Source organism: Schistocerca serialis, chromosome 10 (assembly GCF_023864345.2).
Source record: "Schistocerca serialis cubense isolate TAMUIC-IGC-003099 chromosome 10, iqSchSeri2.2, whole genome shotgun sequence".
Classification (NCBI taxonomy): Eukaryota; Metazoa; Arthropoda; class Insecta; order Orthoptera; family Acrididae; genus Schistocerca; species Schistocerca serialis.
In genome coordinates, this window is record NC_064647.1 from 33716079 (window position 1) to 33988137 (window position 272059).

The following is a 272059-nucleotide window of genomic DNA, read 5'->3' on the forward strand; positions in this document are numbered from 1 at the left end:
CACAAAGTCGAGAAGAATAAGTTCACACACGGCCTAGATATGGAGTAGCTGGACCACAAGAATAAAACAAAGAGGCGACTTTAACTGAAGAACAGTCAATAGGTAACCTAGCCCACATCAAGCTGACCGATCCCCAACGCAGTGTTCCCTATCCATGTTGTTATATACATACATTTGCATACATTATTTATATTGGCTATAAACATATTACTTATATCACTACGTGCTTCCATTTAATGTCACACAAAACACCAATTCAGAATAGAATGAATACCGTAATTGCTACTAGAGTCAATCATTCACATTTTATTGCAGATCTTCACATTCTGACATCTGTTGACCACAAATACTGTGTAGCTGTTAGTGGAAAGAACTGTGCTTTAATATTTCAGCAATTAATAGTGTGTATCTTGTGAATATGACTGTAATAGTGCTATGTTTTGCATCATCTTTTCAATTAAATTTCAAATAGTTAAAAACAAAGTCCAGCACATTTTGGTTTAAAAGTCATAACCTCGTAAAATTTATATTCGTAGTTCAAACATGCCCATAACAGTGCTACAGAGTCGCCATGTTTGATTTAATAGCATTTTATATGACTAATTATTGAAGTAATTGGTTACTTTGTAGGGTAAAGTCGTCAATGCTGAGCACCAGTGATAAACGAATGTGCCTTAAAACATATGAAAAAATATATATACACTCCTGGAAATTGAAAAAAGAACACATTGACACCGGTGTGTCAGACCCACCACACTTGCTCCGGACACTGCGAGAGGGCTGTACAAGCAATGATCACACGCACGGCACAGCGGACACACCAGGAACCGCGGTGTTGGCCGTCGAATGGCGCTAGCTGCGCAGCATTTGTGCACCGCCGCCGTCAGTGTCAGCCAGTCTGCCGTGGCATACGGAGCTCCATCGCAGTCTTTAACACTGGTAGCATGCCGCGACAGCGTGGACGTGAACCGTATGTGCAGTTGACGGACTTTGAGCGAGGGCGTATAGTGGGCATGCGGGAGGCCGGGTGGACGTACCGCCGAATTGCTCAACACGTGGGGCGTGAGGTCTCCAAAGTACATCGATGTTGTCGCCAGTGGTCGGCGGAAGGTGCACGTGCCCGTCAACCTGGGACCGGACCGCAGCGACGCACGGATGCACGCCAAGACCGTAAGATCCTACGCAGTGCCGTAGGGGACCGCACCGCAACTTCCCAGCAAATTAGGGGCACTGTTGCTCCTGGGGTATTGGCGAGGACCATTCGCAACCGTCTCCATGAAGCTGGGCTACGGTCCCGCACACCGTTAGGCCGTCTTCCGCTCACGCCCCAACATCGTGCAGCCCGCCTCCAGTGGTGTCTCGACAGGCGTGAATGGAGGGACGAATGGAGACGTGTCGTCTTCAGCGATGAGAGTCGCTTCTGCCTTGGTGCCAATGATGGTCGTATGCGTGTTTGGCGCCGTGCAGGTGAGCGCCACAATCAGGACTGCATACGACCGAGGCACACAGGGCCAACACCCGGCATCATGGTGTGGGGAGCGATCTCCTACACTGGCCGTACACCACTGGTGATCGTCGAGGGGACACTGAATAGTGCACGGTACATCCAAACCGTCATCGAACCCATCGTTCTACCATTCCTAGACCGGCAAGGGAACTTGCTGTTCCAACACTACAATGCACGTCCGCATGTATCCCGTGCCACCCAACGTGCTCTAGAAGGTGTAAGTCAACTACCCTGGCCAGCAAGATCTCCGGATCTGTCCCCCATTGAGCATGTTTGGGACTGGATGAAGCGTCGTCTCACGCGGTCTGCACGTCCAGCACGAACGCTGGTCCAACTGAGGCGCCAGGTGGAAATGGCATGGCAAGCCGTTCCACAGGACTACATCCAGCATCTCTACGATCGTCTCCATGGGAGAATAGCAACCTGCATTGCTGCGAAAGGTGGATATACACTGTACTAGTGCCGACATTGTGCATGCTCTGTTGCCTGTGCCTATGTGCCTGTGGTTCTGTCAGTGTGATCATGTGATGTATCTGACCCCAGGAATGTGTCAATAAAGTTTCCCCTTCCTGGGACAATGAATTCACGGTGTTCTTATTTCAATTTCCAGGAGTGTATTTGTTGTCAGCAGTTGAAGCTGTGAAGCTGGGTAATATGAGAATCAGAAGGGTTCTAACGAAAATGCTGTGCCATATAATACACTCAATGACAGAGTTAATAATAGGCATCCTTGTAAGTTATGGGCGGCAGACAGTGTTAACCTGAGATGAACGACATTTGGTGGAGGTCTTTATGACATTTGCTGAGTGGGGATTCCGTATGACAGACATTTGTGACGTAGGCCAAGATTATTCAATAAGGAAGATTTATAGATAACAGACCAGGAAAGGAATAGGTAAATATATTCATGCTACGGAATAAAATATTAATGGCCCGATTACGAGAGATTGTACAAAGATCAAGATCTTTTTTTTTCACAACAATCACATTCACTAACACAGCAAAGAGTAGCATTTAATTACTCCGTGTCCTCTCCTACAGCGTCTGTGGCGCTTGCGGTAAACACTAGCCGGTGCCGCTCGTCTGACGCAGCTCCCGTCTTCCCACGATGAACGTCATCGCTGTACCCACAGACATGTGTTGCCCAGTAACTAGGCTCCAGAAGGTCGAGTGGTTCCAGAATTTACTTGTAAACTCTCCAAGTACTATATATCCCCCTCCTCAGATCGAACACGCGTTATATACATAACCATTATGTACATTAATATCGTACCTAGGATCCACATTTCAAAAGTAATCATTTATTGTATAAATTTATGTACACATTTTTTTCCATAAATTCTTGTACTCTATAGAGCAGGCTTCCGGTTGTTGTCTTTCCTCTAATTCTTTACTCTACTGTTGTTTTTATAACATAAACATCTATTTATGATTTCATTCCGCGTTACTCTTACTTATAAATGGTGAGGACTTTCTCTTCAGCTCCAATCGTAAATTCCAGGTGTCGTGGACATTTAAGTATTTCATCCTGTATTCTAATTTTTTGTACTATTTTTTCCTCAGTACCGACTAGTATCATTATTTATAGTAGTTTCTATTCTGGAGGAACTCTGGGCAAATGAAAGTGTTCTTTCCGATACCCATAAAACATAATAATGCTAGTGGTATATAGAATTCTAACTTACCAGAATAATCCCTATCAAATCTGCGACTTGTGTCTTGATACTGTCCATTTCCCCTTTTGGAACAGTACCTGTACCTTAAAAAGGGTTCATATGAGTGCACTCCATCCTTTCCTTTTCGGTAGGTACGCCCCTCTTGATTACTATTTTCCTATGGTACAGGTCAATCCCCTTCTTGGTGCCCCTGTCCACACAGTAAAGGTCAGCCTTTCTTAGGTCTGCCTATCTCCCTTTTATATTCAATAAATTCTGGGTGCGCCCCCCCCCCCCTTATCCTCTACGAGTAGGCCTCATGGTTCATTTACCTAGTATTCATCTTTATGTACACTATAATGAAATGTTTTCTGGTAAAGTTATAAATCTGTTTTACACCTCCATTTCTTGATACTTCATTTAGTCCCCAGAGTCCTCCTTTGCTTTTCATCTTATACATACTTGGTATATACTATGTCTCTATACACTATTCAATACATAATATGTTTACTTAGGTTATATGAGTCCCACTATCCTACATCTCGTCAGAACATTTGTTAGACTGACATTCTTTAATAAGTATCCCAGTTGATTTCTCTCTGGCTTATGTTCTTTTTTCTTACTCATGCCTCCTTCTTATGTATACTCAGAAATGGTTACAGTATTCCCTGTATACGTGCAATGCAGAGCCTTCACAATAAACAACAATGTGTGTATGTACGATGCAGAACCGTTACAATAAACGACAATGTGTGCATCTTTTCACGGGGTACACATTCCTGTCTGATGTGTTGGCAGAAGAGCCAACACCGTGTTGCTAGAGGAGGTCGAAATGCATGCGTTTAAGCCCACGCAGACTGGCGTGAGGTCTGGAACAGTTAAAGGAGTTGAGTCTACTAAATAAAGTACGAAGCTCTTGGAATACTTAACTTTAATCCATAATTGGAGAACATCGCTCTTGTTGATACATTAATAACAGTCTCAATATAAACTGGTAATGGTGCCTTGCTAGGTCGTAGCAAATGACGTAGCTGAAGGCTAAGCTAACTATCGTCTCGGCAAATGAGAGCGTATTTGTCAGTGAACCCTTCCTAGCAAAGTCGGCTGTACAACCGGGGCGAGTGCTAGGACGTCTCTCTAGACCTGCCGTGTGGTGGCGCTCGGTCTGCAATCACTGACAGTGGCGACACGCGGGTCCGACGTATACTAACGGACCGCGGCCGATTTAAAGGCTACCACCTAGCAAGTGTGGTGTCTGGCGGTGACACCACACTTTCCCCCTAGAACGCTTGACGGTTCTCTCCTTTTGATGTGTAAGATCATTGTTTGTGTAATCGTATTTTTTGTGTGTATGCATAAGTGTGTTTGTGTAGCCTGATTCTTCGGCGTACTTATATAAAATAAGCTGTAGGTTACTGAAAACCGCGGAAAATAAGGACTTCAGCGATTGAAGTATATGAATATGGAAAGAGGGAAAGATAGAGCGGTACTCAGATGAGAAGTAAGAAAGGAAAAAGTAGAAAGGGTTGCTAAGATCGAAGAAGAGAAAGAAGATAGCCCCAAAGACAGGAAACCCTTCCCACCCCCCTTCCCCAGGATCTCTGCTTCGCCAGTACTTGAGTGAGAAGCCGAAGGAGATACGGTGTTAAACGTCTTCAGTCTACTGACTGGTTTGATGCGACCCGCCACGAATTCCTTTCCTGTGCTAACCTCTTCATCTCAGAGTAGCACTTGCAACCTACGTTCTAAATTATTTGCTTGACGTATTCCAATCTATGTCTTCCTCTACAGTTTTTGCCCTCTACAGCTCCCTCTAGTACCATGGAAGTCATTCCCTCATGTCTTAGCAGATGTCCTATCATCCTGTCCCTTCTCCTTATCAGTGTTTTCCACATATTCCTTTTCTCTCCGATTCTGTGTAGAACCTCCTCATTCCTTACCTAATCAGTCCACCTAATTTTCAACATTCGTCTATAGCACCACATCTCAAATGCTTCGATTCTCTTCTGTTCCGGTTTTCCCACAGTCCATGTTTCACTACCATACAATGCTGTACTCCAGACGTACATCCTCAGAAATTTCTTCCTCAAATTAAGGCCAGTATTTGATATTAGTAGACTTCTCTTGGCCAGAAATGCCTTTTTTGCCATAGCGAGTCTGCTTTTGATGTCCTCCTTGCTCCGTCCGTCATTGGTTATTTTACTGCCTAGGTAGCAGAATTCCTTAACTTCATTGACTTCGTGACCATCAATGCTGATGTTAAGTTTCTCGCTGTTCTCATTTCTACTACTTCTCATTACCTTCGTCTTTCTCCGATTTACTCTCAAACCATACTGTGTACTCATTAGACTGTTCATTCCGTTCAGCAGATCATTTAATTCTTCTTCACTTTCACTCAGGATAGCAATGTCATCAGCGAATCGTATCATTGATATCCTTTCACCTTGTATTTTAATTCCACTCCTGAACCTTTCTTTTATTTCCATCATTGCTTCCTCGATGTACAGACTGAAGAGTTGGGGCGAAAGGCTACAGCTTTGTCTTACACCCTTCTTAATACGAGCACTTCGTTCTTGATCGTCCACTCTTATTATTCCCTCTTGGTTGTTGTACATATTGTATATGACCCGTCTCTCCCTATAGCTTACCCCTACCTTTTTCAGAATCTCGAACAGCTTGCACCATTTTATACTGTCGAACGCTTTTTCCGGGTCGACAAATCCTATGAAAGTGTCTTGATTTTTCTGTAGCCTTGCTTCCATTATTAGCCGTAACGTCAGAATTGCCTCTCACGTCCCTTTACTTTTCCTAAAGCCGAACTGATCGTCAACTAGCGCATTCTCAATTTTCTTTTCCATTCTTCTGTATATTATTCTTGTAAGCAGCTTCGATGCATGAGCTGTTAAGCTGATTGTGCGATAATTCTCGCACTTGTCAGCTCTTGCCGTCTTCGGAATTGTGTGGATGATGCTTTTCCGAAAGTCAGATGGTATGTCGCCAGACTCATATATTCTACACACCAACGTGAATAGTCGTTTTGTTACCACTTACCCCAATGATTTTAGAAATTCTGATGGAATGTTATCTATCCCTTCTGCCTTATTTGACCGTAAGTCCTCCAAAGCTCTTTTAAATTCCGATTCTAATACTGGATCCCCTATCTCTTCTAAATCGACTCCTGTTTCTTCTTCTATCACATCAGACAAATCTTCACCCTCATAGAGGCTTTCAATGTATTCTTTCCACCCGTCTGCTCTCTCCTCTGCATTTAACAGTGGAATTCCCGTTGCACTCTTAATGTTGTCACCGTTGCTTTTAATGTCACCAAAGGTTGTTTTGACTTTCCTGTATGCTGAGTCTGTCCTTCCGACTATCATATCTTTTTCGATGTCTTCACATTTTTCCTGCAGCCATTCCGTCTTAGCTTCCCTGCACTTCCTATTTATTTCATTCCTCAACGACTTGTATTTCTGTATTCCTGATTTTCCCGGAACATGTTTGTACTTCCTCCTTTCATCAATCAACTGAAGTATTTCTTCTGCTACCCATGGTTTCTCCGCAGCTACCTTCTTTGTACCTATGTTTTCCTTCCCAACTTCTGTGATGGCCCTTTTTAGAGATGTCCACTCCTCTTCAACTGTACTGCCTACTGCGCTATTCATTATTGCTGTATCAATAGCGTTAGAGAACTTCAAACGTATCTCGTCATTCCTTAGTACTTCCGTATCCCACTTCTTTGCGTATTGATTCTTCCCGACTAATGTCTTGAACTTCAGCCTACTCTTCATCACTACTATATTGTGATCTGAGTCTATATCTGCTCCTGGGTACGCCTTACAATCCAGTATCTGATTTCGGAATCTCTATCTGACCATGATGTAATCTAATTGAAATCTTCCCGTATCTCCCGCCCTTTTCCAAGTATACCTCCTCCTCTTGTGATTCTTGAACAGGGTATTCGCTATTACTAGCTGAAACTTGTTACAGAACACAATTAGTCTTTCTCCTCTTTCATTCCTTGTCCCAAGCCCATATTCTCCTGTTACCTTTTCTTCTACTCCTTCCCCTACAACTGCGTTCCAGTCGCCCATGACTATTAGATTTTCGTCCCCCTTTACACACTGCATTGCCCTTTCAATATCCTCGTACACTTTCTCTATCTGTTAATCTTCAGCGTGCGACGTCGGCATGTATACCTGAACTATCGTTGTCGGTGTTGGTCTGCTGTCGATTCTGATTAGAACAACCCGGTCACTGAACTGTTCACAGTAACACACCCTCTGCCCTACCTTCCTATTCATAACGAATCCTACACCTGTTATACAATTTTCTGCTGCTGTTGATATTACCCGATACTCATCTGACCAGAAATCCTTGTCTTCCTTCCACTTCACTTCACTGACCCCTACTATATCTAGATTGAGCCTTTGCATTTCCCTTTTCAGATTTTCTAGTTTCCCTACCACGTTCAAGCTGACATTCCACGCCCCGACTCGTAGAACCTTATCCTTTCGTTGATTATTCAATCTTTTTCTCATGGTAACCTCCCCCTTGGCAGTCCCCTCCCGGATATCCGAATGGGGGACTATTCCGGAATCTTTTGCCAAAGGAGAGATCATCATAACACTTCTTCAATTACAGGCCACATGTCCTGTGGATGCACGTTACGTGTCCTTAATGCAGTGGTTTCCATTGGCTTCTGCATCCTCATGTCGTTGATCATTGCTGATTCTTCCGCCTTAAGGGCAATTTCCCACCCCTAGGACAAGAGAGTGCCCTGAACCTCTATCCGCTCCTCCACCCTCTTTGACAAGGCCGTTGGCAGAATGAGGCTGACTTCTTATGCCGGAAGTCTTCGGCCGCCAATGCTGATTATTTATCAAAATTTTGGCAGTGGCGGGGATCGAACCCGGGACCGAAGACGTTTCGATTATGAATCAAAGACGCTACCCCTAGACCACGGGTACAAACGCTATGGAACGCAAATGGTGAAGAATCAGTCACACTTGTTTTCGGGGGTTGTTTGGAAGGTGTGGCGTGTTCTCTGTTAGCCATGTTTGTACCTACACTGCCCACCCCTTCCAAAAACTAATATAAATCCTCCCCCACACATCACATCCCATAAAGGTAAAATTATGTATCATGTTATCGCAATTGTGTAATGATTCAAACAAAATCCCATTTTCTATTAATCTAATATTCTTTGCAGTTTATAAATCTGCACTCAGGTTTGTATAGGCCAACTGGATAAGAGATTATTTTCAAAGAATAGCTTAGGCAAAAATAAGACCTAACTATACACTGATGGTGGGAGAGACTGGCTGAATAGTCATTACAATCGAGACCACTGCTGACTAGAGCGAGTGTGAAGGCGACTTAAATACTTATCGGGTATGATCCTCTAACAAGCGAGGATTACTTCTTCCAGATACTTAGCAGGCACACTCCTTCAGAGACCGCGTCAGCTGCTGTCAACCTTACAGTCGAGACCACCACTGACTAGAAGGGAGCGTGAAGGTGACTTAAACACTTATCGGGCACGATCCTCTAACAACCGAGTACTGAGAACACGGTCCTGACTCGATATAACAACAAAATTGAATTGATGACGTAGCATGGAACAGAAGCCCATGTGACAAATTTGAGAAAACCAATGGTGATACGATCACTGCCGGCCAGAGTGGCCGTGCGGTTCTAGGCGCTACAGTCTGGAACCGAGCGACCGCTACAGTCGCAGGTTCGAATCCTGCCTCGGGCATGGATGTGTGTGACGTCCTTAGGTTAGTTAGGTTTAATTAGTTCTAAGTTCTAGGCGACTGATGACCTCAGAAGTTAAGTCGAATAGTGCTGAGAGCCATTTTTTGTTTTGTTTTTTGATACGATCACTTATTGCTATTACTACTAGAAGCAGTGTGGTATTGATATCAATGACTTGCAGCAGCCATTGCTTCTCAGCCAAATAAAGTAAATGATGCAGAACCAAGAGAAAACTGAACAGCTTATGTGTCTCATACCTGAGTTGTGCTTCATGGCTGGACTTAAACTAATGAAATGAGAAATGATTTTAGTGAGATGAAAGATATTGCAACATACACAGGTGCAACATCAAATCAAAGACAGGCATCGGGTGATATCACACTTCCACATGGGTATGTTTCTCTAAAGGTGGATAATAGGGTAGTATAAGAATTCAAGAATAGATTACAGGATAGTTTAAGATTTGAAAGGAATACGGTGCAGGAAAAAACAGCACAGAAGAAACACCGAAAACAACTCAGGATCCGATGGTCGTCACTCCGCCCGTTAACAGAGAACGTTAACGTCCCTGGGAGATATACAACTTTATTTTTTTTACATTGTATTTCCCTTTTCATAATCCTGTTATAGGATCTGCTAAAAACAAGGCTTTGGGATGTATTACCGCTTGTACTCGGTAAGGTCCTTCATACTTTTGGAAAAATTTGTGTGTCTCCTTCTTCAGGGCAGAGCTCTGACGATGCTGTTTTATGAGAACTAGGTCATCGACCTTTGTATTGAGGTGCGATAGCTTTCTCATTATGTCTACTTACTCGTTGTTGTGCCCTTTCAACCAAGTTCTAAGAAGCTGGTAATCAAAAGTAAATTGTTCTGGCCAAGCAAAACATTTAATAAGGGGTTCTCCCACAAAGTTACCTATTACATCCAAAGGTGTTAATCCAGTTGATAAATGTGGTAATTCATTTAAAATAAGTTCAAAGTCTTTAACTTTCGTTGCCCAGGATGTATGTTTTTCATAGCAGTAGGTGCGGCATAATTTCCCAATTTCTTTCGTAACCATTTCACACAGGTTAGAAGGCGGATTACAGTTGGAGATTAATACTTGATGAATATCTTCCCAAGCTAGAAATTCTTTAAAATCGTTACTAACAAACTGAGGTCCGTTACTGGTGAGAAACCGTTTTGGTTTTCTACCTCCAGAAAGTATTGTTGCAGACAGTGAATCACGATTGGTGTATTTGCTTTCTTAATAGGACACAATTTAACATACTTCAACTAACACACTACTAGGACAAAAATGTACGACACTTCTCCCTTTCCTTTCGGAGTTGGTCCATAGAAATCTGCTGCTGTAAGATTGTGTAATGCCTTAGAAACGATTGGATACATTTTCTATTTAATGTGAGTGTTACTCTCTTTTACCTTCTGATAGATTTCACAAGTCCTAATTAAAGAGGCTACCTTCTGTCGTAGCTTCTTAAAATAATAGAACTTATTCATATGAGCTATACATTTCTTTATTCCGAAGTGTCCATATCCTGTATGAACATATCACACAATCTCATCTTCTATTAACTGCGGAATACGTATGCACCAACGTTGAGTTGTTATACTGTCCCTCCAAAATAAATTATGCCCTATAATTTTCCACCTACCTACTTGATTAAGAGGTAAGGCATTCTTGTTACACATAGCATATATTTCTGTAAAATAGGCATCATGATGGATGTTTTCGGTTATTCTTTGAGCCACATCTTGTACCGTGTTATGTGGATATTCTACTTTCAAAAAATTAATCGCAAAAATTACGCCGGGCACTTCCATACGTTTTAACGCTTTCATGTCTATAGATAACCTAGACAAAAAGGAAGGTACAATATTTTCAGAACCCTTTATATACTGTATTTTAATGTCACATTCCTGTAGGAACAACATCCACCGCATTAATCTACTACGTAGTAATCGACTACTCATTAAAAAGAATAGAGCTTGGTGATCCGTACCTATATGTATTCCTGACCCCCATACTAGTGTTCGGAATTTTTGGATACCTCATACTATTGCTAATAGTTCCTTGACTAGCAAAAGCTATAGATCTGTGATTTGTTCTTTCCAGACCCCACTCTCCTTGGAAAAGTTCTGCTGCTATACCATAGTCGGATGCATCTGCTGAAATTTTAAATGGCTCATCCATAACCGGATGGTGTAATATGGGTGATTCGACCAGTGCTCATTTTACATTTTCAAACGCATCATTAGCCTCTTGGTCCCAAACCCACGATATTCCCTCGTTTAATAAACGTAAAAGTCTTGGGTCGTTCAGCTCTTGACTTCGTACGTATCGTCTATAGTACCCGGCCATTCCAAGAAATCCCTTCAATTGGCTTATGTTTCTAGGGAGTGGACACTCCTTAATGGCCTTTATACGTTCCGGATCTGGTCTAATTCCTTGCACTCCTACGATATGCCCTAAAAACTTAAGCTCTTGACCCGCAAAGTGCGATTTAGACAATTTTACTGTAGCACCTTTTTCTTTAAACCTTTTCAGAGTTTTACTCAAGGACAGGCAATGCTCTTCCCAGTAGATGAGATTACGAGTATATTATGTACATATATTATTAATTAAATCCTTTAACAAATCCCTTCCTAACGTCCGGTGCCCGTATAAACACGGATACTGAGATATTTAGCCCAAATGGCAACACATTAAAATGATACGATTTCCCATCAAATAGAAACGCTGTATATTTCTTTGATGCAGGGTGTAACCGAATTTGCCAATATCCAGCAGTTAGGTCCATCATGCTAAAATACTGTGCTTTCTCAAATTTGGGCAATAATTCATCGATGTTAATGAGTCTGTCTCGTTCCGTCTCTATATGCTTATTCAAAGTGCGTGCGTCTAGTACCAACCGCACAGCTCCTGCAGCCTTTTTTTTACTACTACCGAGAGGTTATTCATGACGCTAGTGCTACTTTTGTTATGTTATTGTCAATCATTTTGTCAATTTCTTCCTTAACTGCTTCTTTTAAACTTACTGGTGTTGGATAAGGCTTACAGAAAAATGGAGTACTATCTTTGATTTTAAATTTACATGCATAGTCACTAATACTACCTGGACGATCAGAAAATACCATTTCATATTCCAATAGAATTTTAAATAAATCTAATTTTGGTTCACTGGTTAATATTGGCGATTCGTTTATTTTATTTTGTATGTCAACGGTGTGATACGTGACTTACGTTTCAGTCGCTGGTGACAATCTTGCTGTAGCAGTTAACCTCAGACAGCGACTCTCAGTTGTTTGTTTATTAATATAGCTGTCTGTCACAAACTTTACACAATATTTGTAGTCACCTTTTCCAAAATCAAGAAGATTCGCCTCAAAATTCAATATGCCGTTAATTCTGATAGCCAATCTAGGCCAAATAACACATCCCTACTGATATTTTCTACTACTAAGAGTGTTTGACGAAATGGGATATTCCCAATGTTGCAGTTCACCTGGGTCTCCTATTTTACAACTTTTCTCTTTGTTCCAGTAATACCGACTATGTACACTCCCGTTACTGGTAATACCGGTAAGTGATATTTCGTTCGTAATGTGTTAAAGAAAACGCTAGAAATAAGTGTCACTCCACTCGCGGAATCTATAAATATGTTAACTTCAAAATCCTGTGGTTTTCCTATTATTATTGGTTGTGGATAATGGCAGTTAAGCTCGCTTCTTTCAGTAACAACTATTCTTTTGTTGGTATTTTATGCATGAAATTAACGTACCTATTGTAGACCAGGCCACCTAATGTATTTCTACGACCTGGGCCCCGGCCCTGGATCCAGATCGCACTACGTTTTCCGCCTTATTGGTAATGACAGGCTGGTTACCAAATCTGGGTATTTCGTTACTACTTTGTACTCTATTACTGCTTGGTACAAATTTCTGCGACGTCACGGGGCCCATATTCGAAGGTGAATGCGTGTTCTGATAATTTTCGTTACCCTTATTCCGGTTACACTGGTGTACTGCTAAATTGGCCTCATGTCTCTTAAAATTGCTATTACTGTTATTACTACCCCTTCTGAAATTTTTATTTTCACTTTGATGCACATTCTCGTCGCGGTCTTTGTTTAAGACATCAAGTGCGTCTACAAAGGATAATAATTCTTCTACGGTTTTCCACCCGCTACGTAATATATCCTTCCTTGCGTAAATGGGTAAAAGTCTTATTAAAATGCGCACCAACCCTTCTTCCTCCATGGGCTTATCTAAGTACTTCGCTCTCGTTAAATGCCAGTCGAAATACTTTCGCATCGTCCCCCACGAACTGATGTAATACTTTGGGTCCCACAAGTCGAATATTAGTTTTTCCTGGGCGTTTGCTGACCATTACTTCTCCTTAAACTTTTTCTGGAAGTCTGCTCAAGACGAAAAATTCCCCATGTTCACTGTGCCTCACTCTGAAGCTTCTCCTAAAAGGTACCCCACCGCAGATTCAATCTTTTTTTAATCTTCCCAGTTTTTCGGCAAGGCTTGATTATACCATTTCAGAAAATGAGTAGGATGTACTTCCCCGTCTGGCTTAAACTTTGAAAACTGTCTGGATAGTCCAGAATTTGCCCCCCATTGTAGATCGGTCATTACTTCACTGGTTAACACCATGTTAGGAGAAGTCACCTTCTTGTCTACCTTATCCTGGATAAGTTTGAATTCTTTCCATAAATTATGTATGCGTCTCTTAGTATCATTAAGTTCTGTAGCTAAATGTGAAGAAACGTTGTCGGGAGTTACCCTCTCGGCAACTTTTCGGTCGATTATTTCCTCTACCTGTTCCTCCAGATTACTTATATTTACTACGTCTGAAGTGGCTAGTTTCTCTTTAACATTTCGTTCCACGTCATCTATTCGAATGTTCAGACCTGCAATTTGCGATTGGACCATAGGTATTGATTTAGCCTGTTTGTCCAAACTCTCTTTTAAAGTGTGCAACCTATGCTTTACATCATCGAATGTAACATTGCATACGCTTTGAAATGATCCTAACTTTTCGCTAAGTTCAGTTTATACATTATTAAATGTGTCTTCAGTATGAAATTACAGTGTTTTAGCTAAGTCCTGAGAGTTGTTATTCTGTGTCTGACTAAACTCAGTGAACAGTTGGTTTACATGGATAGTTAGGGAATTACTTAATTCATTCTTTAAATCTAATTGCCAACTCTCCACTTTATCACTTAAGCCATTGAACTTAGCATTTAAAAACTCACCCTGTGCTTCTAATTTGTCACTTAAGGTAGCACTTAGTTCCTTTCTTATAGCAGCTGAATCCGCCTTCTGTTCAACTAATCTATCATTTAACTGAGTATTTACTGAATCTAACTTAAGACTTAGTTTTTGTCTTAAAGTAGCTGAATTTGCACTCTGTGCATCTAATCTAGAATTTAATTGTAAACTCTGAGCTTCTAGATTTTCACTTAAGGTAGTAATTTGAGCGTTTTGAGCTTTGATTAAATTCACTACTTCAGACCAGTTGGCACTTCCCTAGTCACTCTAATAGCTGTGGGTGGTTCTGCTAGTTGCTGTTCTTGATCCATATTCTTTCTAATTTTAGATCGAGTTATCATTTAAAAAAAATTCACCTCTGAGTTTAATAACTATACTAACAGTCTGTTATTGAACAGCGTCCCTAGCTTCACACTCAATTAATTGTCTTTCGCTCACCCGGCGTAGAGTTTTAGGCTGCGTCAGTGAACAGCGCCGGTGAGCAGCACGGGCAGCGTGAAAGGTTGGTTCGAGCGTCGGTGTCGGAGAACGGATTTGTCCTCGTTACCGGTGAGCATCAGCTGGCGTCGTTGGCGTCTGTTACTGGTTACGGGGTCCACGCCCCCGCGATGTGTGTGAGGGCTGCTTACTCCCCACGCTGGATCTTCGTCATCGAATAGTTCTTGTCATAACTCTTCTTAGTCTAAAATGTTGACATTTTCCTTGTACAGTATTTATTAATTTTCACTCCTTTTTGCCGTTTATGCAGAATAAAACTCGTTGAACCATTTCCCTGTCGTGTTACTAATGGTTGATGTTGCAACTCACCATATATTTTATCTTGATTTCATTTGGAAATTCCTCTTTCTTCGAGTCCTGATCACGCCGGTCGCCATGTTCTACGATTTCGGACACAAGAGAAGCGGTGCAAAGCTGGATTGCGAACTTCACACTTCTCTTACTACAGCTGACTTACTTGAAACTTTTAGCCGATCATCTTCGCCGGCCAGGGTGGCCGAGCGGTTCTAGGCGCTACAGTCTGGAACAGCACTACCGTTACGGCCGCAGGTTCGAATCCTGTCTCTGGCATGGATGTGTGTGATGTCCTTAGGTTAGTTAGGTTTAATTGGTTCTAAGTTCTAGGGGACTGATGACCTTAGAAGTTAAGTCCCATAGTGCTCAGAGTCATTTGATCCTCTTCTCTGGATATGCGGCTGCGTCGATCTCCACAACTTCTTCTCTGAAGAAATAATGCTGGTTAGAGGAACTAACAAATAACTCGGTAACCTCATACTTCAGTTCAGGTACATTTTCATCTCCACAAGTTTCACATAAACATACAAATCCATGTAAGTCTACTACGACGACACCCATTAGATACAATTAAACATAATCACATTTGCCTGGTTTTAGCAACCAAATAATTTATAGACGTCCCCTGCGTCTCGCTTCGTTCAGAGCTAAGCTATGAAGTAATTTAAAAGTCTATAGTCAAATGTTCGTTTTTCTTTTTTTTTTCACAACAATCACATTCACTAACACAGCAAAGAGTAGCATTTAATTACTCCGTGTCCTCTCCTACAGCGTCTGTGGCGCTTGCGGTAAACACTAGCCGGTGCCGCTCGTCTGACGCAGCTCCTGTCTTCCCACGATGAACGTCAGTAGTGCACACACAGACATGTGTTGCCCGGTAAGCAGGGTCTCTCTCACACTTATCTTTAAAATATCAAGTGTTCGAGGTGGAAGGTCGAGTGGTTCCAGAATTTACGTGTAAATTCTCGAAGCACTACAGAGCTTGGAGGAAGGTGTTGAATCAGTTTAAGAGCAAGAACAGAAGGCTTCTTCACAAAAACTATTTTCCAGCTGTCCTTTGTGAAGCCTTTGACGAGGTTGGTCTGAAGTCTGCAACAAATGTGAAGTTGGAGTTTTTAGCCTCTGGGAAATAATCATTGAACCCTCACAAGGTCTGTGAGCAAATCCCAAACTTTGATGTCAGTAGGTCCAGCAAATCATCCTGAACTGATGTCTTCACTGCTCATCTGCTGAAAGCTTGTGTCGGGGAAACTGTGCTGTTGGCCAAGAGGAAGGGGAAAAGTGTGTCCCTTCCACATGGGAAAGTTATTCTCATGTAAGATACTTGCTGCAGTGAGAATAAAGGTGATACACAGAGGTAGGAGGGAGGGAAGATGTGCCTGATGGAATTAATGACCAGAGTGCGCCCTCGGAAGAAAATGGCAAGAGATAATGTATTTTTCTCAGTCAGGATGAGGAAATGCAAGCAGGAGGGGGGGGGGGACATCTTTGGCAGGCATAATATTGAGAGTGGCTCTGTGGAAGGAAATATATACATAGTAGGAGATCTTTTTCTAGTTGTCTGAAAGACAACAATGGAAACTGTAAATTTGCTGTTGGGAAATTATTGGTGTCAATGATGAGGTAGAGGACCTCACAATCATTTTCATGAGGAAAGGGGTCACTCACAAAGAAACTTACTATGTCTTTCCTCAAGCTGTTGGCAAAACTTTTGTGAAGCAAGCTGGTATTGTAACAAAAGTAAGAGGTTGAGATATCAGACAAGGTTTACGTGCCTTGATGTTAAATATTGATTTTACACTAATCAATTAATATATTGACATTTTTACAGCAATAAAACAGCATTATGGGTTTGTGATAGGCTATGTCTTGTTAAGGGGACTTGTATGTGACTAACGGTCAAAAAATCGATTTTTGAAATTTTTCTCTTAAAAAAATTCTCTGTAGTTTTCTGAATGAGAAAAAATTTGGTTCTAGGCAAATGGACCGCATGTAGCGGTTCCACCTGCTGTTTATTTCTTCATTTGTTGTCCTCGGTGTCGTCTTACTGGCTGAAATATTGAGTTTGTAATTCCGACAATGACTACTTTAAATGATGTAGCCGACAGATGCACAATTAAGTTTTAAAGTACTTTAATTTCACTGTTCACAACCACCTAATAATACACAGTTATATATGTATGGCCAGTGCACTATTGTTTAAACTTCCAAAACCTCTTTAATAAAACTTCCTGGCAGATTAAAACTGTGTGCCCGACCGAGACTCGAACTCGGGACCTTTGCCTTTCGCGGGCAAGTGCTCTACCATCTGAGCTACCGAAGCACGACTCACACCCGGTCCTCACAGCTTTACTTCTGCCAGTATCTCGTCTCCTACCTTCCAAACTTTACAGAAGCTCTCCTGCGAACCTTGCAGAACTAGCACTCCTGAAAGAAAGGATATTGCGGAGACATGGCTTAGCCACAGCCGGGGGGATGTTTCCAGAATGAGATTTTCACTCTGCAGCGGAGTGTGCGCTGATATGAAACTTCCTGGCAGATTAAAACTGTGTGCCCGACCGAGACTCGAACTCGGGACCTTTGCCTTTCGTGGGAAAATGCTCTACCACCTGAGCTACCGAAGCACGACTCACGCCTGGTCCTCACAGCTTTACTTCTGCCAGTATCTCGTCTCCTACCTTCCAAACTTTACGGAAGCTCTCCTGCGAACCTTGCAGAATTAGCACTCCTGAGATATGAAACTTCCTGGCAGATTAAAACTGTGTGCCCGACCGAGACTCGAACTCGGGACCTTTGCCTTTCTCGGGCAAGGATGCGGTCGGGCACACAGTTTTAATCCGCCAGGAAGTTTCATATCAGCGCACACTCCGCTGCAGAGTGAAAATCTCGTTCTGAAAACCTCAATAATAGTTTAGGCGAAACTCCACAAACTCCTACAATAGTTTACTGTTGAATATCTACGAGCCATAAAACCTAACCACAAAATTCACACTTCTAGAAGAATAAACAGGTATGTACGGAGCAGATACTGTCATTGCTGTAACACACAGCCTAATTGTTGAACTTGTTACACTATTAAGTTGAAGCATTGTTGTTGTTCTAACCAGCACAGGTTACTCGTCTGAAACTCGGCTGTGGACTGACTGTCTAGTGACCAAAAATTGGGCCCTTATATACCATCACAATAATAGTTACTGAAATTACACATTGTTTAAAGTTAAATTTACAGAAATTACAATTAAAACTTAATTCATTAAATTAACTGAATAAATCGAAACATTGGTTCTTTTTAGCAGTTTCTTCTACTGCAAGAGTTAGGCCGAATTATTTGTTTAAATCATGAAATTAATAAATAAAATTATGCAAACAATACTTTTGACAAAACTGTTAATTACTGTGGACTTAATTCAGGGATGGTTTTGCTAACATGTTTTCGAATAGAGCCAAATAGACACTTTAAGATTGCTAGTATGTCATCTTCCAAATGTTTACAATTATTACAGAAGTTATATTTGTTTACACGTCAACAATAGAATTTAAGTTGCGAAACAATTGCTGATTTCATCGTATAATGAAAGGCACTAACTAGGAATAAATGAAATTATTTAGGAAATCAGTTACATACCTAAAAATAATCACAAAATTAAATCTGATGTTATATTCTTTAAAACTGAGGGCCAATCTTTCTCTTTTATGCAAATGCAGATTATATTCACGTATGCTAATGTTAAACAGTTGAAAGTAACAAAACTAATTTTAAGGAAGCAAATGGCAAAACAAGAGAGGAATTTAACAAGAGAGGAATTAAAATTATCCCAGCTTGCTTTGTCACACGCAGAAAGTACCAAAATTAGAGGAATTTAAAAGTGGCTGCATGCACCTCGATGTCCCCATGGCATACAGTTAGCTGTGTTAAAAATAAAGTTTTGCTCTCATTTGTTTCATTTTTATGACTTTTTAGTCCCTTAAGTTGGCTAACCTGCGAAAGCTTTACAGTTGCATATCTTTTGTTTATACAAAGAGTTTAGTCATTGTTTGCTGTTGTTTTGGCGCGAATATTTTGTTTACAGCGAAGTAATTTTGTGCATGAGTTTCTTATTCCACTTGAAATCAATGGGAAGAATTAAGAAGTTGAAAGTTAAACAATGTAAATTTTATGGAAATCGGTTCACCAATCGGATTAACTATGCTAATACTGAAATACAAAGTGATACAACACTTGAATCAGCTTCAACTACTCAAAGTGCTACGAAGCTTAAACTGAAATATTTGGACAATTGACAGTATTAATGCTGATAATATAGAGACTCCAACTACTGATTCATGTTGTGTTATTGTTGAGTGTTCTGCTCTATGTGAACCAATAAATAAAACTTCGCAGTGTAAGGAATGCAGCAATAGAGGTGTGAAGGTAGTTAAGATAAGTACTAGAAGAGGTTGGGCTTCAAAATTAAGAACTGTTTGTAATTTTTTGTGATTTAAGCGAACGTGGTTATACTTGTGGCATAACTAAACAGAGTGTGCATAACACAAATATTAAAGTTGCTTATGCTATGAGGTGTACAGGTAAAGGGTACAGAAGTACGCAAATTCTTTGTGCTCTTATGGACATACCTCCCCCTACAAGGTATTACAGATACAATAAAATTATTCTACAGACTTCAGAACAAGTAGCAAATGATAGTATGAAAAATACTGTTCAGGAAAGTGTAGACATGAATGACAGTAATACCTGTCTGCCTGCAGCCCTGGATGCATCCTGGCAACGAAGAGGCCATAGTTCCCCAAATGATGTACTGACAGCCACCTCCTTGGACAATGGTAAAGTCACCGATGTGATATGTATTACCAAGTACTGTCATGGTTATGCCAGTGGAACTGAAAATCATAAATGTTTGATTAATTTTAGTGGTTGTAGTGGAGGGATGGAATCTTAAGGTGTTGTGAAGATATTCCACAGGTCAGTGGAGAAATATGGTGTGATGTATACATTTTATCTAGGAGATGGAGACTCAAAAGGGTACCAAAAAGTCTGTGAATCCAAACCTTATGCTGACAGAAAAACTGAAAATATGGAATGTGTTGGAGATGTGCAGAAAATGTTATGTGCAAGATTGAGAAATTTGAAGCGAAAGAAATTAGCTGATGGTAAGTGCATTAGCGGATGTGGTCGGTTTACCGACGAAGAAATAGCTTACATTACTATTATGGGCAAGCCATAAGACAAAATAAAAATAACCTTTAGGGAAAGAAAAAGGCAGTATGGGCTACCTTCTTTCATTAGTTCTCCACAGTTGACAATTTGCTATAATGGAAATTACAAAACCTGTATATAGGGATCTTAGTGACACAAGATTATTAGAGAAATGTTTACATGGTAGGACTCAAAATCCAAATGAAAGTTTCAGCAATCGTGTATGGGAACGCATACCAAAAACTGTTCTAGGACTATTAAATACTTCGAAAATAGATGTGCTAGATGCTGTTCTGTGTTTCAACGTCGGTGCAGTATCAAGGCTTAATGTTATGGAACTGATGGGAGGGCCTGGTGGATTAAATATGCATAGAGCTCTAATAGCCACTGACTGAAAGAGACTCTTCGATGCAGAAAAATCAGTGTTGGAAGCCACCAAAGAAGCAAGAATAAGAGCAACAAGTGTGAAAAACACAAGGGAGGAATAACAACGCAGGAAAGAAGATGAATATGGACCTGGGATGTATTAGTGCCAAGCAAGTCTTAGCTCTAACTTGAATTTCCCGAAATTATTTTATTTATTGGTACACTTTGGCTAAAAACTATTAGAGACAGAGAGCTGAAATTTTATTTACTGCCTTAAAACAAACTCAACTAAAAAGTAGACTAATCTTTTGACTTAACTTTGAAAATAAAATGCTTTTTTGAAGAAAAACCTTCATTTCATTTCCAAAATTTTTGATAATCATACTTAAAATTTTTTGTACCACCATGTTTTCAAGAGTCTGCTTTAAAGACAAATAGTGTAAAGAACTTACAGGACAAAATAAGCCATCTACTTTGTTTGTATTGTGGCTAGAGTGTACCTATGATCCAAATAAATAATTAGCATGAGTTTTTTCACTTGCAACAAAAATATACAATTTAAAAAAAAAGTTTGATAGATAAAGCTGTGGTAATTCATAAAACTGTTCCCAAAAGATGTCTTAAAAGATGGTATGCATTATATGGGTTTACAAATCCTATTCTTTGAGCTACACTGTTTAGAAGACTGATAAAAAATGGTTCAAATGGCTCTGAGCACTATGGGACTTAACTGCCGAGATCATCAGTCCCCTAGAACTTAGAACTACTTAAACCTAACTAACGTAAGGACGTCACACACATCCATGCCCAAGGCAGGATTCGAACCTGCGACCATAGCAGTCGCACGGTTCCAGACTGTAGCGGCTAGAACCACTCGGCCACCCCGGCCTTCAAAACTGACAATTTTTTAGAAACACTATTCTCGTGGACATTAAATAAAGGCAAGTTTACACTGGCCATTACAGCATCATCTCATCAAGGGGTATTCACACTGTCCCTCGCATGACACAGAACTTAAAGTCATGTGATCTCAACTCATGTGGCTGCCCGGATTTGTTATTTTGATAGCGATCTTCACAAGATAATTTTCAACTGTTTTACATGCGAAGAGCAGCTTGTAGTTGGAGCTTATAATTAGAGAAGGAAGACAAAAGTACAGAACAACACAAAAAGGATGTGGATCCAAAAAAATGTCATTATGTGGAGGAAGGGGATCTCACACATTATACAAGGAGCTCAAGGAGGAGGAATCTGTATTTTATACATATTTTAGGGAGTCGAAGCACTAGATTTTTTTACATTAAATAGCACATAAAATTACTTTAAAGAACACAGGGTTATTAGTAGCCATCACATTCCGTGAAAAGTTGGTTTGTGTAAGGTTAAGTTGTGCAGTTTTTGTGCAATAGTCATGTCTCCCACAATACCTTTCCCTTCAAGATTTATTGGTTTTTTTTCGTCTTGTGTTTGGCTTTTAATAGTTAAAGTACCTTATTTCTACTGGGCTGGCTAATGGAACCACATAAATATTGACCACCGAGGCTGCTTCACACACAAACCAGACAGCTACTTAAAAGTAAATAAGCCTGCCACAAACACTTATTTAAATAAACAACTCTAATACATCTCTTAATGTATGCTTCACAAAAAAGTATTATGCTACTGTTGCAGTGCCTGAAGGTTTCAGTTCATTTCTTTATGAAACATCACGAATACCTGATAAGATACTAACAAATTCCACTTGTGACCAGTTCACACTGTCTGTCGCATCCCTTCCAGTCAAAACGTTTCGAAATGCGTTTCAAATGTTAACATCCTCACTTGCCGTCCTGTCACGCCACCATCAAGGTATCTTGGGAAGAAAGTTTTGACAGCTTACGTCGTGTGTTCGTTGTCAATCACATGACACTGAAAATCATTTCCACCTTTTACATGGCCATTTGCATATCCCCATATTTCGTTTCATTGTGGTTTTCATGGTTGATATCAGTTGTCTGTTACTTATTATAAATTGTTTTGTTATTCCTTTTATTAAAAGTTATAATTTTATAATAAAATGTGACGAAAGATTAACTGAAGCAACGAAGCAGCCATCTGAATTGTATGACATGAGTGTGCTAAATTGTTTGCGATCTAGTAGATTTATAAAGCTCATTTTCATACGTAGTATGCATTTAATATTTTACAATGAGATGGACTGCCGTATGCATACAGCTTGAAGTGAAAACCGTACTTGGGTAGAATCAGATTGATTATTCAGTGGAATTCGTTTGTTCATTGTCAAGTATTTGTGATGTTTCATAAAGAAATGGGCTGAATCTTTCAGGCACTGCAACAGTAGCCTAATGTTTCTTTGTTAAGTATACATCTACATCTACATATATACTCCGCAAGCCACCCAAAAGTGTGTGGCGGAGGGCATTTTACGTGCCACTGTCATTACCTCCCTCTCCTGTTCCAGTCGCGTATGGTTCGCGGGAAGAACGACTGTCTGAAAGCCTCCGTGCGCGCTCTAATCTCTCTAATTTTACATTCGTGTTCTCCTCGGGAGGTACAAGTAGGGGGAAGCAATATATTCGATACCTCATCCAGAAACGCACCCTCTCGAAACCTGGCGAGCAATCTACACCGCGATGCAGAGCGCCTCTCTTGCAGAGTCTGCCACTTGAGTTTATTAAACATCTCCGTAACGCTATCACGGTTACCAAATAACCCTGTGACGAAACGCGCCGCTCTTCTTTGGATCTTCTCTATCTCCTCCGTCAAACCGATCTGGTACGGATCCTACACTGATGAGCAATACTCAAGTATAGGTCGAACGAGAGTTTTGTAAGCCACCTCCTTTGTTGATGGACTACATTTTCTAAGCACTCTCCCAATGAATCTCAACCTGGTACCCGCCTTACCAACAATTAATTTTATATGATCATTCCACTTCAAATCGTTCCGCACGCATACTCCCAGATATTTTACAGAAGTAACTGCTACCAGTGTTTGTTCCGCTATCATATAATCATACAATAAAGGATCCTTCTTTCTATCTACATCAAGTAACGTATTATATCTGTTTGTTCAAATACCTGTTTGTGGCAAAAGCTCCCTGGATTTGCAAGAATCAGTGGTCAATATTTATGTGGTCATGCTAACTAATCCCAGTGCAAATACGGCACTTGAACTATTAAAAGCCAAATACAAGACTCAAAAAAAACCTATAAATCTTGAAGGCAAAGGTCTTGTGGGAGACACGACTATTGCACAAAATTTTGCACTTATCTGGCAAGTAAAGTTAACCCTAAACATACCAATGTCATGGGATGTGATAGCAACTCGTTACACTATATTCCTTTTAGTAATTCTGGGTGCACTTTGATGTAACACACGAAAAAACTGGTGCTTCAACTTTCTAAAACACTCCTAAAATGCAGATTCCTCCTGTCAGTTCATTGTAGTGTGGGAAATTCCCCTTCTGTACCACGTAATGACATTTTTTGGACCCACATTCTTCTTCTGTTGTTTTACACTTCTACCTTCCTTCTCTAATATACGAGCTGTTCCTGCAAGTTGCACTTTGCGCGTAAAAACAGTTGAAAATCATCTTTCAAAGACCACAATTCCCTCGAAAAAACAGTTCAGCACAATAATGCGAGTTGAGATCATATGTTTCGAAGTGATTGATGTTCCGAGACATGATGGAGAGTGTGAATATTTACACCTTGACACAATGGCCAGTGCGAATTGCCTTTCCTAATCAAGCTCATTCTACCCACAGTGCTTTTTTCACTTCAAGTTGCAGCCATATTGCAATCCATCTCATTGTAAAGTATTAAATACGGTATCGGTATGTATGAAAATGAACTTTATAAATGTAATAGAGGGCAAGGAATTTAGCATATTCATATCATACGATTCGGACTGTTGGCTCGTTGCTTTCATTAATCTTTCATCATGTGTTATAAAAATGCAACTTTTAACAAAAAATAACGAAACTGTAAGGGTCTACAGGTTGCATGCAGCCATATGGTACGTAACACGCGCTCGCCAACCGACCTGCCCGGAATGATGACAATCTGCTTGGTCAGCACGCGTTATGTCCAGCTGCAGTGTGACGTGCGAGTAAGCCACTACCCACTGCCCGCAGCGCACCGTATTAAGTAGCGTGGCCTCAGGCGCGAATATGTCTCTTTTCTTAGCTCACCACGGAGCCTTTCGATACGGACCGTAATTAGGATATCAGACATAGTGATGATGGGTGCGCATAGCGTGCGTGTTTTATAAACAGCCTTTATTAATAAAACTGTTCAAACTTACTTCTCGTCTTCGCATATTGCCTACCTCAAGGACCCACTGCTCACAAATCCTGACAAATATTTCGCTTAATTATCATCCGCAGCAACAACTCAAACAACCCCTGGTTAGCACACTGGACTCCCATTCGGGAGGACGACGGTTCAATCCCGTCTCCAGCCATCCTGATTTAGGTTTTCCGTGATTTCCCTAAATCGTTTCAGGAAAATGCCGGGATGGTTCCTTTGAAAGGGCACGGCCGATTTCCTTCCCAATCCTTACCTAACCCGAGCTTGGGCTCCGTCTCTAATCACCTCGTTGTCGACGGGACGTTAAACACTAACCACCACCACCACCATCAAACAACCCCCTTATAGAAGTGGTGTCAGCGTGGGGATAATTATGGAAAATCTACAGTCCTGAAGAGGTGCAGCACAATGTGAACTTCATGCAGCAGCAGCAGCAGTAGCATGAACATCTTCCGACTAGGTGGGGACATCCAGCGTTGGAATTGAGGTTGGTCTACTCCAGTTTGGATAGAATATGAAAGGCAGTGATGGGTTTTATTTTATATTAGAGTGACTCACTGGCGTTAAATTAGACGAAATGTCGCAATCCAGTCAGAGTAACGTTGTCGATCTACAAACTGTTATTAAAGAACTGCAAGAAGAGATTCGGTAGTTAGAAACAGAAAGGAGCGAGCGTAACAATCCGAAAGACTTGTCAGATGATAGTTCATGCAGTCCAGGTACAACTACAATAAAGAATTTTTCATTATTGCCATCAGTACTAGGGTTTAGTGGGAAACCCGAAGATGACGTGAAGGTATTTTTTCGTAAACTTGAAGCTGCCGCTCTGTTAGGATCATGGATAGATTCCGATAAGTTAGTAGTTGCCAAATTAAGAATTCAGGGAGCAGCACAAATTTCATTAGTGCGGAGCCTACTTGCGCGTAAACAGAAGATTTCAATGAGTTTAGAACGCTTGTTGTTCAGAGATTTAAACGTAAAAACGCGATCAGATTTTACAAAAAAATGGATCTGAGCGCTATCGGACTTAACTGCTGTGGTCATCAGCCCCCTAGAACTTAGAACTACTTAAACCTAACTAACCTAAGGACATCACACACATCCATGCCCGAGGCAGGATTCGAACCTGCGACCGAAGCGTTCCAGACTGTAGCGCCTAGAACCGCCAGATTTTACAGAGAGCAGCTTCACAGTTTGCAAATGCAACGAGACGAATCTATGGAGCAGCTTGCCGACTGAATTCGAAACATCAACGCTCAAACATACCAGTTAGTAGAAGATGAAAATGAAAATCGCATTCAGTTGTTCGAAGCCGACCGGAGAGCCTTGGACACATTCACTCATGGGTTGCACGGAGAGGAAGTAAGTAAAGGTGTTAGAATGGCGCGATGTTAAACGTTTCAGAAAGCAGTAGAATCAGCTGTTGGTTTAGTTGAAGCACTAAGACGACCGAATGAGATGCAGAAACGAGAACGCAGAGTTTTCAATGCGACAGTACAATGCTACAGATGCAATAAGCTGGGTCACAAGCATAGCGATTGTAAAGAGAATCGAATCTGCTATCATTGCGGGATGCAGGGTCATGTTTCGAGAGACTGTCGCAACAAGAAGAAAGGTAATGCGAACAACAGACAATTTGCCAGATCTTTACACGAGTATGGGGACGTACTGGCCACCACTCCATCCTCCCCTTGACAGACACAGTGATTCCTGTTAGTTCCAGCGAAAATCAGACCGAAAATGACTTCGTTATAGGTGCTGTATATCGTGGGAGAAACATCAAATTACTTATTGACACAGGAGCACAGACCTCATTAATGTAGTGTGGCATAGATAAACGGGATAAATTGAAACCGCCGCTATTAGAAGTGCGAGGGTTAAACGGAGGAATGCTACATAACTATGGAGAAGTTGACGTAGAATTAATTCTTGGCCAATGCCAAGATGAAGGTGAAGATAGAGATAAAGATAAATACACAGCAAGGGTGCAAGTAGTTTCAAATTACGAGACGCGTTACGACGGTGTACTTGGATTTGATTTCTTGTCCGCTAACGAGGCAGATATATTTGTCGCAGAAAGAAAGATCAGACTAGGCCGTAGCAACTACAACATAGGAAATCAATCTTCAGATCGTACTCAAAGGAGCAGTAATACTGACCTCGTGGGAATGGACCGCCCAAACGAATCATCAGTCCAAACCGTCCGAGTCGATGTTCAAATTGATGAGCCTCAGTAAATTCCCAAGGGAGCAGGAAAGACAATCTACGTTGAAGTTAAGCCACACCAATACATGGAAGGAACTTTGTTATTAATTCAGTGATCCGATACGAATGAGCTACTGGATACAATGCATTCGGACGACATTCGACAATGAACGAAGTGTGGGAAATATCTCCCCCCGCCCGCCTCCTGTGGCTCTGGAAATTGCAGTATCTGTACCATTATTATGTACTCCGTCTTTAGGCCACGAGTGGCCTATCGGGACCATCCGACCGCCGTGTCACCCTCGGTTGAGGATGCGGATAGGAGGGGCGTGTGGTCAGCACACCGCTCTTCCGGTCGTAAGATGGTTTTCTTTGACCGGAGCCGCTACTATTCGGTCGAGTAGCTCCTCAGTTGGCATCACGAGGCTGATTGCACCCCGAAACATGGCAACAGCGTATAGCGGCCCGGATGGTTACCCATCCAAGTGCCGACCACACCCGACAATTCTTAACTTTGGTGATCTCACGGGAACCGGTGTATCCACTGTGGCAAGGCCGTTGCCACCATTCTTATGACTTGACATAATTTTCCAAGTAAAAAAAAAAAAAAAAAAAAAAAAAAAAAACAATCTTTCATTCCCTATCGGAGTATTCCACGACAAACCCATAATTCCTTTCTGGCAGGACATATCAGTTTTCTTTGCACGTGTAGGAAGATACACACTTACTTTTATAAGCCTGATGCTCAAGGCGAATCTATCACACATCCTCTACTACTAAGTATACAACTTCGCCAATAACTGAATGCTGGCGATACGAAACTATACTGAGCGAAAATCAGTGGTGGGTTTTCTTCTGAGTGCTGCCACTTTGTCTTAGAAAGACAGGCGTAATCCTCTTACAAGCCGCCAGATGCTAAATTCACGATCGCAACTATAATGTTACTGTCTCAATCGCCTTGATTCTACAGGTGCTCACAAGTATCGCTAACGATATCCATGTTAAAAACCATAAGAGGCTTATAAATCGAGGTGTAGAATTACCTCCGAATGAAGTGTTTTTTTCTTTTCACACAAATATCGCGACACTGAATATATGTGGTGATGGTCGGTGTGTGTATTAACAGACCAACAGTGCGGTTACACGTCGCCCATGGCGTAAGCTAGTAATAAAATCACCGCACATAGGCAGTGATTCGACTAAGAAACGTAGTATGAAGCCAGTATTTGCAACTTCCTCATGCCGCTGTTAGATATTTCTCCAGTATTTGTAATGCATTCTTTCTTGATGCCACATCAGAAGCTCTGCAATATATCCAATGGGTTATAGATGACGATTGATTGAGAATGATCATATACAGTAGATGCTGTAATGATTGAGGTCGTAAGAAATGTACACAGGCTTTTCAGATCTCTAGTTTACGCTTTCCGGTAGAAATGCTGTCTGAGATCTGGAATCAAGTCTTTCCATTCAACCACATACCTACGTTGGATCCTAAGGAGAAGTCTTTTAATAATTTAATGATTACAGACAGTAGTGAACCATCCCTGCAGCTTTGTGCATGTTATCATTCCACTTTAAACCGGAAATGAGCAGAAATCAGAGAGAGCTATATCTACCACATTCTGCCGCCCGTGTAGAAACAGGCTAAGCTGAGTTAATGGAACAGGATCGTATTTTGACGATTCGGTGGAAATGGGAACATGTTATCGTAGCTCTGCCAACCGTGTACAATTTGTAAGGTCAGCGCCAAACGAAGCCCATTCCTGCAACATGAGGTGGTATAAAAGACAGTACGAACAGTTACGATGGTGTTCCTTATTGGGAAAATTATAAAGATTCAACATCTTACAGGTACTGCAGTCCGAAGGAGATCCAGTATCACTCAGGGTCCATTCACGTCTATCAACACAACATTCTATCATCGTTATTCTGTACCATCCAACAGAGAAAAATTACGAACTATAATAGCTCCGCTAACTTCATGTCATAGAGAACTCGGTAAGATTTTTACCACATCTCTCTCTTCCAATGTATCGAAAACAAATACAGTATGCATGCTGGCATCGAGCACATGCGGCAGTCCTATTAAATATACAGGTATTGATACATTACACAGACCCGTGTAAAGTGTCAACGCCCATACTGTAGGAGGAGGAGGATCATGTCCCACAGACTATCAGTCGCAAGAGAGGCTCCCCACGACCCTGTGTCGTTGTTTGAAACATTGATTTTTTCTGTTGTTACACTCTTTGTGCATTGCCATACATTTTGTTTTTTCCGCCACGACTTCGAGGTATGTGTCAGGTTTTAAACTGGCATTTACACTTTTTGATCCATTGCCTCTCACAGAAAACTAGACGTCACATGGTGTAAATATTGTTGTTGCTGCTATTACCACAGCACACACGCTGGATAAATGAACTAAAACACAGTCACAACATATGGAAACTGGAAGAGTTTTGCGACGTTGTGGAGCGTTTCCAAACTGCTGTTTGAAGATGATTGATGGTCTCTACTTTTAAACTCATCTATCACAGTGACGTGGTAACTGCTGGCTCTCTGTTCCGTTTATATTGATTCCTCATATTGTAGTCATGTACACAATCACTGTTTTGGTCCTAGCCATCCCCAGAAGGTATTGCTCCTCCACCAAGCCTCTTTCTCCATCTCAAACAAGCGGTGTCAGGCAGTCATTGTGGGGGATAAACAGCGTACCAGTGGACAGATGGGATGGAAAAGACACCATCGATGCACTGTAATAATAATAAGCGTCATAGTTGATACTGCAAACAATTTTTAGCAATTTTATAGTAATTTCAACACTGACGAGTGACATGGTAGCATGCCTTCCAGATTCTGCATCATCGCTAAACCGCCCCTCATCTACTTTGCGAGTACCATTGCGAATGTAGATAGGTGACTGCGCAGTACGTCCATTCATTGTTAACTGTCGAATATATACATCAAAATAAACCAGACAGTGATGTACATATTTCTGGCACTTCGAGCACGGTGGGTAATTTACGATCGTTCTCTATGTGGAGGGAAGTCACAGGGCATTCTCGCATTCTTGGGATAAAGTTAGAGATTGTAAGACCTCCTTACATTGACTCTGACCATCCCCCTCTCCCCCTCCCCCCCCTTCCTCACTGCAGCACTTTCAGCGATTTCATCTGCAACTGACCAGTAGTAGATCACTACATTCTGCGTGAAGGAATGGAGCTTGCCGAGTCAGTAACTGCCGTTCCGCACCTATCCAAGTGCACAAGATTTATCCAGATGCGCGCATGTCGAGGAGATTAGCACCTCTTATCGGTGTGTAATAGTAGATATGAAAGTTTTGTGACACAATAGCAGACGGTTAAGAAGAGCAAGAAATGGGTGGTTTTCATGCATAACGGAACTTCAGATAGGCTGAGTAAATCAACCACGCTATCAAATCTAAAGTATTGTTCTAGTATCTGGGATCAGTACCAAGAAGATATTGGTAAGAGAGAACATAAACACATGCACTCCTAAGGCTACACGATTCTGCACTAGAAACAGGCTATAATCTTAGATCGTTGTAGTTTCCGACCTATTAGTCATGTGGAAAGCAACGCTGTTAATCAGAATGAGATTTTCACTCTGCAGCGGAGTGTGCGCTGATATGAAACTTCCTGGCAGATTAAAACTGTGTGCCGGACCGAGACTCGAACTCGGAACCTATGCCTTTCGCGGGCAAGTGCTCCCGAGTTCGAGTCTCGGTCTGGCACGCAGTTTTAATCTGCCAGGAAGTTTCAATGCTGTTAATATTTCAGTGTAAGAAATATATTTCCAGCGCACGACATACGCCCTTCTTGCAAGTTTCTCTACGATAAGGTATGGTGACAAACTGTGAAATGAGAAAACTATTTCCTTAGAATGTCGATTCTGTGTGATACATGCACAATATAGCTTTCCAGAGGTGTATAGAGTCCACTGTTCACATCCGATCATGGTTCAGAAATTATACTATGTCGCATCACTCCTATAGAAAATGATCGTTAGTAACAGAGAATACCTCTTACAAGGAAACAGATAAACGCATAGCAGTGGCGTTTGACATGTCAAGTTACACGTCATGTCGCCACTAACTCTGTAAACAGGACACCTGTCACGCAGATGTATACACGGGGATTGCAGTACTTCACAAACTCCTGTCGCTAGCTTAGAATCACCTTAGTTATGAAACTAGTGAGGGTGCAGTACCCTTACATAGTATCGATTATACACTCTATCCAGCGATCATAAACTAAAGCAAGGATAGCAGTGCAGTCAACAATGTGCGAGTGGGTGAGCGGGAGTCGAGTGTTGGAGTCCGTGAGTGGCAGTCGGGTGTGCGAGACGCTGGAGACGGTTGCTCGGTAACTAGGCCGGATATGAGTGGCAGAGTATAGGCGTAATGGCACACAGTATGTGATTTCTGTTGAGTGTTTATAAATGTTGGCTTACAAAAGGGTGTTTGAATTAATAAAATTCAGTATTTGAGAAAGCAGATGTTACCATTTAGTGGTTTTCATTAGATTTCTCAATAACAGAAGGGCACGACAATGAGTTTCATGAAAAGGAGCTATTACTTATTATGCTAAATTAATTAATTATAACTTCATCTTCAGCGTATGCGGTTAATAAAGTTCGGTGCGAAACTGGGGGGGGGGGGGGGGGTTATATATAGCGACGCGTGTGTCGGACTTCGATTCCACAACAATCTTTGGAAACGACGGAGAAGACAACACAGCAAATGGTGAGTCCTCTGCATTTCATCACAGCAGCGCTTCGAAATTAATTGAATCCAGCGTTGTGTAGGAATGAACAGGAATAGGAACTTAATGGTGTTACTGACTTTTAAATTGAAAGTGAACTTGTCAATCAAGAGCAGGCATAAGTTGTAAGTGATTGTTATGAACAGTGTTCAAATGGTTCAAATGGCTCTGAGCACTATGGGACTCAACTTCTGAGGTCATTAGTCCTCTAGAACTTAGAACTAGTTAAACCTAACTAACCTAAGGACATCACACACATCCATGCCCAAGGCAGGATTCGAACCTGCGACCGTAGCGGTCGCGCGGTTCCAGACTACAGCGCCTAGAACAGCACGGCCACTTCGGCCGGCGTATGAACAGTGTTAATATGGCTAATTCAGAACAAAAGTGTACAGTCACTAATGACGGAGGAGGACAATTTAATAACGTGGTTGGCTGGCCGTGGTGGCCGCTTCAGTCCGGAACCGCGCGACTGCTACAGTCGCAGGTTCGAATCCTGCCTCGGGCATGGATCTGCGTGATGTCCTTAGGTTAGTTAGGTTTAAGTAGTTCTAAGTTCTAGGGGATTGATGACCACAGATGTTAAGTACCATAGTGCTCAGAGCCATTTGAACCATTTGAATAACGTGGTTGACGGAGAAAAAAATAATGTGATGAAAAATACTACAATTAAGTCGACAGAGGACAGTGGTATTGTTAGTTTTGATTTACCTAAAACAAGTTCAACACCGGTTGTTATTCAGTAAACAGAAACTGCTATTGTAAGTAGGATTGTATCTTTCAAATCTAAAATGTTCATGAGGAAAATAAAAAGGTGCGTGAGGAAACAACAAAATTTTATCACGGAACAAAAAAGTTCCATCAGGAAATCAAAAGTGGATACCAGACATTAACTAATGCGATTAGTAAATTGCGAACAGAACTCACCAGATCATTTCAACAAAAGCATACTGAGCTCTGAAAAGAATGTCAAGACAAACATGAGGCCATTGGCAGCGAGATTACAGATCTTAAAATACAAGTTAATGGCCTGTGTAGACAAACGGAAGATTCTGTTAGCAAAGTTAATGACAAAGTTAAGGCTCAATGTGTAGAAATCTTCAAAATAAAAAGTTCTTGTAAAGCCAACAAAGTCGTTAATTAAGGTGGTTAAAGGGGTGCAAAAGAGATGTGATGAACTAAGTGTTGAGGTAGATGAGATACGACAAAAAATAACAAACAATGACATACTTCAAAAGGAATTCATAAAGAAATTTTGCGTGATGAAATTAATGCAATATTACGTGAACCAGATAGCAATATTGTTGGTTTGACGCAAGTAATTGTTGACAATGGAGTGAGGGGTCGAAATTTTAATGACTATGATCCGAAACAAGGCATCCACGCAGTTGTGTTCATTAAACAATTCAAACATGCGTTTCTGAGCCATAATGCGGAACGTGCTAAAATAGATACTTACGTCAGCCACATGAAGAGTGAGGCACTTATCTGGAGTATAAGTGTATCCGACAGTTACACCAAGTATGAAGAATTTGAAACAGCATTTTGGAACAAATTTTGGTCGAAAGAGAAACAATGAGTCATAAAATGAAAAATCTAACACCGCCGAATTATGCAAGACATCACAGTACAATGTGTGACTTTATGCAAAGGTACTGGAACGACACTGCCTGCTTGGACGAACCAGTTAAAGAAAAAGAGCTGATGCTTATATTAATACAGAAGTTACAATTTTTGATGCGTAAGAAGTTAGCAACACAGTTAACAATGGAGCAAGTGTGTTTGCTAATTGACCGAATGAAACTGCTCAATGCCGGACGGGAACACCGTGAGCGAAACAATAATAATAATTACCCGAGGTGTCACAATGGCCCATCAGGGGAAGAAATTCCGGGTTATGGACGACCGAAAGTATTTGATCGCCGAGACGACGCTAGACATAGAAGAAACGGATACAATGTAGAAGACGGATTCAGGTCAAATCGTCCGCCGAACCGGCGACACCATGACAGGGACAGAGAACAGTATCGATCGCCAGAACGTGCAAGAAGTCGTGATGGCAATCAGCGAGATTCTGAACAGTTAAACTAAGAAAAGTTTCGGAGACGACCCGCTCCGAAAGTCTGTCAGAAGGACAAGGGTCCGATATTATAATAAATTCCATAACGTGTGAACATATAAATGATGTCAAAGAGGATTTGTACCGAAAAGATGAAGACACTAATAAAGAAATTCTGTTGCCATTTGTAGAAGGAGATGTATGTGGTATTGTTATGGATGCATTAATTGATTCAGCTAGCGAGGCAAGTGTAAATCTATTTGCACTATTAAATAATATTGTAGCCATTCACACCTTTCCTGTTAACGGCGTACGTATTGTCAGTGCAGTTGGAAATCGAAGCAAACCAATTAAAGGACAAGAATTACTAAGATTTCGTATTCAAGAGGACGAATATGAGCAGAATGTGTTAATCGTTGGTTCTCTCAATGTTGGACTAGTTCTCGGAGTTGATTGGTTGTCAGAGACAAGACGCAGTATTAATTTTGAGAAGAACTGTCTTCGGACGAGGAAAGATAATGAAGAAAGAAGAATTGCATTTAAGGAATCTACTGTGGATGATGATAAGGGTGCTGAGGGCGTGAAGATAAGGATGATGAGTCATAGAGGAGAAGATGAAACTGTAACTTTAAAACAATTCAGAAAACAACGGTAAGCTGCGAGAGGTTAACAGGGAGGGTACTGTAAATTGTATTCAAACCAGGATTCGAGCGTTAGTGGACTTGCCTGAAGCGGAACGAGAAGAGTTGAGGGAACTAATGAGATGGTATGTCGACATATTGTCAAAGACACCGGGATTAATTGAGGGATGTGTTTGTAAAATTAAAGAATTATGAACCATTCTGAAGTAAGTCTCATGCGATACCATTGGCAAAAAGGGAAGCTGTTAACACGTAAAAACAGGGGATGTTGAATAATCAAATAATTGAGCGCTCAGTGAATATTCAAGCCCTGTACATTCTGTAGCAAAGAAGGATGGCACAGTTCGCATTGTTCTTGGCGCCCGCGCAATGAATTGCATAATTTTACGACAGTGTGATCAACCAGAAAATCTGGAATTTTTGTTACGAAGATTCAAAGGAATCAAATATCTAAGTAGCCTTGATCTGACTAGTAGTTACTGGCAATTACTGCTAGAAGAGAATAGTAGAAAGTATACAGCATTTCTTTATAATGGGAGAAGTTATCACTTTCAGAGATTGCCTTTTGGGTTGTCAACTTCTTCAGCGGCTTTTATGAGAGCACTGGATAAAGTTTTAGGCGAAAATTTGTTGAAACATGTAACGCTTTAATTGGACGATATTTTTGATTAGCACAGCTTCTTGGGAAGAACATTTGGAAATTATTCATCGGGTATTGTATGTATTGTATTGTATGTTATCCAGGGGCCTAGAAATGATGGAGAGCCTCCATCCCCACCGCAGTCACAGTGGTCCACAACCCCACGACGACTACTGCAGTCCACTTCACCCCTCTGCCGCCCCACACCGAACCACTCCTTCAGGGTTATTGTGTAGTTCGGCTCCCGGTGGACCCCCCCCCCCCCCCCCGGGAATGGCTCACACCAGATGAGTGTAACCCCTATGTCTGCATGGTAGAGTAATGGTTGTGTAAACGTATGTGGAGAATGTGTTTGTGTAGCAATCGCAAACATAGTGTAGTTAAGGTAGAATAAGGGGAAGCAGCCCACATTCGTCGAGGCAGATGGAAAACCGCCTAAAACCATCCACAGACAGGTCAGCTCACCGGACCTCGACACAAGTCCACTGGGCTGATTCGCTCCGGGGGCCAGGCGCTCCTTCCCAATCTGGAAAGCCATGCATTAGAGATTAGACCGCACAGCCAACCGGGTGCGTATTCATCAGGTACTTGAAGCATTTAGGAGAGCTTGAGTGACTGTTAACCTGGAAAAATCGGAATTCGCCAAGTTGAAAATTAAACTCCTTGGGCATTTTATTTCAACACGAGGTATTGCACAGGATCCAACAAAAATGGACACAGTAAGAAATTTTCTGTCACCTAAGTGCTGTAAGCAACTTAAGTCATTTTTTGGCTTCTGTAATTTTTATCATCGTTTTCTTTCTGGATGCTGCATATCGTATCGTGTCTTAATGGAATTACTGAAAAAGAATGTTATGTGGAAATATGGTCTCATGAACATAAAAGATGGATAGAACGATTGACAGATTTTGAACCAATAATTAATAGCTTGTGGCATGATTTGACAGGATTCCGCCATGTACAGTTCTCTTTGGAAAGAAACCTGACAGTATCTTTCATGAATACATTTTCTTTCCTCAAGAAGAGAAAATTATGCAAGATGAGCGCTTTAAAACAGCGTTGGAAACGATGAAGAAACGAGCGGAAGAACAGAAGCTGGCACATGACAAGACCGTGAAGCCCATTAGCAATCATATACAACCGCTCGTTCGCCGATAGATCTGTACCTACAGATTGGAAAATTGCGTAGGTCGCACCAATGTTTAAGAAGGGTAGTAGGAGTAATCCATCGAACTTCAGACCTATATCATTGACGTCGGTTTGCAGTAGGCTTTTGGAGCATATACTGTATTCATTGTGAATCACCTCGAAGGGAACGATGTATTGATATGTAATCAGCACGGTTTCAGAAAACATCGTTCTTGTGCAACGCAGCTAGCTCTTTATTCGCACGAAGTAATGGCCGCTGTCGACAGGGCATCTCAAGTTGATTCCGTATTTCTAGATTTCCGGAAAGCTTTTGACACCGTTCCTCACAAGCAACTTCTAATCAAGCTGCGGGCCTATGGGATATCGTCTCAGTTGTGTGACTGGATTCGTGATTTACTGTTAGGAAGGTCGCAGTTCATAGTAATAGACGGAAAATCATCGAGTAAAACTGAAGTGATATCAGGTGTTTCCCAGGGAAGCGTCCTGGGACCTCTGCTGTTCCTGATCTATATAGATGACCTGGGTGACAATCTGAGCAGTTCTCTTAGGTTGTTCGCAGATGATGCTGTAATTTAACGTTTAGTAAGGTCATCCAAAGACCAGTATCAGTTGCAAAGCGATTTAGAAAAGATTACTGTATGGTGTGGCAGGTGGCAGTTGACGCTAAATAACGAAAAGTGTGAGGTGATCCACATGAGCTCCAAAAGAAATCCGTTGGAATTCGATTACTCGATAAATAGTACAATTCTCAAGGCTGTCAATTCAGCTAAATACCTGGATGTTAAAATTACGAACAACTTCAGTTGGAAAGACCACATAGGTAATATTGTGGGCAAGGCGAGCCAAAGGTTGCGTTTCATTGGCAGGACACTTAGAAGATGCAACAAGTCCACTAAAGAGACAGCTTACACTACACTCGTTCGTCCTCTGTTAGAATATTGATGCGCGGTGTGGGATCCTTACCAGGTGTTATTGACAGAGGACATCGAAAGGGTGCAAAAAAGGGCAGCTCGTTTTGTATTATCACGTAATAGGGGAGAGAGTGTGGCAGATATGATACACGAGTTGGGATGGAAGTCATTAAAGCAAAGACGTTTTTTGTCGTGGCGAGATCTATTTACTAAATTTCAGTCACCAACTTTCTCTTCGGAATGCGAAAATATTTTGTTGAGCCCAACCTACATAGGTAGGAATGATCATCAGAATAAAATAAGAAAAATCAGAGCTCAAACAGAAAGGTTTAAGTGTTCGTTTTCCCCGCGCGCTGTTCGGGAGTGGAATGATAGAGAGATAGTATGATTGTGGTTTGATGAACCCTCTGCCAAGCACTTGAATGTGAATTGCAGAGTAATCGTAAAAATGTATAAGTAGACGTATAAAGTAGATGATTTAGTACTCATTCGAACACACACTAAATCATCAAGTGTAAATGAAGAGATTAAAAAAGCTGAGGACCATTCAAAACTAGAAAACTTGTTCACCTTAAATCGTTGAAATTGAAATGGTACAGTCTAGTCAGTATCATAGCCTACAACATGTAGAAAACATTAAACTGTATTATCTGTAAGAAGTGTTGTAAGATAGGAGACGCTCTGTAAAAATGTGAACGTTGTGTTATTTGTGAACACATCATTTTGCCTGTTTGAAAGTAATTGGACAACAGTTGTGAGTTAGTTATAACAAAGCTTTTTTATAGTGAACAGTAGTAGGTAGCAGCTGTGAGCTAGGTGCAATCAGTTTTAAACATTCTGTACTGTCAAGTAAACATTGTATAGTGCTTTTGTCAGAGACAGATTCATAAACAATAACAGGGACGCCTGGCATGAGTGTTGTGTTTAGTACAGACTGAGTGACGTGCCTGCACAGTGTGTGTTTTGTTTTCCCACTGACTTAATTCCCTTTTGTGTTTGTGTGTTGGCAGGCCGTCATGGAGCCAGCGCCGTGAAGCGATGCCCGCGCAGTGCGGTCGTCACTTGTCACTACTGCAGCACTGGATCTGCCAACGCCTCTGAGGACTCAGCGCGACCGTCGCTTGTTCCAGTGCTGCGCTAGCTTGTCAGGTTGGCGAGCTTTGTGGAGCGCCGAACCATGGGCTGTTGACGTCAGCGGTCAGCTGATCAACAAGCTTCATGGCGCGGGAGTCGCAAGTATGATGCTGTTACGACAATTCCACCAATTTGCAGAGGGAGCGAGTCTACATTTCCAGCAGCTTCGATAGCACGGCCCTATAATTCATCGAAAGATACTAATACATGTGTTTTGCATCGTATTATATAGGACAGTGAAAAAGCAGAGTAACCAGAGAATGTGTTGTAGTTATTGTGGTGGTATATCCCTGGCGGCGTTAGAGCACAGCCCAGTGCATCGTGAACCAGTGTGTTTGCGTGTGATTTACGACTCAACATATAGGCAGGGAGCTAAAGCAGAGTAATTAGATAAATGATTCACAACAAGAATATGGAGTGTTACATAACAAAGTGTTTTACAATGTGATTAATTGTTTATGGATTACTTTCCAAGGCATGTGCTTTTTGTCAAATTTCTTGTATTTCTGACCCTGTCAGCTGTGTGCCAAAATCTAAGAGTATCATATTTTTGAAATAGACTGCCACTGTGAGTGTAAATTTGTCTGGGGTAGTAATAGAATATTTTCATGTCAATATTGTGTAGAAGTTAGAGTTGTCTGTTTATTATTTTGTTTACTTTTGAATCACATTTATTCGGTTTGGCCTATGTTTCTACTCATTCATTACAGTAACAATATAATGATTAATATTCAATTTATTATGACAAATTACATCAACAGTAAATGCTAATAGACATTTGTAAATAATGTTTCATATTTAGCCATGCTATTTCAATGGGACGTTACAGCATCGGGTTTCGTGTTGGCATGTTATTTCAATGAGATCATGCAGTATGCACAAGCACTTGTGATTAACCTGAGTACTCGCTTTGGCGGTACATATACAAAACTTGGAGATTAACCTAACTTATCTTGTTGCTACTTAGTGATTGATTGAATGAGCTAATGATGTACTTCGACTTTAATGCAGTGTAATTACATGATACTAACTTTTATTTCTTAAATTCCATTTGCCGAATACAAATATAAACAAATATTGCAAAAAGGGGTTCACTGAGAATTATTCTTCATGAATTGAGGTTCTGCACTATTAAGCAAATAGTTTTGACTAATTACCGTAATTTTATAATTTTAAATTTTACATTTTTTCCTTTTCTGTCTTTCTATATATTTTCAAACTTTAATATTCAAATCTAACGTCGTGATTCTATTTTATTATATTAAAGCGTTATTTTGGTGGGGATATGTAATGGTACAGTACCATTACTTAGCTGTACCCTTAAATAGTATTGATCATATGATCTATGCAGCAATCATAAAGTAATGCAAGGACTGCAGTGCAGTCAACAATGTGTGAGTGGGTGAGCAAGAGTCGAGTGTTAGAGTCCGTGAGTGGAAGTCAGGTGTGCAAGAGGCTATAGACGGTTCCTCAGTAATGAGGGCAGAGATTAGTGGCAGAATATAGGTGTAATGGCAGACTGTATTTGGTTTCTGTTGAGTGTTTAAAAATTTTGATTTACAAAAAGGGTGTCTTAATTAATAACATCCAGTATCTGAGAATGGACATTTATCATTTAGTAGTTTTTCTTATGTTTCACAAGAACAGAAGGGCACAACAATGAGTTTAATGAAAAGAAACTATTACTGACACACAGTGGTTTACGGTTACTACAAGCCACACCACAAGTTGGGAAATGGGGCCAAATTTCTAGTAGTTTACTGTCGACTTGAGATTTTCACAAATGTTTTATTTGTATCTTATAAAAACTAGCAGTATGGCAATAAACAGCCTTTTAAACACGCCACTAACGGCAATCAAATAATTTATAACAATACAACAATTAAAATTTTTTTTAAAAAAACACAGAAGCTAGCAGTACGGCAATAAACAACCTTTTAAAAACACGCCAATCAAGGTAATTTATAGCAATACAACAATTTAAAAAAATTTAAAGAACATTAGCAAACAGGCTACTAAAGTAAATACAGAACTTTGTTAATAAAGTATGGTGAGGTAGTGAAGCTACCAACACCGCCATTAAAGAAATTGAACAGGTCTCAGCAAACACACGATTAATGGCAATAAAAGGAATTTACAAACTTAGAGGAATTAAAAAAAAATTTAAACAAAAGTGTCCTGGAAGATCATTAGAACATAACAGATATGACGGGCCCATGTAAGTCTGCCACAAATCACCCACAGGGATGCTCAGGCTAGACAGAATACTGACCAATTTAAATACGCCCTTAAGCACAATTGCCACTCTCAGGCTGGTCACTGCACCGACTTTTAGCCAGCGAAAACTTGTTATAAGATGGCTTAACTTGCTGACAGAATTAGAGCTAACCTCGTGCAAGGAAACATTACACCACACAGTCCTGAATGAGCGACCACATGATCAACCAACAAGAAGCATGAATTTACTCATAACCCATGACAAAATAGCGAAACAATTAAACTACCAAAACTACACCTCCCATCGGACAGTAACGAGAGGAGGAGGAAAGATCACTGTCTTCAATTACACCAGTGCCAGGGACAGGAAACCCGGTCGCCGGAGGCCACAAGGGAGAAGAGACGCTGATTACACAAAATTATTACTTAATGCTTAAACCTTCGACGAACTTAACCTGCAATTATGCTCGAACAGGCAGTACACGACCTCCGATGGCAAGGATCCACACATCCGCCGCGCACGCGTCGCCAACGCACCCAACACGCCACGGTCACGCGACAACACGCTCTGTCACCGGAGTTCACGTCTTCTCTGCAACGTTGACGGGTAGTGACCGCTCCTTCATGTTAGGTGTCTCCTTTTAAACCCCAGTGTTGAAACGTATTTAAAGAAGCTTGTTAACGTCCCACCAAGGCGAAATGAACAACAACTACTCGTGCGGCGATTCTGTATACAACCAACACGCGGGGAGCTCTTCCGTCAACTCGACCCGCTCGTTACACACAACGTGAATGTCATCACGTGGCGACTCGGTACAACCGACCACGCGCTGGAGAGCCACACTGCCCTCCCGTGTCCACCACACTCTCTTACGAAACCCCCTACATCCGCGCCACCACTCGAGGTTACAACCGGTCAAAGATCTCACTTCCTCCACAGCAGTTGCCTGGAAGCAAAAATTCAGATATCGATAGCAGAGGGAACAGACAACCAAGCAGCCACTTAATGACAGACAACATATCAAACAAACATGTCAGGGGAAGACAAGGAAAACCAATGCAGTCTACACACAAGGTGTAGCACGAGTCGATACACGACTCAAATTACTTATTACGCTAAATTAATTAAATATAACTTCATCTTCAGCATACGCAAACAATAAAATTTGGTGCAAAACTGGAGGGAGGTTACAGTCGGGTTCGGAGGTTTGTCTGCTCTGTAAAGTTGGATAGATGGTGGTGTGTGGCATCTCTGGCAAAAGAGCCAAAACATTATGACCACGACGACCACCTGTTTAATACCGTGTTTGGCCATCTTTAGAACGAAATACATCACTGATTCTGCATATCAGGGCTCCGGCAGTTTGTCATTAGGTTTGTGGAGGTATGTGACAGTAGGTGTTTACTACGCACAGATCACGTAATTCACGTAAATAACGTTGGGCTGTTTGGGTTGTTTTGGGGGAGGGGACCAGACAGTGAGGTCATCAGTCTCATCGCTTTACGAAAGGAAGTCGGCTGTGCCCTTTCGAAGGAACCATACCGGCATTTGCCTCGAGCGATTTAGGGAAGTCACGGGAAACCTGAATCAGGATGGCCGGACACGGGATTGAACTGTCGTCCTCCCGAATGCGAATCCAGTGTCGTAAATAACGGACCACTGATTTGCATACATGGTGATGGACCCAACAGCTATCCAGATGGGTTCTATGGGATTTACATAAAGCAAATCTGGTCGCCGAGACATTGACGCTACTCAAACCCCTGTAATGTAGTTCTGGTTCCAAGACATGGATAATTACACTCCTGAAACGTGACATCGCTGTTGGAGAAGACTTCAAGCATGAAGGGATGTAGGTGGTTTGCAGCTGTCAGCATGTCTTCGATTACTACCACATGTCCCATGCAAGTGCAGGTGAGTTTCTCCCACAGCATCATACTGCTCCCAACAGCTTGCGTCCGAAGTGTTCTGCAGGTATCGCACCAATGTTCATCTCACTGACAGCATTTGTGAATGCGACCAGCGACTTAGTGTGTCAAAAATGTGATTCTCCCGAAGAGCTGACATGTTTCCGTTGATCGACGGTCGAATCCCAACGGTCCTGTAGCCACTGCAATCGTAGTTGATTACGTTCCTGGGTGAACATGTGGACATTTAGGGGTGATCTGTTGTGGAGCTCCGTGTTCAACAATGTACAATGAAGAGTGTGCTCCGAAACACTTGTGCGAGCACTAGTATTGTGCTATTTCAGCAGAGATGCCACAAATAACCATCTACAGAGCAGACAAGCCTTTGAACGCCACGTTCTGTGAAGAGTCATGAACGTCCAACCATGTAGCACCTAATGGTAATTACGCTGTCCTACCTTTTTCCATAGATGCTCACAGTGGTAGTACGTGAATATCAGAACAGATTCGCCGTTTTAGAGATATTTTAATGAATTTCCCAATTTGCAGTCTATATATTCGCGAGGGCGATCCCCTGTCTGTCTCTGCACCACTTACATACTTTTGTTACTGTGTCATGTGACCGCAACACGAATAGACGGGGCATCTAACATCGCAGTGGACAGTGGTCATAGTGTTTTCACTGATCAGTGTCGATGCTTCTCAAGCCACCACACAGCGCGTGGCGGAGGGTACCCTGCATCACTACATTTCCTTTCCTGTTCCTCTAGTAAATAGAAACTCCATATGATCCCTAATTTCTCGTATTTATCTTCATGGTCCTTATACATTGTATGTTGGCGGCAGTAGAATTGTTCGCCAATCAGCTTCAGACGTTTGTTCTCTAAATTTTGTCAATAGCATCCCTCACAAAGAACATAACCTTCTCTCCAGGCGTTATACTTTTTAGTTACCAAAGGATCTCTGTAAAACTTACGTTCTGTTTCAACCCACCAGTAACAAATCTAGCATCACCAGGTGTGACATAGTCGGCCGGCCGGGGTGGCCGAGCGGTTCTAGGCGCTACAGTCTGGACCGCGCGACCGCTACGGTCTTAGGTTCGAATCCTGCCTCGGGCATGGATGTGTGTGATAACCTTAGTTAGGTTTAAGTAGTTCTAAGTTCTAAGGGACTGATGACCTCAGAAGTTAAGTCCCATACTGCTCAGAGCCATTTTTTTGTGACATAGTCGCGTGTATGAACAGTGACCCAATACTGTCAAATGTTTTTTTATTCCAGTCTTTGATCACAATATCAATTCTATTGACGATGACCGGTTTCAGTCCGTGATGACCATCCTTAGATCTACAATATAAAAATATATACACCTAGTGAGCAGTGTGTCTTTCAACACAATACTGCAACATGTATCACAATATACTATCATACAATCAGAGAAATGTACAAATAAAACACAGTAGAACGTACCTTTTCTGCAGCATGTCCTAAAGTGGTAAGGCCATAATGGCATCGTCAAAACATATAAATATAGTCAGCACAGCATCGTCACATAGATCTAAAATAAGGTGTGGAATAGGCCACATCGTCCACACAGTCATTATTGCTACTGGCTACTGAAGTACAGTGGCTACCAGAAATCTGTTTACCTACATGCTACCTAGACGTCGCTACTGTGGGCTTAGATGTAGTCATCATGATGTAGGTAAACAGATTTCTTTTAGCTACTGTACTTCAGTAGCCAGTAGCAATAATGACTGCATGGACAGTGTGACCTATTCTACACCTTATTTTAGATCTATGTGACGATGCTGTTCTGACTATATTTATATGTTGTGACAATGCCATTATGGCCTTACCACTTTAGGACATGCTGTAGAAAAGGTACGTTTTATTGTATTTTATCTGTACATTTCCCTGGTTGTATGATAGTATATTGTGATACATGTTGCTGTATAGTGTTGAAAGACACACTGCTCACTATGTGTATACATTTGTATATTGTAGATCTGAGGATGGTCATCACGGACTGAAACCAGTCATCATCAAGAGAACTGATATTGTGATCTGTGGTGTGCGTACTGTAAGACCTTCAGTACACACACCATCAGATTATTTGACTTGTTGCTCTAACGAATTAGGCGAGTGTCAGCAATATGTCTCGTGGTCTTATCGTGGCGTGTTTATCTTCTGCCGTTAGGTCAGACGATAGAAATGCCACTTGCACGCTTTTGATTAATTTTCACCGACATTTATTAAAATAATAACAAACATAAAAATTACTTAACTTGGTTCTGGATGCTGTTTACAAGTGACAATATGAAGTTCCTTTGGTATTGCTACGTTAATCTTATTCTCACATATATCTCTGATACTTGACAAAAGTGTCTACACATTTATCTTCATGGTTATGTCCAGGAATATGGTAATCGTATTAGGCGCAGACTGAAACTGGACTATAGACCGTTACAGACAAATGTAGAACTCGTACAGACTGGTACAGACTAATGCAGATTGGTGCACACAAATGCAGACTGGTACAGACTGGTACAGACAAGTGCAGACTGGTGCAGACAAATGCAGACTAGCACAGACTGGCGCCGACAAATGTAGACTGACTGATCAGAGATCTGTACACTCGTTATAATACCTCGCGCGTTCATGTATCACTGTGCGAGTGTGATTCGCAAGGAGAAAAGGTTCTACGTTAGCAGCAATCTCTTTGGCTGCGTTACATATTAATACACGGATCGGCAGAAGCAGAATTTGGTCTGTCTCTTTGGCAGCGCCATCTACATCTACATTTATACTCCGCAAGCCACCCAACGGTGTGTGGCGGAGGGCACTTTACGTGCCACTGTCATTACCTCCCTTTCCTGTTCCAGTCGCGTATGGTTCATGGGAAGAACGACTGTCTGAAAGCCTCCGTGCGCGATCTAATCTCTCTAATTTTACATTCGTGATCTCCTCGGGAGGTTAAAGTAGGGGGAAGCAATAAATTCGATACCTCATCCAGAAACACACCCTCTCAAAACCTGGACAGCAATCTACACCGCGATGCAGAGCGCCTCTCTTGCAGAGTCTGCCACTTGAGTTTATTAAACATCTCCGTAACGCTATCTCGTAGTACGGAGACGGACGAGCGCTACGCGTGTGCTGTTGTGCTTAGCGGGGCGTGCTCTAGTGGGAAAGTTGTGTACGCGCTGACTACACTGAACTATGTACACAACATGATCGAGGACTGGAATAAAAAGCATTTGACAAATCTAGCAGCTTACTTCTGAATTTCTTCAATGTCTTCTTTTAATCAGAGCAGGTACAGATCGCAAACACTGTGGCAGCAATCAGGAAATACCACACCTGGGAAGGCCCCTTCTGATAAGTTCACCACCTGTAGCCTGTGCACTAGTGTACATAAATCCTCAGCGAGACTGCCACGGCCGTGCAGCACCGCAGAGAAGAGGCTGGGTCTGGCACACTGCCTCAACAGCGTAGCATCACGCTCCTTGCAACCAAAGGATGGAGTCCATTGCAGTAAGACTGAGACAGTTACACTCATGTGCCATATTTGCAAACGACCACTACACATCCCAGCAGGCTGAATTGTGCTGTGTACCTGGCAACTTTCACCTCCCCAGCACTTGTCTGGACTCGCAGTCGCCACGTCATTCTATGAAGAATGCAAGCGGCCATCTCGCGCCATTTGCCCCATACAGGCCATGTGACGTGCCACAATCGGCGAGACCTAGATGACTAACCAGGACATAGTGGCACAGCGCTATGACGTCAGAGCCCGAGGCCTATGGTACTGGTATAGTCTTAGTGTGACGTCAGAATAGAGTATGGCAGACCTGGCATACTGGCACAGCTCTATGACGTTAGAATCCGAGATGCTAGGACTTTGCGAAATCACTTGCCTGTAGGGCTACACTGAATGTGTAAAACAACCAAGTTTTACGTCAATTTTGCGTTGACATAGCGAATGTTGTAACGTGTAACGAAATCAATGGAATTTCTTCCTCCCCAGATCTAGGGTTACGCTTGTCTCAACAAATATTGTACCAACAACATTTAATCGTCTGTTGAAATCGGTTGATTAAGGAATCATGTTCAGAAAGTAAATGTACTAGACTTTTACATTTCTTTTTAGAAAAAAAGTGTTTCAAAAAAAACTTACAGGATATTGTTGATATACTTGTAGACTATTTTCCCACACAATCGTCCCCTGTTCAATGCATGTGGTGATCTGGGACACAAACTTCTCCGTGCACTCGCCGAAGAACTCACCTGCTAACTTCTTCCCCCACTTCAGAACATCTTTCTGCACCTGCTCATCGGTTTAAAATTTAATTCCACAGATGTGTGGATTCAGGGAGGTGAAAGGTAATAATCTGAAGGTGCCTAGTCATGGTGATTCAAAACATCTGACAAAAATGACTTCAAGAGCACCTTTGTGGCTAAGATTAAGGCTGTACACACATTGTCGCGCAACAAGCACACTCCTCGTCAGCGTCCCCTCCTTCTGTTTTGAATGCTCATTTTCAGTTTTTAGGATTTTGCAATAACATTTTGCACTGATAGTGTCACCCTGAGGCAGAAATACGACCAAAATGATGAATTTTCGGTCCCAAAATACTGAGGCTGTAATTTTATTTGTCTGGAATTACGTTTTTTACTTTTTTTCAGATGGGAACTGGTGTGACCCTACAGTAACGGCTGTCATTGTGGCTCAGGCGTTTAATGAGCCATCTGCGTTTCAACTCCAGTCACAATAGAGCCCAGAAAATTCTCATCTTACAATTCAAGTTGCTCAAGAGCCTCACTGGCTGTATTGACCTGATTCTCTTATGTCTAAATGTTGTTGTTGTTGTGCTCTTCAGCCCAGAGACTGCTTTGGTGCAGCCCTCCATGCTACTCTTCCTGTGTAAGATTCTTCATCTCCAAGTAACTACTGCAACCTACGTCCTTCTGAATCTGCTTAGGGTATTCATCTCTTGCCCTCCTTCTACGATTTTCACCCTCCGTGCTGCCCTCCACTACTAAATTCGTAATCCCTTGCTACCTCAGAACATGTCCTACCAACTGACCCCTTCTTCTAGCCAAGTTGTGACACAAATTCCTCTTCTCCCCAATTCTATTCAGCACCTCCTCATTAGTTACGTGATCTACCCATCTAATCTTCAGCATTCTTCTGTTGCATGACATTTAAAAAGCTTCTATTCTCTTCTTGTCTAAACTATTTATCGTCCATGTTTCACTTCCATTCAGGCTACGCTCTATACACATACTTAAAAAAGACATCCTCACATTTAAATCTATACTCGATGTTGACAAATTTCTCTCCTTCAGAAATGTTTTTCTTGCCATTGCCAATCTACATTTCTTATCTTCTCTACTTCGACCCTTATCAGTTATTTTGCTCCCCAAATAGCAGAACTCCTCTACTACTTTAAGTGTCTCATTTCCTAATCTGATTCCCTCAGCATCACCAGCTTTAATTCGACTGCATTTCCTTGTCCTCGTTTTGCTTTTGTCGATGTTTATCTTATATCCTCCTTTCAAGAACTTGACCATTCAGTTCAACCGCTCTTCCAAGTCCTTTGCTGTTTCTGACAGAATTATGTCATCGTCAAACCTCAAAGTTTTTATTTTTTCTGCACGGATTTTAATTCCTAATCCAAATTTTTCTTTTGTTTCCTTTACTGCTTGCTCAATATACAGATTGAAAACATAGGGAACAGGCTACAACCCTGTCTCACTCCGTTCCCAACCACTGCTTCCCTTTCATGCCCCTCGACTCTTATAAGTGCCACCTGGTTCCTGTACAAATTGTAAACAGCCTTTCGCTCCCTGTATTTGAGCCCTGCCACCTTCAGAATTTGAAAGAGAGTATTCCAGCCAACATTTTCAAAAGCTTTCTCTAAGCCTACAAATGCTAAAACTTAGGTTTACCTTTCTTTAACCTGTCTTCTAAGACAGGTCGTAGGGTCAGTACGTGTTCCAACATTTCTATGGAATCCAAACTGAACTTCCCCAAGGTCGGCTTCTACCAGTTTTTCTCTTCATCTGTAAAGATTTCGTGTGAGTATTTGCAGCTGTGACTTATTAAGCTGACAGTTCTGTAATTTACACACCTGTCAACTCTTGCTTTATTTGGGACTGGAGTTATTATATTCTTTTTTAAGTCTGATAGTAGTTCGCCTGTCTCATTCAACTTGCTCACCAGACTGTAGAGTTTTGTTAGAGCTGGCTCTCCGATGTCTATCAGTAATTCTAATGGAATGTTGCCTACTCCTGGGGCCTTATTTGGATTAGGTCTTTCTGTGCTCTGTCAAATTCTTCATGCAGTATCACATCTACCGCCCAATCTCTCTTCTGACTGCCTTATCCAAAATTCTTGAAAAAGTAATGTATTGTAGAGTAGCTTCACACCTGTGTAAAAATAAAGTTTTAACAAAATGTCAGTTTGGTTTCCAGAACGGTTTTTCAACGGAAAATGCTATATATACTTTCGCTAATGAAATATTAAATGCTCTGAGTAAACGGAAATCACCCACTGGAATTTTTTGTGATCTATCAAAGGCTTGTGATTGTGTAAATCATGGAATACTTCTAGATAAGCTCAAGTACTGTGGTATGAATGGGACAGTGCTCAAATGGTTTAAATCTTACCTAACTCGAAGAGTGGAGAAAGTTGAAATAAGCAGGTCATATAATATGTAAAGAACTGGTGATTTCTCAAACTGGGGAACAATCAAGAGTGGGTTGCCGCAAGGTTCGGTCTTGGGCCCTCTGCCATTCTATAGTCACAAAGATGCAATTCTGGTACTTTTTGCCAATGATACAAATATAGCTATCACACCCAACAGACAAGAATTAACTGGTGAAATTGTAAACGAAGTTTTTCAGAAAATCATTAAGTGGTTCTCTGCAAATGGGCTCTCATTAAACTTTGACAAAACACAGTATATACAGTTCCACACAGTTAATGGAATGACACCATTAATAAATATAGACTTCGATCAGAAATCGATAGTTAAGGTAGAATATTCAAAATTTCTAGGTGTATGCATTGATGAGGGGTTGAACTGGAAAAAAAAAAAACACTGAGGATCTGCTGAAACGTTTGAGTTCAGCTACTTATGCTATTAGGGGAATTGCAAATTTTGGCGATATACATCTCAGTAAATTAGCTTACCACGCCTATTTTCATTCTCTGCTTTCGTATGGCATCATATTCTGGGGTAACTCAGCATTGAGTAAAAGAATGTTCATTGCACAAAAGCGTGTAATCAGAATAATTGCTGGAGCTCGTCGAAGATCATCCTGCAGACACTTATTTAAAGAGCTAGGGATCTTCACTGTAGCCTCACAATATTTATATTCACTTATTGAATTTGTTATTAATAATCCGAACGAATTCAAAAGTAAACGCAGTGTACATGGCTACAACACTAGGAGAAAGGATGATCTTCACTACTCAAAGTTAAATCTAACTTTGGCTCAGAAGGGGATAAATTATGCTGCCACAAAAGTCTTTGCTCAGTTACCTAATAGCATCAAAAGTCTGACAGATAGCCATATAGCATTTAAAAGGAAATTAAAAGAATTTCTTAATGGTAACTCCTTCTACTCATTAGATGAATTTTTGGATATAGTAAGTGGGTAATTTCCCCATCCTCCCAAATTAAGTATCCCATAATATTTTGTATAATGTAATATCTTGTATAGACACCTTTATTAACCTGACATGTTCCACATCATTACGAAGTGTCGTATTCATTATCTATGGAACAAGTACTTATCTAATCCAATCTAATATAATCTCCCATTTCATCTTCACTTATGTCCTCTTCCATTTCCATAACATTCCCCTCAAGTACATCACCCTTGCATAGACCCTCTATATACTCCTTCCATCTTGTTCCTTTCCTTTCTTTGCGTGTTTGAGTTCTTGATATTCATACAACTGGTTCTCTTTTCTCCAAAGGTCTCTTTAATATTCCTGTAGGCAATATCTATCTTACCCCTAGTGGTATATGAATCTACATCCTCTAGTCGTACCTGCTTAGCCATTTTGCACTTTCTGTCGATCTCATTTTCGAGACTTTTTATTCCGTTTTGCCTGCTTCATTTACCGCACTTTTGTATTTTCTCCTTTCATCAATTAAATTCAATACACCATCTGTTATCCAAAGATTTCTTCTAGTCCTCACCTTTTTACCTACTAGATCCTGTGCTGCCTTCACTATTACATCTCTCAAAGCTGCCCATTCTTCTTCTGCTGTATTTCTTTCCTCTGTTTCTGTCAGTCGTTCACTAATGCTCTCTCTGAAAGTCTCTACAACCTCTGGTTCTTTCAGTTTATCCAGGTCCCAACTTCTTAAATTCCCACCTTTTTGCAGTTTCTTCATTTTTATTCTACAATTCATAACCAATAGATTGTGGTCAGAGTCCACATCTGGCCCTGGAAATGTCTTACAATTTAAAACCTGGTCCCTAAATCTCTGTCTTACCGTTATATAATATATCTGAAACCTTCGTTCATGATTGTTAAAACAAGTGTTAGCTATGATTAAGTTATGCTCTGTTCAAAATTCTACCAGGCAGCTTCCTCTTTCATTCCTTACCCCCATTCCATATTCACCTCCTACTTTTACTTCTCTTGTTTTTTTCCTATTATCGAATTCCAGTCCCCCATGACTATTAAATTTTCGTCTCCCTTCACTACCTGAATTATTTCTTTTATCTCATCACACATTTCTTGAATCTCTTCATCATCTGTGGAGCTAGTTGGTGTATGAAGTTGTGCTACTGTGGTAGGTGTGGACTTCATGTTTATCTTGGCTATAATTATGCGTTCACAGTGCCTACTATCGAATTCCAGTCCCCAATGACTATTAAATTTTCGTCTCCCTTCACTACCTGAATAATTTCTTTTATCTCATCATACATTTCTTGAATCTCTTCATCATCTGCGGAGCTAGTTGGTGTATGAAGTTGTACTACTGTGGTAGGTGTGGACTTCATGTTTATCTTGGCAATAATTATGAGTTCACTATGCTGTTCATAGTAACTGACCTGCACTCCTATTTGTTATTCATTATTAAACCTTCTCCTGCATCACTCCTATTTGATTTTGTATTTATAATCCTGTATTCACCTGACCAGAAGTCTTGTTCCTCCTGCCACTAAACTTCACTAATTCCCACTATATCTCACATTAACCTGTCCATTTCCCTTTTTAAATTTTCTAAACTACCTGTTCGATTAAGGGATCTGACATTCCATGCTCCATTCCATGTGAACAGAGAGCAGATTTGAGTCAGAGACAGATACAGCTCTAACAATTGCTGGAAGCGACAGGTCCATTTCTATGTTGGGATTTGATGTCTTAGGACCTTTCAGTTGAATACCATCAGGGAAGAGATTCGTTCTGACAATAATAGACTATTTTTCGAGGTATGTGGAGATGGTGGCTATGCCAAATCAACAGGCATCAATGGTCATGCAAGCATTAGTAAATAAATGGATTTTGAAGTTTTGTGTACCGGAGACAATAATTACTGAACAAGGGACCAACTTCATGTCAGATTTAATGGAGGAACAGTGTAAATTGTTGAATGTAAGGAAGTTGAGGACGAGCGCATTGCATCCACAGGCAAATGGAAGGAAAGAACAGGTACACAGAACAATTGGGAATATGCTGAGTTTTTATGGAGGTTCTCATCACCGTCAGTGGGACGAGTATTTGAAGCATATTGTATGCCCATACAATGCTAAAGTTCATACCAATACCAGTTTGTCTCTGTATGAGGTAGTGTATGGGCAAAAAATGCCGTCGCCATTTCATTTAGTGAAGCTACAGAAAGGAAGGACAGGTGAATCTGTATGTCAATTCGCGAGAACAATTCAGGATGTTTGGAAATGGGTACAAAAGGCGAATACGAAGGCTTTGGAAAGGCAGGAAGACGCAGTGAAGCGGAAAGTAAGTTTACTGCAGTATGGAGTAGGGCAATGGGTAATGCTATCCAGCCCCTATGTGCCAAAAGGGAAAACGAAGAAGTTTGTCACGAGGGCCACCCCAAGTAGTTGAAACCACATGCCCTGTTAATGTTAAGCTTTAGCTTGCAACTAGAACAACGATAGTACACATTGAGTGGTTGTAGCCATTGAAGGGTTGTCCCGATCTGATTCCAGGCATGTCACAGGAAGGGAAGAGGAAGAAAGAGAGAGTGAAGAGAGGTGTTCAGCACAGAGAAAACCAAGAAGATAGAACGCAGCATGATGTACTGTATGCTTTGCAATCCAGAAAGTAGTGGGGTATTTGTAGTTGTTTTTGTTTTCTTGTTATGTGTCATTGGGTTTGCGTACATTACTTAGGCATTGTTTTCGAGTATTGTGAGCCTGCTAGGGCAGCAGTCTTTTTGAGGAGGGAGGAAGGGTGATGGTGATCCATGTCCTCAGGTCACTGAGAATGGGAGTGTTGGCAGTAATCCTTCTCTTCATCATTGGGGTGGACACCTTGTGGGTGCAGCACCTGGATGGAGGTGTGTTGTACTCGAGGTTATGTCAAGTCACCAGTGGGCATTAAGGTTGGTATGGAACGTATGGGAAATGCGGAATGAAGTAAGGAGGCAAGGGAATGCTGAAGGAAGTAGCCGGGAAGTATAAGAAATTGCATGAGGCTTATGAGACGCTACGGAAGCAGGTAGGATGGATGGAGGAAGCAGTGCCACGGGTAAGACGGAAACGAGGGTGGCTGAACACAGGAGGGAAAATCTTTGGAACCTTGGACGAAAGCGATATAAAGGGGATGAGCAACACGATGGGAGCGGTGAGGCAACTTGCAGACGGGAATAGAGCAGTGGAAGCTTTCCACGCAACCTGGATAGGGACACTAGAAGGGGAAGTCCTGAATAACACAAGGTCGCTCCATTCATTACCAGGGCAGTTAGTAGAATACGCTAAGGCCTCAGAAGACGTAATAAATCGTAACCTTACAGGGGCGTCTGGAAGGTAGATAGCTGGGTGTGTTATCTAGACTTCTGCAGGGGGTAGCTGACAGCGTGTGGGATTTACAGGGAGAGATAACGAATCTGCAAGAAGCGCTGCATCACGGCCTTGTGAGGCCAGGTAAGTACCGATTTGTTACCGCCAGACCAATATTTTTGCGGGATGCGCATGGCGCAGAAGGAACTACCGTCAGGGTTATATTTAATAATGGAGCCCAGCGAACGAAATTTGCTGTTTTTCTACAATGTTGCAACAGTAAAGGTAACGACTGACTGCGCCCAAGTGTATATTTTGATCCAATTCCCAGTTATGGGGGAAAATGCGAAGTTTCAATGTTACACGGTGCACCCGTATCCAGTGAAGTGGGGAGGGTTGTTCAAGTTTGTAGAAGTAAAAACCGAGATGACAAGGGAGGGTTTATGGAGCTGCCAAAGAGGGAAAGTAACGGTATGCCCAGCCAGGGTGATAAGCACCAATCCGGACATGTGCACAATGCAGTTATTTTTATCCGGGAGGAAAGAAATAGACTGTCCAAAGGACATCATGGAGCCAAGATTGAGCTTGCAATGGGTCGGGATGCATTGAATCTTCTCTACCTACGAAAAATCAATAGTACTAGCAAGATGTTTTGAGCAGGGAGTATTTGCCAAACCGATATGTATAGAGCTCGAGGAGCGGAATTTTAATCAATGGAACTTAGTGTAATATAATGGGACCAACCTTCCCTCTGACAGCATCAATTTCAGGAGTCATGCAAATGAATGTTACACAGCCATAGTTGTACTGGCCAGAAGCGACTTCAGAGTTTTTGCAAACGCAGAATCTGACCTTGTTAAATCAAACCCCAGAGTCAGGTCTGTTGAGATCCATAAACCAGTTCATTTCAGAGCAAGAGGAGTGCATATCAGCCGAACAGCTTGTGCAGCATGTCGCTCAATGTAGGAAAAGGCAACTGAGCCGTGGCTGGTTCGCATCATGCCTTGTTTTTTTATCATTGGTTGCAGTTCAAAAATGGCTCTGAGTTCTATGGGACTTAAAATCTGTGGTCATCAGTCCCCTAGAACTTAGAACTACTTAAACCTAACTAACCTAAGGACATCACACACATCCATGCCCGAGGCAGGATTCAAACCTGCGACCGTAGCGGTCACGCGGTTCCAGACTGAAGCGCCTAGAACCACATGGCCACACTGGCCAGCTTGGTTGCAGTGCAGTGGTGTCTCATTTCTTCTTCAGTTACCGCCATAGCGTTGCTGTCTTCTCTCTGTGAGTGGCAGCAGCAGCATGTATCAATACTAGTACTGCTGTATTGTCTTTGGTGTGGCTGATATATTTTTCAGCTGTGCTGTGTGTGGTAGTTAGTCGGTTGGGGCAGAGTAGCGAGGAAGTCTCTGTGGTGCGCAGTCAGGCCGGAGCCACTGGCGGAGTGCACGCGCGTTTGGAGTTGTGAGGCACTTCTTGCAAGGGTTATGAAGTTCGTCGCCCATCGATCCTGGACACTAAAGTTGATTGCTCACTTAACCTACTATCAAGCCTCAACTGCTATTACATCTCTTCGTTTGATCCTGGTTGTCGCTTTCTGGGAGATTCCCGTGAGCAACAACGTGTATGCATTGAACTCAGATAGAATTACAACCATCTTCCTGTGTGGTGTTTCATTTAATTTAATTCATTCCTTCATTAATGAAGTGTACTAGCAGTATCTTCTGCCTTGTGGCCGTTAACGTTCCGGTGACCTGCCCTGGTCGTTGACGCAGTTTTCGGCAGTGTATTTTCCTCATTGTGTTGTTGGTAATCGGCACAGCGTATAGTTCAACAGCTGGGTGTTGTTGGTAGTTTTGGGCGTTTATTCTGACTTGGCTCGATTGGGCACCAGTATCCAGAACGTTGTGCTATTGACATCTTGTTGTCGTCTTGCTGGTCGGGTGGACCAGAACTGATCTTGTTGGTTGGTTCATTGGCTGGCTTTCGGTTGAGTTGCCTTCCGATTAAGAGGTTGTCGGTCTGGCTGCCTGTCTCACCTAAACATGCGTTGGTGGTACTTCCCAGGCTGATCCTTGAAACCTTCTGAGCGCCGCTCCTTGTGTTTTACATAGTGATTTCCTTTTTAGTCTTAAGTACTCTGTATGGCTTTCGGTTGGGTTGCCTTCCGATTAAGAGGTTGTCGACCTGGCTATCTGTCTCACCTAAACATGCGTTAGTGTTACCTTCCCAGGCTGATCCTTGGAACCTTCTGAGCGCCGCTCCTTGTATTTTACACAGTGATTTCCTTTTTAGTCTTAAGTACTCTGTGTGGCCTTCAGCCGAGTTGTAGCTTATTAAAATTGCAAGGCTTTTCTTCTTAGGACTTAAGCCATAAAAAAATTGTTTCTTGTATGGTATGTGGCCTTCAGCCAAGTTTCAGCCTTTCAAAATTAAAACTGAAAATTCCTTGTGTCTAGGCCTTAAACTGTGAATTTGTTTCAAGCTGGTATGTGGCCTTCAGCCGAGTTTTAATCTCTCTTAAATTAAAAATTCAAATCCTTGTCTTGCCCTTAACTCATAAGAAGTCATAAGATTGTTATTCTTTAGTATGAGACCTTCAGCTGAGTTTTACACGAAATATTTCAAGATAAGGCCTTCAGCCTTTTCTTCCTAGGCCTTAAGCTATTAAATTGTCTTGTTGATATGCGGCCTTCAGCCGAGTTTTCAGCCTATTTAGATTAAACATTGAAAATCTTTGTCTCGGCCTTAAGCCGTAACATTGTTCTTGATTAATGTGAGGCCTTCAGCCGAGTTCTATGGGAAAAATTTAAGCAAACGCTTTCAGCCTATATATATTGAAGATAAAATTTTTTTCTAAAGAAGTGAAACCTCCAGAAGTACTCCAGTACCTCAGTTCCTTGCTTAGGCCTTGTGCTTTGGATTTTTGATGTGGCCTTCAGCTGATCTAAATTAAATCAAAGGCGGTCTTTCGTTAAAACCTTGAGAGTTTTTGATTCTTGCTTGTGTGATTGTCTGTTTCAAGAAATAAAGTTTACATGTTGAGTGCAACTGACAGTAACTTATTTTGGCCCCTCTCCACAAATATAACCTCATCTGCACTGTCCTGCTAGCCCAGGGATTTCAGCAACGACAAGTAACGATCGTTTTGAGCACCTCTGTGCCAAGTGCCATCGCATCTTTAACTTTGTTGCTAGTTTTTTCATCTTGATCAGGCGGAGAACCAATTTCAAGAGGGAACCCACGGTAGTCCAAATCCCAGTGGACTGGATACTGTGATATTCGCTATTTTTGACTTCATTAAAACAGCAAATATGAGTAGTTAATACTTTCAGCAAGAAGGCAAATACTTGTTTATAAATAATGATTAATGTATGATGAGGCGTCGCATGGCGACGGTGGAATTTTCTAAATAATGTAATTCGTCGTCTTTGGGCGGCAATATAAACAGAAAAATACGGATAGATATGCGATCCTTCACTATTTTGTTTGCTGGAGAACAAATGAAGCCTTGAGCGCTAAAGACTTGTGGTGTTTTTCTCAAGTAAGACGGACGCAGATTTGTGGCAGTCTGATCTAATTTTTACTAAATGTATAAAAACGTGTTATGTCTAAGTTTGAGTGAAGTGTAAAGAACTGTTATAACTTACCGTGACGACGCACGAGCGACTCAAAGAAGACAATGGCTATATAAAAGAGCGCTCAATGGACATGATACGGACATAAAAATCTACCGTCATTGTAGAACTAAGCTTAAGGTACGATATATGTTTTAGTTATAATAAATATTTGTTCTGGGAATACTGAATCATTTAGCAGTGCTCATTCCTATTATCTCCTCAGTATTATTTTCATTTTAATTATGCATTTTGCTAATATTACAGACACCAAGATCAGCAGTCCAATGTGCGTGTTACATTGATAAAAAGAAAACTGTTTTATCGTCTTCTTGCATCAGCTTTAATATTGAATTTCCCTTTTGTGTGATGTTACAGTTGTTTTTGCGCCCTTAAGAACTTTCTGGTCCCTTAGGAAATTGTTTTGTCATAACAATAACTTCACAACCGGGTATGATCGTATCTACGATCATGAAGTAATTAGAAAGACGATAACGCAATTTCTTAATCAATAGCACGCTAGTTGTGACTGCCTCAAGCCACGCGAAACTGCAAGTAAAAACTATTCACATCTCATAATGCAATATTTTATGAGAATGGTCAATCCATGATTCTTACGCCAATTGTGATTGATAAAACAGTAAGCTAAATCTCAATTTCCAACTTTCCATTGAATAACAACATCACTTCTATTTTGTAACATCACACTTGGCGCCCGAGCAGGGACATGACCAAAAATTAGTTCAGATACTTGGAAAATTTTCTATGTGCTTGTGTTAATAAATGTTCTGTCGTTTCATGTACACATCATCTCTCTGTGAGAATGACAGAAAATATGCTGGTCAATAACGCAGTTTAATTACCTAGAGAAAAGAAAAGAAAAGAGACGTGAATTTGCTGAGACAACATAGCGGTAATCAAGCCATCCTTAATATGTAAGAAAAATCGCAAGTGGCAACATATGTATCAAGGTTCTTAGCTTATTTTAAGGAAATCGCACATAGGGAGTTATTTATTAACTGACCCGGCTACGGGGAGTGTAAAAGGCTTATTTCACCACCAAGACTTAAAGAAATTTTATAATGGTAGTGGTTAAATACTGTCGTGGAAATGAATTCTTGCTTACTGGAAATTTCCTTGTGTGAACTGTTAATGATAAGTATTGTGTTGAACAGCGCACTGACTACATGGTAACGGCTACTACATGTAAACTTTAAGTATTAAATGCTATGAATGGAAAAATTGTTTATAGTGATGGACATGAACTGATATTTCTTCAACAAGCTGAAGCAGGAAATTAAGGTTGCAGAAAGAATTTCAATTTAGCTTTAAGTTAGAATAAAAAAAATGTGTTTGCGAGGTGATTGCCAGGATCTATATAAATATATAAAGGTGAGAAATGGAGGAGGATGCGTAAATAAGCACTTCTCTCAAGGTACAAGAAGATTTATAGATTTATTTTCAGTAATGTAAGTACTTGAAGTTCTGTTGTAAAAGCCCAAATTACCTGCTTAAAAAAAAAGGTACATGTTCAAACAGTCCAGACAGTGGACAGGAGTAGAAGAAATAGCTTAAAGTTCAGTTAAAGCGTGCTGTTAAATGGAAAAACAAGTGGTAATCCACATGTGTTCACGCAAGGAGACAATAAGCTGTAGTAAACTAATTTAGGTGAAATACATTACATCATCATCATCTTGGACAGTTTCCAGCCACTGGCTGGGTCTGTCGTGAAATACATTACAAAGAGAGGCAAACCATGAAGCTTGAATAATGTAGCGTAAGTACACGAGGCCATTAATTGCTATGAAAGTAAACTGTTTCCTGTGATCTGAGCCCAATGTAAAGAGTATATGAGGAATGTTAGCTGACGAATTGATTTCAGTAGAATCAAGGTACTAAATAACCACACAGCAAGCCCCCTGTATCATAAATAAGTCCAAGTAAAGATTTTCAGAAGATTTGTAGTGTAATCTAGCGACCATTCAATACCCTAATTGAAGGCTAATCTAAAGAACAAGCAATGCAGTGATATTTAAACTTAATACTGACTATAACCAGAGTAAGACGTAGAAGTAGCAAAGCATGCTGTAATGAAAGAGGTTGAAATTTATATATGTGCCTATGTTTATTATGATAATTTTATTTACATGCAGATTTTATTGCAAAAATGTCTCCTAAGACACTTCTCTTATGAAATCCATTTTCCTTGAGCCCGTTCCTTTTGATCCTGGTTCATTAACCCAGACCAAGGGTCGACTTGTAAAAGGCACGTGTGCTTCGAGGCAAAGCAGTGCTTATGAGAAATGAGACACGTAGCGTGATGAACTTCGCTAGCTTTGGTAATGTTTGTTATGGACCGGTTGCATAAACCCAGTGAACTTTCGGTAATTCCATTCAAGCGAAAAATAGTAGACACGCGTTACCCTATTTTTTTTTTAACAGAGAACGATTGCTGGGTACATGAAGCGAAGAGGGAGACCTATTGTTATCCAGTCTGCCCTCAAATATAAAAAAAAAAATTGGCAAGCACAAAGGAAAGCACAAAGAAAAGAAGATTCAGCGTTAAATGCGTACTCGTTAAGTAGTAGATATGCTGCGTGGCAGTAGAAAATGATCTTGGGTGCACTAAAGAATAAGTGCAACGAGTGTTGCGAAACCTGTAGTTTTCATAATGAGGAGATGAGCCCTTAAAAGAAAGTTTGAAAGAATATTTTTAGGTTCACTAGTGAAAGTAAACCTTGAGATATAAAGAGTCCATTCATAAAGCAGTTGTTCACTGGACTTAACAAAAGGAGTGACCATTAATTGTAAATATTAGCTCGTAAGTGATCTTTTGTAAATAGCAGAATATGTCTTTCTGTACCAATGGAGGAATCCTGCAAAATTGATTGTTTTGTAAATGAACTCTATCGGCGAAAGAACTAAGCACGAATGCTGTGTGAAGATGCACACTAAAGTGCGACGTGCATAATAAAAATAACTGTTCACTGTATATTAGTGATATTGTTGTACTGCAAGTGTAAAAAGAAGTCAAGGCTACGACAACAGGTGCAACGCAAAGTTCAGTGTTGTTCTAAGTGCAGCGACAGCTAAAACATTCGTCGTCACTTACCTGTGAGCCTCATGGGAGGCAGTTGACAGAGAAGTATGGAGGCAGCTTCAGTGTCCGGCTCCTCCGATGGAAAACGCGCGCGAGGTGTTTGTATCGATGCACTCGTGTGATACGAAGCTCACAAAAAAAAGGAGCAATCGACGACCAGCAGCTCTGTTACAGCCTGAGCGCGAACGGATACTGAGTATTGGAGCGCACGCAACACTGTGCAGCCGCTGTGAGTGGCTGACGTGTGGGTGACGAAACAATCCAAACTTTAAACTGCTAACCGCCATGACTTCCATCGTACATACTGGAGGAAAGACATTTGTACACTTGTGTGACTACATTTTCATACGTAAATTAAGCAATTTTCTTGAGTTGAAGTTAAGATGAGTAAGAAGTAGATTGTTAGATTACTCAGACCTTAAAGCCATTAATACCGGCACTCCTGAACACTGCTAAAATGAATTATAATCCTGTCTCTTGATGGACAAAGAAAATGAATGTGCACTATAGGAAGACCCTAAACTCCCGACCAGTCCCGATCCTTAACAAATGTATCCAATAGGTTGTAAGTTATACTAATAATTTTCCACTTCTTCTGTTTCATATTGTAAATAAAAATCCGGGAAGCCACTTGAATTCCTGGCACCACAGTGGAAAGGACTGATGTACTGCATGATGGACGCCGTAGACAGCTAACACAGAAAGTGAAAGCATCACGAAGTGTAGTGCTACGTTATTAAACTGTAATTGAACCACAATGATCAACAGATGCTCGAACATTGTCCACTCTAGTTTAGTGAAAATAAGCACTCACTGTAGTCATGTATTAGTTGTTAAGCTCAAGAGAAAGTAATTTCTGAATTCTATCCCCTGAAGTGCGAAATGAACGTTCACTTATTGTTATAAGCAAATATGGACCAAACTTAAATATGCACATAAATGTTAATCTTGGTATTATGGAATGAAGTGACTGATGAACAAAGAATGAAAAACTTTATTTTGAAAAATGATAAATACCTGATATATGTTTATAAATGTAATTTCAATTTATGTACATAGTACGCCAGTAACATTATGTAAATGTCACACCAAAAATCACGAATATCTCATGAGGACATGAGGATCGAGGTAATCCTTCGGCATTCCCTCTCTCCTCATGGGAGGCAATGTGATATTCGCTATTTTTGACTTCATTAAAACAGCAAATATGAGTAGTTAATACTTTCAGCCAGAAGGCAAATACTTGTTTATAAATAATGATTAATGTATGATGAGGCGTCGCATGGCGACGGTGGAATTTTCTAAATAATGTAATTCGTCGTCTTTGGGCGGCAATATAAACAGAAAATACGGATAGATATGCGATCCTTCACTATTTTGTTCGCTGGAGAACAAATGAAGCCTTGAGCGCTAAAGACTTGTACTGTTTTTCTCAGGTAAGACGGACGCAGATTTGTGGCAGTCTGATCTAATTTTTACTAAATGTATAAAAACGTGTTATGTCTAAGTTTGAGTGAAGTGTAAAGAACTGTTATAACTTACCGTGACGACGCACGAGCGACTCAAAGGAGACAATGGCTATATAAAAGAGCGCTCAATGGACATGATACGGACATAAAAATCTACCGTCATTGTAGTACTAAGCTTAAGGTACGATATATGTTTTAGTTATAATAAATATTTGTTCTGGGAATACTGAATCATTTAGCAGTGCTCATTCCTATTATCTCCTCAGTATTATTTTCATTTTAATTATGCATTTTGCTAATATTACAGACACCAAGATCAGCAGTCCAATGTGCGTGTTACATTGATAAAAAGAAAACTGTTTTATCGTCTTCTTGCATCAGCTTTAATATTGAATTTCCCTTTTGTGTGATGTTACAGTTGTTTTTGCGCCCTTAAGAACTTTCTGGTCTCTTAGGAAATTGTTTTGTCATAACAATAACTTCACAACCGGGTATGATCGTATCTACGATCATGAAGTAATTAGAAAGACGATAACGCAATTTCTTAATCAATAGCACGCTAGTTGTGACTGCCTCAAGCCACGCGAAACTGCAAGTAAAAACTATTCACATCTCATAATGCAATATTTTATGAGAATGGTCAATCCATGATTCTTACGCCAATTGTGATTGATAAAACAGTAAGCTAAATCTCAATTTCCAACTTTCCATTGAATAACAACATCACTTCTATTTTGTAACATCACAATACCGAGGGCGTAAGATGGGTAAGTAAGTGTTTGATCGAGCATTAGGTGGAGTGGTCATCCAGTAAGGAATTTTTACGTTTTGTCTCATGTTATGTTTTTTAGGAGGATTAGACCACATCTAAGTTTCCTAATCGTAATAGTAAATATGTCATAAGAATGTGCCAACCAAAACAAGTCTAAGAGCAGTTAGAGGTCGACCCTGGGACCGGGTCTTTCCAAAGGGGCGAATAATGTAGTGGCATCACCGTTTAAGATGGGAAAAGGCTAGCTTCGGTGCAATATTTCTGAGTGCACAAGTTACAGCCAGGTGCGGGCCTGTTGACAGTAAGTTACGCTACCAGTGGTTGTGAAGTAAAATGTAGGCCACAGGGCTGTAGACCCACTGAAAAGAGTAGACACAGTGGTGTGCATGTCGGAAGTTACAGGCAGAAGGGGCCCACTGGGCCAACCCATGTGTTACGAGTACGTGACTCGGAGCAGTGCGTCAGCAAAACAGAGGCGCACAGCCACATATAAATAGGCACCGGTTCACTAACATGGCATTCAAGTGTGATAGCTCTCCTGGATGGCGGGGTGTGTCACACCACCGGCTACACACAGCAGCAGATGGGGCGCCAGCATTCCAGTCGACGGCAGGTCGCTGGTTCGACCCTCTGACGCCAGTGTGGGGTCTGCAGCCAGCCAGTGGCAGACCACACCACGGCTCGCTACTGAGGGCAGTGTTGTTGGCTCCTAACACACGCCGGAGGCATCCAGAGGCAAGGGCCGCAGATTCGGATGCCGGATCGTGGGTGCAATCTTATCCACACCGGCAATGAAGCATGCCGTGGTCCACTTTGCAGCTTCCAGCAGGCGGCACTGGGGTGGCTGGGATGGAGACCGCCTAGTTGACTGCCGGCGCATCCTGACGTCGTCACAACTCCGCGACCGTACAAGGCCGACACACGGCAGGCTATTGCACAGGTCGCTGAGGCAGCCATTCCGCACCAAGCCATTTTGCAGACAGTGAAGTGGTGTGCTCAGCATCGTGGGACCCGGTGACACAGACCGACAGGAATGGGGGAACTGTAGCTGGAAATAATAAATCACTTGGGAAACTCGGACGAGTTTCCATCCTCGTCCAACATACCTCTACAGTACACTGTCGCATTGATGTATTTAATTTTTCCACGAAGAGAATTTTCACGTCAAATCAAGACACCATACCATTGGACATATACATCAAAGAATTAAATGTAGTTAGCCACTCAGAACCGTCCATGATGCACACGTGACGTCAGAAGTCTCCATACGATCTGAGAACGTAGAAAGCTGACATGCGTACAGAAAATAGTTGAATGTATGTCAGACAACTTGTGGCAGTGCCATCCTCTGAATTATCACTTTAAGATTTTCCGATTTCTGCTACAGATCCAAAACCAATAGAGTTTTCACCGGTATTTCTGCTGCATACTGGTGCTAGTGATATAACGGCTTATTAACTTTGTGTTAGCAGAAGAGCCATCACCGTGTTACGAGCGGAGGCCGAAATGCACGCGTTTTAGCTCACGCAGGCTGGCGTGAGGAGGGAAGAACTATACTGATGTGAGGTCTGGAACATGACAAGGAATGAGAATTCAGAAAGCGGACGTAATTAGTTTGATACTTTAATCCATTAATGATGAACGTTGCTCTTGACGGTACATGATTCACAATATTATCTGTTCAGAATACATTCTTGAAGATAGTAATTATAGTAACTGAATATGGCGCCTTGCTAGGTCGTAGCAAATGACGTATCTGAAGGCTATGCTAAACTGTCGTCTCTGCAAATGAGAGCGTATGTAGTCAGTGAACCATCGCAAGCAAAGTCGGTTGTACAACTGGGGCGAGTGGTAGGGAGTCTCTGTAGACTAGACCTGCCGTGTGGCGGCGCTCGGTCTGCAATCACTGATAGTGGCGACACGCGGGTCCGACGAATACTAACGGACCGCGGCCGATTTAAAGGCTACCACCTAGCAAGTGTGTTGTCTGGCGGTGACACCACAGTTAATGTCTACAAGAAATCTAATTCTTCCATCCGCTTCTCCTGTGCTTTACAATGCCGAAGAACGACTCAGCTCTAACCGTGAAAGGTTTTCATGATCATAATAGTAACAGTTTGATATCTTTCAAGTAATTTCACGTATCTAGCGGTACTACATCTTTCAAGCATGCTATGTTTACATATTTAGCTGTTGATACACCTTTCAATTCTTTGGAAGTTTCGGTGTTTTACGTCTGAACTTATACAGTATGCAACAGTAACGTTGAAAACATAAACAGAACAGAACACTAGATCACCACAATCTTCCTCTTTCTCTCCCTCTTTCACATAATTAAAGGGTCTGTAGGACATAAAATTTGGTCTTGTCTCCTGTCCAGGAAAATGTGCTATACTAGTTCAACATACAGATAACTGAATAGCGAAGTAATACTCAGTAAGCGTTGGGCTGTCTCTGTGATCGCGTATTGCATGTATTCTCTCTGGAAAATTCAGCGATGCAGTATCAGTCACTGCCAGGTGTTGATCCCAGACATATTGATAACATCCGATTTCCTTCCAGTCCAATCATCTTCGGATTCCCTCCACGGCCAGGGTGGTGCAGTCTGGCATATACGCACGTCCACGACTGTGGCAGATTTCTCTGGCCTAGGAGAGTTGGTGATGTACGAGGGGATGGGCGCTCTGCGTTTGGACATCTGGGAGGTCAGTGGGCTCTGTGCAGGAGTGTTTTCATCGATCTCAGGCATTTAGTTGTGACCACTACTAGGACCGTGGTTTAGTGCTTCTTAATACAGTGCAGTGCACTCTGTCTTGCAGTGGCATTTATTGTTGCCATCCTATCACGCAGTAGGCTCTTCCTCCTCCGCCTTCTTCCAAATATAGCAGAAGGAAACCATTTAGGAATTCTATAGTGCTTTAAAAAGCCAATAGGGACGTCAAATTCCCAGTTGATAGCAATCTCCGACTTGACAACTGCTGTTGTTGTTGTTGTGGTCTTCAGTCCTGAGACTGGTTTGATGCAGCTCTCCATGCTACTCTATCCTGTGCAAGCTTTTTCATCTCCCAGTACCTACTGCAACCTACATCCTTCTGAATCTGCTTAGTGTATTCATCTCTTGGTCTCCCTCTACGATTTTTACCCTCCACACTGCCCTCCAATACTAAATTGGTGATCCCTTGATGCCTCAGAACATGTCCTACCAACCGATCCCTTCTTCTGGTCAAGTTGTGCCACAAACTTCTCTTCTCCCCAATCCTATTCAATACGTCCTCATTAGTTATGTGATCTACCCATCTAATCTTCAGCATTCTTCTGTAGCACCACATTTCGAAAGCTTCTATTCTCTTCTTGTCCAAACTATTTATCGTCCATGTTTCACTTCCATACATGCCTACACTCCATACGAATACTTTCAGAAATGACTTCCTGACACTTAAATCTATACTCGATGTTAACAAATTTCTCTTCTTCAGAAACGCTTTCCTTGCCATTGCCAGCCTACATTTTATATCCTCTCTACTTCGACCATCATCAGTTATTTTGCTCCCCAAATAGCAAAACTCCTTTACTACTTTAAGTGCCTCATTTCCTAATCTAATTCCCTCAGCATCACCCGACTTGATTAGACTACATTCCATTATCCTTGTTTTGCTTTTGTTGATGTTCATCTTATATCCTCCTTTCAAGACACTGTCCATTCCATTCAACTGCTCTTCCAAGTCCTTTGCTGTCTCTGACAGAATTACAATGTCATCGGCGAACCTCAAAGTTTTTATTTCTTCTCCATGAATTTTAATACCTACTCCGAATTTTTCTTTTGTTTCCTTTACTGCTTGCTCAATATACAGATTGAACAACATCGGGGAGAGGCTACAACCCTGTCTTACTCCCTTCCCAACCACTGCTTCCCTTTCATGTCCCTCGACTCTTATAACTGCCATCTGGTTTCTGTACAAATTGTAAATAGCCTTTCGCTCCCTGTATTTTACCCCTGCCACCTTTAGAATTTGAAAGAGAGTATTCCAGTCAACATTGTCAAAAGCTTTCTCTAAGTCTACAAATGCTAGAAACGTAGGTTTGCCTTTCCTTAATCTTTCTTCTAAGATAAGTCGTAAGGTCAGTATTGCCTCACGTGTTCCAGTGTTTCTACGGAATCCAAACTGATCTTCCCCGAGGTTGGCTTCTACTAGTTTTTCCATTCGTCTGTAAAGAATTCGTGTTAGTATTTTGCAGCTGTGACTTATTAAGCTGATAGTTCGGTAATTTTCACATCTGTCAACACCTGCTTTCTTTGGGATTGGAATTATTATATTCTTCTTGAAGTCTGAGGGTATTTCGCCTGTTTCATACATCTTGCTCACCAGATGGTAGAGTTTTGTCAGGACTGGCTCTCCCACGGCCGTCAGTAGTTCCAATGGAATATTGTCTACTCCGGGGGCCTTGTTTCGACTCAGGTCTTTCAGTGCTCTGTCAAACTCTTCACGCAGTATCATATCTCCCATTTCATCTTCATCTACATCCTCTTCCATTTCCATAATATTGTCCTCAAGTACATCGCCCTTGTATAGACCCTCTATATACTCCTTCCACCTTTCTGCTTTCCCTTCTTTGCTTAGAACTGGGTTTCCATCTGAGCTCTTGATATTCATACAAGTCGTTCTCTTATCTCCAAAGGTCTCTTTAATTTTCCTGTAGGCGGTATCTATCTTACCCCTAGTGAGATAGGCCTCTACATCCTTACATTTGTCCTCTAGCCATCCCTGCTTAGCCATTTTGCACTTCCTGTCGATCTCATTTTTGAGACGTTTGTATTCCTTTTTGCCTGTTTCACTTACTGCATTTTTATATTTTCTCCTTTCATCAATTAAATTCAATATTTCTTCTGTTACCCAAGGATTTCTACTAGCCCTAGTCTTTTTACCTACTTGATCCTCTGCTGCCTTCACTACTTCATCCCTCAAAGCTACCCATTCTTCTTCTACTGTATTTATTTCCCCCATTCCTGTCAATTGCTCCCTTATGCTCTCCCTGAATCTCTGTACAACCTCTGGTTCTTTTAGTTTATCCAGGTCCCATCTCCTTAAATTCCCACCTTTTTGCAGTTTCTTCAGTTTTAATCTACAGGTCATAACCAATAGATTGTGGTCAGAGTCCACATCTGCCCCTGGAAATGTCTTACAATTTAAAACCTGGTTCCTAAGTCTCTGTCTTACCATTATATAATCTATCTGATACCTTTTAGTATCTCCAGGGTTCTTCCATGTATACAACCTTCTTTCATGATTCTTAAACCAAGTGTTAGTTATGATTATGTTGTGCTCTGTGCAAAATTCGACCAGGCGGCTTCCTCTTTCATTTCTGTCCCCCAATCCATATTCACCTACTACGTTTCCTTCTCTCCCTTTTCCTACACTCGAATTCCAGTCACCCATGACTATTAAATTTTCGTCTCCCTTCACAATCTGAATAATTTCTTTTATTTCATCATACATTTCTTCAATTTCTTCGTCATCTGCAGAGCTAGTTGGCATATAAACTTGTACTACTGTAGTAGGCGTGGGCTTCGTATCTATCTTGGCCACAATAATGCGTTCACTATGCTGTTTGTAGTAGCTTACCCGCATTCATATTTTCCTATTCATTATTAAACCTACTCCTGCATTACCCCTATTTGATTTTGTGTTTATAACCCTGTAGTCACCTGACCAGAAGTCTTGTTCCTCCTGCCACCGAACTTCACTAATTCCCACTATATCTAACTTCAACCTAACTAACTTCCTTTCAAAGGACCTAACTTCAACCTATCTGCTACTACTACGAATTCGATCATGGTTTAAGTGTGTCGTGTTTAGTGCTTCTCAATACTTCACAGTGAACTCTGTCTTGGAGAGGTATTTGTTGTTGTTGTCCCTATTCTATCTCGCTGTAGATCCTTCTTCCTCCTCTTCCTCCTCTTGCTCATTTTTCGTCCTGGTGTAGCTGAGAGAACCAGTCACAACATTAAATTCCCGGTTGATCAATTTACTGTTTCCGACAGTTGAATTGCGTGGACACACACCAGTCTAGCACCTCCCACTAATTGTTTAAGGACATAGCCTGAAAACTGAGTTGGAATTTGAAATTTTCAGCTACCTCTAACGTAATGGACTTCCTACAGAATGACATAACAGTGCCAGTATCCACCGATAGGAGGCAAGGAGAAAAAATACAGTAGCCTTTGGAAACCATGTGGTTGCTGGTCCTAATCCCACCAAATATTCCAATCCTATTACCTATAAATGTAATGCAAGGAAAAACTGTTGCACACAAAGTATCGATTTCATTAATTAGTCGGTCAATCTGATAGAGTGCAGGAATATTTCCAACACATCCAAGACGGAAAGTCCCGGATCATTCATGTTAATTAGAAAGGATTCATAGAAAGACTTGATAGAAATTTGTCTAATATAGTATGAAAAATCCACAATTATGATTGTATCACACAAATCGTATAACAACTGTGGAACATGCTTCTTACCTCAGCACATCAGAAAAGGAGAAACGAAAAAGTTTAGTTCATTAATTAATTAAACAATACCTTTGAAAGGAAGGATTTGAGATACTTGAAAAAAATTAAAATTTTTATGGAATTAAATGTATGAGCATACATTGCCTCTGAAAACTTCCTTAGAAAACTGGAAACAAAAATGGTGTTATTGTCCATTTACGAGTAACTAAAACAAGAATAGTACTTTGCTTAGTCCAGATTTCATTTTACATTGACAGTATTTCACAAAATCTATTAAACATTCTTTGGATTTCTGTGTGTGAGGTGTAGAATTTTTTACGGTCTTCGTCGAAGTATGGGCAAAATCTCTCTCATAAAATATTCCGGCGATTTCCCTTGATGCTGTTGTTTGCTGCACTGCTGCTAGCTGCTATATCGGTCGTAGAGTTTCTCCCAGAAGGCCACCCGCTCCTCAAATGGCCGCTTGGCTATGTTCAGCCCGTCGCTGGTGATGTGCAAGTAGGACTGGTCCTGCTCCGTGAAAGGCGGCCATGACACCTCCACCTTCGGGTCTGCTGGTTGACTGCACACACAAAAGGAAAGGTTTCTCAGAAGAAACGAACAACGCATTTAGTTTGTTCAAAACATGTTGCACCAAAATCATACAGTCTGTAGAGGACACCTTATTTACAGATCCGCATCCAAGGCTCGGTTTTAGAGAGGGAGGTGGGTATATTTTGTTACAATCTCCGTGTAGCTCCACCTTAGTCCAAAAATATATGTTGTCATGACCCCAACTATTAATGTACCACAGATATGCTCAAAAAATGGTTCAAATGGCTCTGAGCACTATGAGACAACATCCGAGGTCATCAGTCCCCTATAACTTAGAACTACTTAAACCTAACTAACCTAAGGACATCACACACACCCATGCCCGAGGCAGGATTCGAACCTGCGACCGTAGCGGTCGCACGGTTCCAGACTGAAGCGTCTAGAACCTCTAGGCCACACTGGCCGGCAGATATGCTCCATTTTAATAATAAGAACGATGTCTATATTAAACATTTTAATACAGGGTGATTCCGTGTTGTTGTTGCAAACTTTCAGGGATGATGGAGAAGAGTAATTTATCAATTTAATGTAAGGGAAACCTGGTCTGGAAACGAGCGAGTCGAAAGTTATATGCGAAAATTGCTGTGATACCTATGACATCTATAACACAGGACAGATACCGACAGACTTCCAGAAATGTATCATTGTTCCTATACCGAAGAAGGCAGCAGCTGCAAAATGTGAACAGTTCCGAACTCTAAGCCTAATATCACATACATCAAAAATTCTCATAAAAATAGTTCTGAAGAGAATTAAAGAGAAGGTGGAGGATATGCTGAGTGAAGATCAGTTTGGCTTCAGAAGGAGATTAGGAACAAGAGAGGCGATTCTGGCACTGAGACTCGTTATCGAAAAGCAATTACAGAAAAATAAACCAACCTATATTGCCTTTGTAGACATGGAAAAGGTATTAGATAACGTTACCTGGCAAGAGATGTTCAGAGTGCTGAGGAAAAGTGGACTAAAGTACAAAGACATCCGTTTGATACTCAGTTTCTATAAGAATGAGGTGGCAGTGATTAGGAACTGTCACCAGGAACAAGAAGCAACTATTAGAAAAGGCGTAAGGCAAGGATGTGCTCTCTCTCCTCTTATATTCAATGCTTGCATCCAGGAAGCTATAGACCGGGGATCAAAATTAATGGGCAGAAGATAGACATGCTACGTCATGCAGATGATAATGCTATAGTCACGGAAACAAAAGATGATCTAGAGGAAGTCCTCAGAACAATGGAAAAATATTCTATGCAATCAGTATGGAATGAGAATAAACAAGAAAATGACTAAAGTGATGGTATGCAGCATAGGAGCAGAATATGAACCTTTGAGAATGAAGAGAGGAGGTGGAAGTGATAGAGGAATTTACTTACCTGGAAAGCAAAATCACAAGGGATGGTGGAAGCCGGAAAGAAATTGCGAGCAGAATACAAAAGACCAAAACTGCATTTAATCGGAGAAGGAACTTACTCACCAGCAACAACATCAGTCTGAAAATAAGGAAACGTATCATGAAAGGTTTCGTTTGGAGTGTGTCCCTATACGGATGTGAAACTTGGACAATTGGAAGAGAAGAGAGAAGACAGATAGAGGCCCTGGAGATGTGGTGCTATAGAAGGATGATGAAGATCAGCTGGATAGACAAAGTAACAAATGAAGAGGTGCTTAGAAGAGTACAGGAAACCAGATCTCTGTGGAGGCACACCCAAACAAGAAGAGACAAACTTGTAGGGCACATCCTACGACACAACAACATCATTGGAGCAGAAGGAGCTGTAGAGGGAAGGAATCGGCGGGGGCGACCGAGGATATCATACGTGCAACAGATCATGAATGACATTGGATCTAAAACGTACGTGGAAATGAAGAGGAAGGCAGACAGAAGAGAGGACTAGCGCTCTGCTGCGAACCAACCTCAGGGTTGAACAGTGAAAGAAGAAAAAGACCTATGATAGTGGATTACATCTTAAATTCCGCCTGTGTGCTGAGTACTATGAGATATCCCACATTTCAGGCAGTTTCCCCCCACGACACATTTACACTAAGCTGACATGGGGATACCTTAATATCGTGTGGAACCTCCTTTTGCCCAGTGTGGTGCAATAATTCGACGTGACATGCACTTAACAAGTCGCCTAAAGTCCCCTGCAGAAATATTGAGCCATGCTGCCTCTGTAGCTATCCACAATTGTGAAGTTGTTGCCAGCCCAGGAATTTGTGCCCGCACTGAACTCTCTGTTGTGTCCCATAAATGTTTGATGGGATTCATGTTGGGAGATCTGGCTTGCCGAATAATTCGCTCGATTTGTCCAGAATGCTTGTCTAACGAATCACGAACAATTTTGACCGGTAACATGGCACATTGTCATCCACAAAAATTCTATCAGTGTTTGGGAACATAAAATTCATGAATAACCATTTCCAATCAAAGATCTATACAGCTGGGCCAGAGGTCCTAATTCATTCCATGTAAACACAGCCCACACCAATATGGAGCCCCCATTAGCTTGCACACACCTTGTCGACAACTTGAGCCCATGGCTTCGTGGGATCTGCACTACGCTCTAATCCTGCCATCAGTTCTTACCAACTGCAATCGGGACTCATCCCATCGGAGCACGGTCTTACAGTCGTCTAAGTTAAACCAATATGATCAAGAGCGCTGGAGAGGGGCTGCAAGCCATGTCGTGCTCATAGCAAAGGCTCGTGTGTCAGTCGCCTGCTGCCACAGCGCATTAACGCCATATTTCGCCGCACTAGATTAACGGATGGGTTCGTTGTATGTACCACATTGAGTTCTGTGCTTATTTGACGCAGTGTGGCTTGTCTGTCAGAAATGACAAACGCCGCTGCTCTCGGTCGTTAAGTGAAGACATCCGCCATTGGTTGTCCATGGTGAGAGGTAATGCCGGCAATTTGGTATTCTCAGCGCGCTCGCTACTGTGAATCTCGGAATACTGGATTCCCTAACAATTTCGGAAACTGGATGTCCAAGGAATCAGCGGGAACACGTCTATCTGCGGACCTTATCAAGCAGGACGGTGGGTTTTTAGATGGATACAGTACAGATTCGTGTCGCGAAAATCCTTCTGCAGTTTTATCGAATAAAAATAGCGGATCTGACATCGATAATACAAGGTACCAATATGGAGAGCGCTCTGAGCGTGGAACAATGCACAAACTTACAGCAGAAGCGTTTGAGCTCACATAAGTGTTGCACACTGATGTTCGAGTACACCACACATGCGCCAGAGGGTCTCAAACAGGGGAACTCAGTATACTTTTGTCAGTGCACATCAAAGTTGGAGAAGTAGACCTGGTGACGAATCAGATCCTTTGACAACCATCCCGCAACGCTGCAGACGAGGTTTTAGCTTCATTCAGTGCAGTCCTGACATCTGGAGTCTAGCCAGAAGCGTGGCAATCTCCGAACCTGGGAACGACACACGATGCCCCAGGAGCTATCGGTCCATAAGCCTACTTCTCACTGTTCTCAACGTATTTGGGTGACTGTATCTGAAGAGGCTGCAGCGACACATCCAGGTCGAGCAGCTCCTCTTCATTGAGAGTCAGGTCCTGATGTGCAGCTGTTCCATGACGCACCAAGTGTTCAAATACCCCATGGAGACTACTGAACGGTGAGAGTACTATTGGGCGATACTACTCGATGTCTCCAGAGTCCCTGGCGGCCTGATGGCGTCCCATTCAAACCTCTGCTGCTTGGCGTCCCTATGTCAAACACGCAGTTGCTCCGTTTCTATCTTCTGGGCCTGCCCTTCCACGACAGCGCTGGATTAGGTGCGTCGACTAGTCGAAACAGTCGCGCCAGAGTCCGGAAAGTTCTATACCTGTCCCACTGTTGTTTGTCCTTTACTTGAGCGGTATGCTTCAGTCCCGAAACACCTAACTGGATCTCTACGCTGACGATACAGCTTTCCTGAGTAACAACAGGAGCCCCTGTATCGTGCAGCGCCAACTACCACCTGAACTGGAAGAAATTACGATCTGGGCCACTGTTAATCGTCTCGTATACAACCCAGAGAAGACTCAGATTATGATCTTTGCATGATGGCTCAGTCCAGTCGCTGTACCCGCTGTTGAGATCAGTATAAAGGATAAACGATATTAAATAATTCAATGTCATGTCAGACACACGTCTCACGCGGAGTGATCATGTCGAGGGTCTTGACTGCCCCACTATGGGACACTTGCACCAATTATACCAACTTCTACATCCACACTCGACGTTGTCACCAGATTTCAGTTTCACTGTCTACAACGTCAGATTCGGAGGTCAGTATGCCGATGCAACATTGTGCCTCTCGACACCATAACAACTGGGCCATCAAAACGATCATGTTCGACAACGCTGTATGTACCTTCATATGGCGAGAGACGGAAACATGTAATACATCCGAGGAACATAGTCAAATATGATCGTTGTGGGGTTCAGAATGGTTCAAATGGCTCAAAGCACTATGGGACTTAACACCTGAGGTCCTCAGTCCCCTGGACAGAACTACTTAAACCTAACTAACCTAAGGACATCACACACATCCATACCTGAGGCAGGATTCGAACCTGCGACTGCAGCAACAGAGTGTTTCCGGACTGAAGCGCCTAGAACCACTCGGCCACAGCAGCCAGCTATGTTGTGGGGAGGAATAACGTTGCATGGAAGAACTGACGTCGAAGTCCTTGAACATGGTGCAATCACCAGTCAATGTTATTATGACACTGTACCCCTTCTACGTGTGTATCTTTTCTGGAGAGCATTTGGGCCTTTTATGGATGACAGTATGCAACCCCATCAAAGAGCGCAGGTGGCGGAACTCTTGTGACGAGAGGGTATTCGGCCAATGGCCTGGCCAGCACCCGTTTCCTCGTCTTAAATTGTACAGAGCATATGTGGGATGCTTTGGGGAGACGTAGCGGAGCACGTCCTCGTGCATCACCGACCATCCAGCTAGTCTCAACCAAATTGGCAGAGCAATGGAACTCCCTTCCTCAAGAACGCCTTACCAACGTTTATGCCAGCATGGGAACACGTCGCAGAGCATGCACTGCCGACCATGGTGACCACACACACTATTAGGAACCATGTTCCGCATTTCTAATGATCAGGGCACCATCGTGAATGTTCATGACATCAGTGTAATTATTATCTCTGAATTAAAGTGTCATTTCTGTTTCTCTCATTCCTTACTGCTTCCAGTTATATTTTACTAGTTCTTTCGATGTATGGTCCAAGTTCCATCGAATTGTGTTTCTTGGCAGTGACTCATCACGCGAAAATTTCTTTCGCTCGAAGGTGCTTCACACCAGTGTGTATACATTACGCAATAAAATGAAAGGGTCACTTTTTCGAAACACCATAATTATCCCCCATTGTGACGTGAAGTTCGAAATTTAGCTCAAAGATACCTCTTCGTCGTCGAGACGTGTGGAAAACAGTCCACGGTTCAAGCGTTCATGTGAGGCGTAAGATCTTTCAATGATGTCACATTGGCACCAAATTTCACCACAGTTTTGCCCAACGCACAGTGAACGTGCCACACGATGGGAAGGTCATCAAACCCCCTCTTACCCATATTTCATCCCTTCTTTTCCGCCTATGCGATGGAAGTCAGAATCGCGACGCACAGTAATGATGTCAGGCGGTTTTCATTCGGGTAGGTAAGAAAACATTTCAGAAATGCCGCGAAACAACGGTAGGGGTTTGCGTAAAAGATACCAATACAACCACTACCCCCATTGGGTCTTGATTCGTACATATTTCGCGATCGAAAACGGAAAAACCTTATGGGGTGGCATAATGGGTATCAATGAAATCGCTCCTTCCACGGGGCGTTGACTCCCGCATATTTCGAGATCGGAAAAGTGAGTTGGCAGTGTGAGGAGCAACCGGATAACGACTTAACCCTGCTCCAAAGACACCATGGGCCAGCAACCCCAATGAAAGCGATCACATGCCTTTGTAGTGCAGTGCGAAGCCAGATTTTGCTCTGCTACACGGAATGGAACCACTAGGGAACTTTCAAAACCATACGACGAAACCTGAACGTGATCCAAAGCAGTGAAAGGATGGTTGTGCTTTTCCAGCTCTTCTGTTTCACGCCCTCCTTTGGCGTGATCTCGGTGGGATGCGACATTGACACACGTGTGAATAAAATTCCAAAGGGTCTCTTTATTTGTGTTGCGGTTCCAGGCGCTACAGTCTGGAACCGTGCGACCGCTACGGTCGCAGGTTCGAATCCTGCCTCGGGCATGGATGTGTGTGATGTCCTTAGGTTAGTTAGGTTTAAGTTGTTCTAAGTTCTAGGGGACTGATGGCCACAGCAGTTAAGTCCCATTGTGCTCAGAGCCATTTGAACCACTTTGAACCACTAATCACATAAGGAAGGGGGATATGTTTGTATAATTTTATTTAAAAAAATAAAAAAAGGTGATAACCCCCGCTGTAGTGGTGACAGCCACCCCAGTGGCCTCCATCGCGGTGAGGGGCGGTAGCTGGACTTCGTGATGTTTGAAGGACACCTTGACATAGATAGTCGTCCGGCCACCGTGGGTTGGCCGCCGATAGTTGGCCGCTGTGACATGAATTGCCGGCTTCAGGAATGTCTCGCACACGAGGCAAATGTCAATTGCTTCGTCGCGCATGAACGCTCTGAATTCACATTGCCGGCAGACCGAGCTGTTCTCGTTGAAGGCGCAAACTGTGAGGCCACGGATGTGGCGATTATCCGTGGCGGGGAGAAGTAGCAACGCAGACCCGAAGGGCCGTAGTGACCGCGGTGACGAGCACCGGGAGTTACTCTAGCAGCTGGCTCAACGACCGCAAAAGCGATCGGAGCTCAGCTGCGTCGGGAGCAGAGGGGGCGGCGGGGGCCGCTGGGGCGGCTTGTTGCAACCGTTTCGTAGAAGACGACTGCCATGGAACATCGGCCGCTAATTTGGGTGGCGGCGCAGCACGAGTTTCCGGCTGCCGCCGCGGCAGAGTGTCGGCAGAAGTCCGTTCCGTAGCGGCAGGGGTAGCCCGGCCCGCGTGCCGGCGACGCCTGCGTGGGGCGGCATCCCGCGCGCCAGGCGTGACTGCGGCGGTTGCCAACCGCCCGGGCGAAGCCGTGGACGGCGTAGTCGGCTGCTGCCTCTCGCCAGCGGCCTGCTGCGATCGCTGGGTGGAGGAGGCAGACGGTGGAGGCAACAAAGCTGGTGGACGGGTGCACTTGACGAGAAGGAGCAACCCTGCCTTGTTGCTGGTTTCGGCCCCGTTTGAAGGCCGAACAACCTCTGTAACTGGCAACGTGCGACCCGCCGCAGTTGCAGCACGTCGGTTTTCCTTCTCGGGTGAGCCCGCGAGATTTGCTCTCGTGCTGCTCCGCGCACTTTACGCAGCAAGGTAGCACGGAGCAGTATCGGGAGATGTGGTCCAGCCTCTGGCATGAGAAGCACTGGGCCCCCTTGCCTTTGGCCTGAAGCGGTTTCACCTCGACATTTACGCGGCCGACTCTTTGCACCTGGAAAATCTTTCGGTTTTCCAGGTTGTCAACGAGGACAACCTGGTACACAGGCATGTCTCGCTGAGTTCGAGGGGACTTCATCAGGCCGGTGGACGGGATGCCAAGGCCCATGTCCACGAGCTCCTCGCGGATCTCCTACTACTTTACCCCATTAGGAGTTGAAGTTCTAAAAATACATATATATATATATATATATATATATATATATATATATATATATATATATATGGGGTTGAAGTACTAAAAATACTGAAATACGCAAATATATATATATATATTTCTGACTGATAAATCAAATACCAACTTTCGTAGTTCTAGCTTCAAAATTGCGTTACTAGCGACATATTTTCAAAAAATCTTTCATCCCTTAATTCACCCTCTTAGATGTGGAATTTCGAAAAATTCCTTATCAAACGACGCCTACGCTATAAGATCAACACCCGCGCCACATTCCAAGTTACTATCCGTAGCGGTTTGGGCTGGGCCGCGATGAATCAGTGAATGAGTGACATTCGGTAAATTGTCTTTTAGATATAGATATGTGTATATATACTTCATAAAGGGTCATCGTTGTTAGGAAAAATCTCGAAATGTTCTTGACCAATTTACTTCAGATTTTTACAAGATACTTTACTTTGATGTAAGCAGGACATATTCTTTTAAACAACAATGTACAAGTTTTCTGTCAAAGGCGACTGCGAGAAAGAAAATACTGTGCAATGCAGTGCTGTGAAAAGTGGGGATTTGTTTAATTTTCCGCAGTCCCCTCCACAAGCACCAAAGAAGCACTGAGAATGACACACCCATCCGAAGGAGTGGCACCATCAAGACTCAACAGTGTTGCATGCCCTCACTTCATGGGAAACTGAGGAGAGGAAGTCAATCCAGAACATTGGCGTAAAAATACTGGTGATCAGGGACTTTACCAAACTTGAGGGGAAGGTGGCGGAATACCACCTTCAGAAGTTTGAGCGGCTCGGAAGGGTGTGTGTAGCACTGGAGGCCATCCGAGCAGATGGTGTCCGTCATCGCGCGGTACTCTGTAATGCACGCGACTGTGTCCTCGTATAGGTCACGGCCGGCGGCCTTGACAGCAGTGGTCGTGGTCACCCTGTCAAGTTTCTGTTGGAATTCCCTGTAGACGCCGTCCCATTGGACGACGATTGGCGGCGGAGACGGCGGCCTCTTCTGGGGCGGCGCCAGAGGCGCGTCGCCGTCCTCCGGCGCGTCTACGCTGACGCCCGCAAAGGTGTTGGCGGTCGGCAGCGGCTGCAGTTGCCGCCTGGGTGGGGCAACAGAGCCGTCTGCATCAGGTTGCCGGGAGGCAGCAGGCGAACGAGGGGGTCGCTGCGTTTTCGTTGTCGGTCTCGGCTTGGCGGTGCTCCGGGAGGAGCCCGCGACCGTCTTCACTGCCTCTGTGGTCGAGGCGCGGGAGGCCCTAGATGCCTTCTTCCGCGGCCTCGCGGCGTCAGAGGTCAGGGATGAATCATCGGAATGGTCGTGCGTCACAGCTCGGCGCTTTCTGGGTGCGCGGGCATCGTCAGGGTCGATGTGTCGACGCTCTGCCTCGGCAATAGCCTCAGCGAGGTTTGCGTCCGGCAGTTCGATGGCCTCCATCTCGGTGGCCTCTGCAGCTGACTGTGCCCCCGTCCAGACCGCGGGGTTTCCCCTAGCGCAGGTCGGGGTATCAACTAGCGCAGGCACGGGCTCTTCCTGCGTCTCTGCGGCCAGAGGGGCAACCGGGGGTACATCGACCTCTCGGGTGGTCGAGTCCCGCGGCACAAAATCCCCGAGGCCGCCTGCGCCCGGCCCGCAAACTCATGCAGTGCGACTGGCGAGGCTCTCGGTGGCACACCCGACTCTTGCTGTCTCGTGTGCGGTAGTGCAGCAGCCTTCCGAATATTGCAGGAGGCGAGTATGGCCACCTCACCATCTTCTCGGCCAAGGTAGGAGCCCCTTGCGTGAGCTTGTTCATAATAATGCTCGGTCACGAGAGTGCAAGTCAGAAGTAAAAGAGTCGTCAGCCTTGTCATAGTCAGGAATCAGTAGCCGGTCGTCATAGGTGGGGGCCGGATAGGGCCGCCACCGTGATCAGCTCGGTCGCCTGAGCTGGCCCCGATGGACTACGACCCGCCACACTCTTCGCATGAAAAGACACCTCTCTCGTCGACATCTCGAGCAGCACTGCTGTGTGTGCGTTGCCGGCGGTGCGCCGCCTTATATAGCTTATAAACCCCGTTGGCGAATGTATCTACCAGAACTATTTGCGATCACGTGCATGGCGTAGCAAAGGAGTTCCTAGCCTAGCTGTGACCTCTGGTGAAGCTGTTGTGCAGCCTCCGTGTACGGGTAGCGATCCCTGTTGGTCGTTTGTGTGTTGTGTTGTGGCCGCCGGTATGTCTTTGTTTTGAAAACACAGACGACGTAGGTTTTCCTGGTGAATATACACCCTGTGATGCAGGCATCCCGTGATGGTTAGACGTAAAGTGGGATGCCGATGTAGTAGGCGCTACGGTGTCCAAAGTGAGCGGCCACAGCTATGATGATGAGGTCAACACAACACCCAGTCCCTGAGCGCTGACCACTGAGCTATCGAGGCGGACTCACGGGAGATAAGGAAATGAAAGCTACTTTATTTCAGTTTCGATAATAGAAGATAACATCACCAGAAACAATTTTTTTTGGAAACTTGGCTTTAAACCAAACAGCAACAGACTGGTTTTAACAGCAAAGAGTATCGTACACATAAAATACGACTGTCCCACGTCCCGACTGTACACTTCGTTCACTTGAAATAAGGAATCACATCTCTACTACTAAAACTCTACAGACTTGCAACGGCTTTCACAGTATTACCAGGATACCACACATCTGCAGCAGTGATCCAACCATTACTATGAGAAGCTGCATCATTGCATTCGTAACTGTAAAGCTACACACTCGCATAAGACGTACGGTCCTTGCTGAATCACTTGCGCTCCGACGTTGCTACTCGAAGTAACTTCAACGTTATCAATGGCCTTATACACAACAGGCCGAGAATGCCCAAATCTTCGCCTGTAGCGAGGCACCTCTGTTCAAAAAAAATGGTTTAAATGGCTCTGAGCCCTATGGGACTCAACTGCTGTGGTCATTAGTCCCCTAGAACTTAGAACTACTTAAACCTAACTAACCTAAGAACATCACACACATCCATGCCCGAGGCAGGATTTGAACCTGCGACTGTAGCAGTCGCACGGTTCTGGACTGCGCGCCTAGAACCGTGAGACCACCGCGGCCGGCGCACATCTGTTCGCCATCCAATGCTGTCGCACGCGCAGTTGCACAGTAACTGACGCCGTCTTTCCAGATTATTTATTTATATAGCCTCGCGCCAGCCATCGGCCTCATCAATTTCTGCCTTGACCGGATGCACAATAAAATCGAGCGAGACTCTAACAAGGGAAATTCCCCATCGTCCTTCACTCAGATTTAGCGGTAAGAGAAACCTGTGGGCAGCCCTTTGAAAACCTGAACACAGATCAAGCATGACAATAGGAAGAAGGTGTACCGAACGGTGCAGAAAAGCAAACTACAGGGTATTACAATAAAGTACGGCCAAACTTTGAGGAAACATTCCTCACACACAAATAAAGAAAAGATGTTATGTGGACATGTGTCCGGAAACGCTTAATTTCCATGTTAGAGCTCATTTTAGTTTCGTCAGTATGTACTGTACTTCCTCGATTCACCACGATGATTTCATACAGGATACCCTACCTGTGCGGCTAGAACATGTGCCTTTACAAGTACGACACAACATGTGGTTCATGCACGATGGAGCTCCTGCACATTTCAGTCGAAGTGTTCGTACCCTTCTTAACAACAGATTCGGTGACCGATGGATTGCTAGAGGCGGACCAATTCCATGGCCTCCACGCTCTCTTGACCTCAACCCTGTTGACTTTCATTTATGGGGGCATTTGAAAGCTCTTGTCTACGCAATCCCGGTATCAAATGTAGAGACTATTCGTGCTCGTATTGTGAACGGCTGTGATACAATACGCCATTCTCCAGGGCTGCATCAGCGCATCAGGGATTCCATGCGACAGAGGGTGGATGCATTTATCCTCGCTAATGGAGGACATTTTGAACATTTCCTGTAACATAGTGTTTGAAGTCACACTGGTACATTCTGTTGCTGTGTGTTTCCATTCCATGATTAATGTGATTTGAAGAGAAGTAATAAAATGAGCTCTAACATGGAAAGTAAGCGTTTCCGGACACATGTCCACTTAACATATTTTCTTTCTTTGTGTGTGAGGAATGTTTCCTGAAAGTTTAGTCGTACCTTTTTGTTACACCCTGTAGAAACAGTGAACGGCCCGAGAACAAAAGTGTAATACGTAGTAGGATGAAAGAATAACGCCGTTGTGGGTAAGTGGTGGCGGGCATGCTGTGTTCAAACCTCCCTCGAGCCAATCTATTCCGCTCTTCGCTGCATTCAAATTTATATATGAGGTGTAAGGATCTATAATGACAGTTGATTTCGCACAACTACTCTATTAGCAGCCGAAAGGACGTGGGTTTCGAATGGGAACCGCAAACGTTTGATACGTTGACTGTGATATAGTATGTCAGATACAGTTCCTTTGACTGTTCAGAGATGGCACTAAACGTGCCCAAACATGTGAACAACCACGCATGAGCAGCGCCTATAAGCGGAGGGGGTCCGACAGTCATTCCACCAGGAAGGAGGTACACGCCTAGATGGTCAATACTGCGGTTCGATTGAGCCCGCATTGTTACCTTGTGTCAGGAAGGGCTCTCAACAAGGGAAATGTCCAGGTGTCTCGGAGTGAACCAAAGCGATGTTGTTCGGACATGGAGGAGATACTGAGAGACAGGAACTGTCGATGACATGCCTTGCTCAGGCCGCCCAAGGGCTACTACTGCAGTGGATGACCGCTACCTATGGATTATGGCTCGGAGGGACCCTGACAGCAACGCCACCATGTCGAATAATGCTTTTCGTGCAGCTACAGGACTTCGTGTTAGGACTCAAACTGTGCGCAATAGGCTACATGATGCGCAACTTCACTGCCGACGTCCATGGCGAAGTCCATCTTTGCAACCACGACACCATGCAGTGCGGTACTGATGGGCCCAACAACATGCCGAATGGACCGCTCAGGATTGGCATCACGTTCTCTTCACCGATGAGTGCCACATATGCCTTCAACCAGACAATCGTCAGAGACGTGTTTGGAGGCAACCTGGTCAGGCTGAACGGGGCGCAGGTTCGAATCCTGCCTCGGGTATGGATGTGAGTGATGTCTAGGTTAGTTAGGTTTAAGTAGTTTCTAAATGTAGGGGGCTGATGACCTCAAATGTTAAGTCCCTTAGTTCTTAGAGCCATTTCAACCAGGCTGAACGCCTTAGACACACTGTCCAGCGAGTGCAGGAAGATGGTCATGGAAGGCGCCGTAACGGGTGTACAATACGTGACTGCCATCCTCCGACCGATAGTGCAACCATATCGGCAACATATTGGCGAGGCATTCGTCTTCATGGACGACAATTCGCGCCCCCATTGCACACATTTTGTGAATGATTTCCTTCAGGATAACGGCATCGCTCGAATAGAATGGCCAGCATGTTCTACAGACATTAACCCTATCGAAAATGCCTGGGATAGATTGAAAAGGGTTGTTTATGGAAGACGTGACCCACCAACCGAGTAGATGCAAAATTTTTTTTGACGTGTGTAGTTTGTCACATATGCTGCAAAAAATGAACGCAACAGTTTCACAATGATACAGTTTTCCCTGTGATCCGTCAAAACGTATGTTTTGAATGTTTTTTAAGCTGCGCTCGGCTTTGGAAGTTTCGACTCTTGAATTCCTATGTTGTAACATAGTTCACACGCTTTATTCGCTGTTTTCATTACTGTGAGGCGTCTGTGTGGTATCTCGCTGCTCTCACTATTCATCACATTCAATTGCGAAAGTAACGTTTCTTACCACGTACATATTCTATAGCCGATGTATAGTACGACAACTGCCAAGACTACAGAAAGAGAACAAACATTTCTATGACCGGACGGACAGTTCATAATGCTGTGGAAAGAAAAAGGTACCAGAGAGTTTTGAACACGGTTCGTCAGCTTCCTAGTCCAACACCGTGCCCACTTTTTTTTGGTTGATTTCTGACTACGATGACCACAACCATTCACATTCACTCAATATTGCACTCTTTAAGCTTGGACAGTTCACTGTTTCTATTTTTCTTTCTTTTTTTTTTTTTTTTTTTTTGCTGTTCAGAACAACTTCTTTCTGTTTTAATGCGTGATCTGTGTTCAGTTTTTGGCGGGCTATCCAATCAGCCATCTTACCATTAAATCTTTGAGGGGTGCGATGGGGTAATTCCCTTGCTAGTAAAACCAGAGAGGCACGCGAACGCCACACCCAAAGTGACGTCAGCGCCCTACTGTAATTACAGCTTAAATTCGCACGCCCAACGGTCTCATTGACTATCTTCAGTGCTAATTAACCAAGAAACGGCGCAACGTATCCAATTTTTTCTGAACAAATATTTCTCAGTCAAGTCTACCCAGAAACGCCCTCACAAGCTTTTTAGACTGTTTCTGATCACGTTGTATCCATTACGTGGCCAAAATCATGTCAATCGGTCGTCCGCTGCTGATGCCTGTGCGATGCATTCGTGTCCGTACAGTCGCGGTATCAACGGATTCCTGACGCCTCACACTCATATCGGCTGGCGATTTGAATAACAGTGGTCCGTCGATCACCCCGTGTGGCTATCTGGAGGTGATGTCACGTCAGACACTTGTGGTTGTCCCTTGCGGTGGTTTACTGTGTGTGGGAACATAGTTTCTGCAATACTGACGATGCAACCTAGAAACTGCTGACATCGGAAAACCAAATTCTGGCGCAATCTCTGATGTGCTTTGACCCATGCGTCGTGCACCGATTATCACCCCACGTTCGAAATCAGTTACGTCGTGGAGTCCAGTCCCTTCGATAGACATCTGTCTGTACTCAGGTCTCACGTCTACACTTCCAGCACAAGCCGCGTCTAGCAGCAACACTCCTTCATATGAGGCACATCTTCAAATTGAACAATCGTGGTTTTTGACCCCGCAGATGATAATGTTAGAGGCATTTACTGCATTTTTCTTATTGAGGAGTTTCATTCGTTTCATTAAAATACAATCAAATAGGTGTCATTTGGTGGTCTTCCGATGACTGAAAGGAGTAACCACATTACGGCATTACCCGAAATATAGTGTGCCGGCCGGTGTGGCCGAGCGGTTCTAGGCGCTACAGTCTGGAACCGCGCGACCGCTACGGTCGCAGGTTCGAATCCTGCTTCGGGCATGGATGTGTTTGTTGTCCATAGGTTGGTTAGGTTTAAGTAGTTCTAAATTCTAGGGGACTGATGACCACAGCAGTTAAGTCCCATAGTGCTCAGAGCCATTTGAACCAAATATAGTGTAGAACTGAACGCTGATCCGATGGAATGAAAAATAACACGAAATTGGGTTAAATATGTCTGCCTCAGTAGCTGCGGGGTCAACATGGCTGAATGCCGACGAAAAGGACCCGGGTTCGACCCCCGGCCGGTTAGGAGATTTTTGGTGCTCGGAGACAAGGTGTTATGTTGTCGTCATCAACATTTCTTCATTACTGGCGTGCAAGTCGCCTATATGGCGTTATATACTCGGAAGCGCCAAAGAAACTGGTATAGACATGCGTCTTCAAATACAAAGAAAAGGAAACAGGCAGAATACGGCACTGCGGTCGGCAGCGCCTATATAACACAGCTGTTAGATCGGTTATTGCTGCTACAATGGTAGTATATCAAGATTTAGGTGAGTACGACCATTTCACGGGTGTACCTTGAATATCAGGAATCCCATAAAACATCAAATCTCCGACATCGAGCGGTCGGAAAAAGATCCTGCAAGAACGGGAGCAAAGACGACTGAAGAGAGTCGTTCAACGTCACAGAGGTGCACCCCTTCCGCAAACTGCTGCAGCTTTCAATGCTGGGCCATCACCAAACGTCAGCGTCCGAACCATTCAACGAAACAACATCGATATGGGCATTCGGAGCCGAAGGCCTACTAGTGTACCCTTGATGACTGCACGACACAAAGGTTTACGCCTCGCCTGGACCCGTCAGCACCGACATTGGACTGTTGATAAATGGAATCACGCTGCCTGGTCGGACGAGTCTCGTTTGTATGGAGCGGATGGACGTGTATGGGTATGGAGAGAACCTCATGAATCCATGGACCCTGTATGTCACCAGGGGACTGTTCAAGCTGATGGAGGCTCTGTAATGGTGTGGGGCATGTGCAGTTGGAGTGATATGAGACCCCTGATAGTCTAGATACTACTCTGCCACTTGACAATGATCAGCTGCATCCATTCCTATCCATTGGGCATTCAGACATGTGGGCAATTCAAACAGGACAATGCGACACCCCACACGTCCAGAATCGTTACAGAGTGGTTCCAGGAACACTCTTCTGAGTTTAAACACTTCCGCTGGACACCACACTCATCAGACACGAACACTGTTGATCATATCTGGGATCCTTGCAACATGGTGTTCAGAAGAGATCTCTACGTACCCATAGTCGTATGTATGGGCAGCCCTTCAGGATTCATGGTGTCAGTTCCCTCCATCACTACTTCAGACATTAATCGAGTCTAGCCCACGTCGTGTTGGGACACTTCTGCATGCTCATGGGGCCATAGTCGATATTGGGCAGGTGTGCCAGTTTCTTTGACCCTTCAGAATTTCACCTGGCTGGAACCCACCACATGAAATACAGAGAGAGGTAAAGTATGGAATAATCTTCAGTTCTGCAATTGCACAGTGACAATGAACTTGATTTTACTTTACAGGGTATCAGCACTGTTCGCTGCACACTGATGACTCCTAACAGGATGACTACAGCCCACAGCCAGATAAAATGCATGCAACTCATACAGTAAGAAAAACTAAAGGAAAAAAAATCGCAGCAATATGAAGTAGTTGTGCGACATAAACGAAATTTGGTAGTCGTGTATCTACCCCTGAAAAACGATGTCTATCGAAATTTAGAGACGGTTGAATAAGAGTGGCGCTCGTAGCGCGACTATGACGATGTAAAGTAGGGTTGCTTTAAATACTGCTGTAACCGTCGTGAGCGTTTCTTACCTTTCAGATTGGACGTAGTGTGGCGACAAAGACGCCATTATCAATACCTCACTGAGTTTGAACGAGATGTGTAATAGGGCTACGAGAAACTGGATGTTCTTTCTGCGATATTGCAGAAAGACTTGGCAGGAATCTAGTACACTGTACATGATTCCTGGCAGCGGTGGTCACGAGATTCTGCGTTCGCAGGTAGACCGGGCTCCAGATGGACACGTGTAACAGCCGAGTGTTCGGCTTATGGCTGTATCACATCGTACTGCATCTGCAGAACCAATCTGAACAGCAGTTGGCGCCACAGTGACGCAACGACTTGGTACAAATCGGTTACTTCAAGGACAGCTCCGAGCCAGACGCTGGTCTCAAGTGAGAGCTCATTTGAGGGTAGGCTGAAGGTCTGGTGTTTTTTTCTAATGAAATCTGGTTCTGCCTCGGTGTCAATGTTGGCCGTCTGTTGGTTAGAAGGAGGGCAGTTGACGGCCTGTAATCAAACTGTCTGCGTGCTAGACACACTGAACCTATACCTGGGGTTACAGTCTGAGGTACGATTTTGTACGACAGGAGGAGCCCTCTCGTGGTTTCCCCACTGCAAATCTGCACGTGAATCTGGTTATGCGACCTGTTATGCTGCCATTCATGAACAGCAATCTAGGGGCTGTTTTCCAGCAGGATAACGATCGCCCACATACAGCTGCTGTAACCCAACATGCTCTACAGAGCGTTGGCATGTTGCCTTGGCCTGTTCAATCAACAGATCTGTCTACAATTGAGCACATGTGGCGTCGTCCACAAGCAGCATTAAACATCCCTGAATTGAAACTTCCTGGCAGATTAAAATTGTGTGCTGGACCGAGACTCGAACTCGGGACCTTTGCCTTTCGCGGGTAAGTGCAAGTGGTTTGCAGGAGAGCTTCTGTTAAGCTTGGAAGGTAGGGAACGAGGTACTGGCAGAAGTAAAGCTGTGAGGACGGGGCGTGAGTCGTGCTTGGGTAGCTCAGTTGGTAGAGCAGTTGCCTGCGAAAGGCAAAGGTCCCGAGTTCGAGTCTCGGTCCGGCACACAGTTTTAATCTGCCAGGAAGTTTCATATCAGCGCACATTCCGCTGCAGAGTGAAAATCTCATTCTGGAAGTATTCCTGAGTTGACCAACCAAGCGGAACAGGCGTGGAACTCCATCCCACAAACTGAGATCCGGCACCTGTACAACACAGTGAATGCACGTTTGCGTGCTTGCATTCAACATTCCGGCGGTTACACCGGTGTTAATGTACCAGTATACCACATTTGCAATGGCTTGTCTCGCACTTACATTAAATTGCTATCCTGCAAATCACTTACATGTGTTACGGAGACAAACACATTTCCTAAATTTTGATACTCTGCGTTAATTACCTTCTGGTGTTGTTATTTTTTTTTTCGTTAGTGTATACAAGCAGAACATGGGCAAATGAAGAATCATTCTACTAGCATGCGTAAGTTTCTGCAAATGCAGTCTCAATAGGCGAGTATGAAAAAATTTTTATGGCCCAGCGTCTGAGCGTGAACACATCGAAATCTGCGGATCTGGTCAGAGGTTTGCGGGCTACGAGGGTGGTTTGAAAAGTTCTCGGAACGGAATAGAAAAAAAAGTACTTACATCACTGAAACTCTTTTTAGTTTTCAATATAGTTTCCTTGTAGATTAACGCACTTGATCCAGCGATGTTCCAGTGCCTTGATCCCATCTCGAAAATGAATTTCCTCCAAGCCTGCAAAATAGTTATCAACTCCAGCTATCAATTTTCGTTTGAAGTGAATCTTCGTCCACCAAGAAAAATTTTCAGTTCTGGGAAGAGATGGAAGTCTGACGGAGCTACATGAGGTGAATAAGGCGCATGTGGCAACAATTCCGTACCTTGGTTCGTGTAATTTTGCCATGACGACGGCAAATGTGTGCGGGCGCGCATCAAGAGTCGCGGCAACCATCTTGCAGATTTTTTTTTCATTTCCAATTCTTCAGTTAAAATGTGATATACCCTCTCAGGTGACATCTGGCAAGTGTAAGCAATTTCATCCACTTTCAATCGGCGGTCCTTCATGACCATTTTGTGCACTTTTGCAATGATTTCTGAAATAATGACACATCTTGGCCGAACACTGCGCGGATCATCATCAAAGCTCTCATGACCAAATTTAAATTCATTTTTCCACTTGGCAACGTTTGAATATGAAAGAGCAGAGTCCCACAGTGTATTCTAGAAATCGGCATGAACAGTCTTTGCTTTCAGACCTTTCTTTATGAAGTACTCAATCACTGCTCGAATCTCGATTTTTTTCATCTTCTCAAACCACTATGTGGGAACAACAACAGAGCCACGTCACCGCCACAGATCTCTTCCAAGAGCACTGACGTGGCGCGTGTTTACAGGCAACAGTCGAGTGAATATCACGTGACCAACTATTTGTGCTAGCGCTGACCTCTCGTGGTGATTCCGAGAACTTTTCAAACCACCCTCGTACTGTCGTGAGCACATACATAAAGCGGTTGCATGTTGTAGGAGCGAGATGTGTCCGCTCTGCAAAACAGGATAGGCAGCGATCTGTGGCAGATTTGACGACAGAATAGAATGTTAGTGGAGACGCACGTGTTTCAGAATTCACGGTTCAGCGCACATTGTTGAACATGGGGCTCTGTAGCAGATAACCTTTACGTGTTCCCACTTCTCAGTTACGATTGCAGTAGGCACAGGATGGTCGAGATGAAACCTAGTACCAATAGAGACGTGTTGCCTGATCGGATGATCACGTTTCTTGTTATAACGACTCGATAGTCTTGTCCCATTCCACTCAGCCCTAGTGAGACAAACTGAGGAGCTACTTGATTGAGAAGTAGCGGCCAGGAGAGTGGTGTGCTGACCACATGCCCCTCCATATCCGCATCCAGTGACGCCTGTGGACTGAGGATGACATGGCGGCCGGTCGGTACCGTTGGACCTTCCAAGACCTGTACGGACAGAGATTAGATACACCATCATCCAGCTGAACGGCTGTTGGAACATGTATCGCCCCACTACTGTGGACAGAGTTATGCTGTGAGGGACATTCAACCGGACAACTGTGCACACAGTGAACTTCATTGCGAACCATCTGCATCACTTCATATGCGAAATCTTCTCCGACAGCAACAGCATCTCAAAGCAGGATAGCTGCCATGTCACAAGACCAGTAGCGTGCTACAGTGGCTTCAGGAGCATGGTAGCGGACTCACGTTGATGTCTTGGCTTCCTAATTCTGCTGATCTGAACCCAATGGAAGGCTTCTGGGAGACTATTGGGTGCCAGCTCTCCACCCACAAACCACAAGGCCCATAATTCACGGGAATTGCGTGACCTGCGAGTAGTCACCTGGTGGTACCTACCACTGGAAACATACCAAGTACTCAGAATGAAATTTTCACTCTGCAGCGGAGTGTGCGCTGATATGAAACTTCCTGGCGGATTAAAACTGTGTACCATCCTAGAATCGATCTCGGGACCTTTGCCTTTCGCGGGCAAGTGCTCTACCAACTGAGCTACCCAAGCACGACTCACGCCCCGTACTGGCCGAATTAAAACTGTGAGGAAGGGGCGTAAGTCATGCTTGTGTAGCTCAGTTGGTAGAGCACTTGCCCACGAAAGGCAAAGGTCCCGAGTTCGAGTCTCGGCTTGGCACACAGTTTTAATCTGCCAGGAAGTTTCATATCAGCGCACACTCCGCTGCAGAATGAAAATTTCATTCCGGAAACATCACCTAGGCTGTGTCTAAGCCATGTCTCTGCAATATTCTTTCTTCCAGGAGTGCTAGTTCTGCAATGTATGCAGGAGAGCTTCTGAGATATTTGGAAGGTAGGAGATGAGGTACTGGCGGAATTAAAGCTGTGAGGACGGGTCGTGAGTCGTGGTTGGGTAGCTCAGTTGGTAGAGCACTTGCCCGCGAAAGGCAAAGGTCCCAAGTTCGAGTCTCGGCCTGGCACACAGTTTTAATGTACCAAGAAGTTTCCTACCAAGGATTTATGGAAAACTTCAAAAATCGCTGTTGTATTCCGTTCTAAAGGCGGACCAAAATGCTACTAATCAGACGATAATAAGATTTTGGCTCATCAGCGTATGCTGCACTATGCCTTCTACGTACCCTGTCTTGGCGAAGCTTGTCCAGAGGCGCGTCAGCTGATCAGTGAGTCTACCATCGAAGGAATCTCTTGGTGGTGGGTCTCCGAACATGGTTCCTTTGCTAATGAACCCAAAGTCCCCACCGTGACCAGCACCTGGAACATGGTAAAGAAATTCCAGTCGGTACTGCAAAGCGCACAGCTCTTTGTACAAGGTTGCAACTGATGGTACAAGGCGTAATCGGGAGGAAGCAATCTGGAGATTCAAATTACCATTGTACAGCAGAATAGTTGTGCACCGTTGGTCTAGGATTAGCATCTTTGATTAGTAATCAAAACGTCTTCATTCCCCAATTCGAAACCTGCCACCGCTTAAATTTTGATTAATAATAACATAATAATAGTTAATAGATAACATTCCATCAGAATTTCTAAAATCATTGGGGGAAGTGGCAACAAAACGACTATTAACGTTGGTGTGTAGACTGTATGAGTCTGGCGACATACCATCTGACTTTCGGAAAAGCATCATCCACACAATTCCGAAGACGGGAAGAGCTGACAAGTGCGAGAATTATGGCACAATCAGATTAACAGTTCATGCATCCAAGTTGCTTACAAGAATAACATACAGAAGAATGGAAAGAAAATTGACGATGCGGTAGATGACGATCAGTTTGGTTTTAGGAGAGGTCAAGGCACCAGAGGGGCAATCCTGACGTTGCGGTTAATAATGGAAGCAAGACTAAAGAAAAATTATGACACGTTCATAGGATTTGTCGACCTGGAAAAAGCTCTCGACAGTGTAAAATGGTGCAGAATGTTCGAAATTCTGAAAAATTAGGGCTAAGTTATAGGGAGAGACGGGTCATATACAATACGTACAACAGCCAAGAGGGAATAATAAGAGTGGACGACCAAAAAAGAAGTGCTCATATTAAAAAGGGTGTGAGACAAGAATCTAGCCTTTCGCCCCTATTGTTCAATTTGTACATCGAGGAAGCAATGATGTAAATAAAAGAAAGGTCAAGAATGGAATTAAAATTCATGGTGAATAGATATCAATAATCTGATTCGCTGATGACAGTGCTATCTTGGGTGAAAGTGAATAAGAATTACATGATCTGCTGAACGGAATGAACAATCTAATGAGTACAGAGTATGGATTTAGAGTAATTCGAAGAAAGACGAAGATAATGAGAAGTAGTAGAAATGAGAACAGCGAGAAACTTAACATCAGGATTGACGATCACGAAGTAGATGAAGTTAAGGAATTCTGTTATCTAGGCAGTAAAATAACCAATGACGGACGGATCAAGGAAGACATCAAAAGCAGACTAGCACTGGCGAAAAGGGCATTCCTGGCCAAGAGAAGTCTGCTAATATGCAGTATTGACCTTAATTTGAGGAAGAAATTTCTGAGAATGTACGTCTGGAGTACTTCATTGCGTGGTAGTGAAACATGGACTGTGGGAAAACCGGAACAGAAGAGAATAGAAGAATTTGATATGTAGTGCTACAGACGAAGTTGAAAATTAGGTGGACTGATAAGGTATGGAATGAAGAGGTTGTGTGCAGAATCGGAAAGGAAAGGAATATATGGAAAGCGTTGATTAGGAGGAGGGACAGGATGATAGGACAGCTGTTAAGACATGAGGGAATGATTTACATGGTACAAGAGGAAGATCTAGAGGGCAAAAAACTATAGAGGAAGACAGAGAAACGGAATACATCCAGCAGGTAACTGAGGAAGTAGGTTGCAAGTGCTACTCTGAGATGAAGAGGTTGGCACAGCAAAGGAATTCGTGGCAAGCCACATCAAACCACTCAGTTCATGAAATTCATGTAAATACTGAGTGATTCTAGGATTTCCTGGCGTAGGAAAATCCTGAATACTTGTTTGGTATTCAGAATATAGATGTTAATAGCTCCATATTGATAATATAATTATTAATAGCTCCTACATAATTTAAAACATACTTGAATTCTGCGTTAACCTTAGCAACAACAATGCATTCTACTCCAGCAATAGGCAGTATAAAAAGCCTTATGACCACCAAAAAACAGATAAATAAATAAATTAAAATTTCGTTAATTGTTGTTGACTTTAACTAACAACACAATTTTTGAAGACGTACTGATATGTAAGCAGAGTATGGCAACTTAAAATCTCGAATATAATATTTGTTTTCAAAAGTATCGTCTATTGCCACCTCTGCCAGATTTACATTTTTGGTTAAGTTTAAGTGAAAAATTTTAAAAATTATAGAATCTGGTGGAAACATTCATTAAAACGAATAAACAAATTTCAGATTTTTAAAATATTAAGTACATGACTATATTACAGTAGTTACACCCCCCCAATTGATATTACTACGGTTAAGGTAATGGGAACGTTCCTGTTGTAGTAAGAGTGTGTCTATAAATTTTGAGTAGCTCTTCGGTTTGTATTTTGCTGATGATGATGTTATTGCGGAAGGACTTGGGGATGACATGTACTACATTGTTATAAAGTTGGACAGACAATACCATAAATGGGGTTTAACTATTAATTTAGAAAAAAACGGAATATCTAGTTATGGCAGAGTGAGCGAATTATACTTTGTGGTAGTAAGGTTTGAGGACTACTAAAAACTATTCGAGAAATATTATTGACGAAGATGATTATAGTAAATGCGGAACTCAGAATCGCATTTGCCAACGTAGACAAGCAACGAAGTGATTAAATAGAGTTTTATGAAGCTCATACAACACGTTAAAAACGAAGAGTAGCCTATTTAAATGTTATAGAAAGTGTAACAACGTATGGAGTAGAGGCATGGGAAATAACTCATGGAATTAGCAGGAATTTATTGTCAGTGGAGATGGGATACTTGAGGAGTTGCTTAAGTCCAATGGGATAAAATTAGAAATGGAGACATACTCGTACGTAATGGACTGAACCTGCTCACAAATGCAGGATGTGGTATCTAGGCGTTTCCCATAACGTAAACTACGAAGGAGGCGGGAGGGGAACTTCATGGCCACTCGAAAAAAAACCAAAAAAAAACGCGAAATTCGTTAATTGTTGTTGTATTAGCAACACACTTCTTAAAGATATACTAATCTGTAAGTCTCCAGAACTAAAAATGCCTTTTAGCACGCTCGTGACAATATCAACTCACTTTCAGTAACATGTACTACCTGCTTTGTGTCCAACAAAAAAATTTAAAACACATTTTGGTCATAGTTGTTGGCTTTTACTCTCAACATTCTTCTTAAAGTGATACTGGTACGCAAGTAAGACCCTTATCCTGGGAACATCAAATCAAATAGCTCTGAGCACTATGGGACTTAACTTCTCAGGTCATCAGTCCCCTAGAACTTAGAAGTAAATTAACCCCACCAACCTAAGGACATCACACACATCCATGCCCGAGGCAGGATTCGAACCTGCGACCGTAGCGGTCCCGTGGTTCCAGACTGTAGCGCCTAGAACCACTCGGCCACTCCGGCCGGCTTCGGAACATCGAAGACAACATATATTAAGGAAAGTGACATCTGCTACAGAGATTTAAATTTTTTGGTTAACTGAAAAAATTAGTAGATGTATGGCACATGATGGGAGAATTCATTAAAACAATGAATATTTTTTCAATATTTTAAAATTAAAAGTAACTGACTTTCAACAGTTGGGCACAAAGCCTCTCCCCTACCCCCCTCGCACCCTCTTTTGGTGTTACAAGAGTTAAGAAGACGGTGGGGTGGATTGCAATGAATAGAAGAAGAAAAGGACACCTGTAAAGAAAACAGGAGGAGGGAGTCAGAAGAGCTGTGTCCAGGAGGGATTACACGCAGACAATTAGAATGATGGGAAACTTTGGAAGCTGGCATGTACAGGGTGATCAAAAAGTCAGTATAAATTTGAAAACTTAATGAACCACGGAATAATGTAGATAGAGAGGTAAAATTTGACACACATGCTTGGAATGACATGGGGTTTTATTAGAACAAAAAAAAAAAAAAACCAAAAGAAGTTTACAAAACGTCCGACAGATGGCGCTGGACAGCGAAACTGCTACTGTGACGGGTGGAGCTATGCTGATATGTTACAGAATCGCATCATCCCCGCCTCGCTGATAAACACCTGCTGGAACGTGCGATGTTTATGCAGGATGGCGCTCCATCCCATATTGCTAGATATGTGAAAGATCTCTTGCACGTGTCGTTTGGTGATGATCGTGTGCTCAGCCTCCACTTTCGTCATGCTTGGCCTCCCAGGTCCCCAGGCCTCAGTCCGGGCGATTATTGGCTTTGGGGTTACCTGAAGCCGCAAGTGTATCTCGAGAGATGCTGAAAGACAACATCCGACGCCAATGCCTCACCATAACTCCGGACATGCTTTACGGTGCTGTTCACAACATTATTCCTCGACAACTGCTATTTTTGAGGAATGATGCTGGACGTATTGAGCATTTCCTGTAAAGAACATCATCTTTGCTTTGTCTCACTGTGTTATGATAATTATTGCTATTCTGACCAGATAAAGGGCCATCTGTTGGACATTTTTTGAACTTTTGTATTTTTTTGGTTCTAATAAAAGCCCATGTGATTCCAAGCATGTGTGTCAGTTTGTACCTCTATATCTACATTATTCCGTGATTTATTCAGTTTTCAAATTTATACTGACTTTTTGATAACCAGGTATAAACGAATGTAATGTTGAATTAAATAGCAATAAATGAAATAAAAATATACTTATGAGCTGAGCTGCTCGTACGGTGTAGCGTAATGTACGGAGCGCAAGCTTGTGAGACCGGGAGGTGAGCAACACTCGCATGAAATACAAACGGCGGATTAAAGATGGTTGGTCCGGTACTTCAGCCTGCTTGTGCTTGACAGGCGGTTGTTGAAGGAGACACCACCAGGGAGACGAGGAGCTGACTTCCGTTATTGCCTTCTTAGACGTACGCTGCTTGATTAATATTATCCGCACACACCTCTCTCATAAGAAACTGGGGCTACGCGTCACGAGGGCAGACCCACCACTGTAAGAACAAGGCGGTCAGTATTTTATTGCAACAGCGGAATGGACTGGTCAGGAGATGTCACCGACTTCGAACAGTGGACCAGTCGTTGGATACCTTAGTACCAAAACCGTCAGGCACATTTCAACATTTCTAAAGCAGTCCAAGACGACTGCTGGTGGAGCAACAACGCAGAGACACAACCACAGCGAAACGAAGATAAAAAAAATGGCTCTGAGCACTATGGGAATTAACTTCTTAGGCCATCGGTCCCCTAGAACTTAGAACTACTTAAACCTAACCTACGGACCGTAGCGGTCGCGCGGTTTCAGACAGTAGCGCCTAGAACCGCCGGCAAACGAGGATTAGGCAGACCTCATATACTGACAGAAAGGGACAGTTGAACTATGCGGATGGTGGTTGTAAAGAACTGCGTGGAATCAGCGGGAAGACTCACTCGTAAGGTCGCAAACAACTAGCCGCAGCCCAGCTCGTACAATGACTGTGCGTAGGGCGTTAAAAGGAATGGGAATCAGTGCCGAGGGGTTCATCATAACCTATGTGGTATAGTCAATGCCCACACCGTGGCGCCTGCATCAGCGGTGGCCGCGATCTTTACGTCATACAACCAACGGCCGGCACGCCCCGCTTATGCGCAGCTCTGTACAGCGCAGGCGCAGGCCTCACACACTGAGTGCCTCCGCTCTGTCATGGCAACCTCGGCCGGCGTCCTCCCGAGAGATAGTCACGTGAGGCCTCGCCGCCAATCGTAACAGGACACGACAAGCGGACTCGGTTACGGCGGGCATAATCCTCCGCCACTCCCCTATATAGCCGCATACGCCGCCACGCCTGGCAGTCTCGTGTCGGGCTACCTACTTGCTACGTCGACGTCGTACCCAGCAACGACGCTACACTGTGCTATGACAGTTTACTATACCGGACTTGGGCTCTGCAGCCCTGTCGCTGCTCTTGATCAAGCACCATCTTGTGTTCGTATTGTGGAACTGTTGGCAATAGACAGAATTTGGAACTCACGCCAATCGTTATTTGTTGTTTCTCCAATTATGGATACAACAAAAAAAATGGTTCAAATGGCTCTGAGCACTATGGGACTCAACTGCTGAGGTCATTAGTCCCCTAGAACTTAGAACTAGTTAAACCTAACTAACCTAAGGACATCACAAACAACCATGCCCAAGGCAGGATTCGAACCTGCGACCGTAGCGGTCTTGCGGTTCCAGGCTGCAGCGCCTTTAACCGCACGGCCACATCGGCCGGCATGGATACAACAAACTACACTTTTTATACTCGTCTGTAAGCGACGCTTTAAATGATGTAAAGATCGATGCCGCTGGGCAGTGGTTCAAAATGGCTCTGAGCACTATGGGACTTAACATCTGAGGTCATCAGTCCCCTAGACTTAGAACTAGCCGGCCGCGGTGGCCGAGCGGTTCTAGGCGCTTCAGTCCAGAACCGCGCGATTGCTACGGTCGCAGGTTCGAATCCTGCCTCAGGCAAGGATTTGTGTGTTGTCCTCAGGTTAGTTAGGTTTAAGTAGTTCTAAGTTCTGGGGGACTGATTGAATGAATGTCGTGTGACTAGGGCCCCTCGTCGGGTAGACAGTTTGCCGGTTGCGAGTCTTTCGATGGAACTGCAGAGGAGGTGGTGTTACAGTGCAGGGTGTATTTCGTGATTAGTATGTGGTGTCCTTATTGTGCATAAGAAAACGCTAAATGTTTAAAGAGAGTAACACGTTTTACGGCAGTGTGTTTTGTGCACAGTAGAGCAACACATCTGAGACGATGGCTCTTTGTAACAGTATGACAATCTACCTTGTAGCTAAGTAGCTTATGTGAGGCAATGGGTTGTGGACATAAACATATCAGAAATGGGTTGGCCTGCCCGAAGTGCGGACCTGAACCCAACGGAACTACCTCTGAGGTAAGCTGGAATGTCGGTCTCACTGCACAACTCAGCGTCCAACATTACTATCTTCGCTGGTTTCAGCTTTTGAACAAGAAGAGGCTACCACTACAAACACACAAATGTCCCATTGAAAGTGTCCCCAGCAAAGTTCAAGGCATCACGAAGATGAAAATAGGACACACACAATGTTGTGTCCCCAGCAAAGTTCAAGGCGTCACGAAGATGGACACACACAATGTTGATGTCCACTAATAATAATATGTCTCTATTTACAACCAATAGTTCGTCCGCCCCCGGTAGCTGAGTGGTATAGCCGGCACGGTAGCTCAGCGTGTGCAGTCAGAGCGTTAGCTGCCTCCTGTAATAAAAAAAGCTGAGTTAATGGATCAACGGCGAACGGAAACGGGTGTCTTGTGAAGTCCACCCCCAGCAGATGCAACAAACTAAAACGAACGAAATGAGATTTTAAAAAAAGTGGTCAGCATGACAGAATGTCAATCCTAAGGGCCTGGGTTCGATTCCCACCTGGGTCCGAGATTTTTCTCCGCTCAGGGACTGGGTATTGTGTTGTCCTAATGATCATCATTTCATCCCCATCGACGCGCAAGTTGCCGAACGGTCTACCCAACGGGAGGCCCTAGTCACACGACATTTACACTCTACCAATAGTTCAATACATACTATAAATACTAGGATTAAGAACAATATACTGGGTGGTTATAATTAGACTTTCCCTATTTAACACCTTATAACACGGAAATTAATGACCGTTCGAGTACCAAACTTGGTAGCATTAATGTCCAGGGTATGTGGTGCATGATTTTCACGCGTCACAGCGCCACCGTCCAGTTCCAATTATGGCCACCAGGTGCTGTGACCAGTCATTTCGTTCTTGGCAAGCTGGAGAATGACAATTTTCTTATACACTTAGTGTTTAGTGAGGAAGCAACATTCCATTTAAATGGAAAAGTGAACCGTCATATAGTGAGAATATGAGGTATCGAACAACCACATAAAGTTGTACAACATGAGAGGACTCCCCAAAATTTAATTGTTTTGTGTAGTCTCACGGGAAAAACGGTATGGTTCACTTTTCTTGCCCAGAATAATTTTACAGGAAGCACATATCTCGAAATGCTTGAAACTCTTTTTTCCCACAGTTGGAGACTGATTCGAACGACTTCATTTACCATCAGGATAGGGCATCGCCACACTGGCATCTGGAAGTGCGGGAATTTTTAAATCAGAAGATTACTGAACGATGGATCCGACGCACTGGACCAAATGATTCAGCCTTACATTACTGGCCTCCAAGGTCAGCGGACCTGACTGTACGTGGTTATTTATTGTGGGGGTTTATATGTACATCCGTTACCAACAACAATGACCTGAGACATCGCATAACAGCAGCTGTGGAAGCTGCAACTCAAGGCATGCTCGCTGCACTGTGGGAACAATCTGAATAGCGCATTGACGTATGCCGTGCATCTCAAGGCGGGCATATTGAACTATGAAAAAACTTTTTGAGTTTCCCATTCATTAAAAAACAAAATTCACTATGTAATTTTATTAGTTTCAGAAATATAGACGTAACGAATCGGATGATTCTTTTTGATACACCTGTACTTTCTCGTTCTTTATACTGATGCTGAAGATATTGGAGGAATTTTAAACGTAACAATGGCATGCGCAAGAATGAAATGTTTGTCACAATTATTAATTGAAGGAAATCTTTGTTCTTCAAATAACTAATAACATTTGCATTCAGTGTTAATTTGATCACCTTGTTTTTCACCATGTCACAAATTGAGTAACTGGTTGTGATGTTTATAATTTTTGTAACGAGAAAACTTCGCAATTTTTAGAGTCTTCTTAGATTGTACATTTCTTGTTGTCAATAAGCAGAGTCTAATTTTCCACGAAAGATTTTATTTAATTTATTTCATTTATTTATTTAAAAAACATCCGTTATTTATAGTAAAGTTTGAACATTTTGTCGTGTGTGCATTGCACCTTAGCGCAGACGAAGTCACAGATTGTTCCTGACAAGTAAACAGAAAGAAGTTAGCAGCGAGTAGTTTGTTATACTTTAGCTGCTGCATCTGGTGATTTGTACACTACTGGTCATTAAAATTGCTACACCAAGAAGAAATGCAGATGATAAACGGGTATTCATTGGACAAATATATTATACTAGAACTGACATGTAATTACACTTTCACACAATTTGGGTGCATAGATCCTGAGAAATCAGTACCCATAACAACCACCTCTGGCCGTAATACCCGCCTTGATACGCCTGGGCATTGAGTCAAACAGAGCTTGGATGGCGTGTACAGGTACAGCTGCCCATGCAGCTTCAACATGATACCACAGTTCATCAAGAGTAGTGACTGTAGTGACTGGCTTATTATGACGAGCCAGTTGCTCGGCCACCATTGACAAGACGTTTTCAATTGATGAGAGATCTGGAGAATGTGCTGGCCAGGGCAGCAGTCGAACATTTTCTGTATCCAGAAAGGCCCGTACAGGACCTGCAACATGCGGTCGTGCATTATCCTGCTGAAATGTGGGGTTTCGCAAGGATCGTTCAAAATTGCTCTGAGCACTGTGGGACTTAACAGCTGAGGTCATCAGTCCCCAAGAACTTAGAACTACTTAAACCTAACTAACCTAAGGAGGGAGCATTCGAACCTGCGACCGTAGCGGCCGCGCGGTTTCAGACTGAAGCGCCTAGAACCGCTCGGCCACACCAGCCGGCTTCGCAGGGATCGATTGAAGGGTAGGGCCACGGGTCGTAGCACATCTGAAATGTAACGGTTCAAATGGCTCTGAGCACTATGGGACTCAACTGCTGAGGTCATAAGTCCCCTAGAAGTTAGAATTACTTAAACCTAACTAACGTAAGGACAACACACACATCCATGCCCAAGGCAGGATTCGAACCTGCGACCGTAGCGCTCGCGCGGTTCCAGACTGTAGCGTCTAGAAACGCTCGGCCACCAGCGGCCGGCGAAATGTAACGTCCATTGTTCATAGTGCCGTCAATGCGAACAAGAGGTGACCGAGACGTGTAACGAATGGCACCTCATACCATCATGCCAGGTGATACGCCAGTATGGCGATGACGAATACACGCTTCCTATGTGCGTTCCCCGCCATGCCGCCAAACACGGATGCGACCATCATGATGCTGTAAACAGAACCTGGATTCATCCGAAAAAATGACGTTTTGCCATTCGTGCACCCAGATTCGTCGTCGACTACACCATCGCAGGCGCTCTTGTCTGTGATGCAGCGTCAAGGGTAACCGAGCTGATAGTCCATGCTGCTGCAAATCTTGTCGAACTGTTCGTGCAGATGGTTGTCTTGCAATAGACCCCATCTGTTGACTCAGGGATCGAGACGTGGCTGCACGATCCGTTACAGCCATGCGGGTAAGATGCCTGTCATCTCGACTGCTAGTGATACGAGGCCATTGGGATCCAGCACGGCGTTCCGTATTATCCTCCTGAATCCAGCGATTCCATATTCTGCTAACAGTCATTGGATCTCGGCCAACGCGAGCAGCAATGTCGCGATACGATAAACCGCAATCGCGATAGGCTACAATCAAGTCGGAAACGTGATGGTACGCATTTTTGCTCCTTACACGAGACATCACAACAACGTTTCACCAGGCAAAGCCGGTCAACTGCTGTTTGTGTATGAGAAATCGGTTGGAAACTTTCCTCATGTCAGCACGTTGTAGGGATCGCCACCGGCGCCAACTTTGTGTGAATGCTCTGAAAAGCTAATCATTTGCATATCATAGCATCTTCTTCCTGTCGGTTAAATTTCGCGTCTGTAGCACGTCATCTTCGTGGTGTAGCCAGTAGTGTATTTGCTTTCGAGAATGTCAATACTCCAGACACAAAACCAGCATGCTGAGCAACTGTTGCGTATAGTTCAGGTCTTTGTGCAAGTGTTTGTCAGGTTGTGTGTGTAGTTGGTGTTATTTCCACTGATGACCATTTGAGATGTTGTCGACATTCTGAGAGGAGTCGGTCGGTTGGTGGGGACCAGGGAGGACATCTCCGTGCGGCGCCGTCGGCTGGGTCTGCTGCCGGTCCCTGCGCAGTGTCGCAGCGTGTGCGGAGCTGTCCGATCGCTACGAGTTTCGTGGCTCACCGACCCAGGACGCCAAAGTTGAGTAGTAGTTTATTTTGAAATCTTGTGTTTTAATTCCCTTATACCGACTGGTGGCAAACAAGTCGTTTTGTCGGTCGGTCCGTGGCTGTCTCCTGGTTGGGTTCCGACGGATACGGTATTGTTGGGCTCATCACCTGTCTTATCTAAGTGAACAAGGGCAGATTTCTTGTTGGAGGCCTTCACCCGTGAAAGAGTTGCTAAATTACATTAAATGACAATTAGAAGCTGAAACTGACTTCAACCCTTGGCCCTTTCCACAATCCTGTTACCTCTTCTGCCCAGCGGGTTTAGCGGGTGTTTCACTTTTACATCGGGGCGGATCTCGCCTTGCATTCTTGTGCAAACAGTGTGTAGTCGGGACTGTGAGGTGTCGTGCTAGCAAGCAGATTAATTTTCAGTCAACAGAATTGGTAAAGTCTAACGATTATTTTCTCCTGAGTAGAGCAGTCATTTATTTTTGTGCGTATTTTAACTCAGCATCGGGCTTCATATCAGGCAACTAGCTGAACGTGCTTCGGTACTGAGTTTTAGTTACATAGTTTTCATTCAGCACGCCGTTATTTTCCTTTGACATTTAACAGATTAATTTTCTTTATTTCAAATTTTGCATTCCATGAAGTTTAAAGTTTTATTTCTCATCACTGTTCACAGGCGCAACGCAGGGCCGGTCGACAGTCAGTTTTGTTGAGCAATTGAATACGGTACCGTAAGTACACGTTACTTGAGGAGGAAGTTTTCGAAATCAGTAAATTCAGTTTTCTCACACACAGACAGCATTTTATACAAAGCTTACTGTCTACGACAGTTAAATCCTGCACTGACTGGATCAGTTCTGGAATAGCAATATCATCATCTTTCACAGTAAAGACCACTTATTCAGAGAATCCATTACTACTTTTTTCGGCCTGTCACCATTATCACTGCGGTGGCCGAGCGGTTCTAGGCGCTTCCGTCCGGAACCGCGCGACTGCTGCAGTCGCAGGTTCTAATCCTGCCTCGGGCATGGATGTGTTTGATGTCCTTATGTTAGTTAGGTTTAAGTAGTTCTATGTTCTCAGATATTAAGTCCCATAGTGCTCAGAGCCATTTGAACCATTTGAACTACGTATTAAGTTGGTGCATAAGTTCGTAGCGGTTTTCCACAAGTTTACACATAATAGAGATTTTAGTTTTCAGTAATACACTCTCCTTCACTAAATAACAACCTGTCAACGCTGGGGTAATCACGTGATTTTTAGGCGAAAACTCGTCGAATCATGTTCAGAGCGCATTTGCACCTGGAAACGAAGTTTCTTGAAAGTTGTTCAAAGGTGAAAATCTGAGGGCGCTAGATCGGGTGTATAAGGTGGGTGCGCCATGACTACCCAACCCAAATCCTGTAGAGTGTTTTTCGTCAGTCTAGCAGAACATAGGCGGGCGTTATCGTGGAGTAGCGTCACTTCTCGATGTATTTCCGGTCATTGTTTTTGGGTCGTGTCTGCAAGACGTCTTAGTTGTTAACAATAGATGTCAGCAGCGATGGTTACACCTCGGGGAAGCAGTTCGTAGCACACCACACTGTCGCCGCTCCAACAGATGCATAACATTATCTTTCGTGGATGCGCGTATGTCTTTGTACCGGGAGTTACTGCCTTGTTTCGTCTCAACCATTCCTTTCTTTTCCTTATTTTAGCATAATGACACCATTTCTCACCACCAGTAACGATAGAGAACAGGAATGGCCAGTGTTGTTCACGAGCCAATTGACGACGAGTAAGCAGAGATGCACATGTAGTCTCCTGCTGATTTATGTAATTTTGGCTTAGAGAGTACGGTATCCACATACACGATTTTTGAACCTTCCCCGTTGCATGCAAACGTCTGACGGTGGTGGAATGATCACATTTGCCAGTCCTCAAATACGCTGACGTGATCATTCTGAATTAAAGTGTTTAAACTATCTTCATCAACCCCCGAAGGTCTTCCTGAATGTGGAGAGCCACTGATGCCAAAAAGATCCTCCTCAAATCGAGAAAATCATTTCCTTGCCCTGTTCTGCCCAGTGGCACTACCTCCATACACGGCGGAAATGGTTTTCGCTGCAACCGCTGGTATTACCCCTCTACTGAACCCAAACAGAAGAATATGTGGGAAATGTTCCGATTTCTCGACTTGGCGCTCCATTTTGTAGCGTCTTCAACACTATTCACTATCTCCAGATGACAGAATGACAATATATAAACTCAAGTAGCAACAGTTAACTACACATAAAAGCGACAGTCTATAAATAAGTCAACAGCTATCAGAGTACCAACATGCAAACCAGAAACGCTACGAATTTGTGCACCAACTTAACATCTAAGGCCGCTGAACTTGTCTGGTGTAGCTGTAGTAAGTCACACACACAAATCTTCCTCGTGAATGAGTCTATGTAATGTCGAAACCCCAGTAACATTCTTAGAGTCGTTCCTGAGGTTAGCCTTCACATACAGACAACAAAACACGGGTAGGGACTTTATAATATGTAGACATACATTTACGAGAGCGGTTTCTCCAGTCCTGAAAACACATCTGCAACTCGATCTTTGAAACAGTTTAGCTGTCTCAGCGACACTTTTTTAATATCTACGCTTTTTACCACTTTCTTTAGTTTTGGGAACAACAAAAAGACACATGGGACTATGTCTGTGGAGTAGGGAGGTTGTGGCATCGTTAAAGTATTATTTTTCGTCACAAAATTAAGAACAAAGTGTAAGCAGGTGCTTTATCGTGATGCAAAAGCCATGAATTGTTTTCCACAAATCCGGATTGAGCAGTGGTAAAAATTGCTGTTTTTGCGCCGCAGCGCGTAGTGTGAAGCAGTCGCCCTCCGTTTCTGGCGGTGGCGCCGCTGTGGCAATCGCAGCTTTGGTGTCTCCCTCTGGTGGGAAAGGGGGAAGGTTGCCTGTTCACGTGCATTTAAGGGGCGCTATGAGCTCGCCAAGGGATCAGTTTGTGTCAGTCTCTCGTCCCCAGCTTGCTAGTCTGTCTCTCGTCCGCATTTGTTAGGCAGTTAGTGTCTGTCTGTCGTTCGGAGTGCTAGTATGTCTGTCGTTCGGATCAACCTTTAAGTCTTTCCACTTCGCCAGTAAGAGAGCTCAACGAGTGGTCACCCCCTCGGGGCTTAGTTCTTGCATCTGAGTCTGCGCGTTAGGTCGCCAGTCTGCTCGAGTTTGCTCAGGCAATGGTCATTGGCGGTTGGATCGATCGGTTGATCGGTCGCGCACTGAGACACAAGATGACTTGTCCGTCTTGAGCGTCGGCGCATGTGAGGTCGCCACGTGAGTCCTGTGGGCCGCGGCGTATAGCGAGGGGCAGTGACTTCGCGGCCGACACGAGAGCAACAGGAGTCAACCCACGACGTCAGTCTCGCCGGTGCAAGCTGCGACGCCGTGAGACGGGAGATCGGCACGCCTTCTTGCGTCCGTTGAAGCGGCTGGCAGTGGACGGTTCGAGAGAGCGATTTGGGGGTGCTGTGCCAGGTCTTCTCGAGAAATCGCAGTTTATTAGAAGTTAAGTGACTGGTGATATATTGTTTGATTTACTCTTGTTAAATTCTACTTGTTCTCTTGGCGAGGTCACCAGCCGTTTTGCTTTGTAGTCGTCCCACCATTCTTCTCCATTTGCCCACCCGCGGGAAGGTGGTTGTTTATAAATTGGGTGGTCCGGTTTTCCCTTGTGGAGTAGGGGCGGGTTAGAGCAACCTGCGGTTGGGGTTGTTAGTTAATCTCCCTATCAATCTACCATACGTTAGTAGCTGCCTCTGTCATGTTTGTCGGATTTGGTGTGTTAACGAATTTATTGCTTGGAGTGTAGCGGCCAAATACCTGAAATATGTTTTGATCTTTGGAAACTTTGATATTATAGCCTATGATCTTGAGAGGCGGTATCTGTGCACTGTAGAGCATCTTAACTATTGTTTGGCCAACCTTGTAGATTTGTATAAGATTTTGCATTTCATGGGCTTTTATTTAAATGATCATTTTAGTATATAAAGTTGCCATCCTTTCACCGTAAGACTTTTCTTAGAAGTTAAAATCAAGTTGCACCTTCGGTGGCAAGGTTAATATTTTAATTGTTAGTGTTTTGTACCATGTCCATCGCTCCTACAGGGGGTGCATAGTTTGTGTGCTTGTGTAAATTGCTAAAACTCTTAGTTTAAAGTTATCTGGTGTGTTGCAAATTTGCACCAGTCTAGTCTTTCAGAGGCTGTTGTGATCGGTCGTAACTACGGCCGTGTCAGAAGGGAGGGGCAAGGTTCTCTGCCTGAAAACTCATACAGTCAAAACTTGTTTCTTTCTACCTATGAATAGATTTTAACTTTGATATTTAGAGGGTGCTTTCTGATTATAATTTTAAATCTGTTTCTTTTAAAAAAATGCTTTTAGGCACTATTAAAGTGAATAAAATTCCCATTTGTTAAAAGGAATTTGGTTATGAATTCATCAGTTACTACCTGGCAACTACTTCCATGCTTACATAGTGTGATTAAATGTGTTAATGTTCTTGATGAATCGATAGTAAATAAGATAAATTCTTAAGAATATTCTTTGAAAGTTAATCACGGTTCACGGATGTTCCTGATACCGATTCAGTATTGTGCGTGCATGCATGTCTGAAGGAACAGGGACTGCATGACCGCGGCCTCTATGAAATACATGAAATGTAACCGCAGTTGCGAAGACGAACAGCCGTCAGCTGTGAAAGGGGATGACGACAGTGAAAATTTATCCCAGACCGGGACTCGCACCTGGGTCTCTCGCTTTACGCGAGCGGTTTCATTAACCGCATTCGCTGTCTGTCCTATGTACTTGGGTACCTCAGTTGGTAGAGCACTTGCCCGCGAAAGGCAAAGGTCCCGAGTTCGAGTCTCGGTCCGGCACACAGTTTTAGCCGGCACGGTAGCTCAGCGTGTTCGGTCAGAGGGTTGCTCGCTCTCTGAATAAAAAAAAAAAAAAACTGAGTAAAGGAATCAACGATGAACTTTAACGGATGTCTTGTGACGTCTGCCCGGACCAACCGCAACGAACAATACCGAACAAAATGAAGAAAAAAGAAATAGAAAAAAAACCCAGACTTCCCCATGTCGTCATTCCTATGTCACAACCTTTACTCGTACACACATTATGTGATTCTCGTACAGGGAAGGACATTTTAATTGAAAGTCGCTGCCTGGTATCGGCGCATAAGCATGTCCGAAGGAACAATGCGTCGTCCTTGTTAACAACACGCCCGTACCAGGCAGCGGCTTTCAATTAAAATGTCCTCCCCTGTACGAGAATTACATTATCTGTGCAGGACTCAAACCTGTGCTCGTACACACATTATGTGTGTACGAGCACAGGTCCTGCACAGATAGTGAAACCGGTTTTGTCTACAGTTCACATCAAGTGGGATATCTGGGTTCGAGTCCCGATCCGGTACAAATTTGTAACGCGGTCATTCCATTACACAGCTGATGATTCCTCGTATTCACGATTGCAAATACAATTCTGCATCTACATCCACATGGATACTCTACAATCAAAGCGCATGGCAGAAGGTTCATCGAACCACTTTTAGAATAACTCTCTATTATTCCACTCTCGAACAGCGCGCGGAAAAAATGAACACCTGTATATTTCCGTGAAAGTTCTGATTTTCCTTATTTTTCTTCTTCTTCTTGCGTTACGGCCTCTGTAGGACCCCGGGTAGCCCCTTCGTGGACTGCATTTTCCTCTTCTTCTCCCAGAACCTCTTTATTCTTTCTCTTCTCCTCTCCCGCTCTTCTTCCGAGATTTTCAGTTTCCGTTTTTCCTGGCGGCTCCAATGGTGACATTCTAATCTTTTCCCGTATTCTTCTCTGTCATTGATCTCAGGCATATTTGTCCCTCCAATATTCCTTTCCTTCGACCTTGATCCCCACAACAACCCACTTGGTTCCTGTCTTTCCCCTTGTCCTCCATGTTGTTTCCCACACTCTCTTCGTCATTCTGTCCATACTGATCCTAACTACATGCCCAGAAAACCTAGCCCTTTTGAGTCTGATTTCCCCGGATATTGTTCTCATGTTCCGGTACAATTCTTCCCTAGGTCTTCGCATCCACCTCTTTTGGTACCTAGTATTTTTCTCAGTATTTTCCTCTCTTCTTTCTCTAGTTGCTCTGACCCATTTCTTCCTAGTGTCATCGTCTCATCAGCATATAATACTGCATTCCTCACTGTTGCCTTGTAGTGGCTTATCTTTGCCTCTGTGGATATATTCTTTTTATTGTATACCTCTCTCGTCATGCAGAAGGCTGACCTCATCTTCTTTATCCTCTCTGTTATTCCCTCCTTCCTCCTGTTCCTTCCTGTTATAAATTCTCCCAGGTATTTAAATTTGTCCGCCATTTGCACAGTGCCTTTCAGTGTTTCCCAGTATGCAGTGGTGTTTAATGTCTTTGTCTTGTTATAAGCGATCCTCAGTCCCACCTTTCTGGCTACCTTACTTAAGTTGTCGAGTTGTGTCTTTGCGTCTTCTTCCGTCTCACGTACTATTGTCATGTCATCTGCAAAGGCTAGGCAGTCCACTTGAGCCCTGTTGTCCTTTTTGTCCCCCACATGGGGACATGCTCTCCACTGCCTGATCACTTCGTCCAGTGCTATATTGAACAACAATGGTGACAATCCATCTCCCTGTTTAACACCAGTCTTGATCTCAAATTCTTCTGACAGTGCTCCTCTGAATCTCACCCTTGCTTTTGTGTCTGTCAGAATTTCTTTTATGAGTTCTTGTGTAGTTCTGTCAAGTCCTCTGTTCCTTAGGATCCTAACAAGAGTCTGTCTGTCGATGGAGTCATATGCCTTTGTGAAGTCCACGAAGGTTATTACTGTCTTTTTGTTTTTTAAGGCCCTATGTTCTATCAGTTGCTTCAGGATACATTTCTCTTCTACACAACCTCTTCTCTTCCTGAATCCCGCTTGGTAGTCGCCAACTGTACTTTCTATCTGTTGTTCTACTCTCTTGAGTAATAGTTTTGACAGCGCCTTGTATCCGACCTCTAGTAGCGATATTCCTCTGTAGTTGTTTGCATCCCTCTTGTCCCCCTTCTTTCCTTATTCTGTTACGATGGTCGTTTTTCCCCATGTAGGTCGGGGTCAATAAAATATTTTCGCAATCGGAGGAGAAAGTTGGTGATCGAAATTTCGTGAGAAGGCTCTGCCGCAACAAAAAAGGCCTTTGTGTTAATGGTGCCCATCCCAAATCCTGTATCATGTCCGTGAGATTGTCTCCCCTGTTTCCCGATAGTACAAAACGTGCTGTCTTCTTTGGTTTTTTTTGATGTACTCTGTTAATCCTATCTGGTAAGGATCCCGGAGAACGCAGCTGTATTCCAAAAGAAGATGGACAAGCGTAGGCTGTGTGTTTAGTAGATCTGTTACATTTTCTAAGTGTTCTGCCAATAAAACGGAGTCTTTTGTTTGCCTTCCCCCACATTTTCTATCTGTTTTTTCCAGTTTACACTGTTCGTAATTGTAATTCTAGGTATTTAGTTAATTTATGGCCTTTAAATTAGATTGATTGATCGGATAACTGAAGTTTAACGGATTCTTTTTAGCACTCATGTACATACCCTCACACTTTTTAATATTTAGGGTCAGTTGCCAATTAAATATCATTTCTAAGTCGTTTTGCAATTTGTTTTGATCTTCAATTGAGTTTACTATACGATAAAAGACATCATTATCTGCAAAAAACCTAAGACGACTGTTTATAATGTCTGCTAAATCATTCATATTGATAAGGAACAGTAGTGGGCCTACTACACTGCTTTGAGGAATGTCGGAACTCACTTCTGTTTTACTCGATGTTTTTCCGTCAGTTACTACGAACTGTGACCTCTCAGACAGGAAATCACGAATCCAGTCACGTAACTGAGACGATATTCCATAAGCGTGTAATTTCACCACAAGCCGCTTGTGTGGTACAGTGTCAAAGGTCTTTTGGAAATCTAGAAATACGGGCACTCAACACTTCGCGTGGGTAAAGAGTTAGTTGCGTTTCACAAGAAAGATGTTTTCTAAATCCGTGTTGAGTATGGCTCAATAGACCAATATCTTCCAGGTAATTCATAATAATCGAACACAATACAGGTTCCAAAATCCTGCTCCAGTTGGACGTTAACGATATGGGCCTGTAATTTAGTGAAATGCTCCTACTACCTTTCTTGAATATTGGTGTGACCTGTGCAACCTTCCAGGTATTGCGTACGGATCTTTCGTCGAGAGAACGATTGTATATGATTGTTAAGTATTGAGCTTATTACGTTATCAAACTCTGAAAAGAACCTACTTGGTATTCAGTCTAGACCAGAAGACTTGCTTTAATAAGTGATTTAAGTTGCTTCACTAGTCCGAGGAAGATGTCTGCTTCAATTTCGCTACAAGATTAACTACACTATGTTATCAAAAGTATTCGGACACCTGGCTGAAAACGACTTACAAGTTCGTGGCGCCCTCCATCGGTAATGCTGGAATTCAATACGGTGTTGGCCAACTCTTAGCCTTGATGACAGTTTTCACTCTCGCAGGCATACCTTCAATCAGGTGCTGGAAGGTATAGTGGGGAATGGCAGACCATTCTTCACAGAGTGCTGAACTGAGGAGAGGTATCGATGTCGGTCGGTGAGGTCTGGCACGAAGTCGGGGTTCCAAAACATCCCAAAGGTCTTCTATAGGATTCAGGTCAGGACTCTGTGAAGGCCAGTCCATCACATGGATGTTACTATCGTGTAACCACTCCGCCACAGGCTGTGCATTATGAAGTGTTGTCCGATCGTGTTGAAAGATGCAGTTGCCATCCCCGAATTGCTCTTCAACAGTGGGAAGCAAGAAGGCGCTTAAAACATCAATATAGACCTGTGCTGTGACAGTGCCACGCAAAACAACAACGGCTGCAATCCATGAAAAACACGACCACACCATAACACCACCACGTCCTAATTTTACTGTTGGCACTACACACGCTGGTAGATGATGTTCACCAGGCATTCGCCATACCCACAACCTGCCATCGGATCGCCACTTTGTGTAACGTGATTTGTCACTCCACACATCGTTTTTCCATTGTTCTATAGTCCAATGTTTACACTCCTTACACCAAGAGCGGCGTCGTTTGGCATTTACCGGGATGATGTGTGGCTTATAAGCAGCCGCTCGACCATGAAATCCAAGTTTTCTCACCTCCCGCCTAACTGTCATAGTACTTGGACTAGATCCTGATGCAGTTTCGAATTCCTTTGTGATGGTCTGGATAGATGTCTGCCTATTACACATTATGACCCTCTTCAACTGTCGGAGGTCTCTGTCAGTCAGCAGACGAGGTAGGCCTGTACGCTTTTGTGCTGTACGTGTCCCTTCATGTTTCCACTTCACTATCAAATCTTAAAAAGTGGACCTAGGTATGTTTAGGAGTGTGGAAATCTCGCGTACAGACGTATGACACAAGTGACGCCCAATCATCTGTCCACGCTCGAAGTCCGTGAGTTCCGCGGAGCGCCCCATTCTCTCACGCGGCCCATTCTCTCACGATGTCTAATGACTACTGAGGTGGCTGATACAGAGTACATGACAGTAGGTGGCAGCACAATGCGCCTGATATGAAAAACGTATATTGTTGTGGTGTCCGGATACTTTTGATCACATAGCGTACTTCTAACAGCAACAAACACGCCACCACAAACTGTGTTTAGCCTATCCTTTCGGAACACCGTTAGGTTCATCGTAAAAATTTCAGCTGGCTTATATCCGGGTTTAGCCAGCTTTCAGTGCTTATAATGATTTGAACATCAGTGCTTTGTATTAGTGCTTGGAGCTCTGATACTTTGCCAACACAGCTACGCAAATTTACAACTGGTATACCGATGGTTCCTGCATCTTTGTTCTCCCTATGTTCGACCTGCGCCCTTTTGGATTGAAGCCCTTTTTGTATTTCTCTGACACCCTCTAACATTAAGTCACCCAGTCCACGCCACACACCCCCTGATACCCGCGTAGCCGCCTCCTGCGTGTAGTGGGTTCCTGACCTGTTCAACGGAACCCGAAAGCGAACCATCCTATGGCGCAAGTCGAGGAATCTGCAGCCTACACGGCTGCAGAACCATCTGAGCCTCTGATTCATGCCCTCCACTCGGTTCTGTACCAAAATTTTCCAAATCGGTCCTGTCGACTATGCTGCAAATGGTGAGCTCTGCTTTCATTTCACAAGCAAGAGTGGCAGCCTTTACCACTTCTGTTAGCAGCTCGAAATCAGAGAGACTCTCATCTGGTCCAAAGTGACACACTTCATTGGTACCGACATGAGCCATCGTCTGCAGTTGGCTGCACACTGCATCCATCCGCCCGATACAATTTAAAACGATAGTCTTCCTACCAGGCAATAAGTTTCCAGTCATCAACAGTAATGTCAGTGTTGACGGGCCCAGGCGAGGCGTAGAGCTGTGTGTTGTGCCTTGATGGCATCCGGAAGGACCCTTTCCACGTTTGGAATGACTCCACCTGGTATGCACCTGGAGTGGACTTGGGCTTTCTTCCCTTCCTTAGCAGCCATGTCCCTAAAGGGCCTCATAACGCGCCTGACGTTGGAGCTCCCTACTACCAATAATCCCATCCTTTGTGATCGCCTGGAATTTGCATGCTGAGAGGCTCCCTCTGAAACAGGACAGGCGACTGCATCTGGATGAGGGACAGTCTCAGTCACAGGCAGCACATGGAACCTGTTTGTTAGACTACCCATGAGGCCTTACGTACGGCCCCCTGGAAGTCTTTCGCCTCCTGCCACGCCCTGAGGCGACCCCCCACTCGACCACGGGCGAGTGGTCAACCTCAGTGAAACAGTAGCTGGAATGGTCACCAGTGCGGGCCGATCGGCGGACTCAGACGTGCTGGACGTCCGCTGGATCGGCACGGCCGGCCCACAACATTGATGTCCGCCCAGTGCAGCTTGAAGCTGTGTAATCGTAGCCATCACAAACTGTCACCAACTCAGCTCGCATCCGCGGACAACCGTCACAGTCCCTATTCATGCTAAAGACCGTGGAAAACTACACTACACAGACCAACAAGGACATTCGTCACGCGCTTTGGAACTGTACTGTAGACACGGAGCACAACGAAAGTACTGTATCTAATAAATTATCTTAACACGCCGGGATTCAAAAACTGAACTGCCAAAGTGAGACTAAATAATTCATTCTTGATTAGGAACTTGTAAAACGCTACAAAATCGGTTTAATTTCCAACCCAAACGAAAACGCGAGAACTGTCTATTAAATATTAAATTAATACGCAGAAACACAAGAAATTAAACTACCAAAGCTGCTTGTCAGGAACTCGTAAAATGTCACAAAATCGGTTACTTCCCTGTTGCTGCTAGTGTCTCGGCCGCCTGCTGCTGACTGACTCATGTATTTATTCTGATCGCTTTACGCAAACGGCGTTGAACTTGTAAGTGGCTGTCGTCATTGATCGTTCGGCCTTGTACGAATACCTCACGCCCCACTATCCCCTTAAAATGGAAAAACACAGCCAACACGACCTTCTCATCTGGCCGCACTTGTCACACTTTCTTCGAGTTTCGTAATCCGGCAGAAGTGGGAGGATTAAGCCTTAATTTCGATGTCATATCCGTAATCCCATGATTTATTACCTGTTGTGATACGTTTCGTTAGTTCTGCCGTCGCTGAGTTCATCTAGCAACTCATCAGCAACTTGCATTTGCCGATGGTTTTACTCAGAATCCAACAACTAGGGAACATATTTTGCTGACATGAACTGATCAGCCAAAACATTATGACCACCGATCTACTAACCGTACAAACCCGTCCAGGCGATAGCAACGTCACACAGCGAGGAATGACTGCTAGCCCGACAAACGCACGGTGCCTGTAATATCAGTGCGCGAGCTGTTCGTGTGTGGAATGGGAAAGACGCGCCGAGTTTGACTGGGGTAGGTTCTGATGGCCCGGAGGCTCGGCGCGAGCATTTCAGAAAGTGTACGACATGTCGGGTATTCGAGGAGTGCTGTGGTGAGTGTCTTCAACACGTGGCGAAACCGAGATGATACCACGTCCAGACGTCGTGGGGTTGGGCGGCCTCCCCTCATTATAGAACTTGGACGTCATAGGTTGGGCAGGACAGGCGGCGAACTGTGGAGAACCTAACATCAGACTTTAATACTGGTCAGAGAACAAGCGTTTCTGAAATCACTGTGCACCGAACGCTTCTAACGCTGGGCCTCCGCATCTGATGACCATGTGCCAATGTTAACACCACGACATCAGAAACTACTGCTGAAATGAACACGTGACTATCGGCGCTGGACGTTGGCGCAGTAGCAGAGAGTTGCATAGTCTGACGATCCCGATTCTTTCTTCATTATGCTGATGAAATGGCGCGAATCCGTCGTCTTCTAAGGGAACAGCTCTTTGACACCTGTACTGCTGGAAGGAGACAAGCTGGCAGCGGCTCCGTTATGCTCTGTGGGACATTCACACAGGCGTCCACGAGTTCAGTGGAGCTCGTGCAAGGCACCATGACGGCCAAGGAGTATCGTACAGTAGTTGCAGAGCACATGAACCCTTCGTGACGACCATGTTTCCCGACAGCCGTGGCATTTTCGACAAGGTATGCACCATGTCAGAAGGTCAGGAATGTGACGGAGCTGTTCAAGGAACACAGTGGTGGATTCCAATTGATGTGCTGACCCCTCAATCCGCCAGATCTGAGCCCAACTGAGCACATCTGGGATGTTATAGAACGTGCCGTCACAGTTCATCGCCCTCTCTCCTGAACCTACGCGATTTAGACGACATGTGTGTGCGTATGTGGCGCTAGTTCCCTCCTTCGACTTTCCAAGGCCTCATTGCTTCCATGCCACAACGCGTCGCCACTGTTATCCGTGCCAAAGGTGGACATACGGGATATCACGTAAGTTGTAGTAATGTTCTGGCTGATCAGTGTACGCTTAAGACCCAAAATATCCAAAAAATTTCATAACATGAGGCATTTGGTCTACCTACATTATCAGCGAGTTCTCTTATTGTGATGTGAGTATCTTTCATAATTATATATAACATATAATATTCACGATTGTATCGGTCAGTGATGCAATTTCTCCATGGCCCACTTGGAAACGTTTACACCACTCCTAAATCCTTGTGTTACTCATAGCAGACGAACCAAAAGCAGTATTCATCATCTCTACGGCTTTGCAATTATCTCTAGTAGCAAGATGTAATATAAGGTCTCTTATCCATTTTTATGTGGCCCGGATCGAATCATCACCCCCCCCCCCCCCCCCTCCTCCGTGGATTTGTCGTACCGGCCAGCGTGGACGTGGTTTTTAGGCGGTTTCTCTCATCCCGCTGGGTGAAGGAAGGAAGACTCTAATGACATCAATGTCGACGGGACGTCAAACGTTAGAGACGGAGCACAAGCTCGGATTGTGTAAGGAATGTCCGCAGCTCGTGGTCGTGCGGTAGCGTTCACGCTTCTCGCGCCCGGGTTCGATTCCCGACGGGGTCAGGAATTTTCTCTGCCTCGTGATGACTGGGTGTTGTGTGATGTCCTTAGGTTAGTTAGGTTTAAGTAGTTCTGTTCTAGGAGACTGATGACCATAGATGTTAAGTCCCATAGTGCTCAGAGCCATTTGAACCATTTTGTAAGGAATGGGGAAGAAAATCGGCTGTGCCCTTTCAAAGGAACCATCTCGGCATTTGCCTGGAGCGATTTAGGATAATCACGTAGGCTAAAACCTAAATCGGATGGCCGGACGCGGGTTTGAACCGTCGTCTTCCCGAATGCGAGTCCAGTGTGCTAACTACTGAGGTTCTTCGCTCGGTCCCGCTAGGTGAGTACCGGGCAGGTAGCCGAGTCCCGCCTCCGTTACGCGACTCGCAAACGTATCGACAAACTTCGCCCACTTTCACATGAACCAGACTATAACCGAACAGTTGCCGGTAGCGAGGTGGCAACAGGAAAGGCATCCAGCCACTCCTTAAATTAACGGCACCATATCCTTCAGTAATCATGTCAGTCCTGCGTCGAAGCGATGCAAAGGCACTAGAAAAATAAGAAGATAATAAACGTTTTCTGATACTACCAAAACACATGTAACATTTTCGACACCTGATAGATTAAGTATCCGACGTACACTGACGAAAAAAAATTGCAAGACCAAAAAATTATTAATGTAGAGTAATAAAATTACCGGAGTACTTTGGTATCGGTAATATATTTAAATGATTGGCATTGTAATATGACAGGTTAATGTAAGAGCGAGGTGAGCATGTTGAGCAAGCATTCAAACGTGCATGCATTGAGTTGAACACATGCCGGATGTCAGTTTGTGGGATGGAGTTCCAAGTCTATTGCAATTGTTCGGTCAATACAAAGACGATTAATGCTGTTTGTAGATGACACTAGAGGTGTCCGATGATGTCCCATATATGTTTGATTGGAGTAAGATCTGGTGATTGAGCAGAGAAACACAACAAGTCGCGAATGTGTAGAGCATGGTGGGTTACAACATTGGTTCAAAAATGTTCAAATGTGTGTGAAATATTATGGGACTTAACTGCTAAGGTCATCAGTCCCTAAGCTTGCACACTACTTAACCTAAATTATCCTAAGGACAAACACACACACCCACGCCCGAGGGAGGATCCTCCGCCGGGACCAGCCGTACAGTCCATGACTGCAGCGCCTAAGACCGCTCGGCTAATCCCGCGCGGCTACAACATTGGTATGCGGGCGTGCGTTGTCCTGCTGGAAAACAGCCCATTGAATGCTTTTCATAAATGGCAGCACAACAGGTCGAATCACCAGATTGACGTACAAATTTGCAGTCACGGTGCATGGGATAACCACGAAAGGACTCCTGCTGTCAAACAAAATGGCACCCCACACCATAACTCCAGGTGTAGGTTCAGCGTCGCTAGCATAGAGACAGATTGGTAGCTGCTGATCTCTTCTAACCAAAACACGGCCATTACTGGCACCGAAGCAGAAGATGTGCGACCTCCACTCTGACCTCCAATGAGCTCTCGCTTGACATCACTGAAGTTACAAATGGCACTGGTTTGGGGTCAGTGGAATCGATGTGTCACAGTTCTTTGTGGTACCAACTGCCGCTAAACTTGTTGCTGCAGATGCAGTACGATGCGCCAGATCCATACGACAAACAAGATGGTCCTCCCTCTTGCAAGTGCCATGTTTCCGTCCGGAGCTCGGTCTTCTTGCGACCGCAAATTCCCGTGACCATTGCTGCCAGAAATCATTTACTTTGGCTACATTCCTACCAAGTATTTCTGCAATAACGCAGAAGTAACATCCGGCTTCTCGTAGCCCTACGGCACGACCTCGATCAAACTCAGTAACATGTTGATAATGGCGTCTTTGCCACGTCAAAGGAATTCTTGACTAACATCAACTCGCCATGTGCAAATTCGAAGCTACCTAACACTCACGTGTGTTTAAAGCAAACCTGATTTGCATCCTCATAGTTGTGCTACCAGCGCATTCTTATGCGACTGGCGCGAAACTGAATAGGCCTCATTTTTCAGACGTATGAGGGCTATTCAGAAGGTAAGGAACGATAGGTCGCGAAATGGAAGCCGCAATGAAAATAAAAACTGCTTTATTGGCAATAGTTAGCTACAACTTCCAGCTACTCATCTCCATAGTCGCCGATCCGACTTAGATGTCTGTCGTAGCGTTGTACCAACTTTCCAATAACCTCGTTGTAGAAGGTAGCCGCCAATTCTCTACGCTGGCCTACAGATCGTTGTCTGTGCCAAAATGTTGTCTTCATAGACAGCGGTTTATGTGAGCAGACATGAACCTCAGAGGGAGACAATTACGGGCTGTATTGTGGGTAATCAAACATTTCCAATTGAAAACGATGCAGGAGCATCTTCATTGCCTCTGCAGTGTGCGGCTGAGAATTGTCTTGAAGAAGAAAACGCACGACAATTATGTAACGTTGGCTGCATAGCTTCAGGCGAAATTTCTCACCAGGTCCTCGTACTTGGCGGGAGACACTGCTGTTCTAGGTGTCTTTAAGTTCTCCCTGTGTGTTCAGAACTAAAAAGAACGACGTAACGCGATCGACGGGCATACTAGAGACACTGCTCAACACACCTGTGCAAAACTTCACCGGATTTTCACTGTGGTTTTCATTTCGCGACCGATCGTTCCTTACTTTCCGAATAACCCTTTTAGAAACTTTCGTTTATGTAGCCCAACACTTTCTTGATATTGCGATTTTTTTCTGTCAGTGTAACTAACACTACAGAATTTTTCAGAAATTTTTACATACTCAATAACGATAAAATTGTGCAAATGAGATGCTCAGTTCCAAAATACTCGTAAATTTTTGATCGTATCTCACTAAGGTCGTCATCATATTTATGGTTTAAGTAGTTAATGTTTTGTCTTTTTTTGGATAAATAACATTAAACTACTACAAGTATTCTCAGTAGTAATCAAATATTGAAAATAAATGCTTTTTACGGTCAACTGACCGTGACGTCCTGCACAAGAAATTTATATGACTATGAACCATAGCCACTAAAAGTTAATCCTAGGACAGTTCATGACTTCTCACAATACCATGTATGGTTTCTGGGATTTAGCATTACTTGCTTTGGATAAGACTGTTCTTCACGAATGAAATAACTGACACACTTGCCAACAAATAAGGAAGTAAATGTGTCTTACGAGTTTAACCGTATAATATTTCTTTCACGCATTTACATCCATTAATGACACTGTACAGTACTAGGAGCATGTTACGCGTCACAATATGTGTGTTTTCGATGATCCTGACTGAAGGCGTATGAAAGATATGGTGAGATAGCCAAGTCAGAGGGAAGAGTAGGCTGTACGTCATATGAAGAATGAACTGCGATAAAATGTCTGAAGTTGTCAGGGATGAAATACATCTACATCTGTACCCACATCTATACTCCGGAAACCACCTGATGGTGTGTGGTAGAGGGTACTTTGTATAACACTATCAGCATCTTTTCGTTCCAGTCGCGGATGGTTCGCTGATGAACGATAGCCGGTAAGCCTCCGTGTGGGCTAAAATCCCTGGTTTTTTCGCGAGATGTATGGACGACTAAGCAATATTCTGATGGACTCTTCCAGGAACTTGCAGCGTCTGCCACTGGAGTATATTGCGCATCTCGGTGACGCTTTCGTTGTTACTAAAGTACTCCGTAATGAAACAAGCTGCTGTTGTTCAAATAACTTACGGGAATGGAATAGGGTGAAGTGGTCGGCAACCCACGATATTTCGACAGGTGACCACCTTGCCATTTGCAAGGCACGTTTTGCCCTGAAATTGGGAGTGTGTGCACCTACCGAAATGTTGGCGGTTGTCGATGACGTCACGCAACTGCATCCTCTAAGTTATTTGAACATTAAATACGCAGAGAGACCCTCAGCGCTCAGTGCTCTTCTTTGGATCTTTTCTGTTTCGTCAATTAGTCCTGTGTGGTGCGGATCCCAGAATCATGAGCAATGTTTAAGTGTTGTTCGAACACCGGCTTTGTAAACTACCTCCTTGTGAGTAAACTAAATGTCATGAGGATTCTTCTAGTGATTCTCAGTCGGACATCTGCCTTACTTTCGCTTCTTTCTATTATAACTCATTCTGCAGGCATAATGCTAAATATTTTAGGGAAGTAACTGCTTCGAGTGATTGTTGTACAACTGTTTAATCATATGCTTTTAAGTCTTTGCGTGTACGAGGTCTGTTCAAAAAAAAAAAAAAATCCGGAACTTTCTCCATAAATTTTTTCTACGCCCATCTTGTACTTAACGTGCATGGTCTCCTTCGAAATTCTCTTCTCCACAATTGATACACCCCTCCCAAAGCCGTTTTCACTTTCGGAAGCAGTCTTGGTACGCCTCTTACTAGATCGTGCGAAGCGCCATCTGCGACTTTTCTTCTACCTTGTCTATCGTTGCAGTCATGGACTGTGCGGCTGATCCCGGCGGAGGTTCGAGTCCTCCCTCGGGCTTGGGTGTGTGTGTTTGTCCTTAGGATAATTTAGGTTATGTAGTGTGTAAGCTTAGGGACTGATGACCTTGAGGGGCTGGCCAGTACTTACCTCAGCTCAGTACAGCCAATAGATACACATAAAACAGAACTGAAAATTTACATTCCTAGCTTTCGGAACAAATGTTCCTTCATCGGGGAGGAGAGAGGGGAAAGAAAGGGAAGAAGGGAAAGGAGATTCAGTTACTCACAACCCAGGTTATGAAGCAACAGGGAAAGGAAAATAGGGAGGGTAGCAAGGATGGAGGCATGGTTGTCAGAGGGAAGCCAAGGATCTTTGGCTTCCCTCTGACAACCATGCCTCCATCCTTGCTACCCTCCCTATTTTCCTTTCCCTGTTGCTTCATAACCTGGGTTGTGAGTAACTGAATCTCCTTTCCCTTCTTCCCTTTCTTTCCCCTCTCTCCTCCCCGATGAAGGAACATTTGTTCCGAAAGCTAGGAACGTAAATTTTCGGTTCTGTTTTATGTGTTTTATGTGTATCTATAGGCTGTACTGAGCTGAGGTAAGTACTGGCCAGCCCCTCTATCTCTTTGTTAGTATTTGTTTCACATCTCATATGAGATTTTCCATTAATCATTTGGACTGATGACCTTAGCAGTTAAGTCCCATAAGATTTCACACACAGTTGAACAGTCGTCTTGAAACGTTCCCTTAGAAAAATTAATGAATTACTGTGCTGGTAAACCCCTTACGTTATTTGATTTTCAAACAGCTGAGCAAAACTGAACCTACTCAGACATTTCTCTCTTTACTTATTCTGATCGTCACTAAACTGACACACAATATTTTTAGCGCAACGCAATCTGACTTTCAAAAATCCCTACAAAAGAATGGCCCTGACTAACAATAACCTATACCTTTCATGAATCACTTACCTCACAAAAATCTTCGTTACTCGAACTACTGCAATACAGCGAGTGCCAATACTGCCAGCTAAATAAAAGAAACTGCTGAAGACACTAACTACTGATAGGCATAGTCAGCAAATGAAAGATTTTGATAGAGAACAAACTATGTATTTACCTTAATAATGTTCCAGAGTCATTATATATGTATCAGTTCATGATATCCAATACTACAAATTTACCCTTTCTGATGGACACACGTCCAGATCGTCCGCTCTCAAAATTATGCCATCTCTCTCCCCACATCCACCACTGCTGGCGGCTCACTTTCAACTGCGCAACGCTACGCGCTGTTCACATCCAACTGCCCAACACAACAATAGCGAGTATTTCAACAATGCCAACCAGCCACAGACTGCACACAGCACAGTCAGTGATTTTCATACAGAGCGCTACGTGGCGTTACCAACATGAAAACCTAAACAGCCTATTTACAGTCTATCGTTGCAAATATTCGCCCGTTCAACGGGGTTTTCAGCACTGGAAATAAAAAAAAAAAAGTCCGTATGAGCAAGGACTATAGAGTACGGAGGATGAGGCAGCACAGTGATTTCGTTCTTTGGGCAGTAGTCACACACCAACAGGGATGGACGAGCGGGTGCGTTATCGTGAGGAAAGAACCATGAATTCGTCGCAACGCTTTCCAATAATGCCATCGATTAACAGTTCGTCCCTGTGGCAAGAATTCATGATGAACTAATCCTTCAAAGTCAAAGAAAACTATCAGCATGGCTTTGACATTTGACACGACCTGACGAGCTTTTTTTGGGCTTGGAGACCCATTGTGAAGACTGAATCTCGGTCTCAGCATCGTAACCGTAGCGCCACGTCTCATCACCAATTATCATTCTCTTAAGGAACATCTCTTTATGATTTGGGTGATCCAAAAACTCTTCACAGATTGCGAGGCGAAGGTCTTTCTGGTCTTGGCTCATGGACCGTGGGACGAACATTGGCGGCAACACGGTGCATTCCAAGATGCTGTGTCAGGATTGTATGATCCAACCGAAATGTTACCTTCTCCTGCAATCTCTTTGACAGTCAGCCTTCGATTGGCATGCAACAATTTCGTTGATGTTCCTGACATGAGCATCGTTGCTAGACGTCAAAGGACGTCCTGAACGACGGCCATCTTTAACTTCGGTCCGGCCGTTCTCAATACGTGTGAACCATTCGTAACATCGAGTAAGCTTAAACACTCATCACCGTAGGCTTCCTGCATTATTTGCTGTGTCTCTGTAAAGGTTTTCTTGTATTTTACGCAAAATTTAATGCAGACGCGATGCTCCTCTAACTCTACTAACTGTGCACCACAACGTTCTACTCAATACAGCACTGAACAATAACTAACATATATACAACAATGGAACTTCCGTCAGTCACACATTAAACACAGGCGTGTTCAGGGATGCCAACCGCATTTCGCTTCGACACATTATAGGCGCGAAATAACGAATGTTATGGAATTTTTTGAACAAACCTTTTACGTGTACGCATTACGATACGGTTGTTTATATTGAGGGCTAATTCCTGCTCCCAGCACCAAGCATCGATTCTCAGCAGGTCTTCCTGCGTTTCGCTACAATTTTTTAGCGCCGCTAATTCTTCGTACACAACAGCATCACTCGGGAAAGGCCTCATGGAGCTTCCGATGTTGTCTACATTAGCTAAAACGTTCAGGGAAAGAAAAACTTCCGTGAGACAGTTCAGTTCTGTCAGAGTCGGCAAAGAACCTGGAAAGTCAGTAGAACTGAATGGATAGCCCCTTGGAAATGCTTGCAAGACGTAAAGAGTGGAGTAAAACGTTCAAAATGGTTCAAATGGCTCTGAGCACTATGGGACTTAACATCTGAGGTCATCAGTCCGCTAGAACTTAGAACTACTTAAACCTAACTAACCTAAGGGCATCACACACATCCATGCCCGAGGCAGGATTCGAACCTGCGACCGTAGAGGTCGCGCGGTTCCAGACTGAAGCGCCTAGAACCGACTGGCTACAGCGGCCGGCGAGTAAAACGTAAGTCAGGGAATGTGGTCTAATTAATTCAAGTGATTCTGGGGGAAACGGAATATGAATTAAGACGTCAGAAGTAGTAGATGAGTTTTGCTCTTTGGACAGCAATTAAAACACCAAAAACAAGAAATGCTTTTTTCAGAAACAGGGAGCTTAACGTTCCTTCGACAAGAACATCATTAGGGGAGGAAGACAAGCTCCGATTATCGAAGAATAGGAAAGAAATTTGTCAGTGTCCTTACCAAGGAACCATCCGGGCATTTTCCTTAAGCGATTTAGGGAAACGACGAAGAAAGTAGAAGTACAGGGTGTTCAAAAAGTCTGTTAGCCACGCGTGCCGTATGCCGCAGTGAAGTATACCGAAATGAAACGCAGTGAAATACAAGTTATTAATTTATTGAATATTCATTTTTATTTACAAATTTTCACATTTAATCAAAGTGTCCGCCCTGTTGTTGAATACACAATTCAATTCGTCTAATCATGTTTCCAAACACAAGCTGTAACATTTCTTCTGTAACAGAAGCAGTGAAAGTGGAGATTGCAGTTTTCAATTCATCGATGGATTTTGGACGGTTTTTATAGCCAGTTGCTTTCGCTGCACCCCAAAATAAAAAGTCAGGTTGTGTCAGGTCAGGCGAGCATGGAGGCCAACGTCCCTGTGACATTTTGCGATCACCAAAAACATCAGCAAGCACTGACATTGAAACGCGAGCTGTATGCGCGGTTGCACCATCTTGTTGAAAATAACCGTTCACTATTTCACTTAACGCAAGTTCTCCTATGAATGGGTACAGAATATCACTGCAGTATTGTTGTGCGTTTATTGTTTCGTTGAAAAACCCAGGCAGGCGAACAATCATACGGCACGGCGGCTAACAATCATACAGCACTGCGGAGAGACTTTTTGAACAGCTCGTAGATGACCGTACGGGGATTTGAACCGCTATTCTCCGGTATTACCAGTTCAATCACTTCAGAACCTCGCTCGATTGAAGACGAGGTACATACTAGAGTTAAGTGCTAGGAAGGCGTTTGAATTGTGTGGAGTGACGGATAACAAAAGGATGGATGCTATTGAAATTGGTGTAACAGAGTAATACTGAAATGTCATGAATAGCTCAGGTAACCAATGAAGAGGTACTGTATTGAATCTGGAAGAAAAATTTGCATTAAGAGAAGAAATCGTCAAGAACAATAGCTAATTGGTAACGGCAGAGCAAGGATAGAATACAATAAGCAGCTTCAACTTGATATAGACTGTAGTCCTGATACCAAAAGATTAAGAAACTCACGCAGTCGAGACTAGCGTGAAGGGTTACTGTCTTCTGATTGCAGGCTACAACAACTACACATCGGAACTACTCCTGGAAAAAAAGCTCGTTACAACTACATATGAAAATATCAAATCTGACTGAATCTTGGATACAATGAAATTATAAAATATTACGAAGGATACTGTACCGTTATACTTCTCCCTGATCTTTCGGAACATCTCCCCAATCGGGCCTTCGGGAAGTTTCTCACTCACGTAGTGGAAGACAAAGAAGTGGGCCGGAGCTGCCGACTTGGAGCTGTGTAGTTTGGCCACACGCACTGCGTGGTACGTGAACATCAGGTCGCCCAGAAGCTGAAAAGAAAGAAAGCTGGACTCAGCATAACAATGAAAGACGAAATCACTCTACTGAATCTGTTGAACAATTATGCTCTGTAAGCATAACATGGAGGCGGAAGGTCTATGTGTTCCTCCGTTTGAAGTTGTGACAGCGCCGATACTACGCTCAGGTTCCGAAAAAAGAGACTTTGGACGGTAAAAGGCAGTGAGCCGTGGCGGGACTGGCGCCAGTAGTATCTCTGACATGAGTACGATCGATTTCCTAGTACAGAGGTTTGTCTCGGGCTTGGGTCGGCTCGGGATATAAACGAGTGCCGACCGCGAGTAAGGGGAACAACGCTTTAAGAAAGGAAGGCGGCGGTGCGCGAGTCTGCGATTGGCTGGCGGGCGGAAGCAAAGACGGCGTGCCTGAGGCCGGGCGGCGGCTGTCACGTGGTTGTACTGGAGGCGACGGCAGTTGGCCGGCGCTGTGCATTCTCCGGCAACCATGTGAGCTGTGGATGTGCCCGCTTCCTTGGAGGGACACGCTGTTAAGGTCCTGCGAAGTGATGGTCTGACATCTTCGCAAAATCGCTCCAGCACCAAGACACCCAGCTAAGTACTCTAATTACTAAGAGCGCTTAGTTAACTGTGATTGTGATCGCTCTCGGTACAATAAGACGTTGCCGGACGCGTGATGTTATGTGTGTTCGATTTCATTTGATGCCTTTTACTAAGAGTGTGCTTAATGTTGATGTATTTTGAGCCGTGCCGGCTCGTATCGATTGATCGATCGGGTCGGCATGGTGTGATCTTTGGGCTGGGCCGTTTGACGTGGCTTTTGGCCGCGACGGGCGTGTGGCGCCAGAGAGGGACAGCCGGAGAGCCGCGCGGCGCTGGGGAATCTGGGGGAGCGTGGTTGAGCAGGCCGGAGCACGGCGCAGAGGCTGTGGTGTGTCCGACACGTTTGCAAGACCGAACCTGGCCCGTAGTGTGGGAACTGCACTCGGCCACATTACCCGAATCGAGTCGTGCGGCCCCCATTTGGATCTGTAAAGGATTTCATAAAATATTTGGCGAGAATTGCTTGTCGTGCTTTTGGTGCGCGTATTATACTGATCCTTGCTTCCCAAGTATCGGCACCATGACCGGAAACTGTTGTCTTGCCAACCAAAAGGTCCCCTCTGTTTAGTGCTGTTTAAGTAAACACGTGTTATTGTATTTGGTTAAAGTTCTATCTGGATTTTGTGCTGTGATGCAGTCCGAGCAGGCGAGGTGTAGTAATTGGTACTGTTGCTGTTCGGAGTGACGGACGGCATAAGCCAGTATGGTGGAACTATAATATTTTTCCTGGTACACTGAGCTGTGTGGACGTTGTTATAGTTGGTTCAAAGCACCGGCTTAACATTGAATCTGTACGTTCTGTGTTATCTAATTGCATTACTTGTTCACTCGTAAACAGTGAAATGGTAGCCTTACTTGACTGTTTATAAGTATCCTGTTAAGGGGTAATTTAAATGAGCTACCCAGTTTCAGTGAGCATATATTAACCTAATAGTGTAGTTTAAATTTCTAAGCTGACTTGGTATTATGCTATTCGCCCTCGTTCTTTAAGGTTACGTCAAGGGCATTAGTTATTGATTAACCCTTGAATATTTTATTTCAATGTTCGTGAAATAGGCTATCATATTATACATCGTAGTTACTTTGCGTTTGAAGAATTAATGTTTGCCGTTTTCTCCCCCCTCCCCCCTTTTTTCTCTGAAACTGTATAGTAGCACGGGCTCTAAGACCTTTGTTTTCAGTGTGTTATAGTGTACTGTGTGCGGCACCCCGTCCAGCTCGCCCGCTTGCTGTGGGGTCTGGGTCCAGCCGCCTCTGGTCTGGCTCCAGTGGGCCCCCCTTCTGCTACTTGAATTAGCCCGTGACTATGTGATGTCACCTGTCTTGAAAATCTGTCACGAAGAGGTGTATCTGTATTTTACTAAAAAAAATTTGTGACATCCATGATTGGTTAAACTTTATCTCATTATTGCAGTCTCCTTTTGCGAGTTTTACTGTGTCCAGATTTTAATTAACTTTTGAATCACTTAATGCCTGTTTAAAGATTAATGTTGCATAAGGAAAGGGTTCCTCTGCGCCCTATTGTTAGTAATTTGGGTACACCCACTTATAACCTGGCAAAGTATTTATCATCTGTTCTCAGTCCATTTGTTGGCAAGTGTGAACACTATGTCTCCAGTTTGGTGGATTTTATTCGACGATTGGGATCTCTGAAGTTGAGTCCTTCAGATCTGTTAGTGAGTTTCGATGTGGTATCCCTTTTTACACGAGTTCCTCTGGAAGAGTCCCTTAGTTTGATCAGTGAAAAACTGGATGAAGAGCTGGTGAAGCTTTGTCGTCATGTGCTGACGTCCACGTATTTTTTATTTAACGGTATCATTTTTGAACAGAATGACGGAGTGCCTATGGGTAGTCCTTTATCACCCATAGTCGCCAATTTATTTATGGAGGACTTCGAGGATATGGCACTGAGGACTTCAGCTTTGCAACCACCGTGCTTCTAGAGATCGTGGATGATACCTTTTTCGTTTCGATGTGATGCTCAATAGATTTTTTGGACCACTTCGTCTTCATCCCCGTATCAAATTTACTATGAAGGTTGAAAATGATGGGATGCTTCCATTTTTGGACGTTATGGTTTATAAAAAACCAGATGGTACTTTGGGACACAGTGTTCGCCGAAAGCCGACGCACACAGATTGGTATCTGCATCCTAAGAGTTGTCATCCACCACACCAACGCAGTGGCGTCCTTAGGACTTCGGTACGGAGAGCATATGCCATTTCCGACGCGGACAGCTTAACCCAAGAACTTGAGCATTAGATGGCTGTTTTTAACGAAAATGGATACTACGAGAAGCAGATTCGTTGGGCTATGGAGTTTGGACCATCTCCGGAGATGTATGGACATAGATCGGTGGCCTTTCTTTCTTATGCTGGAGGCTTATCGTTTAAGACTGGACGAATTTTAAGTAGTTTTAACATTAAGAGTGTGCTCCGTCCACCCTCTAAGATTAGGGTTCTGCTCGGCTCTGTGAAGGTTGATTTGGGACTTAGGAAACCTGGGATGTACAAAATCCCGTGTCAATGTGAGAAAGCTTACGTTGGCCGTTCTATTCGCACAGTGCATGACAGGTGTGTGGAACATCGCCGTCATACGAGGCTACAACAGTCGGAAAAATCGGCAGTAGCAGAACACTGCTTAAATGAGGGATACAGTATGATATTTGATGAAACTGTGGTAGTTGCCAACATTTCTGGTTTTTGGAACAGTGTCTATAAAGAGGCGATTGAAATTAGGTTGGCTGATAATTTAATCAACAGAGACAATGAGTTTCCTCTTAGCAAGACGTGGAATCCTGTATCATCTCGCATCAACAGTGAACGTTCTTCGATGCGGCCCCGAGTGCGATATATCGTTGCCAGCAGTGTTCCACTAAGGGCGGCGCCACCTCCCTGTCTTGGAAGGCAGAAACCGTGATGGGCGGCGCATGCGCCGTGTACTGAACGGTGGCCTATATAGGACGTCGATTTGCAGCCTGGCGTCAGTTCTCAGCGGGACTCGTCAGCAGAAGAAGCATTTTCCTGAAGATGGCGACGAGTTGGATCGCCGAAATATCGAGTCAAGTTGATTTCAGGATCGGGCAGCAAACCCGAAGAGACTTTCAAGACTTATTACGCCGGGAAAGCCTACGTAATCACATTAATGCTGTTGTTTGAATAGGGCGCTTCCCCGTCCTTGTAAGGATTCTTTGCTAACTTACTTGATCACAAAAATTTTGAAGATAAAATTTTATTTCCTAAAGAAAAGTTTAAAAATAGTGTTGTTGTTATAAACTGTGAATATTGCTTATGTGGCCAGGCCCTCCCGCTCAACAGCAATTGGCTGATTAGGGTGGACTGACCGCCACATATTTGCAGAATGTTAGTTCGTTAGCTATTATGAGCAAGTGTTTAATTTGCTTACGATATCGGTTAATCCATGTCAATATGTCCTCTGCGGGCAATCTGAGTTTTTATTTCTAAAGGTTAGCGTGTTGAGCTTTGCAGGACCACTTAAGGTGGCCAATGTGTGTGTCATTAAGTTCTAGTGAGTGTCGGTTCTCGTGAGCCAGTTCATTTCCCATTCTTAGCGCTTGTTTATCAGGTACTTGGGTTGTTGGGTTATTTGAGGGAAGAGACCAAACAGCGAGGTCATCGGTCTCATCGGATCAGGGAAGGACGGGGAATGAAGTCAGCCGTGCTCTTTCAGAGGAACCACCCTGCATTTACCTTGAGCGATTTAGGGAAATCACGGAAAACCTAAATCAGGATGGCCGGACGCAGGATTGAACCGTCGTCCTCCCGAATGTGAGTCCAGTGTGCTAACCACTGCGGCACCTCGCTCGGTTTATCAGGTACTGTTTCACTTAAAGAAAGGACTTGCGACTGAAATTAGCTGTTGGTTAGCCTTGATTTTATGGTGTTAATTTACTGGTCACTCTTGAATGTTAAAGTTAAGAAAAGTCTTCTTGGCCTCAGGTTGTTGGGTGTGGTCTGTGTTTCAGTGAGCTGAGGCAGCGGGCAACAGAAGCGCAGAGCCTCCCAGTAGATTACGAGTTTGGCCTACGGGTGATGGACTTCCCCTGAGCTCGTGTGTTCCTCTTTGGTAGCGTTTGCCGGGTTTACATTTCGGTGGCCTACTCGATGTGGGGCTGCAAACGGAGCCACGCCTTGGTTCGAATTAAGTATCATTGCCCTCAGTTGGTTCCACCGTTCGTGGTTAAACTTCGGCCTTACAAGCTTTGGCCTTACTTCTGTTGTTACACATTGTACAAAGTTGTAACTTTCTATGCCCTAAAAGCTCATCTTACAAGCTAATGGGCATTTGAATAATTTCATGGTTCGCTGTCCAAGGTTCTGTAGTCTAGTAATTTGCACGATTGCCCAAGTTACGCTTTAATAAATACGTTCTAAGTATTCGTGTTAAGATTGAGGTTGTGTGTCCACTGTTATTTTACATGTAATGTTAAAGTATTGGAACTGAAAGGGTCTTAAATAACGTGTCTTAACTAGAGCTGTTTTCTTAAAGTTATGGTCAGATTTACCCTTAGTGGCTACTGTCAATTTTTATATGAGATCGTTACTAATGGTTTATTAGTTTATTAATGATTTTATGCAATGAGAGAGTTTCTTAAATATTTTGCCTGAGGGGCGTCTCTCAATGTTTATGGGAGATCGTTGGTTAATATTTGCTTATGACTTTACGTAATGAATGTTTCGTAAATAATCTTGCCTGAGTGGCGTTTGCCAATTTTTATGTGAGTTTGTTTTTGGTAGTTAATAAATGCATTGGAATTAAAATGTTCACTTTATTGGGTCCGCCCTTCCACTCCCCTTATATTTAAAGGTTAAAAAAAAGCAGGTGTTAAGTAAAAACGTTCCAGGTAGGACGTTCAAATTCACAAGACACTTATATTAGTATCTTCTGCAGAAATGGTTAGCATTTCAGTCACCTGGGTTCAGCATGTGCCCTGTTGCCTAGTAGGCACAGCTTCCCCCATGGCCCATGATGACTTGTTGCATGGGTGATGGCATCGACGGGTATAAGGCGCGAATCGTGTCCTTTGGTTAAGCCATCCATGCTGCATTCACTCAGTTCCAAAGTTCATCTGTGGTGGTTGGCATTGGGTCACAGCACTGTACCCGACATTCCACCGTACCCCCCCCCCCCCCCCATTGGCGACATGTCTGGTGACATGGCGAGCCAAGACAAAAGGCTGACACCCTGTGACACCAAGAACGCACGTATTCGTCCACAAACATGTGGTCGTGCATTGTCTTGCTGAAAAATGGCGTCTGGAGTGTTGCGCAGAAAGGGTATGGCTAGGGGTGGCAGGACGTCATTCACGTAGGTCATACTGCCCACAGTGCCCTGGACACGCACCAACTGTGATTTGTGGTTGTACCCAACAGCACCTCACACAATAAGGCCTTGAGTTGGCGCTGTATGTCTTGTGTGAATACAGTCGTTGTGATGCCACTCCCTGTGTCTGCGGCGAACCAAAATGCGGCCATCATTTTCAACAAACTGAACCTGGATTCGTCCGAAAACACTGTCTGATGCAATTTCTGTCCCCAGTGCCGTCGTTCCATACTACATCGCCGTCTAACATATTTCTCATGTCCATTATAATTACCCGAGCTGTTATGCCGTGGTCGGTTGGTTGTCAAATCCCAACGTTTCGTCCCCGTCTGCGGGAGACATCTTCAAGGGGGTCTGTAGCTCGATGGAAGGTCCAACACACTACCGCTAAATTGGACACGGAATTTAGCGGCAGTCAGTAGCGAGCCAGTGGGTGTGTTGGACCTTCCATCGAGCTACAGACCCCCTTGAAGATGTCTCCCGCAGACGGGGACGAAACGTTGGGATTTGACAAAGAATTCACCAACCGACCACGGCATAACAGCCCGGATAATTATAATGGGCATGACATTTCCGGCCATGAAAGTCTACATTTTAGTAACATATTTTTGCACATTCGTCAAAGACAGGTGGAGAAGTGGACGACGCGCACGTAACCCATGCCGTAATAATCGGCTACAGACTGTCAACCCTGTTAGTATACGATGTTATACATTGCTCCCCTGTTGCGCCGTAGCCGAGGAGGACGCAGATCAGTCCTGCGATGACGTTCGGATGAGGTGTCAATCATCTCGGGAGATAGTCTGAGTGTTGCGACCTGACCCATCTCGTCGTGTTCTACGGCCTTCCGTGAACCATTCTGCAAACATCCGTTGCACTATCGACACACTCAGTCCCACATGAGAAGCAACTTCCGGATGGATGCATCGCATTCTCTCAAGCCAATAATGCTCCCTCAGACTCACTGAGCCGGCCGAAGTGGCCGTGCGGTTAAAGGAGCTGCAGTCTGGAACCGCAGGACCGCTACGGTCGCAGGTTCGAATCCTGCCTCGGCCATGGATGTTTGTGATGTCCTTAGGTTAGTTAGGTTTAACTAGTTCTAAGTTCTAGGGGACTAATGACCTCAGCAGTTGAGTCCCATAGTGCTCAGAGCCATTTGAGCCAAGACTCACTGACTTGACGGTACTGATTGTGCATACATCTGCGAGGCATCCTGCAAGTCCGCTCAAGTCACACTAATTCAGTACCTTCGGTTTATAGCGACAACGAGAGCCTCAAGCACATTTTACCGGTACGAGGTGTTCCGCAGCGGTATCTATGTCGACCCTGAAGCCACTGGTCGACATGTTTCGAATGCCAATCATTTGTGCAGAACATAATAATGTACATATTCTGTGAATACGAACGCCCTAGCTCTAGTCGGTCAAGGCGTTCTGTTCTCTCTTAACATAAGTGCATGTACAGATAGAATGATTCCTTGATGATGTTCCGAATTTTCTAGGATGAAGGAGAAGGATATATGTATCAATATGAGGTAGCGTCTCCTGTACCGGAAACGAACGAGCCGAAAGTTATGAGCGAAAACCGTTGCAATACCTCTGACAGCGGAATACATGTACCGGTACTTTTGTTGCTAAGAACACAGCATATGCAACTTTCAGAAATGGTAGTATGGACGAAAATAACAAAAAATGTTTAGTAAACATAGGCTCTGAAATCCATTCCTTAAGAGCTATAAGCACTTTTTTAATAGAGGAGGTATATTTCGCAGTACCGAAGATGGACAAGTACTCATAGTTCCTCAGGTATGCATATTAGAGCCCATATTTAATAGACTTTTTTCCTTGTTTTGGTCCATACTGCTCCAAAATTTTAGCAACAACAGTACACACGTATTCCACTGTCAGACAAATTTTGGCGTATAACTTTCGACTAGTTCGTTACTGGTACACACTCACCCCAAATTCATACATTTTTCCTTCTTCATCGCTCTGGAAAGCTTGTAACATAATCACGAAATCACCCTGCATATACGGGGGTTGCCCATTTTTTCGTCAACAAATCTTTATTCAACATAGTGGGAATTACACACACGAAAGAATGGTTTTTTATCTACACACCCTATTTTTCCATGTGATGTCCACCCCGTTCTATGGTCTTCCTCCAGCGCATAACAAGGACCTGTATGCACTGTTGGTACCAATCCTTGTCCTGGTGGCGGAGCCAGTACTTCACTGTTTGAATCACCTCCTCATCGTCCTCAAAATGTCTTCCAAGAATGACATCCCTTAATGGCCCAAACGAGTGGAAGTCCGAGGAGGCTAGGTCAGGGCTGTAGGGTGGATGGGGTAGCAGTGTCCAACCCTGTTTTGCGATGTGTTCAGCAGTCCTCACACCTATGTGGGACCGAGCGTTATCGTGTTCCAGCAAAACATCTCTTGGGTTGCCGTAGCGTCAAAGTTGCCGGAAGCGTCTCTTGAATTTTGTTGATGTTTTGACATATGCTTCTGAATTAATGGTACCGCCTCTTGGCATCACATCAATGAGAATCACACCTTCACAGTCACAGAACACGTGATCATGACCTTACCGGCGGAAGCAGTTGCCTTGAATGTTTTCTTCTGTCGTTTTGTTTCAGGCTCAAAATGGTGAGCCCAGATTTCATCACCTGGCCCAATCTGGGACAAGAAGGCCTCCTTCTCAGCTTGAAAACGTTGCAACAAATCAAGAAAAATGTTTTTTTCTGTGCGACTGGTGCTGCATCGTTAGACACCGTGGGAACCATCTTGCACACACTGTTGAATATGCAAGAGTGCGGATTGACAGATGCAGCGCCAACTGCCGAGTCGTAATGCGTGTTCTCACGAATGACTAGGGTGACCAGTCCTCCTTTTTTGCTCTTTGTCCGAGGTCCGGACGGATTTTTACAGTGTCCGGCTTTTTCGCAAAGTTGAGCGTAATACAGTTAAATTTACAACTTGTCCCGTTCTATTGCTCTTTTCTTATATACTTTAACTATTGGTACAACCTTCGTGATAAACACGCACGAAGGCGGTGTTAGTAGGTGGCACCAGGATCGTCGATGTTATCGTTGATCTACCTATAAGCGAATGCAAATAACGATTATTTAAAATTTTCGTTTCGTATCTTCGCTTTGTATTGGCTTGGCTTCCTGTAGAGCACGTGTGATTTGTGAACGTAATTTTTAACCGATGGAGTTACGTAAAATATTTGGCTACGCCTAAACGAAAGTGTACATTTTCTGATGTCCTTTCCTGCAAATATTCGGCTTTCAAGAAAGGGAGAAATGAATTTGAAGTGGAATGTAAGATATGTGGAGCTGGAACGTACAACTCAGTGGCCAATAAAGGTAAGAAATAACTCGACAGATTAGCTGTCATGGTTTTATTTCATCCATAATTTAGGACTTTATCTTGTAGTAAAAAACGGGTGAAGATGTTTTTGTGAAAGTATGTCAGTTGACTGTAACTCAGAGTTGCTGAATACTTTTTCAGTATTTCACGCCATAATTCCGAAAAAATGTTTTCTCTAATTACCACATTGTGAGAGGAATAGATTAAACCTTGAATCAGTGAAAGGTCTGTTGATGGTCCAATATAATTTCAACGAATTTTTGTGTGTGTCATCTTACAATTATCTGTTATGTAAGCCTAAACTTCTGCAAAAAATTGGTTCCCTCGAGAAGTATCAATAATTGTTAAGGAATGTATGTATGTAATGCCTATAAATAATAAACTCATTTATTAAAACTGAATCTATGTTTGATGGGGAATACTGCAGATGAGGATACCACCCGTCAGCTTTGGACAAATCACATGAAAGAAGCCAATCAGGAGTGGCGTTTAGGCAGCCGTCTTTTTTAAATCTTGAAACTACGCGTATATATAAAAACAATTGATGCCAGACTGACACCACAATCAATGTTTTTAATTTAAAATAAAAAAAATATTGCTCTGGTAATCACCACCTGACCACCAGTAACAATTAACTACTAGTTATACTGGTAATTCCCGGCAATCACATTACTTGTCCAAAGCTGACGGTGGTATCCTCATCTGGATTTGACCCGTTTGATGTGTCCTCTTTTTTCTTCCTTTGTCCTCCTTTTTGAAGCAGTTTGTCCTGCTTTTTAAACAACCGCATCTGGTCAAGCTACGAATGACTACATCGGCTCGCTGCAACATGTCAGGTGTGACAGCCGTGGATGGTCTCCCCGACAGCTGCAAATCGCGGAGCTCCGCCGAACCGCCTTCTCATGACCTCCCCCTCCTTGCCCAGCGAATACGTGTACTTCTGTCGTCAGCAAATGCTCCATAGACTTTTCAAAAGCGTTTGTGTATATTGTCACAGTTTCTTTCTCTGTAGTGAGAAGTTCAATGACGGCACGTTGCTTGTAAAGTACATCACCTACAGTCTCCATTTTGAACTGTCCCGCAGCTACGCTATCTGTCGGAATTGATGGAAACTTGGCGCGCTCAGTAGATTTCAAATAATACACACATAACGTTTCGCATTCGTAGCATAGTTTTCGGCTGAGCAAAAAATTGCAGTGCATTACTGTCGGGTGCGTACTGTAAGACCTTCGGTACACACACCATCAGATTATTTGACTTGTCGCTCTAACGAAGTAGGCGAGTGTCAGCAATATGTCTCGTGGTCTTATCGTGGTGTGTTTATCCTCTGCCGTTAGGTCAGACGATAGAAATGCCACTTGCACGCTTAGAGTAGCAGATTGACGGTGAACAACTTTAAACAGAACTTGATTAATTTTCACACACATTTATTAAAATAATAACTATCATAGAATTACTTAACTTCATTCTGGATGATATTTACAATTGACAATCTGAAGTTCCTTTGTTCTTGGTACGTTAATCTTATTCTCACATATCTCTGATACTTGACAAAGTGTCTAGTCATTTATCTTCATGGCTATGTACAGGAATATGGTAATCTTATTAGGCACAGACTGAAACTTAACTATAGACTGGTGCAGACCAATTCAGACTGATGCAGACTGACTAATCGGAGGCCTGTACACTCGTTATAATACCTCGCTCATTCAGGTATCACTGCGTGAGTGTGATCCGCGAGGAGAAAAGGTTCTACGTTAGCAGCAATCGCATTGGCTGCGTTACATATTAATATGTGGATCGGCGGAAGAAGAATTTGGTCCGTCTCTAAGGCAGCGCCATCTCATAGTGCGGAGACGGACGAGCGCTGCGCCTGAGCTGTTGTGCTTAGTGGGGCGCGCTCTAGTGGGAAAGTTGTGTATGCGCTGACTATGCGGAACTATGTACACAACAATTACTTTCTGGGCGGCATGTACAGGCGCTGGCGACTATAACTTTGACGCACTGTGACGTCGTAGGATGACGTTTCCGCCATGGGTTCCTACTGAAATTATGACTCCCGTCTACAATTCCTAGAAGTCCGTAACGGGACTTACCGATGTATATTCCCGCACGTGCACGTTTTTATTCCCCGGTACAATGTTTGATTACAACGTGATAGTTGTAGACTCGCACACGCTCAGTGGACATTCGTGCGCCGGAGATCACCGCCATCAGTGTTTCGTGTGTGCCGTCATGTTTAGTGTTCAGTGTTTCACCGTCACGCTCCATCGTTCACCAGTGCCATCGTCTTCTTCAGTGTTTGTGCGTCGTATCAACAGTTTGCAGTGTGGATTATCGTCGAGTGTGAACGGCTTCGTGTTTGTCTTTATGTGTCTACTGTTTTATTGCCCACCGTTCTGTAACTTATGTGTCTTTTCAGTGTTTCTTCTCTTTGTGTATCCTCTGGCTGAAGAGCGGCGCTGTATGCCGCTGCCAGCCTACCTGATTGTTCAGGTATTAAAATCACAATAAAGTAAAAAAAAACGTGATAGTTGTAAGTAGGCTGTTTAGGTTTTTATATTGGTAATGCCACGTAGCGCTTTGTATGAAAATCACTGGCTGTGCTGTGTGCAGTCTGTGGCTGGCTGGCATTGTTGAAAAATTCTCTATTGTAGTGGGCAGTTGGATGTGAACAGCGCATAGCGTTGCGCAGTTGGAGGTGAGCCGCCAGCAGTGGTGGAAGTGGGGAGTGAGATGGCGGAGTTTTGACAGCGGATGATCTGGACGTGTGTCCATCAGAGAGAGTAAATTTGTAAGACTGGATGTCATGAACTGATACATATATTACGCCTTTTTCACACTATTAACGCAAATACATTGTTTGTTCTCTATCTACATCTTTCATTTGCTAACTATTCCCATCAGTAGTTAGTGCCTTCAGTAGTTAGAATCTTCTATTTAGCTGGCAGCATTGGCACTCGCTGTATTGCAGTAGTTCGAGTAACGAAGATTTTTGTGAGGTAAGTGATTCATGAAAGGTACAGGTTATTGTTAGTCAGGGCCATTCTTTTGTAGGGATTATTGAAAGTCAGATTACGTTGCGCTAAAAATATTGTGTGTCAGTTTAGTGATGATCAGAATAAGTAAAGAGAGAAATGTCTGAGTGCGTTCAGTTTTGCTCAGCTGTTTGAAAATCAAATAACGTAAGGGGTTTACCAGCACAGTAATTCATTAATTTTTCTAAGGGGACGTTTCATAGTGAAAGGCTGCATTTAAAACTTTTGCTGAGTGATAGAATTAGGGCTGCAAGTGGATGAATATCAGGTTATCAATTGTTGAGTGCCGTGCCGCCACCCAGTGGCACCGAGCAGGGAACGCAGCAGGCGAAGGGAGGTTGCATGAGCAGTGGCGACGACAAAACACCGGCCCGCGCGGGACGGAGCCTACGGGTGCCAGTGTTGTGTCAGACGCAAGTTTGTTGACAATCTGGAAAACGTCAGTCACTGCCTTGTGTTCACTCCAGACTGATATTAATTGCTTCTTGCAACGGGCCAGACTGACTAAACTGAATAGTCCTTACTTAACATCAAGGGAATGGTCAAATATAACGATGTGCAGCAACTGTCTACATGCTTCAAAAATATACAGCGTGTTAAGAAAGCAGTATCGAATATGTTAAGATTTGGTAATACCCACCAAAACAAGAAACAAACGCCCAATAAACACGGGGCCGAGAATGCATACTTTCTGACGTATGCACAATTGTTCATAGTACCTGGAAACGGAAGTGTCCAGTATTGTGAGAGGTGAATGAATACAGGGTCTGTCGAAAACAATCATCCGATTTGGCACGTCTATATTTCTGAAACTAATAAAAACGTACAACGAATTTTGTTTTTTGATGAACAGCAAACTAAAAAAGTTTTTTTTCATACCTTTTCATAGATGTTCTATATGCCCCCCTTGAGGTGCACGGTATACGTCAATGTCGATTTCAAATTGTTCCCACACTTCAGCGAGCATGTCTTGAGTTACAGCTTCCACAGCTGCTGTTACGCAATGTCTCAGTTCATTCATTGTTGGTGGTAACAGAGGTACATAAACAGAGTATTTATAGACCCCACAAGAAATAACCACACACATTGTCGGGTCCAGTAAACTTGGAGGCCAGTAACGTAAGGCTGAATCATTGGGTCCAGTGCTACCGCTCCATCGTTCAGTGATCCGTTGATTTAAAAATTCCCGCACTTCCGGATGACAGTGTGGTAGTGTCACATCCTGTTTGTAAATGAAGTAGTTCGAATCAGTCTCCAGCTGTGGGAAAAAAGTTCAAACATATCGAGATAGGTGCTTCATGTAACAGTGTTCTCGGAAAAGAAAAATGGACCATATATCTTTTACCGTGATACTGCACAAAACCTATTAAATTTTAGAGCGTCCCTCTCATACTGTATAACTTAATGTGACTGTTCCGTACCCCATATTCTCACATTATGACTATTCACCTTTCCATTAAACAGAATGTTGCCTCGTCACTAAACACTAAGTGTGGAAGAAAACTGCCATCCTCCATCTTGCCAAGAACGAAGCTACAGAACTTCACATGTTGTTTGTTGTTTGTCACCTTCGGGAAGAGCTTGCAGTAGGTGAATTTTGTATAGTTTCATGTGTAAACGTCGACGTAACACACCCCAAACAGACATCGGTGGCATGTTGAGCTGTCGAGCTGCACGGCGGATTTCTGCGGACTCTTTGGAAACTGTGGCAGTTGCGTTCGACGTCTGTGTCAGACACCAGGGGATGGCCCGGCAATTTGCCTTCACACAAACAACCTGTTTCTCGGAATTGTTCATGTTCTGTGCTGTAGGAGGATCCACACCATACCTAGTACAAAAGTCACGCTGAACAGTTACTACTGACCTGCACTGCACAAAATGTAGAACATAAAACGCTTTCACGGTGTCTCGACACCATGTTTACTAGAACTGAAGTGGGCGCCCACTGCTGCTACCGAGCGGGAACCATCTAAAACTCTACAGTTCGCTCACACATCTCAAATAATAAAACAGTTATGATTTTTTAAAATCGGATGATTCTTTTTGATAGACCTTCTACATCAAAACATGAAAAAGACACATATGAGTGCTACAACACATATTCTCTGTAACCTGTACACTTATTCATAGGAAGGGTTAATCGCGAAGTCCATTCGTGACGCTTGTTATAGGAGGTGCTCGACGGCAAGTCGGTGGACGGCAGTGCATCCCTTTGCCCTTCGGCGTAAGGAATCGCGCACACTTTGAAATACACTTGGCTGCTGTAAGTGTTGACACGCGTTCAAGACGCGATCCTGTGATGTCTGGGTGTCGTTGACTGGGGTGACGTAGACGAATGCCTTCGTGTTCCCAAAACCAAAAATCTAGGGGATTGGAGGCTGGGGAACGGTGAGGCCAAGCTGTGGGGTCTCACCGAGCAATCCAGAGGTCTTGCAATGTCGGCGTCACATGTTCACGAACATTACGGAGGAAAAGTGCTGGTGCGCAATTGTGCGTACACCGCATCTGTAGTCTTTCCTGACATAGCACATCCTCCAACAAGACAGGCAATACGTTAACAGGAAATTGATGCTAATGAGCCGCTTTTAATCTTTGTGGTAGGATATATGGCCCCAGTAATTTATCTCCAAGACCGCCCGCCCAAGCATTGATGGAGAAAAGGTATTGATGGCCTCTTTCTGCAACTGCGTAGGGATTTTCATCAGCTCACACATCCTGGTTATGAAAGTTCACAGTGACATCTCTTACGAATCTCACCTAGTCGCTAAATGAATTTTTTGACGAAAACAATAAAGCTGCAGCATACTTCTGACAACAACAATCTGTTACGCGGATGTTCTGGCTTTAGAGCCCAGATGTGCTAAAAATGATATGGATATTGCAGTTGAGAACAGTAGAACCGTACTGATCCAAGCGATAATTTTGCTTTATTACAGCTTTTCATATTGTCGCATGGGAGGCAATATAAATTTTCGTACCAAGTTGATCCATTTGCAGAAACCACACTTTTCTGTACGAATGTCTCAATCTTCCACTTTAGAATTGCTCTTACTTTGAGAAATACATCCTACCATACTGATCCAAGTGAAAAACCATTGTTCTATAGATCTTATAATTAAATTTTCCTCGAAACATTTTAGTCTCATCTTTATCTATGATAATGATGGAAGTTGAATAAATGAATTAAAATTTGTTCCAGCGATGGGATCCGAATGCGGATCCCCTTGCATTTGAGGCAGGAATGGTGACCAATAGACCACAGCAGCACTATTATTCACATTGCTGATCGGTTAGATTGCTGCACGTACTGTGGTGGTCTAATAGTAATCCGCCCCCGTTAGTTGATGGTCAGCGCGGCAGAATGCCACGGCAAGGGGCCCGGTTTGATTCCCAGCTGGGACAGGAGATTTTCTCCGCTCAGGGACTGGGTGTTGTGTTGTCCTCATCATCATTTCATCCCCATCCCTTATGCCGGCACGGTAGCTCAGCGTGTTCGATCAGAGAGGCGGTGGCCCTCTGTGATAAAAAGAAAAAAAAAACTGAGTTAACGAATCAACGATCAACTTGAACGGATGTCCGCCTAGACCAAATGCAACGAACACCGAAGAAAAAAAATTGTCGGCATTCATGCCTAGTAAGCAAGGAGACTTGGGTTGAAGTACCGGCTGCGGCACACATTTTAATTCAATTATTCAGCTTCCATCATTATCACTTTTGGATAGTCATGGTTCCAAGTTATGCCTCTGATTTAGTGCCAGAGTTCAAATGATGCAGGTACAAAATATTATTATGATTGAAACTTAAAGTTTGGAGTTCGTGTAACTTGTTATATTAAAGCCAAAAAGAGGACTAACATCTTCACGCCTCAGACGTAGATGAACCTCGTGGGTGGCTGCTGGAAGTTTAAGACTTTCGTAGTTCGAGACGTGACTGCCAAGTTCCTGGGTTTTGTAAGCCTATCGGATCACTACAAACACTACTAAACTGTTTTGGAAGAGAGCGCGAAGATATCACAAATGCAAAAAATTAAATTCTTCAAGGGCTAAATCCGTATGCATTACAATGGGTACCATACAGAAAAGTATAACGCGATTCTAATATATCTACATACTTACCTCGGAAGGCAGCGTACGTTGTGTGGCGGAGGGTACCCTGTACCGTTACTAGTCATTTCCTTTCCTGTTCCACTCGCAAATGGAACAAGGGAGGAACGAATGTCCATATGCCTCCGGATGAGCTCTAATATTTCGTATCGTGTCTTCGTGGACCTTAAGCACAATGTATGCTGGCGACAGTAGAAATGTTAGGTAGTCAGCCTCAAATGACGGTACTCTGCAATTCTCTCAATAGTATTCCTCGAAAGGAACATTGCTTCCCCTCCGGGTATTGCCATTTGAGTTCCCGAAGCATCTAAGTAACATTTACGTGTTGTTCGAATCTGGCCGCCCTCCTATGAACTGCTTCGATGTCTTCCTTCAGTCCGACCTGGTACGGATTCCAAACACTCGAGCAACACTCAAGAATAGGTCTCACCAGCGTCCTGTGTGCGGTCTCCTTTACATATGAACCACATTTTCCTAACATTCTCGCAATAAACGGAAGTCGACCATTCGACTTCCCTACCAAAGTTCTCACATGTTCCTTCCATTTCATATAGCTTTGCAACGTTACGCCCATACATTTAAACGACTTAAATGTTTCAAGCAGGATACTGCTAATAATGTATCCTTTCATTACAAGTTTGGTCTTCCTACCCATCCGCATTAACACACATTTTCCCACATGTAGAGCTAGCTGCCATTAATCACACCAACTAGAAATTTTGTCTACGTAGTCTTGTATTTTCATACATCGACTCTACTTTGACACCGTACCATACACCACAGCATCATAAGCAAACAACCATATATTGCTGCCCACGCCGTCTGCCAAATTATATATATATATATATATATATATATATATATATATATATATATATATATAGAACAACAGCCGCCCTATCACATTCCCTGGGGCACCCCTGACAACACCCTTGTCTCTGATTGTTCTCAAACCTAACAAAACAGATTTGCCAGCATTTCTGCTAAGCCTCCGAAATTACATAGCTGTCCAGGCTAGTGCAGCAAAGCCAATGCTTCACATAAAGGAAGTTGTTAATTTGTTCCACCAGTTCCTGATCTATTCTACCTTTCAATTCCGCATGTACTCAGAAAAGGAAGGGATGACTACGACTGGGACCATGAAAACATGCTATCCTCCGGATTTGCAGATGATTAAGTTTGATTACCTTCTTGGATCTTCAGAGGTTTGATGTAAAGCAACTGCAATTTCATTATTTGCTTGTACCAAAGAGACCCCAGTGATTGTTTAATGCAGAAACCAAACTTTCTGTATCTCCCAATAAAAAGGGTTCAATAAAGCATATTTATTTATTCTAGGACGTTAGTCAACATTTCATTAAAGATAACACAATAAAAAAGACCCGCTTCCTTAAAAGAAACACAAACGTGTTTCCCTATTTTCCTTGAAAACCTCGCCAGAGGTTAACTCACGCCTTCTGCTGCTTCCATTCGCTGCACACTAGTTTCATGTCTTTTGTCCAGCAAATGTGACACAGGTTCCTCCTCCTATAGTGTGCGGACTGTCTAATGCGTTCCACTGTTCCCTTGTGGGGTGCTAGGGAACTGTGTCTCTAAGACGCTGGAAAAGTTATCGAGCTGCGCGTGGTAGCTGCGCGGTCTTAGGCGCCTTGTCACGGTTCGGGCGGCTCCCCTGGTCGGAGGTTCGAGTCCTCCCTCGGGCATGGGTATGTGTGTGTGTTGTCCTTAGCGTAAGTCAGATTAAGTAATGTATAAGCCTAGGGACCGATGACCTCAGCAGTTTGGTCCCATAGAACTTCCCACAAATTTCCAAATTTCCAAAAGTCGGCCGAATAGCTTGTCCGATGGTACTGTGCGTCGTGGATATTTTTCTGCACAGAGCATAGGGGCTCCCACGCTCCTTGGATTTGCTAACTCGTACCACAAAATCATATCGCCTTATCATGTGTCATGTGTGGAGTAGTACACTTCTGTTTGTAGCATATGGAAGGCCAAAAATATGTACTGAACCACTCATATACAGGACGCTACAACTATCACAACAACATTAAATATAACAATTCAGTAATTTTTGTAAGTAGTTATGACATTACTGTACAAACCTTGTATTGCATGTAATGTACTGCACAGTAACTCACGCTAATGAGACTACAGCTAGAGTACCTTCAACACAACGCAAACGAAAAAGCTGCCCGCAGACTGCCCAATGTTGAGACTGATGTGTACACTAGACTGCAGAGCGACATGTTAAGTAGTGTATCGTGTTTACAGATCGCTGAGGCAACGAATCTACCTGTACAGTGTTTGTTACCTTGACCTTGCCTTGTCTCTCACAAAAGTGGACATATTCACAAACAAGCGTCTTCAACCACTATCGACAAGTGTACAGACCTAAGTGAGTATGTGTTTCCGAACCCATGTTTATTAAACTTTTTAAAATTTTTTGATGGTTATTACCACCTCTTAACATGTTAACTGAATCTTCCATCTGTTCTTGATGGAGCAAAATTATAATAAATGAAAAGTGCTTGTCTGCTTTTGTTCTACAGAACTACTTTTATTGTGTTAACCAGTTTTCGGGTTACAAGGCCATCTTCAGACATTTACTAACTGTTGTCGGCAAGGAAGTTACAATGTTTGTAAACGACATTGGAAAAGAAGTTACACATCTAGACTGAAGCGTAAATATACAGTAAGTCACATGTTTGACAGTGTGAAGGTTATACTGTGCCAGCGTAAGCTGTCGCCAGCATACCAGTCGGCAAAGACGTAGCGCGAAGATCGATTAGTATGCGCAGGATCAAGCGCGCCTATCACAAGAAAGGTCAAAGACAGACTCGCAAGCAACCCGCTGCCAACGCCCTCTCGACAGCATGTATTTAGGCGACCGCCGCTGACCGGAGGGCCCCACTCAGTCTCTCACTGCACCATCCAGCCTGGCGTGACAGATTACTCGCGGAACAAGTTTAGCCCATCACAAGCTACGACAGTACATAGCGACCAGATTAGCGAATATAGTGGGACTAGTTCACCTCAATCAGAATTGTACTTTACTAGTACTGAACACGCCATTAGATCAGTCTGCAAGAGGACTATTACTGATGAGCTTGTACCACAACACATGGACTCCATTCAAGTTAAGCAATGTTTACAATTCGTGTTAATAATGAACCGTATTAATCCACGTGTGCATTTGTGTCTTAGAAAGAGGGTACCAGCCACCCATAACAACATACTCTCCCTTGCTTCCTTGCAGTACAAGAGTCTACAAATACAATGTTAAAAGTATAAACTTGAAGTAAAGAGGGCAAAACTTTGACAGAAATCTGGAACAGCAAGCCTACATAACACTTTACATTAATAAACGGAACCAATGAAAAAATAAAATTACTTCACAAGGCTACTTCAGGACGCATAAAACATGGAGAGTGATTCACAAATCAATTAAAAGAAATAATTATCAGTATAAACACAGAATATATGAGGAACTTCAGCAATATCAATAAGATAAACAGAAATGAATAAATGCAGGAAAATTGAGCGGTGTGAGGCAAGGTACAATAAATGCCATCGTTGAGAGCTTTTTAAAATGCACTACCACATCGAGACATGATGTGTACTATAGACTTAAATCAGATTAATAATCGACGTTGTGCAAACCCAGAGACAAAACGAGCGAGAAGGCACCGCGTTGCCGCGTCTTCAGTCGAAGCCCACACACGTACACAGATTTGCAAATAACACAATACTAATTTTGGTCACTTATGAGGTTACTCACGGTATAGAGATCCATCCGCGTGTCGGGTCCGATGTCGCTGTCTCCGAAGTAGAAGCGCCGAATCTCCTCTGCCACGGCGTCCCTGTCCGCTTCAGGGCAGCGCAGGTTGGTGGGGATCAGCAGGTGGGGGTTCGCAGCATAGCTGGACGTGCGGACCGTGTCAGGCATGGGCTCTGTCAACAGAAACGTACGTTGACTGCGCAACAAGGGAAGTCCGGCAGTATTATAAAATTGTCAAGTAGTGGCCATGCCTTCACGAAATAAAGTTCTCAGTAATGACAAATAAGTGTAAAATTACAAGAAAACTATTGTAGCATTCGAAACAACGAATTGCCTTCTCGGAGAGAAAACAGAGATAGGTTGGGAAAGACTCAAAACAAAGGACAGGCCATTCACAAGGAACCACTTGAGTCCGATGTCACAAGTACAGTCTTTAGTAAATTCTTCCAGTCCATATGTGGCATACAGCAAACCAGTGCTTAACAGTATTGGTTAAAAACGGTCTTGGTCGCAATTTTAGTAATCATAATTTTTACTACCTGAGCAGATCTTGGTGCCTCTCGCGTCCATCTAGAAAAGATAACCTGAAGATGCCTAAATAAGGCGAAACGCGTCGTTGAAAAATACAAAAAATAAAATTGCAACCAAAGCTGTTTTTAAGGTTCGTTTGAAAGTGTTGTATTAACACTTTGCCGTCCGCACGTCTCGTACAAACTTATTCGCTTGGCACCGGCAGCGCTAATTCCGAGTACTCGGCTTGTCGCCGGCCGCTTGTCACCTTTCCGTTGATGACTAGCTTCAAACACATTGACTTTTGCGCGCTTTAATTTTTCCGGAAATCCTCTATTTCGCCGTATCGTTCCACAAACTCGAATTTTCTTTTCAAGTGACTTCTCTGCAAGTTCTACATTGTTATAATTTTTATCCACGTACAGGTGATGCCACTTTCCATAAGAAGGTGTCAAGAGTTCCATCAGAGTTTTTGCTAAAGGTAGTCCAGCGCCGGAATATATCTTGAATGAGGAAATGTATCCCGTACAGCATCCGAATGAGTATGCCATATTTCGTAATTTTCGACGCATTGTAAACTTTAAAATTTAACTGTCCACGCCACGGTATCATTCATTCATCAGTTGAGATGTTTTGACTTTTTTGGAAAAATAATCAATTACGAATTGCACTTTGAAAAGCCGGTCGGCATTATCCGGTTTATTGTTGTTGTCAGAAAAATGTAAAAGTGATAATATTTGCCTGAATCGGTTGCGGGTCATCGTTTTGCGAAATATCGGTGTGTCTATCAACGGATTAATTGACCAGTAATCATCGATCCTTGCTTTTTTTTACAAATCACATAAGGATAGCAAGCCCAAACCATTTTCTAAGTTCGGGTCCCGTGACGTCGAAAAATTTGGCACTTTTTTTTATCCGGTTTCCTTCTATTGCAATTTTGACTAACACTTGTTGCTTTCGTTGCAAATATATTCAAATAGATCGTTCCCAATATATACGATATCTACGATGCTCTGCGTATCTTCGGGAAATATGTGTGTACGCGAAGATCCTTCAAATTTATTATTGGTCCTCAGTAAATCATAGTTTCTCTTCTTCGTCTCATTTATCCTAATCAGTTGGCAACAGTAGCGTTCGCCGAATTCTTCTTGGATGTATTTCAAGACGATTCTGCATCACTTACATTTTTTTGATATCCAATATCTTCTTCCCAATCGGCCAAGTAGTCCGGAACATCAGACAAGACGTCCTCGCGTTCATCGCAAATAATCGTATCGTCTCTTTCGTCTGCCACGATGAAAGCGCACAAGTACTTATATATAAATAGATAAATATATATAATAATAATAAATATAATAATAATATAATAATAAATAAATAAATATATATAAAAAGAAGCTTGTTGACCTGTGTAACTTATTGTTACCCAAACAAAACACAGCAGAATGAAAAAGATACTAAAGTGCCGTCACCGGCCACTGCGCGATTCTATGCTCACGACACCACTGTGGTGTCGCTGGCCACTGAGCGATACCATGCACACGACACCACTGTGGTGTCGCCGGACGGCAAAGTGTTAACAGTTGTGGCAGGAAAAATATTAGCTGCTAATGACTCACCATGTGCATCAGGATGTCAACGGAAAATGAGTGTCTGGGAGGCACAGAGATCAACCTTCAATGGGATGTGTGTATTCCACTAGTCAAAAAAGGACATCGTCGACATTCAAGAAATCTTCAGAGCAAACCATTAACTTGCAACACGAACACCGAACGAGAAATGGCGTACCACAGCAACCACAAAGGTTCGCACCATGTACATCGAATGCGAACTCTTTGGGAGATATAAGCCATGCGGAATGTTCAGCTAGGTATCCACTCTTAAAGAATGCATACAGGATCTTATTGGTGTAACTGGATGGTCAGAACTGATGGAATGTGACCGCTTGAAACCGAATGCGGAACAGTCTCTCATGGAGCTTATCGTGAAACTGGTTATCTTTTAAGGCGTACCTGCAGGTAGTGCGATAATATGTTTTAGAGGCACGTAAAAAACAAACATTCAGAGGCTTAATTTGTCCTTTCACGTGGTATGAACTACAATGTCACACGTTTCTCAGGACGCAAAGTTTGCTCTAAAGGAATATGAGTTTTACGCACCGGCCAGCAATGAAACGAAAACAAGATATTTTAATCAGCTGTTGGCCAAAAGCAGTGCTCATACCATGGTTGTAGCTCCCTTTCACACTTTTCCCCACTCTTGCTTGCTGTGACGTAAACGTAGCATTCCACACTGTCCTTATAAGATCACACTCACGAGAACGAATCGTAGGGGGCAGAGCACCTCCAACTTCTTGCAAATGAATAACTTTCCAGCCAATTTACCACCCAGACTAAGAGTTGGCATAATTGTATACGAATGCGTTAAGGCACTGATGTTAGTTTACCTCGATACAACTGTCTCGGTATCTCTAATTTCAAGACTTCCTTTCACCTGCATTTCCTCTTCTAATACCGATTGGTCGGAGCTGGAAACGAAATCCTTGCCGAACGATGGGTTAAGTTTACCTCATCTACAATTTTCGGGCCGATTCCGCGATTTACTGTGCATCGCCAAGTTGACGTTTTGTTTGAAATTTCGTTATCTTATGTCTTCCAATTCTGTGGCACTGTTTGAAGTTATGCAACCATGCACTGATTCTCTTCAAATTATTGTGGTGTATGTCGCGCTCAGTTTGATGTGCTTAACGTATTAGGTCACTATGATCCATGTCCTGTGAACTGTCTCGAGCATCTTTGAAACGCGCAAACACCAGTTCTTGTAAGAAGTGTGCCTTGTCCTTCCTCCGGTATCCACACGTTTTCTTTGCACTGCATGGTCATATTGCTGCAGACATATTGGAAATCTGTTCATAATTATTTTTTTTTTTATTATGCTGCGGATGCCCTTCCACGTACGTAATTATGGTTAGTACCCACTACTTGGACAACGACTGCGATTTACTATTTCACTTTCACGTGTTAAGCACGTATCGTCATCATTGTTCTCAGGTACATTGTCTGCTCAGCCGAGCGTATACAACACCACACATTCCACTGACTCATCTTGCAGGAACGCTAATATTTCATCTGCCACTTCTTTCTCGCTCTGCGAAATTCCTTGGGTTCCTTTTCGACGAAATGTCAACTGCGGCAGCTGTTGTTGTAGATACACTATGTGATCAAAAGGATCCGGACACCCGCAGAACATACGTTTTTCATATTAGGTCCATTGGCAGATACTCCATATCAAGGCCTTCAGTACTCATTAGACAGAGCGGAATCGGGCACTCCGCGGAACTCACGGACTTCGAAGGTGGTCAGGGCATTGGGTATCATACGTCTGTACGAGAGATTTCCACACTCCTGAACATCCCTAGGTCCACTGTTCCGATGTGATAGTGAAGTGGAACGCACAGCACAATAGCGTACAGGCCGACCTTGTCTGTTGACTGACAGAGACCGCCGGCAGTTGAAGAAGGTCGTAATGTGTAATAGACAGACATCTATCCAGGCCATCACAAACGAATTCCAAACTGCTTCAGGATGGACTGCAAGTACTATGACAGTTAGCAGGGAGATGAGAAAACTTGGATTTCATGGTCGAGCCAAACGACGCCTCGCTTGGTGTAAGGAGCGTAAACATTGGACGATTGAACAGTGGAAAAACGTTGTGCGGCGTGACGGATCACGGTACACAATGTGGCGATCCGATGGCAGGGTGCGGGTATGACGAATGCCCTGTGAACTTCATCTGCCAGCGTGTGTACTATCAACAGTAAAATTCGGAGGTGGTGGTGTTACGGTCTGGTCTTGTTTTTCATGGAGGGGGCTTGCACCCCTTGTTGTTTTGCGTGGCACTATCACAGGAGAGGCCTATATTGATGTTTTAAGCACCTTCTTGCTGCCCACTGTTGAAGAGCAGTTCGGGGATGGCGATTGCATCTTTGAACACGATAGAGCACCTGTTCATAGTGCACGGCTTGAGACGGAGTGATTACACGACAGTAAAATCCCTGTAATGGACTGGCCTGCACAGAGTCCTGACCTGAATCCTACAGAACACTTTTGAGATGTTTTCGAACGCCGACTTCTTGCCAGGCCTCACCGACCGACACAGACACCTCTCCTCAGTGCCTGCACACCGTGAAGAATGGGCTGCCATTCCAAAAGAAACCTTCCAGCACCCGATTGAACGTACGCCTGCGAGAGTGGAAGCTGTCATAAAGGCTAAGCCAACACCATATTGAATTCCAGCATTACCGATGGAGGGCGCCACGAACTTGTAAGTCGTTTTCAGCCAGGTGTTCGGATACTTTTGATCACATAGTGTATAATGGAATGTTTGCACAGTTGTGAATCACTCGTCAAATAAGCAGTTCAAGTACATTCCGTATCCTCATGCTGTGCTCACCTCTAGTTTCGCCCCCGTTACCATTAACAGCCAATACTGTGCATGCATGGTATGCGATACGTGGGGTGTCGAATACCTTAAATATCATTGGCTGTTTGCTGCCTGGCACTCAACGGGTTCCTTGTCGGATAACGGGATTAGAGGGAGCCACACGTTGAAAGGACGAGGAGAGACAACGATGTAACCTAGACTAAACGAGGACATACCTGCAGTCTTTACAGCTGGAAGTGTAAACCCCATTTTTCCAAGCGCTGGGAGACATCTCCATCATAAACACACCTTCGTGGAAACTACAATGCCTGACGAAAAAGTGAAGCGTCCAGAAGACATCGGCAGATGTCAAGGTAACTTCGTACATGTACATTCCAGCGGATGGTATGTAAACGATTACTGTTGCAGTTCTCCACGGCGGGTACAACGGCCACCATAGAGCACTAGTGCTGTTGGCGCTTAGTGTTGTTATCAGGAAGTTTAGGGTATCTAATGGGCACGAACAGCGTTAGATGTTGTGTGGTCACTGCGAAGACATAACATAGTTGGAGAAGCTCTTCTCGTGGGTCCTCATTTGGAAGGACGGCCGAATTGTGCAGTATCGAGATACATGGAGCATTCCACTGTGACAGTGGCCACATGATGGACTGCACGAGAAGGTGGAGGCCTACCGTGATCAGTGCTTAAGACGTACTCGGTGTTACGAATGGTTCACAGAGTTTAAAAATGGCCGGACGGAAGTTAAAGATGACCCTCGTTCAGGATGCCCTTCGACGTCTAGCAACGATGTTCATGTCAAGAACGCCAACGAAATTGTGCGTGCCTATCGAAGACTGACAATCCAAGTGATTGCAGAAGAATGTGAGATGTCTGTGGATCATGCGATAAAATCCTGACACAGCACTTGGATGCATCGTGTTGCCACCAAGTTCGATCCATGGCTCATGAGCCGAGACCAGAAAGACCTTCGCCTCGCTGTGTGTGAAGAGTATTTCAATCACGCAAATGAAAACGAGATGTTCCTTAAGAAAATCATAACTGGTGATGAGACGTGGGTTTATGTTTATGATGTTGAGACCAAGGTTTAACCTCCACAATGGGTCGGGAAAGGTTAGCCAAGAAGTCGAGTCCCATAGTGCTCGGAGCCATTTGAACCGTTTGATCTTTCCTCCTCCTCTTGTTACTGTCCGATGGGAGGTGTAGTTTTGGCAGTTTAATTGTTTCGCTATTCTGTCGTGAGTTATGAGTAAATTCATGCTTCTTGTTGGTTGATCATGTGGTCGCTCATTCCGGACTGTGTGGTGTAATGTTTCCTTGCACGAGGTTAGCTGTAATTCTGTCAGCAAGTTAAGCCATCTTATTACAAGTTTTCGCTGGCTAAAAGTCGGTGCAGTGACCAGCCTGAGAGTGGCAATTGTGTTTACGGGCGTATTTAAATTGGTCAGTATTCTGCCTAGCCTGATCATCCCTGAGTGGGTGATTCGTGACCGTCTTACACGTCCGTCATGTTTGTTATGTTCTAATGATATTCCAGGACACTTTTGTTTAAAAACTTTTTAAATTCCTCCATTTAAAAAGGGAAATGGATAGGTTAAAGTTAGATATAGTGGGAATTAGTGAAGTTCGGTGGCACGAGGAAAAAGACTTTTGGTCAGGTGATCACAGGGTTATAAATACAAAATCAAATGGGGTAATGCAAGAGTAGGTTTAATAATGAATAAAAAATGGGAGTGCGGGTTAGCTGCTACAAACAGCATAGTGAACGCATTATTGTGGACAAGATAAACACAAAGCCCATGCCTACTACAGTAGTACAAGTTTATATGCCAACTAGCTCTGCAGATGATGAAGAAATAGATGAAATGTATGACGAGATAAAAGAAATTATTCAGGTAGTGAAGGGAGACGAAAATTTAATAGTCATGGGTGACTGGAATTCGTCAGTAGGAAAAGGGAGAGAAGGAAACATAGTAGGTGAATATGGATTGGGTGGAAGAAATGAAAGAGGAAGCCGCCTTGTAGAATTTTGCACAGAGCATAACTTGGTTCAAGAATCATGAAAGAATGTTGTATACCTGGAAGAATCCTGGAGATACTAAAAGGTATCAGATAGATTACATAATGGTAAGACAGAGATTTAGGAACCAAGTTTTAAATTGTAAGACATTTCCAGGGGCAGATGTGGACTCTGACCACAATCTATTGGTTATGAACTGCAGATTGAAACTGAAGAAACCGCAAAAAGGCGGGAATTTAAGGAGATGGGACATGGATAAACTAAAAGAACCAGAGGTTGTACAGAGTTTCAGGGAAAGCATAATGGAACAATTGACAGGAATGGGGGAAAGAAATACAGTAGAAGAAGAATGGGTAGCTCTGAGGGATGAAGTAGTGAAGGCAGCAGAGGATCAAGTAGGTAAAAAGACGAGGGCTAATAGAAATCCTTGGGTAACAGAAGAAATATTGAATTTAATTGATGAAAGGAGAAAATATAAAAATGCAGTAAATGAAGCAGGCAAAAAGGAATACAAACGTCTCAAAAATGAGATCGACAGGAAGTGCAAAATGGCTAAGCAGGGATGGCTAGAGGACAAATGTAAGAATGTAGAGGCTTGTCTCACTAGGGGTAAGATAGATACTGCCTACAGGAAAATTAAAGAGACCTTTGGAGAGAAGAGAACCACTTGTATGAATATCAAGAGCTCAGATGGCAACCCAGTTCTAAGCAAAGAAGGGAAGGCAGAAAGGTGGAAGGAGTATATAGAGGGTTTATACTAGGGCGATGTACTTGAGGACAATATTATGGAAATGGAAGAGGATGTAGATGAAGATGAAATGGGAGATAAGATACTACGTGAAGAGTTTGACAGAGCACTGAAAGACCTGAGTCGAAACAAGGCCCTGGCAGTAGACAACATTCCATTAGAACTACTGATGGCCTTGGGAGAGCCAGTCATGACAAAACTCTACCATCTGGTGAGCAAGATGTATGAGACAGGCGAAATACCCACAGACTTCAAGAAAAATATAATAATTCCAATCCCAAAGAAAGCAGGTGTTGACAGATGTGAAAATTACCGAACTATCAGTTTAATAAGCCACAGCTGCAAAATACTAACGCGAATTCTTTACAGACGAATGGAAAAACTGGTGGAAGCGGACCTCGGGGAAGATCAGTTTGGATTGCGTAGAAATGTTGGAACACGTGAGGCAATACTAACCTTACGACTTATCTTAGAAGAAAGATTAAGAAAAGGCAAACCTACGTTTCTAGCATTTGTAGACTTAGAGAAAGCTTTTGACAACGTTAACTGGAATACTCTCTTTCAAATTCTAAAGGTGGCAGGGGTAAAATACAGGGAGCGAAAGGCTATTTACAATTTGTACAGAAACCAGATGGCAGTTATAAGAGTCGAGCGGCATGAAAGGGAAGCAGTGGTTGGGAAAGGAGTGAGACAGGGTTGTAGCCTCTCCCCGATGTTATTCAATCTGTATATTGAGCAAGCAGTAAAGGAAACAAAAGAAATATTCGGAGTAGGTATTAAAATTCATGGAGAAGAAGTAAAAACTTTGAGGTTCGCCGATGACATTGTAATTCTGTCAGAGACAGCAAAGGACTTGGAAGAGCAGTTGAACGGAATGGACAGTGTCTTGAAAGGAGGATATAAGATGAACATCAACAAAAGCAAAACGAGGATAATGGAATGTAGTCAAATTAAATCGGGTGATGCTGAGGGGATTAGATTAGGGAATGAGACACTTAAAGTAGTAAAGGAGTTTTGCTATTTAGGGAGTAAAATAACTGATGATGGTCGAAGTAGAGAGGATATAAAATGTAGACTGGTAATGGCAAGGAAATCGTTTCAGAAGAAGAGAAATTTGTTAACATCGAGTGTCAGGAAGTCGTTTCTGAAAATATTTGTATGGAGTGTAGCCATGTATGGAAGTGAAACATGGACGATAACCCGTTTGGACAAGAAGAGAATAGAAGCTTTCGAAATGTGGTGCTACAGAAGAATGCTGAAGATAAGGTGGGTAGATCACGTAACTAATGAGGAGGTATTGAATAGGATTAGGGAGAAGAGAAGTTTGTGGCACAACTTGACTAGAAGAAGGGATCGGTTGGTAGGACATGTTTTGAGGCATCAAGGGATCACAAACTTAGCATTGGAGGGCAGCGTGGAGGGTAAAAATCGTAGAGGGAGACCAAGAGATGAATACACTAAGCAGATTCAGAAGGATGTAGGTTGCAGTAGGTACTGGGAGATGAAGAAGCTTACACAGGATAGAATAGCATGGAGACCTGCATCAAACCAGTCTCAGAACTGAAGACCGCAACAACAACAACAACCATTCCTTTATTGCCAGTAATCGGGTGTTTGCTGAGACCTTTGATTTTTTTTAATAGCAGTGTTGGTAGCTTCACTGCCTCACCGTACGTTATTAACAAAGTTCGGTATTTACTTTAGTAGCCTGTTTACTAATGTTCTTTAAAATTTTTTTAAACTGTGGTATTGCTATAAATTACTTGATTGCCGTTAGCGGCGTGTTTTGAATGGCTGTTATTGCCGTACTGTTAGCTTCTGTGTATTTTTAAAAAAAGAAATTTTGAACTGTTGTATTGCTATAAATGACTGGATTGCCGTTTTTGGTTCAAATGGCTCTGAGCACTATGGGACTTAACAGCTGTGGTCATCAGTCCCCTAGAACTTAGAACTACTTAAACCTAACTAACCTAAGGACATCACACACATCCATGCCCGAGGCAGGATTCGAACCTGCGACCGTAGCAGCCGCGCGGCTCCGGACAGCGCGTCTAGAACCACGAGACCACCGCGGCAGGCTTGCCGTTTTTAAAGGAAATTTTTTAACTGCTGCATTGCTGTAAATTATTTGGTTGCGCGTTAGCGGCGTGTTTTGAAAGGCTGTCTATTTCCGTACTGCTAGTTTCTATAAGATATGAATAAAACGTTTGTGTGTGAAAATGTTAGCTCGACAGCAAACTACGAGGGCTGCTATTGGCACAGCAACACAAACGGCTACATTGGGATCGGTGCCATGACCGGATTGCTTATCATAGGGTCGTATTGTGTTTTGCGGTGATTTGCAGTTGTGCACTACCCCAGTCGATCATCGTCGGCCGTTATGGCGGCGAGTGGAAGTACGAACATTCCAGTGTTTTGGAGAGACACAGCGGTGTCAGTCCTGGCAGTGTGTATGGTGTGGTGAGCCACCACGTTAAAACTGTGTGCCCGACCGAGACTCGAACTCGGGACCTTTGCCTTTCGCGGGCAAGTGCTCTACCATCTGAGCTACCGAAGCACGACTCACGCCCGGTACTCACAGCTTTACTTCTGCCAGTATCTCGTCTCCTACCTTCCAAACTTTACAGCAGCTCTCCTGCGAACCTTGGTAGTTTGGACGGTAGGAGACGAGATACTGGCAGAAGTAAAGCTGTGAGTACCGGGCGTGAGTCGTGCTTCGGTAGCTCAGATGGTAGAGCACTTGCCCGCGAAAGGCAAAGGTCCCGAGTTCGAGTCACGGTCGGGCACACAGTTTTAATCTACCAGGAAGTTTTATATCAGCGCACAGTCCGCTGCAGAGTGAAAATCTCATTCTGGAAGCCACCACGTATTCTCCATGTGACGGGTGATGGTGATCGAGGTTTCGGACATCACAATAGTACGTCACTGACATCCAGTGTCCTAATGTGTTGACTGCCATCACATTGTACTGTGGTACCATTTATCAACAGGGCAATGCTCTTCCGCACAGTATATGCGACGCAGTGGAACTCCAGAGGGCAGCAAATTCTCCTGCTCTGTCTCAGATAGAACTTGAGTTGGACTAGTTTGGACGTTCTGTCTCAGATAGAACTTGAAATGGACTAGTTTGGACGTTCCAGATAGAACCTGGGTTAGATTAGTTTGGACGTCAAATCTGCCCCAGTGCTATTATCCAGGGAATCAAGGAGAAGCTATAACAGTTGTGGGTATCTTTATTTTTATATTATTTTATTTATTGAATCTGATCTCATTAGAGCCATTAGGTCTTCTCTTACAACGGACCATGGCGTCGCGTACAGAGTACCTTTGTCACACCACAGTTACCTAAGAAAGTTACCTAAAAAAGATTTTACTATGACAAATAGTATTAAAATGATTTGTGCATTTCAAGCGACAATGTGCGTAAATAATAGAACTAATGAAGTTAATACTAGCAGCACTTGTACTGCTGCCACTAATAGTGATAAATAATAATAATAAATGATAAATAGTTTGGACAAGAAGAGAATAGAAGATTACGAAATGTGGTGCTACAGAAGGATGCTGAAGATTAGATGGGTAGATAACATAACTAATGAGGAGGTATTGAATAGAATTGGGGAGAAGAGAAATTTGTGGCACAAATTGACTAGAAGAAGAGATCGCTTGGTGGGACATGTTCTGAGGCATCAAGGGATCACCAATTTAGTATTAGAGGGCAGCGTGGAGGTTAAAAATCGTATAGGGAGACCAAGAGATGAATACACTAAGCAGATTCAGATGGATTTAGGTTGCAGTAGGTACTGGGAGATGAAGAAGCTTGCACAGGATAGAGTAGCATGGAGAGCTGCATCAAACCGGTCTCTGGACTGAAGACCACAATAACATAATAATAATTATTATTATTATTGTAGTGGCGGATGTAAAAAGAATTTATAGATGTAAAAAATAGATGCCTTTTGACGTGGTGAGTTCTGGGAAAAGGAATTTTATGAAGACTGCAGCAGTTAAGAAAGCTGGGAAATGAGGAGGAGAGATGTGGGGGACTGTGGTCATTGATAAGACAGTAGAGAAGACAGGAGGTATGGAAACCTCTGCGTTTGTCTGCGCGCTCCCAGGACAGCTGTGCAGACGACGGTGAAAGAGTCGAACATCACAAATATTACGAACATAGTATTCATAGCCAGTTCCAGGTGCCGTGAGTTTTCCTGAGAAACGCCTTGCAAGGTAATATCGCTGCAATCCAAATAATTGTAAGGATAGGTGTATGAACAAGTTTCTTTTTATGATGAAGAGGAAAGAGCGTTTCATATTTTTGGAGTCGGTGACGCCTTCTTTCACGCTGTAGTTACATGCTAAATCCAGTTTAGATTTTCACCTATTACTACTTCTGTCTCCTTTACTGAAGGAGAGAAGTTGATACTTGTCCAACTTAAAGTAAAAGGTGGTAGGAATTCCCGGTATTTCGGGCTAATGAGCCTAAAATTACCAACCAGTACCGCTTGCGTTTCGAATGGGTTGAGCTTCTGCCCTATATCCTGCACCCATTTAGATAGTGCTCACAGGTCACTATTGAGATTCTCGATAGGTGACTTCATGTTTATTACTCTTGCAATGAGATACAACTGTAGTCATCAGCGTATATGTGGTATCTGCAGTGTGACAAAACTGACGACACATCATTTACGTACAATGAAAAGAGTATGGGACCTAATACCGAACCCTTGGGTATGGCTGACGCTAACTGCGTCTACTGTGACTTTATGGTGCCGGACATAACGCAGTAGAGGATACGACGACTTTATGGCACCCTTCCCTACAGTATCAGCGCATGCATCCAGGTCAGAGAGGGCGTATCGTCATTGTGATAAGTGGGCTCACACTAATATGTTGTTTGTAAATCTCACTCCACCAATAAGCACTGAAATTACATCACATACCCACTCATCCGGCACTGCGTCATTTTGTTCTGTTCTCAATCTACCGGTGCTTCACTTTTTTGCATGCGGTATGTTTCAGATTCGTCCTCTTTCAACACTTCCCACTGTTTTATACTATTTCATATACCTGCTCTGTGCATGACTGTCTCAAAATAAATTCCCACGGACCGATACTTCAACCTTCTTCGTCCTCTGCAGCTATTGTCTGCAACGCTCCTTACAGAACTGCGTTAACTACTCGTATTTGTTAATTTTTCCAGGTTCAGTGGTGCATTTTGTATCTCCATTTACTCCTATACTCTACAAGCCAAATTAAGGTGTGTGGCAGAGGAAACTTCCGGGTGTCCGCAGCTCGTGGTCGTGCGGTAGCGTTCTCGCTTCTCGCGCCCGGGTTCCGGGTTCGATTCCCGGCTGGGTCAGGGATTTTCTCTGCCTCGTGATGACTGGGTGTTGTGTGATGTCCTTAGGTTAGTTAGGTTTAAGTAGTTCTAGGGGACTGATGACCATAGATGTTACGTCCCATAGTGCTCAGAGCCATTTTTGAACCAAACTTCTGGAACTATTTATTTGTTCCATTCATTTATTTGTCTGGTTCCGTAGGATTTATATGCCTAGTTCAGTAAGAGCATGCAATCCAGAGTTACACGGTCATAGAGGGAGCTCTCATTACAAAATTTATGAACAAAAGGATTAAAGATTGAATAAAAGATGAAAAAGCGTTGAGGCATTATACTGCGGTGTAATCACCTTATGGAGGAAGAATGTTGTCAACATTAATAATTCCAAGTAAACGTCTTCACGAAATATTAATTTGGTCAATTGTAACTGAAATAAATGTCATCGAAATTAAATGCGATGTAACTCAGTTTGTTACCAAAAGTTGACCAGAATTTATCTTCATTTCGTTGCTTCGCTGCAGCTGATTTTTCTTTATGTTTCTTAAGTGAAAACCGCCCGGAGAACACCATATTTCTCAAATGACGTGAAAAGTCAGTTATTGTTGCAGGCACGCAATTTATTACGTCACAAAGTGCAGCTTAAGATTTTACGTAATACTCCTACCTCCCCTTCCCCCCTCTCCCATACCATTTCTCGTGGGTCCTATATAATGTTGCTAACAACTGCTGTATTGTTCGCTTCTTACAATTACAGCTGTTGATAACTACAAAAAATGTTACCATCCGGTGGCTACAATTAAGATGCATGGAATGTGATACAAAGACGATTACGTACCTCTTGTTTTCATGGGGAAATAATGAAATGATACGAATAAACAATGTTAATTACTTTTTGTTAATTATATCGAAACTTCCGTACATTATCCCAAGCATTACAACCACGTTTCCTGATTCAAATACGACTACATTCTTTTTCAGTGTGAGCTGAAATTCAGTATATAATACAGCAGTCCAAATAAGCACTTTGTTTACATTATTAATTTGGTTTAGTTTTATGAATTACAGTAATTGTGAGGTAATTAGATGTTGTTATGTTAGCCAGTAGCATAGGTAGCTGACAGTAGTCAGCTACCTACAGGTTTCAAACATTGTAATTACAGTGTATTTGGTATCTCTTTTGATAGTCGATTGTTCGAAATGACAAGCCATAAGAAATTTACGGGACAGACCTCAGAAGGCGAATTTACTACCTATTGACATAACAGTTAATAATGCAGTCCAAATTAGCTTCGAAATCTTATGAAGATTGAGCTGTTACGTTTCAATACGAAAAAATAACATTACAGAAAAAATGTTTTCCAAATCTGCGGGAAACTATTATACATAACAGAAGTAGTGTGCCACAAGGAAACATCTGAATACTTGTGGCATCTCACTCCAATTTCTTAGTTCTGCTACAAGCCTCCTGAACATGAATTATACTGAGTAGTGCATATCGTTTTGTGCAGTTGCACTTTCCTCTAAATGAGTCAAAATTGTCAGTAACGATCCTGTGTTGCAATACATGCAAAGGGATGACAGAGCTACAATTCCGAGACACCTCAGCGAAGTTCGCATAACAGTCTGACCACCCTTTTCTGGGCTAACAATATTTATGGTTAGTATATAAGGTTGTCCCAAAATAAAACACTGGTATGGTTAAACGATGATGGCGTCCTATTGGGTTAAATATTCCGGAGGTAAAATAGTCCTCCATTCGGATCTTCGAGCGGAGACTACTCAGGAGGACTTCATTATCAGGAGAAGGAAAATTGGCGTTTTACGGGTCGGAGCGTGGAATGTCAGATCCCTTAACCGACCAGGTAGGCTAGAAAATTTAAGAAAGGAAATGGATGGTTTAAATTTGGATATAGTGGGAATTAGAGGTTTGGTGGCAGGAGGAACAGGACTTCTGGTCAGGTGAATACAGGATTATAAATACAAAGTCAAAGAGGCGTAATGCAAGAAGGTCTAATAACGAATAAAAAAACAGGAACGCAGATAAGCTACAACGAACAGCATAATGAACGCATTATCATAGCCAAGACAGACACGAAGCCCACGCTTACTACAGTAATATAAGTTTATATGCAACTAGGTCAGCAGATGATGAAGAGATTGAAGAAATGTATTATGAGTTACAAGAAATTATTCAAATAGCTAAGGAAGACACAATTTAATAGTCATGGGGACTGGAATTCGATACTAGGAAAAGGAAGAGAAGGAAAAGTAGTAGGTGAATATGAAGTGAGGGTAAGGAATGAAAGAGGAAGTCGCCTGGTAGACTTTTGCACAGAGCATAACTGAATGATTGCAAACACTTGGTTCAAGAATAATAAAAGAAGATTGTACATGTGAAAGAGATCTGGAGACACCGGAAGGTTTCAGATTGATTATATAATGGTAAGACAGAGATTTAGTAACCACGTTTTAAGTTGTAAGTCATTTTTAGGGGAGATGTGAACTTTGTCCACAATTTATTGATTATGAACTGTAGATTAAAATTGAAGAAACCACACAAAGGAATAAGACGAGAGAGGACCTGAATAAACTGAAAGAATTAGAGGTTATACAGAGTTTCAGAGTGAGCGTTAGGGAACGATTGATAAGAACAGGGGAAAGTAATACAGTAGAAGAAGATGGGTGGCTTTGAGAGACGAAATAGTGAAGGCAGCAGAGGATCAAATAGGTAAAAAGACGAGGGCTAATAGAAATCCTTGGATAACAAAAGAAATACAGAATGTAAATGATGATAGCAGAAAATTGAAAAGTGCAGTAAATGAAGCAGGCTAAAAGGAATACAAAAGTCTGAAAAATGAGATTTACAGGAAGTGCAAAACTAGGATAATTGATAGAGTGGAATTAAATCAATAGATGTTGAAGGAATTAGATTATGAAATGAGACACTTAAAGTAGTACATGAGTTTTGCTGTTTGGCACCAAAATAATTGAGGAAGGTCGAAGTAGCGAGTATATAAAATGTAGACTAGCGATGGCAAGGAAAGCGTTTCTGGAGAAGAGAAAGTTGCTAACATCAAGGGTAGATTTAAGTGTCAAGAAGTCTTTTCTGAAAGTATTTCTATGGAGTGTAACCCTGGGTGGAAGCGAAACATGGACGATAAATAGTTTAGACAAGAAGAGAATTGAAGCTTTCGAAATGAGGTGCTACAGAAAAATGCTGAAGATTAGATGGGTAGATCACGTAACGAATGAGGAGGTACTGAATAGAACTGGGGAGAAGAGGAATTTGTGGCACAACTTGACTAGAAGAAGGGATCGGTTGATAGGACACGTTCTGAGGCATTAAGGGATCATCAGTTCAGTACTGGAGTTGTACGTGGAGGGTAAAAATCATAGAGAGAGACTAAGTGATGCATACGCTATGCAGATTCAGAGGGATGTAGGTTGCAGTAGTTACTCGGAGTTGAGGAGGCTTGCACAGGACAGAGTAGCATGGAGAGCTGCATCAAATCATTCTTTGGACAGAAGACCACAACAACAACATTTTCCAGATGCTGTATACATTGCATGTTGATACAATTAAACTGTTCTCTGAAGCCACGAGCTGATGTTATTAAATACTGCATTAGCTACACCACTTATTTTAAGCTCCACTCCTTTCACAATAACACTTACGTTATTCGTGAATAGCGTGTTGAAAAAATGATTGTCGGTACCACCGTAATAGAGCTAACTTCTGCAATTCAGAGAATGTCTTTCTTGCAACGAGTCATTACATACGAACCTCACTTAATGCTAATAAAAAAACCGCACACGAAAATGTAAATAGCTTCAGAAGTATGTGTAAGTACTTGTAGGTAGGAGTATTTGCAGGTATTTTTCTGGATTTGAGGACAAACGTTCGGATAGGATTATTATTTCTCTCGGTGATCACCCCTTCAACCTTTGGCAATGCTTGTTACATATTCGACTAGTGAACATCGCCAGAATATTACATGAGCGACGGTTATGCGGTCTTTCTACGTCCTACTAAACCTGCAGCACTCCCCTTAAACAATGATGCTTCCTAGCAAGTTGTGTCACAAATGGGATAGCTTTAAACCTTGAACAAAAACGCAGTACATTCAGTTTCGTACTGTCAAAAATATGGCGCTTCCTACTGACCTCGTTAACCAACAAGAACTAGTAAACAGAGTAGAAAATTGTAACTTCCTATGTGTACATATTGTTGAAAACTTAAACTAAAAAAAAAAAAAAACATTTAGCAGGTCTACTAAACGTTTGTGTGCGGCTACTATTGCGATATGAGTAACTCCTAACTTTTGGGACACAGAAGTCAGTAAGTTAATATATTCCACATATTTTCATTTATTGATGTCTTGTGGGATACTATTGTGGGGTAACCACGCTTAGGCAAAAAGTATTCAATGCCCAAAAGAAAGTAATCAGACCTGTGTATGGAGTTCACAGACGTACATCTTGCTGGTATCTCTGTAAGTCGCTAGTCCTATTCGTGGAGGTAAAAACAGAAGGGAGTTGTCATTACAAACTTAAAGCCGGTGTCCTCCATCTTATGTAGCCCAAAACATTAGGTTTACCACGTTTATACCTCTATCGTACACTGCTGTGATATGGAACATGTGTTGAAAAGTGGTTAAACAACGAACATGAACAAATTTAAAGCAGGGGTAGTGCAGTAAATAAAACAGAATCAAGCAATGCTGAGGGAATATGATTTGGAAATGTGAATCTAAAATGCGAGTTTTGCTTTATGAGCAGGAAAATAATTGATGTAAAAAGCTGAGGATGATATAAAATGTATGAAGACGACAGCAAATAAGGCTTTTCTGAAATTTTTTTTAAGAAGAGAGCTTTATGGTGAAATGTGATCCAAGGGAAAGATTTTTGTCTTTTGCTGTTGACTGTCGTACTTGTTTCTACTAAATATGTTACACCTACTCATGGTAGATATCAGTTGAAGTTTATAATATAAAGAAACTTATTTTATTATACACATTTTGATAGGAGAGCTGTAGTGATTCTTGGCAGCACATTTGAATTATTTAACTTTTCAGAAATTTTATAGTTGTGTTCCTATAAACTTACATTTATAAATATCCTTTTCATGTAATCACGCTTTCTCCCGCATGTACTACATGCATTTAATATCAGTTAATAGGTCACATTTAAACATTTCGCTGCATGTGACCTATCATGTAGCACACTGCACGTGGTCTTACATATATGCTACAGGGCTGACTGAAGGATCGTAGTAGCTGTAGGGTCGTTATTGGGGTGAGGATAGGGAGAACGTGAGTGGTGAGGGACGTTTCTTCATTGTTTTTTGTAGTAACTCATGAATTAGTGAGTGATGTCCTTCTGCTATTGCTTTTTGTCATTTAACATATTGTTTCGTTCGTTATGGTCTTTTGTAGTGCGAAATATTCTTTCTCCAGGGCAAGTTTTCGCTTTGTTTTGTTGTTGAAAATAGTTATTTTCACTATGCTACATTCTCAATACAGTATCCCCAAGAGGGTGCATATGTTTCGGAAGCAACACCATACACGAAATTTACTACTGTGTCACACAAACCACACCATCATGCTCGCATCCAATAAACGTGCTGACTTTTAAGTTCTTACAAAAACAATAAAAGAAAAATTCCGTCTTTGGTCCACATTGTATGTGAATTTCACAAAATATTCACCTTTGTATTGTATGTACTTTTTTCTTGTATTCGAACCATTTCTGGAAACATTTAATTCTTTGTGACATTGATACTCCGAAAAAACGATTTTAGAAACATTTAGCAGCTGCTTGTGGTGTTTTGAAATCACTTTCCACGAATTTTTTGTTGACATAAGGAACAACAAATATCCATTTGGTAATAAGTCAAGTAAGCCTGGGTAAAGAGACCTTCTCCATCACATAATTAATTTTGTGGTTTAACGCAGGTAGACTGAAACATTCGATTTATGTTTATTTTCCGGTATGTGTGAATAAACCCTAATGTTCACTTCAGGTTAAAATGACCTATACGAATTTTGAATTTACTTAGACGTGTTTTTTGAGCACTTCCTTGCATCAGCTGACACTAGCCTGATTTCGAGCATCAATTAAATTGTGCAGAATTCACTGGAAAGAGATTTCATCATCAGTTATGGTAAAGTTGGCGAAAGAAGGTCCCTGACTGCTGGCAGCACTGTTGCCAACTTCCAAGTACAGAATGCTAAAGGCATCAGGCACGAGATGTTGCCTTAGAGATATAAACAAAATTCCATTACATTATTCGTTGAAGCAACATGCAAAACAGCTACATCAAACCGACTGCAGCCGTCAGGGATCTTCTTTAACTTATTCCAGTACTATAAACCGTTTTGCAAAATAGAATGTAGCACAGTCTTCAATACACTTAACGATGGCCGTGTCTCACAGCGAGTCACAAGCCAATGCTCTGCAGCCATGTTGCGTTTGGGATTAGAACCGATTTTGGTCACCTTCACGAAATTGATCGCTGATAGAAACATGAAGACATCGAAATTCTCCAGTCCAGTGGTAAACAGTTTTCCTCTGTAGACGATTACAAACAGTTGAAGAAAATAATTGAGGGCACTCTTGTTGAGTTACACGTTTATGAAAACTGTAAAGAATCATACTTTAAATTTCCATTTTTCTTTCCACAACATCCTTTCTATAAACACTAACAGTAAACAAAGTACACTGCCAATTTCTGAGGTTTCTTTGTTTTCTTAATATCAGATTTAAAAAATTTAAAGCAAGAACATTGTTTATGAAAACACAAAATACAACACTGGTATATTCCAAAAGCAATCACAGACTACAATGGTTTGCTCCTGATCAAACGGCTAGGGGCCATAGTTTCACTGTGTTATGCAATCGCCAATTTAGCAGTGCTCTCCCACAACTAGAACTGGACATTAATGGACAGACAGTTCTCAACAAGGTATGAGTGAAGACAGACTACTAAAGCAGGTTGTGACAATAGCCTGACTGGTGAGATTCTGCCATGAAGTCACCACTGCAGGCACTGACCTCCGACAAAGAGGGATCCCTCGTAGGTGCAGACCCCCATGATGAAGGGCACATGCTGGAAGTCCCCAGAGTGCAGCAGCTGTGCGGGCTCCCTCGGGAAGAATGCCCCACCCTCGGCGTCAGCTGGCTCCACTGTAGTGCCCACAAAGGGGAACAGCACACTGCGGGCCTTGTCCTGCAACAAACATGTTTCAGCACAGTCTGAGCAGGGATAAATACTTACAGCCCAGTCCAGGCATGGACAGTCTCTTGGCTGCCTGGTGGCTCCTTACTATTCGATTACGGTATCCAGTAATGGAAATGTTTTTTAATGCGCGCTTTTTTGTGTAAATGCTGCTTTCAGCAAGGCAGGTGTTAAGTTCCTCGCCAGAGATTCTTTGATAAGGCAGACTTAAAGTGATTATCTGAGTGAATCTGACACTTTGTAGTGGTGTATACACTTGTTTGAAATTCCCATCTAGATCAAAACGGCGCACCGAACTGGGACTCGCACCAAAAACCTTGCCTTTCATGAATGTTGCTGTTAATGACTGAACCATCCAGGCATGGGTTTAGAGATATAAGTGCAGCTTCACTTGTGTAAGTACCTCTCGCCCACTTTACGAACATCGTAGAAGCTCTCCTGCATACATTCATTCCCAGTCTTCAAGAAGGGTCGTCGAGCAGATGCGCAAAACTATAGACCTATATCTCTGACGTCGATCTGTTGTAGAATTTTAGGACATGTTTTTTGCTCACGTATCATGTCGTTTCTGGAAAGCCAGAATCTACTCTGTAGGAATCAACATGGATTCCGGAAACAGCGATCGTGTAAGACCCCATTCGCTTTATTTGTTCATGAGACCCAGAAAATATTAGATACAGGCTCCCAGGTAGATGCCATTTTCCTTGACTTCCGCAAGGCGTTCGATACAGTTCTGCACTGTCGCCTGATACACAAAGTAAGAGGCTATTGAATATCAGACCAGCTGCGTGGCTGGATTGATGAGTTTTTAGCAAACAGAACACAGCATGTTGTTCTCAATGGACTGACGTCTACAGACGTTAAAGTAACCTCTGGAGTGCCACAGGGGAGTGTTATGGGACCATTGCTTTTCACAATATATATAAATGACCTAGTAGATAAGTGTCGGAAGTTCCATGCGGCTTTTCGCGGATGATGCTGTAGTATACAGAGAAGTTGCAGCATTAGAAAATTGCAGCGAAACGCAGGAAGATCTGCAGCGGATAGGCACTTGGTGCAGGGAGTGGCAACTGACCCTTAACATAGACAAATGTAATGTATTGCGAATACATAGAAAGATGGATCCTTTATTGTATGATTATATGATTACGGAACAAACACTGGTAGCAGTTACTTCTGTAAAATATCTGGGAGTATGCGTGCGGAACGATTTGAAGTGGAATTATCATATAAAATTAATTGTTGGTAAGGCGGGTGCCAGGTCTAAATTAATTGGGAGAGTCCTTAGAAAATTTAGACCATCAACAAAGGAAGTGGCTTACAAAACACTCGTTCGGCCTATACTTGAGTATAGCTCATCAGTGTGGGATCCGTATCAGGTCGGGTTGACGGAGGAGATAGAGAAGATCCAAAGAAGACCGGCGCGTTTCGTCCCAGGGTTATTTGGTAACCGTGATAGCGTTTCGGAGATGTTTAGCAAACTCAAGTGGCAGAATCTGCAAGAGAGGCGCTCTGCATCGAGGTGTAGCTTGCTGTCCAGGTTTCGAGAGGGTGCGTTTCTGGATGAGGTATCGAATATATTGCTTCCCCCTACTTATACCTCCCGAGGAGATCACGAATGTAAAATTAGAGAGATTCGAGCGCGCACGGAGGCTATCCGGCAGTCGTTCTTCCCGCGAACCATACGCGAGTGGAACAGGAAAGGAAGGTAATGACAGTGGCACGTAAAGTGCCCTCCATCACACACCGTTTGGTGGCTTGGGGAGTATAAATGTAGATGTAGATGTAGGTACCCCTAGCAGTTTTATGTAGATGATGCTGTTATCTACAAACCAGCACTATCTGAATAAAGCTGCTTAAATATCTGTGCAGATCTTGATAAGTTTTTATGATTGTGCACAAATTGGCAACTTAAATGTACAGAAAACTGAAACTGTGCGTTTAATGAAACGCCAGAAAGTACCACTACTTCACTACAATATCAATGATTCATAAATCATTGCACCAGGCAGTCAAATAGCTATAGGCAGAGTCTCCTGGCGAATATTGCCATACAATCAATATTAATTACAATTAGTGAACTCATATAAGTATATAGGTGTAATAATTTGTACCGATATGAAATTGAATGGTGACAAATGTTCAATCACAAGTAGCCAATTTCAGTTCTTTACTGGCATACTGAGACATATGTATCACTTACACATCCATTTAGAAAATATTACCATTTTTGTGAGGCTCATACCAAACTGAAATAACAGGCTTATTCAACGATAACGAATACACTGAGGTGACAAGTAATGGGATGGCGATATGCACATATAGAGATGGCGGTAGTATCGGGTACACAAGGCATAAAAGGGCATTGCACTGGCGGAGCTGACATTTCTACTCAGGTGAATCATATGAAAGGCGTCAGACGTTATTGTGACTGCATGATGGGAATTGACAGACACTGAACTCAGAACTGTTGTGGAGCTAGATGCATGGGACATTTTGTTTCGGAAATCGTTAGGGAATTCAAGATTCTGTGATAGTGTTAAGAACTCGTGGAGAATGCCAAATTTCAGGCATTTCCTCTCCCCACGGACAATGCAATGGCCGACGGCTTTCACTTAACGAACGAGGAAGTGGCGTTTGTGCAGAGTTGTCAGTGCTAACAGACAAGCCACACTGCGTGAAATAACCGCAAAATGTTTCAAATGGCTCTGAGCACCATGGGACTTAACATCTGAGGTCATGTCCCCTAGACTTAGAAGTACTTAAAACTAACTAACCGAAGGACATCACACACATCCATGCCCGAGGCAAGATTCGAATGTGCGACCGTAGCAGCAGCGCGGTTCCGGACTGAAGCCCCTAGAACCGCTCGGCCACAGCGGCAAATAACCGCAGAAATCAATATGGGAAGTACTACGAACGTATCCGTCAGAACAGTGCGGCGAAATCTGACGTTAACCGGCTATTGCGGCAGACGACTGCACGGGTGCCTTTGCTAATAGCACAACATCTCCTGCAGTTCCTCTCTTGGGCTTGTGACACTATCAGCTAAACCCTAGACGACTGGAAAGCCGTGGCTGGGTAGACGAGTCCCGATTTTAGTTATTAAGCGCTGATGGCTAGGTCCGAATGTGGCACTGGTTACACGATGTCATGGACCCAAGTTGTTAACAATGCATAGTGGTGGCTTCATAATGGTGTGGGTTCTGTTCACATGAAATGGAGTGGGTCCTCTGGTCGAACTGAACCAATCATTGACTGGAAATGGTAACGTCTGGATGCTTGAAGTACATTTGCATTCGTTCATGGACTTCATGTTCCCAGACAAGGGTGGAATTTTTACGGAAGTCTGTGCGCCATGTCACCCAGCTACAGTTGTTCGTGATTGGTTTGAAGAACATTCTAAACAATTCGAGTAAATCATTTGGTCACCCGGACTGCCTGGTATGGAATTGCGTGACATGGATCTCATCGAAGATTTTTGGGACATAATCAAGTAGTCGGTTCGTGCACAAAATCATGCACAGGCAACACTTTCACATTTATGGACAGCTATGGCTCTGAGCACTATGGGACTTAACATCTTAGGTCATCAGTCCCCTGGAACTTAGAACTACTTAAACCTAACTAACCTAAGGACATCACACAACACCCAGCCATCACGAGGCAGAGAAAATCCCAGACCCCGCCGGGAATCGAACCCGGGAACCCGGGCGTGGGAAGCGAGAACGCTACCGCACGACCACGAGATGCGGGCTATGGACAGCTATAGAGACAGCATAGCTCAGTATTTCTGTAGGGGACTTTCAACGACTTTGACTCCATGACACATTTAGCTGTTGCACTACGTCCAGCAAAAGCAGATTCGACACTATATTAGGGGGTGCCCCCCCCCCCCCCCCCCCCCGACTTTCGTCACCTCAGTCTAAGTGCAGCAGGAATAATCACAGGTTTGTTCCACACTGGGACGACCATCACTGCGATGCTGAAAAACTTGAAATGATAGATGTTTGAATATAGTCGTCAGTTATCCTGCAAAAGCATACTAACCAAGTTTCAAGAGCCCATAGTAAGTGAAGAATCTACAAACTGTCTGCTACGTACGTCTTCCGTAGGGACTACAAAATCTACAATAGACTAACTGCAGTGTGCAAAAGGTTGTCCCACACACCATACGCAATGGAACGGCAAGAGATCCTGTTTTGTGCTACAGTGCTTACGAGGGAACCTCCCTCTCGCACCCCCCTCAGATTTAGTGGTAAGATGGCTTAGTGGATAGCCCGTCAAAAACTGAACACAGATCAAGCATGAAAACAAATTGCACTGATCTGTACAAAAAAGGCAGAATAGAACCAGCGAACGGCCGAGCTCAACAAGTGCTACACTGAGTGGAACGTGAGAGCCACAGCGCTGTGGTCATGTGGTCACGGTGTCGGACTGTCAAGTGGGTTAGCTGGCTTCTAAACATCTTGGTGCTATTTATATTTTTCGCAACTTAATGAACTGTCGCCGGCAGGTTTGGCCGAGCGGTTCTAGGCGCTTCAGTCTGGAACCGCGCTACTGCTACGGTCGCAGGTTCGAATCTTGCCTCGGGCATGGATGTGTGTGATGTCCTTAGGTTAGTGAGGTTTCAGTAGTTCTATGTCTAGGGGATTGATCACCTCAGATGTTAAGTGCCACAATGCTTAGAGCCATTTGAACCATATGAACTGTCCGTCAGGTCATTGCAATGTTCGTCCTCTTTCTGTAGTCTTGGTAGTTGTCATATTTTAGGCTGATTACGAAATTCAGTCATGGTAGGGATACGTTACTGTCATAAGTAAATGTGTTGAACAGTGAGAGCGTGGCGAAATACCGCATACACCTCTCACAGATATCACAACAACAAATAAACGAGTATGAACTATGTTACAACGAAGGAAATCAACAGTCAACACTTCCAAAACGTAACGCAGCTTCAAAACCGTTTGTTTTGGCAAAGTACAGAGAAACTGTGTTACTGTGAAAGTGTTGCGTTCATTTGTTCCAGGTTATTTGACAAACTGTTATGTTTTCATTATTTACTTGGGACTGATCACATTCACATTCATACGAACACCTAAATTGGGCAAGGAGGCATATCTCACGCATACAAATTAGATCCCATCATATGACACTCGTACTGTTACTAATCCCGTGTATGACATGACAGACGTGTTTTCCGGTGGACGATTCAGTTGACCTGTCGCCTCGTAATCAAACGTTTGCGGTTCACATTCCAAAGCCACTAACGTCTGGCTGTTATCAGAGTCGTTGTGCAGAATCAACTGTCATTATACGGGGTGATTCATGAAGATATGCAAATACTGTTAACGTTATTCTACAAGTAAAAGTAAAGAAACACATTAGAAACTAAAAGCGGAGCTCGTCGTTCACGAGGAAAAAGCCGCTGTTTCTTATGACTTGTCAGCAGAAGACGAAGAAGGAGTAGTGGCTATTGCCTATGACGCCAAAAGAACGCGCCTCTTCTAGAATTGCCTGATCTGGCCGCTTACTTCTCAAGGCAGGCGTACCTGTATACCTCCACAGTATACCTCCACAGCATGCTACCCAGACTTCGGAAAACGTTTACTCGTATGTATCATTTGAGAGGGACAGAACAAGAACAAAACCATTATCGGAATGATAATGCACTGGTTTTTGAACAGGGTGCTCCCTGCTGTGGAAAAGATTGAAATGTGGTTTCCCATTGTAGGCCATTCTTTTCTTCAACCCAGACAGAGGGGAAAGTTATCGAAAACCCTGACGGATATATTAAACTTGTTTGCTTAGGAGACGATTGCGATGTGAGGGACTGGAAAGCAATCACTGCTCATGTGCTGAAAGAAACAGGTAGCTGGCACTTCGTCTTTCAATAAGCTAAAAGGATATGTGTAACCAAAAGCAAGAACAAAAAGATTTGTCTTATACAAGAGAAACAGTTTTATAACTTGGAGATCCAAGAACCAGAAAGCATCCTCAAAAAAAGAAAGTCGTTGAAAGATACCGAAAGCCCTGTTCTTGTCCTGAAACGTGCAGTAATGAAGATGTTAAAGTAAAGGATGCAAAAGCTTTGCTACTTAGGCATTATGGTGATAGCTGGTAACAACACGATAAACTTAAATTTTATGTTGCAGTCTTTCAAGGTCAATAAGAAGTACAAGTCCTAAGAAAAGATAGGAGACTTTCGAATTACTTGATGCGGAGGTAACGGAAATGTTGTAAACTTATCTTTTCAATTATTCTTTGGTGCTTTTGTTGGGCCTTTTTTACTCGCAGTGATTGTAGACGATTTCTGTAGACAACTGTCAGATTCGATGTGTTTCTTTTATGATACGTACGTTTTTGTTCTATTTTTCAAATTGTTGTTTTCGTAATTGAGTGCATTGTGTTTTCCTTCAATAAATCTAATAGACTTACCCTGCTTTCCTTTACTATTTCGTTTGATTCCCTAAAAACCTTAGCAAATTCAAATGGCACTTTCAGCACTGAGGTTTTGCTAAAAAATAGTATTTATTTAATCTTTACTATTTATTTAATTGTTTATTCACATATTAATTTCATTTAAAAAATTTGCATAGCTACGATACTAGAATGCGCATCAAAGCAATATTACAATGGTTGCAAAATATACTGAAATGGTCCTACGGTTGCAAAACTGCTATTCGGAAATTTTGTATAAAAATTTCAAAAATACAGTCAGTCTGAGATTGTACAGATTACTGCAACTTTTTAAAAATAGAATATTTCGTTTATGTTGTAGAAAACATACTGCCCACATTTTTTATGATTTCCTAATTTTTTTTCGTTTCGCAGGTCTTGCAACTGGGCGACTCAGTTTTCTTTTCCATTCTTTTGTATATCATTCTTGCCAGCAACTTGGATGCATGAGCTGTTAAGCTGCTTGTGTCGTAATTCTTGCACTTGTCGGCGCTTGCGATCTTCGGAATTGTGTGGATGATGCTTTTCCGAAAATCGGATGATATGTTGCCAGACTCATACATTCTACACACAAACGTGAATAGTGATTCTGTTGCTACTTCCTTCCCCCAATGATTGTAGAAACTCCGATGGAATGTTGTCCGTCCCTTATTTAATATTAATTCTTCTGAAGTTCTTTTAAATTCTGTCTCTTATATAGCGACTCCTGTTTCTTCTTCTAACACGTTGTCAGTCCAAGCGACCAACCGAATATTTTGTATCTACTACATTTTAGTGTTTAATGTCGATGCGACCTAACACCCGAAAAGATGTTAAGTACATCAGCTACAGACGTTATAAAAATGTGTAATGAAATGGAGGGATCTTATTCAACATGTGGTGGAAGACGGAGTCACTGAATAAACCCAGAGGAAAATTACTATCGATCGCCAGCTAAAACTGTGGTGTGGTCAGTACAGAGTTGTAACAGTTTATGATCCGCACCCTTCACTTTAAGCCAATATAAGAACATTTCACTGTTCGTTAATAGTGACAGGTATTAAAATTTCTAGGAAATGTGGTACTCAGTGACAAGTGCCTCATACTCATGTAGCAATTTAATAATGTCTGAAAACATACAGTCACATCAGCTACTTAAGTCACTGGCATTATTTTATTTTAAGATGACTTAACAAGCCGAAACATTCTGACTGCTTTACATCTCTTCAACCCTACATCTACATCTACATACATACTCCGCAATCCACCATACGGTGCGTGGCGGAGGGTAACTCGTACCACAACTAGCATCTTCTCTACCTGTTCCACTCCCAAACAGAACGAGGGAAAAATGACTGCCAATTTGCCTCTGTACGAGCCCTAATCTCTTTTATCTAATCTTTGGAGTCTTTCCGCGAAATATAAGTTGGCGGCAGTAAAATTGTACTGCAGTCAGCCTCAAATGCTGGTTCTCTAAATTTACTCAGTAGCGATTCACGAAAAGAACGCCTCCTTTCCTCTAGAGACTCCCACCCGAGTTCCTGAAGCATTTCCGTAACACTCGCGTGATGATCAAACCTACCAGTAACAAATCTAACAGCCCGCCTCTGAATTGCTTTTATGTCCTCCCTCAATCCGACCTGGTAGGGATCACAAACGCTCGAGCAGTACTCAATAATAGCTCGTATTAGTGTGTTATAAGCGGCCTCCTTTACAGATGAACCACATCTTCCCAAAATTCTACCAATGAACCGAAGACGACAATCTGCCTTCCCCACAACTACCATTACATGCTTGCCCCACTTCATATCGCTCTGCAATGTTGCGACCAAATATTTAATCGACGTGACTGTGTCAAGCGCTACACTACTAATGGAGTATTCAAACATTACGGGATTCTTTTTCCTATTCATCTGCATTAATTTACATTTATCTATATTTAGAGTTAGCTGCCATTCTTTACGCCAATCACAAATCCTGTCCAAGTCATCTTGTATCCTTCTACAGTCACTCAACGACGACACCTTCCCGTACACCACAGCATCATCAGCAAACAGCCGCGCATTGCTATCCACCCTATCCAAAAGATCATTTATGTAGATAGAAAACAACAGCGGACCTACCTAACTTCCCTGGGGCACTCCAGATGATACCCTCACCGATGAACACTCACCATCGAGGACAACGTACTGGGTTCTATTACTTAAGAAGTCTTCGAGCCACTCACATATTTGGGAACCAATCGCATATGCTCGTACCTTAGTTAGGAGTCTGCAGTGGGGCACCGCGTCAAACGCTTTCCGGAAGTCAAGGAATATGGCATCCATGGTTCGCAAGATATCATGTGAAAAAAGGGCGAGTTGCGTTTCGCAGGAGCGATGCTTTCCAAAGCCGTGCTGATGCATGGACAGCAACTTCTCTGTCTCAAGGAAATTCATTATATTCGAACTGAGAATATGTTCGAGAATCCTGCAACAAACCGATGTGAAGGATATTGGTCTGTAATTTTGAGGATCCGTCCTTCTACCCTTCTTATATACAGGCGTCACCTGCGCTTTTCTCCAGCCGCTCGGGACTTTACGTTGGGCAAGAGATTCGCGATAAATGCAAGCTAAGTAAGGAGTCAATGCAGTAGGGTACTCTCTGTAAAACCGAATTGGAATCCTATCAGGACCTGGCGATTTATTTATTTTCAACCCATTCAGCTGCTTCACAGCCCCGGGGATGTCTATCACAATGTCCTCCATTCGCGAATCTGTACGAGATTCAAACGGCGGTATGTTTGTACGATCCTCCTGCGTGAAAGATTTCTCAAATGCTAAATTTAAAACTTCAGCTTTCGTTTTGCTGCCTTCCGTTGCCATGCCAGACTGATCAGTGAGTGACTGGATGGAAGCCTTCGACCCGCTTACTGATTTTACGTAAGACCAGAATTTCCTTGGGTTTTCAGCAAGATCTTTTGCTAAGGTATGACGGTGGTAGTGGTTGAATGCTTCGCGCATCGCTCTTTTTACAGCAACACGAATCTCTACTAACTTTTGCCTGTCCTCATTCTCCCGATCTCTCTTGTACTGCAACTGTCTTTGCTTCCTGAGCATTCTCCGATTTGAGCTGTTAAATCACGGTGGGTCTTTTCCGTCCGTAACCCACTTTTTCGGCAGATACTTGTCCAGTGCGTGATTTACAATGTGTTTAAAATTTGCCCATAATTCTTCCACGTCCATCGTACTGGAAGTAAACGAAGTCTATTCATTTACTAAGTGGGATGCTAACAACTACTTATCTGCTCTTTCCAGTAAGAATACTCTCCTAGCCTTCTTGACCGACTTTTTAACTTTCGTAACCGTAGTCCTAATGACATCATAATGACTACTAATCCCTTTCTCAACACTGACACCGCCATGAGGTCTGGTCTGTTCGAGGCTGCCAGATCTAAAATATTTCCATTACGCGTTGGCTGTCGATTTAGCTGCTCAAGACAGTTTTCGGATAATGTGTTCAAAAGTAATTCACGCGACGGCTTGTCTGTACCACCTGTAATGAATCCATAGATATCCCAGTCTATAGTAGGTAGGTTGAAGTCGCCTCCGACTAATATAGCATGATCCGGGTACTTCTGCGATTCTAGAACTGTCACGGTGGAACCTGGTGGCCGGTAATAACACCCAACAATTAACTTTATTTCTCCTAGCCCTGTTAAATGTGTACAGATAACTTCACAATCACACTCTACTTCGACCTCAGTAGACACAATATTTTTGTGATGATAATGGCTCTGAGCACTATGGGACTTAACTTCTAAGGTCATCAGTGCCCTAGAACTTAGAACTACTTAAACCTAACTAACCTAAGAACATCACACACATCCATGCCCAAGGCAGGATTCGAACCTGCGACCGTAGCGGCCGCGCGGCTCCAGACTGTAGCGCCTTTAACCACTTGGCCACCACGGCCGGCAATATTTTTGTCAACTGCAATGAAGACACCACCCCCTACAGTGTCTAGTCCGTCTTTCCGATACACGTTCCAACCCTCACTAAATATTTCAGAACTTCCTATCTCAGAGTTCAGCCAGGTCTCAGTCCCGAGAATAATTTGCGTGCCACACGCTTCCTGGAGGGCAGTAAACTCAGGAACTTTATTCCGAACACTCAGAAAATTTACTGCTAATATCTTGATAGCTGACGTGCGTTTACACTGAGCACATCGTGATTTCCCTGCCTGCACGTCGACTGGTGAGTGTTCATCAGGACACCTCGCACTTCTGCCTAGCCTAAAAAACCCCCATGTGCACGCCACGAGTACTCTTCTATCCGGTAGCCGCTTCCTTTGTGTAGTGCACCCCTGACCTGTCTAGGGGCGTCCTACAATTCCCCACCCAATAGCGCAAGTCTAGAAATCTGCAGCCAAGACCGTCACAGAGTCGACCATGCCTCTGGTTGAGCGCCCTCCACTTGGCTCCAAACCAAAGGACCCCCATCCACTCTGTGAACGATGCTGCAAATAGAGAGCTCTGCTTGCACCTCGCGTGCGAGGCCAGCGGTCTTCACAAAATCCGCCAGCCGCCTGTACGAACTGAGGATCGCCTCAGAACCCAAGCGACAGGCATCATTGGTGCCGACGTGAGCAACTACTTGCAGACGAAGTTTTAATCCATGATATTGATGAAGGTAATTAATTTTGACAGCAGGAACTGCTCAGCTATATAGTGTGCGTTATTTGATGCTGCCTCCTTTAACGCTGTCTGATTAGACGCTGCGCTACATGATGCTCTCCGATTTCATGCAGCCTCGTTTGACCCATGAGATGTAGCACCATTTAACGCTGTCCAGTTTAACACTACGCCTAACGACGTTTGCTGAACTGACGCTGTCCCATTTGACTCTGCCCATTTGACGTTGCCCAATATGACGCTTCCGCGTCGACGTTGTCTGGCTGTTAGCAGCTCTTTCGACTCTAATCGAAGCCGCGAAGCAGCTGAGCGTCAGCGCCAAAACACGTGACGAAGCACTTCAAAATCAAGCAGTATTTAGGATCCTATTGCGGAATATGGTGACGTACCTCCTCAGTGCGACCAAACATCGCGTTCTCGATCAGCAGCTGCGCAGGCTGTTTCCTCAGGAAGTCCAACAGCTGCTTAGAGTTGTCGGTTTCGAGGCCCAGGTGGGCGCCCAGTGCGAAGGAGCGAGCCCGCATGCGGTCGGAGCACACGCCGTCCCCCACAGCCACACCACTGTGTGCGATGGCTTTGTGGAACAGGCCTGCAAGGGTCGTAACACAACAATGTGGAGATAAAGCTACCATCAACGCGAAGTTCGGTTTGAACATTAAAGTGCTTTACTACACACAGTCATGTGAGGTGGTACCACACTGCCCAGCCAGTTATAGGGAGACATACTGTTTGAGGTGGATTCCAAACCACGGTGCAGCTCGGCATTGAAAAAGGCGAAAGAAGGGAGAGAACATTCGTAAAATTACTAGGACTGACCAGAGATTGAACCCCAAATATTTGGACCATTATTCCACTGAGTCACCCAGCTCAATGTAAGCAATAGAGAAACATAATCAGAAAACTCAGACACTGGTAAAACCATAATATAACACTTCTTTTCTCTCACATTTATTCTGTTCTTATCGCCCACTGTTTTAATGCTTTGATAAATGTGTTGAATCCAAAACCTCATATTGTCAGAAGTACACTTCTCAGCTAATGCCCGTTTCCCAAAGATCTTGGCTGCTGCTATACATGGGAAAGTGGTAAATAAAGTGGCCTACAGAGGCACAAATATTGTGGTAAGAGGCCGATAAGAACAGTGGTGAGGGATCTCTTGTGAACCATCAGCACGTGATAGGGAACGTGCAGTTTGAAACCGGTAGCTTACGTCATACATACAGGGTGACGATTATTGAACTACATGAAAAAAAAGTAAATTAGATATTAGAGCGTGCACACATGTAAACGTCACTACAGATAATCGGTTTTAGGTTATGACAACTTCGATATGCATGCCATCATTGCCGATGATGTGGCGCAAACGATTAGCGAAATTCTGCATGACCCGCTGAAGTGTCGGGACATTGATGCTCTCGATGACCTCCTGAATGGCTGTTTTTAGGTCAGCAGTGCCTCTGAGGTTATTGCTGTACACCTTGTCTGTAATACAGCCCCACAAAAAGGAGTCGCATATGTTCAGATTCAGAGAACATGGCGGCCTGCGGTCCTCAAAGTGCTCCTCCAGGACATCAGATACTCTCCTGCTTCGATGGGGTCTAGCTCCGTCTTGCATGAACCACATCCTGTCGAAATCAGGGTCTCTTTGGATGAGGGGGATGAAATCATCTTCCAAAAACTTCACGTACTGTTCAGTAGTCACCACGCCATCAAGAAATATCGATTATTCCGTGACTGGACATTGCACACCACACAGTCACCCGCTGAGGGCGAAGAGACTTCTCGATGACGAAATGCGGATTTTCAGTCCCCGAAATGCGCCAATTTTGCTTATAGACCTAGAGAGATGAGGGGGAAGAAAGGGAGGAGGAGAGGAAAAGCAAAACAAAGGGGGGGGGGAGCCGATGCAGGGAGAGAGAAAAAGGGGAGGCAAGTTGGATGCGAGAAGGAGTGGGGAAAGCAGTGGTGGGGAAAGTAAAAGGAGGAGGAGAGGAAGCAGTCAAAGAAAGGGTAGGTGGGGAAAAGCAGGATGGTAGGAGGGGAGGGAGCTCGGGAAAAGGACAGAGGGAGGGAGTGGGAGGTGAGGATCAGAGTTGACAGGAGGGATAAATGGAGGGAGAGAGTGCATCATCCAGCAGGGGGAGTTGCCAGAATCCATCTTGGGAAAGGAGATGAAGGGCATAGAAGTGGAGGGTGGGGGGGACACAACGGTGAAGGGGCAGCAGAGGGTGGGGGTTGGAGAGGAGAGGAACAAGCAAGGGATGGGGGGGATCAAGTCGGATGGAGGTGTAGAGGACTTGGATATGTTCGAGGAAAAGGAGCAGAGGGGGAAAGCAATCAGGTCATAGAGGATCCGTGCAGGGGACGGGTGAAGTATATGGAAGACGAGGAGGAGTGCATGGCGCTAGAGGATCTGGAAGGACTTATAGAATTTGGGAGTGGGGGGGGGGGGGACGGATATCCAGATGGGACTGGCATAACAGAGGATGGGACGGATTAAGGATTTGTAGGTGTGGAGGATGTTAGAGGGGTTCAACTTCCAGAGGAGTTTAAGGAGATGGAGGCGGTTGTGGGCTTTGGATTGGATTGAGCGGAGATGGATCCAGGTGAGGTGACAGTGGTGAGTCCAAGGTGGGTGAGGGTGGGGGAGAGGTGGACAGGACGGGCACAGATTGAAAAATCAAGGAGCCAGAAGGAGCGAGTGGTACGACCTACAATGATTGCCTGGGTCTTGGATGGATTGATTTTAAGGAGACACTGCTTGCACCATGTGGCAAAATGGTCAAGGTGATTCTGGAGAAACGGCCGCAGTGGCCGAGTGGTTCTAGGCGCTACAGTCTGGAACCGAGCGACCTCTACGGTCTCAGGTTCGAATCCTGCCTCAAGCATGGATGTGTGTGATGTCCTTAGGTTAGATAAGTTTAAGTAGTTCTAAGTTCTAGGGGACTGATGACCTCAGATGTTAAGTCCCGTACTCAGAGCCATTTGAACCATTTGATTCTGGAGAAGGTGCCGATCTTACGTGCTGTTCCAGTTCATGTCTCTTTGCAACGTTACACTTCTGTTTTTAACTAATGTGACTGAGGCAAGCAGCACCACCACTAATACTCTATTCGAACATTAAAGTACAGGGTTATTCTAAAGGACTCATTTTCAAAAATTCGTATGTATTCAAGTACAAATTCAAAATAAACAAGCTATCTACCAATGAAAAGAGGAAGTTTGAAAGTTTTTGGCGGGTGGCGGCGGGCGGGCGGTGATGGTTTCAGAAGCGGCTGGTAGAGTTCGCGCGGCAATAGGGTCGTCTTTCCGTTTCACTGTCAGTTGTGAATGAGATGACGACTGTGGAGCACAAGGTTTTCTAAGTTCTTGAGTTCGCGAAAAGTGAGTCACAGATCGTAGTGCAGCGGGCATTTCGTACCAGATTCGGTATTGAACCATCAACTCGCAAGAGCATTAGCCGTTGCTTTAAGCAATTTAAACGGACTGGGAGTGTGCGCAAAGGAAAAAGCACAGGCCGATCGCGTATGTCGGAGGATGATGTCCGACGGATTCGAGAAAGTTCTGTGTATAGTCCCAATAAGTCTACCAGTAGAGCCAGTTGAGAACTTGGAATACCCCAACAAACTGTATGGAAAGTTCTGAGACGGCGTTTGCTGTACAAGCTGTACCGATCACAACTTCTGCAGGCTGTCAACCCCAATGACGGAGAGAAGCCTCTCGCATTTTGTGGTTGGTGCTAGGAAAGATGGAAGACGACGCATTTCTAGAGTGTGTAATTTTTAGCGATGAAGAGACGTTCCACCTTAGTGGAAAAGTAAACAGACTCAGTGTTCGCATATGGGATTTGGAAAATCCACATTCACCACTGCAACACGAAAGAGACTCACCGAAGATCAGCTCATTCTGTAACAGGAATCACGTACCTGGACATGTTGAAACAATATCTGTTCCTTCACGTTACGGAAGATTCCCAGGACATCATTTTCCAACGGGATGGAGCTCCACCGCATCGGCACTGTGATGTACGACGCTTTTTGAATGACTCCTGTAGTGACTTGGCGAGACAGCCAAGCCACTCGGAGGTAGCCGAAAGGCACGCGTTTAAGCTCACGCAGACTGGCGTGAGGTCTGGAACATGACAATGTCTTGAGAATTGCAAATAAAGTACGAAGATCTTGGAATACTTAACTTTAATCCATAATTGGTGTACATCGCTCTTGATGATACATAAAACAATCTCAATATAAACTGGTAATGGCGCCATGCTAGGTCGTAGCCAATGACGTAGCTGAAGGCTATGCTAACTATCGTCTCGGCAAATGAGAGCGTATTTGTCAGTGTAGCATCGCTAGCAAAGTCGGCTGTACAACTGGGTCGAGTGCTAGGTCGTCTCTCTAGACCTGCCGTGTGGTGGCGCTCGGTCTGCAATCACTGACAGTGGCGACACGCGGGTCCGGCGTATACCAATGGACCGCGGCCGATTTAAAGGCTACCACCTAGCAAGTGTGGTGTCTGGCGGTGACACCACAACTCCCTTCCTCAGCGATGGACCGGTCGCAAGGGACCTGAGAACCTGGCTCTGCACTTCTGGCCACCGAGATCTCCAGATCTGACTAGCTGCAACTATTTCTTATGGGGTTATGTGAAGGAAGCTGTTTACAAAAAAATGGCTCTGAGCACTATGGGACTTAACATCTATGGTCATCAGTCCCCTAGAGCTTAGAACTACTTAAACCTAACTAACCTAAGGACAGCACACAACACCCAGCCATCACGAGGCAGAGAAAATCCCTGACCCCGCCGGGAATCGAACCCGGGAACCCGGGCGTGGGAAGCGAGAACGCTACCGCACGACCACGAGATGCGGGCAAGCTGTTTACACCCCGCCTCTACCAAGCACTCTGAACGACCTGCGGAACCGCATCACTGCTGTCGTGCACTCAGCAACAGCAGATACGCTTTCGCGTATGTGGGACGAGTTTGGCTACCACGTCGATGTTTGGCTTGCAGCCAACGGGGGCCGCATTGAACATTTATAACATTTATCACATTTCTTATTATTTAATAGTTATTAAAAACTAATTAATTACAAATTATAAAATTTAGTAAATTGATATCAAACATTATGAAAGAAAAAAACTTTGAAACTTCCTCTTTTCATTGATAAACAGCTTGTTCATTTTGGATTTGTACTTGAATAAATACGAAGTTTTGAAATGGGTCCTTCGTTTACAATAACCCGGTATTACTTTGCATGATCAGCGGCATTAACTGCATTTTACCACATTTAGTTTTACCCGGTATTCATCATCTCTCCAAGCCGTTGTGAATAGTCTTACGTTCAGTCAGGGGCGACTCTTTCCGGAGCACGAAAGCGTCATCAGCAAACAACCGCAGATTGCTCTCCACCCTGTCCGCCAAATCATTTCTGTGTACGGAGAATAACAGCGCACTATCCTGGGGACACTCCTGACGATACCCTTGCCTCTGATGGACACTGGCCGTCGAGGACAACGTACTGTTCTGAATATTTGAAGAAATCTGGGAGCTACTCACATATCTGACAACTTGCTCCGTGCGCTCGGCCCTTAGTTGACAGTCTGCTGTTAGCACTGTGTCAAACACTTTCCGGAAAATGAAAACAGCCTGTTGCGCACCATCCGTGGTTCACAGGATATCATGTGAAGAAAAAACGGCAAGCTTTCTCACGACCGATCCTTCCCAAATCCGGACGGTTTTGTAAATGGAAAGTTTTCCGTCTGAACGGTATTTATTATATTCGAAAATGGAACGAGGTCATTTATTCTGCTGCGAACCGACGGTAAGGGTATTGGTCTGTAATTTTGTGGGTCCGTTCTTCAACGTTGCCAATATACTGGGAGTTATTTACGCTTTTCTTCCAGTCACTTGGAACTTAGGGCTGGGTGATAAATTTGCAATAAATGCAACAGGAGTAAGGACCGTTGCCGAAGAGTTCTCTCTGTACAAGCGAGCTCCGTCTTTATAGACATTGCCGTCGAAGGGAAGTTAAACTCCAAGACTCATGCTGCTGACTGCTTTTGGCGATAGATTCACTAATACCATTGGAATGTTCTAGTGATACTACAGCCAGCTTGATTTTAGTAAGCGCAATTTATTTAACAAGGCGAGGCCACGACGTTGAGATCACAGGTTCACTTCAAACTTTTGTACGTACATACATTAATGCTTGTTCCGTAGATCATCAATACGACATTTCGTAACGACTTGGAACGTGCCAGTTTAACGTAAGTTTTCTTTACGCAAAATCATTGATATATATGTATATATATATATATATATATATATATATATATATATATATATATATACAGATGCTACTTCATATCTGAAAATTCATCTGTGGAGTGAAAAGAGTTGTCACTTAGACATTGTTTTAATTTGCTTTTAAATGTTGGTTGGCTATCTGTCAGATTTTTAATGGTATTTGGTAAATGACCAAAGATTTTTGTGGCAGCATAATTCACCCCTTTCTATTTCAAATTGAGATTTAATCCAGAATAGTGAAGATCATCCATTCTTCTAGTGATGTAGCTATGTACGTCGCTATTATTTCTGAGTTCGGACGGAATATTAATAACAAATTTCATAAGTGAATATATGTATTGCGAAGGTACTGTGATATCCCGAGTTCCTCAAATAAATGTCTGCAAGGTGATCTTGGGTGGGCTCCAGGTTTTACTCTGATTAAACGCTTTTGTGCAACGAATACTTTGTATCTTAATAACGAATTGCCCCAAAATATGATGCCATATGAAAGCAGTGAATGAAAATAGGCGCAGTAGGCTAATTTAATGATATGTTTATCACCAAAATTTGCAATAACCCTAATAGCATAAGTAGCTGAACCTAACCGTTTCAGCAGATCATCCGCGTGTTTCTTGCAATTCAATTTCTCATTAATGCACACATCCAGAAATTTTGAATATTCTATCTTAACAACAAACTTCTGTTCATAGTCTATATTTATCAATGGTGTTATGCCATTTACTGTACAGAATTTTATAAACTGTGTTTTCACAAAATTTAGCCAGAGTCAATTTGCAGAGAACTACTCCTTTAGTAGGCTATTAAAACAACATAATGCTCAAGTAGTAAGACGCACTGCTCTGGCAATTGCGAGAAAATCGCAACAGAAGTTTTACGCGTGTGTTATGTAACTTTTAACATTTTAAAGAACATAGTTCTTATTATAGGAAACAGAGATCTATAATTATTATAAATAAACTGGAAGCGGACTTGATCGCATAAATTTTATAAAGTGGTGACCGGTTTCGATCTTATTATAAGATCATCTTCAGACCATAATTGTCTGCCAGAGGCGATGCGCATGGCAACCCTCTTGCTTGTACTGCAGTACACCACCAGCCACACACAAGAGGGTTGCCATGCACCACCGCCTCCAGCAGTCAATAATGGTCTGAAGATTATCTTATAATAAGATCGAAATCGGTCACCACTTTAAAAAATTTATGTGATCAAGACTGCTTCCAGTTTATTTATTATGTAACTTATGTATCTTTACGTAGGTGCTGGAAGTTAAGAGTTCTTGGTGGTTAAGTGGTGCCGGCACACTAGCTGAACGTGTGCGGTCAGAGGGATAGCTGCCCACTTTAATAACAACAATAATAAAATCTGGCACTACTCACAGATAACGAAACTACAGCAATCAGACAGATAGAAGTACTCAAAGAATGGGCAGAAAAAGTGGGGCTACAGATTTCCTTTCAGAAAACTGAGTTCTTTTGCACGAAATTAAACATTCCAAATCTGATCACAAAGTATGGCAAGATCAACAGTACCTACATGAAGTGCTCGAACCGACAGGAAAGGAGAAAATTGCCCAGAACACTAGGTCATTGAAAATGACGAGAGCCTTATACAAAAGACAGGATATTTATAACAAGAAATGTTTGTCCACCTGCACCAAAATTCGTCACTACAACAATCAAACCTGAGGTCCTATAAGCTAGTGAGACACTGATCTTACACACAAAGGCCGATCTTGTAGAACATTCTCACACTGGAAAGAAAAATCGTTAGGAAAATTATTGGGCTAAAACTCACGGACGATGGATATAGGCTTCACTCCAGGGACATCACAGAGAAGTTCTCCAACATCGCAGCGGACACTAGAAAGGGGTGCCTAAAATTTTATGGACACACAAGCAGACTTCCACAGACCAGACACCAACAGAATCCTCAGGTACACCCAGAGACTCAAGACCACTACACCCTGGATGACACAAGTCAAAATTGATCTGGAAAGAGCTCAGATAGATTCAGCGGACGTCATGGACAAAGGCGTCTCTAGGTGCAAGATGTAGGAGTGGGAAGTGATGTCAGAGGAAACAGCACCTAAAGCCAAAAGGCCAAAGTGGACGGAAGAAAGGAAGAGAGGCTTTAGTGAACGAATGGAGGAGTACTGGAAGAACAGGAAGAACAAGTAGTCATGAACGTTTCGCGTGGTGTGATAAAAGGCTTGTAACGTGTGTAATAATAATAATAATAATAATAATAATAATAATAAGATGAGTGAATGTATCAACGATGAACTTGACGGAGTGTCATGGACATCCGCCCCGAACAAATGCAACGAACAAAATGACATTAAAAAGTGGTTACCGTTTGAGATTCGTGAGATAACGTTGTATCAAGCGATGGTTGTATTCCAGGTCAGACTTAATTGTTAGTCTAGATTTCTTCATCACTGGTCATATTGTTCAATTTATATAACATTTGTAAGGTAATACAATTTTAAAAAACCACGTGTATTTGCATGAAGTTTTAGTGAATTTCATGTTATTTGACTAATTATTATTTTTAGTTAAATATAATTATTAGAATAAACATATTTACAATTGTCGAAAGGTAAATGAAAAAGCTCATAGAGTTTTCCTCAAAACATATCCCTGTGATGATTTACGACATGTTTTATACATGCAATCTGGTAAGGTATCCTAAACTACCTTGCACCTCGACACTTCGAGCTGGAGACATAGCGGCAGGCAGCACTTGGCAGATAACCTACGTAGCGGTGGAATGCTGCTAATGTAGCAAGAACGAATAGTGTAGGGTGCAAATTTTTTGAATATCACGTAGTTAACATTTGTACTGCAGAAATGAAGGTTTGAAGGAGAGTCGAACCGTTGCTTCATACACATTGGTCTTACGAAGTCCAAATGCTAACCACTTGACCGGTACCTACGAACAGATATATGAGTTCCATAATAGACGCCTGAAGCTTCTCGGAATTGCCAGAGTACTGCACCTTACTGCTCGTGCATTGCGCTCTTTTAATTGCCTACTAAAGGGCACCAAGCCTGAAGTAAATCCGTGATCCCAACGTCGTTGTCTCCCCTTGTAACATGAGTAACCCTCAGGAGATATCTCGCTCATAGCGAGTTACACCGCCTTTAACGTTGATAGTGGCTTCAATTTGGAATGACAGACCACATCTTTCTTCAGATCAGCCATAAGTACAGGAGGGTATTCACTTGTGATTAGATTCAGTAGAACCACTAAAATGTGGGGATGTTGTTTGCTACGTTTCACCCACTGTTTCAATTAGGCCCAGACATTTGTTAATTGGATTAAAATCACGTGATGTAAGGATACTTGTATGTTCGTCAAATCAGGAACGTATCCGTGGAGCCCTGTGAACGCAGCTGATGTCATCCTGAAGATGGAAGTATTCACAGCATACTCATGGTAAGTACGTAGATCAAAGGGCGACATTTGGTTACCGAATATGTTAAAATAAACGTTCTGGACCATGTTCACAGTAGCCGGAGTGAGTGGACCCAAGCGGGTACGAAAAAAAAAACTAAAACATTACAAAATCACCTCTACTCTGAACTAGATCCTCCACACAGCGCCAGTGAAATGTCTGAGCCGGCCTCGGTGGCCGAACGGCTCTAGGCTCTTCAGTCCGGAACCGCGCGACTGCTACGCTCGCAAGCCTCGGGCATGGATGTGTGTGATGTCTTTAGGTTAGTTAGGTTCTAGAAAGAGTGCTCTGCGGCAGTGGTCCATTACCTAGTTTTCATTTATCATGGATCTCTCGCACGGCACGAAGTTCCAACGACTAGAAAATAGCGCAGGTGACTCCTGTATATAGAAGGGTAAAAGAATGGACCCGCAAAATTACAGACCAATACTCCTAACTTCAGGCGGCTGCAGAATCCCTGAACATATTTTCAGTTCGAATGTAATAAATGAGCCGAGGACGAGAAAAGAGAGCCCCTTGTATGAATATCAAGAGCTCAGATGGAAACCAAGTTCTAAGCAAAGAAGGGAAAGCAGAAAGGTGGAAGGATTATATAGAGGGTGTATACAAGGGCGATATATTTGAGGACAATATTATGGAAATGGAAGAGGATGTAGATGAAGATAAAATGGGAGATACGATACTGCGTGTAGAGTTTGACAGAGCACTGAAAGACCTGAGACGAAGCAAGGCCCCAGGAGTAGACAACATTCCATTGGAACTACTGACGGCCTTGGGAGAGCCAGATCTGAGAAAACTCTATCATCTGGTGAGCAAGGTATATGAGACAGGCGAAATACCCTCAGACTTCAAGAAGAATATAACAATTCCAATTCCGAAGAAAGCAGGTGTTGACAGATGTGAAAATTACCGAACTATCAGTTTAACAAGTCACAGCTGCAAAATACTAACGAGAATTCTTTACAGACGAATGGAAACACTGGTAGAAGCCGACCTCGGGGAATATCAGTTTGGATTCCGTAGAAATGTTGGAACACGTGAGGCAATACTCCCCTACGTGAGGCAATACTCACTGACACGATTTCCTTTCCTGTGCTAACCTCTTCATCTAAGAGTAGCACTTGCAACCTACGTCCTCAATTATTTGCTTGACGTATTCCAATCTCTCTCTTCCTCTACAGTTTTTGCCCTCTGCAGCTCCCTCTAGTATCATGGAAGTCATTCCCTCATGTCTTAGCAGATGTCCTATCATCCTGTCCCTTCGCCTTATCAGTGTTTTCCACATATTCCTTTCCTCTCCGATTCTGCGTAGAACCTCCTCATTCCTTACCTTATCAGTCCGCCTAATTTTCAACATTCGTCTGTAGCACCACATCTCAAATGCTTCGATTCTCTTCTGTTCCGGTTTTCCCACAGTCCATGTTTCACTACCATACAATGCTGTACTCCAGATGTACATCCTCAGAAATTTCTTCCTCAAATTAAGGCCGGTATTTGATATTAGTAGACTTCTCTTGGCCAGAAATGCCTTTTTTGCCATAGCGAGTCTGCTTTTGATGTATTCCTTGCTCCGTCCGTCATTGGTTATTTTACTGCCTAGGTAGCAGAATTCCTTAACTTCATTGACTTCGTGACCATCAATCCTGATGTTAAGTTTCTCGCTGTTCTCATTTCTACTACTTCTCATTACCTTCGTCTTTCTCCGATTTACTCTCAAACCATACTGTGTACTCATTAGACTGTTCATTCCGTTCAGCAGATCATTTAATTCTTCTTCACTTTCACTCAGGATAGCAATGTCATCAGCGAATCGTATCATTGATATCCTTTCACCTTGTATTTTAATTCCACTCCTGAACCTTTCTTTTATTTCCATCATTGCTTCCTCGATGTACAGATTGAAGAGTAGGGGCGAAAGGCTACAGCCGTGTCTTACACTCTTCTTAATACGAGCACTTCGTTCTTGATCGTCCACTCTTATTATTCCCTCTTGGTTGTTGTATATATTGTATATGACCCGTCTCTCCCTATAACTAACCCCGACTTTTTTCAGAATCTCGAACAACTTGCACCATTTTATATTGTCGAACGCTTTTTCCAGGTCGACATATCCTATGAAAGTGTCTTGATTTTTCTTTAGCCTTGCTTCCATTATTAGCCGTAACGTCAGAATTGCCTCTCTCGTCTATTTACTTTTCCTAAAGCCAAACTGATCGTCACCTAGCGCATTCTCAATTTTCTTTTCCATTCTTCTGTATATAATTCTTGTAAGCAGCTTCGATGAATGAGCTGTTAAGCTGATTGTGCGATAATTCTCGCACTTGTCAGCTCTTGCCGTCTTCGGAATTGTGTGGATGATGCTTTTCCGAAAGTCAGATGGTATGTCGCCAGACTCATATATTCTACACACCAACGTGAATAGTCGTTTTGTTGCCACTTCCCCCAATTATTTTAGAAACTCTGATGGAATGTTATCTATCCCTTCTGCCTTATTTGACCGTGAGTCCTCCAAAGCTCTTTTAAATTCCGATTCTAATACTGGATCCCCTATCTCTTCTAAATCGACTCCTGTTTCTGCTTCTATCACATCAGACAAATCTTCACCCTCATAGAGGCTTTCACTGTATTCTTTCCACCTATCTGCTCTCTCCTCTGCATTTAACAGTGGAATTCTCGTTGCACTCTTAATGTTACCACCGTTGCTTTTGATGTCACCAAAGCTTGTTTTGACTTTCCTGTATGCTGAGTCTGTCCTTCAGACAATCATATCTTTTTAGATGTCTTCACATTTTTCCTGCAGCCATTTCGTCTTAGCTTCCCTGCACTTCCTATTTATTTCATTCCTCAGCGACTTGTATTTCTGCATTCCTGATTTTCCCGGAACATGTTTGTACTTCCTCCTTTCATCAATCAACTGAAGTATTTCTTCTGTTACCCATGGTTTCTTCGCAGCTACCTTCTTTGTACCTATGTTTTCCTTCCCAACTTCTGTGATGGCCCTTTTTAGAGATGTCCATTCCTCTTCAACTGTACTTCCTACTGCGCTATTCCTTATTGCTGTACCTATAGCGTTAGAGAACTTCAAACGTATCTCGTCATTGCTTAGTACTTCCGTATCCCACATCTTTGCGTATTGATTCTTCCTGACTAATGTTTTGAACTTCAGCCTACTCTTCATCACTACTATATTGTGATCTGAGTCTATATCTGCTTCTGGGTACGCCTTACAATCCAGTATCTGATTTCGGAATCTCTGTCTGACCATGATTTAATCTAATTGAAATCTTCCCGTATCTCCCGGCCTTTTCCAAGTATACCTCCTCCTCTTGTGATTCTTGAACAGGGTATTCGCTATTACTAGCTGAAACTTGTTACAGAACTCAATTAGTCTTTCTCCTCTTTCATTCCTCGTCCCAAGCCCATATTCTCCTGTAACCTTTTCTTCTACTCCTTCCCCTACAACTGCATTCCAGTCGCCCATGACTATTAGATTTTCGTCCTCCTTTACATACTGCATTACCCTTTCAATATCCTTATACACTTTCTCTATCTGTTCACCTTCAGCTTGCGACGTCGGCATGTATACCTGAACTATCGTTGTCAGTGTTGGTCTGCTGTCGATTCTGATTAGAACAACCCGGTCACTGAACTGTTCACAGTAACACACCCTCTGCCCTACCTTCCTATTCATAACGAATCCTACACCTGTTATACCATTTTCTGCCGCTGTTGATATTACCCGATACCCATCTGATCAGAAGTCCTTGTCTTCTTTCCACTTCACTTCACTGACCCCTACTATATCTAGATTGAGCCTTTGCATTTCCCTTTTCAGATTTTCTAGTTTCCCTACCACGTTCAAGCTTCTGACATTCCACGCCCCGTCTCGTAGAACGTTATCCTTTCGTTGATTATTCAATCTTTTTCTCATGGTAACCTCCCCCTTGGCAGTCCCCTCCCGGAGCTCCGAATGGGGGACTATTCCGGAATCTTTTGCCAATGGAGAGATCATCATGACACTTCTTCAATTACAGGCCACATGTCCTGTGGGTACACGTTACGTGTCTTTAATGCAGTGGTTTCCATTGCCTTCTGCATCCTCATGTCGTTGATCATTGCTGATTCTTCCGCCTTTAGGGGCAATTTCCCACCCCTAGGACAAGAGAGTGCCCTGAACCTCTATCCGCTCCTCCGCCCTCTTTGACAAGGCCGTTGGCAGAATGAGGCTGACTTCTTATGCCGGAAGTCTTTGGCCGCCAATGCTGATTATTTATCAAAATTTAGGCAGTGGCGGGGATCGAACCCGGGACCGAAGACGTTTTGATTATGAATCAAAGACGCTACCCCTAGACCACGGCTGAATCACGACTTATATTAGAAGTTTGATTGAGGAAAGGCAAAACTACGTTTTTAGCATTTGTATACTTAGAGAAAGCTTTTGACAATTTTGACTGGAATACTCTCTTTCAATGAAAGTGGCAGGGGTAAAACACAGGGAGCGAAAGGCTATTTACAATTTGTACAGAAACCAGATGGCAGTTATAAGAGTCGAGGGGCACGAAAAGGAAGCAGTGGTTGGGATGGGAGTGGGACAGGGTAGTAGCCTATTCCCGATGTTATTCGATCTGTATATTGAGCAAGCGGTAAAGGAAATAAAAGAAAAATTTGGAGAATCAATAAAAACTTTGAGGTTCGCCGATGACATTGTAATTCTGTCAGAGACAGCAAAGGACTTCGAGAAGCAGTTGAACGGAATGGACCGTGTCTTGAAAGGAGGATATAAGATGAACATCAACAAAAGCAAAACGAGGATAGTGGAATGTAGTCAAATTAAGTGACGCTGCGGGAATTAGATTAGGAAAAGGAGTTTTGCTATTTGGGGAGCAAAATAACTGATGATGGTCGAAGTAGAGAGGATATAAAATGTAGACGGGCAATGACAAGGAAAGCGTTTCTGAAGAAGAGAGATTTGTTAACATCGAGTATAGATTTAAGTGTCAGGAAGTTGTTTCTGAAAGTATTTGTATGGAGTGTAGCTATGTATGGAAGTGAAACATAGATGATAAATAGTTTGGACAAGAAGAGAATAGAAGCTTTCGAAACGTGGTGCTGCAGAAGAATGCTGATGATCAGATGGTTAGATCACATAGCTAATGAGGAGGTATTGAATAGAATTGGGGAGAAGAGGAGCTTGTGGCACAACTTGACAAGAAGGAGGGACCGATTGGTAGGACATGTTCCGAGGCATCAGGGGATCACAAATTTTGCATTGGAGGGCAGTGTGGAGGGTAAAAATTGTAGAGGGAGACCAAGAGATGAATACACTGAGTAGATTCAGAAGGATGTAGTTTGCAGTAAGTACTGGGAGATGATGAAACTTGCACAGGATAGAGTAGCATGGAGAGCTGCATCAAACCAGTCTCAGGACTGAAGACCACGACAACAACAACGTGTGTCCGGCAGTGAGTTGCAGACGGATCAGCAGTGCAGTCGGGACGCAGCAGCAGTGAAGTCTGGGACGGAGCGCCGGTGAGACGCGGACAGTCAGTGCTCGCCGACCGCTGACAACACAGATGAACTGTCCGACGGAGCGACATTGGAGGAGAACGACCGTTGGTTGGTCGTTCGGTTGGTCGTCTCATCGGCCGACGTATATTTGGTCCTTTCATCGTTTCCGGGACTGGGCAGTCGGTCAGTTGGCGAGGAGCAGCAAGAAATCCCCCACCGCGCGGAGTCGGGCCAGAGCCGCTGGTGGTGTGCACGCGCAGTTGGAATGTGAGGTGCTGCCTGCGAGTGCTACGAAGTTCGTCGCCCACCGATCTTGGACATGGGAGTTGAGTCCTCACTTAACCTATTACCGAGCCTCAGCTGTTTACATTTCTTCGTTTGATCCTGGTTGTTGCTTTTGGGAGATTCCCACGAGCAACAACGTGTGTGAATAAAATGTTCTCGGGTTTCCAACCGCGTCAATTGATTAAAACTACACGAGCTTTCGGCCAAGCACTCCTTGGCCATTGTCAAGTGTTATGACTGTCAGTGGGCTGTTGGTGCGCCCTTATATACGCTAGCTACCGGCTGTGACGTCGCTGGTGCCCGTGACATTGCCATATATGGGCATGTTTTGAGTCGGCGTTCGATGTGTTGTGTGGCACCACATTCTGCAATTATTCTTAATTTATGAGCATGAGTGTATTTTGTTCGGTGAACTTAAGATCTCTTCTTCTGACGAAGTTCAGGAATGCTGTGTTGTGTTCCCTTAAATAATATTTCATCGAGCAGTGTTCTTTATTCAATAGAATAAAATATGGTCATACCTTTTACGCAGTACACGTCCCGAAATGTGGTGACAGGTATAGTCATGTTCAGAAAAAACAGACCACCTTGAACGACTAGAGATAGGGTTCATATTCACAGAACGTGTACATTAGTATATTCAGCAGAACTGATTAGCTTTTGTCACCTCAGCTCAGCATTTGACTGTTGCCAAGTAGGCACAGGGTCCTCCTTGACCCCTGTTAGCTTGTTCCATGCTTGTTGGCATCAACGTGTACAAGGCGCGAATGGCGTCCTTTGGTATTGCCATCCACACTGCACTGACGATGTTCCATGAGTGTTGACATCGAGGGCGTACAATGCGCGAATTGCGTCCTTTGGTATTGTCATCCAAAGTTCATCTGCAGTAGTTGGCGTAGGGTCACAGTGCTGCACACGTCACTTCACCATGTCCCACACATTTTCGATTGGCGACATGTATGGTGATATGGCGGGCCAGGACATCCTGTGACACCAAAGAGGCACGTGCTTCTGCAGCAACATGTGGTCGTGCATTGCCTTGCTGAAAAATGGCGTCTGGGGTGTTGTGAAGGAAGGATATGGCCACAGGTCGCAGGGTCTCATTCAAGTAGGTCAACTGACAAGCAGAACCTGTGATTTGTGATTATATCCAGTAGCACCCCACACCACTTCATCTGGTGCTGTATGCTTTGTGCAAATGCAGTCATTGTGATGCCGCTCCTCCTAAATGTAAATGTCGAGTGACTAGGGCCTCCCGTCGGATAGACCGTTCGCTGGGCGCAAGTCTTTCTATTTGACGCCAATTCGGCGGTTGAACGTCAATGGGGATGAAATGATGATGATTAGGAAAACACAACACCAAGTCCCTGAGCGAAGAAAATCTCCGACCCAGCCGGGAATCGAACCCGGGCCCTTAGGATTAACATTCTGTAGCGCTGACCACTCAGCTACCGGGGGCGGACGCCGTTCCCCCCGTCTGCGAGGAACCAAAATGCGTCCCCAGTGGCGTCGTTCCATACGCCATTGCCATATAGCGTGTTTCTGCACATTCGTCAAACGTGGTCGGAGAACTGGTCGACGCGCGCTTAACCCATGCAGTAATAAACGGCGATGGACTATCACCAATTGTTGCGCCAGAGCCGAGGAGGACGGAGATCTGTCCTGCAAAGCCATTCGGATGAGGTGTCGCGATATTCTCAGAGTGGCTGGGGAAGGGGATTTGGGGGTGGCGGTTTGGGTGGTGCGACCTGGTCTCGTCTTGTTCTACAGCTACCCCCCCCCCCCCTCGCCCCTCCCGTCCTTACCCTTCGCCACTGTGCACACACCCGCTGCACTGCCGAAACACTTCGTACCACATCTGCAGGAGTTTGCCAGATGGATGCATCCCACTCTCACACCAATAATACACCCTCTTTCAAACTCACTGATTTGACGGTACAGTTCGTGCATACATCTGGGAGGCATCCTCCACGTCTGCTCAGGTCATACTGATCCATTCGGTTTATAGCGACAACAAGAGTTTTAACAGTAGGTGGCGTCGCGCCGCGATATCATTTTTGACCTTGTCCCCGCGGTCCAACGTGGTTTAAATGCTAATCAATTCTGCAGAAGATACTAATGTACATGTCTGGTGAATAAGAGCGTCCCATCTCTAGTCGTTCAAAGTGTTCTGTTTTTTTATGATGTGTAGTTACGTACATACCCTTGGCCAATGGAGACAGGACGAGGGCGTGGCACGACCACGCCCCTGCGCTGACGCCGAAGATGGTGACGTTGTTGGGGTCCCCGCCGAAGCTGGCGATGTTGTCCTTGACCCAGCGCAGCGCCATCACCTGGTCCTTGAAGCCCATGTTCCCCGGCACCACACGGTCCCCCGTGCTCAAGAAGCCTGCAGCACAACACGCAGCAATCACCACAGCTGCTTACAACCTCGTACACCGGTACAGCTACTAACGCCACAGCCATTGTTTTAAACATGATGAAACAAGAGTGTGGATGTGGTAGCACGCTATGTCATGAAAATGTTTAATTTCATTTATCTTCTTATTGTATTGCAGTACTGTAATGAGGAACTAGCACATATTTTCATCTAAGGTCTGAGGCTGCTCTGAGGAAACAGATTCAGTCACCACAAAGCACTCCCAAATTACACTGCCCCTCAATATGGCAAGTGAGCATGTACAGATAAATAGTAGCTACCTGTGTCTGATGCTCAGAATACTCAGTGTAAGCTTCCACCCTTCTTGCCACTTTTCGGTGATTATTAGCGCTTGCAAATTTAATTAAAGGCAATTGGAAAGTATTCGGTTGGAGGATCGGAACTCCCATAGAGAAACAATAGGGAGCAGTAAAAGTTGTGATTCTGTGCCTAGTACCCACCCAATTCCTACGTTACCATCTTCTAAAACAGTGTGATGAATGGTTCATTTTAATGGGATCTAGGATGTGGTTAGTTAATATTCATTAAATATCTAGTATTACTTGCTATTACAAAAAATGGTTCAAATGGCTCTGAGCACTATGGGACTTAACATCTGTGGTCATTAGTCCCCTAGAACAACTTAAACCTAACTAACCTAAGGACATCACACACATCCATGCCCGAGGCAGGAGTCGAACCTGCGACTGTAGCAGTCGAGTGGTTCCGGACTGAGCGCCTAGAACCGCTAGACCACCGCGGCCGGCACTTGTGATTACAATAAGCGTCTTTTAGACAAAAACTGCAACCCCCAAAAAACCTCATTCGCCGTAGTCACTGCGATTTTCACTCTGGCTAGCGAAATACTGAATGTGGAATTACTAGTGTTACCTTCTTGGAGATGTGGTCTGTCTATGCAACTAAATAAAACGTTGTTTGTTTTTTGTTCTCGCATGTTTAGCTTCATTTTCTTTACAAGGCACTCTCAGAAGCCTGTAATACATGTCTGATGTGTGTATATCTTGTTGTTGTGGAGTTCAGTCAGTAGACAGGTTTGATGCAGCTCTTCATACTACAATGGCCTGTGCGGGCCTCTTCATCCTTATATAACTACTGCGACTTACACCTTCTGAATGTACTTACTGTATTCAACTCTTGGTCCTCTTCTACTCTTCTCTCTTCTACAGTCTTCCGTCCCACCCCCACCCCCCCCCACCCCCCCGCCCAGCGCCAGACTACCTTCCAATACTATTTTGGTGATCCCTTGATGTCTAAGAATGTGTCCTATCAACCATCAACCAATCCATTCTTCTAGTCTGGTTGTGCCACAAATTTCTTTCCCCCCAAATTATATTCAATACCTCCTCATTAGTTACGTGATCTATTCACCTAATTTTCAGCATTCTTCTGTAACACCATATTTCAAAACCTTCTATTCTCTTCTTGTCTAAACTGTTTATCGACCATGTTCCACTTCTTTACATAATTACATTCCATACAAATACTTCGTGAGAAGACTTCCTAACACTTAAATTAACAACTAATGTCAACAAATATCTTCTTTTCCGAAACGCTTTTCTTGGCATTGTAAATCTACGTTTTATATCCTCTCCATATCGGCCATCATCAGTTATTTTGCTGGCTAAATGACAAAACTCATCCACTTCTTTAAGTGTCTCGTCTCCTAATATAATTCCCTCAGGATCACCTCATTTAATTCGACTACAATCCATTTTCCTTGTTTTACTTTTGTTGAAGTTCGTTTTACATCTTCATTTCAAGAGCCTCCACCTACTGTTCAACTGCTCTTCCATGTCTTTTCTATCCCTGACAGAATTACACCGTCGTGAATCCTCATAGTTTTTACTTCTTGTTCTCATAATTTAATTCCTAATCCAAATTTTTCTTTTGTCTCCTTTACTGCTTGTTCAATGTTCAAATTCAAATAACTTACGGGTTTGTTGCCGGGTGACGTCGTCGAACACCGCCGATATTTCGACAGGAGCACACCCTGCCATTCTCAAGGCACAAATGCAAAGAAGAAAAAGTGTGCAAGCAAATTTAATACCTCGGTTCGTAGAGGAGAGACAAGGAAGACACCACACACAGAACAAGTGTCAACATAACCAAAGATAACCAACATCAGAAATACCGATGGTTACTATTAATCAACAGGTGAGGTAGCATTAATTCTGTCCCTCTGTTTTTTGATGAGAGACAGAGCCGGATTCCAAGCAGCATTTAAACAAAATCCACCATCTCTGTTAATAAGGTTGCTTGATAGTGTGCTTTCAACAGCTTCCTTAATAACACTATCCCAATAACTTGACGTGCAAACCAGAATCTCGTTGTTGTTGTATTGCATAGGATGACCGGTGTCGAGGCAATGCTCTGCAATAGGGGATTTGCTCGGCTGTTGTAAGCGTGTGTGACGCTTATGTTCAGTACACCGGTCTTCCACAGTCCTGATTGTCTGACCAATATATTGCCTCGACACCGGTCATCCTATGGGATACAACAACACGGAGATTGTGGCTTGCACGTCAAGTTATTGGGACAGTGTTATTAAGGAATCTGTTGAAATCAGACTATCAAGCAACCTAATTAACAGAGATGGTGGATTTTGTTTAAATGCTGCTTGGAATCCGGCTCTGTCTCTCATCAAATAACAGAGGGACAGAATTAGTGCTACGTCACCTGTTGATTAATAGTAACCATAGATATTTCTGATGTTGGTTATCTTTGGTTATGTTGACACATGTTCTGTGTGTGGTGTCTTCCTTGTCTCTTCTCTATGAACCGAAGTATTAAATTTGCTTGCACACTTTTTTTCCTTGCATTTGTGCCTTGAGAATGGTAGGGTGTGCTCCTGTCGAAATATCGGCGGTGTTCGACGACGTCACCCGGCAGTAAACTCGTAAGTTATTTGAACATTCGATTCGCCGGGAAAAGTTAAGGTCTCACAATGTTCAGATTGAATAACATCGGCGGTAGACTACAACAGTGTCTCACATCCCTTTCAACCACTGCTTCCTTTTCGCACCCGTCCACTTTTATAAGTGTCGTCTGGTCTTTTTACAAGTTGTAAATAGCCGTTTGCATCCTGTAGTTTACTCCCGGATTTCAAAGAGTTGTCAGTAGTGCCACTCTTTACCTCCGATGTAGACAGCCTGGGTAGGAAGCGTTGCTGTTGCGGGTGCCAACGAACCGCTATCTGTAACGAGACCCACGCGGAAAGCCGCGCATGCACAGTGTCGCAAACTTTAAGCAACCAGATACCTTGATTGAAACGTTGGGGGCTGGCTGCCACATTTTAAATTACCAGACTGCAATAATCAGAAATAATATACAAAAACATTCTGACTTGTTGTTGTAGATGTGGTCTTCGGTCCAGATACTGGTTTGATGCAGCTCTCCAAGCTACTCTATCCTGTGCAAGCTTCTTCATCTCCAAGTACCTACTGCAACCTACATCCTTTTGAATCTGCTTAGTGTATTCTTTCTCTTGGCATCCCTCTACGATTCTTACCCTTCACGGTGCCCTTCAATACTAAATTAGTGATTCCTTGACGGCTTATAATGTGTCCTACCAACCAATCCCTTCTCCTAGTCGAGTTGTGCCACAAATTACTCTTCTCTCCAATTCTATTCAATATCTCCCCATTAGTTATGTGATCTAACCATCTAATCTTCAGCATTCTTCTGTAGCACCACATTTCGAAAGCTTCTATTCTCTTCTTGTCTAAACTATTTATCGTCCACGTTTCACTTCCATCCAGGGCTAAACTGCATACAAATACTTTCAGAAAAGATTTCCAGACCCTTAAATCTGCACTCGATGTTAACAAATTTTTCTCCTTCAGAAACGCTTTCCTTGCCATTACCAGTCTACATTTTATATCCTGTCTACTTCAATCATGATCAGTTATTTTGGTCTCCAAATAGCGAACGAAACTCATCTACTACTTTCTCATTTCCTAATATAAGTCCCAGCGCATCACCTGATTTAATTCGACAGCATTCAATTATCTTCGTTTTGCTTTTGTTGATGTTCATCTTATATCCTCCTTTCAAGACACTGTCCATTCAGTTCAACTGCTCTTCCAGGCCCTTTGCTGTCTCTGACAGAATTACAATGTCATCCGCAAACTTCAAAGTTTTTATTTCTTTTCCATGAATCTTAATTCCTACTCCTTTACTGCTTGTTCAATATACAGATTGAATAACATCGGGAATGGGCTACAATCCTGTCTCCACTCCCTTCCCAACCACTGCTTCTCCTTCACGCCCCTCGACTCGCACGACTGCCATCTGGTTTCTGTACAAATTGTAAATAGCCTTTCGCTCCCTGCCACCTTCGTTGAAAGAGAGTATTCCAGTCAAGATTGTCAAAAGCTTTCTCTAAGTCTACAGGTGCTAGAAATGTAAGTTTCCCTTTCCTTAATCTATCTTCTAAGTCGTAGGGTCAGTACTGCCTCACGTGAGCCATTATTTCTACGGAATCCAAACTGATCTTCCACGAGGTCGGCTTCTACTAGTTTTTCTATTCGTCTGTAAAGAATTCGTGTTATTATTTTGCAGCTGTGACTTTTTCAACTGATAGTTCGGTAATTTCCACACCTGTCAACATGTGATTTCTTTGGGATTGGAATTATTATAGTCCTCTTGAAGTCTGAAGGTATTTGGCGTGTCTCATTCATCTTGCTTACCAGATGGAAGAGTTTTGTCACGGCTGGCTCTCCCAATGCTATCAGTGGTTCTAACGGAATATTGTCTACTCCCTGGGCCTTGTTTCGATTTAGGTCTTTCAGTGTTCTGTCAAACTCTTCACGCAAATCACATCTCCCATTTCATCTTCATCTACGTCCTCTTCCATTTCCATAATATTGTCCTCAAGTACACCGCCCTTGTATAGACCCTCTATATTCCTTCCACCTTTCTGCTTTCCCTTCCTTGCTTAGAACTGGTTTTCCATCTGAGCTCTTGATATTCATACTGATGGTTCTCTTTTCTGACCACTTTCGAAGTCCGTGAGTTTTGCGGAGCTCTCTCACGATGCCTAATGACTACTGAGGTTCGCTGATGTGGAGTACCTGGCAGTAGGTGGCAGCACAATGCTCCATATCAGGCGCCTGGTTGATACACGCAAGCTTATTGTTGATCGGAGACGAAGGCTGGAAATTGCACACCAGTACCACAACTGAATGCCCACTGAGTTGCGACAGGAGGGCTCTTTATGCATCATCAGACAGGTGACCGTTGGCGATGTACGACGTCGTCGGAAGCTTCCATGTCGGGAGAGGGAGCATTATGATGTCGGGAATATTTTCGTGGAATTCTCTGGGTGATCCGGTCATTCTGGAAGCACAGTGGATCAACACAGATATGCATCATTCCTTGGGGACCATATCCACCCCTGCACGCAGTTTGTTTCCCTCTGCACGATGGCGTCCACCAGCATGACAATGCACTGTGTCGCAGAGCTTGTAAAGTGCGTGTGTGGTTCAAAGACCACCAATATGAGTTTACTGTACTCTCCTGACGGCCAGATTCCCCAAATTTAAATCCAATCGAGAATCTCTGGGACCGCATCGATCGAGCTGTTCGCGCCCTAGACCCTCAACAGAGAAACCTAACACATGTGGCCACGATGCTGGAGTCGTCATGGCTCCTCATGCCTGTGAGTACCTTCCAGATCCTCATCCTCTCTTGCTACACGTTGTGCAGCTACATTATGTGATCAAAAGTATCCGGACACCTGGCTGAAAATGACTTACAAGTTCCTGGCGCCCTCCGTCGGTAAGCTGGAATTCAAGATGGTGTTGGCCGACCCTTAACCTTGATGACAGCTTCCACTCTCGCAGGCATACGTTCAATCAGGTGCTATAAGATTTCTTGGGGAATGGCGGCCCGTTCTTCACGGAGTGCTGCACTGAGGTGAGGTATCCATGTCGGTACGACGTCGGCGTTCTAATACATCCCAAAGGTGTTCTAAAGGATTCAGTTCAGGACTCCGTGCAGGCCTGTCCATTACAGGGATGTTATTGTCGTGTGACCACTCCAACACAGGCTGTGCATTATGAACAGGTGCTCGATCGCGTTGAAAGATGCAATCGCCATCCCCGAATTGATCTTCAATAGTGGGAAGCAAGAAGGTTCTTAAAACATTAATGTAGGCCTGTGCTGTGATAGTGCCACGCAAAACAACAAGGGGTGCATGCCCACTGCATGAAAAACACGAGCATACCATAACACCACCGCCTCCGAAGTTTACTGCAGTATTGGCACTACACACGCTGGCAGATGACGTTCACCAGGCATTCACCATACTCAGACTCTGCTATCGCATCGTCACATTATGTACCGTGATTCGTCACTCCACACAACGTTTTTCCACTGTCCAATGGTGCAATGTTTACGCTCCTTACACCAAGTGAGGCGTCGTTTGGCATTTACCGGCGTGATGTGTGGATTATGAGCAGCCGCTCTACCATGAAACCCGCTTTCTCACCTCCTGCCTAACTGTCATAGTACTTGCAGTGGATCCTGATGCATTTTGGAATTAATGTGTGATGGTCTGGATAGATTATTATACATTACGACCCTCTTCAACAGTCGGAGGTCTGTGTCAATCAACAGACGAGGTCAAGCTGTAAGCTTTTGTGCTGTGCGTGTCCCTACACGTTTCCACATCACTGTCACATTGCAAACAATGGACCTAGGGATGTTTAGGAGTGTGGAACTCTCGCGTACAGACGTATGACACAAGTGACAACCAATCACCTGACCACGTTCGAAGCCTGTGAGTTCCGCGGAGCGCCCCATTCTGCTGTCTCACGATGTCTAATATCTACTTAGGTCGCTGATGTGGAGTACCTGGCAGTAGGTGCACCTAATATGAAAAAGTATGTTTTTTGGGGTGTCCGGATGTTTGTGATCACATAATGTATTTGCTTTTGAGGTGTTGTTACATTAATATGACGGGACAGTGTATTACCATACTATACCAATATGACTGACAATTCGACGAAATAAGTGGTCTCTGACTAGAGTACGAAGTGAGAAAATCAGCGCATATGCAGGAGAGACGGCCGTTTCTGGCTGACAAAGTGCTTATCTCCTCGGGCGACAGCAGCCTAAGGCGGCTACGTGTCTGGAACAGAGGGAGGACTCACCCAGCGCTTGAAATGACGTGCGAATCTGCGCAGCTGCCACGTTTTCTTGACTGTAACCATAAGAAAAGCCGGCCGAGATGGCCGAGCGGTTCTAGGCGTTACAGTCTGGAATCGCGCGACCGCTACGGTCGCAGGTTCGAATCCTGCCTCGGGCATGGATGTGTGTGATGTCCTTACGTTAGTTAGGATTAAGTAGTTCTATGTTCTAGGGGACTGATGACCTTGGAAGATAAGTCCCATAGTGCTCAGAGCCATTTGAGCTATTTCAACCGGAAGAAAACTATCTGGAATAAAAGAGTCCCATCCTCCACGGTCTTCACAGTGATTAGCGGATGTACCTGTGAACGCATATTCTAAATTCTTAGAACTGTCCCGAATACCCATTAGCGCGAATAAGCTGGCTGACAGTTTTTCATATACTCACCCAGCACTCCGAGGCGGTAGTTGAAGGACACGTAGACGACGCCCTTCTCTATGAGGAAGTCTGGACGAGCGAAGAACTCGTTGCCCGACAGTAGGGCGAGCCCTCCACCGTGGACCATGAACATCACCGGCAGCAGACTGCCAGAACCCTCTGACGGCAGCTGGGGGACAAACCATCTCTCAGTGCAAGTCACATTTCACCTTAGTAAAGCACAACAGTCTATTATAGACTCTTCTAAATGATTCCTGTCGAATATTGCCAAAGTGGAAGTACGCCTGAAGAGAGACTCCATGGATTTGAGCATACTGTTCAAGCAAGTGTGAGCTTTGTGCTGTGACTAGGAAGAACATGTTTAATAACACACAAGTACAGAATTTCACCCATCAGATGTACCTCAACCTCCTGAGCACAGCAAAATGATTCCAGAATGGCAACGCACCACCTTCCTTCCAGTTCTATCAGCCCTCCGATTCAGCCTGGTGCAATCTCCCGTACTTCAAAATCTAGCGCTTCACTCCACCAGTTTTCCACCCATCCATCTACGACCGTCCCATCCATATTAGACACGCTAAAATATATTTGAATAACAGCCTCTTGCAAACTATAGGGGCACTTCCATCTATTAAATACAGGGTGTTACAAAACAGGTATGGCCAAACTTTCAGGAAACATTCCTCACACACAAATAAAGAAAATATGTTATGTGGACATGTGTCCGGAAACGCTTAATTTCCATGTTAGAGCTCATTTTAGTTTCGTCAGTATGTACTGTACTTCCTCGATTCACCGCCAGTTGGCACAAATGACGAGAATCCGCACGCAATTGTGCAATCACGTCATCAACACAGATTTTCTGTGAACGTTTGGGCTGGCATTGTTGGTGATGTCTTGATTGGGCCCCATGTCCTTTCATCTACGCTCAATGGAGCACGTTATCATGATTTCATACGGGATACTCTACCTGTGCTGCTAGAACATGTGCCTTTACAAGTACGACACAACATGTGGTTCATGCACGATGGAGCTCCTGCACATTTCAGTCGAAGTGTTCGTACGCTTCTCAACAACAGATTCGGTGACCGATGGATTGATAGAGCGGCCTCCACGCTCTCCTGACCTCAACCCTCTTGACTTTCATTTATGGGGGCATTCGAAAGCTCTTGTCTACGCAACCCCGGTACCAAATGTAGAGACTCTTCGTGCTCGTATTGTGGACGGCTGTGATACAATACGCCATTCCCCGGGGCTGCATCAGTGCATCAGGGATTCCATGCGACGGAGGGTGGATGCATGTATCCTCGCTACGGGAGGACATTTTGAACATTTCCTGTAACAAAGTGTTTAAAGTCACGCTGGTACGTTCTGTTGCTGTGTGTTTCCATTCCATGATTAATGTGATTTGAGGAGAAGTAATAAAACGAGCTCTAACATGGAAAGTAAGCGTTTCCGGACACATGTCCACATAACATATTTTCTTTCTTTGTGTGTGAGGAATGTTTCCTGAAAGTTTGGCCGTACCTTTTTGTAACACCCTGTATACGAAACAAGCCGACAATACGCGAGGCGGCCGCGCGGCCTGGGGCGTCTTGTCGCGGTCCGGGCGGCTCCCCCCGTCGGAGGTTCGAGTCCTCGCTCGGGCATGGGTGTGTGTGTTGTCCTTAGCGTAAGTCAGTTTCAGTTAGATTGAGTAGTGCGTATTATCAGGGACGGATGACCTCAGCAGTTTGGTCCCGTAAGACCTTACCACAGATCTCCCAAGCCGACAGTAGACTAATAAAATAAAATCGTGATGTGGGTTTAGCGTGTTTGGAGAGTAATCAAAGCGTACTGACTCCCCATTTCGGATCCAGCCACTGCTTCAATTTGGAACACAAATTATCTGCAAAAGTGGCCGAACGCTTCTGGGGTAATGGGTCATTCTCGTTCTGCCAACGACCTTGTCATAGACTCCGCCAAACGAATCTGTATTCTTGTGACATATTTTCATTAGTAGGTGACGAAACAGCTCTTTCAAATAGAGCTTTCGATAGTATTCTCTTTCAGATATTCTTTTTTCGATATTTGCATCTCTCCTACTGTAGCAGGAAGTTTTCGGAATTATTTCGATATTTGGCGACTGTCAATTGAAATTTGATTTATCAAGTTATATTTTTTCTATTGTAGTTTGGAAATCTGTGTCCCTATATTCCCCACTCGTTGTACAAAAATTATATTTACGATTATGAAAACATACATTTTTTACAAAACATATTTGTGTTTCGAATAATATTTTCTACATAAAAGTTATCTCAGTCTGATTACATTGATATCAATGAGGCTCTTTGTACTGTCGAAATGCAACAGCACTGCCGTGGTGCCAAGAGAAAAAGACTGAATAACCGATGAAAGGCAAACATTGTACGAAACAGAGCGTGGAATGTGAAAAGTCTGATCGTGGTAGGGAAGCTAGAATATTTGAAAAGAGAAATGAGAAATCTCAAACTACATATAGTGGGGGTCAGTGAGTTGAAGTGGAAAGAGGATGAGAATTTTTGGTTTGACGAATATACATACGGTAATAACAATAGCAGCAGAAAATGGTGTGATGGGAGTAAGACTCGTCATGAAGAGGGTACGGTGAACAGTGTAGCAAAAAGGCTGGTCACATCAGAGTCGACAGAACCAGCGCCAACGACCGTAATCCAAGTATATATGCTGACTTCTGAAGCAGAACAAAAAGTGGAGAAAGCATGTGAGGACATTGATAGGGTGGTAAGAGTAAGACAGGAGAATGACTAAATGAGTTTTGCAAAAAAATTCAGCTAGTAATAGCGTTACACTGTTCAAAAATCACAAGAGGGGGAGGTGTTATTTGAAAAAGCGTCCAGACACCAAACATTACACAAAATGACACACGGATTGCGGAGCCAGGTGGTAAATTGTAAGGCGCACTCAAGAGCAGATATATATATTTAGATCACAATATGGTGAATTTTAAGAGTAAATGGCAATCGCTGAAGTTGGAGACACAAACATAGGTTCAAAGAAGGAAACAGCGTAGAAACCGTGGATAACAAATTAGTATTTCAATTGATCTACGAAATAAGGAATCTTAAATCTGTTAGGTGTAAGACATTGGTACATCAATATGAGTCACTTAGGAATGAAATAAGTAGAGAGTGCTAGGAAGCTAAAGGGAAAACGTTCCTGAAAAATTTTAAGAAACTGAAAAAGAAATGGTTCCCGGAAGGATGGACACAGTATATACAAAAGTTAAAATAACCTTCGATGAATTAATAGCAAAGGCAACGACTTTAAGAGTGCAAGAGGAATTACACTCCTTAACGTAGAAATGATGCATGGAGAGAGTACATTGAAGGCCTCTGCGAGGAGAAGAAGCTTCCTGATAATGTGACAAGAATATGTAGAGAACATAGGGGATCCTTTTTTGTTTAACAAAGCTTTGGAAGACTTGTGATCAAATTAGGCGTAAAGCATAGATAGTATACCTTCCAAACTACTAAAATCGTTGCGAGAAATGGCAACCAAACGACTATTCAAGATGGTTTGTAGGTGCTATCAGACTGGAGATACTTTCGGAAAAATATCATAACCCAGTTCCGGAAACAGGAAGCGCAGATATGTGCTAGAACTATCGTACAATTTGCTTTACATTACTATTGCTGACTTGAATTATGTACAGAAGAAGAAAAGAAAGAGGAGCAGATGACGATCAGTTTGGTCATAGGAAAGATAAAGGCATCAGAGAAAATCTTCTGACGTTGCATTTGATATAATGGAAGCAGGACTTAAAAATAACTGAGATACGTTCATTGAATTCGTGGAGCAGAACAAACGTTCGTCAACGAAGATAGTGAGGGAAGTTCTTAAGTCTAAGAAAAATTGGTATAGACTATAGGCAAGATATGTAATATAAGGTACAGAAAGCAAGACGCAACGGTAAGAATCGTAGAGCAAGAGCGAACTACTCGGATTAAAAAGGGTGTAAGACAGAGCTGAAGTCTTTCGCTATTAGTGTTCAATCTATACGTTGAAAAGCCATGACGGATAAAAAGATTAAAACTCAAGTTGCAAAGATATCAGTAATAAGTCTCCCTGATTATACTGGTATCCTGAGTCAAAGTGAAGAAGAATTGCAGGACAAGTTTTATGCAATGAAAAGTCTAACAAGTACAACATATGGATTGGAGGTAAGCCGAAAAACGACTAACATAACGAGGAGTAGCAACTTGGCAAGTGCCGGTCACAGGCTCAGGGCCCAATCCCGCACGTGATAGAGAAGGAGTAGTGGGGGGAGTAACAACCTCGTAAAAAAATATCCCTCCATCTGGGTCCGGATGGAGCACCCAGTGAAGTGCCATTGCTAAAGCTACAGGTGAAATCTGGCCAAAGATCTCAAACGTGGAATAAGAATTCGAATTCCTAGTGATGGAGAGAACCAAATAGCCTAGTGGTTAAAACACGAATAAAATGTCAAATTTCGGACTAACAGTTCTATCTAATTCTGGAATATAATTCCAAACTTTCAATTTGAAAGTTGTAGTGCGGAAAGTGTACTACCCTAGGTGATAATTAAAAAGAAAAATCCACCACTTACAAAATAAAATTTTCAAAAATTCTTCTTAGGGACTTTAAAAGTAAACTATTTACTTAAATCTGGTAAACAAACAGAACTGGTGGTATTTTTAGAGAAAAATAAAATTTATATTCTAGAAACTTAAGAATTGTCGGAAGAAAATGTAACAGATACTCGTAACTACAGCATCTTCAAAGGAAAACCTGCAATCAGAGCTCTGAAAGGGATGTGGCTACTGGGTACAGCTTTCGATGTTAAAAAAAAAAAAAGTAGGGATTTAACAGAATTCAAATTTGACTAAGAAAGACTATCTGTCCTACCAGTCAAATGCAAAAAAGGAAGACAAAAGAAAGCGCGTGTTAGTCTATTAAATTTCGGGCATGCAGCCGCGCAAATAAATTTTTTCCCATAGATATTTCGGCCGCATATCGTTCGGCCATCCTCAGAGTAAGTCTCAAGACTATCCATGTTAGTATTAAATTTACTATGGAAATATCAAAAGACGGCTGCCTGCTCTTTTCGGATGTAGTCGTTCGCCGTAAAGTAGGTGGCACATTAGGACATGCCGTATATCGTAAACCAACACACACAAATCTATATCTGCATGCCAATAGCTGCAATCACCCTTCACAGAGCATGGGTGTTCTTAAGATCTTAGTGCATAGTGCGCACTGTATATTCGGTAAAGAAATTTGCAAGAGGAGCTCACATACCTCATGAGCATCTTTAAAGCGAATGGATTTTCTCCACAACAAATTCGTAGAGCATTCAATAAAAAAACCTAGAATGCAGGTATGTGATGGGAAATGCTCAATGTTTATGATGTCATATCTCATGACCTATGTATCTTACAAAGATACATTTTTCTTGATACATTTAGCGACATATGTCGATCCCTTCTGCAAAATGCATAGTACGATAATAAAACGTGCGGCTGTTTCTTACGGACATTATGTGAACAAAAGTATCTGGACATCTAGCTGAAAATGACTTACAAGTTCGTGGCGCCCTCCATTGGTAACGCTGGAATTCCATATGGTGTTGACCCACCCTTAGTCTTAATGTCAGCTTCCACTCTCGCAGGCATACGTTCAATTAGGTGCTGGAAGTTTCCTTGGGGAATGGCAGCCAATTCTACACGGAACGCTGCACTGAGGAGAGGTATCCATGTCGGTCGGTGACGTCTGGCACGAAGTTGGCGTTCCAAAACATTCCAGAGGATTCAGGTCAGGACTCTGTGCAGGTCAGTCCATTACAGGGACGTTGTTGTGTAACGACTCCGCCGCAGGCCGTGCATTATCAACAGGTGGTCGATCGTGTTGAAAGATGCAGCCGCCATCCCCAAATTACTCTTCAACAGTGGGAAGCAAGAAGGCGCTTAAAACATCAGTGTAGGCCTGTGCTGTAATAGTGCCACGCAAAACTACAAGGGGGCAAGCCCCCTCCATGAAAAACACGAGCGCACTATAACACCACCGCTTCCGAATTTTACTGCTGGCACTACACACGCTGGCAGATGAAGTTCACAGGGCATTCGCCATACCCGGACCCTGCCATGGATCGCCACATTGTGTACCGTGATTCGTCACTCCACACAACGTTTTTCCACTGTTCAACTGTCCAATGTTTACTCTTCTTACACCAAGCAATGCTATCTATGTGTTATTTGGCATTTAGCAGCATGATGTGTGGTTTATGAGCAGCCGCTCGACCATGAAATCCGTTTCATCACTTCCCGCCTAACTGTCACAGTACTTGCAGTGGATCCTGATGCAGTTTGGAATACCTGTGTGATGGTGTGGATAGATGTCTGCCTATTACACATTACGACCCTCTTCAACTGTCGGCGGTCTCTGTCAGTCAACAGACGAGGTCGGCCTGTACGCTTTTGTGCTGTACGTATCCCTTCACGTTTCCACTTCACTATCACATTGGAAACAGTGGACCTAGGGATGTGTAGGAGTGGGAAATCTCGCGCACAGACGTATGACACAAGTGAAATCCAGTCACCTGACCACGGTCTAAGTACGTGAGTTTTGCGAAGCGCCCCATTCTGCTCTCTCACGATGTCTCATGACTACTGAGGTCGCTGATATGGAGTACGTGGCAGTACGTGGCAGAATAATGGACCTGATATGAATAACGTATGTTTTTGGGGGTGCCCGGATACTTTTGGTCACATAGTGTATCTTAGAGTTTATGACGTCATGTACTCTGAACTAAGTGTTGCACAATTATGTAATTTTTCTTGTATATTCAGTGACGTATCTGAATATTGTCTGGAAATTGTGTCATGAATAGAGTTAGTAGTAAAGAATTAATAAATTTAAATTTCATGCTTCATGTTGGAGTTTCACAACATGAACAGTGAAAATTTAATAAACGACAAGCTTCTTTCCTTTCATCATTTTGCTGGAGTCATCAACGAGAGAAAGGTGCGTAAAGGTTTGAAATTTTGTGTACAGTTTGTTGCAAGTCTCTAAGTACTCTCATTCTCAAAAACAGGATAACTGAAGCGTGGGTATTCTTGTGTTGATGTCTCACCCTCATCCCACCCCCTTCGATAGCTAGGTGGTTGTTATCCCCCACAGTGATTCATTCCAGGCAGTAAATGATATGCGTACCAAGTTTGGTTGCAGCCGCTCCGATGGGTTTAGGTTGAGATGTGGAACATACATACATATGTATTTATTTATATTTTTGTACTGTGTATATTAAAAATATGTAGCCTATGTCTGCCCAAATGTTCATTTGGTGATCATGTAGAAATTTGAAGTAAATTGGCCAAGAACTCTAATAGAGCTTTTTGGAAACAATATTTCCCCTTTATGTATCACATACATGTATGTTTGAATTCAGATTACGAAATCGTATGCAGACACTGGTCTTTCTCTTGTCCTGAGGGTAAAGTAAGCAAAATTTAATGAAGATCGGAATGAAACAGTAATAACTGATAAATTGCAACTCTGCCTTGCCCCATTCTCTACACAAACTTATTCCTCTCTAAATTTTACTTCGCACCATCTGTAGACTATTTTTCTATGTTCCACTTCCTAATAGTGTGTGGAAAAATTGAAATTTAAATATTTCAGCACGAGCTCTGATTTCTCCTATTTTGTTACGATGACAATTTCTCCCTATGTAGGCTGGCGACAGTAAAATTTTTCACGTTCAGAGGTGAAAGTTGGTATTGATGTTTCGTGGAAAGATCTCGCCACAACGAAAACGCCTTTGTTTTAATGATTGCCATACCAACTCATTTACCATATCCGTGACATTCTCTCCCCCATTTCGCTATAATGCTAAACGAGCTGACTCATTAGGACGGTTTCGATGTCCTCCATGAATCCTGTCTGGTGAGGATCTCACACTGTGCCTCAGTACTCTAGGAGAGGACGAAGAAGCATGATGTAGGCAACGCCTCTAGCAGACCTGTTGCAGCTTCTAGGAATTCTGTCAATAAAATGCATTCCTTGGCTCACCTTTCAATCAGAATTACCTATATGTTCGTTTCAGTGTAAATTATTCGTAGTTGTAACATGTAGAAAATCAGTTGAATTGATAGCCATTAAATCTGTGCAATTTATTGTGTAACCTGAATTTAGTGAATTCATTTTAGTACTCATGTGGATGAAATTACACTTTTCATGATTTAGAGTCAATTCTCGCTTTTCGCACCATACATAGATCTAGTCTAAATCTTTTGGCATGTGGTTTTAACTTTCTGGTGACTTTACCATACGGTAAATAACAGCGTAATCTGCAAACAATCGAAGAATGTTGCTCCAAATCACGTATTTTCTGAATCATTGCTGACCATGTGCTAACAGACCATTTTCTTTAAGGTAATTTTTGATATTTGAATACAGTATATGTTCCATAACCCTACTGCAAACTGACGTCAGTCATATTGGTCTGTAACTCATAGGACTACTCCTATTTTCTTTCTTGAGTATTGGTGTCACGTGTGGGAGTTTCCAGTCTTTTGGTATGGCTCTTTCATCGAGCTCTTTCGTCCTGCATCCTTTGAGACTGAAGCTCTTTCTGCATTTTCCCGAGACTTCCCAATATAAGCGCCCAGTCCATTCAACGCAACACCCACTACCCGTGTAGCCATCTTCTGTGTATGCTTGACCCGTGACCTATTATGGGGAACCGAAAATCTCACCACTCTATGGCGTAAGTCGAGAAACCTGCAACCTACACGGTAACAGAACCGTCTGAGCCTCTGCTTCAGATTCTCCATCCGGCTCGGCACGAAAGATCCGCAGTCGGTCCGGTTGATGCTGCAGATGGTGAGATCTGCCTTAATCTCGCGAGCAGGATTGACAATCTTTATCACTTCAGCTAGTCGCCTGAAACCAGAGAGAAACTCTCCCAATCCAGAGCAACACACATTTTTAGTACCAACATTAGCCACCACCTGCAGTTGGCTGTACCCTGTGTTCTTCATGGTATCAGGAACCATTAGTTTCACGCCTTGAATGACTCCTCCAGATACACACACACAGTGTAGTCTGGATTTGTTCTCCTTCCAGACCACCATAACCTTTAGAAGCTCCATTACATGTCTGGCTTTGGAGTTCCCAACTAGCAGTGAACCCACCCTTTGTGACTGCCCAGACCTTGCAAGCTTTTCTGGAACTGGGCGAGTGACGGCATCTGGTTCAGGATTTTTGTCAAGCACATTTATAGCGCCCTAAATCTGTTCATCAGATGAATCAGGAAGGACACTCGATCGCCCCTCCCCTCTCCGGAGGAGGCCACATGTTGCCACACCCTGAAACGACCGATCACTTGGCTACGGTGAGGCATTATCCTTAATATGGGATGTAGCCAGGGAGGGTCACAGTGGTGGACAAATCGGGGGATTCAGTGGGCGTGATGGAAGTACTTTGCATCCTTACAGCCAGCATCACATAGTGAAGCCCACTGGCAACAGCCTCAACCTGCACAGCTGAAACCAGCACCACCTGCAGTTGTGGCTGAAGCGTTACCAATTCAGCTCGCGTTGGACTGCAACAGTCACAGACCTTATCCATACTAAAGCCGTTGGAAATATACACAACATTGTTATAACTCCATGGAACCGTGATGACTGGATACACAAATACGCAACAAATTTAACAATTCTCACTAAAATATGCACAGTAAATAAAAATTAACACACTTCTGGTTATTATATGCGCGTTACAGCTCACAAACGAAACGTTGTGCTCTGGTTTGCTGCTGCCCAACTGAGTAGCTGTTTTGTTTGTCTCTGAAGTCGAGCCTCAATCTTCTAAGAGGTGTGATGATACTATTGGCCTTATAGTGCCCTCTTTTCATACAGGTCAGAGTAGTTGTGATTTATACGTACCTTGGGCGTGCTGACGTTGATGAAGAGGCAGTCCTCGTCGCCAATGTACTTCCCCACCAGGAGGTCCATCTGCGGCGCGACGTTGCCCTCTTTAGTCGCATCTCGGACTCCACTCCAAGCAGCAGGCGGTTGTGGTGGCTAAAACATACAACATACACACGTACTGTCACAGAGCTGCAGCCTCACACGTTGTCATGGAGGTAGTGATTGACGTTTTCACTGCACACTTAATATCCTCCTTGAAATAATCACAAATAATACTTTATAGTGACAACTGGCATCGGCTATCACTTTTTCAATCACTACAGTGATTGTTAATCATGGTCAATACTGCTTAACGCTATAAAATGTTTTTTGTGGTTGCGTCAAAGAAAATGTTAGTACGGAGTACTGTCCGCTGCTGAGTAGATTGTGGGTGTCTACATGTCAAAGGCGGATTACAGTGCCACGCAGGCTAGCGTTCTAAACACATTGTTTATGAATTAAGTTCTGTCACCATTGTAAGGGTGACTGATGTGATTTAAGAAATGTAGACTACAACATCAGAAAGAATAGCAAAATTGTGAAACTTTACTTACTACGCGAAAGGCCAACCGAGCGTGTCCTCTCGGAAAGCTATTGCACGGATACCCGCTGTGCTACTGAGAGACAGATCGGTCCCCATCAGCTCGGCTACTAAATTAATAACCATCGCACAGCGTATTTAACAGTATCAAAGTAGTGCGCCTTGGAACTGAATAATGGATGTTGGCCTTGACAAAAACGTAGAGTATAAAGAACGGTAAAAGATTCACTAACTACTACGAAAATTTATTCCAATCATATGCAGTGCATACGTCAACGAATGACATGATGTAAGATTTAATTCAGCACACAATAAACGACACAACTATTAACACTATTAAGAAATAGCCATCGACATTAATATCATATGAAAAAAGTCGTTGTTTAAGGTTATTACGAAAAATCTCAAAAAGCTCTTGACAGTTTTAGTACCAATTTTTACACAGTACTATAATTAACTTTCAGACAGACAGAGACTACATATTTCTTAAATATATATGGTATATGGGGTGAAGAAAAGTTCAAGCACTCGGACTTCGCAGCGCCATTCCTCACTTATTGGCATTACAAAAATGTCCCTCACAAAATGACATCCTACGAATGTTTCCGGCAGTAAATTGACGTTAAAGATAGGCAATCTGGCAATGTTGTAATCACACGTACGGCAAGTCTACCTGTCCGTATATCGCCGTAGTGCTGTGCAGTTCGTGCCTGCCGGAGTGGCCGCGCGGTTCTAGGCGCTACAGTCTGAAACCGAACGACCGCTACGGTCGCAGATTCGAATCCTGCCTCGGGCATGGATGTCTGTGATGTCCTTAGGTTAGTTAGGTTTCATTAGTTCTAAGTTCTAGGCGACTGATGACCTCAGAAGTTGTCGCATAGTGCTCAGAGCCATTTGAACCATTATTTTTGCTGTGTAGTTCGTGCAGTGGATCGCGTTTTGGGTTAGCTTACAGGAGGTCGAGAGTTAGTTTCTGGGTCGAGGCGTGTTTTTTTTTATGTGCCAGTTTCATTCTGCCATATAATATCGTAGTATACACCATTTCTCAATCCACACGTACTCGACATTTGCGTAGTACAGTGTTTTGTAACGGCGAACATAACAGAAGTGTGGTGTGACAAGTCAGAAACAGGCAGTTTAAACAAAACAACATCAATTTCGAGATGATTTCACAGTTAAGTAGCTTAGCATCTACTAGTTATTTGTAGTACTTGCAGTACGTCCGTTCAAATGTAACACATTAGCAACTAGTGACAATAATAATTTCAATATTAATGACCGCATGACGTTTACAAAAGAATAGGTTTTTGTATGTCCATCCTTTTAGCAGGACGTATCTGGGAGGACGGCCGTTTACTATCTTGACAAAAAATAAGAACATCGACAGCCGTCCTTATTTTATTTTATTTTGTCGCTACCAGTTTCGACACTTCATTGCGTCATCTTCAGTCTATTTTGATGTGGTACTGGTGGATACTCTCCCCATGCAAAACCCATCAGTTGCCAGCCTTACTGGAGTGCTGACACGTGAGTTTCAGATTATCTGTGAATCCAGTAAGGCTGGCAACTGATGGGTTATGCATGGGGATCGTATCACCCTGTACCACATCAAAACAGCCTGAAGATGATGCAATGAAGCGTCGAAACTGCTAGCGGCAAAATAAAATATTATCATAAGGACGGCTGTAGGTGTTTTTATTTTTTGTCAAGAAAGAATACGTTGTCCTCAGAGCAGACGCTCAAAGCGACTCCCAGCACGTCCAAACGTTGCGCTACCCGCTGGACCCTACAGCTGAGGCAACATGGCTTCATCTACAGATACAAGAGCAGCATGAACGCGCACTATCAGTTCTTCCAAATGTGTCGGCAGAGCAGAATACATATGCTCCTTCAAGTGTTACTACAGGTTGAAGTCCAGGGGGTCCGGTTCAGGTGAACGCGGTAACTATACAGGGTGATTCAAAAAGAATACCACAACTTTAAAAATGTGTATTTAATGAAAGAAACATAATATAACCTTCTGTTATACATCATTACAAAGAGTATTTAAAAAGGTTTTTTTTTCACTCAAAAACAAGTTCAGAGATGTTCAATATGGTCCCCTCCAGACACACGAGCAATATCAACCCGATACTCCAACTCGTTCCACACTCCCTGTAGCATATCAGGCGTAACAGTTTGGATAGCTGCTGTTATTTCTCGTTTCAAATCATCAATGGTGGCTGGGAGAGGTGGCCGAAACACCATAACCTTAACATACCCCCATAAGAAAAAATCGCAGGGGGTAAGATCAGGACTTCTTGGAGGCCAGTGATGAAGTGCTCTGTCACGGGCTGCCTGGCGGCCGATCCATCACCTCGGGTAGTTGACGTTCAGGTAGTTACGGACAGATAAGTGCCAATGTGGTGGCGCTCCATCCTGCTGAAATGTGAATTGTTGTGCTTCTTGTTCGAGCTGAGGGAACAGCCAATTCTCTAACATCTCCAGATACTGTAGTCCAGTTACAGTAGCACCTTCGAAGAAAAAGGGACCAAAAACTTTATTGGCTGAAATGGCGAACGAATGTACAACTAAATGAAACTTTATAGCTCCCTTAATTCGCCGACAGATAGTGCTTAGCTCTGCCTTTTGTCGTTGCAGAGTTTTAAATTCCTAAAGTTGTGGTATTCTTTTTGAATCACCCTGTATAACTGGATCCCCCCTCCCCGCCTGGGCCACTTTCCTGGAAATTCTCTGTTTAAATATCGTCGCACATTGATTGCAAAGTATGGAGGCGCACCACCATCTCGGAACGATATCGTCTGCCGAATATGAAGTGGAGCCTCTTCGAGTGCGTCAGGCATATAGTTTGAGTGCCATGATGAGACCTTCGTGCAGCCAACCAGTCGGGCAACAAGTAGGGATACAAACTCCTGTTTGCCAACATTCTGTTCGAGACGTTGATGCCAAAGCGAACCTGATATCCACGGTCGCGGGTGACGTGTGGGTCAGCCTCACAGTAATGGTGAGGACTGTGCTTGTTGAAGACGCTCTCAGGTGTGAACGTTACTTCATCTGACCGTATTACAGTGTTAGTGAAGTCGTCGTTGGCTTCCCGTTGTTGGAACCGTTCACAGAGCTGCATCCCCATGCAGCTGTTGGTCAATGATAGTCAACGACCTTGCGTTTTGAGCCACGCAGCTGCCTAGCGACGAGGACTGCCTCTTCATCAACGTCAGCACGCCCAAGGTACGTCTCAATCACAACTACTCTGACCTATATGAAAAGAGGGCACTATAAGGCCAATAGGATCCTCACACCTGTCAGAAGATTGAGGCTCGACATCAGAGACAAGCAAACGAGCTACTCAGTTGGGCAGCAGCTACCGTCTACGCAGCAGCAAAAGTGTTTTATTTTTTATTTACTGTGCACATTTCAGTGAGAATTGTTAAATTTGTTGCGTATTTGTGTATCCAGTCATCACGGTTCCATGGTGTTATAACACTGTGGTCTATATTCCCGTCGGCTTTAGTATAGATAGGGACGTCGCGCCGCAGATGGACCTCCTTGTGGGGAAGTACATTGGCGACGCTACGTGTATTTTGTTGCGGTTCTTGGTGTGTGTGACCTCCATAATAACTTCCGCAGTAGCTGGGCTAAGGCGAGTAGTTGGACGACCTGTCGTGCGATGTCGGAAGGAGACAACCTGTCTCCAGAAGGCGCAGCTCCAGATGACGAAACACATTTTTATCTGGATGAACCAGGACATCTACTGGGTGTTTCAAAAATGACCGGTATATTTGAAACGGCAATAAAAACTAAACGAGCAGCGATAGAAATACACCGTTTGTTGCAATATGCTTGGGACAACAGTACATTTTCAGGCAGACAAACTTTCGAAATTACAGTAGTTACAATTTCTAGCCATCGTTACGTTCTAAGTGTGGGCCCAGAACTACAAAGAACGACATGATGCGATCGACGGGTGTACTAGAGACAGTGCCCAACGCATCTGTGCAAAGCTTCATCAGATTTTCATTGTATTTTCCATTTCGCGACCGATCGTTCCTTACCTTTCGAATAACCCTCGTTTATTGTTCCGTCCGTCAGTATACCTCTAACGTTGACTTCATACTTAAACCGAGCAGGCATTTTCACTTTTGACTTACGCGTTATGCTGCTGGACTGACAATTTTTTGACAAACTACCTATTGGCTTCTGTCTCGGGTTCTTCGGCCGACGTTCGTCTAATGATTTATCTGACGTTTCGCCAGCACGAGTGGCTGGCATTGTCAAAGCTTAACCCTCCATTGCCGGTGGTGAACTGGAGCCGAGCTCGCGGGCGCAGACTATATGTACCTGGCGCGCCAACGTCCGAGGGCTTCTCCGCGGTCATTTCCGGTGCGGTTCTCCTCTCGCTACCTGTGACGGTCGTTCGCTGCAGTACGGGAAGCCAGGATCCGTTTACCTTAAGGCTTTCCTCTTTCTTGTTGAAACTGTTCGCGTGTTTTTGTATTTCTACAGCTTCTCTGAACAAGCGTGTGTGATAGTGCTTCTCTACAGCCAGAACTTCCGTGTCGGCGAATTTTATTACGTGGTCGGTCTCATTCAGTGCGTGCTCTGCCACGGCCGATTTCTCCACCTGCCCCAACCTGCAATGTCGCTTATGCTCTTTGATCCTGGTGTTAATTGATCGTCCAGTCATTCCGACATAAACTTTTCCGTATGTGCATGGTATACGGTATATTCCCGACATTGCAAGTCGGTCTCTTTTCTCCTTCGCCGATCTAAGACACTCTTTGATCTTCCTTGTCGGTTTAAAAATCGTCTTTACGCCATGTTTGCGCAATATACGGCCGATTCTGTCCGTCACTCTGGGAATGTATGGCAGAAATGCCGTACCCGACATTTCTTTTTCTGGTTCCTTACTTCGCCGAGTGCTTGGCTCTGTTACACTTCTAATATAATATGTGGAGTACCCATTGCTCCTCAGAACAGTTTCCAGGTGTTGCATTTCTCGTTTGAGATGTTGCGGCTCACATATTCGTCCTGCTCTCGTTACGAGCGTACTAATCATGCCTCTTTTCTGGCTCGGGTGGTGGTTTGACAGTTTGTGCAGGTATCGGTCCGTGTGTGTCGGTTTTCGATACACGCTGTGTCCCAGGTTTTCGCCGTCCCTTGTGACCAGCACATATAGAAATGGTAGTTTCTTGTCCTTTTCTACTTCCATGGTAAATGTTATGTTGGCATGGAGGCTGTTCAAGTGTCTTAGGAAGTCACCGAGCTGTTCTTCACCATGGCTCCGCACCACCAAAGTATCATCGACGTACCTGTACCACACCTTAGGTTTGCAAGTCGCCGAGTCCAGCGCCTGTACTTCGAATTGTTCCATGAAGAAGTTGGCCACCACTGGACTGAGAGGACTACCCAATAGGCAGTTTGTCAACAAGTGGCCACGAAAGCCTTAACAATTTTGACAATTTTTTGTCGAACATCGTCACAGACGATGAAACATGGGTGTATACTTCGAACCAGAAATAAAACGGCAATCGATGTAGTAGCGCCGACCACCTCTCCTCGGAAGCAGAATTTAAATCCGCACCCTCAGCTGCTAAAGTCATGGCGACGGTCTTCTGGGACTCAGAAGGGACTATTGTGTTTGACGTTCTCCCTCATGGCACAACGATCCACTCGCACGTGTATTGTGCTGTCCTTAGTAAACTGAAGAAACGTGTTCAGCATGCCCGTCGTACAAAAACGCAATCCAAGTTCTCCTTCTCCACGTCAATCAAAAGCCTTACACAAGTCTGGGCACCTGTGAAGAGGTCACAGAACTTATTGGACTGTTCTATTATCCACATTACAACCCGAAGTTCGCACCTTCCGACTCCCATCTCTCTGGCCCAGTGAAGAGTGCACTCTGTGGGAAGCAGTTCGGGGCTGTCGGGAGTGAGCCGTGGGCGGCTCGCGTTAATGCCATTTTTCCTTTTGGGCATGAGTGGCGTCTTATTCCTCCCTTAGTTGCCATCTGAACGAGTTGCACACTTGCCTCCATCAGTGGCAGCAGCAGCGTTTATCGGTACTGGTACTGCTGCAACTTCTTTGGTGTGGAAGTTACATTTCCGTGCCATGGTGTGAGTGGCAGGTGGTCGATTGCGGCGGAACAGCGAGGAAGTCTCTGCGGCGTGTAATCGGACCGGGGCCGCTGGTGGCGTGCACACGCCGTCGGAGTTGTGTGGCACTAGCTGCGAGGACTGCTCAGTTCGTCGCCCACCGTACCTGCATACTGGAGTTGAGTAATCACTGAACCTGTCACGAAAGCTCAACTGTTGTGACATCTCTTCGTTAACTGCCAGTTGTTGCAAGCAACAACGTAATGGTGTGTCGGAGTCGACAAAATTTTGCAGCCGTCTCCCTGTATGGTGTTTAACTTTGGTAATGATTATAATTTATTAGTGAAGTGCATTCAGCAGTATCTTCTGTCTTGTGGCCGTTAACGTTCCAGTTACCTGGCCTTGTCGTTTTGCAGCAGTATGTTTTCCTCGCAGTGTTCATGCTGTCCAGCACGGCGTGTAGTTTTACAGTTTAATGTTGTTCTCTTTTTCTCTTTGGGTGTTTATTCTGCCTTAGTCAAGGCGTGTGTGTGGCATTAATAAGAGATAATCCTGCTGCGATGCTCGTCTTCGCTGGTACCTTTGGTTGTCGTGCTGTTGATTGGGTGGAGGGAAAGTGATCAGGTATTGGTTGGTTCGTCAGCCGTCCGTAGGTCGTGCTGCAACCCGATTGTGTAGTGTTACGCTTGGCTGTCGGTCTCACCTAAACTGCGGTTAGAGTTTCCTCCCCAGGCCGATCCTTGGAACACTTCTGATCACCACTGTTTGTTGAAACTTCCTGTCAGATTTAAACTGTGTGCCTGACCGAGACTCGAACTCGGGACCTATGCATTTCGCGGGCAAGTGCTCTACCATCTGAGCTACTCAAGCACGACTTACGCCCCGTCCTCACAGCTTTAATTTCGCCAGTACCTCGTCTCCTTCTGGACCACTGCTTGTTGTTTGTGATTGTTATTTTATTTGGTGGCAGGTATTGTGCCAAGCCTTCAGCCGTGTATTAATATTGTCTGTTTTATGTTTAGTATATGGTCTTCAGCCAAATTTCATAACAACTTTAAGATTAGGCCTTCAGCAGTGTTTCATTTACAATTCTTCTTGCTCTATATTTAGTCCTTCAGCCGCGTTTGTTTCAGAATCTGTGGCTTTAATACGTAAATCCTTGTCTGTAAGGTTTCTCTTTAACTACGTTGAATTCTTGAAACGGCCTTCTGCCGTGTTCTGTAAATGTTTATCTTAAGGTTGTCTTTAATTATTCGTGACTAATTGCTTGGGCCTTCAGCGACAAGATACTTCAAGTTTTCTTAAGACGTTTTCCTGTTGTACTGTGTAAAGGCTTATCTTTAAAGTCTCTCTTTTATTGCGTAAAGAAAATTTTTTTAATTGTGCTTTCGGCCGAAGAATTAACATGAATTTTCCTTAATATGGCCTTTAGCCGGAATTTGTAAATTCTTGGCTTTTAAAGAATTTACTTAGCTGGTATGAAATATTATTCCGGCCTTTAGCTGAGAAGATATTGTGATTTTAGTTAAGTAAGGCCTTCAGCCGTTACTCTAAATCCTTCTATTTATTTAAAAGCAATCATTTATATTCTGGAGAAGTTACTTGGGCCCTGATCCGTGAATTGATATTTGTTTTAAAGAGAAAACTGTGCATTGGTTTAAGTAATAAAGTTGTGTGTGTTCTTGTATAACTAACAGTAAGTGACCTTGGCCGCTTTCCACAAGCTGATCCGCTCTTCTGTCCTGCGAAACCAGGTTTCATGGAGGTTAATAATACAGCAAATCGTTGTCGGATCCGACGTCGACCAGCAGAGTGGTACACTGAGCGCATACAGACCCTCCCAGGTGATCCTTCGCTACTCCTTATGTTATTCTGTTAGGCGGAGACGAACCTAGCAGACACACACTTTTGAGTACGCAAACTGGTGTGTCAACAGTACCAGCAGGGACGTCCAGTATTGCAGCGGGGTGTCTGATTGAGATCAGTTGATCACCCCGAAAGAGAGTGTCCGCACGTTCCACCATTACAGGAATGACACCTGTGTGCGGCCAGACGGCACACGGGAGATCGGACTCTTTTGCCCGACCTTGCTGCGATGATGGCAGACGCCTCGCCCAACGACTCACCTTGCTTTTGTTCACTGCCAGGTCTCCGTAGACACTCCGTAAGCGCGTCTGAGTATCTGCGATGCTCTGGTTTTCGACCAAAAAAACTCAGTGACAGTTCTCTGCTTGGAACGCAGCTCCGTTACGGACGCCATTTTGAAGTACAGTGTCGCCAGTGATCGGAACTTCATGAACCTATAGGGGATAAATTGAGAATATTCCACAGCGTCGCGCAACAAATTCCGTATTTTTCAAACTGAAATTGTCAAAGAAAAAAAGTGTTGCATTACTCATCGAAAGCTACTCGTAATTTGTGTTTTTAAGTGATATAAAGATCCGTTATTTCACAATATATGCATTTTTTGGTACTTTTTAACATGACATTTTGGGACCGTGGCTGCGTATAGAATACAGGATAGTTTCTGCAGAGAAGGAAGCAGCAAGCAGCCAAAGCAGCAAGCAGCCACTACGGAGAATGCTAGTTGTTTACACAAATAGCGGCGTTACCGGTTTAGAAACAAGACTTTTATCTTCAGACGACGGTTCACATTTAGATATGCCTTTTTTGTTGTTTAAATAAGTTTCAGGCCCCTTATTTCCGTGCGCCGGACATTTCTCGTGTTGGTGGTATCTTTCAGCAAAAACTGATTTTAGAAATTATCTATTTAATCTAACTATCCTTAATGATGACTGAAGAGAATGTAAAGAAATCTTTAAGGTTGAGATATTGTAGTCTACTTACGTCGAAAATCCTGCGCCATTTTGTTGCGGTGTTATTTGCTTGTGTTCACGACATCGTCCACAGTACATACATAAACCCTTTATTTAATGTATACGTCGTGAACACATGCAAACAATATTAGAATAAAGTGACGTGGTATTTTTGACGTAAGGAAACTGTAGCTCAACATTATAGATTTGTTCACATTGTATTCAATCATTACTAACGATAGTTACGTGTACATAGGTCGTTTCTGCCATCGTTTTTCGCTGTAGGGCAACACCACCCCAAGAAACGAAGGAGCAATAAAGAGTCGTGAACTTAAATGAACGCCAAAGAAATGTGTATTTAGACGGGAAGAGCTCTCTGAAGACGAACCCGTTGGTTCGAAATCAGTAACGACGCTAGCTGTGTGAAGAAACAACGTTGCCAATAGTGGCTGGTTTATTTTTTCTCCTTTCAAGAATCAGTATGTACGGTATCGTTATGAATGTGAGATGAATATCATTGAAAATGTTAACCGCGAAGGAAATTATAGATTGACACAACCATTGGCATATTTTAAACTTCAACAGTAAAGTAAGTCTTGTGCAGAATTCTACTATCTTTTAGCCTACAGACGTACAATAGAGCAAACGTTCTGAAGTTTGGCTGTCACTTTCCGGCGTCAAAGTCATTGTCATCTGCCAGGGCATGGTGAAGTACATTATGGCTGGGCAGTTTCTAAATTTCATTTAAAGATGACTGTGTCGAAAATGCAAGTTGCTGCCACTGAAGCCAGTGTGGTGACCTGCGTAGAAAGCGAACTACACAAGAGGGAAAACATTCCCAGCGATCAAGAGGCTCAAGGAGTCGTAAGCAGCTGGCGAAGACTCCTCTGCAACAGGGGGCAGTCAGTGCGTACACCTGGCGCGACTGGAGTGGAAGAATCTTCTAACTGGCTTGAAACATGGGGACAACATAAAAGCTACAGACCTATGTTGGATACCTAAGGATGTGACAAAAGTCCTGGCATAGTGATATGCACATTTACGTACCGGGGTAGTACCGCGTACGTAAGGTATAAAAGGGCAGTGCACTGGCGAAGCTGCCGTTTGTACTAACGTGATTCGTGTGATGATGGCCACACGACGGGAGTTAACAGACACTGAATGCAGAATGGTAGTTCGAGCTAGACGCATGGGACATTCTGTTTATGTAATTTTTAGGGAATTCAATATTCCGAGATCCACAGTGTCAAGAGTGTGCCGAGAATAACTAAGTTCATGTATTACCTGTCACCACGGCAACGGTGTGACTGGCGGCCTTCACTTAACGACCGAGAGCAACGGCGTTTGAGTAGACTGGTCAGTGCTAGCAGACAAGCAACACTCTGTGAAATAACCGCAGAAATCAATGTGGGACGTACGGCATCGTATCACTCAGGACAGTGCGGCGGAATTTGGCATTAATGGGTTACAGCAGCAGACGACCAACACGACATTACCTGCAGCACCTCTCCCGGGCTCATCACCGTATAGGTTGGACTCTACACGATTGGAAAACTGTTGATTAGTCATATGAGTCCCGATGTTAGTAAGAGCTGATGGTACGGTTCGAGTGTGACACAGACCCGTTGAAGCCGTGGAAGTAAGGAAGATTCGGTTTAACTTTCCGTCGACATTGAGGTCATTAGGGATGGAGCACAAATTCGTATCGTGTCAAGGATGGGGAGGGAAATCAGCCGTGGCCTTTCGAAGAATCCACCTCGGCATTTGACTGGAGGATTCAGGGAAATCACGGAAAACCTAAATCTGGATGGCCAGACGCGGGTTTGAACCGTCGTCCTCCCGAAAGCGAGTCCTGTGTGCTAACCACTGCGCCACCTCGTTCGATACAAAGCCATGGACCCAAGTTGTCAACAAGCCTCTGTGCAAACTGCTGGTGGTACCATTACCGTGTGGGCTGCATGTACAGTCGTGGATTCCTGTCCAGTCCTTGCATTCCTGTAAACGTGATTTGGATCGAAAGCGTAGCTACGATTAATATGCTGATGTATCGACTGCAACTAGAACATTTCGAATAAAGAGTAGGGGAAATTATTATGCGGCCCTCATCTTCGGTAACTGTAGTAGCTATTTTCGTTGTTAGGATTTCGTCACGTAAATCGGTAAAAATGGAACCCTACGAGTCTCACTTTCTTGGACGTCTATCTGTCTACCCAACCCTTAAAACCCGTTTACTTCGAGTATGGGTGGACATAATAAGCGGAAATGTACCTCACGTCCTGCGGTATACGGTCCCTTGGTGGTGTAAAAAAGTGAGCTATGTCAACGCAATCTAAAGATACGCGAAAGGTCAAAAAATGGCTCTAAAAACTATGCCACCAAACTGCTTAGGTCATCAGTCCCCTAGATCTAGAACTACTTAAACCTTCCTAACCTAAGACACATCCATGCCCAGGGAAGGATTCGAACAGACGGCGCAAGCAGCCGCGCGATCCGCGATATGACGTCGCTGAGCGCACGGCTAACCCGCGCCGGCAAGCTGTTAACATCATCTGGTGTTGCTAAAAAGTTATTCACTTCTGGAGAATGATTTTCTGCGCAGTTCATTTAAGAAAGAATAACTGAAATATATTTGATGTTACGGAAGACGAAGGACGCCTAATTCATTTCCCCTTGTCTTTATTCATGATAGATTCGCAATCTGAGCACACGTACTATCCATAACCACAATTAAGATCCAAGTCATAGTCACAGATATGCGAATACAACACATTGGCTTATACCTGAGGTATTTCGTATCCCACGAAGTGGTGGCAGACGATGCTGTGGCGTCTTCGAAGGGTGAGTTTCTCCAGTATCTCAGCACATCAGCTGCGCGAACTTGCATAGTATGTTGGTAGCACTTGCCTGTTATGCTGTGTAGCAGACTTTAAAGCTGTGCGGACCAGCATAACGAAAAGGCGAGGGGTCTCGCTCGTTTTATCCACGACTGTACATGGAACGGACTTGGTTCTCGGTTATGTTCAGCTTTTTGTAGATCATTTATGGAGTTCGTGTTCTCAAACAACGTGGAATTTTATTGATGGCAGTGCGCTATTTCACAGGGCCACATATGTTCGTAATTGGTTTAAAGAACATTCTGGACAATTCGAGAGAATGATGCGGCCACTCAGATCGCTCAACATAAATCTCATCGAACATTTATGGGACATAATCGCGAGGTCAGCTAGTCTACAAGTAACGCACCGGCAACACTTTCGAGATTATGGACGGCTGTAGAGGAGGTATAGCACAGTATTTCTGCACGAAACTTCCAACGACTTGTAGACTCCATGCCACATCGAGTTCCTGCGCTACGCCGTACGAAAGGAGATCCGACATAATATTAGGACGTATCCCATGAGTTCCGTCATTCTGGACGCGACATGCAACACAGATCCTAACACGATTAGCAATAGCACACAAGGCCTTAGTGGGTAAAGTATTGGAATTGTTTCTTAACTAACGATAAACTTTAAAACTCCGATAAGAATTCGAGGACGAACGTTGCAAAATAACATTGTATGTCTTAGGTATGCAGCCCTTGCGGTTCACCAAGAATGTGGGTCAGAAATATGTGTTTCAGTACCATTTAGAGATAGTAAACACCTCTCACTGCTATCGAGGGTACTTTGAGAGCTATTCAGTATCGGGATACGAGCCTGTAATCCACAGCCAAGCTCCACAGTCAGTATTTCTGCTTTGGGTTCGCTTTTGAGGACGATAATGCACGGCCACTCCATGCCCATCTCATGAACAGCTTCCTCCAGGAAGCAGAAACCAACCAAATGCAACAGCCTTCCCTATCCAAGGACATGAAACTGATTGAGTGTTACTGGGACCAACTGAAAGTTGCAGTGAGTCATCGTAGGAACATCCCCTCTCCCTTCCCCACTACCCCTTCCTCTTCCCCTGTACAACGTCTGGATGGATACTTAGAAGATGGTACAGGCTTGAGCGGAAAAGTCTCAACCATCTTGTGGACAGAATTCCAAGTAGGAGCGCCAAGCAGGTTACAAAGCATGGGTTGGACCAATCCAACACTGAATGTGAGCCACAAGTAGTTGTTGATATCACAGATGTGCAATTTTCAGTACTGTTATGTTTTCTTCTTTAGTTTCAAAACATCCATCTTTCCATACTGTGTTTCAGTCTAGACCTACAAACGTTCCCAAACAAGCTGTGAAAAGGTTTATAGCAGTTTATATAATTTTACCATTAAGTTCACGTCCTTGCTGTTTTGTTGACAGATGTCTCAGTTACATCGGCAAAATGTTATTTAGTTCCTACAGCGAATTGCATAACAGATCCTCGTTAGTCGGAATTGAGTTAATGTGACACGCTGTGGACTCTTTACCTTTTCCAGTCTACTAGACTGTCTTCCAGTCTGAGGCAAGGCAGGCAACAAAATATTCTTAGAAGCATCCAGACGATTGGAAAATGTCCGGTTTTCATTCAAGGTTTTGAAAGTCAAGTGAAGTCAGATACCACCATAAGCTGCTTTCATGACTCTAACTGAATCGCGTACTAGTCATGGGAAGACATAGATGGAACCTGGGTAAATTATACTTTTAACAAAGTAAAAAGCATTTGATACTGTGACAGATTCAAATGTTTCAAATGGCTCTGAGCACTATGGGACTCAACTGCTGTGGTTATCAGTCCCCTAGAACTTAGAACTACTTAAACCTAACTAACCTAAGGACACCACACACATCCATGCCCGAGGCAGGATTCGAACATGCGACCGTAGCAGTCGCACGGTTCCGGACTGCGCGCCTAGAACCGCAAGACCACCGCGGCCGGCTACTGTGACAGACATATGTGCCGGTATTAAAAGGATAAATTCTGCCACAACCAACTACAGGAGAGAAACGAGAAAAATGAAAGTTATTAAAAAACTCAAACAGAAAGAGATGAGGTACATAAATCAACTTCCTCACGTCACTGAATTTCTCATATAAGTTTTTTCTCTATCATTTATAAAATAATAGTACTTGATAGGTAAACGTGAGAAATGTTACTCTTTCTGATGAACAGAGTTCGTTTACTTATTCTGGCGAGAGTTGCAACAAAGAGTAGCATTATTTTTTTCTGTTATGTAGCTGACGTACTTGAACCAGATGCGTACAAAACAATTTAAATAAAATTTGTATCAATTTCAGTCAGCAATGTACCAAGATTTGGGTGCAGTAGCAAACTCCTGTACATAACTGGCTGTGTGCAGATGCACGTTCTGGTAGCTGAATATTCATTTAAATAAAGTATGAAATGAGTGGACATTTTCTGAATACACAACTCAGTGCGCCTGTTACACGGCCTGTGCTGTGGACGAGATGTAAAGTTGCTGAAATCCCCGAGCGATAAGTTTCCCCGATGCGCTGCTTCCCAGTCGTGTTTGGTTAGGCGGCAGAATGTAGTCTTACAATGGCGTTCACAAGGCACGCCAGAATGCACACACAAACGAAGTTCAGTCTGCCGCAGATAATGACGTGGAATAAACCCGGTATCAGTATCCAACGAGTACGTTGTCATGTAGCCGATGTTTGGCTAGTGTCTGCACCGTATAAATAAACCATCCTAGAGTGTCATCCCGAGACACCAGCAACTTTACACGTCGTCTACAGGCCGTCATTAAGATGCGTTGAGTAGTGCTTTCAGGAAAATGATAGAACATCTCATTGCAATAACCATTTCATCACTAAACATTCTGTCAGTTACCTACTGCAGGTTGCATCCACCCTTAAGGCTTTGAGCGTTTCTAGCTGAAACACCCTATATACGAGGGTTCCAACTTTAATAGTGGCAGCTATTTATTTACACCACGTACAAAATAGATACGTGTTTCAAAGTTTTACTGACCTTCATAGTAGTCACCAGCATTGTGTATAACCCATTGCCAGCGATGTGGAAGTCGTAGGTTACTCTTAGCAGTGCCAGTTCGAGCGGCGCGGTCTATTGTCCGATGAATTTGTAGCAGTTCTGAAGCGAATGCCGTGAAGTGTTTACTTCAGTTTAGAAATCGAGTTGAACTCACGAGGGCCGGCCGGGGTGGCCGAGTGGTTCTAGGCGCTACAGTTTGGAACCGCGCTACCGCTACGGACGCAGGTTCGAATCCTGCCTCGGGTATGGATGTGTGTGATGTCCTTAAGTTAGTTAGGTTTAAGTACTTCTAAGCTCTAGGGGATTGATGACCTTAGAAGTGAAGTCCCATACTGCTCAAAGCCATTTGAACCATTTGATTACCACTGTCTTAGTACACATCCTTCCTTCCAATCATATCTTCCTCGTTTCCTAGCTTTCTTAGCTGATGCAATCTTCATAAAGTTCCTTTTCCCAAAACTGACCGTGCGACTGCTACGGTCGCAGATTCGAATCCTGCCTCGGGCATGGATGTGTGTGATGTCCTTAGGTTAGTTAGGTTTAAGTAGTTCTAAGTTCTAGGGGACTGATAACCACAGCAGTTGAGTCCCATAGTGCTCAGAGCCAGCCAAAACTCACCATGTCAAAAGGCATCTATTTTTTACATCTATAAATTCTTTTTACGTCTGCCACTACAATTATTATTATTTCTTTACTTTCTCAGACGTTAAGTCTGGTTAAAAATGGGACGTGACGCGGACCTTGATCAAGTGTCACTTCCTTTTAACTGTACGGTATATGTTATATTGCATTTAGGAACTTTCGGGTAATTGAACATGTATCAATAATTACGGATTTCTGTAATTGTATATATAAGTTTGGATGTAGCTGTATTGTATTGATGTAATGGTGGATATTGTGTGGTATGACTCCTGTAGTTGATAGTATGATTGGTATGATGTCAACTTTATTCTGATGCCACATGTCCTTGACTTCCTCAGCCATTTGGATGTATTTTTCAATTTTTTCTCCTGTTTTCTTTTGTATATTTGTTGTATTGGGTATGGATATTTCGATTAGTTGTGTTAATTTCTTCTTTTTATTGGTGAGTATGATGTCAGGTTTGTTATGTGGTGTTGTTTTATCTGTTATAATGGTTCTGTTCCAGTATAATTTGTATTCATCATTCTCCAGTACATTTTGTGGTGCATACTTGTATGTGGGAACATGTTGTTTTATTAGTTCATGTTGTATGGCGAGTTGTTGATGTATTATTTTTGCTACATTGTCATGTCTTCTGTGGTATTCTGTATTTGCTAGTATTGTACATCCGCTTGTTATGTGATCTACTGTTTCTATTTGTTGTTTGCAAAGTCTGCATTTATCTGTTGTGGTATTGGGATCTTTAATAATATGCTTGCTGTAATATCTGGTGTTTATTGTTTGATCCTGTATTGCAATCATGAATCCTTCCGTCTCACTGTATATATTGCCTTTTCTTAGCCATGTGTTGGATGCGTCTTGATCGATGTGTGGCTGTGTTAGATGATACGGGTGCTTGCCATGTAGTGTTTTCTTTTTCCAATTTACTTTCTTCGTATCTGCTGATGTTACATGATCTAAAGGGTTGTAAAGGTGGTTATGAAATTTCAGTGGTGTAGCCGATGTATTTATATGAGTGATTGCTTTGTGTATTTTGCTAGTTTCTGCTCGTTCTAGAAAGAATTTTCTTAAATTGTCTACCTGTCCATAATGTAGGTTTTTTATGTCGATGAATCCCCGTCCTCCTTCCTTTCTGCTTAATGTGAATCTTTCTGTTGCTGAATGTATGTGATGTATTCTATATTTGTGGCATTGTGAACGTGTAAGTGTATTGAGTGCTTCTAGGTCTGTGTTACTCCATTTCACTACTCCAAATGAGTATGTCAATATTGGTATAGCATAAGTATTTATAGCTTTTGTCTTGTTTCTTGCTGTCAATTCTGTTTTCAGTATTTTTGTTAGCCTTTGTCTATATTTTTCTTTTAGTTCTTCTTTAATATTTGTATTATCTATTCCTATTTTTTGTCTGTATCCTAGATATTTATAGGCATCTGTTTTTTCCATCGCTTCTATGGAGTCACTGTGGTTATTCAATATGTAATCTTCTTGTTTAGTGTGTTTTCCCTTGACTATGCAATTTTTCTTACATTTGTCTGTTCCAAAAGCCATATTTATATCATTGCTGAATACTTCTGTTATCTTTAGTAATTGGTTGAGTTGTTGATTGGTTGCTGCCAGTAGTTTTAGATCATCCATATATAGCAAATGTGTGATTTTGTGTGGGTATGTTCCAGTAATATTATATCCATAATTTGTATTATTTAGCATGTTGGATAGTGGGTTCAGAGCAAGACAGAACCAGAAAGGACTTAATGAGTCTCCTTGGTATATTCCACGCTTAATCTGTATTGGCTGTGATGTGATGTTATCTGAATTTGTTTGAATATTGAGTGTGGTTTTCCAGTTTTTCATTACTATGTTTAGGAACTGTATCAATTTAGGATCTACTTTGTATATTTCCAATATCTGTAGTAACCATGAGTGGGGTACACTATCAAAGGCTTTTTGGTAATCAATGTATGCGTAGTGTAGCGACCTTTGTTTAGTTTTAGCTTGATATGTCACCTCTGTATCTATTATCAGTTGCTCTTTACATCCTCGTGCTCCTTTGTAGCAGCATTTTTGTTCTTCATTTATAATTTTGTTCTGTGTTGTATGTGTCATTAATTTCTGTGTAATGACTGAAGTTAATATTTTTTAGATTGTTGGTAGGCATGTTATGGGGCGATATTTAGCTGGGTTTGCTGTGTCTGCTTGATCTTTAGGTTTCAGATAGGTTATTCCATGTGCAAGTGTATCAGAGAATGTGTATGGGTCTGCAATGTAACTGTTAAATAATTTAGTTAGATGTGAATGTGTTGAGGTGAACTTCTTTAGCCAGTAATTTGCTATTTTATCATTTCCAGGGGATTTCCAATTGTGTGTAGAATTAATTGCTCGGGTGACTTCATGTTGCAAAATTATCACTTCAGGCATTTGTGGTATCATCTTGTATGTGTCTGTTTCTGCTTGTATCCACCGTGCATGCCTGTTATGTTGTACCGGGTTTGACCATATGTTGCTCCAGAAGTGTTCCATGTCTGTTATGTTTGGTGGATTGCCTGTTTTAATGTGTGTGTTATCTATTGTTTGGTAAAATCTCTTTTGGTTTGTGTTGAATGTTTGGTTTTGTTTCCTTCTATTTTCACTTTTTTTGTATCTTCTAAGTCGTTTGGCCAATGTTTGTAATTTCTGCTTCTTTTCATCTAATTGCTCTATTGCTTCTTGTTGTGAGATTTTACCTAACCTTTTTCGTTTTTTGTCTGATATTTCATTTCTTATAAATTGTGTTAGCTGTCCGATGTCTTTTCTCAGTTTTTCTATTCTGATCTGTAGCCTGTGTTGCCATGCTGGTTTTGTGGGTTTCTTCTGTGTGTTGGTTTGTTCTGATCTCTGCCTAGTGTGTATATTTAGTGTAGTGAGTGCTCCTATATAAACCAGTAGTTGTAACTCTTCCATAGTTGTATTTTCATTTATTTTGTTGTGTATGATTCTGTTGATAGTTTTTATTGTTGTTTCGACTTCTGGGTTATTTGGCGGTCTATGCAAAAATGGTCTGATGTCTGTATTTGTGTCTTTGTATTCTATATATGTCAGCTGAAATTTCTCTTCTATATCTAACACGTGTGTCTCTTCGTGTTCTATTTGTGCTTGTTCTGGTGGCTGTCTTAAGATTTCGTTTTCCTCTGATTGTTTAATTGATGCGTGTTGGTCTTTGTTTGTTTGCTCTGGGATGTTTGAGTCCATTACTGTATTTTCTTCTTCTTCTGATTGCACATTATTTTGTTCCAGTATTTCTTGTACTTGTTGTTTGATGTTTTCTAATTCTGACTGGGGTATCCTGTTATTTTTTATTATTACACGTATCTGATCAGCTAGTCGTTGTTCTGTTAAAAATTTTAATTCCGGGTATCTGGTAATAAATGTTGTGTATACTGTGATCTGTATCCAGTTGTGTTGGTTCCTAGGTTTGTTGCTTGGTAATAACAGAACATGAGGTGTCGATTAACTTCATCTGACCATCTCATCCTCTGTCTTTGTTTTCCTTCTAGGGTGGTTGCAGGAAGCATATCCTGCAAAACACCTCTATTTGGATTTAAATCATTTTCAGGTTGGCTAGCAGTGTTGTTACCATTGTGGGCGGGCATAGGGTTCAAGCGTCGTCCCCGACCATGACGGCGCTTGTCCGAGGCTTCTTTAGTTCTGTCCTGAACCAAGTAATCACACTAAAAGGGGGGTTAGCCCTATTAGTGGTTTGTTCTTTTCCTCGCCTTTTACGACTGGCAGAACATACCGGAGGCCTATTCTTCTTCTTCTTCTTCTTCTTCTTATTATTATTATTATTATTATTATTATTATTATTTATCACTATTAGTGGCAGCAATTGCAGCAGTACAAGTGCTGCTAATATTAACTTCATTAGTTCTATTATTTACTCACATTGTCGCTTGAAACGCACAAATCATTTTAATACTATTTGTCATATTAAAATCTTTCTTAGGTAATTTTCTTAGGTAACTATGATGTGACAAAGGTACTCTGTATGTGACACCCTGGTCCGTTGTAAGAGAAGACCAAATGGCCCTAATCTTATCAGGTTCAATAAATAAAACAATATAGAAATAAAGATAAAAACAGTTTTTTAACTCACGAGGGCGTACGGTAGGCGAGTGCAAGTAGGTGGTATAGCACTTAGCAGTCCCATCAGCCAGACAAATCAGTAACAGCTTGCACTGTGCGTGCTTGAGCATTGTCCTGCAAAATGATGGTTAGGTCCTACAGAAAGTGTCATCACTTCTGTCTCTATGCTGTTCATTTTTGGAGCGCAACCTACGACCAGCTTAGAAGTGATGACACTTTCCGCAGGACCTGACAATCATTTTGCAGGACAATGCTCAAGCACGTACAGTGCAAGCTGTTACTGATCTGTTTGACTGATGGGGCTGCTAAGTGCTATACCACCTACTGCCCTCCCCTGACTTAAGCCCTCGTGAGTTCAACTCGATTTCTAAACTGAAGGAAACACTTCACGGGATTCGCTTCATAACTGCTACAAATTCGTTCGGCAATAGATCGCGCCGCTCGAACTGTTAACACAACTGGCACTGTATCCTATGACTTCAACATCGCTGGCAACGGGTTATACACAATGCTTGTCACTACTCTGAAGGTCAGTAAAACTTAGAAACAAGTATCTATTTTGTACAAGATGTAAATAAATAGTTGCCACTATTAAGTTCCAACCCTCGTATGCGTATCTGAGACCTTTATAGGTATTTGACATCGCGGAAATCGTCATTTTGGTGCCTTTCTTTCGCCTGGTGCCACAGTTTCTCTTACCATCCTATCCTTCTTCCCAGTTAATGGTGTTAAAAGCGTTAACAGGTTCAGTTATATTTCTCAGTTGATGCTGCAGTATTTGTACCTATCACTTGGACATACATTTGCATCACACAAGGTAAATCGGCCATAACGAGTAAAACTTCATTGTCCAAGCTGCACGTATTCGAAAGACAAGCTGATGATTCAGCTGTGTGGAGGCGATGGGAATTAATGTATTTCCAGAACGGAGAATCTCTCATTCTACAACAGAACGAGCTCAAATCAAAGTTTCTGCCAGATTAACCCTCACAATACCAAGAGGTGGCGGGATTAGGGAGATACTTTATGCCCACGTACTGAAAATATTGTAATGTGGTGAGTTACATTGTATTTTACAGTTTTAAAAAACATGTTTCCCGAATGAAAAATGCTCCTATCACAGCACAAGAAAGGCAAATACGTCCTGGGCAGACTTGGATATGTAAAAGAAGGGAACTAGCTTTTCGACTTATCTGGCAGTTTCAGAGATGTCTACGTCAAAACATTTTGCCATATTTGGAATTTTTTACTTCTTACTAGTAGTACCGATGTCATGTAGACTCATGTAAACAACAAAAAAAAAAAGCCAAAAGATTCAAAATGGTTCAAATGGCTCTGAGCACTATGGGTCTCAACTTCTGAGGTCATCAGTCCCCTAGAACTTAGAACTACTTAAACCTAACTAACCCAAGGACATCACACATCCATGCCCGAGGCAGGATTCGAACCTGTGACCGTAGCGGTCTCGCGGTTCCAGACTGTAGCGCCTAGAACCGCACGGCCACTTCGGCCGGCAAGCCAAAAGAGGTAGGACGCTCATATGCATAGGACATGGACATTAGTGAATTCCTCACCCCAGTGTCTTCTCTCCTATCAGCTTCATGACCTGACTCAAGTTTCTCTGAGTTTATCCTTAACATGGATCTTATTTGAAACCTCTGTTCATGGTATGTGCCTGGGCAAAGGCAACGCACCGGGGAAGCTCTACAGACTCTTATTGAACACTGCAGCGACTCATAACAGCCTAAGATCGAAATAAAACATCTCTCATTTATTTTTATATAATGTCAAAATAAGTTTGCAGTAACCTACACTGCCCTTGGTCTGCGACTGTGAAAAGACGTCTGTACTCTTCACCAACACCAGCCACGTAAATAAACGATTCTCCATCTCAAGATTATGGTGTGAACCATCCAAACGCTTAATGGCAAAACAAACAAGTGGCTGACGCAGGGAATGTTTTATTTGTGTGGACAAGAACGTGACAAAAACCAGAATATTTGTCCTATTATTTGCTTTTTAGCTGGAGTAAAGTAGATTTAAAAAAAAAAGTCTCCTACAAAACAGTAGATCTGAGAACACTGCTGTCAAGGCTCAACTTAACGCCGGCACAGATAAGTCTTTGGGATCGGTACATCAGCGCCACATACTGTGGCACCACTGTAGATGCAGAGTGTTCGGAAATTCCTGTAACAGACTTCTAAGACTGGTAGAGAGGCGTGAGCACATAATATTCTGAATAGGAATCCATGTCCGAAAAGTCATCCAACGACTTTGCAGAGCGTCAGTCGCAGGCACCGGCGCTTGTAAATGTTTCTACGTACAGGGTGATTCCGTGATGATGTCACAAACATCAAAGGGTAATGCAAATGAGCGTTTGGCGTCATTGGCCGTGAGGCCCCTTACGGGGCAAGTCTGGCCGCCTTGGTGCAGGTCTTATTACATTCGACGCCACATTGGGCAACCTGCGCCACGGATGGGGATCTACATCTACATCTACATCTACATACATACTTCGCAATCCACCATACGGTGCGTGGCGGAGGGTACCTCGTACCACAACTAGCATCTTCTCTCCGTGTTCCAAACAGAACGAGGGAAAAATGACTGCCTATATGCCTCTGTACGAACCCTAATGTCTCTTATCTTCTTTGTGGTCTTTCTGCGAAATGTAAGTTGGCAGCAGTAAAATTGTACTGCAGTCAGCCTCAAATGCTGGTTCTCTAAATTTCCTCAGTAGCCATTCACGAAAAGAACGCCTCCTTTCCTCTACAGACTCCCACCCGAGTTCCTGAAGCATTTCCGTAACATTCGCTAGATGATCAAACCTACCAGTAACAAATCTAGCAGCCCGCCTCTGAATTGCTTCTATGTCCTCCCTCAATCCGACCTGATAGGGATCCCAAATGCTCGAGCAGTACTCAAGAATAGGTCGTATTAGTGTCTTATAAGCGGACCCACATCTTCCCGAAATTCTACCAATGAACCGAAGACGACTATCCATCTTCCCCACAACTGCCATTACATGCTTGTCTCACTTCATATCGCTCTGCAATGTTACGCCCAAATATTTAATCGAGGTGACTGTGTCAAGCGCTACACTACTAATGGAGCATTCAAACATTACAGGATTCTTTTTCCTATTCATCAGCATTAATTTACATTTATCTATATATAGAGTTAGCTGCCATTCTTTACACCAATCACAAATCCTGTCCAAGTCATCTTGTATCCTCCTACAGTCACTCAACGACGACACCTTCCCGTACACCACAACATCATCAGCAAACAGCCGCACATTGCTATCCACCCTATCCAAAAGATTATTTATGCAGATAGAAAACAACAGCGGACCTACCACACTTCCCTGGGGCACTCCAGATGATACCCTCACCTCCGATAAACACTCACGATCGAGGACAACGTACTGGGTTCTATTACTTGAGAAGTCTTCGAGTCATTCACATACTTGGGAACCAATCCCATATGGTCATACCTTAGTTAGGAGTCTGCAGAGGGGCACCGAGTCAAACGCTTTCCGGAAGTCAAGGAATATGGCATCCGTGTGATAACCTTCATCCATGGTTCGCAAGATTTCATGTGAAAAGAGGGCGAGTTGAGTTTCGCAGGGGCGATGAAATGATGATGAAGACAACACCCAGTCAATGAGCGGATAAAATCTCCGACCAGCCGGGAATCGAACCCAGTCCCGTAGGAAGGCAATCGTTCAGGCTGACCACTCATCTATCGGGGCGGACACTTTCAAGGGTGATGGAGACGGATAAATACATCCGTTTGAGGTAAGGGTCTCTGTACCAGTAACAAAGGAGTCGAAAGTAATTCTGATACCTCTGGCAGTGGGATAGATGTGCTGGTAATGTTGTTACTAAGATTGTAATGTAGGCAATTTTCAGAGGGGGCTGGTGTGGACCAACACAAGAAAAAATGTCCAGTAAACATGGGCCCTAAAATGCATAACTGTAGAGCTATGGGCACCTGTTCATCTTCGCTACTGTGAAACACATCTCCTCTACGGAACAAGTGCTCATAAGGCTTAAGGTATGCAGTTTAGAGCCCATGTTTGCTAGATATTTTTACTTGCTTTGGTTCACACTACCATCTCTGAAAGGTGCATAACCTACATTCTTAGCAGCAACAGTACCGGTACATGTGTTTCATTGTTAGAGATATCACCATGAATCTCGCCTGTAGCCTTAGACTCGTTCGTTTCCCGTACAGGGACCCTTTCCTCAAATTGATACATTTATCCATTTCCATCATGAAAGTTTGTAACATTATCACAGAATCACCCTGTATATAGAAACATTTACAGGTGCTGGCACCTATAATTTTGGCTTTCTATAGCGTCGCTGGATGTCATTTCCGGACATGGGTTCCTATTCTAAATATTATGTACTCACTCCCCTCTACGAGTCCTAAAGGTTTAAAACGGGAATTTCCGAATGCCTTGCAGATCCTCCTTATGTGCCAGGTATTTCGTTGTTATTCTTGCGTGACTGACACCATAAGGCACTGTGAAGCATTGAAAGTCTTGACTGTGGTCGACAGTCACCGCATTTCTTGTTTCAAATCTCATTGAACAGTCGCATTCTGGCTGGATGTACTGATGTTACGTTTGCTTCAACGTAGTACAGAGATTACTGACGTCCATTCCCCACTCTGCTTCTACGCCACTCTCGTCTACATTATAGACTTGGCCACTGTTTCTATGTTTAGATACAGTGTATCGATACGTGGAACTGTTTAAGTGTTTCGGAACGGCTGTGGTTCACTGTTTCGAAACAGTGGTGTTTCATTCCACCCTGTCTCAGATAACCGGACCAGATTCGATCTCGAGCCAGACACAGAAACTGTATCGTTGTTTCAAAATAAGGCTCTTTCAGTCCACCTGTGCTTGGAACGGACTAATTGTATCGAAACAGTGATGTTTCATTTCACTCTGTGTCGGACGAGATTCGGGCTCGGCACAGGTACTGAAACACAACATACCACCTCATGAAACTCTTTCAAGAGTGTCGAAATCTTTTTGACAAGCAATAGCATGAAGCTTAAGATATCCGAAAATAAAGCTTCGTTTCTAGCTGACTGTCCTATTCCAAAATGGCGTGACGTCTGGTTTATAAACACTAACCAAACAATAAAAGAACGCATACTATTCACATTCAAAATAAAAAATATGTGAAAATCATTCAGTTAAATTACACTTTTTCTATAACATACGCTTCTCTGTTCATATACAGTAGTCATATTAAGAAACGCAAGTAAGCCTACAACATTTTGGATAAAAAAAGGCATAGACTGACAGTTATTAGACATATACATAAATTTGATGTAGGTATAATTGCAAGCAATCTTTTTGACATATATCACTGATAGTGTAATGGTGAACGGGAAGGGCTGGGAAGCATGGTGAATTTATAGTAACGATTCGGAACACCTTGAAAGACAAAATTTTTGTCTGTTATATTTTGTTATTTATTCGAATTATTTGGCGTTATTTGTGAGTCTATAGTCACTATGCCTATTATCCACAATGATTCCCTTTGTGTAGATGGAAATTAGCAGGATGGGTATATTACCCATACTAACGGAGTGTGCGAACCCCAGTAGAGTATCCGTTGTTTCTGCAGTTTGCTCCCACCTCCCGTTCGTGGTGGTTCTTCTGTCTTCAGCTATGGCTGTCCTCAGCCAATGGAAAAGTATGAAAGTCACACGACACGAAAGCAGCGCATTTGCTGCAGGAAATACGAAACTGCCAAGACGCCTAAGTGATACTTTCAGACTTTCTGCGACATGATTAGCCCTCTCGCACCTCATTTGTGTTTATATGGACATACTTATACAGTAGACATTCAAGATGATAAAATGTGTAGGTTTATTAAATTAGAAAACACAAACTGTGTTTGTGTTTATATGGACATACTTATACAGTAGACATTCAAGATGATAAGATATGTAGGTTTATTAGATTACAAAACACAAACTGTGTTTGTGTTTATATGGGCATACTTATACAGCAGACATTCAAGATGATAAAATGTGTAGGTTTATTAGATTACAAAACACAAACTGTTTCACTGTTTCGAAACAGCGTATCGGAACATTACATTGTACTGTTTCATTTGTTGCGAAACACTTACGTATATCAGTTTGCCCATCTCTACTACATAATTTGGGCGGGCACTCACCTTGAAGCGCAGCGGTCCGACCGGTGGAGCCGCGTAGGGGATTCCCTGGAAGGAGCAGTAGGGGAACCCCCACACTGTGCGCCGGCGGCGGCCGAGCAGCTCGCCCTGCGAGATGCGCACCTTCACCGTTTCTTGCTCCGCGCCTGCCATGCTTGCTGCTGCTTCTCGCGCTACTGCTGAATTGCGTCGCCTAGAAAGCGAGACAGGCGGTCAGCGGCAGGCGGCTACGTAAGCAATGGACTCGCGCGGTGGAAGGATAAGATAACGGCATCCAGTACCTCCGCTAATGACGAGGCAGTAACGGCCGCGACTAGTAAAGTGGCACCTGTCCTCTGTGACGGATGACGTCAAACGCAATGACGAGCATTTTCGTGAGGTGGCAATGCGGTATTTTCCACTGTTCGGTAGCTGCAGGCCGCGTTTCCCAGCGCGCCGCTGCACAGTACCTACACTGAAGAGCCAAAGAAACTGGTACAACTGCCTGATATCGTTTAGGGCCACCACGAACATGCAGAAGTGCCGCAACACGACGTGTCATGGACTCGACTAACGTCTGAAGTACTGCGCGGAGAGAACTGACACCATGAATCGTGCAGGGCTGTCCATAAATCAGTGGGACTACGAGGGGGTGGAGATATCTTCTGAACAGCACGTTGCTGGGCAGATATACTCAATAATGTTTGGTGGCTAACGGAAGATGAGCGTTCCTGGAGCCACTCTGTTGCAATTCTGGACGTGTGGGGTGTCGCATTGTCCTGCTGGAATCGCCCGTAAGAGTTAACAATGGACAGGAATGGATGCAGGTGAATCAGACAGGATGCTTACGTACGTCTCACCTGTCAGCGTCGTATATGGACGTATCAGGGGTCCTATATCACTCCTACTGCACACACCCCTCTGCCATTATGGAGCTTCCACCAGCTTGAACAGTCCCCTGCTGACATGCAGGATCCATGAATTCAAGAGGTTGTTTCCATACCCGTACACGTCCATCCGCTAGATACTATTTTAAACGAGACTCGTTCGATCAGGAAACATGTTTCCAGTGATCAACAGTCCAATGTCGGTGTTGGTGGGCCCAGGCGAGGCATAAAGCTTTGTGTCGTGCGCTCACCAAGGGTACACGAGTGGGCCTTTGGCTCCAAAAGCCCATATCGATGATGTTTCGTTGAATTGTTCGCACACTGACACTTATTGATGGCCTAGTGTTGAAATCTGCAGCTATTTGCAAAGGGTTGCACTTCTTTCACGTTGAACGATTGTCTTCAGTCGTCTTTGACCCCGTTCTTGCAGGATCTTTTTTCAGCTGCAGCGATCTCGGAGATTTGATCTTTTACCGGATCCCTGATATTCAAGTTACACTCGTGAAATGGTCTTATGGGAAAATCCCCACTTCATCGCTACCTCGGAGTTGCTGTGTCCCTTCGCTCGTGCGCCGACTGTAACACCACGTTCAAACTCACTTAAGTCTTGATAACCTGCCATTGTGTCAGCAGTAGTCGATCTAACAACAGCGCCAGACACTTGTTATCTCGGCGATGCCGATCGCAGCGCCGTATTCTGCCTGTCTACTTATCTCTGTATTTGAATACGCATGCATATACCAGATTTTTTGGTGCTTCAGTGTATATCCATGACGTTCACAGAGGATGAAACTCTTTCTCAATCTCTTTTAAATAATCATATGTAAAGATTTTACAGTGGCACCAAAGGTAGTGTTCAGTCACTGGCGAATAAGACAGGAAATGAAACTGAGGGTAGCAAAGCAAAAGCTGAAATGCTTAACTCCGTATTCAAATGTTTCTTTTACAAAGGAAAACCCAGGAGAATTGGCCCAATATAATATAAAGGAGAATGAAATAAGTATTAGTGGTGCTGAGAAACAGCTGAAATCTTTGAAACTGAGCACAGGTCACACCCGTCTACAAGAAGGATAGTAGTTGTGATCCACAATACTGCCGTCCTATAGCCTTGACATCGATTTGCTGTAGAATCTTAGAACATACGCTGAGCTCAAACATAATGAGGTATCTCGAACAGTGACCTTCTCCATAGTAGCCAACATTGATTCCGAAAACATCGATCATGCGAGACCCAGGGAAGTGTGTTAGGACCCTCGCTGTTCGTGTCGTTTAATTTTTAAAGGTATGAAGTGGAATGATCACATTCGCCCAGTCGTTGGTAAAGCAGATGATAGACTTCAGTTTATGGGTAGAACACCAGGGTAAAGTGTACAGTGAAGAGTGTTGACGAGTCACTCATGCAACCCATTCTAGAATATTTCTCAGGTGTGTGGGACCTTCACGAAATAGGACTAACAGGAGATATTGAACGTATACACAAAAGTGCTGCACGAGCGGCCATAGGTTTGTTTGAGCCGTGGGATAGTGACACAGAGCTGCTGAAGAAACTGAACTGGCAGGCTCTTGAAGACAGACGTAAACTAAACCGAGAAAGCTTACTAACAAAGTTCCAATAACCGGCTTTAAATGATAACTAGGAATATACTACAACTCTCTTCGTATCCCTCAGGTAAGGGTGGTGAGAACAAGATTACGACAATCACAGCATTCACAGAGACATGTAAACAATCATTCTTCTCACGCTCCATACGTGAATGGAACGAGAAGAAATCCTAGTAGCTTGAACGATGTGACGTACCCTCTCCCATGCACTTCATACTACTTTGCATAGTGTAGGTGTACATTTAGATGTAGATGTGTATTCCGTTAAAAATCCGTTTATTCTGCATCTTACAGCCTCATCTCACTACATAACAATGAACTAATTATCTTTTCATTATTGCCCATAGTTATTTTCCTGTCCAGATTTAGATAACAGTGGTCGACAATATTTTTGTTACGAACAATGTGAGTGTTGTGGTTTGATAAGTCGTAAATAGTGAGTTCTAAAATGAAGTCAGGTTTCTGCTATTGAGCTCTCAGTTCGTTCTACCCTCCATCTCTCGAAATCCTTGAAATGCTACACATGGTTTTTCTTTTGTGGTTTAACTGGAATACTGTTGAGATTCAGTTACTGAAAAGTAATGAAAATACGAGTACGCGCAAGAAATTATCATATATGCTGCTTAGAAATATACCGCCAGGTGCGCCAAAAATGCCAGTATTGTTTGTTTATGCATAGTCGCAGTGACTGAACAATCTTCTGTTTCTTGGTTCAGAAATGGCTCTGAGCACTATGGGACTTAACATCTGTGGTCATCAGTCCCCTAGAACTTAGAACTACTTAAACATAACTAACCTAAGGACATCACACACATCCATGCCCGAGGCAGGATTCGAACCTGCGACCATAGCGGTCACGCAGTTCCAGACTGAAGCGCCTAGAACCGCACGGCCACACCGGCCGGTTCTGTTTCTTGTTTCTAACATGAACAGGAAATTAGAAATTATGTTAAATGCCACAATGACTTAAGTTTTCGTTACATGTTAATAGTGCAAATATTCAGGATCAGTTGCTGTTTAAACTGATTTATGAATGTGTTCCCAGTGGACAGTGGTTACTGCTCTGAACTTGTTACGTGTTGGCTTTGGAAGAGATTTCTGAAACATTAAAATCGTTCGTGACACAAGAGAGACGTTCGTTAAATTGATGTTGTTAACGTGTTGATGTTTCTTGTGTCTGACACTGAATTGTTTCAGGTAAACATTGGCCTAATGTTTTATTGTTATGTAAAGTATAAGCACAGATGATAATTGATTGTTCTTACAAAATTAAGATGTAACAATTTTCACTTTTGTACTGGAACCAGGTGGATTTGTAATAACAGCCAGGTTTTAGGAGGGTTGTCTGTGTTTCAAACCTGGAACCATCGAAGTTCATTAGCAAAGGGAAACTACGTTTCTTTTATGTTTAATTTGTAAGCTAATGTCAGAGTCTGTAATCATTGTTTTAAACATTAGTGTTACTACCATTAAATGGTTTTTTAAAAATCCTCTGGTTGTTAAGCATGGTGTTTCAACAGTTGTTAAGCTACTCTCAATCTTTTAGATGTTGATGTAATTTTCTTGTGAGCTAGGTTTTTACAGTTCTTGATGCATTTGGTGCTGTTTCCGTTTATGAGACATTTTGTGGCATAACTATAGATGTTTAAGCTGTCAATTGATTGAGTTCAATTTAAATTTAGAGACTGGAAGGTATTTTGTTAAGTAGTTCTAAGAAGCAATGTGTTCAAGATATTGTTATTTGTTATGTATTTCAAAAGTTGTTATTTAGATGAATGTAAAAATTTCTGTAATTTGTAAGTTAACTCAGTCAGATATAGTCTTCCGTCCTACTGCCAAATACCGCCATGTGGGGAATGAATGTCGGTTGGTGCCACTGTCCACGTGTCACATTTAATCGTGTGGTGGTTGTTGTCACTCACAAATCACTTACTATTCATTTAGTGCTATTTAGACCACGTATAGAAGAATAATCTTCAGCGATGCTGAATGGGTGTAGGTATACATTAACAAAAGAGAAGGTGATAAAATAATAACAATAATAATAATAACAAGCGTTTGGCATTGGTGGCCGGGAGACCCCTGGAGGGGCGGTTCGGCTGCCGCTCCACAAGTTCTCTAACTCCACTACGGCGACTTGCGAGTGAATGAGGATGAAATGATGCTGAAAGACACACAACACCCAGTCATCTCCACGCAGAGGAAATCCCTGACCCCGAAGGGAATCTAACCCGGGACCCCGTGCGCGGGAAGCGAGAACGCTACCGCAAGACCACGAGCCGCGGACGTTGATAAAGTAATCCATTACCAATAAATTGAGACTAACTTTAACTACAGTGCTCAATGCAAGTTGTGTCGGCTGTTGTGGAAGTCAGCACCGACACAAACAAGGTAGGAGAGAAGTTGCCGTGGCAGGACTCCAAAACAATCTGTACATAACACTTGCTGATTGATAGTACACTTTATTTCTAAAAAGGAAAGAAACATAAATTATCTTATCACTATGAAGTGGCTTCCTGTACCTCCTACTTGCAACTACTTTTACACTCTATTACTACTCGCAGAACGCACGCTAAGTATCGTCCTCGTGTTACTCAGTACCGATGCTCCCACAGTGTGCAGCAGACCTGGGCCGACCACCGACGGTCGGCTGGTTAAACCAGCGTTGACAGGGACCACTGAACTCGGTCTTCTTGGAGGTGTGGCGCTGCGTGTTGTCTTAATTGGCGCGCGGGTCAGAGCGTTCTTGATGCCGTTGCGCGGCGATACTTTAGAATCGCACACAAGTCAGACTTACAGCATCCAAATTTAATCGAATAAATCTGTAATAATGGTACTACTATGAATAAAGCCTCAATTTTACTGGGTAGCTATTACTGATTGTTTTTGTTGTGGTCTTCAGTCCTGAGACTGGTCTGATGCAGCTCTCCACGCTACTCTATCCTGTGCAAGCTTCTTCATCTCCCAGTACTTACTGCAACCTACATCCTTCTGAATTTGTTTAGTGTATTCATCTCTTGGTCTCCCTCTACGATTTTTACCCTCCACGCTGCCCTCCAATGCTAAATTGGTAATCCCTTGATGCCTCAGAACATATCCCACCAACCGATCCCTTCTTCTAGTAAAGTTGTGCCACAAACTTCTCCCCAATCCTAATCAATACTTCCTCATTAGTTATGTGATCTACCGATCTAATCTTCAGCATTCTTGTGTAGCACCACATTTCTAAAGCTTCTATTCTCTTCTTGTCCAAACTATGTATCGTCCATGTTTCACTTCCATACATGGCTACACTCCATACAAATACTTTCAGAAACGACTTCCTGACACTTAAATCTATACTCGATGTTAACAAATTTCTCTTCTTCAGAAATGCTTTCCTTTCCTTTGCCAGTCTACATTTTATATCCTCTGTACTTCGACCATCATCAGTTATTTTGCTCCCCAAATAGCAAAACTCCTTTACTACTTTAAGTGTCTCATTTCCTAATCTAATTCCCTCAGCATCATCCCACTTAATTCGACTACATTCCATTATCCTCGTTTTGCTTTTGTTGATGTTCATCTTATATCCTCCTTTCAAGACACTATCCATTCCGTTCAACTGCTCTTCAAAGTCCTTTGCTGTCTCTGACAGAATTACAATGTCATCGGCGAACCTCAAATGTACTTCATATTTTCAAATAAACTATTCCACTACATCCGTAAGTATACTATATCTCATGCATTGTTTGTAACAAATGTATCGTGTAGATAAAAATATTGAGTCTAAATATTCAGACAATTTGTAGAAAGAGTGGTTCTCGTGGCATGTTTTGAATCTTCTTTTGAACTGATAGAGGTTCTTAATTTCATTCTTTATGTTAGATGTGGGCCAGTTCAACATATTACCACCAGAGAAAATTACAACATTCTGAAGCATACAGAAACAAGGGAATGTCTACTGGAAAATCATTTTTGTGTGTAGCATTGTGAATGTGTGCATCACAGTTCCCTAGAAACTGGTTTTTATTCCACTGGTCGACAAGGCTTCTATTTCTGATATTAGTGCTTCTAAACGTTTACCACAGGAAACTCAAATATGTAAACCAAATATCGTTGTGAAGGATATTTTTATGTAATACACATACAGGGTGGTCCATTGATCGTGACCGGGCCAAATATCTCACGAAATAAGCGTCAAATGAAAAACCTACAAAGAACGAAACTCGTCTAGCTTGAAGGGGGAAACCAGATGGCGCTATGGTTGGCTCGCTAGATGGCGCCGCCATAGGTCAAACGGATATCAACTGAGTATTTTTGAATAGGAACCCCCACTTTTTATTACATATTAGTTTAGTACGTAAAGAAATATGAATGTTTTAGTTGGACCACATTTTTCGCATTGTGATACATGGCACTGTAATTGTCACAAACATATGGCTCACAATTTTAGACGAACAGTCGGTAACAGGTAGGTTTTTTAAATTAAAATACAGAACGTAGGTACGTTTGAACATTTTATTTCGGTTGTTCCAATGTGATACATGTACCTTTGTGAAGTTATCATTTCTGAGAACGCATGCTGTTACAGCGGGATTACCTATAAATACCACATTAATGCAATGAATGCTCAAAATGATGTCTGTCAACCTCAATACATTGGGCAGTACGTGTAACGACATTCCTCTCAACAGCGAGTAGTTCGCCTTCCGTAATGTTTGCACATGCACTGACAATGCGCTGACCCATGTTGTCAGGAGTTGTAGGTGGATCACGATAGCAAATATCCTTCAACTTTGCCACAAAAAGAAATCCTGGGACGTCAGATCCGGTGAAACTGCGGGCCATGGTATGGTGCTTCGACGACCAATCCATCTGTCATGAAATATGCTATTCAATACCGCTTCAACCGCACGCGAGCTATGTGCCGGACATCCATCCATCATGTTGGAAGTACATCGCCATTCTGTCATGCAGTGAAACATCTTGTAGTAACATCGGTAGAGTGGCAAATCAGCATACATTGCACCATTTAGATTGCCATCGATAAAATGGGGGCCTTCCTCCCATAATGCCGCACCATACATTAACCCGCCAAGGTCGCAGCCATCGTAGGTTGTCCGTTGCCCAATAGTGCATATTATGCTGGTTTACGTTACCGCTGTTGGTGAATGACGCTTCGTCGCTAAATAGAACGCGTGCAAAAAATCTGTCATCCTCCCGTAATTTCTCTTGTGCCCAGCGGCAGAACTGATTGTACACGACCCATGCAATTCCTGGTGCATAGAAATATGGTACGGGTGCAATCGATGTTTATGTAGCATTCTCAACACCGACGTTTTTGAGATTCCCGATTCTCGCGCAATTTGTCTGCTACTGATGTGCGGATTAGCCGCGACAGCAGCTAAAACACCTACTTGGGCATCATCATTTGTTGCAGGTCGTGGTTGACGTTTTACATGTGGCTGAACACTTCCCGTTTCCTTAAATAACGTAACTATCCGGCGAACGGTCCGGACACTTGGATGATGTCGTCCAGGATACCGAGCAGCATACATAGCACACGCCCGTTAGGCATTTTGATCACAATAGCCATACATCAACACGATATCGACCTTTTCCGCAATTGGTAAACGGTCCATTTTAACACGAGTGATGTATCACGAAGCAAATACCGTCCACACTGGGGGAGTGTTACGTGATACCACGTACTTATACGTTTGTGACTATTACAGCGTCATCTATCACAAAGCGAAAAAAGAGGTCCAACTAAAACATTCACATTTCTTCACGTACTACACGAATAAGTAATAAAAAATGGGGGTTCCTATTTAAAAAATAACATCTGCGAGAAGTTCACCTTTGTCAGAAATAGGAAGAAAATTTCAACACTCATAAAGAAAGCATATAAACTTTACTTTGGAGTAGAGGTCGGAGACTAAGATAAACAATGGTCACCACATTTCTGTTGTGTTACATGTTACTGCAAACTAATTCAGTGTTGGGGATGTAAAGAGAACATGGCGTTGTTCGTTGTGCCCGTGGTGTGGAGAGAGCCAAAGGACCACGTTACTGATTGTTAGTTCGGTTTAACAAAAATTCACGGTTTTACAAATAAAACATCGAAGAGGCACCTTGTTTACTCAGACCTGATTTCAGTGAGAACGCCAGTGCAACATGCTGACCATCCCTCAAGTGCCTTCAAGAGCACCAGGTCAAAGTCGGAGTGACAGATGATGATCCTTTATACCACTGCACAAGTGAGTCATCGCCAAATTTGTTAACACAAGCAGATTAAAATGATTTAGTACGTGATCTAGGACTAAGTAAACAGGCGCAGCTGCTTGGTTCAAGATTATGAGAGGGTAATCTACTCCATCAAAGAACTAAAATCAGTGTGTTCAGACACAAAGAACATGCCTTTATTTCCTATTTTGCTACTGACGGAGCACTGCCATTTTGCAATGACGTTGGAGGCCTAATGGAAGTGTTAAACTTCACCTATATTTCACAGGACTTTTCATAGATGCCTTGAAAACAAGTCTCAAGACTGTTTTGCTCCACAAGGGAAATAAAATACCCTCTATTCCAGTAGTTTACGCGAGCTTGACCTAACAGAATTACGAATTCATTATAATACAATGCATACAAACATTACAAAATCATTATAGTATAATGAATACAAATGGAAAATATGTGCAGATTTCAAAGTAATTGCTATGGTACTGGGAATGCAACAAGGCTACACAAAGTATACCTGTTATCTTTGCGAGTGGGGTAGTCGAGACAGAAATTCTCTCTGCGTGAAAAAGAAATGGCCTACGTGGAGATGGAAAGTGGGCGAAAAGAATGTGCAACATGAAAGTGTGGTAGCTTATCAAGATATACTACTTCCACCACTTCACATCAAACTTGGCCTAATGAAACAATTCGTAAAGGCCATGGATCCAACTGGCAATGGGTTTGCATGCCTAGCTACCAGACTCCCCCGTCTTTCAGCTGCAAAAATACAGTAAGGTGTATTTGTAGGCCCATAAATAAAGGAGCTGCAGAAAGATGCAAATTTTGAAGCACGTTTAACTGACAAAGGAAAGACTGCATGAGACTGTTACAAGATGGTGTCTGAAAACTTCCTTGGAGGAAGAGCAGCTACTAACTACAAAACAATGGTGAATGACATGTTCAACACATATCAAGATCTGGGGTGCAATATGTCTTTGAAGATACATGTGATGGACTCTCATCTGGACTATTTCACAGAGAGTTGTAGTGATGTATCGGATGAACATGGCAAAAGTTCCATAAAGACATTTCTACCATAGAAAGGCGTTATGAATGGAAGTGGGTACCTTCTATGTTAGCAGATTATTGCTGGAATATCATTTGAGAGGAGAACGATTCACAATACAAGAGATAAAATGATGTGCATTACAATACCATGGCTCATTTATTTGTCAATTTTCTGTAATGTCTCATGTCAAATAAATGCTTCAAAGCATATACTCAAAGATTACTGTTTTATATGTTAGATCTCACCCTGCATTAATGGGATGTACATATAACATCATAAAAACGTGAATTTGTTTATCGAATTTCACCTCATGTTTGCTGCACTATATCAGAAACAGATAAGAGTAGTAAAATTGCAATTGCTCATAAAGTGTCCCTGACAGAAAAACTAAAAACAGTTTTGAAGTACATCTGGGATCACAATGTATTTTTTCAGAAATAGAAAAAAAGTTTTTTTTTGTTGAACAGTGTTGTCAGCGACAAAACCCTAGTAAACGTAGTAAATGTTTGGAAGTGATCCTTTTAAAAAGGATTAGACATACGGTTGTTTACCTTATGCAGTATTCTTCGTACTATCTTATGCTAAATAAACGATTAATTGGTTTATGTCCACAGGCCCAGAAAATAACTCCATAAGGCGATTGGGAGTGAAATTATGTGAAATAAATCAATATCATTGTCTATTCTTCAACACTATTGTAGATGCTTCTAACGATGTAATCCGCTGAATTGGGCTTCTTGATTAGTCGATACATGTGTTGCTTGCATTTTAACTTGTTACACAGCTGGACCCCAGGGAATTTTGCACTCTGTGCTTCACTCAGTCTACTTCTTATGCTTAGAGGCCATTGCTATCTATGAATCACTTACGGGCTGTTCAGATGTTATCTGAACTGTGTCTTATAGGGCTGCGTGTGGACAATTTATTAATACGGTTGCGTCTTCATCAGACGTTGCAGTTAGCATTGAGAGTTCTGTTGTTCCATGTTAACGGAGACCTGTCGTTGGTGTTTTGAGTTAAATAAAATCGAATTGACTCATGCAAGAGTAAATACGGCACAGATTGTATGTTATATCGGAATTAAGCCTGGAATAGCAAAAATGGACGTTTAATTATATTGTCATGAAGTGCTATGAACTTTATTAGGGAGTAAAACTATCAGCCAGGGCTTAATCATTCCTCATTCCCCCCCCCCCCCCCCCCCACCACCACCGCTTCTCGCTCCCCCTCCCCGGCACGCATATATCATTGGTCATCCTCTATAGTTCTGATATTCTGGTTAAAACCATCATATCACTCTCCCTTACTGTTCCGACCGTGGTAGCGCAGTGGTCAGCACACAGGACTCGCATTCGGGAGGACGACGGCTCAAACCCGCGACCAGCCATACTGATTTAGGTTTTCTGTGATTTTCCTAAATCGCTAAGGCAAATTCCGGAATGGTTCCTTTAAAGTAGCACGGTCGATTTCCTTCTTCATCCTTCCCTAATCCCAGCTTGTGCTCCGTCTCTAACGACCTCGCTGTCGACGGGACGTTAAACACTTATCTCCTCCGCCTCTCCCTCTAGTGTTCGCAAAGTTTGGAGGGAACCAGCGAATCAGGTAAGGACTGCTATTTTTCTCTGAGAAAAATAGATGGAATCATCTTGGAAACAAGGAAAACTCTGCAGTAGCCCTAACTTATCATCTGCTTCAAACCGTGTAGGTCACAGCGAAGAATTACAAGTAGCATTAGAGATTTCTGAGCCTATTATAATGGCTGAAATGAAATGCAGTGACGAAGATGCAGAAGGCAGCGAAAGTGATACTCATGTCGACCAATCATTTCAAGGCTATTGTTAGTGTACGAAATTGTAAAGCGTAAATGTACCGAATGACAATATATTTAGGACGACTGTATAATGGTTCAAATCCATTCAGATTGTAATGAATGACGACAGTTGAGATAATCACTTATTATTCTCCATTAGGTTAAAATTTACAAGGCAAAATGTACATACTTGCCGATTTAGATGGCGCGTGGCTACGGGACAAGAGCAGCCGACCGACCGAGAGTCCATTCACTGTGGATTAGAACGTTGAGCGTGTACATGTCTGAAGTCATAGCGCGGATAAAATACGACAGCAATAAACGGCGACAGACTGTCACCCCTGATAGTGCACAATGTGTAACAATATTCCACTGATGCGCCAGAGCTGAGGAGGACGCAGATCTATCCTGCAATGCCGTTCGGATGAGATGTCGATCCTCTCGAGGGGTGATGTGGGTGGTGCGATCTGACCCTCTCGCCTTGTTCTTCGGCCTTCCCTGAACCATTCTGCACACACCCGTTGCACTGCCAGAACACTTCGGCCCACACGAACAGGAATTTCCCGGATAGATGCATCACATTCCCTCGTGCCAATAATGCGCCCTTTTTCAGTCTGGCTGCTTTCATAGTATGGTTCGCGCAGACATCTACGAGGCATTTTGCACGTCTGCTCAACTGACACTGATCCATTACTTTCGGTTTATAGCAATGACGAGAGCCGCAGGCACATTTTGCCGGTTCGTGGTGTTGCACTGTGATATCGATGTTGATCTCGAACCCGAAAACACACATGGTCCAAAGGATAATCATTTCTGCAGAACATGATAATGTACACAACTGCCCATTAAAATTGCTACATCACGAAGATGACGTGCTACAGACGTGAAATTTAACCGACAGGAAGAAAATGCTGCGATATGCAAATGATTAGCTTTTCAGAGCACTCACACAAGGTTGGCGGCGGTTGCGACACCTACAACGTGGTTACATGAGGAAAGCTTCCAACTGATTTCTCATACACAAACAGCAGTTGACCGGCGTTGTCTGGTGAAACGTTGTTGTGATGCCTCGTGTAAGGAGGAGAAATGCGTACCATCACGTTTCCCACTTTGATAAAGGTCGGATGTAGCCTATCGCGATTGCGGTTTATAGTATTGTGACATTGCTGCTCGCGTTGGTCGAGATCCAATGACTGTTAGCATAATATGGAATCGATGGGTTTAGGAGGGCAATACGGAACGCCATGCTAGATCCCAATGGCCTCGTATCACTAGCAGTCGAGATGACAGGCATTTTATCCACATGGCTGTGCAGCCACGTCTCGATCCCCGAGTCAACAGATGGGGACGTTTGCAAGACAGCAACCATCTGCACGAACAGTTCGACGACGTTTGCAGCAGCATGGACTATCAGCTCGGAGACCGTGGCTGCGGTCACCTTTGACGCTCCATCACAGACAGGAGCGCCTGCGATGGTGTACTCAACGACAGACCTGGATGCACGAATGGCAAAGCGTCATTTTTTGGATGAATCCAAGTTCGGTTTACAGCATCATGATGGTCGCATCCGTGATTGGCGACATCGCGGTGAACGCACATTGGAAGCGTGTGTTCGTCATCGCCATACTGGCGTATCACCCGGCGTGATCGTATGGGGTGCCACTGGTTACACGTCTCGGTCACCTCTTGTTCGCATTGACGGCACTTTGAACAGTGGACGTTACACTTCAGATGTGTTACGACCCGTAGGTCTATCCTTCATTTGATCCCTGCGAACCCTACATTTCAGCAGGATAATGCACGGCCGCTTGTTGCAGGTCCTGTACGGGCCATTCTGGATATAGAAAATGTTCGACTGCTGCCCTGGCCAGCACGTTCTCCAGATCTCTCACCAATTGAAAACGTCTGGTCAATGGTGGCCGAGCAACTGGCTCGTCACAATACGCCAGTCACTACATTTGATGAACTGTGGTATCGTGTTGAAGCTGCATGCGCAGCTGTACCTGTACACGCCATCCAAGCTCTGTTTGATTCAGTGGCCAGGCGCATCAAAGCCGTTATTACGGCCAGAGGTGGTTGTTCTCGGTACTGATTTCTCAGGATCTGTGCACCCAAATTGCGTGAAAATGTAATCACATGTCAGTTCTAGCATAATATATTTGTCCAATGAATACCCGTCCTGACGCATGATGATGCAGAAGGATGTAGAAAATGAGGTTGATTGACAGCAAATGAGGAGGTTCTCCGCAGAATAGTAAAGGAACAGAACATATGAAAACTTGTGACAAGAAGAAGAGACAAAATGACAGGACATGTGATGAGGCATTCCAGGAATAACTTCAACTCTACTTGAAGCTGTAGAGCGTAAAAACTGTAGGAGAAGACAGAGACTGGAATATATCCAACAAATAATTGATGACGTTCGGTGCATGTACCACTGTTCAGATTATAAAGTTGGTTCCGCGTCGTAAGTCCACGACTCACAGTCCTGGAAAGGAACTGGTAACAAACGCCGACTCCAGGCTTTACTTTAGAGATATGTCGTATAAACGCAGCACGACGATACCCAAGAGTGATAGATTTTTTCAGTAGAAATGTAACATGAAGACATTTGTTGCAGTAATAGTCCAGGCCGAAGCCATGTAGCATTATTTATTTATTTATTGACTTAACCTGACGAGATTAGGGCGACGAGATCCTGTCTTACAAATAACCACTCATTGCACGTACTTTACGTTACATTCTTTAATATAAGCGTTTTATGAGCTACATTTAATACAGAACACAATTTAAAAACAGTGCAGGATAAAAGTGACGGTTTACGTTCGTTTATGAGACGTCAAAAATTAAGACAAATTTTAAGAAATCAGATTTACAGTGAGGTGATAAACGTTATGGTGTACCTCATGAGATCGTGTCGTACCTCCTGTAGTACAGCAGCTCTACGCGACCTGGGCTCAACACGTCGCTGGGAGACCCCGCCGAAATATTGATCCATGCTGTCTCTACAGCCATACGTAATTGCGGAATTGTTGTCGGTGCAGGATTTTGCGCAGGACCTGACCTCCTGATTATGTCCCACAAATATTCGATGGGATCCATGCCGGGCGATGTGGGTGGCCAAATCATTCGCTCTAATTGTCTAGAATGTTCTTCAAATCACTCACAAACAACTGTGGTTCGGTGACATGGCGCAATGTCATCGATAAAAACTCCGACGTTGTCTGGTTGTATTAAGGCCATTAATGATTTGAAATGGTCTCCAGGTAGCCGAAAATAACCATTTCTAGTCAATGATCGTTTCAATTGTATCAGAGGATGCAATGAATTCCATGTAAACACAGCCAACAGCATTATGGATCAGCCACCAGCTTGCAAAGTTCCTTATTGACAACCTGGGGTCTGCGCCACACACGAACCCTGCCAGCAGCTCTCACCAACAAATCGTGATTATCTGACCAGGCCACGGTTTTCCAGTCGTCTCGGGTCCAACCGATATGGTCACGGGCCCGGGAGAGGTGCTTCAGGTAATGTCGTGCTGTTAGCAAAGGCGCTCACGTCGGCCGTTTGCTGCTGTAGCTCATTAATGATGTGTTGGCAGAAGAGCCAACACCGTGTTGCTAGAGGAGGCCGAAATGCACGAGTTTAAGCTCACGCAGACTGGAGTGAGGTCTGGAGCAAGGTATTATACTATGAAGAAAAGAACGTAGTTGCTGGAATACTTAACTTTAATCCGTAATTGGAGAACATCGCTCTTGTTGATACATGAATTACAATCTCAATATAAACTCGTAATGGTGCCTTGCTAGGTCGTAGCAAATGACGTAGCTGAAGGCTATGCTAACTATCGTCTCGGCAAATGAGAGTGTAGTTTGTCAGTAATCCACCTATGGCAAAGTCGGCTGTACAACTGGGGCGAGTGCTAGGACGTCTCTCTAGACCTGCCGTGTGGTGGCGCTCGGTCTGCAATCACTGACAGTGGCGACACGCGGGTCCGGCGTATACTACCGGACCGCGGCAGATTTAAGGGCTACCACCTAGCAAGTGTGGTGTCTGGCGGTGACACCACAATTAACGCCACACTGCGCCGAACTGTCCTGAAGGATACGTTCATCGTATGTCCCACACTTATTTCGGGGGTTGTTTCACGCAGTATTGCTTGTCTGTTAGCACTGACAACTCTACACAATCTCCACTGTTCTCGGTCGTTAAGTGAAGGCCGTCGACCATTGCGTTGTCCGCCATCAAGGGTAATGCCTGAAACACTGTTAACACTGTCGATCTCGGAATATTAAATTCCCTAGCGAATTGCTATATGGAATGTCCCATGCGTCCAGGCACACCTAACATTCCGTGTTAAATCTCTGTTAAATCCCGTCGTGGGGCTGTAATTATGACGTCGGAAACCCTTTAACATGAATCACATGAATACAAACGATAACTCCGCCAATGCACTGCCCTTTTATCCCTTGTGTACGTGATGCTGCCGCCATATCGCTATCCCATGATTTACGTCACCTCAGTGTCAAACTATGAGTGCTTGCCGGCCGCGGTGGTCTAGCGGTTCTAGGCGCTCAGTTCAGAGCCGCACGACTGCTACGGTCGCAGGTTCGAATCCTGCCTCGGGCATGGATGTGTGTGATGTCCTTAGGTTAGTTAGGTTTAAGTAGTTCTAAGTTCTAGGGGACTGATGACCACAGATGTTAAGTCCCATAGTGCTCAGAGCCATTTATGAGTACTTGCGGCAGTGGACATGAGAGAAGGTTGGTAGAAGGAGAGACAGACGAACTTGGTAAAACACAATTGACGAGGAGAGGGGAAAAGAAAGTCAGGTGACTGATTACGAAACCAAAATGGAAAGAATGGGAGCTGGGAGAAGATGGCAGTATTTGCCTTACTGTCTGACACAGGGAAACTAGCTGTATATGTTAATTAATGTCGAAACATTATTAGGGTGATGAAGTGCTGGCTTAAGATCAATTGTATTAGGTATAGGTCTATTACCCAATACTCTCATGTGGAAATTTGTGCCTCACCGAGACTCATACACGGATTTCCCACTGATTGCCTTAGGCACTACTGCTCTCCGTACACGTTCCCCAGATAGACCAAAATTTCCATATATCATACTATCTACATGCTTACATCCCAGCACAGTAAATTCGTCACCTAATGCTCACCTAGGCAGGCACACGCGGATACCGACATTGGTCTGCATTCCTCTTTGTCTCGTTCTACCTGCTGCGGTTCAAGTGGTTCAAATGGTTCTGAGCACTATGCGACTTAACTTCTGAGGTCATCAGTCGCCTAGAACTTAGAACTAATTAAACCTAACTAACCTAAGGACATCACACACATGCATGTCCGAGGCAGGATTTGAACCTGCGACCGTAGCGGTTACGCGGTTCCAGACTGAAGCGCCTTTAACCGCACGGTCACTTCGGCCGGCCACCTGTTGCGGGAATCTGAATAAGCTTTTGAGCATTACGTGATGAATTTACTGGATCACGATACAAGGATGTAGATAATGTGAGATATGGAGATGTGAGTCAGTCCGGGGAGCGTGTACAGATAGCAGAAGTGATTCAGGTGACCGCTCGCGATAAGCGCGAGATCCGGGTTCAAGTCCTAGTCCGACACATATTTTCATATGTCGCTATAGAATTGTCAATCTATACATAATACAGTTCATATCAACAATCACGAAATTAATTTCGAAAGTATTTCGCACAGCTGTGGGTGGTCAATTGTGTACTTTCTTTCAGGCTTGCATTTAAGCTTAAGATTCTCCATAAAAGCAACAGGGCAGTGGGTTGCGTACGGAGTGCGGGGTAGCTGATTCCAAAGGGAGACACCTGCGACAGAGGAGTTTGATGTTCTAGGGATGGGCACAGCTAGGACCCTAGACATGTGAGACCTTTCGTTTCGACTTTAATTTTCAACTCGAGACATTAAGGTACGACCACAAATCTCGGCGAGGGTGTCGGAGTTTCTCTACATACTCAGCCTTCAATGTGATACGTTTTTACCAACGATCAATGACTTGGCGGAAACCTTAGTTGCAGAAGTCGGCATTTTGGTTATTCAGAAAACTGTCCATCTGGAATGTTGTTGTTGTCGTGGTCTTCAGTCCTGAGACTGGTTTGATGCAGCTCTCCATGCTACTCTATCCTGTGCAAGCTTCTTCATCTCCCAGTACCTACTGCAACCTACATCCTTCTGAATCTGCTTAGCGTATTCATCTCTTGGTCTCCCTCTACGATTTTTACCCTCCACGCTGCCCTCCAATACTAAATTGGTAATCCCTTGATGCCTCATAACATGTCCTACCAACCGATCCCTTCTTCTAGTCAAGTTGTGCCACGAACTTCTCTTCTCCCCAGTCCTGTTCAATACCTCCTCATTAGTTACGTGATCTACCCATCTAATCTTCAGCATTCTTGTGTAGCACCACATTTCGAAAGCTTCTGTTCTCTTCTTGTTCAAACTATTTATCGTCCATGTTTCACTTCCATACATGGCTACACTCCAGGCAAATACTTTCACCTGGAATATCATCTTGTAATGCTAGAGATGCCTACCACACAATGCTCATTCCAGGAAAGGCGGAGATACAAAGGGCACCATGCCAAGAAAATTTGGGGGCTATTGCCACGTGCATGAGCTAGAGCGTTGTTGTGGAGCAGGAACTTCACTTTGGAGCTATTCACATGACGCTTTGTCTTGAGAGCATCCCTTAACGCCGTCAAGGAGATTCTGGGAATACATGTTCCTTGACAGTGTTCCATTACGAGCATAATCTGACACCTGCACACTGTGGCAGGCCTATAAACCATTCAGCATCACCTTGTCCGAATGTGCTTGGCTCTTCACTGATGTCCACGAGTGTTCCTGTGTTGCTTTGCTCGTTTGTACCGGTGTCACAGTGTGGTACATTCTGCGGTTGGTAACGGAATTTTATGTTTCCTTTAGGCGCCAGTAGCGACTGCACAGGACTGGACAGACTGAATAGTGCGTGTCTGTGTTGAGTTACACCTCCAGTGGCTCTGTACCACGAGCGCTCTCTGCCGCCACAACATAGGGTGGTCGGGGACAGCCGTGCAGTCCACTCCCAGTTGGAGCCTCTTCGCCAAGGGACACCACACAGTAGTCTCATCCATGTTGACACTGATATCAGGATCCTAATTCTTGCTGCAATATTTCTAATGCGTCTTCGTTCTCTTCGAGAAATAGAAGTTAACTAAACCTTCTGCTTTCTGAATTTTTTAAAGAGGACATTGAAGGCAAATGGGTATGATAGTTATTTAATCGACAGGGCTTTTAGGCAGAATATTTATACCGCTAATAAGAATAACGACGAACCGCCTTCTCACTCCGTCAGGTTACCGTTCGCTTCTGGGGTCACTGACCGCATGAGCAGAATTTTAAAGAAAAATGGTATTCAGACATCTTTCTTTAGTCAAATCAAAATAAAAGACTTTTCCGACGGAAAACGGATGCAATTGATTACCTCCACAATGCAGGCGTCTATCAAGTGTCATATGGCTCCGGCAAAGTGTATATAGGCGAAACGGGAAGAACTGTTAAAGAACGCATTAAGGAACACGAACGGCACATGCGGCTAAAACAAAGTGCAAAATCGGCAGTAGCGGAACATCACGAGAACTGTGGCTCTGACACCGATTTTAATAACGTACGTGTACTGGCTAAAGAAACAAACATTTATAGAAGAAAGGTCCGAGAAGCGGTTGAAATTTCTAAGAATTCGTCTAATTTCAATAGAGAGGACGGCTATAGGCTTCCGGCATCGTGGCTCCCCGCCATCGAGGAAGTAAATACTCGGCCGCGGTGTGTGAGCGGCATAAACAACGCGCTGCAAGTCACCTCGGCGGACAATAATATTTTGGGTAAACATTCCCCCTATCTTGCTCTGTCCGTTTCATATCTAGCCACTGATGACGACCAACCAATAGCGGTAGCAGGCATTTCAACCAATAACCCTTCTCCAGCATAAGTGTGCCTTTCTATCCAATGACGATGACCACCAATGGTATCCACAGGAGATGAGCTACCAACGTCTCTTCTTCTGTATTAGCCTATGACTATGGCCCACCAATGGTAGCCATATGAATTTTAACCAATACTATGACTTCTCCAGCAGGAACGCCAGAAAACTCCTCTTTTATATGTCGACGCGACACTTGTCTCTGACAGTTTTCTAGCTGTAGTGGACGCCAAAAGGTCCTGAGGAAGATCGGAGCAGAGGGGTCGAAACGTCAAACATTTTAGAAGAAACATGACGCGGCCTAATAACCCAGAAGATTTTAAATTCAGTGACAACGGCCACGGAAGCCTGCAGACTTCCATACTTCTGCTTTCTGTCTTAATTTGTACACTAATAATTTCAGCTGCTGTCCAGATTTCCTACGGCGACAGTTGCCACCCTACTCTGTAGTCCACCTCCCCTTACCACTGTTTGCGAAGTTATACACAACATATAAGCCCAGCATTAGACCTTCGTGACTGGGCAGATAATGAAATCAGCTGGATTGGTAATGTCACCACTCAAAAGCCAGCAACACCTCTGAAACGGTCTCGGTATGGCAGTGTTTTAGAATGGATGTCAGCTGTTTAGGAATCCAGTGGCTGGCGACATTTGTCACGCACAAAGTGCCGTGCAGGATGTTGAAAGCTAATGCATGACAGATTTTTCTCTTTCTCCACTGTTGCTTCGATTGTGATACACCTGTCTGCGAGCAGCAGGGCTCCACTCCTCACGCGATTCCGCGGTCATCAGAGAGGAATGGTCTGCTAGTTTGTTGTTGGCCATTCAGACTTAAATTAACACGCCGACAGCGTGTGCGCCTGAACATTGCGTCATCTGTGTCATACTGCCGTACACTGTCGCCGTTCACACGAAGAAACTGCAGCGTTGTTGTCCTTCAATGCAGGAAACGAAATCCTGGACGGTCCCGTACAGGGTGTCCATAATTTATATTTACAGCTTGAGACTTTAATACTTTTTAACTATACTAGATATCAACATACGGTTTTGAACATGTGAAAGATAATTGAAAAATTTTGTTTCCTCATTCATACACATCCACTTGTGCAACCTTAGCGGCACATATAACATCTGCTTGGAATGCCATTTCTCTCCGTGTACGATTCAAGATCTCCACAGTGGCGTGTTCAAATGCACTGCGAATGCGCGCCTACACGTCCTGTAGGTTTCTAACCTTCGTTCGGTACACCAGATCCCTTATAAAACGCACAGCCAGGATTCTAGTGGTGTGAAGGCAGGGGATCGTGGCGGACACCGAATTTGGCCATCTCGTCCAATACTATCTTTCGCCTAGAAACTAATGGATATTTAGAGGCCAGTAGGGTGGTGTCCTCCATCACGTTGGAATATGAAATCAGGTTACAGGGGTTCCAATTGTAACACAGCAAACTCTTGTAGAACGTCGAGATAATGACCGCCGTTGACGGCAGACTCGATGAAAAAGAATGGACCAATGATGCAGTTGTGCATTAGTCCGCACCAGATATTCATCTTTGGGCTCTATCCTTCCATTTGACGTGCAGCATGAGGGTGCTGCGAACACCATATACGAAACTGAATTGTTTGCAGGATTGAAACGTTGCCCCATCGGAGAAACAAGTCTTTTTCAAAAAGTCATTGCTATCGTCAATCTTGCTTAGCACATCCACTGCAGCCTGTTCCTGCTGAGCCCTTAATGCCTGAAGCAGCTGGACCTCTGATGCTAGAGATTGTGCACTGTCGACCGTCTCGTTTCCACCTCTCTGGCAGCCGTACGCCCTGGTTTCGTCGGACGCTTTACAGCCACCTGCCGTACATAGTCCACGTTGGCGCCTGATACAGATGGGCGACTCGCAGCCTTTTTACGGGGACCACTACTGTCTCCATAAACGACGTGGTGGTGGTTAGTTGCCCCCCATACCGTGTTGGAAAGTTTCGCTGCGCTTGCGTGTCGGACGTCGTCTGTGTGAACCACTCCACACACTGATCTTTCTCATGTAGCGTCCACATTGTATCAGGTTTTCAGGGTCACTTCTGAGTCAAAATTGCATCACCTGGAAGATGAGTTCAAAATTGTTCAAATGGCTCTGAGCACTATGCGACTTAACTTCTGAGGTAATCAGTCACCTACAACTTATAACTAATTAAACCTAACTAACCTCAACACACACATCCATGCCCGAGGCAGGATCCGAACCTGCGACCGTAGCGGTCGCTCGGCTCCAGACTGTAGCGCCTAGCCGGCCGAAGTGGCCGCGCGGTTCTGGCGCTGCAGTCTGGAACCGCGAGACCGCTACGGTCGCAGGTTCGAATCCTGCCTCGGTCATGGATGTGTGTGATGTCCTTAGGTTAGTTAGGTTTAACTAGTTCTAAGTTCTAGGGGACTAATGACCTCAGCAGTTGAGTCCCATAGTGCTCTGAGCCATTTTTTTGTAGCGCCTAGAACCGCACGGCCACACCGGCCGGCAGAAGATGAGTTATCTTATAACATGATGGAGACCACTTATTAATATCTAGTATAGTTTTAAAGTTGTTTAAGTCTTCAACTGTAAAGATAATTTATGCACACCCCGAGCTTTAACATTGGGATGCGCTAAGAGATTCTCTGACGCAAGGATTCCAGACATGCAGCTGCAGATATGAAGAAATTAATTACCTGGACCTATTTTTGCAAGGTGGTAATTAAACTGCACAACTTTGGCATTGGGAGACGATTGTTCTGTATCGAAAGTGCGCTGTTTTTGACGAAGTAAGTAAAAGCAGCGTACAAAAAGAACTTGGATGTCGGAATTTATATGTAAGCGTCCGATTCGTCGATGTTGTGCAAGTAACACGACTTTCAGATTTACGTAGCATTCTTCGAAATCCTTGCACATAGGTCTGTTGACGTTTCTCGCTGTCTCCTAATTACCAAGCCAGGAGAAAATTCCAAAGGTGAGCACTGATTGCCGACGACCAGCATAAAGGAAAACTGCTATTTCCTCTCCGATTAGTAGCAACTGCAGACGTTTCCCTTAGTGGATGTATCATTTGAATGCGTAGTGTCTGTTCCTTCGAAAAAACAGACGCTCCAGGATGATGATGGCATTGAAACAGAGGATGACACTCGTAAAGCTGAAATACCAAACACCTTTTTTCCAAAGCTGTTTCACAGGGGAAGACCGCACTGCAGTTCCTTCTCTAAATCCTCGCACAAACGAAAAAATGGCTGACATCGAAATAAGTGTCCAAGGAATAGAAAAGCAACTGAAGTCACTCAACAGTGGATAGTACATTGGGATACTAATTCGATTCTACACAGAGTACGCGAAAGAACTTTCCCCTTCTAACAGCCGTGTGCCGCAAGCCTCTAGAGGAACGGAAGGTTCCAAATGATTGGAAAAGAGCACAGGTGGTCCCAGTCTTCAAGAAGGGTCGTCGAGCAGATGCGCAAAACTATAGACCTTTATCTCTGACGTCGTTCTGTTGTAGAATTTTAGAACATGTTTTTTGCTCGCGTATCATGTCGTTTCTGGAAACCCAGAATCTACTCTGTAGGAATCAACATAGATTCCGGAAACAGCGATCGTGTGAGACCCAACTCGCTTTATTTGTTCATGAGACCCAGAAAATACTAGGTACAGGCTCCCAGGTTGATGCCATTTTCCTTTACTTCCGGAAGGTGTTCGATACAGTTCCGCACTGTAGTCTGATAAACAAAGTAAGAGCCTACGGAATATCAGACCACCTGTGTGGCTGGATTGAAGAATTTTTAGCAAACAGAACACAGCATGTTGTTCTCAATGGAGAGACGTCTGCAGACGTTAAAGTAACCTCTGGCGTGCCACAGGGGAGTGTTATGGGACCATTGCTTTTCACAATATATATAAATGACCTAGTAGATAGTGTCGGAAGTTCGATGCGGCTTTTCGCGGATGATGCTGTAGTATACAGAGAAGTTGCAGCATTAGAAAATTGTAGCGAAATGCAGGAAGATCTGCAGAGGATAGGCACTTGGTGCAGGAAGTGGCAACTGACCCTTAACGTAGACAAATGTAATGCATTGCGAATACATAGAAAGAAGTATCCTTAATTGTATGATTATATGATAGCGGAACAAACACTGGTAGCAGTTACTTCTGTAAAATATCTGGGAGTATGCGTGCGGAACGATTTGAAGTGGAATGATCACATAAAATTAACTGTTGCTAAGGCGGGTACCAGGTTGAGATTCATTGGGAGAGTCCTTAGAAAATATAATCCATCAACAAAGGAGGTGGCTTACAAAACACTCGTTCGACCTATACTTGAGAGTTGCTCATCGGATTGATGGAGGAGATAGAGAACATCCAAAGAAGAGCGGCGCGTTTCGTCACAGGGTTATTTGGTAAGCGTGATAGCGTTACGGAGATGTTTAGCAAACTCAAGTGGCAGACTCTACAAGAGAGGCGCTCTGCATCGCGGTGTAGCTTGCTGTCCATGTTTCGAGAGGGTGCGTTTCTGGATGAGGTATCGAATATATTGCTTCCCCCTACTTACACCTCCCGAGGAGATCACGAATGTAAAATTAGAGAGATTCGGTGCGCGCACGGAGGCTTTCCGACAGTCGTTCTTCCCGCGAACCATACACGACTGGAACAGGAAAGGGAGGTAATGACAGTGGCACGTAAAGTGCCCTCCGCCACACACCGTTGGGTGGCTTGCGGAGTATAAATCTACATGTAGATCTAGATGTAGATGTAGATCCCATAGCTGTAAACCACTGTATGAAACTTGAACGAGGATCACTGCTGTCAGCTGCAGCAGGTCATTAAGCGGAATCAGCGGCGACGAGTGAAAATGTGTACCGGACTAGGATTCGAACCTGGGGTCTCCTGCTTATTACGGACGTGGGGTAACCACTGCGTTGTGGGGGACACAGCGCTTTAGTAACTGCACGATGTGGTAAACATTTTTGCTCGTCACCGCTGATCTCGCGCAGTGTCCTATTGCATCTGACAGCAGGGATCTCCCTTCAGTTTGCGTATAGTGTATCGTATTTCTGTCTCAGATAGCTGCTAAAGGGCAATAAACGCCGTGTGCCTAGGGCTTCCGTAGGCCTGGTGCAGGTCTTTCGAGTTGACGCCTCTTGGACGACTTTCGTATCGATGGAGATGAAATGATGATGAGAAGGACAACAACCAGTAACCGAGCGGTGAAAATCTCCGACCCAGCCGGGAATCGAACCCCGGCCATTTGGTATGACATTCCGTCGCGCTGAACTCTCAGCTACTAGGGGCGGACAAAGGCCAAATCGTTTAACCAAAAAAAGTCTCAGATAGTCTCTAAAGTCTCCACTGAAGTATGCGGTGCGCTTCAAAAATTTTATTAAATTTCATAGAGCGAAGATAATGACAGTAATATAGGAGGGATGAAAAGTTAAATTCGAATATACACACCACCAGTCACATATAATGGATAAAATATGCTATATAGTATGTCGCAGGGCAGCTGGACTGATTAACTCTAAACCATTTTTATCTCCAACACAATATTCATGAACGCAACCAGCGATGATGATTAGATCTTTTGTGTTTTTTGATACAAATGAGCATACCAGACACATATTCGTTATTTTTTACTTTCAAGAAAATTTATTGTGATTTTTCCGTTTTAACGAAAAGAACTACAGTGCTTTCTCTTATTCACTCCGTACCTGTCCGACGCAAGCATCTACTGATTTCTTACTCACATCCGCAGATTGACTTTCGCCTGTTCCGGCAATTTTCTACCAATCAATTTGCTTTTCTATCAGCATTTGTGCTATCCGTCTGTTGGATCCCATAACCACCTATGACATCTGTTTTATTCTATCAGCAACATTACATTCCTTCCAGGCAACTATGCTGTTCACGCAACTCATGTCACCAAAGACAGCCGAGTCGTAAATTGGAAAGAACACATAGAAAATGTAATGGGAAAGGCAGAACACTAAGACGATGCAGCAGGTCAACTAAAGAGACTGCCTATACTAAGCTTTTCCGTCAATTTTTGGAGTACTGCTGCGCGGTGTGGGATCCTTACCAGGCACGAGTGCATGGAGAAAGTTCGAAGAACAGCAGCACGTTTTGTGTTATCGAGAAGTAGGGGACAGGCTATCGCGGCCATGACACAGCATTTGGGGTGGACATCATTAAAACAAAACCGTTTCTCGTTGCGGCCGGATCTTCCCACGAAATTTCAATCACCAACTTTCTCCTCCGAAAGCGAAAATATGTTATTGAAGCCGACCTACATAGGGAGAAACGATCATCATAATAAAATAAGAGAGATCAGAGTTTGCATGGAGATGTGTAGGTGGCCATTTTTTCTGCGCGCTGTTCGAGAGTGAAATAATAGAGAAATGATGGTTCGATGAACCCTCCGCTGGGCACTAAGTGTGAGTTTTTTCAGAATATCAACCTAGATGTAGATATAGATGAAAGTATTCTGAACTGCTTGCGCCGAAGTGGAGGGTTCGCCAACTGCCTTCTTGGTTGGCTAAAAGACCACCTAGCGGAACACGAGGTTATTCTAGCAAATTCGGTCACATCTAATGCAAAAGATCCAACCGATTTGCTGAATTCCTCTGGGCTGGAGGAAGTGTAAATGTTTAAATTTTGATGCTGTCCTGTACGGTAGCTACAATATGTCCATCGTTCCGATAGGTGTACAAATTGTCGCTAGGCCAAGGCCTATCCAAGCCATTTGACTCCTGGAGTTCAATGGAATCCACCGGGAAAGGGGGTGGCATAGTGATTAGCACACTGGACCCGGTTCCAACCCACATCCGGCCATCCTAATTTAGGTTTTCCGTGATTTCCATAAATCACTTCATGTAAATGGCGGGATCGCTCCTGTGAAAGAGGATGGGACCGATGACCTCACGGTTTGGTTCCCTCCCCCAAAGCAATCAACGAACCAGTGAACAGAACCCGACGCATGACCCCTAAATAATCGCATTTTCGCGGGTGGCTTTTTGAAACGTATTGGTAACGTGCGCTTTGTGTGCGGACCAACTGTAAACAGGACTCAATATTTTATACGTAAAAATATTTTATTTCAAAAAACTCATTTGTAATCAGGTAAATACCAAACTACTTTTAACAGTTGAACAGAAACTATATAGTATAACTGAGAAGCCAGAAGCATCTTCCAAGCGGCTGCCTTACTAATTCACTCAATTAAATGTAGATGGCATTAGTGTGAATAGCATTAAGCAGTATAATGGTAGTTTGTTGTTAATAGAATACATCGTTTCGATGATGTATTTGTGTCTGTTGTGTACATAGTTCTGTGTAGCCAGCGTGTACACAACTTTCCCACTAGAGCGTGCCCCGCTAAACACTACAGCGCAGGCGCAGCGCTCGTCCGTCTCCACACTACGAGATGGCACTGCCTTAGAGACGGACCAAATTCTGCTTCCACCGATCCGCGAATTAATATGTCTCGCAGCCAATGAGATTGCTGCTAACGTAGAACCTTTTCTCCTCGCGGATCACACTCGCGCAGTGATACCTGAACGCTCGAGGTATCACAACGAGTGTACAGACCTCCGATTAGTCAGTCTGCATTAGTCTGTACCAGTCTGCATTAGTCTGTAGTCAAGTTTCAGTCTGCGCCTAGTAAGATTATCATATTCCCGTACATAGCCAGTAGATAAATGAATAGACACTTTGTCAAGTATCAGAGATATGTGAGAATAAGATTAACGTACCAAGACCAAAGGAACTTCAGATTGTCAATTGTAAATAGCATCCAGAATCTAGTTAAGTAATTTCTATGCTTGTTATTATTTTAATAAATGTGTGTGAAAATTAATCAAGTTCTGTTTAAAGTTGGTCACCGTCAATCTGCTACTCTAAGCGTACAAGTGGCATTTCTATCGTCTGACCTAACGGCAGAAGATAAACACGCCACGATGAGACCACGAGACATATTGCTGACACTCGCCTACTTCGTTAGAGTGACAAGGCAAATAATCTGATGGTGTGTGTACAGAAGGTCTTACAGTACGCACACCATAGTGTCATGTTAATGTATACCTTGATTCGTTCCACATACCTGATGTGTCACCTTGTTGATGGGATCTACGGAACACGACGAATAAAAAAAAATGAACACCGGCATCTTGCATAGCGTGGCTACCATGTGTAATATTACTTTTTAGGAGGAAGGATTGCTTCACTTGTCATTTTACTGCGTCGTCCTCAATTCTGGCCCTCAACAAGTAGCAGTTCTCCTTTCGCAACGAACTCGTCGTATTCGTCTTCGTCTTTCTTACGATTAACTCGTATTAGATAATATACCTCTACTTAGCACGCCAACGTACAGGGAGATTTTTTCCACCGTGTACAAACTCTAGGGATTAATGGATAAGAGGATACGGAACAAAAATGGTCTAATGAATGTATTTCCGGAAATGCACGGTTTCCATGCCAGAGACCATTCATTCAATCTTACTTTGTTACAGAGACGGCAGTGTAATAGGCGCTCTACCACGCAGCCACAGCTCCAGTATGCGCGGTCTCCTAGAGGGCGGTGCTGTTCCTCACACACCATGCCCTAGCGCACTTGTCTTTCTGACTCAGCTTGTAGTGGCTGTGATACAGCTTACAGATATGATGTTTACTTACGAAAAGGCAAATGGCAACGGGCGGCGGGCAGCAAGATTGTATCAGGAAACAGGAAATCATGAAGGACGTACCGGAAATATTCGGACACCAGACTTGGGAGGAAAATGTGATTCATGCTGTGGAAGGCGACCGCCGAGTCAGAACCAGGCAGTTGGGCCGCAGGTACAGGGTAAGCCAGGCGACCGTGTGGAACGTTCTCCATGACAATTGTTGCTCACAGCGTGTGCAGGGCTTATTAGCGACAGATTTTCCACATCAGGAGCAGTTTTATCACGGATTTCTTCACCAGGAAAACCACGTTTCCGGGATTTGTGTCATCCGTGCTATTCACAGATGAGGCCACCTTTATGCGAAGTGGTATCTTCAACTTTCATAACAGTCATCTGTGGAACTGTATGCGAATCATCAGCATCGGTGCAGCCGCTATGTGTGGGCCGGGAAAACTGCCGACGGTGTTTTGGGACCAGTCTTCCTTCCTAACACGCCGGAACTATCGGCGTTTCTTGCGAGTGACTTTGCCTCCCCTGCTAGAAGAAGAGCCATTGATGATACGAAGGGCTATGTGGCTGCTACACGACGCTGCTCGAGCCAGCTTCGTCGTTAACGTCCGGAAACATCTCAATTGAGTCTTCCCTGGTCAATGGATGGGACGAGGGGATCCAGTTACGCAGCCTGCTCGTTCACCGTATCTCAACCCGTGCGATTCCTGGTTATGGGTCCATCTCACGAGTATCGTGTATGCGGACTCCATTCCAGATGTGGAGACACTGGAGCAGCGTATTCATGCTACCTTTGACGATGTTCTGGTGCAGCCTGGCCGATGTGAACCTATCAGACAGAACGTGCTACGGCACGGCGACGCACGCACTGAGGCTCATGGAAACGATTTTCGACACATACTGTAACTATGGTTGCATGGTACAGTGCATTATAGATCGCAGTCTCTTTAACAATGTATGACTGAATAAATGATCTCTAGCCCGTAAACCATGAATTTCCGGACAAAAGTTCATTAGACCTTCTTTTGCTCCGTATGCTCTCATCGATTAATTCCTAGAATTTGTAGGTGGTGGAAAAAATCATCCTGTTAAAGCGAGAATCACAACTATAGATATTGGATGTTTTTTATTGATACTGCGACCAATCAATGTGCAATGATTTTTGAAAACGTATTCATTCATCCTTTAGCTACGTTTCGAGCGGCACCATGACCTTCAGAAGCTTTATGTTGTGCAGATGGTCCAGAAAGCCGCAGGACTCGTGATCTCGCTGAAAGTAGGTGCCATTTATATTGATCCCGTCGTTTCACACAAAAAAATAATCGATTGTGATGTCGTTTTGTCAGTTACACGTTATACATGCTTGCAAAAATGAACTCACTGTTTTTTTGCTATTACTGGCGGCGCACGAAATTTACGCTTGATAGGTAAGATTTCGAAGTGAGATGTAACAATGAGACAGATATAAGCGTAAGCACTGTAATATTTACTATTTAAAACAGCTGTCACAAGTAGGGGAAGTCAGGCTATAATGACATACCCGGGTAAAATAACACAGTAAGGCAGTGGACGAAACCAACTGAGTGGGACCACCTGCACTAAGCTGTGTAGAAAGGCCGACAGGCGACCCTGTTCCTACGTATGTGGCCATGAGCTGCCATCTTGGTACTGTGAACGAAAAACTTATAAGTAAGCCTCCAACTTCATTACTTTTGTTCACATATATTCATTTATTATTAGTATAGTATTATATATAGCAATTGAGCAGGATCGACACGAAAATCCCTTCACTTGGGCGTTGATTCCCACAGATTTCGCAGTCGAAAACGACAGTTCACAGTGGGACGAGCAACAGGATGACGTTATTAACAACGTAAAGCACTGCTCAAGGGCCCCCCCCCCTCCCCTACTTTCACCGAGATCACGAGTCCTGCGGCTTTCTGGACCATCTGCACAACATAAAGCTCCTGAAAATACCCACCGTCTGAAGGTCATGCTGCAGCTCCAAACGTAGCCAAAGGATGAATGAATACGTTTTCTATACTATGGTATAGTACTAGTATAGTATTATTAGTATTGTAAATAATTACGTTACCTTGTGAAGCTGTGTTTTGGGAAGTAGGAGTTTCTGCTAGAGGACGCAGTAGTTGAACGTTTCTCGAATGAGTCAAAGAAGGCGTTTCAGGCTGAAGTGATATGTGATATACCATGTATCAGGGTAAAATGTCACACTATGCTGTTTTACCCCGAAGTGGACTCTAGTTCTAATCTGTGTGACCTCTGATGTTAATTAAGCTGCTTACTTTACGTATCTGTTTAAATTTAGCAACCCGGGTAAAATGACGTAGCAAGGTGGGTCATTATTTAATAAAGTGAATTAAACGAAACATTAAACATGAATTAACAAAAGTACAATGACACACAAGTGCAACGAATTTACATAGGCCAAATGTAAGTACGTAAATTTCCCGTTTCGGATGGTAGGCAATACAGTAAGGAAATTGTCTGTGCAGTCGGGATGCGGTGCAGAGGCGAGATGCGACAGCTGCGGACGTCGAAAGCATTCGGAGTTCCGCAGGCTACGCCAGGAATACGAAGGAAATGTTCAGTAGTGCTCAGAAAGGACTGCCTAGATTCCAACCAACTTTTAACACTGCTTGGAGTGTTAACTGGTTCAACACCTCAAACTATTTCAGTCACACATGTTTGGTTTGACATTTTGCATTTCAAATATCCGAGAAAAGCAAAGAGAAAAGTTAAGTTTTGACAAGAAATATTGTACAAAAGAGACCTTTTTGGCAACAACATTGATGCTTCCGAAGATTGTCACAGCTCGCACTGCTTGGAAATACAAGAGTGTCGAAAACCCGGGGATCACTGGTTACGGTATCAGCAGTGTATTTGTGGGCGCACACTGAATGCGCTGGATAAGACACAGAATAATAAACTTTATTTGTGATGTCTGCAACTAGATAACATTGGTGACGTCTATTTGTTCAAAAACGGAACTAATTTTGTTGTTTCGTGGATTCACCTTCGTAATTTTACTTTCAGTCTTCACTTTTTGTACGAATGAACGGAGAAACCTTCATTGATACTGCTGAAGAATTGTTTCAGGAACAGTCTTTTATTTGTTAAGCACAAATTTGTTAAATGAATCAGATGTCTAATTTTTTCTTAATTTCTTACTTTATTTTAGTCCTATATCATTTTACCCTGACATCGGTCTAAAATGACACGTTATGTACTTTTCACAAAAATGTCACAAATCTATGATTCATATTGATTTAAAAACATGGCACCAAGATTGTAAAACCTGCAAGTGAATGAGACACGGTTCTGATACAAATTTTATTTAATATCATGGTTTACGAACCAGTAACGACCTAAAAGCAGAATGGTACGTCGTTTTAGCCGGGCTTCTCCTACATGACAGAACTTACGAACTAAAAGCAATCGTAATCTATCTCCATGTAAAGAGTAGTGTGCTATCGTTTTGGGGCTTCAAAACAGCGTACGGCGTAAGTCTGTAGCGCCACCTCCCCTTATTTTTTCTTCCATGGTTTATTATGTATAGTTACGACAACATCTTCTCATGAAAATAAGTTTGATTTTATGATCTTAAATTCGTAGGCATCTAGAGCGTAGATGCAGTAAATACAAGAAATATGATTATATTTAGCGTACACAGTCGCAGGTTCAAGGTCCATAATGGACAAGATAGAAGCATAAATATCAAACTCTTCCGACATTGAGGTTGCTTACCGTCAGGAAAGCTGAGACAGCTGGCTATTGGAATGGCGTCATTGGCCGCCTGTGAGTAATTAAAAATGAGAAAGTAAATAGTACTGTTTTATTTAATGAAGTGGTAAGTGTACACTGGTGGTATTTTACACAACCGTAATTGATTAAATATTGGTTGAACTTCCAGGATTTAGATGTACATGAACCACAAGTTTATCTCGTCACGATGAAGTATGGGAAATTTCTCTCTCGTCAGAAGGTTTCTGCGACTTCCCCTGATGCTGTTGTTTGCTGCACTGCTGCTGGCGGCTAGCTGCCGTACCGGTCGTAGAGTTTCTCCCAGAAGGCCACCCGCTCCTCAAACGGCCGCTTGGCTATGGACAGCCCGTCGCTGGTGATGTGCAGGTAGGACTGGTCCTGCTCCGTGAAAGGCGGCCATGACACCTCCGGGTCGGGCACTTTCCTGCGCACACCAAAGGCAAAGTTCCTCACAAGCAGAAAAAGACATACACATAGCAGAAATAAGTAGTTCTTGTAGGTGCTTCAAGAGATACGTCTGGAGTAGGATGATGTCTTATTCAGCTTCGACGTCACGTCTTTCACTCGACAGCGACATGGTGAAACCGCATCGACACGAGCTCACCACTACTTGTTTGGTTCTAAGAACAGACTGACTGAATCGCTATGGTCCCCTCTAGAGCTACGCATCGCTAGCATGAACAGAGCAATACGAGGAAACAACTTTCGAAACAACGTGCTCGAAACGAAAGACGTTTGATACACACTGCACAAAAAAACGTGTCACCCGCGAGGTAGGCGGCACTTCAAACAGTAAGGTGTCGACAGATGTGGAAGAAGGCCACAGCTCACACGTTCATTTGAGGTCTTAGGTGCGTTAAGGAAATCATATTGGCACCAATTTCTCCACAAGTCTGGCTAAAGCGATCTCGGACGTCTCACAGGATGGGAAGGTCGTTGCGTCCTCCCTTACCCACATTTCAGCCCTTCTACTTTGCAGTGGATGTCGGAATGCCGACTCCCAGCGTTGAAATCAGTTGGGTTTCTTTTGGGTGGTCAGGGAAAACATGTCCAACACGCAATTGAGCAGGATCGACACGAAAATCCCTTCAGCTGGGCGTTGATTCCCATAGATTTCGCGATCGAAAACGACAGTTCATAGTGCGACGAGCAACAGGATGACGTTATTAACAACGTAAAGCACTGCTCAAGGCCCCCCCCCCCCCCCCTCCTTTTCCCGTGGGCGAGTGAACCTACTCCAAGGAAGATCGTGGAGATGCAATCCCAACGTACGTTGTATGACGCATTTGGAGTGCAAACCGACCACATTTATTACTGTTGCGTACATAGTACCGCGTAGTCAGCGCGAACACAACTATCCCACTAGAGCGCGCCCCACTAAGCACAACAGCGCAGGCGCAGCGCTCGTCCGTCTCTGCTCTACGAGATGGGCTGCCATAGAGACGGACCAAATTCTGCTTCCGCCGATCTGCGTATTAATATGTAACGCAGCCAGTGAGATTGCTGCTAACGTAGAACCTTTTCTCCTCGTAGATCACACTCGCGCAGTGGCACATGAAAGCGCGAGGTATTATAACGAGTTTACAGACCTCCGATTAGTCAGTCTGCATTTGTCTGCACCAGTCTGTACCAGTCTGCATTAGTCTGTACCAGTCTGTACGAGTTCTACATTTGTCTGTACCAGTCTATAGGCAAGTTTCAGTCTGCGCCTAATAAGATTACCATATTCCTGTACATAGCCATGAAGATACATGTATAGACACTTTTGACAAGTATCAGAGATATATGTGAGAATAAGATTAACGTACCCATACCAAAGGACTTCAGATTGTCAATTGTAAATAGCCTCCAGAACCAAGTTAAGTAATTTTTATGCTTGTTATTTTAATAAATGTGTGTGAAAATTAATCAAGTTCTGTTAAAAGTTGGTCACCGTCAATCTGCTACTCCAAGCGCGCAAGTGGCATTTCTATCGTCTGACCTAAAGGCAGAAGATAAACACGCCACGATAAGACCACGAGACATATTGCTGACACTCGCCTACTTCGTTGGAGCGACAAGTCAAATAATCTGATGGTGTGTGTACCGAAGGTCTTGCAGTACGCACACCACAATTACGCTGGGTGGAAGCGGTAATGACAGCTCAAAACTATTCAAGATGTCCAAGCCTCTATCAGGTTCATTTATATCATGCTGAACAAAGGTTGGATGTTGTCGACTGGGGGACGAGTGGGGCTTGGAGAGCAGGGGAAGGGCTTTAGACGGACATTTTGCCTGACAGGAAGGGGAGGGGGATGATTTAGAGGGGCCCTTTGCTGTTTCGTTCACATGTAGCTCA

The 272059-nt window shown here is 43.4% G+C and overlaps 1 protein-coding gene across 1 annotated transcript; it reads right to left on the reverse strand.

Annotated features, from left to right (window-relative positions):
- Positions 1–69131: 69131 nt before the first annotated feature.
- On the reverse strand, positions 69132–237904 carry LOC126424768 (esterase FE4-like). The gene is made up of 10 exons (XM_050087518.1): positions 237715–237904; positions 211353–211490; positions 201418–201577; positions 193603–193788; positions 176224–176423; positions 164541–164715; positions 144432–144604; positions 124042–124207; positions 90447–90579; positions 69132–69541 (listed from the first exon to the last, which is right to left on the reverse strand). Exons 1-10 carry the CDS (start codon positions 237862–237864, stop codon positions 69382–69384), a joined length of 1641 nt encoding a protein of 546 aa, XP_049943475.1. The 5' UTR covers positions 237865–237904; the 3' UTR covers positions 69132–69381.
- Between the last annotated feature and the right edge of the window lie 34155 nt (positions 237905–272059).

What these genes read in the sequence shown, in the direction of transcription:
- LOC126424768 (XM_050087518.1), bottom strand. Translation starts at nt 237,864, where the DNA reads ATGGCAGGCGCGGAGCAAGAAACGGTGAAGGTGCGCATCTCGCAGGGC. An exon ending in TCGGACCGCTGCGCTTCAAG is followed by an intron (nt 211,491 to 237,714) that starts GTGAGTGCCCGC and finishes TGTATGTTTTAG; the next exon opens with CCACCACAACCGCCTGCTGC. An exon ending in CTACCGCCTCGGAGTGCTGG is followed by an intron (nt 193,789 to 201,417) that starts GTGAGTATATGA and finishes GTTGTGCTGCAG; the next exon opens with GCTTCTTGAGCACGGGGGAC.